The sequence below is a fragment of the Tachypleus tridentatus genome, chromosome 6, assembly GCF_004210375.1.
Source record: "Tachypleus tridentatus isolate NWPU-2018 chromosome 6, ASM421037v1, whole genome shotgun sequence".
Lineage (NCBI taxonomy): Eukaryota > Metazoa > Arthropoda > Merostomata > Xiphosura > Limulidae > Tachypleus > Tachypleus tridentatus.
Window position 1 is genome coordinate 143,096,333 of NC_134830.1, and position 288,358 is coordinate 143,384,690.

The following is a 288,358-nucleotide window of genomic DNA, read 5'->3' on the forward strand; positions in this document are numbered from 1 at the left end:
ACTCGAGGGCTATCTGTGCTAGCTATCCCTAATTTAGCAGTGTAAGACTAGAGGGAAAGCAGCTAGTCATTACCACCCACCGCCAACTCTTGAGCTACTTTTTTACCAAAGAATAGTGGGATTGACAATCACATTATAATGTCCCCACGGCTGAAGGGGTGAGCATGTTTGGTGTAACAGGGATTCGAAGCTGCGATCCTCATATTACGAGTCGAGCGCCCTAACAACCTGGCCATGCCGAGCCATGTATAGTTTACATGAGGTATATTGGCATCCAGATATATCCTGAACATTGTAATATCAGCGTTAAACAGGAAGGGGTGGGGAGTCAATTCCGTAGCTTGGTTACTGTGTATAATTATATCAGGCTCTTGGCTCGTACTCCGAGGCCCCCCAGTGGCAGAGTGGTATGTTTTCGGACTCACACCGCTAGAAACCGGATTTCGATACACATTTTGTAGCTTTGTGTTTAATTCTAAACAAACACACACGTCGTAATCACAGGGTCTTGAGTTTCGAATCCCCATTACACCAAACATGCTCGCCCTTTCAGCCATAGGGGCGTTATAATGTGACAGTCAATCCCACAATGCGTTCGTAAAAGAGTAGCCAAACAGTTGGCAGTGGGTGGTGATGACTAGTTGACCTCCCTCTAGTCTTACACTGCTAAATTGGAAACGGATAAAGCAGATAGCCATCGTGTAGCTTTGCGTGAAATTCCAGAAACAAGAACAAACTATAATATAACTCTACCTGTGAAATGAGAATATTGTCGTTTCGGTATCAGGATATTGTCGTTTCGGTATCAGGACTTTGTAAACCTGGTTCGATTAAACCTCTTCCCTCCTCCCTTCTGTACTGTTTATGACACTGTAAAATGCTGTTTAGGTCGTCAAGAAAATATATTTAGAATATTATTTTTAACACTGTTTTACACTTCCCTTATCAGGGCAAATATACATGAATGTAATACACAACATTTTGTGTTTCCTTTCCCACCAATTGAGAATGGCTAGAGTGGTTTGGTTTGTTTTGAATTTTGCGCACAGCACACGAGAGCCATCTCTATCAGTCGTTCCTAATTTAATCAACACCACCTATTGTCGACTCTTGAGCTTATTCTTTTAACAACGAATAGTAGGATTGACCGTAACATTATACCGCCTCCACAGCTGAAAGAGCGAGAATGTTCGGTAACGGGATCTGAATCGTGACTCTTAAATTGCGAGTCGAGCGCCCCCTATCCGTCAGGTTATACCAGTTTTAATAATCTCGGTGCGAAACTGTTGAGCTGTTTATTAAATCTGAAAGCTTATAACATTAAATACCGGATTTTGATATCTGTGGTGGCCAGAGTACAGATAGCCCTCGCGTAGCTTTGCATTTAACAGCAAATAAACAAAAACTTCTTTGTTGAATTTCCATAGAGTCGGTGATATAATATGAACAAAAGATGACCAACTTGAAATGTAACAGTACTAACCGTTGAAACGGAACCAAATAATGCAGTAACTGCAAACAAGTGGTTGTTAATTGTTGTATACGTTTATCGTGCGAGTATATTGCGTGGGAATAGCTCTTTGTATGTCACTGCTATTACATATATGATCGTTTATACAAGTCTGGTAATTATTGATTTTTGGATGACGTTTTTCCAAGTATAAGCCTATGTATGACAGGTAACTTAAATTTTAATGATGTAAAAATAATAATAACTTGCTACTGGGAAGAACTAAAAATATTTATCCTCTGAAAATTCCATGTTTATCATTTTAAAGAAGGTATAGAGGTCTTGGCTTTTCAAGCTAAACTTTGTGCTTAACAATAAACAAAGAATCATCCATAATTCCCAATTCGAGTAAAATATTTGATTATATTTAAATTTAAATAATGCACCAGTAGCTCAGGGGGAAAGTCTTAAAGTTTATAACGATAAAAAAGATCTGGTTTTGAAATCTAATATAACTTGTTTAACAACAAACAACAACTACACTTAAACCACTAGTTTTATTAGTGAATTAACGTTATGTTTGTAAAAAAAAAAATATATATAGGACTTGTAAGCGTGGTTTGTTTTGCATTTCGCGCAACACTACACGCAGTGGCGTAGCTAGGGAGGGCAAGGGGGTACATCTGTCCCCGGGCGCAGCATCGGAGGGGCGCCAAATTGATGTTACATAATTAGAATTATGGCTTACATTTTGTCACGAGGGGGCGCGAAAATTGACTTTGTCCCCGGGCGCTGAAAACACTGGCTACGCCACTGACTACACGAAGGCTATCTGCGATAATCGTCTCTAATTCAGCAGTGTTTGATTTGTTTTGAATTTCGCGCAAAGTCAGACGAAGGCTATCTGCGATAATCGTCCTTAATTAGCAGTGTAAGACTAGAGAGAAGGCAGCTAATCATAACCACCCACCGCCAACTCTTGGGCTACTCTTTTACCAACGAATAGTGGGATTGACCGAAACATTATAACACCCCCACGGCTGAAAGGGCGAGCATGTTTGGTGTGACGGGGATTCGAACCCGCGACCTTCAGATTACGAGTCGAGTGCCTTAACCAACTGGCCATGCCGGGCCGTAAGTGTGATCCGTGAGGGATGAAGTCAAATTATGTTAATTTGTGTTTTAAACTTTTTCACTGTATGTAAATTAATTTTACCTGTCTTAAACAGTAAAGAAAATCAAAACCCGTATTAACACAATATGCTTTAACTTACCATGGGTTAGGACTCTTTTCTAATGGAAAGTTCAACAAGCTTCGACATTTATATTTGATGAAGACCCGCGCAATCGAATCAAAATACAGTTTCCAATTAAGCCCAAAACTGGTAAATCTTTTGAATAATCGTATTCCACCATGAAGTTATTTGAATTCCTTATTTTATGTCATTTGTGATGAAGTTTGAACGAAACAGGTCTAAAGATATGTTACACAAAAACTAAATTGTATTAAGTAATGTTTTTTTTTTATAAATTCATGAACCCTTTACAGCGGCTCAGTAGCGAGTCTTTGGACTAAGAAAGCTAAAAGTTGGGTTTTACAGCACAAATAGCCTATTGTGTAGTTTTGTACTTAATTACAAACAAATAAATATAAACTGATGAACAAAGTTAAGCGATTACTTTTTTTTTTACTTTTTCTTGTTCCTGGGCAGAAAGAGTTATTTCCCAATTGCTTATGCATAAAGTAAATGGAAAAGGCTATTTTTCTCTTCAAACTTTGCTTTTTTGACCTGGGTTATGAAATTTTCAAATTTACCCATTTTCCAGAACATTCCAGGTAGATTCAGTGCTGAGTACCTGATGGAAACTTTTCTCGAACTTACAAAAACTTTCTAGAATGTTGTAGAACTTACAAGAATTTTTAGAATGTTGTAGAACTTACGAGAATTTTCTAGAACTTTCCATAGTAATGTATATACAGGGAATCACCACTCACCACTTCAGATTAGTTTTAGCTCCCTTTAGATAGCATAGACCTATCTGATTTTGTCAGAAATGGCATCAAGAAGTTGCCAGCATTCTCCTGACGCATCCTTCTATGTATGTGGTCAGTTTATCAATACAAGAGTGAAAACGTACTCTGCGACACCATCTGCTAAAATGTGTGAAGCCTACAAGGTATATTTCAGTACATGTCAGGGATCAAGACAAACCGTGGGCACCTCGTTTTACCTACGAGTACTGGCAAAAACTCTAGAAGATAAGACGGACAATTTGTGCTTGTTTGAATAGTACAATTTTATATTATACAAATTTTAGACCTTTTAAAATTTAAATATCTTTTATTTTTTAAATTTCCAATAGTATATAAAAAAATATCACATATAAAATATTTTGCATGAAACATTAGTAGTGGATGAAATAAACTTATTTTTCATAATAACAATTTTATTTTGCTCTTTTGCAGGATGGTACAGAGGGGAAAAGAGAACCATGAAGTTCGCTATTCCAAGAATGTGGCGTGAACTCACTAACCACTCAAGCAATTGCTACTTCAGCATGGTGAACCCCTCCAAACGTCGGACTGGCAAGAATGCATCTGATATCATGTATCCGGACCTCTTGATAAGGAGTCTGCAGCCTTCAAATACCTTCGAGACTTCTTCCCTAAGCTGTCTGAGGCAAGGGTTAAAGCTGATGTCTTCGTTGAACCACAAATAAAGAATATCCTAGAATGCACAGAATTCCCCAAGAAGCTCAGTAGGAATGGAAAAAAAGCTTGGGACGGCTTTGTCGCAGTGGGTCGGGGCTTCTTGGGCAATCACAAGGTCGAAAATTATGCGGCACTGGTTGAAGCTCTGGTGAAGAACTACGGCAAAATGGGCTGCAGGATGTCCCTGAAAGTCCATGTCTTTGACGTTCATCTTGATAAATTCAAGGAGAACATGGAAGAATACTCAGAGGAACAAGGCAAGCGCTTCCACCAAGATGTACTGGACATTGAACGCCGCTACCAAGGAAAGTATAATGAAAACATGATAAGAGACTATATTTGGGGACTGATACGTGAAAGTGATTTACATTACAGTCGCAAATCTCGAAAAACTACTCACTTCTAAACATTTTTGGTCATTTTTGTATAACTTTAGTACAAATACATGTAAATCTTGATTCATATGTTGTTTTATTCAGGTCCTTATGTGAATGAAAATGTGCAAATATGCCCGTTTTTACATAGAAGGTAGGTTAATTTCTAAATTTCATTATCCAGGTCACAAAAGTAAAGTTTGAAAGGAATAATAACCATTTTCTGTACTTTTACAACACAAGCAGTTCAGAAATAACACATACCATCCAGGAACAAAATTTGTGTTGCATAGAGTTATTTGTTCGGAAGAGAACAAAGTGCGTTATGAGGTGACATATGGTGGTGACATTAAGCTACACTGGTGTTTGTTTGAAAAGCAATGAATGTTGTCCCGATATGATAAGAATAAAATCTGTTTCCTAACTTTAATAAACATGTCAGGGGGTGATTCATGATACACCTCTTATCTTTATCGTCTACCTGTTAAACAAAATAACTTCGATAAAGTAGAGCAAACTTCAGAAGTAACCTTGAGATAACAATTTACGATTTGTGATCAGTTGTTATATATTTTGCAGAAATACTCAATCATAAATCACGTAGCCTAACTGAGTCGATTTTAAGAATGAATTCACTATTCTATACTGCATGAACACAAAATCATAGAATAAGAGGCTGCGTTAAGACGAAACATTGTTATAAAATAACATTCACCCCTACAGTTCATTGTTATGACAATTAGACACCTAGTGGTGATATGTTGTAAGATCTGAAAGGCAAATTATTGGTCATTCAATTTCTGCTACACATAGTGGTCTCGCACGAACTTGTATCGGCTTTCGTTTTGAAACGAACCGCAGAGTTTAAAATACTTTCAAACTGGATTTGGTTTGCTTTGAATTTCGCGCAAAGCAACTCGAGGGCTATCTGCTCTAGCCGTTCCTAATTTAGCAGTGTAAAACTAGAGGGAAGGCAGCTAGACATCACCACCCACCGCCAACTCTTGAGCTACTCTTTTACCAACGAATAGTAGGATTGACCGAAAAATTATAATGCACCCACGGCTGAAAGGGCGAGTATGTTTGGTGTGACGGGGATTCAAACTATTCGTCCTCTAGTAAATTTACAACGCTAAAATCCGAGGTTTGATTTCCTGTGGTGGAAAAAGCAGATAATCCAACATGGTTTTATTCTAAAACAAACAAACTGTAGATTGTTCTTAACTACAAAGAAGACATTTTAGAACTCACGATCGCCGTTTCGAATCTCCGTCACATCAAAACATACTCGCCTTTCAATCATGGGGGGGGGGGCGTTATAATATTCGTTTTATCACACTATTTACTGGTAGAAGAGTAGCCCAAGAGTTGACTGGCGGTGAGTGATGATGACTAGCTGCCTTTCCTCTAGTCTTACACTGCTAAATTAGAGACGGCTAGCGCACATAGCCCTCGTGTGTCTTTGCACGAAATTAAATATATACGTGAGTGTGTGTGTATGTATATCATATTGTTGTACAATTTCCGTCGCTAAAAGTAATTCCACGCACCGATAGGCTTGTTTCAAAATGCAGTGTGGATAAATCTTTTCATTTGTTTTATAAACAATGTATGGTCATAGTCTATGTAAATAAAGTAATAATATATGAATTGTCTTCCCTTAAAAATAAGGTGATAATGAGGCAAGAGGACTTTGGATATCAAGAAAGTAAAAATAATTTTGTCACACAAGCAAACCCATTTTTACAATGATTATTTATTTATTTTTTAATGCGTTGAAGGCTCCAGTGGTGTTTAAGATGGACTTGTCATCGGTTGCACGTGCCTCCAACTGGCATTATTAAAATGTTGGACCATTTCCAAACCAATGATGCGGTTTTCAGGCACCTGGTTAATGCAAATCATCAACCATAACAAAAACAAACGATCGGTATCTATCGATTCTAGCTTGATAGATACTCTCTCCGAGAGTGAAACAAACGTAAGTAGATGCACGTTAGAAACAGACTTTACAATACTTGCTTATATGCCAAACTTCCACTGATGGCCATTCCGTTTACACGCAGGCATACGAACAGTGATATTGGTGTAATTTATTTGTGTGTTAGACCAAAGACATGTGGAGTGGTACTTTTATTTATTATTCAAGTGATCTGCGTTTCACTTGTAAATAATCTGGAAAGAAATTCGACTCCACATTCACACAGGAACGTCACACATACATGGCAGTGGTGAAGTTTGTTACGTTCAGGAAAAAAACATCAGTGGACGCACTAACCTCTACATCGTCTGATCTTTTGCGATGCCACATACAGGTGCAATTGGCCAATTATTCAGCATAACAGAAGACAATACCTGCCTCCACAGTTCTGAACGACTTATTCCATTACTTAGACGTCTTAGAGAAAAGAGAATTCATCTGAATGGTTGGCTCGATCGCTCTCTGGACTTTATCAACATCGGTGCCAGACCGTCCTTTTCTACCATATGTTCGTTTCCGAGCGTGGGCGAAACTCTTAGACTTGAATCACCACGTGCAGGCCAGTATGCAAAACAGTTGAAAAGGGGAAGTTTTTTTGTTTTTAGATCAAAAGCAAAACACAACCAGCATGCAAAATATAACTATACAAGCATAATTTTTTCTTACCTCAGAAAAATAGGGGGTTAGGACTAACTCCTTTCCTGTCTACGTGTGTGACATGCCCCTGTTATGTTATAAAATAAATTGAAGGTGTATAATTAACATTATATTACGACAGAGATTTTGCCTTGTTAGAGGGTCCAACTGCTGTCCCCCATGACACAGCGGTATGTCTGCGAACTTACAACGCTAGAAACCGGGTTTCGATACCCGTGATGGGCAGAGTACTGGTAACTTGTCTAGGTTTGTGTTTAACTTCAAAAACAGTTTCATATATTATAAACTGTTTTGTATAGTGAAACTCTATGCAGCTATGTGCTTATTTTATTAATAAGGCATTTGTTTGTTTATTAAGTACAAAGCTAACCAACTGGGTATCTGTGCTGTTCCTACCACGAGTATAAAACCAAGATTTTTTGTATTGTAGATCGGAAGACTTATGCTGATCCACTGGTGTCTATAAATCTTTACCGCTCAGCCATTGGAAGGCATTTAATAAGACAAAATAAAATAGTAATTTATTCTTTTTTTGAGGGGGCACGAATTGCCATATTATCTTGGCTTATGTCATATTTAAATTAAGACAGCCTTATCTCAGCAGCGTTTATTACAATGTTTCACACAATTAGCCTTGGCCTTTGTTTGTCTAAACATGCCGAACTAGCAATCTGTGGATTAAATGCAGGGAATATGGACATTCCGGGTATTTCCATTTACAGACCAACTGGTCTTAACTATGCTCAAAATAAGGCGATACAAATATATTAAAAAACTAAAACATATTCACCGTATATCTGGACGACAGCCAACAAAGCAAAGCGTAAAACTGGCGCCAATAAAATCACACACTTGAGGCAAGGGTTAATTCTTTCACTGACGCCATCTGCTTTTTTTTTTTAAATTTTAATAATTATGCTCTTTGTATATTTTCTCGAAAGTCTGAGATGAAATGTGTTTATATTATGCACGTATCCTTGTATTTAATGTCAGAAAAGGTCAGGTTACAATAGTGTATATCCTCGCTTTACACGAAGTTGACATGTAGAGGTTACAAATATGATTTGTATGTTCGTAAATCATCTCACACTTCTGACTTAGATATGTGTATGTAGTCTTACTTTCGCTTTGCTCTCAAGATTTACGCTTTTATTTTTTCTTACGTAATATAATTGAATGGTAGGCTTAATATTCTGAGTTTTGACTCTAATTATTATTATTTTCTAAACGTTGAATGGCGTATTTTTAGGTTGGGTGGACTTTTTTTTTTTTTTTTACCTTTCTACTACTCTCGAGTTCGTACTCTAATCAAATTCCGCGTGAAAACTATTAAACCTATGGTATGTTAATGGTAACAAGCGTAGTTACAAAATGTAATTTTTGTCTTCATAATTTCACACTAAGAAATATTATTTGTCTATCCAGCTTTTCCGGAGAATCAATAAAAACAAAATAAGAGAGAGAGAGCAGTCAGTTGCTATACCAGTGGTATCAAGAACAGATTCAAAGTAGTGACACCGTATATTACATTAGCTGCATTTCCAGTGTTTATTTAAAGTTTTTTTTTCTGTTTTTTTTCATCTTCTCTACATTTATCGTTTTCTCTGTAGCGTTGATTTGTTCGCGTAACCAAGAAACAGGAGGCGACCGCCACTTATGGTGGTTTCATATTCAGCATCTGAAAAGGAAATAATGTTGCTATGGAAACACCTGACCAAGTGGAGGTGAGCTAATTTATTTGCTGGAACTGACAAGTAGCGACTACGCACCAGTTAACAATTTGCACCGATGATAATTTTATTTCCTAAAATAAACGAAAGCACTTATTGGTTTATAATTTTACCAGTCTATCGATCGCTCCATTTTCTGCCAGTAGAACGATTGTTTTTTTTTTTTTTTCTGTTTTTCTTTTCTCTTGACTGCCTTTCTGAACTGTCTGCCTATCTATCATTTAGATAGATTTAAATACATTTCACGTGTATGTTTATGTAACTTTTGCAGACATAAAACACGTGCACTGTGTCATTTGAAGGACAGTGATCACAACTAATCATATGATTAAATATCATATACACACAGTGATTTAAATAATATATATTGTACTTTTTCTTCAGACCTTTCTTGGTTCGTGTAATTTCTTTACGAGATTGTGCACAGTGCAAGTGTCAGATCTAGTTACGGATATTGTATGGTGTAAGCTGACTCATAATTTCAATCATTCAAACACACGTACTTTTTTATCAACGATCAACTGCGACAAACGTATGATAACAGGCGATCAGCAAATACAGTTATGGTTTCTGGGTAGGAAAACCTAGAATTAAAGACAACATTACCAACGTAGTTGACAGAGAATGATCACTGAGTCTGTTTCTTGCTTGAAAATTGGTTACTCCCTTCTACCCTTTATAACTGTTCAACATCGCCGTGGCATAGATTGCAGTAGGGTCTGGTTTCACGACTTCACATACACCATTTCCTGCACTTCCAAGGCATTCTTGGTTTCCTCACTTGCACTTTTTTTACCCATTATCTTCCAGCAGTTTTCGATAAGGTTAAGATCTGGACTGTTCCCTAGCCAGCGTATTCCTTTATTTTCTTCATTTAAAGTTAGTTCTTCATCTAAAGTAGTGGCATAAAACACGAGATGTACTTTCAACACACGTAGGGTGAGTTTTCTTCTTTAGTTCACGTCCACTGCCCAGAATGAATGAGTGTCACCAACTTTTGTAGTCCCGTGACACAGAGCAGAGTCATCCTGGAATGTGACTTGGGTATTTCGATATACTTATTGACACTGAAAGTACCTCTTCACGAAATGCTGGCGTCCTACACCCTGGGGCCCGGCATGGCCAAGTGGTTAAGGCGCTCGATCGTAATCCGAGGGTCGCGAGTTTAAATCCTCGTCACACCAAACATGCTTGCCCTTTCAGCCGTAGAGGCGTTATAATGTGCTCGATCAATCCCACTATTTGTTAGTAAAAGAGTAACCCGAGAGTTGGTGGTGTGTGGTGATGACTAACTGCCTTCCCTCTAGTCTTACACTGCTAAGTTAGGGATGGCTATCGCAGATAGCCCTCGAGTAGCTTTGCTCGAAATAAAAAGCAACAAAGAAACGTACACCCTGGTCAAAAATGCATTCTCATGTCACCTGACCTTGCAGATACTCCAAGGTTACAATCAACCACATTGGATGAGGCTCTTTGACACCAAACAACGCACTTCCCGTCAGACCCGTGCAGGTTGAGCTTTGATTCGTTTGAGGAGATCAGTTTATAAACATTGCTTCAGTCAAATCCTCTTTGGCCATGTTTAGCCTCGTATTATTGGTGACAAGAGGTTTTTTCTGACTTACCACAGTCGAGATCGACAGTTAGTGTGGTGACAGTGACCCCTGAAATTTCTCGTTATTCTCTCTCAAGATTTGTGGATGACAGTCGACGATTCTGTAAGCTCGTGCTTTACAGAACATTATCATCAGTTTGTCTTCTGCCACTTCACTCAGCCAATGTTTAATATCTCTTCCCTCAGTGGCTCGCAGCGATCGAGTTCAATTTAATTATTCTAACAATCTGCCTTGTTGATATTCCATCTTTGCTCAAAGAAATAATAACTGCCTTTTTTATGTATTCAACTCAAAATCCTTGGCCATGGTAGCATCACACGAACGTTATAGCAGATGTATATCTAAACTGACTCGGTAAGAACTTCTATTTATAGCCAAAAAAAAAAAAAAAAAAGCATTAAGAAAAGCTAATACAAAGCCCAGACAGACTATAAAACTACTGATATAATAACTGGACAGTATTGCATCATCAACGTAATACATTTGCTCCAACGTACATCAAGGCTTCAAAACAGACAATGGATGATTCGAAAAAAAAAAAAGAGGGAACAGAACTGGGTTATGCAATAAACTTTTTCACCTCTGTATGTACGATTCCAAGTCTACCTTGAATGACATTTACCTTTCCTAGAACAAGGAGTTTTTTAGGCATAATCATTTTAAATATAGATTTGTTTGTTTTTTGCAGCTGCAGTGTGTTTTCTGTAGATTACCAAAGTGTGAATGTGTTATTGTACGATAATATATAATTTAAATATTTGTTTGTTATAAAATGGAACTTAAATGAGACCACAATAGGTCAACTGTATATATTAATCCAGAAATACTGTGTTTTGTGAGATTTCAGCTAATTTAGGTGGGAGCGCCTCCTGATGGTTATTTTGTCGGTTTGTGGATCGAAAGATCCAGGTTTCAAGATATAATGGTGCCGAACATTGCCCAAACTTTCAGCTGTTAACGAGTTATAAAAGTAGCAGTGTTTTTTATTATTATGCTCCATGAACTTGAAAAAACCCTCATGGCTGTGGATGCTACTGACTGGATGCTTTTCCTTCAGTTAAAAGTTCAAAATTAGGTATGGCTATACCTGAACCCTAGATATATCTGATCGAAACCCTAAAGGTCTCTGATCCACCCGTTTAATCCCATGTTCATTGAAATGCTATTTAGGATGAAAATTCCAATTCTTAAATTAATTTTTTGATAGGTGTTGTTTCATTCTTCTATTATATTAACGTTATGGGGAGGTGATTTTCCTTAGCTGACGTAACTTGAAGGGTCAGATTACTTGATTTGTCCTCAGCGGAAGTAAAACGAGAGTTCGAAAAAACAAAATATATTAACAGAAGATTTGTATTCATTGTAATTTATCAAAGACAAAGATAGTTTGACCCGTCCATGATTACAGTTTAACCTATTAATTGTCAAAATAAATAGTTCTATCACTGCGAATTATGGAAAACTTGTACCTCTGATCAAACATCAACATTATAGTTTCAGGACAGGAAGGCCTGTAGATAACATCAATAAGTGTACCAACCGTGGTCGAAAATAGTACTAAGAGTTTGTTTTGCTCTCTTTAAATACATCGATCAGAACGGATCGTTATCCTTTTCAAAAAAACATGGAACTTGCTGCAAAGTTTAAGTCTTGCTAATCCTGGTACTCAAGTTTCTTGTGAACACTTAGATCTTCGTGACTGGGAGAAAACATTTTTGTCAATATTAGAATGCTTGAAGGGCTATCTTTCTCGACGTTTCCAACAAATTTCCCAAAAGTTGAATAACATTGAACTCTGGAGAGAACCTCGATTTTGGAAAGTGTGATAATTAGTAAATAGTGTAACGATCTTCATCTAAACATTGTCTCCAAACGACTATCTTCTTCTGGATTGGTTTGTTTTGAATTTCGCGCAAAGCTGCACAAGCGCTATCTGCGCTAGCAGACCCTAGTTTAGCAGTGTAAGACTAGAGGGAAGGCAGCTAGTCATCACTACCCACCGCCAACTCTTGGGATACTCTTTTACAAACGAATAGTGGGACTTACCACCACATTATAACGCCCCCACGGCTGAAAGGGCGAGCATGTTTGGTGTGACGGGGATTCGAACCCGCTACCCTCAGATTACCAGTCGAGTTCCTTAACCACCTGGCCATGCCGAACCCCTCAACCGAGGGAGTAAACAAATATTTATATTTCTCAACGTTGCCGACAAATTTTTCAAAGGTTTAAGAACATTGGACTCCCGAGAGAACCTCGATTTTGGAAAGTGTGATAATTAGTAAATAGCGTAACAATCTTCACCTAAACATTGTTTCCAAACGACCTTATTTTTATGCAAGGCTCCCCGATAAGTCTACGGATTAATCAAGTGTTCTATTTCCCTCGGTGGGCTCAGCAGATAGCCTGATGTGGCTTTGAAAAACACACACACTCTTCTGCAAGATGTAAAAATTGATATATATTGTGACGATCTTCCTATAAACATTGTCTACAATCGACCATCTTCCGTGACAAACGTTGAAATTAATTCTAGAAGTCTTTAATACTTCTTCCAGTAGAGGTGTATGAAGAACTAAAACTGTGGTAGGTCAACACCCCTTCTTCCGGCCCCCTAGTGGCACATCGGCATGTCTGTGGATTCAAACCACTATGTAGCCCATTGTGTAGCTTTGTGCTTAATTCCAGTCAATCAATAAAACCATTCCTCCACCACTGTATAATTTATAAAAAAGAATCATTATCTTGCACTTGAAATCTTCTTAACGAATATAGGATTAAATTAACATAAAAACAGTCCGTGACTGTATCATGTAATTTGTTACTTTTCATATGTAATGAGGTAATTGTTTGTTTATTTGTTTTTTTAATTTCACACAAAACTTCAAGGGCTGTCTGCGCTAATGAAGTAACAAACACTTGATAGGTCAAGATTTGTCTTTATTTACCTGTACAAAACACGTGATATATTTTTTTCCTCCCTGTGTATGTGTGTGTTGTTCACTATAATTAGTATGCCGTTACTTTTATTATACAATATAACAGAACATTTGTATTTATTATTGTATCTGAATTAAAAATAAATTAACTAATTTACTCTCGCGGACGTTTTCAAAAAGTCAATGCGCTAGCGATAGCGGTAATCACGTGACTTAATAGTGCATTAACCTTACCAGATAATACAAGAGAAAATTGTGCGGTGTATAGTAAAAGCAGGTCACAACAGGGCCTCGACCTTGCGTAGTCCAAGTCTCCCGTGATTACTAGCACCTCATCGCTGATGGTAACACTTTTATAATTGGTTCTCGGAAACAGTGGTGCTTTCCTGTCTAAAGGTATACGTTATAAACTTGCTTTTATTTAGTCGTTTATTATTATTGTTTTAAGATAACGCCACAACAGTATGTAAGCCTTCCTCGCCAGACTGGGCGTGTCTTAGCGGTTATTTGTTAAGCTAAGGATGGAAGAGTCCGAGGTTCGAGACATGATGTAGCTCTCGACGAGATAAACAATTGACAGTCAATCTTGTTGTTCAATATAAAGAACCGAACATAACCCCTGTAACAACAAATGTCACTGTCAGCCCAATATTTCAAAGATAAGATAGATATACTGCATCTGAAACCCAAAGTTCTCTGACCTAGTAAATAAGTTCATGCATATGTTGCTGCGCAGATTTCTGGTCACATGGTAAGGCTTAACGGTAAATCTATTGTATAGTACCTACGAGTGTACGTTTGTAAAAAATATAAATATGTGAAGAAAATAATATTTATAGACACTTTCAGACACAAATGTTTTATGCTCAAAATGACAAGGAATGAAAAGAAAATGTTAAGATATTCCAAAATATGGCACAAGATGCTCTTAATAACTATTAGCGAGACCTTATAATGGGGAAAATGCTAATGTTATTTGACTTTTTTTTCAGCTTGTTTATAAGACCAATTTGACATAGATGTTTTTTGTTGGATTTCATGTAAAACTAGATGAAGGATATCCATCTTTATTTTTAAGTGACATGTTAGAGGAAAGGCAATTTTTCAATATCACCCATCGCTAACTCTTGAGCTTGCCTTGTCAGACCTAACCCTCGGATTTGATGTAATTCTTATAATGCACCAACGGACCCAAAGTGTGGAGCATAATTATTATTATTTTTCAGCGGTAATGGGACGCGAACCAAGGAATTTCAGCTCCATCGAGCTGTGCTTGGCCTACTTGACATGAGCCATATTAGTGAATTTCAGTTCATTGGATAAAGTAAGTTGTTTCTTCTGTCTTGCTGTGAAAGAAAACAGATGTTTGTATATGACTTACTACAACGATATATTTTTCTAAATATAACTGTAAAGAATTAATCTGAACGTATAACAAACTACCTAAGCTTGTGTAAATTCTGTAATGTGTGCAAAAAATAATTACAGTAAACTGCCTCAGAATCATAAAGTAGCAAAAAGGTATATACGTCTATATAAATCAGAAGAGCGAGTGTAAGATGTGTAAGTATAGAAATAGTGACAATAGTTTGTATTTATACCAGCAAAAAATTTTGACATATATATGTAAGTTAATAACGATAATAATAATAATATATATATTTTATACCTGATACCAGATGGCAGCACGTGCAAAGAGTATAGCAACATACACTTTGGTTTAAGCCTAAATACTCAATATTGTTGTTATATGCTTAACGGTTTACAAAACAATAACTTAAAATTGTGTAGTTATTGAAAATATTCTCATATAGTTCAAGATTTTTATGTTTTTATAAGATAACGTAATTGTAATTCGGTGTGTTTATTGCCGTGTTTGGAAAGTATGAAGACAAGAGAAGAGAGACTGAAGTTGTATCGACTGCCTTGATCATTTGTCATTAGTCTGGTTAGTAATGGCGACGTATTTTAGATAGTTTTGTAGATGTAATGTTGTCATGGTTATAGGTGTGACTGTGTAAATCACTATACATAAGTACCACACATGTGTATTCTCTTTCTTCTATCTTTATGGTCGAGTGAGTATATTACATTAACTGCGCATGTACTGATTGCGTAAAGTCTGATATATTATGTTTAAAAAATGCTTGTAGTTTACCTAAGAAGTTAGTGTTAAGTAATATTATCTGGTCGAAATGTATCATAGAATCTATTCAAATTTATGCTAAACTTTTCATATTATATTCGTAATTGACAAACTACGATTTTTGGGAAGGGCATATTAATTATACTTCTCTTCCTTTCCTTTGTGGTCCCAGAGGTAGAAAGAGTACATATAACCCATTGTATAGCTTCGTGTTTAAACAATGTAGAAAAACATCACTTTTAATTGTAGGTTTATGTAGCTAAGCCTCATTACTAGGCTGGGTCTATAGATGGAGTGAAACATTTATAAAAATTGGATTACATTACCTGATTAGACACTGTGTTAAGAAAGCAAGGAGTTCGGAAACGAGTTGTAGAATACCAAATTTGCGATACTTCTGCTACTGGTCTTTCTCGCTTTAAAGCGTAAGTATGTACTTTTGTGTTAAACACCACAAACAATAACTCAAATAAAATTAATTTGGTTATGTTTTTTTTCCTCCGTAGTTTTCTGTGTGTAAATCTTTTCAAGTATCATTTAGGCCTGAATTAATAACAATTTGACCAGGAAGTTGTAGTATTTTAAAAGCATTTTACTTGGTATAAAGTTATTTTGATAGGTAAAATTTTTATTAAAAGAGGGTAAAATAAGTGAAGGCTTGTAAAAAAAAAAAAAAAAAGAGAGGGACGCCACAGAACTGAAAGTTGACTATAGGCCTAACTACAGGTGTCACAAGGTGCTCTGGCCCCTAGACGCGTGAATTTTTGGCGTTTTAGGGTGATATCGATTATGTTTTTTTCTGTTTGATTTTTCAACATCATCTAGATATTCGGGGCACTATCAAATAGAATTGGGACACGGGCTTCGTGTGTCGCCTCTAGGTCTAATGTGGCCTTAATCTATCCCTGGAATTACTCGGTAAAGACAACGACGTATGTTGTCCTAACCAACTTAATTATTATGACGCATGTTTGACAGTTGTTTTTTATGTGCTTATTTCCAGCTTCATGTATAAAACGTACTTTTGTAACCGTGTACTTTTTTAGCAAACAAATCTCATACGTAAAACTAAGAACAGCGGCAGTAAGCGAAAGGAGAACCTTGTAAAACGTTAGAAACAAAATAAATCTCATGCATTAAAACTGGAGAGCATTCGTGGCGAGTTGCTTACGTATTCCATGAGCCAGTACTCAACGTTCATATATTATTGATTCCCATTGGCACAGCAGGATGTCTGTGGACTTAAACGCTAGAAACAGTTTCGATACCCTTGGTGAAGCGAGTATTTAATTATAAACATAATTTTTATTATTATTATTATTTTTAAATTAACGTACATCGTTATTTAATATATTTATTTAACAACTTGCTTTTATGGTTTGCAAATTATATGCGTGAAGGATAAGCATCTTAAAAACGGTTCGAAACCACTGACGTAAGAACGAACAAAATTCACCAGGGATCCTCTGGTATTGCGTAGAGATGGGATAGAATTTTATATATATTTCAAACAATCACATCCGAATTAAGGTTAACATTGTTTCTTCACCTTACATGGTGTGTACTTTTGCAACAAAATTAAAGTGGTTTGACAATTCACAAACCTGCTACAGGAACGTGTACTTCAGAAATAAAGATTTACCGGTTTGTGAAGACTGAGTGTCACGGAAGTATTGGTATGTTTTCTTGGAACCCGGTAAATGATGCCAAAACTAGTGCACAGTGCTAAGGAAATTAACTTTAAAACCATGCTATTTGAAAAAAAGTTTAAATGTCAAACAAAGCAGTTAACTAGAATAAAAATATGTCAAGTAAACTACCTCCGTTTCGTAATAATCTTTTTAAAGTATTACAGCACTGAAAAACTATATATATAATTAAATAAGTGATTATGAGATGGGAAATATAAGCGTTTTTTTGTAGATATTACAGGTAATACAGTAAATGGTATGATAAAAATACTTCATATAGTTTGGGGTTTTGTAGAATTACAAGTGTTTAGACTACATTCCAAGTTTTTATTACATGTTTTACGAACGCGGTATTACATTATGATGCATATACGTCTTTTTAAGCTTCTTGATGATTGTCGGCAAGTTTTATATACGCACGTGACTATAAACTAGTATGATTGTTGCAATAACAAAAACTAGAGAAGTAAAAAACTTATTTTACGTGGTGTATTGGCCTTCAATTTGAAGTACCGGTACTTACACCTTGTATATATATACACACATACATTCCAGACTTTAAAAAAAATTGGCAAATATATCGTATTCTGTGCAGATTCATTCAGACAGTTACGAGACATGCGTATAATAAAATTTACTGATGTCGTAATTCTTAAAATATGTTTCCGTCCGTGTGTTTAATGATCACTACAATATAAAGCACATATAACTTTGGAAACTAAATCCAACTTCACTTGTAAACTCAGGGTCATGCATAAAATAAAACAGAACAGCAAGAAAAAAATAATAGGTCATGCACGAGCGATTTAGGCCTATCACCCCAACTACATCAACAAGTCCAACGAGTTTGGCAAGTTCTTCTCTTCGCCCTCTGTCGAGGTTTTATGTTCTAAACCGATTGTTCATTTCAGGTAGGTTCAAGTTCAGTAATATAACAGGTTTAATTTATTTAATGTTAGCCTTCAAGCTTGTCTGTCAAGTCCGCGCATGCACATAATCATGTTTTATTTTTATTTGAAGAAAATATTTTTTTTTTCTTAGACACAAATTAATATATCCATTAACTGAAGAATATCACGTAAGAAAATAAGATTTTGTGTTTACCAGACAAAATGTAACTTTTTGCGACTACTTGGCGAATAGTTTATTTTTAATGCGATTGATAATGAATATTAAAACATATTTCAGTGTGATAAATTAATATGTATGCATTGGAATGAAATATAAACGAGTAAAACAATTATTTTGTTGTGTGAAATGCAGTTGCACTAGATATTGGCAATTCTAAAACAATTTATATGCTTGTAACATAATTATCAGCTAGTATAACTTGTTTGTTCGTTTGCTTTGTTTTTGAATTTCGCGCAAAGCTACTCGAGGGCTATTTGCGCTCGCCATCCCTAATTCAGCAGTTTAAGACTAGAGGGAAGGCAGCTAGTCATCACCACCCACCGCTAACTCTTGGGCTACTCTTTTACCAACGAATAGTGGAATTGACCGTAACATTATAACGCCCCCACGGCTGAAAGGGCTAGCATCTTTGGTGCGACGGGGATGCGAACCCGCGACCCTCAGATTACGAGTCGTACACCGTAACCCACCTGGCCATGCTGGGCCTAGTATAATTGTAGTCAAATACGTTTGGGCCTTTAAGTTCTCCCAAATAGTGTTCCAGAAAATATAATGCGACATTTTATGGTCTTTTAATATTCCAAAGTAGTATGGTTAAAGATCATATTGTGAATTATTCTGTTTCAATTAAACTTTTTGTTCAACAAGGAATGTATACAAAATAAAAAGGGACCAGCATGGACAGGTACGTTAAGGCGTTCGACTCGTACCCTGAGGAGTGCGGTTTCGAATTCCCGTTGCACCAAACATGCTCGTCCATTCAGCCGTGGGGGCGTTATAATTGCACAATCAATCCCACTATTCGTTGGTAAAAAAGTAGTCCAAGTGTTGGTTGTGGGTGGTGATGACTAGCTGCTTTTCCTCTTGTCTTACGCTGATAAATTAGGGACGGCTAGCGCAAATAGCCCTCGTGTAGCTTTGCGCAAAATTCAAAACAAGACAAACCAAAATAAAAAAGTGTTCTGTAAATAAAAGCGATTAAAAGGCATTGCTTCTAGATGCATAATATTTGAGAGGAAAATATATTACAGGGACCTTTACCTAATTTCGTGAAAAATCTAATTTGTTAGATTGACTAATAAATCATTTCAAACTTTGTTATTAGATGAATATATATTTATGTAAGCCTTGTTCACACAGGCAACATTCATTGGAGCCGTTTTAAAACAATCTAAAAATATTATTTCGGCCATTAAAGACAATTTTTTTGTTTTATTTTACAAAATTATATTATAAATAGTAGTTTCTAACTGGTACCACATACCATTTTCTAATTTTTTTTTTTCATAAACAAACATTCTGATTTAACGTCCATATTTATTCCGGTTATTTTTTCCTCCTTCAAACTTTTGTGCCCTTTTTGTATAAGTAATTTTGTACTTTATATATTAACTCTTTTTTTTTCTAATAGCTTTTGTGTATATTTGCCAGTAATTGTTTTTTTTTTTACTTTTCTACTCTTTCGTTTTCTTTATCTTTTCATTGTGCCCTTTATAACTTGCTGTGTCATGATATTTTAATTCATACCAGTCTATCGTTAAAAATAAGTAAACTTATTTTTGTTTGCTGTCCTTTGTTTATCAGCCCTAACAACCTTTCTCAGACGAACCTTCATAATGTTACTAATAAACAAGAGGTCATTGATATTCTCGTTCGGATTTATTTTATTTTATTTGTACGATAGTCAAATAATTTTAAAAACATATCTGGAAGTAACAGTAATTTTGTTAGCAGTAGTAATAATTATGTTATAATATTGAGGTCACGAAACTAGTGTTAGTTCTAAGGCCCTCTCACGGGAACGTTGAAGATAATGAGAGCTTGATACTTGTATCATAACAAAAACAACGATATATAATCAACTTAAGCCTTCTATAGCTAATGCCTGCAGTATGCATGCTCTAGTATCATGAATGGTGACGTCACGTTTTCACAGCTGTATATACAACTCAGGGTCAAGGCCTCTGTTACTTGTTTAGTGTGTCCCATCATTTGTGCAGTCTTTACCACCCTATGGAAGGAAACATAGACTGCTCTGTAACATGCGGAGATTGGATCAAGTCCAAATTTTGTTGAAGGGTAAGATAGCTTAGTAAGTAACTGAGGAAGGTAGTGAGAAAATTCCTGATGGTTTTCAAAAGTGTAAAATTTTTTTATCGTTACTCAAATCTAAAACTCTAGTTTTTATATTATACAAAAAACTAAACCCTAATGCGTATTTCCTGTTTGAGAAATCGAGGAATATAACTTCTTCACATACGTTTGTGCGAAATCCAAGAATCGTTCCCGAAAGTTAAGGCTTTAATTCGAAGGAAGTTTCTAACTTGTGTATTGTTTTGTGATGGGTAGTTAAGTAAGACGTAATGACGTCTACATTCAAAGTTTTCAGAATATTTCTAAGAAAGGAGTTCTAACATTTGGATATCTGTGAAAATAATAGTTTTGGGGCCAGTTTCAGACATTATTATCACGAACGTTTGTATTTGTTCTCAGGTCACAACCAGGGACTTCCTTATATGTTTAAGTGCTGAGTGAACTCATGGCAAGATGTACATTGTTTACAGGTAAGCCTTGTATGGTCTGAGGTTTTATGGATTTCCCAAATTGTTCATAATACATTGAATTCGCATGTAGCATTATAATTTTACCATAAAAATATATTGTATAATGTTCGTTATTTGGTGTAACTAAATTTAAAAGGACGTAATAAATTGTTTTAACAATTTTTGGCGCCTGTGTTCGTATTTTAAATTTAAGAGTATTGAAACTATGAAAGTGTTGGTATTGTAATATTTGGTGTTGAATGTACGTACGTACGTACGTGAAAAAGAGTGTAACGGATGTTTCAAAAATATGTTCGTGTTATGTTTGCTGGAGTAATATTTGTTTACTTCCAACACAGCTCTTACTTTAAAAAAAATATGATTACAGCTGTTAACACTGATGTAGAAAGTTACATCTGGTATGATTTTGGTGCACTAAACATAAGAAAATGACAAAGTAGGACACTTCAACACCACTTGTTTATTATAAAATAAAAGTCATTTTGTCTTTTTATATGACCTGTATATATCTAGGCCTACTACGTTACCAGTTTAATTTTCTTCATTATATATAAACTGTATAGTTGTAGGCCTATTTTACTTACATTTTAAATCTAATCTTTATATGAAATGTGTAGTAACCGGATAAGTAGTTATTAGGGACGTAAATGGTCTAATCTTTATTTCGGTAGGTGTTTAATCGTCTGGTGAGACTAGTGCGTTTGATACCCACCAACAGATCGTTTTGAAAATAACGCTAGTATTGATGTAATATATTTATTGTTAATTATTTTATTTCACAGCATTGTGTTATTTTCAAAACGATTTGTTGAAGAGCACTAAACGCAAAAATATCCTGTGCTGTTTTCGCTCTAAACATTGAGGAGGATAGAACAAAGAGTTAGAAACTACCGTGGATAGAACAAAGAGTTAGAAACTACTGGTTTTATTAGTTAATTCTGTTTATTTCTCGTTCTTACTTTAACTGGTTTACGAATGTGTATTTTTAGTGTAATGATATTGTCACAAAAGTTTCGGTTTACAGTGTTTCATCAGATGTTCGATCATACGTCAGGTTTTTTTGTGCAAGTTATTTTTGCATTTAAAACTAGAATGTTGAATTATTTGTTGACAGAAATATGAACGTAAAACTATTTATTAAAGTTGTAATACAGATTTTGATTACATTATTGAATTTATGACATCCTGGGAAAATATCCTTGAAACACCAAAAGAATACAGTGGGGCATTTGAATTTCAAATTATATCGTCTGTGATGGTTGTGGTTTTGGAGGTCAACTACATATTAAGTGAATGTGACTCAACACTAGAAAAGTTTTAAATAAGGTATTGAACTTATTTAAATTCTCTGTTCTTCCAGTAAAAATAATAATTTGTGTTGATTTAAAACTGCAGTTTGCCAGTTGGCTTTAAACATTAAAGATTTCATACGAAAACAGACGCTTCATAGCGTTATATTTTCAAGACGTCGTAAGAAATATTACGAGTTCGAATCTTGAACTTGAAACCGAACAACATAGATTTAATTACATTTTAACATTAGCCAGTATTGACACGAAATCTGTACTTGACATTTTTGTAACTGATTGTAAACAGAAAAACTGAATAATGCGCGTCTGTAAATTTACTGGTTGTGTTTCAAAACCACTCATCTTTGTAACTTAGCAACGAATATCTTTCTTTAATAGTTAGGGGGTATTAGCATATGGGCCTATTTAGTCGATCTACTACAGCTTTAACAATGAACAAGTATGTATAAAAATTAGATAACAGACATGTACAATGGTTTTACTGCTTGGCTCCCAACGTTAACTTTGTAGCAGTGAAATACCTAGAAATACTTCTCGGTTAGTAGCCAAACTTGTCAGGGTACAAGCTATAAGAAAAAAAACCATCACGTTGAGGTGACTTAGTGACCATGTTAGTATTACTACATTAAGTAGGTTGCGGTAATGTACACGTTTATAGCGTTGTGAAGTGTCCTTAGATAAAGTCGTGACTTCCACTCAACTCGACTTGAATAATTACCCTTTTCAACTTCAAAATATCCGCTATAAACATGTTGATAACATCAGTTCGACCCAGCCTGCACTGCACATTCACTCACGAGATAAATGGTCGCGCCATGTTTACCGGCCCCTTACTGCAGGTGTTTCTCAGGAAGTGTGACAAGAGATCCCCCCCCCCTTTCAGGACATACAATGTACACGTAATCAAAAGGAACGGAGCTGTTAGAGTACAAGTCTCAAAATAGACAGGTTTCTAAATCTGCTCGTCCACTTTGTTGTTAAAACTGTCAGCTATGGAACTACGCAACGGCCACGATAGATGCTAGAACAATGTGAAATTTTCCGCTGTTAATTGTTCACGTTTCTTCTTGGAGCTAACTTGACCAGTTACATACCTTCCGAGTAGAAGCGCTAGTGCATTGTGATGACGAGAAACCTACTTGAATAAAAATGTATCTCAAGACGGCTTTTAATACCCATACCAGTCGTCTTGAGACACAAACCATAGTTAAGTCAACGAGGAAAAATATTCTTTTAGTTTCTTCATAATTTCAGGAAGGGTAGAGGGCGTCTTAAGCTAATCCATAAGATTAGCTGTGCACGAACTTTCGAAACTGGGTAGAAAATTTGTAAACTGTGAAGATTTAGTTGGTCATTATTTTAAAAAAAAACGCCACCACACAAAAGCTGGCGTTATTCAAGTATATTTAAATAGAAATTGTGAATTTTATAAAGTTAGATAATTATGTTTACCGGTCTTGTAGTGTATGTAATTCTCTGAAATTTTGATGAATAGACGTCATTTTGTAAAGTGATACACGAATTTTCTGTGTTTCTTGCTAATGTTTATATGTCGTTACAATAGTTTCATGGACATTCATATTGATATTATGATAATTTAAGTCGTAAGGTAAGCGAATCCCGTTTTATATGTCAAGATAAAAACAGTTTCGTCAGTAGACACGACCAAACGTTGTACTCCCCAAAATACAGTTGGTAGCGCAGTTGGAAATTGCTGTTACAAATCATGTAGGTGGTGTATATTTGTGAATGCTATATATACACAGAATGTTGATCGTAGGCAAATCATTTTCACCAAATCGTTATCAACGATCTAGAAAACACAAAAACAAATCGCATTTTAGTTTTTGATTGGGGAGGTCAAAATAAGCAAACAGACGGAGGCGCAAATGTGATGTGGTGGTTAGTTACCATTTTCTCATATTTTACTTTCACTTACGGATTCTCTGTAGTCTATTACGTCAAAATTAGGGACGGCTAGAGGAGACAGTTCCTTTGTAGATTTACGCGGCGTCTGCCAAACGAACCACAACTTAGCGCACTGCGGAGAGCTTGTGAGTGACTTGTGATTATGGCTCAATTTTGTTGATTTCTCTCGAATCGCATACACGCAAAATAAATTATTGATAATTAAATCGGTCTGGAAATCTTCCTTGAAACTAGAAAATCTAAAGTGAATATTCAATGTATGTGAAGGTTTTAAGACACGGTGGGAAGCAAAGGATTATTTCAGAGTTACACCGATAGTATTATTTTATTGCGACTCTGCTGTCGAGATTCGTCAAAATAGTTTAGCGGAATTTCCCTCGTTTTGTATATTTAACACAAGATTAATTTGGGAGACCGTGGAAACCTCTCAACATCCCGGCGCTGTGTCATTGTGACGTCACAGTGCGCGTTCCTTCCATAACTTTGAAAGAGACCCCGCCTATCGGTCTATAATCGTGACTTAGCCCAGAGCCAAACATCCAGTATTACACGATTGACAGTTCACTGGGTCAAGGAAAAATCACTTAATTGGTTGTGTATAGGCATAACACCTCTTTATCACACTGTAACTTGAGATTTTACAAATCTAAATAATGAATGTGATAAGTCTTCTAACCGCAGTTTATATTTAACTTAAATGAGTTTCAAGATAATGGGTCGGCCCTTGAAGACATCAAACTGCTTATGCACAATAGATTGCTGTTGGTGTGTTATATAACACAGTAAATAAATTGTAACTCTCGTGCCCCCAGTGTGGTACAGAAATATTTGTAAATTGCTTTGAAAACAAACAAATAATCCATTTATTATAATTTGTGTTCTGTTATTTTCAGCTCACTTTTTGTTTAGTGTCGTGTTATAACGGTAAAGAGATGATAGTTTTGAAAAGTAACGTTTCTTTTTTCTCTTTTGTATGGGAGTAGATTAAATGTTTTATATACAACTAGAGGGGAATCATTTTAACAATATTCTCTCAGTCTTGCGCAGTAAGCAGTGCAAGTACTTATGTAAAACATTGTTCCTAATAAGAATAAATATTTGAAGGTCGTTCAAACATAATATTGTTAGAACTTGCCTGAACTTTCGATAAATTTATTAAAATTCGTCACTTGGAGTAGACGTTCGATCTTGGAGAAATTGTGCAAACAAAATGTTGAGTGAAGCGAATGTCAACCTGTTCTAGAATGTTGTCCATTTAATCGTACAAAACGTCTAACATACACTCTTAGTATTATTGGTCTATTCGAGTTGACGCGATTATTATATTATCTATTTTATGTATTGCAGTTTCTTTGCCCACGCAATTTTTTTAATTACTGGCATTTTTCGAGTCATCCCAAGTTTTCTACTTTTGCAATGTCCTAGATGTTGTTTTACTGGTTTTACTTTTGTGACAGACGATGTATTACGGATACTGCGTGGGTTCTCCTTAAAAAATACGCGATCTGTCTCGGTTATTGTACGGGTATTCTTTCTCTATCTTTTTTGTTACACCAATTTGAAATAAGGCCTAAAAGTGATTTTTAGTGTATACGTTTCATGTTACTCTAGGACAATATGCACTATGTTGTGGTTATGTTATTCAGATGTCATGGTTAATTATTTCAAATCAGTGCTGTTAGGTTTGTTGGTAGGCTTGTCTGTTTTATCGGTGTATGTGTATTTATGCCTAATCACTCAGTAGTTCCCATAAGAGAAACGTTTAAGCCCGAAACGTCAGCTGGAGTAAACAAACAACTTTTACCATCTGACGTTTCTGTTGTTCATTCATTTTAAATTAAATTTTCAATACAAAATAGTGTATATACTTGACAGAATAGAGTACAACTGTTATTGTCTTCGATTAAAAGCTGATACATTAATTGCCTCTTGTTAATCTTTGAGCCTAACTGCGTTTATTTAATGTGTTATGCAAAGTGCACATTTTTACGTTTGTTAAAAATTATTACATTTAGCGTAGTATATCTTTTAAAAATACTTTTGGAGAAAAAAACAAACAAACTTGAACGAACAACTCAGACTTGTGTGTGTGAAATCATACATCTGACTGAATTTTATTCAAGTAGCAGGTGATGTTTATATTAATATACATTAATTAGCAATTCCAGCCTTTAGTTGGATAGCCGCACACGCGAGATGGGTGTGTCAATAGGGATTCTTTATTTAGTAGTGTACCGGAAAATGGGTTGAAATATCCTGGAAATAGCTAGAAACAATTTAATAATGTGAAAAGGACGAGGGGTCATTGGCAAAATAGGGCACCTTTCAAACATGTAATTATGACAACCTTTGTGTGTTAATTTTTTCTGGGGGGGGGCTGTGGACGGCTATAGGGAAGAAATGCATAATAAGTAACGAACCTTTTATTTCTATTTTTTTGTTTCATAAACACTTTTAAGGCTCAAAACTAAACTGAATTTTCCCACATTAATACCTAATCGACTATCACAGTTGTGTTTTTAGTATAAAGACCCAAACGTTCGTGCGTCTCATTCTGTTCAAAGTTACTCCTCATTCCTTTCTGTAGGAAGTTGTTGAAAATTATGACTGAGAAGGAGGACAGTTTAGAAGCATACGAGAAGGAAGGAAGCCCTCTTCCCACTGGAAATAACCTTAACCAGTGATGAATTAATGATTTAGATCGTGATATTAAGAGGACATGTTGGTTAAAAGCATTTTTAATGTCAAAAATAAAAAACCCTGTAACCCGAAAGGATTTCGTAAGGTAGGGCTTTCTTTATCGGGACAAATTTTGCACCACCATAAAGGAAGGGTGTTCCCCTTGAAACTTGTCAAAGTTTTGAACTTCAGTTAAGAAACATTAAAACCTGTCTATGTTTTTTTTTTTTTAAACTAGGTATTTGGAAATAAACCAGGGCGTGGGATGAGCTGTTTAAGATGTGACAACGAAATAATTTAAAATATATTTTGTTTAGAGTTGTTAAAAAGAATGAAAGGAAGTCCAGGAAAGGGAGTTGTGGACTGCAGCCTTAGGTTTCTAAGGAGGTTCGTAGCTTGCCCATAACACTAGTCCCAACATCGGAGCTGTTCGTATTCTTAACCTTTGACTTGTACTCATTATTATATATGTAAAAACGGCTGGTATGGGTAGAGGAGCGAACAACGTTTCGACCTTCTTCGGTCATCGTCAGGTTCACAAAGAAAGAAAGAGGTAGCTGACCACACGTTTGAAGGGGGTTGTGTAATTGAGCGTAGGAATGTAGAGGGCGTGCTTAGATGTTGGATTATATTCATTAATATAGATATAAAGGTGTTCTTTGTATTAGTTTATTTTGGGCTTGAGTTGTTGTATAAGTAAGGCTTCTTTAATTTTGCATTTGTTTATGTTTGTTTCTTTATTTAGTATTTGAGTGTTTTCTATGGTTATGTTGTATTTATTTGACTTGCAGTGTTCAAAAACGTGTGAAGGTGACTTTTATGTTCTTTGAATCTGGTTTCCATTTTTCTACTTGTTTCTCCAATATAGAAGTCGTGGCAGTTATCACATTGTATTTTATAAATAATGTTGGTGTGGTGTTTGTTAGTGTAATTTTTACATAGTGTAGACCTCAGTTTTGTGCCTGGTTTTTGAATAAATTTGGTATTAACTGGAATGTCATATTTTGTTACTAGTTTTTGCCAAATGTTGGTTATTTGTCTGCTGATGTCGGGAATATATAGTATGCAGCAGTATATGGTTTCGTGATATTTTGATTCGTGAGATATATTTACTTTTGTTGGTTCATTTTGCTTTCTGTCTAGATGTGTGCGTATAATGTTTTCTACGGTTTGTGGAGGAAACTTATAGATGTTAATGAAGTATTGTTTTATTTTGTCTAATTCATCGTTAATTTTATCTGGTGAGCATAGTTTTATGGCTGTGTTTATTTGGTTTCTTAGTATGTTGAGTTTTTGTTTTGTTTCATGTGCTGAGTCCCAAGGAATGTATAGTCCAGTATGGGTGATTTTTCGGTGGATTTTTGTCTTAAACTGTATCGGTTCTTGTAATTTTGAAGTTAAGAACATTACGGATTATTATTGTACTCATTATTATTATAATTATTGTTATTATTACTGATTTCGTTCTAACAAGTATCTTCAAAAATGTGTTCACGTGAACAACAGAGTCAGGTGTATGTGTCACTGTATAAAACCAGAGTTGACATCCGATACAAATATTGTTTCATTAATGCTACTTGTCAGTGTTAGGTGATGAGGTACTTAGCTTGTTAATCTAGTAAATATGAAATTGGCCGTTGCCCTTTGTAGGTCACGTGAGAGGTAGTTAAGTCATCCCATAGCCCTCATCCGAGTTCTCATATTTAACCATGTATATGATTGTTATTCATAAATTTCTGATGAAGTTGTCAGACGGACGAATTATGTGAATTTTATTTTAAAGAGTTATTGCAGGTGAAGTTAAACAAGGCGATGTGATATTTTCTTTTAGCACACTGAGATGCCATTGGTGAGGAGAAATGATATTTAGGTTTAGTACGGTTAAAACGACGAAACGGAATTTGGCGTACCCTATTGGATGGGGAATCTCCCCTGACGGCCTCTGAACTTCATCCAGTTTATGTTAAATTGTTCTATAGATCGAAGAGGTTGTTAATTGCAGGTCCATAACAAACTTAAAAATGACAGTTAATTTCATTAGTTACTGGTCGAGTTAGATATTTTATGGAGAAAATGTGTAATGTATTCCATCTCCCTTTTAAATCGCAAGCATATAAAATAATAGGTTGGTCTCGTGTAGTTAATTAAATATAAGTAATTAAGCAATTTTATGGTTCAGTACTTTCTTTATTTTTTGCCTTGAATGACATACAGATGTTTGTACACGTGGCCTGTTTAGTTTAGTAAACTTATAACGTAGTTTGAGGTCAAAACTGCGATATTGTAAGCGTGCTTCTGTGTGATCTGATTGCAAATACGTCTCGCAAACCGACAGTCAGAAAGTGTTAAATAACATTTGATGAAATACAATTTGCCATAAAAGGAATTGATTATATGTGATACATACGCGAAGCGTGGAAAATTGAACTTAATGCGCATGCGTTCACAGACATTACGAAGCAAGGACAAGTAGCGATGCAAGTCAGTTTCTAATATTATCTGTTCAGGAAAGCATATACGACTGTTCTCTTGATTTAAAAAACAACAAAAAAAAAAACAGCGTCAATAATAACGTCACCAAGTTGACATTATTCTAGCTTCTGGCATGAATTAAAAACAACGACAAGAGATTTACGACAGTCTTTTGTTGTTGTTGTAGTTACCGTACAACCTAAAATATTCGTGACTCGTATGTGTACTAACAAATAAGTAATGTATATAGGTTTCTCTGCCTGGACAAGCAAACGCAGACTCGATACAGGATGGTTCACTTCCGCCTTATGTTGTCACGTGACGACCCAGATTCCCGATCAATACTGTAGCTCGTGCACCGTCATAAAACAAGCTAAGAACCGATCTTTCCAAGACGCCATTTGTTTAAAGAATGATATTAACGTTCGTATCGTCTGTACCTCTACCTTAAGACCTTCAATCGATTAATTTAAAGTACACAAATTGAATTTCTAACACGCTTGTGGCTATTTTATTAGCCGTTCATTGTATTTTTTAATACAATATGAAAAACGTTCAAGTACGCACATAGTTATAGATAGTTTAATAATTTCTAATATGTATACATATTATCACTGTCTCATTCACATGAAACAACACATGCGCAGACAAGGACAAACGTCGCATAATATTCAAGGTCGTCAACACGAACATTAAATATAACGTCACATTTGTGGTTAAGAAATACAACATTTAAATTAAGTATTTGGTATTTGAAATTAGGCTGAATACAAAGCGTTTTCAGACAATAATGTTCACACCTTTGTTTCACAGTTTCTAGCAACAACTACACGAGAGTTATTTGAGCATAGCCGTTCGTAATTTTGAATATGACAGAGACTACAGTTCAAGTGTGTGATGCATGGGTGTGACTTGAACGCTACTCCTGTAACGCACCCACGGTCCGAGAGTGCGAAGTATAATATATATATCTTTTCAGCATCGGAACGCGAACTACAAATTCACCTACCGGATACTCTAATCGCTTGGTCACACCCAGATCGAAGAAAAGAAGTAAATGCACAAGTAACTGTGTAAAGTAATTTAAAGGCATCCTACTTTCGGAGAAATCCGTTGATCAAAGAGTTCGACTCGTGAGGATCCTTATTATTACCTGCAACACGTGATCTAATTTATTTCTCGTGAGATGTGGTTTAAATGTTCCTGTCCTTTAAATGAACGATTGACAATAGGATGTTCTTTGTCACGTGATATTTATCCAGATGCTGTTTTTTTGTTCTCAGTAACCATGAGCCTTTAATTCATTTATGCATTTAACCCATCTTATGGATGGATGGATAGATAGGTTAGAGATATTCAGAGATTTTTACAATCGAGACTATTGTGGGACAGTTAAAAAAAAAAATAAAAGAAAGAGGGACGTCATTGCCTAGGGCAACGGAATGCAGTATCATTATGTCTTCACGCATGAATGACAGCCCACCAGCGCAAACTGGGCTTTCAGCCACCTAGTATAAACCCTGCCCCAGCTGTCGTCCATGCTTTTTAACCTATTCTCTATATGCGTCTCTTTCTTTCTTGTTTTCTTCTCCGTAAACATATTTACAGACCCGCGTGCAGTGTGTGTTTTCTAGTTTCTTTCGTTCTTCAGTTTTTAAGGAAGTTCGTACGTGTGTTCATTCTTTGTGGCTTAGAGGTGTTTTTTATTATTTAATATAACGACAAAAGAAAAACTGCTGTCGGATAAGAGTAATAATCTAGAGCTAGTCGATGTACTCGTTCAACGAACAAATAAGATATAAAGGCTTAGGTTTGGTGACAATCGGTGCCGTGATTCAACAGTTATAAGCACGCATGTACTCAAAACATTTGTGAAATAATTCTTGATGATGAGAAATTCACTTGAAATAAAAATGTCTTAGAATAACTGGTATGGGTATTAACACTTTTAATGATGAGGGACCTTCCTAGGTTAAATCTACAGGTTTAATACCCATACCGGCTGTTCTGAGATGCATTTTATGTGAAATGTTTTGGAACTTCACTATGCTAAGTACTTGAAGGGTTTCGCAATTAGTATTGTAATAACCACGACAGAGAAAAAAATGACCGTTATAATTTAATGTTTCTCAGTGTATCACAGAACGGCTGGTAGGAGTATTAAAACTTTTATTGATAAGGAGAGAACAACGTTTCGACCTTCATTTTCAGGTTAAGAAAGGGTTTAATGCTTCTCAGTTCATCATTATGAACTTTGCCGTTCAGATGTTTTCCTCGCGCAAAGTGAGACTTTGATTGTAGAAGCCGACCATTGAGAGCAGTCAGTTGCGAAACGTTGTCTGTTAACGGATGTGTGAAAGCGAATTTTATAATGGTTGTAATCACAGTAAAAATTGTAGGGGAGAACTACTTTCATATGCGTACTTTGATGGCTCGGCAGTAGCGAACACAAAAATATTACATTTTGTGCAGTTTTGTGCTTCAGCTTATATGAAAGCACAGTTTTTTGCACATACAAACTTCAGCTAGTAACTTGAGTGAATGGAAGTGCGTTTGGGTTGTATGACATTGATTTACAGCCAATTAAATATATATATTTTGTTATGTTTTGTGCAAATTAGATTCCATTGGTTGACCATATAATACCTTAGCACTAGATTGTGAGTTGTATCTGACCGGTTATGAATATCCAGCTTCTTCGTTATATCAAACACTTAACGTATAGCACGTGCTTATTAAGTAAGTTGAAAAGCAAAATCTTTCGCAATAAAGTTGTTATATCTATGGCTGATATTTTTTTCAATACTTTTAGAAACGTTATTTCTTATTAAAAAATTAATATATTCAGAGACTAAATTATTTTTCCTGTTTATATGAAACAGTTAGCACTAATGAAGGTATAGGATTATATGTAGCTCCCGTAGTGACCTTTCTTTATCAACACCCTTTTCTTCACTACGTTTCTAACGCTTTGTTTTTTTATCGTTTGTATTTCACTCTAACTACAGATCATATCAAGTGTGCTTCAAGCCTCTTCCCCCCCCCCCCCCCTCTCCTTTGGCTACACGTAATGAACTGTCTCTACAGTAAAAGAAAATTACTTGCACAAACTGCTATTAACATCACGTCCTTTCTCTCGTGCATCATAAGTAACTCACTCGGTATGGTGTTCACGTTGTCAGCTGCCTGAGTGGGTGACGCACGGTGAGGCTTCCTTTATCCGTGACCTTCAGGATTTGAATTTGCTCTTCCCCGCGTATTCCAGCATTCTGTCCCTCCTTTAGTCAACCTGGACTCGTCCAAACCTGCCTGTTTGTCATGTGTCTGCTTCGCCGCGTTCTGCCCTTCTGTAATGAGGGCTAGTTCATTGACTCACGCGCTACGTGCATGAATGTGTATGTGTAGTAGCCGCCTGAAGCTGAGTCCTCAGCCGTTCTTTCTTTCCGCCACTCTGTCGCCTTAGTTAGCTCTCCTTGCGTAATCGAAAGGCTTAAGCCTAACTCGAGTGGAACATCAGAAAGCTCTACATTTCTCTTGCTTTATTTTTAAGGTTAAACGAAAAAAAAAAAACGATTTATTTTTCACCTGCTACCATTTTGAGAAAACGAATTCGTAAAATCATGAATCTCGCAACTCATGTGGAATATTTTTAATTCTTGGTGTAACAGTGACAAAGAAGCTTCCTTTCTCCGTGGAGTTTTTGGCGTTACTTCAGCGATTTTTCTGTTTACACACAAATAATGAAGATGTATAGAACGCCTTAGGCCAATATGTGTGTCAGGAAAAAAAATGTTGTATTATTGTTACTAATACACTGAGATCAAAGAAAATCAGATAAAGCAAAGGGAACTGTTCCACATTTCTTGTGTATATCGATTTAATTGTGGGTAAGCCATTGAAAAAGAAAAAAAACAGACGGTTCCCTGACTGTATTTGTGATATATCTGTGGTTTGTTTTAGCTAACGAAAGAAACGATGAGTAACGTAAAAGCCCTATCTGCCGGCCATATTGGCAGTGGTAGTGCGTTTTATGTTGAACTTAGGTGAGTGTTATTTTACACTTTTGTTTCGCTTACGTTTGCCTTTTATGAAATAAGTTTTATATAATTACCATTTATTACAGTAGTAAAGACTGAGAAACATACGGGTATGCACCAATGTTGATTGATGGTTAGGCTTAGAATATTATAAACGAAAATCGCTGCTGCTTTTCATACTTATGGCGGTGAAAATAAAAACAACGTTAGCTTATTGTGATTGATGTTAAACCCACCATCTTCATGTTCAGAATAGCGGTACTAAGGTGATACCTGAGATGGAAATATTGTTATACGAAATTGTTTTATTGGAAAAAGAAATGGGAGTTTTGATTGAAGTGTTAAAGATTAAGGAAAGTTAGTGTTTATACACCATCTGTTTTACATATATATCATGGTAGGACTAGTCAGGGGACGAATATAAATTTTGACAGTTAAGAACTTGCTTTCAGCTCAGCCATCTTTATTTTACGAGCAGGATCGCCTCCGAAAGTGATGGGAACAATGAATTAAAGGGAAGGCTTAACAAATGTTGGATTGATAAGAGCTGACTGTTTTAAGTATTTTGGTTTAAATTTTTTATTTAGTAGATGGGATTGCTTTTCTTTTCGTTAAAAATTCTCTTATTGTTATCAAACCCTAAAATCACGGGAAACAATGAAAACAAATCAAATATGGCGGACGTTTTTACATATAAGCCGTTTTTTGTTGCGTGTAGCTTTACAGGTAACCAGCCACTCATCTTGTCTGATTTTTATAATGTTTTACATTTTTTGAGCTGATTCTGTTCCACATGCACTTCTGTTTACCACTAACTTGAAAATGTTTATTGTGACCTTCCACGGAAGATGAGACCGATGAAAATTCTCGGAGAAAATGTGGCTACTTTGTTTGAAATTGCAAAAACGATTCTTCGCTTAACGTGTACAATTTTAATCGTTTGAGATACATTTATATCGTTTACACCATTAGTTATGTTTCTCATAAAAAGTGTAATTTCTTTTTTTTTCTTATGGTAGTTTTTCTTTTTGAAAAACTCCTCATTATTCGGTTTCTTGTTTGTTTGTTTTATGTTTGTACATGCGTAAAACGCTTGTTCCATTTATTTAAAGTAATTTATTTATATTGAAAAACAGTTATTGTAATTTATTTCACGATCTGTGTTGATAGATATTCAATTAGCCTTAATTAAAAGCACAAGTCTAGTAATTACTGCCATATGGAAAGGGGAAAAGGGCCATGTATCTTTTTAATATGCACAAATTTAATTATAATTTGAGCAAATCAATATTTATATGTAGATTAGTACGACACATACATCTTGCGTGGTAAAAATAGTCTATCATACGTAAAAAATATTTTAAAAATAAAAAGCCCCCCCCTTAATACGTAAAAAAGAATTTTGGTTCAAATGCTGATGTATTTTATATACTAATTATCCACGTTATTTCATGTTTTATATTGTATTTTGATTGGTAACTGAGTTTCACAAGTGTTTGAATTAGATTTTCTAACACATTCGATTAAAAGTTTGTATTCGATTTTGTAACGTTCTCAATCTAGAAACTTGAAAAAATCACGTTGAAATACATTTGTGATTTTACTTAGTAGAAACATGCAAGAAAGTAAAGTCATTAAATAGTAAATCATAAAAGATGCGTATATTTTTTAAAGGTGTTTTTGTCGAGGGATCTTTTTGTTAATCTATGGCGGACTCAAAAGCGCATGTCCTTACATTTCTGTATCTTAGTGTGAAACCGAGCAAATGGCGCATGCGCTTTTTTGTGATATATCTGACATGTGTATCAGTTTTCAGATGTTTTTGTTTATATACACGCATTTTAAACAGAAGTTCAAAGTAAAGTAACAATCAACATCAAAATAATAAACCTATTTTTCTCTTCTCTTTTTACAGACAAGAAAGCTGCCTTCCTACTTTTTATTTGTAGAAAATGTAATAGTTTGCGTGATTAATAACGCATGTTGGAGCTCAAAAACTGCGCACGCACAATTACTAGGAGGAGACTATGTACACTTTGATTGTTGTGTTTTGACTGGTTGATTGTTGTGTGAACGTGTACAACAGCAACAATGACAACACGCTATGAGTCATACCCTTATTACAGTATCTTTTCCTTCATTTCCTGTTGATTATTGGGTGTACAGTTCTGTTGATTCTGGACAAAACAAACAAACAATATTGGTATTGTTTTATTTCGCAAATTTAATAATTCACACATTATATTATTGTGAAGACCTGTTCCATAGGTATAGAATAAATTATTGCGAGTTAATACGTATTTTTGAACGCTTTCTCGCTACAAGATATAAAATTAATAACTGCCGTTAACCTTTTATTAACCACAAGTTCGTTTGAGTTTCGTATTTTAGCTGTTCACTCAAAGTATCATTGTGGTAATATTTAAAGACGTGAATATACTTTTTACATCAGTATTTGTGTTGGCCTAAAATAAACTGGCATTAAACCTGTTACAATTGACATATTTAACCGATTTAGACTTAGTTGAAGGTACTTTATTTTCAGTGGAATAAATAAATAAAAACAGATGTATTTTATAACCCTAAATCTCGTGTGTTATCTCGATTTTATTCTAATTGAAAATAGGCCATATCTTTATGCGCCGAATTTTATAAGACCATATCTTTTTAAAGGTCTCCCCGCTAGGATAGTAGTAAGTCTTGATTTACAACGCTAAAATCAGGAGCTCGATTCCCATCGGTGGACACAGCAGATTGCCCGATGTGGCTATGTTATTAATAAAATATTTTAATGTAATTCAGCTTGCGTTTTGAGGCTTGTTTACTTTGTTTTTTTGTGGAGTCTGACGAAAACAGAGAAAGATTTGTGGTCGCTTTTTTTTTTATTAATTTAAAGATTAAGCTGTTTATGATTAGGAGATTTGTATAAAAAAATTTTCCCGAGTAAATTGGTTTTGGTTATTTTATTGTAAGGTTTTAATAAATTAGTTTCATTGTGATACAGACGTAGTTAATTGTACTTGGTCTTGATTTAATATGCAAATATACGCACTCATAAAAACCTTTGGCTGAATGTTTGAAGAAATTTTTATAAGGTCTTTATTTATTGTTTAATATATTCCTTATGTGTTTTTAATTGAAGTTAATTGTTTAAATGATATTATTCATTTACAGTGCAATTTGTTTTTGTTAATTTGAAAATGATCTAATAAGATTGAAACATTCTCTGTTTTATTAGTAAGTGTTAATACCCATACCAGTAGTCCTGATGTACAATGCAAGATATTATGCCGTGCTGCGTGAAGATAAAAACTGTAGAGGATTAATATATATGTAAAAACGGCTCGACCTTCTTCGGTCATCGTTGTTCGCTCCTCTACGTAAAATATTTTCTCAACCCAAACGAGCCGTTTTATATACATATATTTCACTACAAATGGGTTTTCTCGACATAACTCGAGTTTCATTACGAACATAATCTATTTGGCAGGATAATACTCAGTTTGACCTTCTTCAAAATGCGCGCGTACACTTTTTTTCAAAAGACGGATATAAATATACTTCAATGACTTTTGTATAATAACATTAAATTTTACCAAAGTTTTTAAAAAGATCTAACATGAGGTCGTAGAATAAGTTCATTTACTGATTTGTATTAAGTATATCAAAGTTTCTAACTAAAGCGAAAACGCGAGTTACAGTGTTAATTTATCACTATCGAATATAGGCAAGATCTGATAAAGGTTAAACTAATGTTAGGCCTAAGACAAGTAGTCAATTTTAGATTTGGGTGTCTGCAAGTAGAATTATTTTATATTATTCTAGAAATCCTGTATTTAAAGTAAGTGTTATTACAATCAAGATACATATTTGACCGCGAATGTTTTGCGAGTCTCTGATAGTTCCGTACATATATACTCTTCAAAAAAAGAAACGCAAAAGGGATATTTTTGTTATTTTAAAGAGAAATATATGTAATAACGTTACAAGCTCAGAGTATGTGATGTTACACTTGTTAAGACACTGATTGTCAGACCAAAATGACAATAAAAGTTGTGCACTTTGAAAACGGAGGAAAACATCGAATTTTTCGCCAAAACGCATGCGTGTCCAATAAACTTGTTTGAGACATCTGCATGTTCTGCAAGTGCAACATGTGCAAAATCCCTATAAAAGTGACGGGTTCTCGGTTTCTATAGCTCAGTGTTAAGCCACCGACACGCAATACAGTTACGCCAAGACTGACTGAAGCACAACGCAACAACGCCATTGGTCGAATGGAAGCAGGCGAATCTCGATCAGATGTTGCCAGAGCTGTGAATGTCCACCCAAGCACCATCACAAGGCTATGGAATCGTCACCAACAACATGGATCAACTCGTGACCGTCCACGATCTGGCAGACCTCGTGTGACCACGTCCGCACAAGATCGCAACATCCAGTTACGTCACCTTCGGGATAGGCCACCACTGCGACGTCTACTGCCTCAACCATACCAGGGCTGCGTAGGATTTCCGATCAGACTGTACGCAACCGTCTACGAGATTCATAGGCCCCATGTGCAACCCATCATGGTGAACGTCAACGACGTTTTTCAACATGACAACGCCCGTTCTCACACAGCCCGACTCACCACTGTCTTCTTGAGACACCACAACATCAACGTTTTTCCATAGCCCTCCAGATCACCAGATTTAAACCCCATCGAACATCTTTGGGACGAGTTGGACCGACGTCTGCGACGGCGACAACCTCAACCGCAGACTCTACCTCAGCTTGCAGCAGCTTTGCAGGCTGAGTGGACAGCCATTCCGCAGGATGTGATTCGTCATCTCATCGCTTCCATGGGCAGGAGATGCCAAGCAGTTATTAATGGTCACGGGGGGGGGGCATACTCGTTATTGACGTTGAGTGATGTTAAACTTCAACTAGTGAGCGTGGACTTCGCCTTTGCAGACTTTGGATGCTCAGCAGTGAATGTGCAAAGTTTCACACATGTCATACAGAACTACCCGGAATAAACTTGTTAACAATTTGTCTCATATTTTGCCTTTTGCGTTTCTTTTTTTAAAGAGTATATATTTTCAATATCAGATTTTTAGAAAAATGTTTCTCGAACTATATACCTGTTTCACCCAGACAAAACAGGTGGTAATTTAGCGTATATCGTTATCAGAGGATATAATTTCAATCAAAATAACTTGTCTACATTAAAACTACTTAATTAATCTCGAATTTGAATTAATATATCTTATATTAACTAAATTATTTTTAAATCTTACGATTATATTTTAAGACGAGCTGTTTAATGAATTCCTTTTGTTAGACGTTTTTCTTTCCTCTGCAAATGGCCCCTATTAATTATACAGTATTATAACGTTTCCTCTTTTTACAAAGCTGAAAATCCGCTAGTTCGGTGCGATGCTCGAACATTATCGTAACAGAAGACACTAACATAAGTAGGCTTGACATTTTATAAGTTTAGCTGTTTCAACGTAAGATAATATAGTTTTAACAGTTTCTCGGGGTGTTAAACCATAAGTTTTTAGTTGCTTGTTTTAAATTTCGGATAAAGCTACACGAGGGCTATCTGCGCTAGCCGTTCCTAATTTCTAGTGTAAGGCTAGAGAGAAGGCAGCTTGTCCTCACCACCCACCGCTAACTCTTTGGCTGCTTTTTTACCAATTAGTGGGATTGACCGTCACATTACAACGCCTCGCGGTTGAAAGGGCGAGCATGTTTATGATGGGGATTCGGATTACGACTTGAGCACTCTGACCACCTCACTGTGCTGGGCCTTTAGCCAGTCTCGTGCCATCATATAAAAAAAAGGACAAAAATCAGAAAATAACTTTTTTTTTCAAAAGCAACAAATTTTAGCGTAGAATTGGTACGAAATATTCACTTGTTATATTTTTAGTTTTTTCTCGGTCCCTCAATAGTTACTTGGTAGTTTTGTTTGGACGTACTAAGTTTTTCCTGTAATAACTCTGACTTTATTATTCACTAATCACAGTATTCTTCAGGTGTCAATTACATAAGAGGATTTGGGTGAATAAAATGCTTTCTTATATATTGTAATTACTAAAAATTCCATCTATCAAAGCCAAAATCTTTTTATACGTCCTGGCGATATAAATGTTAAAACAGTATGAAAGTGTTTTTTTTTTAACTTTCTCGATTTTTAAATTTTATTACATACCTAATTATTACCATTAGAATAGAGTTTGTGGAAAGAAAAAATAGTGTTAAACATTAAATAAATAAATATATATGTTCATATTTCGATTCTACGTGTTTTAATGAATATTATGCTTTCTTCCAGTGACATTTTCTGTGCAACCTGTTTTATTGTAAAAAATACGTGACGTAATAACTGTATACGCTTCAGAGCTACCTTAGATGAAAAGCAAACATATGTCAGTCTTAGCAGCTAATTCTCATAACTTATACACGAAAGACACACGACGACAAAGATTACAAACAAATGTGAAAGTTTACATTTCAATGATGTTGTCGATAGTTTTGTATTTAAGTTATTTATCTTAAAACATTTTCTAGGTGTTTTTCTATTTAAAAAAAACTGTTTTTTGTTTTCCCGTGAGATTTATAGTAAAATTTGAAATACGGCTCAGTGAAACAGTTTTTGTTTATTTATTATCTTTAAGGTATTTTATAGTTTTCGTTTTATTTAAATTGCGAGATTCTGAGAAATAAATGTTCTTGTAAACATGCTGTTTTTTTTAATTTGTGAATTATCTTCGGTAAATTGTGTGAAGTTTTCTTACGCACTTCACAACCGCTGTTTCTATATATTTGTTGATTTTATTTGGGTTGGACACTCTTTTCAGGTTACACATTACGTGCTTTATTTACGTCGACTGTTTTGTTTTGTTTTTTTGGAGCTCGCACAAGCTTGACAAAATTGCGTCAGTAGTGTAAAAACTCAAAATGGATCGGGAGAGGGGATAATATGAGAACTACTATCAAACGCGAAATGTCCGCATTTCCATTTTTTCCTGCAACAATAGTGTTCCGATACTGTTAGAAATAGGAAACTACTACAAACGCAGTTAAAAAATCTGGAATTGTTAACCCTCGCGCTAGTGAAATATGAAGTGATTATTGTTCCGGAAGACGTGAGTAGAAAAAAAATCTACAAAATGTAATCAAAGATAAAACAACACTCGTGTATCGTGTGTGTGTAACGTTTCGGGCAAGTGCCCTTCTTCTGCTGGTGAATACTTGGTTACAAAGAAATTTCTTTGACGGGTACATTTTAAAATTGTAGTAAACACCCCTTTCCTTTGAGATAAACCTTCAGAGTGTCGAATTGTTATAATATTGAATAGAACAATACAATAACGTATAACTTTGTGTATAAACGACAGCCCTTTATTTGGGGCAGATGCTGTTAAATTTGACTTCTGGTATGGAAGATATTTTGAACCATTCAAACGCACTGCTTTTTTATTTCTTAAACGAATATCGACACGGTTACTCTAACCAAAAAAACTTTGATCCATTGAAAATAAAGTTTAAATAGAGCTCGTTAAATGTGGATTTGATCTAAAAAATTAAACTGAAAGTTTCACGTATAAAATGATTTTAGATTTCTCTGTAATTGTACCACATATTCCAGCTATATAACTTGATTTGTTGTGTTTTTTTCACTAGTAATATTAATTTATTAAGATATGATTCAATTGTGATAAACTTTTAATTTGAAGTCTCGCTTTGTTTCAAGGTCGTAATATATCACGTCGTTGTTGTAAGCTCTTTGTTTTATATGGGACAACATTGAATGTTGAATTTCGTATCTTTTCTGGTTAAGTCTTTGGGTCATTGATCTCGACCTTGGAGGCTCAGATTTTCTTATGCCTTTTTTTAGGGTTTTGGATGTTTACTGCCAAATTTGATATTAATAATATGATATTAGGGCACATATATCCACCGGTCCTTCTTCCAAATATTCGACGAATAGTTTACTATAGTAATTAGTGCTAATTTGTCACTTCTGTTTATTTGGTCGTTATGCTCTTTGCAGATAATTCCTTTGAGAAACTCGCTTTTTCGCGTGGTCAGTGTAATTGAAGGTGAATCGAAAAAATACGTTTTCTATAAGTATCAAGAATTATATTTAACTTAAGTTTTACACAGAAACAGGGACGTAAGCAGTGGGGAGGTTTGGAGAAAAACACCTTTTCCGACGAGTCTTCCATTCAGACGAATAAATAGAATAGAGAGCATATCTTGTTTTTTTTCTTGAGCGTGATGTGTTTATCTTGTACACGCGTTTATTTTAAAAATACCTGTTTAACTTGCACAGTTTCCAAGTAATATATTTAAAGAATGTTATAATACGGCTTCCCCATCGAAATTATCAAAAGATCAAACTCATAATATTTAAGCAAGGGGAAACAACTTTGTAGGCATATTCTGCCCGTGGGCGCCTCTGCAGCCCCGAAACTCTTTAAAATGTAAGTACACTCAACGTTTCATTCGTTTAGTGTTAGTTCGTTTAACAATGTTTATAAATTAATGCTGTCCCATTGCTATTAAAAACATGTACAAAATCAAATACAACTCTTGTAAACGCTTATCGAGAAACGAGCATCATGGTTGAAGAACGTTTTAAAGGACCGTTGAATACTATATACATATTGTCAATTTAAAATAGTGTTGAAATCAGCAAAGAGAACCACAATAAAAATAGTTGAATCGTTTCTCAAAAGTTATCAAAGTCAACCCTAAATAAAGATCCAGGACTCCCTCCCCATCTATATTGGAATTTTATCCATCTTATTTTACTAGGAAGAAGCTAATTAAACGCCACCTAGAAACGTGTCCTCGCCGTCACGAGCCTGTAACATTCTTTGGAAGTCAGTAACCTTTCTGAAAGCAACTCTTACCTGATGAAGACTCCATACTGTGGGTCGAAACGTTGTAATTATTAAGACGAGAACTTTCTTGCCTGCTCTAAAAGTTACTGTCGTTGTTCACGAATGTTCCATACCCCCATGTTTGCAACTTTTTGGAGTGGTCGGATTGAAGCCAGTACTGTGTGACGTATGAGATTTATACTGAAAAACTGGAGTCCAACACGTGCATGTTATATTTTTCATGCCTTAGATACGGTTAAGATTTAGAGATAGTTTCAGTTGTACTATTTTAGTAAAGAAGTAAAACATATTTGTTGGTAATTAGGAGCAGGGTTGTGTACATAATGATGTCTTGATATATGTAAGTTTCAGAAAGTTTTTGTTGTTCACAAAAAGTTAAAAACAAAGTAAAAAAGAATTAGAATAAAGAATTTTGTTTTAGAATACAACTGCTTATGTAAAGCATGCTACCTACACAGAACTGAAAACCAACCGCCTAATGAGTGTAGTTGATGTACAAGTGAAGCTCAGCCATCATGATTGCGGTATTTTATCATTCGTTGTAGATGTCCATCAGTTACCTGAACAACGGTAACCTGATTTTATGTTAACAACAGTTAGTGATATAATACACCATTATCTTTTGGTATACATGGTCTGGTAGTATTTATTAGTTGTGAAATTGGAATGTACTATTAGAGACCATTGAAAATTGCGAATTAAATGTTACAGTGAATGCGCTGTCTGGTATGCTTTTACACGTACATATTCTTTACTGAAGTAAGAATTGTGTTCATTATGCTCTGGAGCCACGGCTGTAACGGGTGCAGTTTTCAGGTCTATTTGTAACAATGATATATGTTGTTGATATGTCCTAATAAACACAGAGTTAGAAGTATAAATAACTAAAATTTTTTGAAATTTTGTGATTATTGAATTATTTTAATTGTTATGAACAATTCGTTTTTGTTTGATTTTTAATTACGTAATTAGGCCTAATGAGTTCGATATCGTTTGAGAAGTGGAAAATAAATCGGTTACGTGGACTGTTCGTCATTGTTTTCACTGGGCTAACTATATAGACAACTTTTGAAGAGTGAATTTACCAGTGTTTTGATTTTAACATCAACTGCTTTCTATTATTCTATGTCTTTTTTTATTGTTTTCTATATGTTTTTTTGTTATATTATTTCGGTATTTGCCTTAAATATATGGATATATCTACTGGTATGGTTATAAAATACTCCTCACACAACAGACACGAGCTAAGTGGACATAAATAAAAAGTTTGTATGATTTGTTCCCATAGTAACAAGCCGAGGGCTTGCTTACGTAAGTAGTATAATTATTTCATAGCGGTGTGTTTGTGGCTGTACAGACGAAAGCTTGTCTTGGATAACGTAGTTGAGTTGCTACTGTCTTTATAAATTAGCAATATGGTAATAACTTGATACCAAAATAAAAAGGGATTTAAAATTGCTGTAGCCGATCGAAACTGTTCATGGAAACAAACAATATATAAACTGAACAGATAAACTCATGTACTCTATGTTCAGTATTTCATTTGTCGACGAAACTTTGTTGCTAATGCACTTTCTTTGCACCGTTGGTGTTGCAATGAACTACGAAATATCGCCGACCCTAAAATGAATGATTTTTTCAAAGCATTTAAAAGCAATTACTAAAGCGACAAGGATCACCTACCAGATATATCATTTTGTGTGGTTTACCATTGGAAGAACGAAGGTGAGACGAAGGCTGTTTAGACCTTGATCATATTAGTTGAGCCTAGTTCAGCGGATTTCCGGTTCTTTTCACATTAACTAACGTGGAACGAGTACTGGTATTGTAATCTAAAATGTGATACTGGTGGTTTCGTTCCTGCCAAATCGTCATATGCCAACCATCTAACGTATTGAACGTCACTATTGTAAACGTATGAAATGATGAACACACACATGCGCTTGGAATTTATACAATAAAACGTTTCCTGGTTTTCGTATTCTGTATTTTCGGTTGACGTTGTTATAAATGATTATTCCGGTATTTAAACTTAGGCGTGTATTCTTGATGACGAGAAACCCACTTGAAATAATGTATCCAAGATACATTAGGCTCTTATTATTTTGAATACCAGAATTATTATGGATTAATGATTTTTATGCATAATTTTGTTTATTACAAGGTAACTTCTGATTACGTATCTTTTTTTTTTTTTTTTTTACATGTAAAGAATCGCACAATTATCTGAAGGTCGTAGGAACAACTTGTATAGGCCCTTGTTTTTTAACACTTGCATATCTTTAAACTTTTCTTGTTGGTTTTCTAAACTTTATTTTATAATACTTTTAATTCAACATTCATCGTTAATTAAGACAGATGTTTATATCAGCTTTCCACTTATATTAGGCATGACCATGTAGTTAAGTCACTCGAGTCGTAATCCGAGGGTCGCGAGTTCGAATCCCCGTCGCATTAAACATGCTCGCCCTTTCAGTCGTAAGTGCGTTATAATGTAACGGTCAATCCCACAATTCATCGGTGAAAGAGTAGCTCAAGTGTTGGCAGTGGGTGGTAATGACTAGCTGCTTTCCCTCTAGTCTTGCACTGCTAAACTATGGACAGCTAGGGCAGATAACTCTCGTGTAGCTTTGCGCGAAATTCAGTACAAAAACAAACCCCTCACTCGGATTATTGGTAAGTTCCGCGATATATGGTGTAGGAAAACAGTTCATTATGTTTGTTTCTAGGTTACTAAACAATGTTATCTCGTGAAGACTTCGCTTTAGGTCGTCATGTTAGCCGTTTTTAAGAGATCATTTGACGCCAGATGTAGAAATTTTTGAGGAACGTTTAAGCTGACACTTGTAACTTTTAAAATTCAGATTTTGAGGTGAATTTTGTACTTCAAAACCATTTTTATTGGTTCATTCAAATGAGTTGTAATGTTTAAAATAACACGCCTGCCTTTAACATTTGAACAATTTTGAAGAGGTAAAATTACCTTAGAACATTTAAATTAAAAAAAAAGAAAGAAAAATCATTTTCCAAGGTCTCGGATTGGATATTTCTTTTACCGGTTCTCTTTCACTAAAATGTTGTTAATCCTCTGTTAAGAATATACAAGTTTTTGTATTGGATCACCATTTGGTATTTATTGGTTGTGCGGTTTAATTTTCATTTCAGTTTTTGGGTTTAAGATTTCTTTTTTTTTCCCCGACTGGAAGATAGCTTTTGTTATTTAAGATGATATAAAATGCATCTACTAGTTTCTGCTCTTCTGTTTCTAAGGTATTTTAATACTTTAGCAAAATGAAATATTTATGTTTTCAAGAGGGTTCAATGGTTCCTATTACATCAATTAGTGACGTGAAAGTTTTCTTGTATTAGTAACTTCTGTTGTTGCGCAAATCTTTCATTCATTACGTACCCTCGTTGAGAAACGGCCATTATTTATGTTGGTCATGTAATTAAGGGCTAACGAGATTCAGAAAAGGCCGTTCAAACACATACAGTTTCGTTAGCTTGTTTTGCGAGACTTGAAAATAAGGTCCGTTCCGAGTGTGAATTTTTACGATCTTGTCCGACATCTTTACGACGCAGACTCTGCTTTTTTCTTGTTTCTATCCAACACACGTGCAGTACACACTGTGCTGCCCGCGTCCGTTCTTTGCATTCCTTGGTTGAAGTTGCCCTTGGTAAGGGCATGCATCCGATCCAAAATTTGGAGTTTTAGTGATGAAATACTGTATATTTTATTATCTGTCGATGGACACTTAAAGTTAACATCTAATATTGATTTGTGCAATAGTTTCATAAATAAATTCCAAACTGTCTGTCCAGAAGCTGTATTGACTATATAATATATTAATTTATCCTGTGTGAGCTTTAGTATTGAATGTTGTTTAGTACTGTTGTACTATGTTGTATGAAGGAACTAATTTGTATTGGGATAAAAGAGTTGATGGATGACCAAATGAACAGGCTGTCCGAGTGACTTCCCAGGTGGAGTAACTTCCCAGGTTCATTAGGTTAATACTTTGATTCTTTTTACAAGAATTACATTGCACGAGAACTATGTAATAAATGTCGGTAAAAAAAAAAAGGTACACCATGTATTTTGAAAATACAGTTCACCATTCTTTATACAGAGTTCAGTGATCATAAAAACTATTGCCATTTACCTTGAATCTGCAGATGGCAAGCTATGATGCAGCAGGCTTCCAACAGTCATTGGGTGCATTGCAGTCCTTACAGTCACCAGAACTAATTTCCATGTGCCTGAGAATGACTTGGCATTTTCGTGAAAGCAACCACTCTTGTTTCTAGGTGATGGGTAGTGATGCCACATGCTTTTAACAGTCACCAGATGTTGTTTCTGGATAATGGGTAGTGATGACCAATGTTTAATGCAGTCATAATTAGAGTATTTAGTTATAAATCTGTCATTATTGTGACTCAGTAGCTCATTGGTAAGTCTGCAGGCTTACAACAATAAAAATGAGATTTTGACATACCTGTGATGGGCAAAGTACAGATAGCCCATTGTTCAGATTAGATGTTTGTGATGCAAAAATACAAAGTCTGTAGTTTTGTTCAAATTAGGAACTTGTATTGCTAATATTATCAAGCTACAATGTAAGATAAACTCCTTTAATTTCTGTTTGCTGAGATATAGCTTATGTACTGAATCAAAACTAGTGGCCCTACTCACCTCTCACTTTTTGGAAACTGCCCTTTATGTTTTCATACTTGTATATGACATGTGAATAACCAATTGAAAGCTCATAATGTCCCCTTGTGGATTTCGTAGCCATTTTAAAGCAACTTTGAAACTAAGATTTCGAGCAGGTATGTTGTGTATTTAGTCTGCTTGAAATTGCATATTTTTTAGAAAAAATAGTTTAGTTACTAAGCTTGATAAATTATAATTTAATTCTGTGGTATTGATACAAGTATCTAATACTTTTGCCTATTTCAAGTGTATATATGAAACCTTATTTAAAAAAAACAAAATTGTTTTGCATCCTCCATGTGTGAAATTTTAAGTCTTAGCAAATTACAGCAAGCAGCAGATGAGTACAGAGGTCGTCTTAACTAGACGATATAATTTTTTGCTATACCTATTTATTTAGTGTTCTATATTTTAAAAAATACAAGTGTAAGAATGTATTAGTAAATAGTAATAATCTGTATACGTATATAATGTATAATAACCGAGATCTGACTGTTTTACAAAATACTGGTCCACTAAAACACAGCCAAAACTGGTCACTTTGTAAAGGTCAGTTTTATATTATTCTATGTGGTACCATGAGTGCATTTATTCTCCTCACATTGAAACTTCTGTAATGTTGGCCAGTGAATGTAATGAATGTATATCAGTGAAATTAAATAAATACATTTAAATGCAGTCAAATAAGTAAAGAAAATTGTTAGGAAGTACTGCATTAGAACCAGTAAATCTCGACCTCTGATTAACTGTATCATAACCATAATTTTTTTAAAAAGCCAAAACAAAATGCATTAAATAAAACATGCATTTAAAAAAACAAAATTAATGTTTATTGTTTTGTTTTGGCTTTTAAAAAATTGTTATAAATATACATTGTTAAGGTATACTGTTATGAGATTGACTAAACATTTGTGTTTTTGTGACATAATTTGTAGTAATTCTAGAATGAACAAAGTATAAGTTGTATTTATTTGTTTTTGTTCATGGAAGTTACAAGGTCAGTTAAATTGACAGATGCTGTATAGTTATGGTAAAGAACATATAAAGTTGCACTGAAAATAAACATTTGAAATATATTTAACAGGTTTCAAAGATTACACAAATGTTTGAGATTTTCGGGATAGAAAATAGTTTTTTATAATGACATGAAAATCACTTTGTACTCAAGCTAATAACAAAACAAACTTAATATTTTCACAGAACATATTTTTTAATAAAATACGTCATTAAAAACTATAATTTTTTGTGTACAAAATACATAATCATTATTAAGTCTATGAATGTCTATGAAGATGCACATAGAGCAGTAAAAGTTATAGTACAAATACTTGTGTGCAAATGTGCATATAAGCTTGTCTACTGAGCCTGTCATGAAAGAATTAAAAGCTGTTAGCTTCTACCACACACTACAGTGCTGTTGTGATACTGTTAAATTGCAGAATTTCTGTTTTACTATTTCTAATGTTGTATCATTTGTCATTTCAAGATCCCAGTATGTGGTTTGAATCTTTGAGTACCCTCGTCAGACATAAAATTGATTGCGAAATATATTAGTTTCAATTTTAGGAACACTTTTCACTCTTGTTTTCTCTTGATCATTCCAGTAACATAAAGGATTGATTTGTCAGGTTTCAGGTTATTTCCACTGAAATTGTTTGCTCACTGTTTTATGTTTAACTCTGTGAAACTGTGTAGGTGTTTAATAGCCTGTTGCAACAAGTGTTACTACTAAATATATTAATGTACTTGAGTTAAATGTTTTTAGATGTTTGTAGTAGTTTTGCAATTTAAAAAATTGTTTGATGTTGGGTTATGTTGGAATTATCTTCAAAATGAGATACTTTGAGCCTTGAAATTGAAGGTGTCTAAAGTATACAAACTAATAGGAGGTTTGTTATTGATATTATAATACTAGGCTAATCCAACTTTGGATCAGTAGCCATTAAGACTTTTTCTAAAACACGAGACACTCTGGACTATCTGCTGCTGCCACCAAGGGGAATGGAACCCCTGATTTTAGCATTGTAAACCTGTATACTTATTACTCTTCCAGCATGGGGGATGCCATTAAAACTCTGATGTTTAGGCTATTCAAACTTTGGTTGGCTGACTGTTTATACTCTGAGACCTGAAAGTGTAATTACTTAGTTTGTAACATCATTGATCATGTAAATATGCTGTGCAGATTGCTAATCCTGTAGACACATTTAGTAAGATTGTTATTCTCAGAAAGGTTTATAGCCATGCCATCTGTACAGAGCAGCATTGTACCAGTTGGTATGTGTGTGTCTGTGCATAAAACACTTCACAAAATGATTTAACAATTTTGTGGAAAAAATAATACTGGTTGTTAACATTGTTTGACTCGTGTTTACTAATGTATTGTAATGAATAATGCATTACTATGTATTTACTCTTACAAATTTGCACATGTTAAACTGCTGTTATAAAAAGGGCTGTGGGTAAATAAATTTGTTGATTACTTTTACTGGTATATCCATGTACTTGCTCCTGTTTTACACGAGTTAGTTTTTGTATCTAATAGTAAAGACTATTAACTTAATAAAATTTGATAACCAACAAAGTCTGTAAACATAATTTAATATGGTGGTTTCTCTGTCTGGGAGTAGTCTGTTCTCTTGGAACGTAGGATTTGTGATCACATTATGTTACTGATGGAAAATCTTTGTATCTGTAGACCTACCCATTTTTATCTTTGTTCTTGGAACTCAAAGCTACTGTATCTTTTGATTTGGGTAATTGATTGTTTTATTGATTTTAAGTTGCTGCTAGTGGATAAAACAAAGCACACAATATTCTTCATGGTGACCAGAAACCCACTTGTTAACCTGAAGGTGACCTAAGAAGGTCAAACATTGTTCTATATTTTAATAAAAGTTTTAATACCCATACCAGCTGTCTCGAGATACATTTATACAAACAATATTTTCTAAAGTTCAAAACCATTTTGTTTTTTTATTTGTGAGGTTGTCAATATTTATTCTTGTTTATTACTTTAATAACATCGTGATGTGAAACAATAACTTGGTATTTGTTTCATCACTAGCCTTTAAATAGATTGACTGTTGTCTTCTGTTATGATAATTAAGTCTGTCATTGAGCTGGTTGACAAAGTGATGTAATCCAATTTTTGTACATCTTTGTGAATTTAATCTTAACTGATGTTTCAGTCTCTTCTAACAGTCGATCTTGAAGTTAGAAAACGTGTGTTGGTGCCTATAGCACTTCATTAAGTATTGTTCAGTATTTTCAAGACTTTACTCATGTTGTTCCCAAAAGTTCACAAAGTGAAAGTATGTATTGTGACATGATAAGAGTGCTGTAACCTTTACAAATTAATAAGGAGTAAAGAATATCTGAAGGAATAAGTGTCAAGAACTTTGATACATGGTTTATGTGTAACAAGTTTTCCTTTGATAGTTGAGGAACATTCTATCCAGCAACATATACTGACACATTTTCCAGAAAAGAAGACCATTTCTGTGTATCAGTATGATCAGAAACAATCCATGTGGTGACTTATTGTTTTCTAAATGTCTAACTATCTTGGAATGAAATGTCCAACAACTTAAGCCTCATCTGCAGACGTGACATAGTTTCCATTGGTTAAACCAGAATTCTTCTAAGAAGAATTCTTCTAAGACTATTTCTTGTTAACTGAGTTTAAGTGTATATTAATTGATAGTTGATCCAGCATTCACAGTTTTGATTACAGGAAATACAACTACAATCCTAGATAATCATAAATTAATTTATTAACAAATAAATGCTAAAACAACTGAAGTTTATTTGTAACATTGTGCTAACTAATGTAGAAATGATAAACTTTTAATTTTAGAAATTAAAAGGAATGTATACACTTCAATTAATAAATCAACTTCAAGTTGCTAGGTACTTAGGAAATAATACAGTCACAGCTGTTTATCCATGTCAATGTAGTAGTATTGTTCTATCTTCGAGCACCTAAATGCTTCTAATTGAAATAGTCGATTGAATCACAACTGTTTACCGATGTCAGTGTACAATTATTCCAGTTTTGAGCCTCAAGATACTTCTATTTGAGATAATTAATCTAGTCAAAACTGTTTACCGATGTGAATGTAGTACTGTTATTCCATGTTTAAGAGCCAGCTTTGTAAGAATTTTGTTGGAGTTTTCCAGGAAATGACTTGTATATGGCAGGTGTGAGTTGGGTTGTAGGTGACTTGTTTAATTTTTCTTGTTTAATTGAGAATTGATCAATTGAAAATAGATTTAGGGATATTTTTATAATTTAAACAAATGACAGTGAATTTTAAAACACATGACCTTCTGGTCATTACTCTAAAACTGAGAAAGTCTAATGACCCTTCAACTTTCTTTAACCCATTGTTTAGTCCATTTACTATCTTGAACCAAAGTTTCTTTTTTTTTCTTCTAAATTTCAAGACAAAAATGAATCTGAAGCACTAAGTATTTGTAGCAAGAATTGAACCTTCATATTTACTGTGATGTTTCTAATTTGTATTATTCATTGCTCTCTTTTTTACTATTTCATAAAGTTCTGTTATATGTTTCTAATGAATCCTTTGTTAAAATAAGTAACTGAATTAGTTGTTTTTAAATTAACGTTGCACTGTGTGAAAGAAAAATTGTGTTTAATAAATATGAAATAATTGGTAAATTATAGTTACACAGTATGGACTGCTTTCAATCGGTCAGTTATTTTAATCTTTTACTCTCTGAAATGGAATAGAAAGTGAATATTGTTGCACTGTTATTGTTTTGGGTTTTGAGTATCATATCTGCAACTACATTTTTTCTACAAATTCATAAACACACACACACACACACACACACACACACACACACACACACACACACACACACACACACACCAACTGTTTCAGTGAACATTGTCAGTTTATTTGTGTGGATGTGGATATTTATATAAACCCAGTAATTTTTTGTTCTTTTCATTGTCTGATTGACAGTTTGTCACATTTTAGCTGCTTGTATCAATGTTAACAATTATTTGAGATAGTTACCATCAAGACCTCTCTGAAAATTCTGGCTTAATTTCTTTGTTGATACACTGTTTTGTTAGTATTGATTTATTTAGCTTGTGATAAAATACACTTGGATATCTTTTTGCCTTTGCAGGAGTATAACTGAAGGGAGAATGAACATTTTAGCTTCATGGGATTTTGTGTTTTCTTTGGATTCATAGAACCACAATTTTTATAAAGTTGTTTCATTAGCATTGGTAGAGAACAAGAGAAACGTTATTTTAAAAATGGACAATGTTGTTCAGAAGTAATATTTAGGGTGTATGTTCTCTTGCAACACCTGGATTGAATTTCTTAGTTTCATTTCCCAACATTGATTCATTTAGTTTTCTTTTTAGTCCATCAGTAAACCATCAGACTGTTTTAGTGAGTGTTGTTGAAAGTGGATCTATTTCACATTAGCTTGAATACTGTCAAAATTTTTTTCTCTGAATTCCAATTTAGAATTAATTTTTACATTTTTGTCTGTTTCATCATCTTCTAATAATTAAAATAAGGAATTTTTGCTATGTAGGCTCGATGTATTTGTTGCATAAAGCAACAAGGCTCAACAGTTTTCTTTTATAATTTTCAAAACTGTGGAAAATGTGCTAACATTTGTGCCACATGACAAAAAAGTGTATTTTTCTACCCTTACTTTCTATAAAAAAAACACAATAACATTATTTATTAATAGAATTAATTATGTATTTAAAAAAAGTAGGTTGTAGAAGTAAAGCACCACTTTGCCACAGGTCAGTAGCTGTTTTGTCACATGTTATTGGTGACTATGTTGGACACCATGGGTTTTTAAATGGTGAAGTTTTTATTACATATTATTCAAAAATTTTTAGTGCAATATAACATTAGTAATTTTCAAAATTTCTATCCAGTGTTATCATTAACAACATATTTAATTATCATAAATCAAATTTGAGTTCAGCAAAATGTTAACTCTTTCCCAACAATTCATGGGTCGAATGTTATTTCATCACATCTGCTGACTGGATTTAAAATTGTATTGAATTGTTATTTTATAAATCCATGTTAATTTTGATTCAGGTTTGGAGAGACAGCTCACTTGTATGTCATGTTACTGTGTCTCAATTTTTACTTTATGGGAACCATTTATTCAAGTTTGGAGAGACACCCAACTGGCTTGTATTTTATGTTCTGGTCAAATCTACACATTTTTACTTTATGGGAACATTTTTTTTTCCATGTAAGAATACACACAGCTTTAATTTTGTTCAAAATTATATTTTTCACAATTTTTCCATGTTTTAAGAAAACTTTTATTAATAAAATTATTTTTGACAGCTATTAATGAAGTAATTGGGAGGGGAGATTTAAATATATTTTGAGAAGAAATAGGCTGAAAAATTAGGCAGTTCAGTGTTTCTCATCATAATTATAGGTATCTATTTGTTTTGCTTTACAGATGGTTTTTTGGTTTTTTGGCTAGGTAGAGCCAAGTGTATGTTTTTTAAAGTAATGTAATAGTTATGTTTTAATGTATTTCCTTTGGCTTATAAGTTTCTTATTGATATTTCAGACCCCCCCACGAAGGGAGTTCATCTTATAAACGACAGTCAAGACCCGTAAGTCCTTCAGTGGCTTTTATGCCTACTTACACTCTTTCACAAGATCCCACGTGCAGCTCCTATCCCCAGACAGCAGCTCCTCACACCCCAGTCTCTCTGTATGCTCCAGCCCAGCTCTACAGGGAAACTTCTTATAATGTGAGTAAAATTCCAAGAGGATGATATGAAGTTTTAGGCATAGTTTGCTTCATAAAACAAGAAGTCAACTAAAATAAACTTCTAAACTTACAATATATCACTGAAGTTATCTGATAGACACCTGTTTTTTGTCAGAAAGTTTTTATATTTACACACATTACATGAAAATAATTGATTTTGGGAATGCTTTGTTTGGAGTATTCCCTAATAACATAGAATAAATGTTTAAAAATAATATGAAATTAATGGATGTCAGAAACATGAAGTAATCTTTTTTGAAATAACAATTCTAAACCTCTGTCTGTTTCACAAAAGCTCCATATGTTTCTGAAAGAATCCAGTGGGTGATTCATTTGAAACTCATGATGTGAAATGGAAGACTGTGCAATTATTTAATGTGTAGTGGGTCGTGGACACTAAACATGAGCACAGTGTTAACTTCCTTGTGAAGCAGTTTTTCTTTCTGAATTAATTTAGTTATTGAATTTGCTAAAGAAAGTGATGCCTGTTTGTTGTTGTATAAACTGGACACTTGGTGACTCTTAACAGATTCTGGGCTGTGATTTAAAAGGTACCTACCTTCATGTATTCTTTGTTTTATTATAATGTTTTACACTTTCCTTGAAACTTGCTAGAATTTCATTGTCTTTTAGTTCTAGAATTACTAGTGGGACCCATATGAACCCTTATTGGTTTTTAAACACATTTTTGTAAACTACATTTACTAAGTTCTTTGTGGATCCATGACTAGTGTACTCAACTCATGATCTGTTGGTTGCTGGGCTTGAATCCCAGTAATCATATATGCTTGTCCATTCAGGTGGGTGAGCATTATAAAGTGTTGAATAATCCAAGAGTTAGTGGGGAGTGGTGTTGTCCTTTGCTGTGGTCTGTCACTGCTAAATTACAAATGGCTAGTGCAGATAGCCCTCATGCAGATTTGCTTAAAATTTTTCTTCCCTTTAAAAGTTGACAAAGGTCCACAATGAAGAACTTTGTCCCTTCACTGTGGTAGTCTGCAGTCACTTAACATAAAGCATTTGATACCACTTTTGCCGACTTACACATTTAAAGAGAAGAAAAATTTTAGGAGACTTTAGTTGCAAAATATAGCAAAAAGGTTAAAGTATAAGTTGCAGAAAAAAACTAGTGTTGCAGTTATCTTCACTAATTTACCTTTGCCATTATTTATTTGGCATATAAAATGAGACATTTCATTACAGTGAGGGTTGTAAAAACACAGTCACTTGAAGAAATGTGTGGATCTCGTGTCAGTTTCCTAGAACAAGTATGTAACTTCTTTAAAATATTATATAATGAAGCTGTTATTTTTTTTAAACTTCTGGATTCAAAATCTTAAGTAGGACTGAAAATTCTGCAATGTTCTTTTAAAGCCAGCAGTAAATCCTTTTCCAGTGTTTTATATTGAACATTTTTCATGTATGTGTCATCTGATATGTTTAGTTAAGCCTGAAAGAGCATGTTTAAGTATATGTCACCAATTATAATGTGTCAAATAAATGTTCATGATTTTTCAATAATTCCCCACCCCACTGGCATCTTAAATGTGGTGCAGCAAATGAATTGTGAACATGCATGTATACCATGGTTGAACTTCTATACTTATATGTAGCTATCACAAAGTAATGTAGACATTACTTGTAACCATTGAATTATAATAGTGTGTAATTACTAGATGTAACTTTAGGTTGGGATGATAGTGTGATCACTAGATGTTTGGTTTGTTTTGAATTTCGCACAAAACTACATAAGGGCTATCTGTGCTAGCTGTCCCTAATTTAGCAGTGTAAGACTAGAGGGAAGGCAGTTTGTCATCTCCATCTACTGCCAACTCTTGGGTTACTCTTTTATTAACAAATAGTGAGATTGACTGTCACATTATAACCCCTCCATGGCTGAAAGAGCAAGCACATGTGATGTGATGGGGAGTCACTAGATGTAACATGATTAGGAGTAACAGTACTGTATGACAATGTTGTGTGGCCATTAGGTGTGCAACCTTTAATCCATGATATCCTGTTTTTATCATTAGGAATTGCAAGATTGATTGCTGATATTACTGTTTACTGTCTTTCAGAGTGACTTTAATACTTAAAACTGATTAATAGATATGTCTCTAGACTTTAGCACGTAGTTTTAACCTTGGATTTGTATGTGAACTTCACTTTTTGATCCTGTAAGGCTCTTATCATATAGCTCTATTTTTAAGTTTTGTGTGTTTAAGGTTACAAAGAAATACTTGTGGTTCTGTTTAGACTGAATTGTTTTGATACTCTTGTTTTGCAGTTTTAACTGTTAGCACAAATCATTATGATTTAAAAAATTAAGTCATTTTTGTATTCCATTTTTATTGGTTTTCATGATTATTACACACAGTTATCTAAGTTTACAAAACAGCAATAATGCTATGTAACAAATTTTTTTTCCTGGATAGTATTTCTTAATTGCTTATGTTGTAAAGTACAGAAAATGGCCATTATTCCTTTCAAACTTTGCTTTTGTGACCAGTTTAATGAAATTTAGAAATTAACCTATTTTCTATGTAAAAATGGGAAAATTTGTTGCACATTTTCATTTACATAAGGTCTGAATAAAACATGTGAATCAAGATTTACATGTATTTATACTAAAGTTATACAAAAATGTTTAGAATTGAGTAGTTTTTCGAGATTTGTGACTGTAATGTAAATCACTTTCACATATCAGCCCCCAAATACAGTCTCTGCATTCGACTTTGTTAGACCAAGATCTCTGATCAAGTCATTGAGATCTCTTTGGTTGGGGTAGTGTGGATTTGTCTCACCAGCTGCACCTCTGTAATCTGGATCTTCAACATCTACCTCCTCTTCTGATTTGCTGCTCTCTTTTGAGGATGGCTGCTTTCTCTCTGGCAGAGTGGGTACAGGGAGCTCAAGGCAGTGTGGCACTGGGTGTGATGGATGATGGAAGGTCAGGATACATGATAGCAGATGCATTCTTGCCAGCCTGATGTTTTGAAGGGTCCACCATGCTGAAGTAGCAATTGCTTGAGTGGTCAGTGGGTTTACGCCAAATTCTTGGAATAGCGAACTTCATGGCTCTCCTTTCCTTTCTGTACCATTCTGCAAAAGAGTAACATAAAATTGTTATTATGAAGAATAAATTTATTCCATCCACAACTAATGTGTAAGAGGTTCATGCAAAATGTTTCATGTGATATTTTTTCTGTACTATTGGAAATTTAAAAAAATAAGATATTTAAATTTTAAAATGTCTAAAATTTGTATAATATAGAATCATACTATTCAAACAAGCACAAATTGTCCATTTTACCTTCTAGAGTTTTTTGCAGTACTCGTAGGTAAAACGAGGTGCCCACGGTTTGTCTTGATCCCTGACATGTACTGAAATATACCTTGTAGACTTCACACATTTTAGTAGATGGTGTCACAGAGTAAGTTTTCACTCTTGTATTGATAAACTGACCACATACATAGCAGAATGCATCAGGAGAATGCTTGCAACTTTTTGATGCCATTTATGATAAAATGAGATGGGTCTATGTGTTCACTTAGGCAGCTAAAACTAAACTGAAGTGGTGAGTGGTGAGCCACTGTGTGTGTATATCAGCTACTCAACACTGAATGTACCTGGAATGTTCTGGAAAATGGGTGAAATTTGAAAATTTCATTACCCCAGGTTACAAAAGCAAAATTTAAAGAGAAAAATAGTTCTTTTCTATTTACTTTAGGCATAAGCAATTGGGAAATAACACTTTCTGCCAAAGAACAAGATAAAGTAAAAATGTTATTACATAGTGTAACAAAATATTAAACCATATTTCTATTTATTTTACTTGTATTTCTTAAGATATTTAATGAATAAAAGTAGTGCACCTTTTCAGCAAGTAGATATAATATTGCTACATGTTTCAGTGTCATTTAATCAGGCCTGATGATGTTTGTGTATTGTTTTTATTAATTAACCTGTTTTACTTTTCTCTTTTTTGCAATTACCTTAATGTGCTTTTATTTTTAAACAAACAGTTAAGTCTCCTGTAGTTATCATTTGATTTGTATATAAAACATTATCTAACCAAGAGTTTCAGTGTTTATTTGTTATTGTAACAAACATAATTTATTACCTTCCAAACTTTTGGTAGAGGGGTGAGAAGGTAAATGGTTTAATCTATTGTAAAATAAACATGTGTTTTGTATACAAGTGTGGTTGTATTGATGCAGTGGTATCAGTTGGATTATTTGATAGTAAACAAACAAACAATTATTTGGTTATTTCACTCAGCTATCTTCACTTTCAAAGTTATTCACTGTGTGCAGTTTGGTTGTCATTATGTATTCTCCAGCAGAAGTGAACATAGCTGAATGAATATACATAATGACATAAATATTGTTGAAGGTTATGCTATATGTGAGGTTGAATTATTAAGAAAATACTTAGACTTTGGTTGGATTGAGATTACTTTATTACCTAATAGATGGCTATTAGTGTGGATTTTTTTTTTTACTTGTCTGTCCATTCATATATGAAAGTGTTTGGAATAATTTGATTGGATTTGATGTTTTTTTTTAACCGTTATGATGTCTGAATAACCTTGCAGCTGGTCAGTAAAGTTTTTGTGGAGGGATTATTATGGAATTACTGGAATATTTGTCCATTTTTAAAAAAAATATGTGCCGTCGTTTGTTAGCTTATAGGCGTTAATAGTGCATAATTTGTACATGCGATAATACTCGTGCTATGCAAATATAAGATACTTTAAGAGAAACAATCTTTGGTTGGTCTAGCTTTATCCAAATTGATACATTCCTAAAAATGAAAATTTATATATGTATTAAAAAATGTGGGAAATGATTGGTTGGTTATGCAATCTGTACGAAATAACTTTCTAAGATGAAGAAACTGTTTGAAATACAAATTAAACTTAGGTACATACCTCTAGTGTGTTTGGTGTCTCTCAAGTTTGCCTTTTTGTTGTGTGTGTGTGTGCATTAATATTTATGTATAGGGTTGAGGTCATCAGTAGGCTATGCTTAGTTCTTTTTATTTTTTGTGTGTTTTATTTATTGCTAGACCCTGAAGTGATGGAAACTGTTTAGATTTCTTGTTTTGGAAAAAAAGAACAAAACTGTTGCTTATGTAATTGTTTTGTCTAGGGTTAATATGACATTTTCTTAAGAAATATGTGTTGAACTTGAACATAATAGTTCTTTATATAACAGTAAAATTCTAATAAGCTTGAATGTGCTTGGTTATTTTTAGGCATGTGAAGATTTATTTCTTATTGTTCTTGAAAACTGTCTAAATTAGTGTTAAAATAAGGACATTATTTGATATTTATTGTCTTCTAAAAATTTCTATTCTACCCATTAAGTGCCAGTAATTTTTGCATTGATCTGATTTATCTTAGAATAAATTTTGAAATTCTTCATTTAGACTTATTGAATATAAAAGAAAGATGGACTAACCAATGGCTGGACAAAGAGTTAATAAGTATTTGTGTTGTAAATGTACAAACTTATTGTCAGTTATGTAAAACCTTAACAGATTTGGGAAATGATAAGTTGCAAAAACAAAGTGATTTTGTATATGTGCTGTCTTTGAACGGAACTGGTGATCCGTAGGAAGGTTTCTACCACTCCAAAACAAGGTTAAAAAAAACATTTAAAATATGGTTAGTAAAACGAGTTATTTCACAGTGAAATATAAAAGCAGAGTTAGCTAAAGGTTTGGAACCAGCCAAAACAGTTTTATTCATAAAGTTATCTTTATTCTAAAAAAAACATTGCTTTATCAACACTAACTACAATCCAGCAATGAAGTTTTTACCTAGATGTGTGTGTGTGTGTGTGTGTAAGTTTTATGTATTCACAAGGACATTTATTTGGCACTTTGCCATGATAAAGAAGGCTGTGTTTCATCTTTGTTTCAGATCAGTAGCTAAAACTCGTTTATACGGGGCAGGAATTCTGTTAGACTTGTTCTATCAGATTGAGTACTGAACATTCCTATAAAATGAAGATAATTTCAGTATTGTGGGCTGGTTTTGAAAATTGTGAATGCACTCCATTTTGTTAAAAAAAAAAAGTTCATTTGGAAGTGTTTATAACCTAACAGTGATTATAACAAAATAAATATTTTGCCAGGCTTTGCATGAATAGAATGGTGCAGTTATGCAGCTAATTAAATAACTCTTGTTTCAGCAAGGAAGCTCATGTAGTGAAAGTAAACATGAATATCAGTGCCATTCTTACAACTCCCACTGAAGTGGAAGTGATGTGATTAATAAGCAGCTTGTACTAGATGGTATTCTGTGAAGTGACACACTCAGTTTAATTGTTTACTGTGATTCTACATATGTATATTACCTAGTAAGATATAAAATTAAAAGTGTAACACTGTATGTTGTATTGCTTCTGCATATTACACACAGTTCAAGTTAAGAATTAGAACTGTTATATTCTTTATTTTATTGTAACTCACGATGTGGACTGGAATTTTCTTTGACCAATTATTTAAGGAAAATGTTCTTTTTTAGAAAATGACGGAAGATGTTGGTAAGAAAATTAAAACTGTTGTGTGTATCAGCAGAACCCATATGATGATAAAATATCTGTTTTAGAACAAAGCGTGTTTCATATTGTTAACCTTTGTTGCATATAGCAATAGAAAGCATGGGTCCATAAGAAGGTCAGTAATGTTTTAGAATAATGCCTATTTTGTATTGTTAATCTTTGTTGGATTTAATTGATAAAATACTTAGTTAAAATAGTATTAACAGATAAACCCGTATTGGTCAACATATGAAAATTGTTAGCAGTATACAAATTATGTTAACTACTGCTATCCCAAAGGCCAATCTACCTTTTGAAGAAGTGTCCCTTCTCATGAGCTTTAAGTCTTGAGATTTTTGTACATGACTTTGATCCGTGAATTATGTTGGTTAAATATCTTCACGTTAGATAATTAATGATAATGTAGTGTTTGATAACGTTAATAACGTTTCTGTTTGTCGTATAGGAATTGTCATCACAGACCTTCTTTGGAGACATTGTTTTGCATGAAGTATCTTTTAGTAGTTAGTTGTTTAAAAAATAATTTAGTGAAAGTATTTTTTTTACAGACCTAGAGAAATAGTTTAATTGCTTTGTGTACATACTTTTATAAACTTTTCATTTTTGTGATGCTCATTTCATTGTAATTTTGACTATTATTTTATTAACTTTTTTTTGTGACTAGTTGATGCTCAGAAGTAATCTACTAATCAAGGTAATCTCCCATCTCTAATGAGCCCTTTAATTAAAAGTAAATCAAAACTTGCTTCAGAAATAGAACTCTAAATTTGTATAACTCTAAAAGGAATGAAAGGCAACATTTAAAAACATTTCTTTTAACATTTTTTAAATTATTTTTTCTTTAAATGTGTAGAGTTTTGAAAATTTTTCAGGAATTATTTATACAATGTTTTTCAGTGTTTTCACTGGTTGTTTTCATTGTTTATTCATACAGGCAGAATTTGAACGGTTTAGGAAAGCAGAGCACAACATTCAGCATCATCAAGGGCAGAACCAAGCGAGACGTAGACTAACGCTTCTTCCAGCTACTGATATTAATATTATTCATGAAAGATTTGACAGGGAAAGGTGAGCTTGGTAGAAGGACACTCTTTATATTTTAATAGTTCAGAGACTTTCTTTTTTTAAAAAACTCTGATTGCTACAGTTATTTGATTGCTAAGTTGCATCCTAAAGTTATTACATATTTATGTTTCACTTTATTATAAAGAGCAAAATAATTTTGAACACAGAACTGATACTAGTAGGGAAGTCATGTCACTTCCCCCATCAATACCCCTCCCAAGTTAATGCTATCCTTTAATTTTAAGATTTGGCCTATTTGTTGGCAAGTCTCATTTCATGTTAACTGATACGGGACATGCACGCACACACACAGGAATTTTTAATTTTTACTTGAAGATCAGTAAACCATGTGAAAAAGAAAACCAATTCTTATTCACCACTTTTCAAATTTATTTCTTATATATGGAAAGAAGAACAAACATTAGAAAATAAAACTTCAAACTGAGTTTTAGTTGCAAAAGAAAATGGATGTAATTGCTAAAAGTACAGAATTATTTTAAAACAGCCCACTTTCCCAAACTTCAGATTTATCTTAGTTGAATTTGTAAACTTGAACACCTATTGTGTCCAGAATGTTTCAACAGACTTATTAGGATTTAATTCTAAATGTTTTTGAATTGCAAGTACACTGTGTGTGTGTGTGTGTGTGTGTGTGTGTGTAGATTACTGTCTAAGGGGTTTTCACTAGACTCTCTCTCAATCTGTAATGTACATCAACTACCTCATTATATATCTTATGTGAATTATTAGGTGTTGAAATCTCACCTTTATAAAACACATCTTCTACTTCATTGTTAACTTCAAATCCATCTTGAAGTTATACACGTAAATCTAGTAGTTGTTGTGTAACACAATCTACTAATCAAGAATTGTTTCAGACTTATTTTCGATGTTACGATATGACCTTAGGATTTGTCAAAGCTTCCTTTTATAGTTATTGTGTAATGTGTATTTAACCTACTAAATGGAGAATCATACTTCTTTAAAAAGATATAATACAGGCTTGGAATTTCTTACAACTTTACTCTAGAACAACACTAAGTAGATTTCATCTACTGGCTTAAATTCTGCTCATTTAAGTCGATGTGAATATGAAAAATAGACTAAAGAAATCTTAGCCATTGGATGTTTTTCTTATTTAAGGTCTAAATAATCTTTTTTTCTTACAAATATTCTAATTGACTGTTGTATTCTCAAATAGTAATCAGTTTGGATCAGTTTTATATTAAATTATTAGTATTACACTAGGCTTGTATTTGTTTACCCTACTGTCATAATATTGAGCAGATCAGTAATCAGGCTGTTCTGTTTTATTCAATCGTCTCAGACATTGTCTTATCAATTAATGAATAGTCCTAAATACTGATAAGCAATTTACTTATTCCCTGCCTTCAAAAATAATTATATTGTATTAAATTCAGTACTGTTATATTCAGTAGAAGCATCTGGCATACATGATTATCGTAAAGGAAGACTCCTTCTTGTTGATTATGAGACAGCTGGGATATTCTAATTGTTCTTCAACTTTTACTGAAAGGTTTAAGCAGTAATCTTTGTCCTGATGATTGCTAGGTAGAAATGAGATGATCTGAGGTTAAGGAAAAAATTTTGAAGTTTAGAGAATGTTAAGGGTTCTGAGCTGGACATTTCCCAGAGAGTTTTGAAGGAGATGAAGGTGTGGATATGTGAGCCAATTGGTACTTTTTTTGTAAAGTAAATGAATAGTGAATGGGTGTTTTTAAGGATTGAAAGTTTGCTACTATTACTTCTGTTTTCAAGGGAGGTTAATAAACTTATCCTGTTAATTATAGGTCTATTAACCTTGTGTTAATGGTAGGAAGAGTTTTTGAAAATCTAATAAAAGGTGATTTACAGAGTTGTGTAACAAAGTTTTTTTAAAATTGTTTTGCAAACTCAAAACCTTAAGCTTTGTCTGAACTTCAAATGTAGAGCTACAATATATTTGTGATGAGAAACCTACTTGAAGTAAAAATGTATTCTCAAGATGGCTGGTATGGGTATTAAAACTTTAAAATACAGAACAACATTTTGATCTCCTTAGGTCATCTTCAGATTAATGAAGAGCACGTATACATGTTTAATACGCTGGCTGAGAATTTGTTTAGTGTTATGCAAAGGATGTACTAGTACATTGGTTCAAGCTTTGTTCTGGAGTTGCAATATATTTTATTGTAATGTTTAAAACTTGGATCTTCAAAGCTACGGTAGATTAGCCTAATTTTATAGTCCTATATTGTAAAAGAATATCTCTGAAACATTATTTTACAATATGGTGTGAACTAACCCGTAAAACTGTATTTGTTAGTTTTCATGCAGTTGATGAAATATGGTGCTTACGTACATCCTCACGGGATGATTGTGTGTTGCCAATCATAATCAGTCAATACCGAGTAATAATTTTATAACTAGATAGTGTATTTTATAGCTGATTAATAAATAAAACATTTGAAATCTCCACATAAAGGTTTCAGATATAACTAATAAAAAAAACTTAAACATAATTGGGTAAGTTTCAAATATAAAATGGTTGAAAAACACTTTAAAAATTATTTGTTTTTTTTAATGAAAATCTCTGTTGCAAGAGAAAAGCAAGACACTTTCATTGATAACTGTCTACAAAAAAAATACTTTAAAAATAAATGCTGCAATGATAGCTTGGTGTTAAACTAAAATTTTGGTAAAATCCTTTTTCTCATGGATGGTGAAAATTATTAAATGTCAAGTAAGAGTGCATTGTTGTTTAACTATCAGACAATTTCAGAAAAGATTTCAGGCTCAATACCCTTCTGCATAAACTAGCTGTTAAATCTGTCAGGAAGATGGATATTTATACCAGTGTACTTAATATACTGGCTGAGAAGTGTTTTAGTGTTGTGTATGGGATGTTGTGTCAGGAGACTTGTCCACATTTTATGCTGGAACCACAGTTTGATATAATCCACTGATGTAAGAACCGTTTCAGCATGTTACAAGAGCTATAGTATATGTAAGCTATTGGTTGAAGAATGATTTCTTGTTTACAGAAGACCAGTGCCAACTCAAGATTTGTTCAAGTTATGCTGTAGGCTGAAAATGTATAGTTACGCTTTTTTATAGGAATTATCTAAATATAAACTGTAGGGAGTTATTCTTAGTAATCTGGATGTTTTAAGTGGTAAATCAACACACACACACACACACACACACCTATATTTGTAGGTTTGTTTGTTCACATTCTACTCCCATTTATTGAATGGGTGTCTACCTAACTCGGGCAACTTAATTATTCTGATTGGAATTGCAAGATTGGGAAGCTGTTAGGGTATTTGCAAACCACACAGAGTGGTTGATAAAAATGTGATAAAAGTCCAAGATAATTCAGCTGTGTTATGTGTGTGAACTGGTACAAAAACAAGATACAAATAATACACACACATGTTTGTGTGTGTTACCTGTTGGATATGCTTACTTTCTTTAGCTTATTTAGTATTATTCATTTTGCAAAGAAACCTAGAAAACTGGTAATTTTTATTGGCTTAATAGTTGTTTGTTTTAAAAATGAGCAGTTTTTTAAATAGTGGATACAAATAACAGGTCAAGTAACCCTAGTTTTATGCACTTTGTCATTCATTACCCAAGAAGCTTATGCAACTTAATGACTTTTTAGGGTTAGTAATGGTTTGATTAAAAGAGAAAGAAAACGGTCACTTTTTCAAAGCCCTGTATGAATACGAGATAAAATAATTTAACATGTTATTTAATGTTATTCATTACATAAAAATCCTAGAGGTACTTTATTTTATATCATTAATGACAGCTTGGTGTGTGTGTTTACTTTTAACATCATTTACTAAAAATAGATAAAATAACTCTAATATAAAACATTTATTTATTGTTACTTGTTCTGCTAAGAAACCTGAATAGTTATAGCTTTATTAACTCTTTTGGTGTGGTTGGCGACCGCAGTCGACTTGACAGCTCAGCGTGGCAGGCGACCTTCCTTTATTCTTGTTATTCTTATGTATTGAATTTAACATATATAGTATTGGGTACAATCACTGAATATTTCATGGACTTTTGTTGAGTTATTGCCAAGATATCATGCTTTTAGTACTGATACTGTAATTAGTTGAAGTATCAAAAATATATATTCAGTGCCATGCCAAACATCAAAAGTTGTTATTCAGCACCGAAAGGGTTAATAGTTTGATTCTAATACCTATGTGATTTCTAATTTCTTAAAAAATGTGCTTTTAGTTTTTTCTATTTCTTTCAAAAACAAAGTATAAATAATTTAAAGTATATTACCTAAAGCACTGCAATGCACATTTGTATTAGTATTTCTGGTGTACCTTGTTTTTATTAATACCTTAATTGTGAAATAACTCTGTAGGAAATGAAATTGTCCAATGACTAAAGCTTTGTTAGGCTTAAGAATATGGAGGAGGGGATTCAATGACACATGTGGCTCCACCTGCTGGAATAGTATGCAAATTAGTAACAGTCTTTACAGGTAGAATGTGAATCTGGTATTCAAGGTTAACAGGTTATTCTCAGATATAATCAGTTGTTGCCAGATTAGTATATAATTGTCATACACACTAACTTCTTCAGGGAATTTCCATAAAATTTGCATCCCTTCATTTTACTTTTTCATATTTATAAAAATTATTCAATTTTTCAAACTCTTAATGTAAGATGCTTTATGGCACTTTGTGGTTATATAAAACTGTACAAATCCTGGTTTTTTTATTGTATTTTAAATTCTAGTAACGGAGTTTCTGGGTTATTATTAAATCATTTCTCTGAAGTTATTGATGCAACATGAATTTTTTGAACTGTAATGAATAATGTTGACAACTTAGTTGTAACAGGAGGAATTATAGTCAGTTTGAGCTCTCTTCTTTTGATAAAATATGAAAACATTAAGATATAAACCAAGACACACTAAACTTTGCTTACTGTTATTCCACCAATATTTAGTAGATATTGAAAACTCAGCTTTTATGAGATGTATTGCTATCAGTAGTTGAGTAGCAATGTAAAGTTAAATGTGGGTTGCAGTAGTAGAGAGTGTTGTGTAAACTTTGCTGTTCTAATATTAATCATTTTTGAGATTCTATTGTTTAATGAACTTAACTGTTAACCTTCACAATATATATAAATTGTCATCAGTTATTTCTCAGTTTAATGTATTAACACTGTTAGTTTAGGCTTAAGGAGAATATGATTAATATTTAAGAGAGGGCACTGATTACGATTACAAAATGTTTACTTCAAAGAAATAGGTGAATATCGTGAAGTTCAAGCTCTTCTAGTAAAATTAAGTGGAGCATGCTGAGCACAAGTGGGATTCAAATCCCTCTGATAAAGTCAAATTAAACCTGCCTAAGGATTTTAGTTCTGTTTATCAAAATATAAAGTTAAGACTAAGTAAAATTCAAATGTCTGTAATGTAGAATTGACTTCATATAAGATACAAAACTTCTTTAAAACAGTGTAATCTTAGAATTCATTTTCCTGTTGTAACACTAAACCTGAATGCAAGTTCCTTTTAATAGTGTTAAACTGAGCCTAGGGTTACCAACTCTCTTGCTTAAAGATAAAATCTGTTTGTTATACTACCAGCTGTTGTCAGTGTTCATTTACTTCAGGTAGGGGGTCTTTAGTGCGACAATTGTGTGACAAAAAGTGGGCTAAATTGTGCGACATCCTTTAAGAAGAGCCTCTTATAAAAAGGTCCTATTTCAAAGTTTTCAAGAGTTGGCAACCCTAGCTGATCTTAAAGAGTTCAGTACTTTGTCAAAAAAAGAACAATAAATGTTAAGTATAACTATTAGTAGGATACGAGTCCTTATGATAAAGATTTTGGGGCCTGACTAGTATTTCTTTTTCCATTTAAAAGCCTAACTTGAGTATGATTCAAACTTCTATGTCAAAGCAAAAAACCATAATTTAATAAAATGTTGATCCTGCTAAGAATTGTCACTAGACTTGAGTGATAAAGTTACAAGCATAGTTTAAAAATTTTGAATTAAAACTCAGATTGAATAGGACAACTTCTTAGTTTAAAATTCCAGTTTATTATGACCTAGGCATATTTTGTTAGTTGGTTGGTTAGTTTTCTTTATTTATCAAACTTTAGAGCAGCAATGGTTTCTTATGGGCTTATGATTGATATAACCCTTTCAGAATTTGGTTGACCTGCCCTTTAAAACTATGCAAAACAATAATTGTCTTTTAAGTTAATTTTAGTTTAGATGTAGAAAAATGAGTTGAATGGTATTGAACATGACTTAATTGTAGATCACATTGATAAAACTTGTATTGCCTCAGCTTTTAATGGAATTGCACAGCCTTCTCAAAACATCTCCATAGAGTTTTTCCTATGGTTCATTTATAGTAGGTCATAGTTTTATGTGTTAGGGTTTTCAATAAGAACATTATAAATCATTAAGAAATGAAGTTTGCAAAATAAGAGAAATGGAAGGTTGTCCCATGCAGGGTATGACGAGATATTTTTTAACAGAAACTGAAACCCACATAAATTTATTACTGAAGACTGTATGAACTGAGCATTAATAAGGTGCCTGTTTTCTGTTCTTTCTTTGTATCACAAATATGTGTAAGCTTCTTTTATTGATGGTGTATCTAAAATGGGATTGGGCAGAATGGATTTGAAGAATCCTGCATTTGTGGTCTACTGTTGTTTGACTGAAGGATTCCATGTTGATATTGGTGCAAGGCAAATGAAAGAGTTGTCTAAGTTAAAAATGTGTTGGTGTTTATATATAAGACAAGTTACTGTCCATTGTTTTATATGATTGAAGGATAACTGTGTTGATATTTTGTCCACTCTGTTGTGTGATTGAAGGATAACTCGGCGTTGATGGTATTTTGTCCACTGTGTTGTATGGTTGACGGATAACTCGGCGTTGATGGTATTTTGTCCACTGTGTTGTATGGTTGACGGATAACTCGGTGTTGATGGTATTTTGTCCACTGTGTTGTATGGTTGACGGATAACTCGGCGTTGATGGTATTTTGTACACTGTGTTGTATGGTTGACGGATAACTCGGCGTTGATGGTATTTTGTCCACTGTGTTGTATGGTTGACGGATAACTCTGTTTTAGGTTAGTGGTATGGATGACGATGTTTTATGAATTTAAAAATCATCTATATCTGTGTTAGTGTATACCATAGTTTTTAGTCAGTATGTGAGATGCATGTAAGAAAAAGGTATCGCTGTTGTCTTTGACCATTGAATAGATGTAATAAAAAGTAGAAAATATAAAATCCATTAAACCTGGAAAATGTTAATTTGTAATTCTGCGCAAGGAAAAAACATCATCCGTTAATACTGGGCAAGGAAGGTGCAGCATATCGAAGTCCTTGAGGTCTGGCGACCTTGACAGAATGCCAAGGTGTATAGTTTCACGCAGACGCTGTTGCCGGTGTGTCTGGAGGTCCTAGAAATTACTGTATCACGGGTAAGTGTTCACGTGCCTTTGCAGTCCACAGAATCCTTTCAGTTTCAGTCAGCGATGAAGAAAACAATGAGCAACACGTTTGTATGTTTGCTTGTGTTGTTTAGCCTTGAAGGAGTTTGTATTCATTTTTTTCCCTCTGTGTCCTTGGTTACGACTGACGTTTCAGAAATAGCAAACGATTTGATAGTTCACTGCAGTGTGAAAGTTAATTTGAGTGCAGTGAACAGTGTTAATAACGTGAAATTATAATTTAAATAATATAAGTATCGTATAATTCTCACATGCAGATTTAACACCCATCTCGAACATATTTGACGAAAAATACGTTGAGTCGAATCTTCAAAAAGTTTTGTTTCCCATAGTTTATCAAAGTGTCAGATTTTTTAATATTTATGACCTTAAGAAAAAGTTTGGAAAAATAGTTTTAAATAACAGTTGGAATTTTAAAATGTTCGACAAGTTTAAAATATGTCATGCAATAAAAATTAGTTATACAGAGTTGCAAAAATACGTTATGCACCAGTGATAGTTGTAGAAACGGTTAATTAGTTGTAAGTTACAGCACTAAGAGATAACAGTTTGGTTTGAGTAAGGAAATGTATATTAACAACAACAGGTTTTTAAGTTGTCAAATGTCCCATTAAAAGTAATCACGTTCACTAGACACTGGTGGACAAACAAATTGAACGCATGTCCCATGTCTGTCTACCTTAGCCTAGCAACCCTAGTGCTGGCACGTGTAACTGCGGGTTCTCGTTCCTATCTCGTCATAAAAAATGTCGCGTTCTGCGCTTTGGGGGTACGAATATGTTATTAGGGTGACCGTCAAATCCCATTGTTAGGTCACACAAGAGTTGACGGTGGGCGATGTTAATCAGTTGCCTTCCCTATAGTCTAGTCTATCAGTTCAGTATTAGTGTGCTAGCGCAGTTAGGCCTTCAGTATTTTTCCCCAAGCATTCAGAAACAAATTATATTAATACATCTCTCATTCACCATTTACCTCCGTCAGTACCTAGTAATATTTGTGGTGTAAAATAAAATCTCTAAAGTATAAGAATTGTTAAGTTAATACTAACAAAGAGTTGAACTTGACAAGAAGCGTTTATAAATAAACTTTGATGTACCCGATGATTTAACAGATCGTATAAAACTAATACATTCGTAGGTTCCAGTGAGTGACAGCACGCGGTAACGTCTATTAAGCGCAGCTGTTTATCCCATTTCTCTGCGCATGTGATAAAGTCGGGGTCATCGAACTCTGTTCTCAGGTGACGTATTTTTTGCTTTTATCCTCCCCGATTGTGTCACGGGTTTGCTGCAGGGCTGGGAAACAATAATGTTGTTTTCCGTACGATGAAATACCTAGAAAATATATCGTAGTATTGATAAAAGGCTCCCCCCCCCCATCAAAAATCAGTGTGGGTTTTTCCACTAAGGACTTGGTCGACAAGTTCTTTAAAACTGTTATGTTGAAGAGTTAAGCAAGGAATTTGGGAAGCTTACTGAAGGTATGTGAACGTTTTGAGGTAGCTTTAGAGCCTACAGACCTACCAACCTGATTAAATAATTCGCTTCCTCTCACGGTGGCTCAGCGATGGGACTGAAGTGCTTATAACATTACAAATCGTTTTTCGATACCCCTGGTGGGCAAAGCTAAGATAGCTGATTGTGCAGTTAACAATAAAGAAATGCATAATAACAAACAACACTGCTGTGTGTAGTTGCAAGTGAAACTGGGATTGAATGATGGAAACATCGCGATTCGTTTATAGTACAAGTTGTAGTCTACAGTTTTTCCTGTTGGGGGTTTCCCATTACGAATTATAAGTGTGTTCCGGTGGTGAAAAGGTTAATTTATATGCTCGTATTAAAAAAAAAAAAAAAATCAAACCACTTTATAACTTTTTGCTGTTTAATATAAATATAAATTAATATATATTTACAGTAGTAATGTATTTCTGTAAGATGTTAGTGCCTGGCGTAAGTAGGGCAAACATCACATCCTTACGTTCCAAACGTAATTCGTACTTAATCAAAATGTTTTTTTTTTGGCTCGGTATGACCAGGTGTGTTAAGCGTTCGACTCGTAATCTGAGGGTTGCGGGTTCGAATCCCCGTCACATGAAACATGCTCGCCCTTTCAGTTGTGGGAGCTTTATAATGTGACAGTCAATCCCACTATTCGTTGGTAAAAGAGTAGCCGAAGAGTTGGCGATGGGTGGTGATAACTAGCTGCCTCCCCTTTAGTTTTGCAATGCAAAATTAGAGACGGCTAGCGCAGATAGCCCACGTGTAGCTTTGCGCGAAATTCAAAAAACAATTTTTTTCTTACAGGGCTGCGTTTTAATCATGAAGACATTAATCAGTTTTGCCGATAGGTGGCCCCTGTTGCTAATACATTGTCGTTTAACAGTGTATTCATTTTTCGTGAATTGATAAGCTGTGTGGAGTAATAAAAATTTTTTGTTTGTTTTGAAACGAATTGTACTAATTTTTCTTTGCGAATTTCGTAATTCACATTAACCTCTGATGAAAGCAAGCTACCTACATAGAACTACAAATTAACCCGATAACATACTTTCTTTTTCTTAAAAGGAAATTAGTGAGCCGACGTTCATCTGACTGGTATTCGCGGATAATACTATTGGTCATAATCCCAATAACATCGCTTCGTTATCGGTATTTTTCGGCCCTAATACCAATAAATCTCATGAGTTTCGGCCAGGCTAGCGACGGCATTGATGAAATATACCTCGGCCGATGCAGCTGCTGCATTTATTTGATTTCTTTATATCTGTTCAGTTTTAAGCGTTGTTTCAAAATATCTGTAGTTTATTTTGCTGTGCTGTACCAAGCAGGGAACTCGGCTTCAACATTTACCCTAGTTTAGATGATGCGATGACTCTACTCTTGTAGGCTGCGAAGACATGTTTCAGTTTCTATGGCTTCAATGAAGAGATTGTATCATCTTCTAAGACGGAGATGAAACCGTTAGCCCCCTTATGTCGTTTCAGATTTAGTAGGTTGGAGGGTTTTAGCAGTGTGCAACTGTCTGTTAAAAGCTCCTGTATTGGAAGTCCAAATGTCGTCCATTTTCTCTTTCATTGGACAGTTAGTTACAATCTACTAAAAAGTTCTCAGGCCATCTGAGTGACCTGGACTTGTTTATTGGACTTAAGCTAAACACCAATCTTGAAAACCAAAAATAAAGTTCACTACCAGTGTGTGTGCGTGTGTTTTTAATTACTAATGTATGTGGAGTAATTATACTCCACTCCTCTAGGCTTCAAAGACGGACATCTTGGTTTCCTTTCAGTTAAAGGGTGTTCACTGTGTAGAAACCGAAAACGTTTTTTTCCTTCTCTTATAACGAGCAATTGGAGTTCTCAAACCAGTGTTGTGGTTCGAGTATCACTATCCCCACGTGAGATATAAATAAACGACATTACTGCAGGAATCTGTATGCGCACTATTCTGATAATATTCACTCACGTCGGCGAATAAACGGCGTTCTCGTCAAACGTAGATTTGAATCGCCGCGTATCCAATAGAATTTGAGATGCTACAAAAAGTTCATACGCAACCCGATATTGATTTTTTTCTCCCCTACGCGTTTCTGAAATCGTTTATTTAACTTTTTCACTACGTCTACTTCTATACTCTTGATTGTAAAGAGCCAATGAAAGTATTTTTCTGTAAACGTCACTGTTTAGGTCAGTCCTAAATACATATACTAAGTTAACAACACAAAATGCTGCAAGTAATTTTTAATATTATTGTAAGTTTTGTGTTTTATTTACTTTTACGTGTGATAATAGTAACGTTAGGACTAACATGTGTTTCCTAAGCTGGCTAAAATTGTAAGACACTGTTGGATTCTTGGCTGAAAATACTGTTAACAATAGTATCAAAATGATGGAAAATTCTATCAAGCTGGCCTGTTTTTCTGCAATCATTAATATTATAAAATGTCATTTCGTACAGCCAGGAATCGCTGATCACACCTTAACCACATGGTCACAAAACTGTATTACAACCAATCTAAAGTAACCCTCATCATTTTCCTTTTTTAATTTTTTTTAACTAAGGAATAGGTGGATTGGTCGTCACTTTGTAACGTACCTACGGCTGGAAGGGCGAACATGTTCGGTGACGGGATTCGAATCCACGACCCCAAGACTGCGAGTTGAGCGTTCCCTGACCACCAGCCCCCCCTATATTGTTTGTCGAAACGTTCTGTATAATCACGTGTATCGGTAATCTAAATGTTAATATTTCAGTTCTAATAACTTGAGCTGAAAGAACGAATATGTTATGTCAACCACGCTAAACGTGCCGTATCGAGTGCCGACGAATTATTTCGTCCAAAACCGCTCAAAAATACGATACTATCTAACTCGTCACTTAAATTTCATCTCGCACTTTGCACAGTCATCTCTAGTTTGCCCCTAAAGAAGAAAGTCCACCATTCGAAAGTGCTCGTGTTATATATATACATATGTATATAGGCTTTCGTGTTTTTGACTTAATTTCTCCAAACTACGTGTTTTCCTAACGTCATTATTATATGCTTAGTCCTTTGTAGCTCAACAGTAAGTCCAAGGTTCTAAAGAAACAAATTCGCGTTTCAAAACGTGGCGGTGGGCACAGCACAGATAGCCCCCAAACGTTTTTTTTGTATAAACTTATTAAGGTCAAGTATACGAGCTTGCCTTGTTTGCCTTTAATTGAAATAAACAGGTGAATAGATTTAAGAGTTTACAATATATAAATGTATGTTAGCAATTAATTGCTCTTGGTGGCTCAGCGGTAAGGTTTAGGGCCTGAACGCTAAAGCATGGGGTTCAATCCCTGCAGTGGGCACAGTGCAGGTATCCCATTGTGTAGTTTTGAGTTCAAATAATATAATTTTCTGATGCTGCTTTATTTATGTAAAAGTTATACAATGGGCTGTCAGCACTGTGCCCACCGCAAAGAATTGAACCTCGGATTGTTTCTTTTCAAGCCTATAAATTACCGCTGACCCACCGGGGAGGGGGGGACAACATTTTTTTCGCTATCTTTTCTAAAACTAATCCTTCATTTATTTAGTGTGTGTGTTTATATCAGTCATAAGGACTCGAAGTTTTCTATCCGAGAATAGTACCATGATATGAATAGAAAAGCAATAGTTAAGCTTAAGGTTTGAGTTAAAAACATCCTTGCTTTGTTAAACACGTTTATGGCCACACGACTTTGATACTGGACAAAGAAGGGCTTTGTTCAGGACTTTCAGTATTGTCACAAAACTGTCTTCTTATTTCCTGCACGAAAAGTGTTAAATGTACGTACTGTTTTCGTTCAAACGTAACCGAAAAATCAGATCAGTCAGGTTAATTTGAGTAACACGTTTTGTTTTTGTAGGTATCTCGAAGCTTACAGGTATTCCACGGAACGAGACGTCGCGATGCCGGTAACGTCGGTAGTTCCTACTGGATCTCTCTTGCAAACTGTACACAGTCATGCAGTGGCCCCTGTGACAGTTCCGGCGAACAGCGTACCGTCAGGAATGGATATGTATCAGGTGTCGAAACGGCCGCGGCTTGCTGTGGAACATAAGACATCATTGTATCAACCTCTTGTTATAGACACCAGAGACGTCTCTGAAATAAGAAAGGTAGATTAACTGATTGAATTAGGTTTTCCTTTATCTTGCCAGATATCCATTGTACCAAGCTGTACATATAGCGACACTATTTAATGATTAAAAAAAGGAAAAAAAACTTAGTCTGTAATGGAATACTTCATTTTGACAACACTTTCCCATTTTCCTAGACAAACAGTTGAAAATTCGCCAAGGTTTCAGTTTTGTTTTCCTTTTTTTTTTCTCTTAATATTAACAGATATTCATAAAATCCTCGATATGTGTATCTCGGAATGTATCCGCACGTTCAAAAAAACATTTAATAGCTAAAAACATGGCAACATATCGAATCAAGAATCCAAGTTTCAAACTATTCCAAAGGAAAAAACCCCACAAAAAACACCATATATTTAATAAGTATTTAATAATTAAGAAAAGTGTCTAATTAAAATTAACAGGCGATTGATTATCAAAAATGTAATATGTTGCCGAATACCGAAGCGTCAAGCTTCCCATGGCTTTATTTAATTTGTATATATAATACGTTGTTGTAGGATTTTCATAACAACCGATTTAAGCTTTATTGTAGTAAATCTGCCGATGAAAAATATAGTTTTGTTAAATTTTATTATCTGTCGCATTAAGGTAGTAGTAACAGTGTTTTAGTTGTGAGTATATACCATTGTTATTTTTGCGCGCGCGTTTGTCTGTGTCTCCGAGTGTTTTTATTATTGAAGGTTTATCAAGCTAAAAACATTTCCGTAAAGTCAAGATACCACTTTTAACTTCACTGTGTCCAATGCAGGCTCTATAACTTAGTCTTTTAATTTATAAACACTTTGTGTATGTGCTCACATATTCTGTGTTCCGGATTCTTGTATGTTTTATGGTTTGTACTTCGTGGTTCACTTAGAGCTGCGAAATGTATAAAAAATTAAATGTATAAACTTTCGTTTTATTATTGTATTTGTCTCACTGGAAGCTTTCCTCGAAACTGTATACGTGAACCTTATCTCTAAGAGGAGGGTGCAGTTGGAAACAAAGTGTAAATATCTTGTAACATGCAACTCCAGCATATCAGATTAATTGTAAATGTTTTTGTATTTTTACTGTACTGTATTGTACAAAGATAAACACGTGACGTGTGAAACTCGCCCTCTGTCGTGTTAAGTATTCCTGTTACATAATGTTTTTTCTACTTTTATCTTAACTGTATGTACGCTTAGAACGTAATTCGTTTGATTCCTTGCCGTCAAGGACTTAATTCTGGACTATGAGACCAAGGGTTAATGTTTCGGGTTTCTTTTGTTGCAAAAATAACCATTAGAGAGAGAGTGACGGTCAAATCTTAATTTTCCGTTAGCACGAGCAGCCTAAGAGTTGGCCGCTATTGACCAGCTACTTTGTCTTTAGCTTATTAGTGTAGCTTTGCGTACCTCCCTCCCCCATCACAAATGTATAAATAATGCTGTTCAAAAGATGATTTTTCATTTGCTTTTGAAAAATGTAAGAGTTAATTGGACCTGGTAATTGTTTGCGAAGTCTTGAGTCTGCAGTTCGTTTGATTAATAGAAAGCCCTAACTGGACAAATCGATCATTAAGAACAGGACCTTTGGTGGTGTGTAATTGAGATAGGATTATCTATATTAAACTGTGTACTTTTATCATTATATTAATCCATTAAGTTGATGGGATTGTGTAAGTTAATTCGTGTACTTTGGTGGGACGACTTATGAATATTTATTTGGAATAAACGTGGTTCCTTTATTTATATATGTGTGTTTTACCTATTTATAATCATGCGCTCATTCGTGAAGTGTTCTGTAATAGACAAAATCCCTTTGTTTCATGCATAACTAATTATACAATAAAGTGTTTGTTGTTTCTGGTACATCTATATATTGCCTTTTATGTTCTTTTTGACCTATCTTTGTCCTGGTAAATACAGCATAACACTTTCTCTCGTCAATGACGTCATTGCTTTGTTGGGCATGTGATTATCTCGTGGCAGGAAACAGGGCGTTGCTCCGCCTATCGCGCATTTATCATATAATCATAAATAACAGCTTGCTTCTATATTTTATCGTATCAGGAAAATAACAATACATCAAAGAGAGTGTAAAAACAAAACAAAAACGGATTACTTTATTCAATCACCTTCAATAAGTTTATTGTCTTGTAGGTATGAACGATAACATTAAATTAGTCTGTTCGAATGGACGTTTAGTATATTTTGGCTTAATCTATTATGGAAGTAAAATTTATATAGGGTTAAATAAACTTCCAATCAAACCACGTGCTTTTGATAATTGACGTATTAAATGTTTTGTTTGCAAATTAGGACAATAGCAAATCGAGCTTGTATCCCAGTCAGTGGTAATAGTTACCGTTATGACGTGATGCGTGTCGCCACTGTCTAGTAAGTACTTTGCGCAATAGAGTAGGTAGTTTTGAAACAAATGGGTTAATAAACGTGGTAGAATTGATCCAATGGCCTAGTAAGCTAACACGTGTATGGCAAATAGCTTAACATTTCAAAATATATTCTCAAAAAGTGAATACTCAGTTTCTGAACTTAAAGTTGGTCTGTATGTTACCATTACGTATGTAATTTCTAATGTACCAATTGATTTAGAATAAATCCTGTTTATCTGTGTACACAGTGCACATTGCTTCTACCATCATATAGCTGATGTTGATTGTGCAATAGACTGTCTCTGTGGCAGGATATCTGTGTTTGGCCAGACGTGGCTCGATAATTAGAATGCCCAGATTGTAAGTCCGTGGGTCCACAGTTCGAGACCTGTTGTAGAAAAATCTCTCTTCGCACTTGGGTGCACTGTGTAAATAAGAGCGACTGTCAAATCCAATCAGTGGCGATGATTGCGGTTAACTAGTCGATCTGTTCAAAGTTAGGTCAGACCATGTGTATAAGTAGCTTTGTGCAAAAATGTTCGAACACGCTCCCATAGTTGTACATGCAAGTTTACTGTTGACTAGCTCCCCCTCACCAGTAGCTCAGCGATAGTTCTGAAGGTTTATAAAGCTAACAACTGGGTTTTAATACACGTGGTTGGCACAAAATAAACAGCCCAATGTCTAGGTTTGAGCTTAAAAAGCAAACAACAAAACCAACTACGTTCCGTTTAGTTTTTCAATTTAAAATTAGGGATGTGTGGCGCGGATTTCCGAAACAGATTACAGTATATTACAAGTCGATATGTGAAGTACAAAGAATGTTGTTCGTTGTATGTGGGGGCTGTTTAAACGGATTGTAATGGATGTTTCTGAAGAGAAGGTACGAAACACGAAGCGGTTGAGATTCGCCGATACGGACTAAACCAAACAAGCATTGTTGGTTAATATTGGGTTGAGGAATAATTCGTGAGCGTTTTTTCAAGTTAAAAAAATATATTCATAAATAAAACGCTTTCGCAAAATATTTCATGTTATTTGGTAGATAATTTTTTGGTCTAATAGATGGTGTGTTTGATTTTCATATGTCTTTAATTTTTGCTTTCATTTTCAGCTCATTAAATGGAATGTCAAGTGGACAAAATCGAGCATTTTCGACACCATCTGCTTTTCGCATTTAATTTCTTGCAATTTCGTTTAAAACAATGCATACTATATACCTAGGTATTACATGAAATAAAGTATCATAATAAATGTTTTGGGTGTTTTGCATGTTTTCATGCATTGAAGTATTGTATAGTCTTGCATGTAATGCTTGAATGAAATTATTTAAAAACGCTCACGAATTATTCCTCAACCTAATACAAAACTTGTTAGAAAGAGGCTTAGTCAGTAAATAAATTTATTCTCGTGAATATTTCGCACTGTGTGATTTTTGTTTCAGGCCAGAACGTTGATGGATATATGAAAGTTAGAAAACAAAAATGTTAACACTTAAGTGATCGTCAAACAACATGTCTCTGAAGAACCACACACACATTATCCTTCTGTAAATTTATTTCAAGGTGAACCTCTAGTGTCAAAATTACGAACTCCTTTTTCTGCATTCTCTGTAGACTAAACAGTAGACTTGCAGTTCGAGCATTGCAAATCTGTTCACCATCGTTTTGTTTAGAAATTTCTTTCCTTTTACTTAGTAATATCCCACTCTTAAAATAGAGACAGACAAGACCTCCAGATGGCATGGCGAGACAACATATCGTATTGATGTTTTTCAGCTTGGTATAAAGAAGTAAACACCTTGAAAACCGCCAGAATCGATTAAGTTTGAAAATACTTTGAATTTCCAGTATAACAATAAAACCCACGTTAACTGTTTTTTTTTTTTTTTTGGGGGGGGGGCGTTACAGCAAGGGTTCATTGAAGCAAGAAAGTCGGTATGAACATGGTTACGTTTAAATAAGTTTATCCGTGTTAGTCTTAAATTATGCACAATCATTCACTATTCATAGGAAGACAGCTATTGCGCAAGCGCGTCTCGGAGCGCTTTGTATAGCTTTCAAGGGCACGCGATCACAGATATATCCTCCTTTTTATTCTGCTTCGTGAAGTAGTTACACGTTTATTTTCCCCTGTGTGTCTGCTGTCCCGATCTGGTGGACGGTATATGAAGATTGGATGGATGGATGGATGGATGGATTTTACCACGTTTAAGTAATGAGCACTACATATAAAAATTATATACCTGATTAACTTCTCAAGGTCGTAGGTCAAAGGATAAGGTCAACCAAATTAGAACATCCAACATCACATTAATGGAGACGCATACTTTTTTTTTCTTTTTAAATGAAACTTGTACACTTTATCGATATAATAATAGAATAAAAAATATTGTGTCAGTGTTTACTAAAACACAGGACGGAAAACGTACCAGTGTATAGGGAAATAATTGCTACTATTTTATACGCGAGATAACTAGGTTGGGAGAGAGCGCAATGTGCAGGTTTGGAAACTTTGTTCGATATGTATGGGTCCGGCATGGCCAAGTGTGTTAAGGCGTTCCACTCGTAATCCGAGGGTCGCGGGTTCGAATCCCGGTTGCACCAAACATGCTCGCCCTTTCAGCCGTGGGGGCGTTATAATGTGACGGTCAATCCCATTATTCGTTAGTAAGAGTAGCTCAAGAGTTGGCGGTGGATGGTGATGACTAGCTGCCTTCTCTCTAGTCTTATGCTGCTAAATTAGGGACAGCTAGCGCAGATAGCCTTCGAGTAGTTTTGCGTGAAATTCAAAACAAACCTCAATATGTACACGCATTATGTTATCGTGTATCCAGTGTTCAGTTAAAAACAAATGTAATTTTGACATTCTGCTCAGTAGATATATATGCATTTAGGAAAATTATAAGCAATGTAATAATACAAAACGTGCTTGACATACGTCATGTTTTAAATACTTCGGGTGATCATATTAGTCTGAATAAAACTTTAAACAACTTGGTTTTGGTTTCGGTAATATTTGTTTATGTTACTATAGCTACCTGTGTTACGTCATGTTGATCCTCACCTGTCTATAAAATTTAACTGTTTTTGTTTTGTATACTTGTTAACACCCCTACGAAAAAAATATTTACATCCACTAAAGTGATTTTGGGGCCTATCAGGCCCCATATATTTTTCCAATAGAAACACAGTGATTTAGCAACATTCATTACAAACAACTTTAGAATGGCTCTGACAAACTTTTTTTTACAATTTGAGCAAACAATTTTCGACTGTCTATCTTTTGATCTGCCGCACAAATGGCATCGTCCTCTTTTTGCCCTCTTTGCAGGCGGTTCACATGAGGTTGTTTTGTCATTATCTTTGCAGTAAATTTCTTTGATTTCAAGCACCAATTGCCGTATAAATTCTCTTCTGGCTCTTGATTTATGTTGACGAAGAAATTCTGGATGTTTTGTCGAGTATAGAACGAAAGCATTGTACGCAGCAAGATCTAGAATGTTATAGAATATGCAGACTGACCAGCGCTTTGATCGCCTCTTTGTTGTATAATATCTCACCAGTTGATCGAGAGTGTCGACACCTGCCTTTGTTGCATTGTAAAGATTGACGATTTCGGGCTTTCCATTCTCTTCTACTTCACCAGACTGATGCTGAGAACTCAGTAGTAGCACATATTTTCCTGGTTTGTCTGAGTGCCTGAGAAGAGTGATGTCGTCATGGTGGAAAAACTTTGGTGATAACTCTCTAGATTTTGCATTTATTTCAAGAGGCAGGAAGGTTCTTAATTTCCGTATGGTTCCAACAAGTCCTGTTCTTTTTGATTCGTAGGTACTTGGCAAGTGTCATTGTTGTGAAGAAATTATCTGTCGTTATTGTCCTTCCTTTTCCAAGAAATGGCTGACTCAATTCTCTGACTATTCTTTCTCCTTGATTTGTTTCTGTCGTATTTCCAACCTTTCCAGTATAAATTTGAGAGTTGAGGAGGTAACTTGTCTTTGCATCTGTTAGGCACCAAATCCTTTTTCCGTATTTGCCTGGCTTTGTCGGAATGTATGTTCTGAAGCCAACTCTTCCTTTGAAGTTACATAGTTGTTCATCCACTGTCAGGTATTCGCTTGGGTTGTAACTGTTTTTCAATTTTTAATGAAAAAATTCCAGACTCCAGAGATGGCGGCATCTTTGATTTCTCTATTTCTTTGAGAGTGGATGTCAAATCTGATTTTGAGCACATTTTTTGAATTTGTCTTGTGTAATCAGTTTTCGCAAAATGGCAAACCGAATTCGGTTGAAAATATTTCGTCTATCGATGCATTTTTGGATTTGCTTATTCCAAGGAAAAGATTAGCTGCGATCCATTTCCAGAGGTCTTCTTCAAAAATTGGTTCTTTCATAACGGTGTTTGTTGAGTGAATGATCTGTTCCATCATATTATCAGAAATGAAAATTTTGAATGTTTCGAATGGTGTAGAGACTCTTGGAGCAGCTTGCCTTTTTTGTGATACGGCCGTACTGAAGTACGTTGTGTTGGTTTGGTACAGTAGTATCTGTGTTTGGTGATACGGCCGTACTGAAGTACGTTGTGTTGGTTTGGTACAGTAGTATCTGTGTTTGGTGATACGGCCGTACTGAAGCACGTTGTGTTGGTTTGGTACGGTAGTATCTGTGTTTGGTGATACAGCCGTACCGAAGCACGTTGTGTTGGTTTGGTACAGTAGTATCTGTGTTTGGTGATACAGCCGTACCGAAGCACGTTGTGTTGGTTTGGTACAGTAGTATCTGTGTTTGGTGATACAGCCGTACTGAAGCACGTTGTGTTGGTTTGGTACAGTAGTATCTGTGTTTGGTGATACAGCCGTACTGAAGCACGTTGTGTTGGTTTGGTACAGTAGTATCTGTGTTTGGTGATACGGCCGTACTGAAGCACGTTGTGCTGGTTTGGTACAGTAGTATCTGTGTTTGGTGATACGGCCGTACTGAAGCACGTTGTGCTGGTTTGGTACAGTAGTATCTGTGTTTGGTGATACGGCCGTACTGAAGCACGTTGTGCTGGTTTGGTACAGTAGTATCTGTGTTTGGTGATACGGCCGTACTGAAGCACGTTGTGCTGGTTTGGTACAGTAGTATGTGTGTTTGGTGATACGGCCGTACTGAAGCACGTTGTGCTGGTTTGGTACAGTAGTATGTGTGTTTGGTGATACGGCCGTACTGAAGCACGTTGTGCTGGTTTGGTACAGTAGTATGTGTGTTTGGTGATACGGCCGTACTGAAGCACGTTGTGCTGGTTTGGCACAGTAGTATGTGTCTTTGGTGATACGGCCGTACTGAAGCACGTTGTGCTGGTTTGGTACAGTAGTATGTGTGTTTGGTGATACAGCCGTACTGAAGCACGTTGTGCTGGTTTGGTACAGTAGTATGTGTGTTTGGTGATACGGCCGTACTGAAGCACGTTGTGCTGGTTTGGTACAGTAGTATGTGTCTTTGGTGATACGGCCGTACTGAAGCACGTTGTGCTGGTTTGGTACAGTAGTATGTGTCTTTGGTGATACGGCCGTACTGAAGCACGTTGTGCTGGTTTGGTACAGTAGTATGTGTGTTTGGTGATACGGCCGTACTGAAGCACGTTGTGTTGGTTTGGTACAGTAGTATCTGCAGAGGTGGTTTAAAGCAGGATCTGCCAAACGAAATGGGTAAAATTGACTACAAGAACCGGTTGTTTTACCTGGAGCCAGTTTTATTAGTGAGACGATAAATCACTCAACTTTTTCATTAAGAACTAGTTTCCTTGAACGTTTTCGTTGGTTCTCTCGGTTAATGGCTTGCGAAGTAGTAGTAACGTCTCAATACTGAAGGAAAGACGCTAACATTTGACGATTTGGTAACTAACCCTTATTGGGCTGGGGTTCTTTACTAAGACGCTAGTTTAATTTAAAGTTAACCATATTTTTATCAGTAGCTCCATTACACTGATCACTATAAATAAGAGAACAACAAGATTATCGTTAGCAGTTACTTTGAAATTTTAGTTTTTGATTTTATTTATTATTTAGTTTGCTCAAGAGATGGCGCCACTTGAATTAAAACCGATAATGCCAAATTACAAGTTTCCTGATGACGAGAAACACTTGAAATAAAAATGTATCTCGGAACAGCTGGTATGGGTATTAGCTTATTGATAAGAAGAGAGAACAACGTTTCGGTCTTCTTATCAATAAGATACCCATACCAGCCGTTCTGAGGTACAAATTACAAGTTTATTTGAATTTCTTCACTTGAGTCCGTTAACGTGCCCAGACTGTATCCAAGGGCTCTTGTGGGTAAGTTCTAAGAGTGGCGTTCTAAGTCTTACTATTTGATCAGTCAATAGTATCTAGATCCATGTTGGTATGTGAAAGGTCAGGGGTAATTCAAAACAACACAATTTTATATGCTTGTTTCCATATTTTATACGAAAATTTCAATTGTTATGTTAAAGGCCTGGCAACTCGCAATCTCTGGATTGTAAGTTTGAATCCCTGTTTCACCAAACATGCTCATCTGTTCATCCATGGATGCTTTATAATGTGATGGTAAATTCCACCATTCTTTGGTAGAAGAGTGGCCCATGAGCTTGCGATGTGGTGGTGATAAATAGCTGACTTCCCTCTAGTCTCTCACTACAAAACTGGGGATGGATGGTTAGTGCAGATAGCTCTCGTGTAGCTTTACCTGCACTTCCAAACAAATCAAAATAAGTGAAATCGTTGGTTTCGATGTTAATATGTGAATTCATCTTTTGCGTTTAGAATTATGTGTATACGAACTTGTAGTGGAACTCAACACACCTATAACAACAACATCTTGCAGGCTATTATAAGAATGTAATGTAGCAATTGATTGGCTGGGTGAATAACAGTGTTGGTGTAAGGTGTTAGTGCAGCCCTACATTTCCACTTGTAGGGTGTGAGAGGTGACTCAAGTAATTAATTTAAAACAATTCTGCAAGAAAATCCATGGGCAGACGTGGGTGTCTGCTGAAAGTTTTCCAGGGGGAAAAGTAATGTGAAATTGTGAATTAAATAATAAAAAAAAATCATATATATTCTGAATGAATGAAGAATTAGGCTTCTCATATGGGAGGAGGGGAGGGGCAGGAGCCACCCTCCAGATACCTATGCAGGCAGGAAAGCACCAAGAAAAAAATTGGATACTAAAACTGCTTGAATGAATACTCCAATCATCACAAGAGGTGTAAAGAGACCTCATCCTTGCATGCAATGGCCTTGAAAGAGGTAAGAGTCAATGCAGTAACATAACCTCTGACCCTCGTGTCAATAATTAAAAGAATATTCAGCTATAAACTACAAGATGGAGGAGATCCAGGAGATCCTGGATCTACAGAGATCTATATTGCAATGCTGAAATTTGTGGCTGGAAACTATCGAACTATGTTCCTTATTGTTGACACAGCAGGTTGCTCAGTGATGAGCTTGTACAAGGTGTTTTCGTACCTGTAGTAGACACAAGGCAGATAGCCCATTGTAGGTGGTGCACAACAGTAACTTAAATCACAACTCATTTATTTTTGTCACATTTAGGACAAAAGTACTTATCGAAGTGCTTGTGTATGCTATTTTTTTAAGATTGTCAGTGTCACCAATCATTAATGTTAGAAACATGAAATAAATCAATCCATTTATCAGTGTCACCAAGTGAACCTTTTCTTTCGTGTTAGCTTTAAAAAACTTTTATTTGCGTATTCAGCAGTCATGAGGGTTATGTGGTTAGAAATCCATTTTGCTTCACCGTGTTGTTACTCAGATTAATATAGGTACTTGAATATTGTTATGGCATTTTGTTTAGTTCATTATATGTTTGTTTACTTTAACATTTTGAATGTCAAACTTGCAGCACAAATAGTACCATCATGTGATTCTAATAATTTCTTCTGAGTTTATCTCATTGAAAATTTGTTTTGAGATCATTCCATAATAGTTTTCAAATTGTAACAAATATCATTTTTAACAAACAAGATTTATCTTATTAAGGGGCTCTGCATGGCCAGGTGGTTAGGCTGCTCAACTTGCAATCTGACGGTCACAGTTTAAATTCCTGTTACGCCTGAAATGCTCGTCTTTCAGCTTTGTGGGAGTTGTAAAGTGATGGTCATTCCACTGTTTGTTAGTAAGAGTAGCTCAAGAGTTAGCAGTGGGTGGTGATGACTAGTTGCCTTCTCTCTAGTCTTACACTGCTAAATTAGGGACAGCTTGCACAGATAACCCTCATGTAGCTTTGCATGAAATTTAAAACAAACAAACACTTTATGTAAGGAAAAAAAGGTTAGTAAGTTCTTCCTTAGAAAGTTAATTCAGGAAGAACCCCTGCCATGTTTGAATTTGAAATTTGTGGAATAATTAAATTTTCTGTTTGTTTGTTTTCTAATAACTCTTGGATTAGGCAATGTTTCTGTGACTTAACATACACATGAATTGTGAATCTTAGGGCTCTTGACTGGGGTCTTTTTGTTGTAAAAATGTGCTCAACATTGTGGAGCTGTGGGTGTTTTGTCAGTGTGATGGTCAAACCTCATTATTTGTGTGGAGAACAACTTTTTTTATATTTATGGTAAAGCTGTTGTCCCGAATGTTGAATTACTGATTATAGTGAAGGTGGAAAATCCACATTACTTCATCATCTAAAATCCATGTCAAGGGATTAACTTTCACTCTTATAACACACTTACAGCTTTGAAGTGTGGGGAGTGTACTGTGGTATCCCACTAACTTGAATCTGGCTTACCATCTCCAAACTTTAGAACTCTGCTGCCATAAGGCTGATCCACAAACTGCCAGAATAGAATAGTTCAGGTATTAACAAGAGAGTACTGTTTGTAGTGAATTTTCTTACCAAGAGGTAAAGAAATCATGTAATAGGTTAGCATTCATTATGAAAGGTACCAGTGCATATTATTCCAATTTTATTATTTTAATTCTAGTAAGATGTTTTTAATCATTATGTACACCTGTCATGTAGTAATATCTTTGTTGTCAATTTTCCTGGTCTTGCATGGCTTGGTGGTTAGGGCTATCACCCTGTGGACTTCAATCCCTTCACTGAATATGCTCACTCTCTCAGCAGTGGGGGAATTGTAGTGTGATGGTCAATCTCATTGATTATTAGTAAAATAATAGCTCAAGAGTTGGCATGAATGGTGTTGATTATCTATGTTCTCTCTCTAGTGTATCATTTCTGAATGGGAGGCAGTCAGTACAAAAACTATTGAGTAGCTTTGAACAAACTTAAAACAGATAAATAATCCTGGACTTCTGGAAGACTTGAGCACTGTGATAAAATTTAGTGTGTTTTGGTCAGTGAGGAAAGTTGACAAAGATGATCAGATTACATAAAAAAAATTGTAGAGTAAACATTTTATTAGGTGTAGGTTTCTTGAAGTTCCAGAGGAACATACAAATGCATTAAAACCTGTCTAAGACGGAAACTGCATGGGGTGGAAACCTGTACAAGTTGGAAATGTCAACATATTGTAGCATTATCTTAAGATTTCTCTTATAAGAGGCCCTCTATATGGCAGAACTTGCATAATACAGACGGAAAACTTTCACCTACCTCATCTGTCAACAAGTAGGATTAGAACCTGAGTAAAGCAGAAAAAATATTTTTGATTAAATATTAATTTCTTATTTAATTAATTTGTTTAAATATTAATAAATTCTTGGTCATTTTGTTTCAGTAAGTATTGGTTAAATATATTCTGTTCTTTTTTCTGCTGTCATTATTTTTACAGTTAAATTAGATTCATGATTTGTAGAAATATATTTGTTTTTTAAGTGCAAAATTCTACTGTTTAAATAATTCTCACAAAAAATAAATTCCTATTGTCCCTAATTTTAAAATTTAAGGACAATTTACTTAATACCCTCATTTAAAAAAAAGCTACTGAATACTCATTTTTTAAAAAAAGTTGTTTATTATGATGATTCTAGTGAAACTCAAACTCTGATTGAGAAGATTGATGCAGATGATTCTGTGAATGTGGAAAGTTCTGTGAACATAGACAAGAATGTTTTAACAGAACTGATGAAATTGATTTAAAATCTATAATAGAATGACAAGACGGTAACAGTGAGAGATTCAGAAGATGTACAAAATGGAAAAGATAGTGAGGAAATATAAATTCCTACTTCATCACAAGTGTTAAGTTATATTAACACTATCAAATTGTATGTATAAATGAACTTTATAAAAAGGCTGTAGAATTGGCGTTCTCTTTTAACTGTACAAAAAAGCCCATTAAAAAAACGAAATAGTTTAAATTGGACACTTTCTTCAACTAAATCTGATTAAGATTTTGTGTATTTACATATATTCTGAATGTCTATTTTTGTTATTGTTCTAATAAATATAGCATAAACTTTATTCACAAACATCTTACTTCCCTTGAGTCAAGCAAGTATAACGTTCCACTCAAAAATTACATATAATTAAGGAAATGCATGTCTAAGTCAGAAATTTTATTTGGTCTTGTGCTATTCTGCCTTAGACAAGTTTTACTGTGTTAATATTTTTGTGATAGAGGGATGGACAACGTAAAACAATTACTGGACTAACCTAAAAATAAAACCTGAAATATTGGGGTATTTGAGACTGTAATAATGATACCTTAGTTGCTAAGGTATTTGAACAATATTTATGAAAATCATCAAAACACCACAAGTTCCTTTGGGAAATTATAATATTAAATGTTTAATACCTCCAATGTATGGTTGGTAATTAGGAGCTGAGGGAAGAATATTGGGTTGATGCTGAAGAATTAGACAGTTATCCAAAGTCTCAATCTACAGACTGTTGGAAGTATCACATCTTTGTCATCACAGCAGTTTAAAATTTATTAAACTGGAAGTGATGCTGTGAGGCAGGCCTTTCAAACATCTTTATTAAATTGTTTAGTATTAAATCTTGGACTTTACTAAAATATTTACAAAAAAATTCAAACTAACACTGGTAGGAGCTGTATACTAACATTCCACTTGTTCTAAGAAAAAGCTTGTTGATGATGGAGCACGTTAATGTTTAGTTACAGTTTCTGCACATAGGTGGCCAAAATGTTGATTTTTGTTAAGATAATTTAAGCTTGGTTCCCTTTTGTTTTTTTGCTAACTTTATTAAAACAAATATGTAATTTCCTCTTTTTAACTCTTAGCAACTTGTAGAAAGAACTTTAGAACCATTATGAGATATAAAATTTAACCTACTGGTACACCAAAAATTGTGTGTATAAACTCCCACTTCATACTTAATAGTAAACAGAAGCACACTTCATAAGTGAAATTTTGAGCTTGATATTTTTGTAAATTGCCTAGGAAACTGCTTACACTCCCCAAGTGGAAGCCATATCCCCCACGCCACCCTATGAAGACCCTCGGCTCAGTCAGCCTCCGCAGAGGTCATCCAAGGATGAGTTACTGCAAGTGATTAACAGGTTAGATAGGGAAATAGCACAGGTGGAATCACAGATGACCAACCTCAGAAAAAAACAGGTTAGGACTTTGTTTGTGTGTTCACCTTATGTACATGTACATTCTTTAGTATCAAAACATGATTGTGCATTAAGTATCTTCTTCAGGTGGGGAACAAGTTTTACTTTGAAGTAATGCATAAGTTAAGCAGGTAGGTTTATTGAATTTTTAAAGGGATAATAAATCCAAATAAGGGGTAACAGCAGAAATAATACACTATATCTAGAGCCACTGTAATATGTTTGTTTTGTTTCCAATTTTGATCTTAAAAACAACCTAGGAAATTGTAATGCTGTTTAGACCATTCAAGGAGGTATTGAAAAGTCTGGATCAGTGGTTCTCAGAGTGTGATATGTGAGGATCCTCCAAGTAGTCCACAGACTGATCCAACATGCAAGTCACATCAAAAGCAGTGCCATCCTTTACATTAACTCTGAGTTGTTGTTTTTTTCTGATGGCAAAAAAAGAAGCAGTGGAGGGGTGTGATTCTGCAGGATTGTTTGCCCTGCAGAAGTGGTCTGTAACAAAAAAGTTGTAAACTACTGGCTTAGACAAGAAAAATCCTTCTCCCTTCTTTATATTTCTTAACTGTGTTATTTTGGTGAAGTTAATTGAACTAAATATTGTTTATCAGTGTTCCCACCTGGATGAACAACATACTTAGTGACTTAAATTACAAAATGCTTTCTAAGCTTTTGTTTATAAAATATTACATGATGTAATCGTGTGTTATTCTTTCATAGTACCCTTAATCTTAAGTAATACTACAAAAAAAAAGTGTAGTAGATTTGTGTCTACAAATACAGTTAATAGTTAATGTTATTAACAAGTTGTATTAGCTTAATCTATTAAACTGTTATTTCATGTTATTCTTTTATTACTGACACTTTAACCCCAGTTTTATAAATCAAAATGGTTTTACTTGAGCAGCAAGAACTGATTTTAGAAGCTAGCAAACCTACAGATACGGAGCAAGATGTTCAAGAGACGTCAACTTTTGAACCAAAACAACTCAGCATGGCCCAACTTATATATTCAGCAAATAGGGTAAGTTTTGAACCAAAACAACTCATCATGGTCCAGATTATATATTTAGCAAATAAGATAAGTGAAGATTTCTTTGTTCAAAGATTATGATTGTGACAGTTCTTTCTTGATCCTCTCAATGTCATGGACACGTGTGGTGCTCAAGAAAACTGTTAGTAATACTTAGGACTTTGTATCACCCTTTAAAATTTCTATAGCTTGCAAATTTTGTATATTTAAGAAAATATTAACATTTTCTTTTTCTTTTTGCTGTGTACCAAAAATAAACCTGACACTGTGAGGGTTGTTTATCTATAAATGTGGCAGTGAGGATAAAAATCTAGATAAATATGTAATCTAAGGGCTATATGTGTTGTAGAGACGACATTGCCTATATCATAGGAGGAAATAGTATTATTGATGGGTTTTTTGTCATTTGATTCCTTTCAGAAAAAAGCCCAACAAGCCCATTCTGTCCTGGAGAAATTAGGTCCAAAATTAGAACTGGTGAGTGTGCTTTCTTTGGATGCAGGCTAAGTTTTAAGGACCATTTGATGTTTAAAGGCGCACATCCACATTTGAGAAAAGTATAGGCTTGTTTTGTATGAAATGTCAGATTTTTTAAAGGAAAATGTGAAGCAAGTACATCTCTTTGTTGTTCAATTTATTCTCTAATAAAAATAAGCTCTTTAGACTCAATTAACTTCTACCAACAAATTGTAAGTTTTTATAAATGCCATATTAAAAAAAAATTGGACTTTCTTTGATACAATGAAGTCTTTGGAAGCACTTGCAATTGACATTTGGTTTGCAAACGTTTTTTCCTTTAAAAAAAAAAAGTCCAAATATTTAAAAAGTGATAATCTATAGGGAAAAGATTTGGTGACTGTGGTGGATGAGTTAAAGTTTCATACTGAAGCTTGTTTAGATTTTGGACAGTAATGTGTGAAACGTGAGGTTGAGTATTGTCGTGAAGCAGTATGGGTCCACTGCAGCTGACTATTGCTGGATGTTTTTGCAGCAACTTTTAATGCATAATTTCAAGCTCACAACAATATTTCTATGCTGTGATTTGTTTCTCCTGGGTTTAAGAATAAATTATGACCACCAGACACTAACTCTAAGCTTATCTGGGTGAAGGGCTGATTTTGGTACTTTTTCACATTCAAGCCACTTTCCGGATCATCGTTGATTGTTGTAAAAAGAAATCAATTTTTCATTACAGATGACAAATCTATGGAGAAAATGGTCAATTTTGTTCGAACTAGGGAATGAGTAACAAGTTTCATCTCGTCTTGTTTGATGGTTTTCAGTCAGTTTGTGAGGTATATTTTATGGAGATTTTTTTTCACCTTATCAGTTGCTTCAAGATGTCGGGGAACTGTTGAACAATGACCATTAAATTTGTCGACAAGTTCTTTCACAGTTTGGCAAATATCTGATTCAACTGAGATCTTCAGTTATTCCTTGTTATTGGCAATCTGAAGGTGGCTTCAAGAATCATTTGCAATGCTTGAGTCACCAGAGTGAAATATTCTGAGCCAGCGTTATGTGTGTTAGCTGTGCAATCACCAAATTCATAAATAATGTTTCGAACTACTATTGCTGCATTGTGACAAAAATCAGCATAAATCTGAATTAGTTTCTGAAATAAGAAAAAGTGAGCTTAAAATGAATCAGATAGTATTATCAGACTGTTATTATGATAATGCCTCTCTTTCAGTCACTAAAACTTCAGTATTCGCACATGAAAAATTGACATTTTGTATGCAACAAACAGGCTGAAAGAAACTTAAACCTGCCTTTTAATTTTCAGGATGTTATTGATTTCCTTCTCCAGTTTGTGCATGCTTCTAAACTGAAAGCTGTAGCTACTGCTGCAGTTTTCAAATACAACCCATTTTTCTTACAAGAACTACCTCTAACCTCTTAAAATTTATTAGTTTTTATTCCCTCTTTCCAGTCTAACTTCCAATAATTGTACTTTAATTAAACCATTTCACATTTTATAGGTTAATTACTTATTAACTAATACTGTTAAGTAGTAATGCATCCACTGTGCACATCATGTCTACAATTACAGTTAAGTAATTGCTAATTTATATAATGTATAAATTTATAAAATTTTAAAGGGACACAAAGGAGCTTAACTGACCCATCTAGGACATCCCTTCCAGCTCTGTGCTATAACCATCCCTCACTACTTATGTATTTACCCAATCTTTTCTTGAATGCAAATTTTCTGCTGCCACCATCCTTGAACAGCTTATTCCAAAAGCTGACCACCCTGTCTGAAAAGTAATACTGTCCAAACTGTAGGTGACTCCAACATTTACTAACAAAGTATCAGCAGCTACCAAAGAAGATAAATAATAATTTTAGGTCTTAAATAAGATTTTTTTCATTACTTATCTTAAACTGTATTATATTAACAGTCATTTCCATAAGGTGCGAAGTGGAAACATTTCCAGTTACTTTGATGGAAACATTGTTATAGGTACTTGGTTGCTTGCATTGTCTCTTTAGCTATAAATTAAAAGGAAGTATCCAGGTGCAGCTAAGAATTAGCAAATTGTAATTGTGTTCCAAATTTGCAAAAATGGTTACAAAGTAATGTCAGAAAGATCGATATAATAGTAAATATAGTCCTCTGTTTTAGTTGCTAAACTTGACTAATTCAATTAAACTTGGCCTGGCTCAACCCTAAAATATTCATAAGGTTTTTAATAAATAATTTTGTTACATCTTCAATTGTACTGTTGACATAATATTTTTCATGGTTTGGTGTTTAAACATTAATAAAACTTGCTCTTTGTGTAATGTGTACAAGAACCAATAGATAAAGATAATGAAGTTAGTTATTTTCTGTTACCCTTCCTTTATGCTTTTCAAATAAATTAAATATGAAATTTTAAATACAAAACTAAAGTTCTTACATGGTAAATTTTTAAGTTGTCTTTATTCTTATTTATTTTCAGCCATTATATAACCAACCTTCCGACACTGTCGTTTTCCATGAGAACAAAGTACGGTATGTACAGTTTAGAGTACTTCTGGTAATTGGTGTAATAATTTAACATGTTGGTGTTGGGACTCTAGTTACTCCTGGAACAGTGTTAAATAATCATCTAATTCTGTTGTTAAATATTGAGTTAAAATTATCTAAGTCTTACCCTTAATATTATTATAAAGTGTCACAGCAGGAACACTTCCACATTGTGAGGGTAATATTTCAATTAGTCATTGTGACAAAAGGAAAATGATTTAATTAGCAAAATATAAACATTATTTGGAAAATGTCAAAGTAAAGAAAAACATTAATGTGTATATTTTTTTGCTTACCCCCTGTAGTAAGACAATTTATGTATGATAATTAACATAAAACAATTTTTTACCAAGGGTTTAAAATTTCATCTCATTAAGTTTGATTCACTTGTTGATATATTTGGTGTAGTTTTGTTATTTTATAAAAATGATTCGTTTTGTAGCTACTTGCAGGCAGAATTTAAAAATGTTTTATTTCTTTTCAGAATGATCAGAATCTTTAAATATTAAACAATAACTTTTCTATTTTAGTTTTTCATCTTTCAAGAAAGACTTGATTGTCCTCTTAAAAAAGAAACAGGAAGACAGACAACAACGGGTATGTAATAAATGTATTAAAACAGTGTCTTGTATCAACCGACATAATTGAATTTTCTTTCTCTGAAGTGTTTAGTAAGGTTCTCTGGCAAATATTACTTTTTCAGAGTAACTTTCTGTAAGATTAGGATTTCAATATACAGGAATATACAGTTTGTGTTGCAGTGGTCTAATGTTAAATTAAGTTTTTTTTGTATTTGAATTAACAATTAAAAATTTGTTTAGATATTTTTTGAAATTTGAAGATGTTTATGAAACTTGCTTTTAAACTATTGCATATTGCTACAGTTCTCTTGAACTGTTTGTTGCTACAGTGCTTTCATTGTTTTATTGTAGTATTTTTCAGTATATCAACACTTTTACGTGGAAGAACCAAGCACTTTTCAGAAAGATATTTTAAGTTTCAATTTTGTTTTTATTTTGCACATAAGCCTGAATCCTATTCCATGTGTGCAAAGACATGAAGCTGATTGTAAAGTTGAACTCTCCTTATGATAGTGCTGCATAATTTGTAGTCTGTAAAATTGTTCAATTATAAGATATGTTACTTTATTTGAAATGGATTAAATATAATTGAAAGTTAATTCATGACTACTCTTTTCTTGTGTATAATTATAAATTAATCTAATATAATGAACTTTATATATGTATCAAAGATTCTATCACCAGGGGGTGTTGTCAGATGCAAACTGAAAGTGCATTTTGATTGATGTTTCCGAAAACTGCTGAATGTGCTATTGTAATTTTATTTTCTTAATTTCTCTCAATTTCTAATGCTTTTCTTCTGGTTGAATTATGTACTGGACTGCCACTGACTCTTCCATAGGCCTTTATTGATTTCTGGAACACTGAAGAAATTCTGCCAATTCTTGTTTAAGAGGTGACGTACTTTGTCACCTAATATTAATGATTCAAAAATACCCAGCAGTACTTTAACCATGTTTTGGAAACACAATTTATTAACAATTGTTAAAGATATGCTTATGACCATTATCAAATTTTAAACTTAAGTATGCTGCTTACTGGCAAGTTTTGAAATTAAAAGCTTTCTTGTCATTTTGTTTGAGGGAGATTATCATAAAAAGAACATTAGGTTTACACACGTATATGAAATGAGTTCAATATTTTTTAAAGAGTTTACATTTGAAATTTTCTGATTTTTAAATTTATAGTGCAAGGGATTGTTGTTGTTGAGCAGTTAATCTTATTTCTCCTTTTTTGGGCAACAATTCTTTTAATTCAGAGTTTGTTTTAATTACCAAAATTACTGGTTTTGTTGCTGCAGTAGTTGCTAGTAAAATAAACTTTAATACATGCTGAATAAGGCTTCCTATTTCTTTTGTGAAAGCAGTGCACATCATTGTTTAATGTTTAAGATCCCTCTTTGTGCATGCATGTGTGTGTGAGAGTTCTGTTAGTTCACTTAATCAAAACTTTGTATGGCCAGTTGCTGTAGGATATGAATAGAATAAGTTGCTTGAAACAATATTGCATCTGGAAATAGAAATGTTTTAGGCTTTAGCCATGCAGCGAGGACATGTTCCCTTGGGAAATCAAGTTCCCTTTGTCATAACTGAGTAAATAACAATCAAGGTAGGCAGGTTAGTGCTTTCTAATTAAAAGTTTCTTTTGTATGTAGTTTCCTGAAGCACGATCAGACTTATTTACTGAGTAAATCAATAACATTGTTTATTTCTTTTTTCTAGGAGACTTATTTAACGGAAAGTTACAACCGATTAATGCAGGCGTGGCAACAGAGAATGGAAAAAAAGGATAGTAATATTAATAAAAAGTGAGTATTCTTTTAAGCTAAGAACTGTTGTATCTGGTTGGAGTACAGTTTGTTGTTATTAGTGTATTTTATTATGTAGAATAATAGTAGCCAGCACACACGCTCACGCATGCACAGTGTTAAAAATGTAGTAATTTAATTTTACATTGATACAAGAGATGTAAATTTTCTTAACATAGAGCTCATTATGGACATTTTTACTTGTTTTACTTTACTATTCCAGTGTTAAATGCATGTTAAAATATTGTGAACGTAAAATAATTATGTCAAACAAAAAGTTAATCTAGTGAAAAACCTGTTGTCTTACAATAGGCTAATATATTTGTATATAGAACTCTGGCAAGTATATATGTACATGTGTATATATAAACAGTGAGGTGTTAAAAATCATCTTAAAGTATTTGTGTAGAAAGAGAACATTTTTATTTCATCTTATGTGAATGTCACTAGTTATTTTGTAATTGTACCGACTATAGTAAGTAAATGTTTGCACAGAGCCAAAGACATGAAGCAGAGAGAATTTTTTGAGAAGCAATATCCCGAACTCCGGAAACAAAGAGAAGAAAGGGAGAGATTGTCTAGGGTGGGGCAGAGAGTTCGGAGTGATGCAGAAATGGAAGAAATCATGGATGGCTTACAAGAACAGGAAGTATGAAACATTTAATATGATTTTATTTAAAAAGGGTTTTAATACTGAGAAATGAGATTTTTAAAAGTGAATTTTGATTTTGCAGTAAGATTATGTAAACATTCTTCTTTCATTTATTGTTCTCAAATAAATATTTTCTGTCCTTGTATCATTGTACCCCCTATAAAATATTTTATACAGAATTGGAAAGTGTTGGAAGTACTTGTGAAGAGGAAAAGACAAAAAGGTAATGACTAGACTTGTTTATTGTGTGAATATGAATTGCACTAAGGAGCAGGCACGTGTTAATATCTTAACACCATGGTTTATTATCATCCAAATAATTGGAAAATGTCACCCAGTATAAAGTTTAAAACTACTGACAGTCTGTCCATGCTGAGTGGTAAAAATAGTCCTGGCTCCCACATTTGTTACTATGGAGTAGCAAGTAATTTGATTAACATGTGATTATAATGTAGTGTTTCAGTCTTGGCAACTGTATGTGAAAATAGCTCGTTTCAATAATATGAATGTGGTCAAGGTAGGAAACCAAACCTCTCCAAAAGTTAAGTACGTATGCACTTAATAGTATACATGTATACAGCCTACAAAATAGGCTGTACTTGAGTGCAGATCTTGTTAGTAAATACAGGTATAAATGTCACCTTGGAAATAGTAAGACAGAGATTAGAATGAAGTGGTTTCAATGATAAGTTGCTGCAGTGTATAGAAGAAATAACCAAACTACAAGTTGAAGCAGTCACGAGACCATAAGCAAATGAGAAAACTGAAGAAGTGTGCTCATTATGGATAAATACAAGCGTAAAGTGTGAGTAAAAATCTTTAGTGATGGAGAGAATGTTACACACATTGTCTACCGTGAAGCAAGATAGAAGGTAAAACAGAAGTTTGACACGGCTTTTGTAGTGTTGGTGATTTTCAAAAACGAATCTGTAATACTCTGATAATTGATCCATCAGGTAGCAGTTGATATACCAGTAAGTCAGTGATCCTAAAAATACACTGAACAGAAACTTTTGTAGTAGTCAACAGAACAGTCTTAATCATAGCTTAGCCTGCCCAAAGTCCCAATATAAATATTATTGAGGTTGTATGAGTTGCACAAACACTTAATGTGTCAAAATGTGTGTAAACAACTTTCATGAATGGTGGAGAGTAAAATGCAACATTTGTAACAATATTTTCCTTGGTGAACTGTACAGCATCATGAAACCAAGCTCATTTAATGTCCTGTGTAAAGCAAAAACAGTTCATACGAAATACTAGTGTGCTATACAATTTATTTGATTTCTGGTGATAATGCTTTGTACTATTAATAAATTCACTGTCTTCGAGGATTGAGTAACGTTATGTTAAAATTATCTTGGAGGTTCATTGTGTTATTAGTCAAATTGTGCATTACTTTATGTATGCACCTTGATAGTAGGCTTACAGTATAAATATAATTTATAAAGGCTCTGTCATAATGTCATGTCGAAAGCACACTACACCTTCCTGAGAGATTTTCATATAATTTATCTAGCATTCAAGGACAGTGAGATCCTAGCATCTGTTTCAAAAGTAAAACTGCATAGAGATGCTGTATATGTTCACTTGACCATGTTATCTACATGTATATCATCATAAGTACATATTTCATTGTCTAGCTGTTTGAGATATGCAAAAGATGAAGAGATATATTATGGAAACAATTTGTGCCACTTTTCCAGATGGAGATCCTTCTTGAGTATGTTGCATTCATACTGTTGCCTGGGGCACTTGGACAGCTCTTGCCACTGATTTTTGTGTTCATGGATTCTTGCCTTTTTGAAGATAGCACTTTTTCTTTACCATGCCTGTGGTACAACTTGTTGCAGCTCTCTTTCTAAAAGGTCTTGGTACCCCAAGTAGATATGTTTTTCTTTTCTAATGCCATTAAGTTCAAGGGGTATCCTTGTTTTGGAAGCTATAAGTTCCCAGTTTGAATGCATCTTTATGGTCTTGAATGTATGAACAACTTGTGTTAGGAAAGGTTGTTATATACCCTCTACAAAAGCAAAAATTTTTAGTGATCTCACACTGTTTTTGTAATGCCAAATGATATCAAAATGTAGTCCTTATACATTCAGTTCCATAGTGTTTTTATCTTGGCTGTTGTTGTTACATCAGTTGCTGATTTGTTTTATTCTTGTTTTAATGTAATGTATTTAATCATCTGTAGTTGTTTTCAGTACTTGCAACCCCTGTACCTATAGTACTTGCGTGTTTTGATAATTATACTGTGTATTTTTTAATTTTGCCTGTAAAATAAGATATGTATATATCAACTCTAGAGTTAATTGTTTATTGTTCAGCATGTCTCTACAACATTTCTTTAATACTGACGTATTAGCTGTGAATAAGAAGTACCAATATTTAAGCCTTGATTACACTGGAAGCTGGGAAAAAGGTTATAAAATTTGTATAATTCTTCAGTAGACAAAATGGTTTGAGCTTGTATGTTTCAACTGCTCTAGAAAGGGCATGTTTGTTTTCCCATATCCACCCATTCTTATCTTGTGGACAGGATGTCTCAAGGTTAGATGGATGGAGTTTGATCAAAATTGTACTACAGGTACTGTAGACAAATTTCTAGAATATATTAGATTTTGAAAGGCCATAGTTTGAAGATCTAGGTCATTTACATTGGTGTAATGTGCAGCATAACATTAGTGGTGTTTTGTAAATGAAGTTGCACTTGTTATATTATCTTTTTTATTTTTACTCTTCATAGTTGGAAGATAAAAAGATGAAAAGTTACGCAGTGATCCCACCAATTTTGATTGATCAGCGACGCAAGAGGATTCAGTATACTAACAGGAATGGACTTGTGGAAGACCCCATGGCTGAGTATAAAGAGAGACAGATGTTGAATGTTTGGATAGACCAAGAAAAAGAAACGTTTCGAGAGAAGTACCTCCAACATCCAAAGAATTTTTGTTTCATAGCGTCCCACCTGGAAAGAAAGGTTAGGGTTTAAGACTTTAAAACTGGGCAGTGGCCGTAACTGGATATATTTAAATGAATTATTAAATTATCTATAAGATATCTGATTAAATGATTTTGTAAAGATGGTATGTTATCCAAGCAGCAGCTTGCCATTGAGGTCTGTGATTAAGACAGTCAGAAATAAAAGCAAGAAATGTATAGAAATCATTTTGAAACCCTGTATTGTACCTACAAAGGCAGGTCACAGAAATTTTATAAGTCTCGATATGTTATGTAAGTTTTGCTGTTAATTGTGTGTCTACAGATCAGCTGTTGTGTTTCACGAGTGTAGGAAGTTGAAATTTCATTTATTATACCTGTACCTAGAGTTGTTTGCAATTAATTATGCATTATAATTTTGTTTTATATAAGGTAAATATATTGATACAGCAAGCTGTATGTATGATATGTGGTAGAATTCCCTGTATAAAATTTGCTAAAATAACACTGTAGTGAAGATGGGTAACCCAAAATTTCTATGCTAGAAATATATTGAAAAGACGTACGATGTTTAAAAAGGTGTGAATGTTTAGGTATTGGATATATGCTTTATTGGTTGTATTATGGTGAGATGTGCTGCAGTTGGTTGTGTTACAATGAGGAACATTGCAGTTGTTGGTTTTATTAAAATTTTGTTTTTTCATTTATTAATTATTTCTGGTTATTTCTCTGTATTGTGAATGTGATAAGCTATTTACCTCGTGTACATAAGAAATACAGATGTAAATATTTAACTTTAAAAGAGCCACAAGCATATTTAATTAAAATTTGAAATTCAAGTTTTGCTATATATGAAAGACTTGGCACAGCCGTGTAGTTAGGGTGCTTGACTTGCATTCTGCTCATTACAGGTTTGAATCCCTGTCCCACCAAACAAGTTGATCTTTCCAGCCAAGGGGCATTATAATGTTATGATCAGTCCCACTATTCAGTGGTAAAGGAGTAACTAGTCTCAGGGTTGGCAGTGGACGGTGCTGACTAGCTGTCTTCTCTCTAGTCTTTCTAAAATTAGAGACAGCTGTTGCTGATATCTCTCGTTTAACTTTGTACAAACTTCCAAACACACCAAACTGTACATAGATATTGCAGGATACTTCATTGTAATACAGACAGTGGAGCACGTTCTAATTGCATATTATGCTGAATAATATTATTCTATGTTAAACTCCAACATCTACTGGCTGCGAAGAGTCGTCTGTAGTGTTGTGAAATAAATTAATACATCTGTCAGTAAAGAAAGTTGTAACTCTGTTTCATTTATCCAACTGTCATTTCACATGCAGTGTGTTCTGTATGATTACTAGCCAGTGAAAGGAATGCAAATTATTTAGATATATGACATCTGAATATTTCATTAGGCCTGATCACCTATGAATAACTAACATAAAAAGCACTTCAGGTGATGTTGCATGTGATGATTTTATACACAGTTTTATATTTTTAATCTGTGTTGGGCTAATAAAAGAATTAAAATAATGGTTAATAATTCTAGTAATGAACCATCATACCAGTTATTAAATAATATTTTAATAGGGTATTATTCTTTGATACCCATAATTATTTAAATGTTTTTCTGTAAGGAGAAAGGGTAGAGGGACTTAGTGAACAAAGGTTTTATGTGTTATCTTCCAGAGTGTTGCAGACTGTGTTCAGTATTATTACTTAACTAAGAAGAGTGAGAATTATAAACAACTCTTGAGGAAGACCAGCGTAAGGAAACGTACCCGAGCACTTGTAAGACATCCAGCTCAGTCACAATCTCAAACCCAGGTAAGATACGTTGGGCTGGACAGTTTTATGGCTTAACGATTAAGCTAACATCCTAGTGTTAACTGATTCGTACCAAATGTTGCTAGCACAAACTGTGACTTTTTGAACTAATTTTGGTTAAAAGAGCGTTCTCTGCTGGTACAGTGGTAAGTCTATGGATTTACAACACTATAAAATTAGGGCGGACTCAGCAGATAACCTGATGTGGCTTTGCTATAAGAAAATCACACACACACACAGTTAAGAGGTTATTCCACTACTATCTATATATAGTAGTCCATGTTTATTTAATAAAAGGCTAATGTTTTAGTTTTATTCATAAGTTTTAAGAAAAGTATATTTTCTTTTAATTTCAAAATTTGATTATAAAAGTAAAGTAATAACTTACTTTCTTACTCAGCACATATATTAGTTTATAAAATATAAAGAACTTATAAGAAAGAGCATCATTTACGAGAAGATCTAAGATGCTGTATTACATTGTTGTGTGACCAATCCAGTTGTAAATATATTATACAATATGATAATCTCTAAAGAATCAAGTCGATGAAGTAGGTCCTTCTAACATGAATTAGTTAGTTTTCTAAAGTGTAAAGTTTCTTAAGATGTTACTTTTTCTCTTTAAACGTAGTTCTCTGTTTATAATTTATTGCCATTAATGAAGGATGAGCTGTACGAGGAGTAACACAAGCTATCTTTCTCAGGCTGCTTTATCAGCTTCTCCAGCTATCACGGCTGTTACAGTCATGACATCTATAAGCCATTGTCAAACCACCAGCACTATAGTAACCAGTCCTGTAACTGCAACTACAGTGTCATTCATGGGCACATCTACTTACGCATCTCTCACAACTCAATCTGATTTGGAGAATAATCTCATAATATCAAAAACTAGCCAGTCAGATTCTGTGACAACAAACATTGTTACAGATAACAAGTCCAATAAAACCAGGTGGGTTGTTTTATTGTAATTTCTGTGGTTCAATAGTCACTGCTTTCACATTGAAATACATTTAGAAAAACAGTCTTGATCAAATAGTTTAGGTTATGACTTTGTTGATTTAATATACATTTTTTTGTCTCCCTGGGATACTAGTTTCATGGATAACCACTTTGTGGGTAAAATGTAGAATGGAAAATGACTTGATGTGTAACTGACTATAACGTAGAATAGAAAATGACTTGATGTGTAACTGACTATGTAAGACTGAAAGGTGGAATTATCAAGGAAATGAATATTGTGCGGAAACAAAATTGGATTAAAATTATGACGCAAAATAATTGAGAAGATTCTTTTTGTCTTTCTATATTTAACAGTTTATAGTAGAACTGTTCTCTTCTTTATATATTTCAAAATGGAATAGTGGATTTTAATACTAGATTTAATACATTAATAAAACTTTTAAAGTTTCTTATAGATATACTTGTAGCTTGGGAGCATGTTTCTCTATAAATCTCACTCTGTTTCAATGTTACAGTGAAAATAAATGTCTTGAAGCAGACAAAAACAAAAGCAAACAAAGTGAAACCAGCAGTGATGGTAAGATCTTGTTTTTTGTTTTTTTAATGATATTAAAGGGTTGTAGTTACAAACGTGTACCTCTTAAATGGCTGCACGATAAATCAGCTTTTACAAAAATATTTCAAAATGTACAAGTCTATATAAATGGAAAATTTAAGGTTCTTATTAAAATAATTTTCCAAACAAAATTGTTTAACACTCTCTATCCCTCCCTTTCCCAGAAATGTTGATCTGTGTTTCTGTTAAGTTTCTTGGTATTTTTATGTCAGAATTCAGTGAAAGAATAATTAATTAAAGGTAAGAGCACACAAAAAGAAATGTTTCAAGTGAGTGAATGAAAGAGTGTAGGAAACAGCAAGGACCTGATTTATAATTAATCTGTCTTTTAAAAAATTACTTTTTATTATAAAAAATAATACTATGATGGCAATTCAGTTATCCTGATTTATAATTAGTCTGTCTTTTAAAAAATATTCACTTTTTATAACAAAGAATAATGCTATGGTGGTAATTCAGTTATTCTGATTTATAATTAATCTGTCTTTTAAAAAATATTCATTTTTTATAATAAAGAATAATGTTATGGTGGTAATTCAGTTATTCAATTACACTTTGCTTTTTCAATGAGCTGTTTTTTTTTCATTGCATTAATTTGTACATGTTATTTTTCCAAGGAATATCAGTTGTTTTGTAAGAGATGTATTCTCATGTGTGACCAATACTTTTATCAGTGAATATGGAACTTTCATTAGTGGCATTTGACCTCCAGCTAATAATAAACATAATATAAAGTTCTGTATTTTAAGATTTATACTGATCTGTTTTGTTTAGCAAATACTGAAATAAAGAAAATAAATACAGCCGTAGTAAACAGATGTATAAAAACGGGTGTTCTTATGGTTTTATGAAGCCATGGTTTATGATCAAATCTCGACAGTGTTAACTCTTAACTTGTTTCAGTTTTCATAATTATTATTGTAACAAGCGTACTTCTACCATAACTGTAAATATACTGATACTTTGGTCACCGTTTATATCAGTTTTTACCTAACATGCACTACAACATTGTTGAATCTTGGAACATTGTTAATTAATGTACAGTTTGTCTTGTTGATTATCTCAGTTAATTTGTTGCTACTGGACATCATGGTGATTGGGAAAAAAGAGTTATGGTACTTTTAACTTTTTTCATATTTTTAAGTCCACTTGAGTATTTCAAGTTGAGTACTTACCAATATAACTTTTAATAAGGAATGAAAAATTGATTAAATTTAAACTTATAGTTTTGTCAACCTGGTGGACTCTTTGTCCAATGGTTTCTACAACTTGAATGCTTAAAACTCCAGTTATTTCACTGGTTATTAAGAATGCAATTAAACTAGACTGTAGAGACAGCAGTAGGCTTGTACTGCTCAGAGTTCATGTATTTCCTTTTGTTACCATAGGAAGAACCAGTTTTAAGTGGTCAAATGAGAGAAATGTGAAGAACATAACCTTTTATGCTTTTTAAGGTTGTAGCTACAAGTTTAAGAAATGTCTCTTTTAAGAATGAGATAAAAGATGCAAAACAAATATTTTTGTTCAGGAAGTCACAGTAATAAAGCATTTGTTTATTTACTTTAATAACACTTTCCTCAGAGATTGTTTCTTACAAGTTTACTATCAGCACATGAGTCAAGCTACTATTAAGATATTGATTTTTTACAAGAAATATTTAGTTAAAAAATGAATTGCTGGAAAAAGAAAATTCAAGAAAATTGAGGATTTGAAAGCAATTTTAATTCACAATTGTACTCATGTGGTATTTATTTTGAAAACAAACAGTAATTTTTAGTCATTTTATTTTAAATATTATATTAAGGGTAATATACTGCTTGAGCTTCAAAACAACTTTGCTTTTAGAAGTAATTGGGTCATTTTGAAGATGGGCAAGGCAATCTCTTGTTGCCAAACCAGCCATACTAGAAACAGTCATTGTAAACAAGTTTTTGACTGCTTAAGCAATTCTTTATTTTTAATGTTATTTTTGTATTACACCATAGAAATGAATAAATTTTCTATTTAACTGTGGCCAAAACTCATCTAATAATGTGTACATGCTAATTAAATGTGAATTTTTATTGCTAATAAGAGAATGAAATGTTGTATTGAACACTAACCATTCTTCTATTCAGGTGAAAGACATTTTCCAAGTGTGACGATTCTCTGTTTTGTTTTTTTCTTTGTGGATTGTTGTTTAGCAGTGTGGTAGTTCAGAAAAACCTCTCCCTGGACAATGTTTCCTATGTTTGTGAACAAAGTAATAACTTGGAAACTTTGAACCACAGTTTTTACAGGGATAAAAGGCTACGTTCATATCAGGAGGTCTTGGAATAGAGGAGTCAGATTCTGTTGACGCTTTTACTTCTCCACGACTGGATTTATGTGGCGCTTTTTATGTTTTTCATAGCAATACTGGCTGCGGAAAGAGCGTTTACAATATACGCAGTGGTAAATGACAGAGAAATTCTCTTGTTCTGGCTGTCCTCTTGGATGAGAAAATGTACTAAAATTTGTCTTTGTTTCATCATCCATTTCTGGAAGTAAAATACTGCTGCTAGAAGAAGAATAATCTTGTAAGTCTGCTTTAGATATAGTGGTCATGATGTGATACCTTGACGAGACATCCTTAGCGGACGTGTCCTTTTCTAATTCATCAGATTTACTATGGCATGACTCTGAGTTTCTTGTTGAAATTAAGGAACTATCTGTAGTTACATTGGTATTTCCTTTTGAAGGTAAAGAAATACTGGAAACTAAGTTGTTATTTCCTATTGAGAGTGAGGAACTGCCAGAAACTAAATTACTGTTTCCGTCTGACAGAGAGGAACTGGCAGTAGCAAAGTTGGTATTTCCTTTCAACAGTGAAGAACTGCCATTGACTGTGTTGTCATTTTCTGTTGACAGCGAGGAACTGCCACTGACTGTGTTGGCATTTTCTGTTGACAGCGAGGAACTGCCACTGACTGTGTTGGCATTTTCTGTTGACAGCGAGGAACTGCCACTGACTGTGTTGGCATGTTCTGTTGACAGCGAGGAACTGCCACTGACTGTGTTGGCATGTTCTGTTGACAGCGAGGAACTGCCATTGACTGTGTTGACATGTTCTGTTGACAGCGAGGAACTGCCACTGACTGCAGTGGCATGTTCTGTTGACAGCGAGGAACTGCCACTGACTGCAGTGGCATGTTCTGTTGACAGCGAGGAACTGCCACTGACTGCAGTGGCATGTTCTGTTGACAGCGAGGAACTGCCACTGACTGCAGTGGCATGTTCTGTTGACAGCGAGGAACTGCCACTGACTGCAGTGGCATGTTCTGTTGACAGCGAGGAACTGCCACTGACTGCAGTGGCATTTTCTGTTGACAGCAAGGAATGACTTGAAATTATGTTGTATTTTTTTGATTGTATAGAATTGCAAAATGATATGTTAGTATTTCCTGTTGATAGTATGGATTTATTGGAATTGGACTTTTCTGTTGAAAATAATAGAGTGCTGGGATCTGTATTTAGTGTTGATGTTAAAGAAGTGCATGAAACCACAGTGAAGTGGTCTGTTGGCCAATTGGAATTGGCATCCAAGGGGTCTACCAGAGGGTCTGCTGTTCTTTCTGAATTAAGAGTTGAAGTTGGTTGAGGTGTGTGGAAGCAATAATTCTGGTTAATGACTCTCTCAAATTTGATTGGTCCATCACACTCTGCATAGTCAATAATGACATTTTCATCCAAACATGGCATTTCTTGTGATTTTCTTGGGTGTCCCTTAGTGATAAACTTTGTGGATGCTATCGTTGATGTGGATAAAGGTCTCTTCCCCGTAGTGTGCTGAGAGGAGTAAGTTGGTTGTTGGATGAGTCCTTTGTTTCTGCTAGTCGTCCTTGGATTAATCTTAATGTTGCTTTGTTGCTTTCCTCTTGTTTTTGTAATTGGGTTACCAATTTGGGAATGTTCCTCTCTGTTGAAGCTTGGCAAACCTTTGTGGGGAAACACTGGAATTGGTTTGAGAATATGAGGTGTATTGTTAGAGGGTATTAAGTTATCAGCTAAATAAAAAGGAAAAGTGGGAAGAGCGTATTGAGGTAACCTATAACCAAGATGTGATAAACTCCTGTCAATATGTGTTAAATAACAAAATTATTGGGCATTATGCTGGATGATGGAGAAGGTATAGAGCAACTAGCGAGTTCCCTTTGGGCTAGCAAGGATTTACATGTAAAAATAATGGCAGGTAAGTGCAGTAACTGTGCTGCTACCAGTACATCATAAATGTTCTGACCAGTGACATTAAGTCTTCCAGTGTAGAGAAACTCTAGGAGAACAGAAAATACTGAAGCAGATATTGAGGGTAAAACCAGTGGTTCACTTGTCTCTCCTTTATAATCCATGTGACAGTAAGAATAGTTTAACAGAGCATTAAAGAATTCACTGTTTTGTGCCAGTAAGTTTCTGTGTACTTTAAATGTCTCACCTCCTGCAAGAACGTTTACTTCTTCTGACAAACAGTCAAGATGCTGCCTTCTCCACATTGTTTTATTTCTGTACAAATGAAAAAAAAATGCTGCATTGGAAACTTACTGTTTTCTTATTTATGGCATAAATGTATCCATTTCTTTACATTATCCAGAACTAGGTTGGCAATATTAATGTTTTTAATTTCTTACTGTGACAAATGTAATTTCCTTAGTTTCTAGAGCATGATGTTTATGTAAACAGTTTTCTTACGATCACCTTTTGATTTACTAAAAACTAATTGGGAATTTTTATTTGAAACCTGTCTTTTAAAATAAATGTTATCCTGAGAATGAAAAATATGGATACAAATTATTTTTACTGTAATGTTTGGTCTTTTATCAAAACTTAAGGATAACCAGTTGTCTGTCCATTTTGTTGTTAGTGTAAAAAACAATATTTTATCTCTGATCTGAATATAAGGATACACATGGTGACTACACACTATATTTACTAGAGTAATCTGAAGTTGATTAACAGACAAACAAGGTTCTGGAAATTTCATTGTAGCTAAAAATTACCTGGTTAATAACGTGCACAATTTTTAAGGGTTTTCTGAAAAATGATTTTTACAATTTAGTCTTGTTGGTCATATTTCAAAGATGCATGGCTATCAGTATATAACGATAAACGAACATAAATTATGTGTTAATTTACTATCCTGTGGTTGGAAACTTGTTTTTGATAGTTTGTGTTGTCAAGCTAGATACTATTACACTTTGGTTATATCTTCCAGCTTTCATTCCTATATTTTCAGTAACAAATGTGATAAGTTTTTTTTTAAAGGTTACAATATCGTTAAGAATGTTGCAGTCTATGATTTCAATTATTTTTAGATCCCTTTGTACGAGCTGTTTAAGTGTTTTTTTTTCACTAAATCAAAAAAAATCTATATTTATTTATTTTATTTTTTTACCCAACAGAAGGTTTAATGAATCCAGTTAAATTCGATATTTTGAGATTCGTATAACGTTATCGCATAATAAAGCCAAAAAGAAAGTAAAGTCATTGCTGATTTCAATATTAAGTGTTAACAGACAACTTTGAAGACATTCTTACCATTTGAACTTGTTTGTTCCAGTTAGTGTCTTAACTGTAGTTTTCCAAGGAACGTTAATATCTTGTAGTTTCCTCTTGAGAACGTTGGTAAGATATTTCTTCTAGATTATCATAACTGTTAAGAAAAGCGATGAACACTTCTGAGTTGTTGTTGTTTTTCGTGTAAGTCACGTATTATTTCTGTTATGGACTGTTGTACCCATGACGTAGATCCGTGAGATTTTTCTTTTAGGGTGTTGCCCCTTTGAGAAGAAAACTTCTAGGCTTTGGACGTTACTATTCTGTTGCTGTATTTCCGAGACCTGTTACCGTCGGTTTGGTTAGCTGTTGTAGTCCACTGGATTTTGTTCACTGTCGCAACTCCTTTTATTGGTAGTTAGTGTTTGAAAATTGGAGCCTCTTAAGAACACTTCGCAATAGTTCAAGTAGAAGACACGAGTTTTTGTTCTAGGACTTTGTGCCCATGTAAACTTGAACGATATTGAAGATCATTGGTACATTATTATTCAACTGTAGTAACTTGTTGTCTGTGTGCCATTAGTCTTAGCTCTCAGGTTTTGTGAAGGTGGAAAGTTTTCGTTTCTGGTTTAAGTCTCAGAATTCAGTACTATATGAATACAAATATATTAGTAGTTATGAGAGGAATGTATTTGAATGGTGCTGGCCAATGAACGAGCTAGTTGTTCACGTGCGACGATCAAAGAGTACAGCATAAAGTGTACAGTATCTTCGAGTTTCTTTGTCACGAAACACGCACGTCATTCATAATTAACTATACGAAAATTGTGATTTTTAATGTTCCCTGAATTGGAACACTTTGTTTGGACTTACTGTTTGTCTTTCAAAACGAATGTTGTACCATTGAGGCCTGTGGGGATTAAGTAAGAGGTACTTGATGAAAACGTAGTTCCTTCCGGCCATATCCTGTTAAAAAACACGCACGCACGCACAAAAAAAACGCATGTTAGAGGAAATTGATACAGCTGAGTGAATTGATTAGCTAAACAGAAAGCTATAATAACAACTTTGCCTTCTGGCCAGGTGGGGTTTGAGGAAGGGGGATAGCCTTTGTAGTTTACGCAAGTATGATCTAGAATCTACTGTCTTTATTTACACGTAATGTATGTTCTGTGATATGCCATATCGGTCTGGAATATTGCAAATGAACTTGCATCCTAATTAGACAGGTAATTATTACATTTCCACTCATGGTAACGTAGTGTTGTCACTTATCTGTATTGTGTGACTCTATAACTTTTGTACCTGTTACATATATATTTATAAGAGATTACACTTTGGTTTATCTCCTTTATATGATTATATGATAAAATTAGTCGCACATTGATTTCTAACGATCGTGTTATATTTAGTAGATGGCGCTAGTAAATGTTTTTGTTTTTGAATTTCGCTCAAAGCTACTCGAGGGCTATCTGCGCTAGCCGTCCCTTATTTAGCAGTGTAAGGCTAGAGGGAAGGCAGCTAGTCATCAACACCCACCGCCAACTCTTGGGCTACTCTTTTACCAACGAATAGTGGGATTGACCATCACATTATAACGTTCCCACGGCTGAAAGGGCGAGCATGTTTGGCGCGAAGGGGATGCGAACCCACGACCCTCAGATTACGAGTCGCACGTCTTAACACGCTTGGCCATTACCAGTTTTTCCTTTTGGCCCAGCATAGCCAGGTGGTTACGACACTCGTAATCTGAGGATTGCGGTTTCGAATCCTCGTCACACCAAAAATGCTCGCCCATTCAGCCGTGGTTAACAAAACGTTCTGGATATTATTTTAATTAAAATGTTAATACACATACCAACCGTCTTTAAAATACATTTTGTATTTCAAGTGGGTTTTTCGTCACCATGAAGAAATACAATAGGCGATCGTGTTTTAACGTCCTCTGGAATATCAGGCTTAAGTAAGAATTTCACAGTGAGTACTTTAAAAGGATTCGTGAAAAATAAGTTTCCTGAATCCAATACTGGTTGCAGTTATTAGTAATTGACTGTATACTGGCGGTACTTTACGCTGTTTAGCTTTTGTTTTTTTAATCTGTTTACATTACACAGTAATGCTCGCCCTCCTAGCCGTGGGGGCGTTATAATGTGACGGTCAATCCCACTATTCGTTGGTAACAGAGTAGCCCAAGATTTGGCGGTGGGTGGTGATGACTAGCTGCCTTCCCTCTAGTCTTACGCTGCTAAATTAGGGACGGCTAGCACAGATAGACCCTCGAGTAGCTTTGTGCGAAATTCCAAAACAAAAACAAGCATTACACAGTAACGGCACGGACATGACGCGACTCATATCAACGTTTTTCTGTTGATATAGAGATTGTTATACAAGGCCAAATATTTTATTGTTATTTTGTCGTGTAATACATTTGCATAATTAATTACAAATGTATTTAATTGGAGATGCAGATGTTACAACGTGTTAGTATTACAGTTCCTTAACTATAATGTTCTCGTATAGATGTCGCTGTGAAATTAGTGATAGGATTTTAGTTGTATTAACTAGCACGCTCGTGTGTGTATATATTCTTATTAATTAGTATTTTAATACAAAATTCGCCATGTACATTTATTAATTATTAGTCATTACTTTCATAAGTGCTGGCTGGATTGGTCATGGTGATTAGTTGGTGTGCCGAGATGTAAATCCTAAGGGCCCAGGATTCGCGTGGCGCTACTGATCTTGGATTACTGGGTTCGTTATAAGGGTGATATTATTGAAATGTAATAGTCTAAGGGTCGTGGTTGGTTCTTTTAGCTTAGCTGCCTTGTCCTTTAATCTACCAGTTCATGAGTAGGAAGAGTTATTAGATCTAGTCCATTTTCAGCTTTGCTCAAGGCTTGACGTAGCTTGGTTATTAGGGCGCTCGACTCAAAAATATGTAGGTCGACAATTCGTCATCGATCACACTTGTCTTTTGAGCAGTGTAGGCGTTGTAATATGACTGTTAATCCCCTTTTTTTCTTTCTTTGATAAATAATAACACCAGAGTTTTCGTTAGGTGCTGTTCACTAGGTACCTATTATCTTGTCCGTTTGTTCAAGGTTAGGGACCCGCTAGTATAGATAGCCCTAGTGTAGCTTTGCGCAAATGTGAGAAACAAGCAAACTGTTGCTGTTTTTGAGTACCTGACGATCAATTTACGAAAAGGCCACGTTTGGTAAAAATAATTTGTTTTGGATAGTAAATATGGCCATGTAAGTAACCACAGGGCATAGAAAATATATTTTTAAGGGTATATAATTATGCGTGTGTTGCTACCGTTTTCAGGAGTGTAGGCTGAGCGTGGCCCAGTATAGCGAGTCGGACTGTGTAGTCGAGATTACGTAATTTACGTCCAGGGTGAAATTTCGAGTAAGATGTTTTAAAGTGCACACATAAGAAGGTCTTAACAGAGTATCAGAGCTTTGGCTAAAAATACTTTATTCGAGCGTCACGACATCTTTTGTTAAACATGTAATCGAAGTAATGTTGGCTGGAGTTTAATTGTATTCGTGTCATAATTTATTAATTGAAAGGAAGTTGAAAGTGAATGCTCAGAAGTAATGTAGTTAATTATAGGTTTATTTATTTCAGACCAAAAGGACGTTTGGTAATTTTCGAGGAACGTTGTTTAGGTTTCTCTTTGATGGTGTTTACCTTTTGGGTCAGATAAAATTAATAATAAAGCATTTACAAGAATCGTTCTGTTATATACCCTAAGGATTTGGAGCGCCGTCTGGCGTGAGTAAACTTTGGGAAATTGTTCGATAACTTGAGAGTAAAAAAATGCAATATCGCATTTTCTATTACGTTCAGCGTAACATCTGTTCAGTGTAGTGGCCAACTGACAATTTTGGTAACAGTTAAAATATTCGTGCAACATGGTTGTTTTTTTAATTTGATTGATTTTTGACGAAAGGACTAGGTCCGTATCTCGAGCGAGGCAATTACGGATCATTGTTGGCAAGTCTTGGCCTCTCGGGTAATCAGAATAGCGTTCTTCTTACCCGCGGCTGTTGATGCGCAATCACTTTGCTTTAGTGTTAGATCTCGTGACCGAAGCACGCACTGCTTCGCGAGCAACAACGGAAACGCGTTCACTTAAATCATTGTTTATTATTCTATAAATTATGGACAATAATGTGAGTCAGGCCATCCAATTTACTGTTAATTTACGGAAATCCCATGTTCTAAGCACGAAACTGAAATAAATTTAGAGGTTAGCAACAAGAACCGTATTTCATTTTAATATAACAACTGCCCATATTCTTCAAAATGGGACAGTATGCGTATAGCTCAGTTGTTAATGACGCATTAAGAAATTATAACGTTCTGTTACATTTGATCTTTGGTTTGGACCATTGCCTATTTCAGAAGATTTGGTCATTTCTTTATTAAACACCCCCCCCGACCCCATGGCTCAGCGTTAAGTCGGAGGGCTTGTAATGCTGAATATTAAGTTTCGATACGTAACGTGGACAGAGCACAGGTAGCCAGCCCATTGTGTAACTTTGCCCTTAATAATAGCGATGCTATTAACGGTTTGATAAAGATTTGAATCGGAGATGACTAGTATTTTGAGATGACTGGTATTTTTCCATGCATTTAATATCAGATCTTTCACAATAGTATTAAGACATCAAATTTGACTATTATTTTCTATGTCTGTAATTACTAGATCTGTCTTGGCTTCATATTTTTTAAATTTAGGGGACAGTGATATATATATAATGGGCTCAGTGTAATTTAACACCTACCCCTCTACATTGGCCATAAATAAGATTGAAGGATTTATATTTAAAGCGACGTTATATCAAAAATTGGACCTATGATCTTCCATGTGTGTTTATGTATATAGGATCCATGACGTCTCTAAACAGTACTTCTCGGGTGACATTTTGTAGTAATGTGTGTATTTAGTTCCTTGTCATCGCAACAAGAGGTTATAATTTGTTTGTACATCAACAGAAATTTATTGTTTCTGACATTACTATAACAACGAAAATATTTCTTAACCGTTTTTACGCAAATAAAAATTTATTCTTAGTGATGTTGCTATGACAATGAAAATGTTTTTAACAGTTTTTACCCGAACAAAAATATTTCTTTGTGATGTTAGTATAATACTGGAAATGTTTTTAACAAATTTTAAGCCAATAGAAATTTATTCTTTTAAACATTACTATAACAATGAAAATGTTTTTTTAAAGAAATATTTCGTTATTTTCACTATACTTATTACTGGTAAGAACATCATAGCTTCTTGACTGCTACCCAGGTCGTTTGCACACTACGAATTGTAATCAAATTTGCTGGTAATTCAACACGCAAAGCCTCTTTTGAAACGCCATTATTGTCATGCATTTACTTTGTATCAATTATAATGTTATATTATGCTGGGAAGCTGGATCTGTTAAACAGAAATTTGTGTGATATCTTATTATTAGATTGGTTATATTATTATTATCTATCTTTCTTTACTGCTCTTTGTGGGTCTACAGTGAAAATTATACAAGTAACAAAAACCACGTTTTTTTTTTGTTCAATTTGGGGCTTGATGGTGGGTAAAATAAAAAATGGGTCCTAACTAACTTATGAAAGAAAATTCGCTATAAAATTATATTATCAATGCTATACGTGGTCACCAGGTTTGTCACAGCTGAGGTGTTTTTGATTAGATAGCATGACTTGTTTTGTCAGTACTTGCCAACAAACTACAAGTAAGAAATGGACACTTGATAGTAATCAACATTAGCTTTAGTATCACAACCGTATTATTCGGAATATATCTTTACTTTAAAGAATATGTGGTGGTATTTTTTCTTCCCTAAAACAATGTTAATAATTTTATTTATAGTAACACCATGGAATCTAGATTAATAGCTTCTTGTCATCACACACATGCGGTCGGTATAGCCATATCAATCATCATCATTATTTATTCTAATTGCTAAAACTAATATCACTTTTTGCTAAACACTCCTTAATTAAGAGCATTTCATAAAATTTAGCAAATTTGTGCTTAAAAGTTGGTAATGAATGAACATGTAGTAATACTGTCTGTTGTATGCCTATGTAACTACTACTTAAGGTGTGGATGGATCTTCACCAAAATTGGTATGGAGGCTCGTTAGGCTCATACAGGGATACATCTACAAGAAGGCAAAGTAGTGATAAAAAAGGCCATAAAAACTTCAAAACTGAAAATTTATGTGTACGTAGCTTTACCATATTTGGAATGGAGGTTCATTGGATCCATGGGGAGATGCTTACAAATGTTCAGTTTGTTTGTTTTGAATTTCGCGCAAAACTACTCGAGGGCTCTCTGCACTAGCTGTCCCTAATTTAGCAGTGTAAGACTACAGGGAAAGCAGCTAGTCATCACCCACCGCCAACTCTTGGGCCACTGTTTTTTTTACCAAAAAGCAGTGGGATTGACCGTTATATTATAACGCCCCCGCGGCTGAAAGGGCGAGCTTGTTTGGTGTGACGGGGATTCGAACCCACGACCTTAAGATTACAAGTAGAGTGCCTTAACCACTTGGCCATTCCAGGCTACATGTAAGGGAAGCAACTATTCGTGTCCTAATGTAATTTATCATTAATGAAGAATTAATAAAACGTTTGTCCAGGAGACTGGTACCTAAGGCTGGTAATAATCATATGGGTAGACAGTCCTTTTGAAAACTTTAAGTAGAAACTGATGTAGTTTGTTTGGCCTAATTAATACTTAGTGTCTGTACGTGCATTCACTCTATAGTTTTGCTGCTCTAAAACAATATTCTTTAAGTGGAATGACAAAAAATGGTCTGTTGTTACTTTTGGGTGAAGCTGTGAAAAAACTTTAGATAGATAGCTCACGTGAGCTTTTGAGAAGGCGCTCGCAAAAATTGTTGAAAATTTAGCGATTTTATTGAATAACTTTGTACAGTACATGTGGTTTATATATTTAGACCAAATTTGACATTTAATTATAGGTTGTAAAGATTTTTTGGTATACCAAATTTGAAAAACAAAAATACAAAGTCGGGTATGTTTTTCTATCAAAGTTTCTGTACTTACGGCGCGAAGAAACAAAATAGAGGGAGAACTTCAATAAAAAAATTATAATTTATATCGAACATTTCTTTAATGGATTCCTTTTGAAACTTTGTGTTTGTGTAAAGGTTTATTAGAGCTCATCCACTGAAAATATGTCGTCGTTTAGGTTGTTATTAACAGAAGTGATAATTTAGCGATATTCCACCTTTTGTAGATTGGGTTATGCCAAAGTATATCTTGCAGGTTGTTTTAGCCGCACGACGCACCTACCACGTTATTGACTATTGATGTTTTTATGGCATATTTTCATACTGCTCGTATATGTTAAACGTAAACGTATCTGACATCATTTTAGGCTGTTTTGAGGAAGAAAAAGGTACAAAATTTATCAAAAGACTGGTGAGTAATTAAATATGAAGTATTAACATATTAATCAAAACAAGTTTGGTGTTATTTTGTACAGCCATTAGTGGCAGTGGCTATCTTCACTGTTAGTGACGTTTTCGGCCTTAATCCCAATAACGTCTCGCGATGCTTGCAGTTTAGGGATCAAAGGTTAGTCCTAATTCCTTATTTTAAGTTAATGATGCAGAATAATCATCAAATTAGAAAATAAGAAAAATAGTAGATACACTAAACATTTCCAACAAAACTGTTACTAAAACTGAAGTTAATACACTAATAGGTATAACAATTTTTCACGAAATAAACGATGGAACCTGTTTGCGTTTTTCGTCTGTCGTCTTTTAATTAAGAGTTAGATCAGATAATGATTCAAGTTAATGTAGGGAAAGATTAAAAAAACAACTAAGTGTATTAAAATCGCGACAGTGATGTATTGTGTACGTAAATATTTTTTTATTTTAAACAATGAACATCCCATGTCCGTCTACGATATACCTATATTCAAGTAAGAAAGCGGGCGACTGAGTCCATAAATGAAAAAATTAGAAAAGGAATCAGAGGGAAAATCACTTACTAAGCTTGGTTGTAAAATAAGTCTTGCCAAAAGATTTTGAAATGTATTACAGAACATCGGGATACATACCTCATTATTTTGAAATCATAGTTATTTCTACATTAGCTACGGAGTTCAATTATTTTAGGAAGACAGGGTTACATTAATAGTAATATTATGTGAAAAATAAATACTTGTAATAAACGGTGTGGTATTAAATAAATAATATAGAAATTAATTAATCCAATTGTAACGTGGTGGCTTACATAAAGTTAGAAATCACACTTCAACATGTTCATATAATGTCTCGGTTGGTATATGTCTCATTCCAGCCGGTTTGGTGGTATCTGGTATTGTGCGGAAGGCCTTATCGACAATGGATATAGCAAATGTGGTGATATAAATTTATTAATAATATTAAGTGACCTTGTAAGCATTACATACTGTCTACAAAGCCTTGGTTAACAAGCTAGGTGGCGAACGGTTTTTGCTTTGACGCAGAAATGCGCTCCACAATATGCGGCCTTTGGTACTTTATAATACTGACAGACAAGTCTGCCCGGCATGGCCAGGTGGAAAAAGGCGCTCGACTCGTAATCTGAGGGTCGCGGCTTCGAATCCCCGTTATAACAAACATGCTCGCCCTTTCAACCGTGTGGGCGTTATAATGTACGATCAATTCCACTATTCGTTGGTAAAAGAGTAGCTCAGGAGTTGTTGATGGGGTGGTGACCACCTAGAAAGGTCGAAACGTTCTTCTCTCTCCTCATCAGTAAATATTAATACCCATACCAGCCGTTTTGAGATACAAATTACAAGTTTATTTGAATTTCTTGACTTGAGTACGTAAACGTGGGGGCCCGTGAATTATTAGGTAAATGTGCCCAGACTGCATCCAAGGGCTCTTGTGGGTAAGTTCTGAGAGTGGCATCTAAGTTTAACTATTTGATCAGTCAATAGTATCTAGATCCATATTGGTATGTAGAAGGTCAGGGGTAATTCATAACAAAGCAATTTTTTTATACTTGTTTCCGTATCTTATACGAAAATTTCACTTAAGTTAAAAGCCTGGCAACTCGAAATTTGTGGGTCGTAGACTGGAATCCCTGCCTCACCAAACATGCTCACCTGTTCAGCCGTGGATGCCTTATGATGTAATGGTAAATTCCACTGTTATTTGGTAAAAGAGTAGCTCATGAGCTCGCGATGGTGGTGATGACTAGCTGCCTTCCCTCTTAGTCTTAAGCTACTAAATTAGGGACGGCTAGCGCAGATAGCCCTCGTGTAGCTTTGCGCGGAATTCAAAAACAGACAAGTCTTACTGTTCAATTAGAGTAGCCCAAGAGTTGATGGTGGGTGCCATTAATTAGTTGCCTACCCTCTAGTTTATCAATCCAACATTAGGGACGGCTAGTACAGGTACACCTTGTGTGGATTCGAGCAAAAGTATGAAACAGAAAAATATAATCTACGCTGTAAAGTAGCCTGAAACAGACGGTAATTTATTTAAGATGTAATTTATTTCCAGGCGGCATTTTATTTTTCCCATTGTCTGGCCTTTGTTTTTAATCTACAAGTCGATGTATGACGTAGGGATTATAAAATGATTTGTCATTGTTAAATTATTTCTTAAAGGAAAACAAATTTAAATAATGCTTATTTTGAGGATAGCTTATTCCATTAAGATATATTTACGATAAAAAATTTAGCGCATCCGAACGAGAATTAGTGATACAATTTTTGATATTTGTTAGTACATCAAGTTCACCAGTTATAAAACACAATATATGCTTAAATTGCCTGTATTCATGTACAACTAATCAACCATTTTTTGTTTTTAAGTAAAATGTATTCAGCTACTTTTATTTGTTATTTTGATGGTAAATATTCTTGCACTGTACATGCCTCGTGTATTTCCTAAATACGCGTCTAGTCACTTATTATAAATAAAGATATTTCCCCTGGGCAATATTGGTGTCACTATGCGTGACAAATGTTCTTCCAACTGTCAGTAGTTTGGTCTAATCATGTTCCGGTTTGTTGCACGTTGCATGTTGTCTTGGCCGTGTCCCTTTATACCGTTTATATATACAGGTCATTCGGAGAAATGGCTTCTATCTAAAGTCGAAGGTTTAACCTAAGCATGAAAATTGGTTTATTGTATTTGTTAGCCGCGTGTTTCAAGAGTTAATAGCCATACTAATAAATAGATTGTTTGTATTGTAGTGTTTTTCTAAATATTATATCGACGAAAGTAAATAGTGTGTCATGAAATATATCTATACATATATCAGTTTAAGTGACGTTATAGGAAATGTATTTGTACAGTATTTTTAGTTTGGCTTATTTGACTGAAACAAACAATATCTGCCATTAACTTTAATCTACATCTTAATACAAGTATTGCTTATTTTGAGGATATTTTATTCCATTAAAATATTAATCATTAATATAAAGTATGCAAAACTAGAGTGGCGCTTCCTTGTGGCAATTAGTGTAAATAAATGTACAATTTGTTGTTTTTATAGGTACGTTAAGTTGATCCTGTAGCTTAATTTAAGTAATAATTATGGCTTATTCCATTAAGATATTTATCATTAATTTGAGTATTTGTATGAAAAATGAAACTCTCTTTGGTTGTAATTAGTAAAAATAACTTTAGTTTTTGTTGCTACACTAACTTCAACTATCACTTTTATGGCCCAGTTTTTAAACACAACTTTGTGGTTAAGCCAGTAGTTTTGCATATATTAACCTGACATAACATAGGCCTCGACAAAAACGTGAATGGTTGCTGGTCTCAGAAAATTGGCCAGAATTATTGATTTTAAAAAGTGGTTAAAAGTTGACTGATATGTTTTATATTTGAGTTTTTCACTAGTAGAATGTCGTGAAACAATCAACTGTGAATTATTAGTTGCCCTCTGGAGGCTAGTTTTTAATTTATACCACTAGCATGTGTAAACATACCATATATACATAATGTATGTGTTTTGAAAGCAAGAAGGAGAAATGTTTATTATATTATTATAGACTTGCATGTTATTGAGTGAAAATAGAGATTTGTGTAATAAGATACCGCCCGCACCAGATTTTCTAAACCCTATTTCTAATGTGAAGTCTTTCATGAAATATGAGGGCTATTCATTTGCCCAAAATTAGTTGAGACTGTTTTAGGAAAGCACTTGAATAGCAAGTGTTAAAATCAGTCCAATTAAGTGGAAATATAATTTTTATTCAATTTTATTTGTCATTACACAAGGATTAAATTCAGGGTATGTTAACATACTAAAACCATGAGCTATTAAATATAATTTTATTAACCTCCTTGTTGCTGTACTGTTGAAGTGATTTTTGTATAGAAATGTTCAACTACAAAGTAATCAATATATTAAATGTAACATACTGTATCACTTTATCTTTTCAGATGCTCTTTTCTTTTTTGGCATTTTGTTACTATTATTATCTGTGTATAATTCTCTTAAGTGGAAATGTGTTTTTTGGTGATGTGGTTTTGATTACTTTGAATCCCAAGGAATATTAAAAGATGTAACAGTGATCTCTGGACTGGTGATATTTATTTGGAGAATTGATCTACTCTGGAATTTCAGAGAAAAACAAAACATGGAAACAAATGCTGTTTCTTGGAAGGGTAATAATACAATAAGCTGAACTCCCAGTGGTCATTAATATTAAGTTATTTGCAGAAACCATAAACCATTTGTAGACAAATTAGTAATTTTATTGCAGCAGTACTTCTTTAAGTACAGGATTTCTAGAATAATATAAAATGTTTATAACCACAGACACTGAAAACTACAAGTCCTTGTCTTAATCCTAACATTAGCCTTTTTAAAAGTATGGTCTATATTTAATAAAAAAAAATTCAACTAGTGTGAGTTTTTTGCTTTAGTTTAGTTGGGGCTGAACATTACTTTATACAATCAGTAAATAAACTTATTTTATTCAATGAACTGTCAGAAGTATCTTTAGGCTTCAACTTTATATAATATATTGTTGTACGAGGTGTCTACTGAAGTATACCTAAATATGCCTTTTGGTTATATCCATCAATTTGAAATGAGTGCACATGTGCATTTTCTGGATAGAAAGAAACTGAGTATTATTATATTAGATGGATATGCTTAATCTTTGAAGGCCCTTGACTTCTCTGATAATTCAGCATGCTACACGAAGTACTGTTTAAGCTGAAAATATCAAATGTTGTCTTTAATTTAAAAATGTTAATTTTCATTTGGGATTGGAATGTTGTATTCCCAGAAATTGTTAATAAATTAAGATTGTTACAGTAAGAATATTTTTCTACACATTTATTACTAATAAGCTGAATGAATGAATGTACATTAATTACTATTTCTAATACATCTTTGTTATGTATTGTAACTCAACTTCTAAAAAAAGTTTTGGATTTGTTTAATTTTGTAAATTGTTTTTCAAAGTTTGATAAATGTGCAATTATGAACACTATCACTACTAGTACCTTTGACCATAGATTTAGAAAATCACGTGTCATACAGTCAATCGTTGTGAACAGGTTTTTCTGTTTTATTGAAAAGAAAGAGATAATTTGTAAATTGATTTTACTTTTTATGAACTTCAATGAGCTTCAAAGTTGTTACGTTTTTAAAGCTTTATTTATATATAAGGTTATGTTTGTTATTTCATAGTGCTAGATAGTAAGTTTCCTCTAAGGAAAAACAAAACACATTCTCATGTTTTTCTAAAGTGATACTGCTTTCTAATATTTTTTATTGTACTCTAAATGTAACATAACTAGAATTAAATGACCATTCTTAAAACATTTTGTGGATCAAAAAGTAATTGCCACAAGTTAAAACATTTCCTTATTCTCTGCTAGGAGGCAGTGGTTATTTCTGTGTAGTGTGCAAGAAACAGGTGGAAAACTCTTCCCAGTCCCGTCCTCTCACCAAGTCCAACTGTGATACGTTTGGAGTGAAGGAGTCTGATCTTACTCCCGAAATGCGAATATGTGCAGCGTGCCGCTTCAGAACAATACAGAGAAGGTAAATGTACAGAACCTGATAATTAAAATTATTTAGTGTGAGAGAAATACAAGTTCATGCTATCTTGTGTATTTCTATTATTCATTCCTCTCAGAATGAACTTTGTTCTCTAAGTTGCAAATATCACATACTACACTAAATTCAAACTTTTTGTTTTTTTTTTTTTTTTAGTTTACTTAAAAACATACTCAGTTTTTTTTTTCCCCTTCTGATAAATCTTTATGGTTAATCTTTTTCCAGACATTTATTTGATGTCTGAGTACTTGGCACGTGCATGTGTTTAGATAACGGTAGGTGTGTTTAGACAACGGTATGTTCTTTACTCTTCCTGCTTTTTGGAAGAATAAACCCTTGTGGCTTTCCTTCTTAAATTTGCTGTGGGATGTACAGTATGGTGTCGCTTTCTTGTGTTAATTCAACTGCCATCTCTTTGTCTTCCCTTTAGTTGGTTGTTCAGACTTAGTGGCAGATAACTAAAAGTTTTGTCATAACAAGGACAGGAATTAAACCTGAGACTCAAGCCAAAAGTAGAGACAAAAACAACAATGTATTAGGCAAAATAGGGAAGGATACAGATATTCTATTCTTGCAACATAGAACCATTAGAGTAATATTCTAATTACTTTATTTTCGTAATTAAAATGTTAGTTGATGTTCCTATAACTAAAAACAGTTATAAGTGGCACAATTTAATTTTGATTAGTTGTATAATTTCATGATACTTGATTTAATCACAATTTTGAATAGCTGATTACTGAAATAACCTGGAATAGATGCAATCAGAAATACTAATTTTAATCAGTCAATTAATTTTAGTTATTTAATATTGTTACTGCTTTTAATTAATCATATGGATTAACTCGTCCATCTCTAACGCTAGTTGTATCAATTTGACTGTGATGCGTTGTTTGTTTTATTTCATTTTTGTGGATGGAATGCACCTCTTAGCCTTATCTAATCAGTGGAAGTAAATATTTTTTGCAGTTTATTATATTTACTTTTTATGAAGTATTATGCATATTTTATAAGTTGGTAGTGAACTCAGATTAATTCTCAAGTGCGCACACACACGCACACAGTTGTTCCCAGCAGAACCCAAATTTTCCATTTAGTGGTTAGTATAATTTATTTTTATTTCTGCAAAATTAACATTAATTGTTTATAGGGAGTTTTCTGAAATTGTAATACAGTAAATATAACTCCTGATTTTTCTCCTGTACTCCTCCTTGACCTGATGTCCTATCACTGTCCTTTGATTTTCAGCTCTAAAGAACTGAAGTATTCCTGAATTGAGACATAGAATGTTGTGACGATATCTCATTAACGTTGAAATGAAGAATGTTTTTGTTTTTTATATTTGGTACATCTGTTTATTTTAGGAAAACACATTCTTTAGTTTCTACTTAAGGATTTCTGTGTAAGGTGTGAAGCATTGTATTTTGTTATTGTTATTCTGTATAAAATACATATCCTTTTAAAACTGTGGAATAAAATGCTAAAGAAACAGTTATGCTACACATAGAAAATTATTGCATAAAAAAGGAAACAATTGAAAATATTCTGAAGTTTTTTTGTAAGACATAATTTTGCTTACATTTTTCTCTCTTCTTCAGATGTCCTATTCCTTCGTGTAAAACTCCAAAACGGAAAGTAAAACGTTTACGTCTTCTGCCTGGAATTTGGTCAGAGTTACCTTGGGAAGTAAAGGGTTCCATTATATCAGAACTTTGTAAGTTGCATTTTGTAATTGCTAAATAATGTAGGTTAAAGACAAAAATAATTACTTTGAATACAGATAATTTATAAGTTAAGTTGTATCCCTGCTCCCATGCTACAAGATTTAGGTAATATAGTTTGATTTTGTGACTGTGTGTGTGTATACAACACACACATCTATTTATAGACACACTTACATATTCAGAACTATTATAAATACCTACATTTTTAAAACAAAACCACACTAAACTCAATCTAGATATAGGTTTGTGTGTGTATAAGGTTCTCAAATTTCAAAGAAGCCAGAAATATTTTGAATGTTTATCTGTCTTCTTTGAAACTTCACAGGACTACTTTGATACTTTTTCAAAGTTTATTTCTAAACGTTATTAAATGTTACATTTCTGTTTAACCTTTAGTGCTAAAGGTTATTACTTCTGCTCTAATCAGTTTCATCAGTCTTTTCACAGTAACATAAATACTACAAAATTATGTTGCATTGGGAACATTCAGTTTGACTGTGCAATACAGCTTATACTTTAATAAAATTTCTGCAGTAACAGAACATTGTACCTTGTGCAGTTGAGTATTTCTCTTCTAATTAAACTTCAATAGTATGTTCCATTAACTAAAATGTGTTTAACTTTAGCCATCCCTCCAGACATCACCAGATGCTGTACTGCTTGCCATAACCGTATAGTTCGTAAGGTGGGAAGTACATCTAATTGTGAGGGTAGGTTTACAGTTTACATTTTATGTCTGAAAATATCTGTAAGACACTGAAAGCTCATTACTCACTGCATACCTTAGTTTATTAAAATGTTTCCTTTTTTACAACTTCCAAGAATTATTTTGAAAAGGTAACCAATCAAGTGGTAACAGTGACTAATTTTTTTGCTTTAAGTAATAAACTAGTGTTTTTGAGACACAAGAACTAAACGTTTGAGAGTTTAAAACATGCATGTGTTATGTGGTATGTGTTTTTATAATTGTCACCCAGACATTTAGAAATTTTTATATTTGAATAGGTGTTGATATTTTAAAGTAAATCTCTCCAACTAATAAAATTCTAAAAAAGCAAAAACGTAAGAGCAACAAATATATGTTGATCAAAATGAGTATAACATTGTTGTGATTGTTTAGAACTGTACTTCTTAGAAATTAGGTATTTATTTGAAGCTGTTGAACTAGCTACATTAATGTTTTATTTGTTTAGAACTACAGTGACTGTTACTTTCTTCGTTATACTAACTATCATACTGTTTTATCTGTTTGCAAAATTTGTATTTGGTTAATTTTTGTACCAACTGTTGACAGTCTTTGGTTTGTCTCTTGTAGCAACTGAATCGTCAAGGTGGACAGAAGAAGAAATGGAGATTGCAAAACGAGGCTTGAAGGAACATGGAACTAACTGGGCAGTTATAGCTGAGATGGTGACCACTAAATCTAAAGAACAGTGCAAGAACTTCTATTTCAACTACAAACGAAAATATGGTCTGGAAGAAATAGTTCAAGAATACAAGCAGGTAAGCACATCACAGACCAAAATGTTCACTCCTTCATTTCTTAGAAAAAAAACAAAACTTCTGCTTTTCCAGTGTTCTAGTCAGATTAATGCAAGATGGTTGAGACTCTTCCATGCACAAATTAGTTTTTATAGACTTGTAAGCTTAACCAAAGTCATGACAAGTTTTTGGTTTCTAATTTACCCTAATTAATTTATGTTGGGTTTTAATAAAAATTGTAAAAAATAATAAGAGGCTAAAAGTCATCTTCTGTGGTATCTTTCTGGTTATATTAGGCAGATGCAATAGTTCTAAATTCAAAAATCAACAGTTTGCGTGCTAGTCAAAACTACAGACTGCTAGTGTGGAGTCACTGTGACCCCATACAATTTCAACTTGTATGCAGAACTAACCACACGGACTTTTGATGTTAAGTATATCAGAGATGTCACATAAAACCATCCATCATGACTCTGCACCATGTGTAAGCCTTCTGGCATCATCAGACATGTATCATCTCATTAACTAATGAAACTAAACATGGTTTAGTCACTAAAATCACCTTATCACCTTATGCAAACAAAGTGTGATGTAGTCGCCTGTGTTGTCTTGGAAACTGATGTAACTAAGCATAGTCACCTGTGTCACATCAGTACACTAATGTAACCAAATGTGACTGTCGCTCAAGTCACCTCAGTACACTGATGTAGCCAAGCATGATTTAATAACTCGTCATGTGCATTCAAGTTTCCTCATTTTCTAATTTAAACAATAACTTTAGAAATATCAAATATTTTTTCAGTTCACAAACAGTTTAAAAATGTTACAAATTAAATTTAGGCTTACCTTATTGTTAGCAAAACTGCACTGGAACCAAGTGAAAACACTTAGATGAAGTTAAACATTATACTGTCAACTGTGAATTAAGACATTTATAGTTGTTGTATAATTCTTTTACTTTAAGTTGCGAGACATCCATGTCAAAATGATTTCAGTGTTTTAGGTTTTGAAAGAAAATCATTATTTGTTTATTATATGTGCTGTCTCTCAATGATTGCCTAATAATTTGATACAGCTCACCTCATCTAGTGGCAGCGGTTGCATTACAGGAAAAACTAATTTGTTGGATTGCATCTTACCAAAGTCTACATTAAAAAATATAATCAATTTACTTGTCTCATGATTTTAATATACTTTTATGGAGAAGTGTCATTTGCAATAAAAGAAAATTCATGGACAGTTTGTTACACTATACTTCAGTGTGTGACAGCTGGAATTTCTGCTTTCATAATGTAACAGATGTTAGTTTCAAATACTTGTCTATGATCAGTGTTCAAACAGTCGGAGTAGTTGTTACTACCTAACATCTAAGATGTCTATACTTTTTATGACAAGAATGAGTTGTTACCATTTTTACATCAACAATAGGGTATTTTTAAAATGTGTGTTGACTTCATTTTGTGTAGAATCATAAATCAAAAGAAGGATCCAGAGAGGATGGGAAAGGTGCCAGTGATGAGGATGAGAGTGGAGACACTACATCCAGCTGTGAAGAGGACAATGGCTGTAGTAGTGATACTGTTAGTGCTCCCAGCCCAACCAGTAAGACTGCAGAAGAAGGTAGTGTTTGTTTCAAGAATCAGTTCCTTAATTCCTTTTGTGTAATTTTCTAAAGGTCAAATATTTAAAATTGTAATCTACAAGTTTTACTGTGATATTTATAATTATAACAGGTAAAGTTTTATGGAGGATGAAACTGCATTATAAATTTTGATTTACTGATTGAAATATACATGTAATACAAATTCTAGAAGTAAACTCTCGGATAATTTTCTTAATTATTATTTGATTGGTAAAGTTAAACTAGAAGTCTGTTAATGGTAGTGTTTTACATGGAATGTTCTGAAATTTATAAATGAAATTATGAAAGTCCCATTGTTTATATTTTTAACGACATTATTAATGAAGTTGTCCTGTAACACAGTTTAAATACGTGTGTTTATTGACAATAATTTTTATGTATGGAGTGATTTGTTAGAATGAAATGATTCTTAAATAGTTTAGTTGTTAGCAGATTATTTATTAACAGTAATATGATTGTTAGGATAGAAAGTTGATAAGAATATGAAAGAGTTACTTGAATTTCAGAGAATGTGACTGGATCAAAACAAGAGGAGGTTATAATAGAAGAATCACGAAGGAAATCTGTTCCACGGGGCAGCTGCCCCGATTATGATAGCAGTTCTACTGTGAGTGCAGATGAAGGACAAACCCAAATAGAGAATGAAATTCTTAGGACCAGTGAAAGAATAACTAATCCTTCTTTGTCTCAGACTGTATCCACCCCAGAGAATATTTCCACTGTTAAGAATGTCCAACATTTAATGGTCACTACAGCACAAATGCAGCAACCCAGCTGGGGATCTCCGGTGACCCAGAGCAGCGTGATACAAGGTAAGAACAGTTCCAAAGAAGAGCCTACTTGTGTCAGGGACTTAATTGATAAGGCCATCAAAATTAGTCTTCAGGGCTCAAGCAAAAACCAGTATAGGATTTCACCAACATTTGGACCTCAAAATAAGGAGAAAAGACATCAGCTAGAAAGTGGACAAGATGACAGTGAAGTGTGCGTTATTGAGCAAGTACCACCTGCTGCCCACGAATCATCCCGCCTGAGCCACAGTGTTAGGCCGGTTCCCTTACCTCGAGCTGAGGGACTGGCAATGAAGGCTCAACACCTTGTGTGTGAACCCACTCAGGACCTTAAGTGTGAAGTACAAGATTTGAGCACAAAAGAGAAATCGAGCACAGTTTTAGTTGCTGCTAAAGAGAAAGTACCTGTTTCTGGTCGGCCACCATCATGCTTTTCTTACCTGCCACACCAGATACCACCCATGCAGTTTGGAGCTCCTCCCCCAGCTCATTCCAAACATTATAATTATGTTCCAGATGTTCCATCTCAAAGAGACCTTTATCAGGGCCGGGTTGGAGAACACAGCTCCAAACTGAATTATCCTTTGTCAGACTCATTGCATTCTCAACCCCCTCACCTTGTTCCCCAGCAACCAGTTCATGGGAGTAGAACTAGCACACCACCTGTTCGAACTTTTCCTAGACCTTCAGTACCACCTCCTCCACCTCTGATTACTAACACAAAATCTTCAGTTTCTAAAGAGAGACTTGGTCATAGTGGATCTATTACCCTTGGTACACCTGTGAATCAACATGCCCCAGTCTATCCAGCTAGTAGCTCTCCTCATTATGAAGGCCTGCTGAAACAGTTTAACCCTCCTCATGTCAAAGATGGTGGTTCAATTACAATGGGAACTCCAGTACCACCTGGAAAAAAATCTGCTACCACTCATTTACGACCAGAACCACCTTCCAACTCGTCGTACGAAGGCAGAAACCTTAGATCTGTGCCATCATCAAACTCGGGAGTACCAGTGATGTATGACCCAGCTATTGAACAGTATTATCGGAGGATTTCTCCCTCAGGACCTTATCCAGGTTATCCTCCACCTGCCACCACAACTTCCAGGCAGACTTTTCCAACTGAACTCTCTAGTTCTAAGCAACTTATGATTGATTTTAACACTTCAAAACAGATGCAAATGCGAAAAGGTAATGTATTGGGTGACCATGAATCCCAAGAATCTCCACAAACAAGAGATACTAGTCCTCAACAGAGTCATGCGTTTACAAATGGTCCTGATTCTCGTGTACATCACTTGTACTCTGGTATGCCATATCAGCAAGCAGGTTTCCAAGGGCAGCCACCACATGTGTACTCCCCTATAGGAGATGCTCGTTACTCCCCTCATTCTAACACTTCTAGCAGTCCTGCAACAAGTCATTGGCCACCTAGTACATCACCTGGACAGCCAGTTTCTAGACAAAATGTAATCCGTAGTATAGCATGGGGAACAGCAGGAAAACCTTCAGTTATCCAAACTTCTTCTCATACTTCTGAGTTGCCTCACAATGGCCCTTATTCAATGCTTCCTCCCAGTCATGAAGCTTTTAATACACTTGTAGATGCTGCTGCAGCTCAGCCCAGTCTTACAGTCTCCAGAAATGAAAGGAGGACTCCTCTTGCTAGCCCAAAAGTTAACCGATCAGAGTCAATGATGTCTCCTCATGAGAACTTCAACAGTTCCTCCATGGAAATGCAACAGCGCCCAAGATCTCATCCAGATACTCTCATTTCTGGTCAGGCATCAGCTGAACCACATAGGATGGAGTACATATGTGGAGGAACTAATGTGGATCTTAGGCAGGAAGCATATGGTTACTTCAGGGACCCAAAACAGAAGGTGAAGCAGTCTTCTGAGAGTGTGAGATATCAACAGAAGCAGCCTCCTCCTTCTTCGCTCCATCTTGTTCGAGAACCTTTCACTCAAGAAAAGTTTGAACAAGAGATGAGACAGCAAACCTTAATTAATCATAACCCTGAAGGTGCCAAAGGCAGACAGCATCCAGCCCTAATAAAGAAGGAGGCAGGTTTTAGGTTTCATCCTCAACAGTTTGATGATTCAAACATGACACAAAAACAGCCTGACCTTAATATGGAAGCAGCTATGATGTTATCTCAATCCTTCCAGAAAGAGAAGCCAAAAACCACAGCAACCAATAGGGGAGTAACTGCTGGTAACCTTATTGATGCCATCATCACACATCAAATCAACCAGCCTGCAGATGGAACATCTAAAAACTGTGTTCCAGATAGCCATTCTTACTATGGAAGAGATGATGGTAGTGGAAACATATCCAGAGCTCCTGTAAAAGAAGAAATTGTGACCATAGATGATGGACCTGTAAGAACTGTGCATGGTAAGCAAGAGATTCCAAATCATTGCCAGACAGAACCAAACAAGGGACTGTCTTTTTCCACCAACATGACCGAAAGGAATTTTGCCTTTGGTCTATCTCGTAGTGAAGTCAATAACTCAGATTCAAGCTCATCCGAACCAAACAAATGTTTTACTTCTTCCAGCAGTAGCCCATCTGAAAGAAATATTACCCTAGGTCAACGTATTGAAGCAATCATATCTAAGAATTACAGTCCACCCAATAATGTGGAAGTTTTACAAAGCTTGTATCACACTGAAGGAAACTTTGTAGGTGATACTCCAACGTCTCATCATAAAGGTTGTCAGTTAGGTCTTCCAGATCCACAAAATGCTGGAATTACTGCAGAAAGACCGTTAGAGGGTATTGCAGCAGCTGCTGAAGGCATACATAGAAGCTATGAATTATGTCCTCCTCCTTCAAGAGATCAAAGTTCTTTGACTCCAAACTCAGGCTATCGCAGCTGGAAGTTAAGAAAAGCCCTGCAACAAGATAAAGAAAAAATGCAACAGTCACCTAGTGGACCCCCAACACCCAAGAGTCAGAATCAAGCACCCCCAAGGACACCAAGTAGGCCACATTCCTCTCCTTTAACTCCATATGGTGTGGAACCCATCTCCCCTCCATCTTTACATAACCCTGATGAATTGACAACATCCAGTCCTCACCAACAATCTCCTCCTGCTTGGTTTGCTGGCCAGGTAACCCGACAAGAAGGATCTATTGCCAGCCCTATGAAATGTCAGTATTCACCAGGGCTACCAACCATGCTTAGTGGTAATCAACATGAGCAGATGAACTTATCTCCTCTTGACTATGTGAAAAATAAAATTGTGGAAGTGATGAGGACAGCAGCTGATGAAACATGGGAGGCACCCAATCGAGTTAACTCTTCTCAACAGGATTCAGGTCAAACTTTCCAAACTCCAAAGAGTATACAAGAAAGGACAGAGCGACCTCAAAGCACAGGGAGTGCTGTCCACTTTCGTGGGAGGCTGACACCTCAGCCAGATCTTAGATACAGTCCCACTCTAGTAGGGGGCTTTTCTCACCTTCCACCTCGACCATCTTCAGCTTCTAATAAAGCCATTTTTCCAACGGTAGACTTTTCTCGGGGATTGAAACGAACATTGGAGGGTATTCCAAACTGGAATGGAGCCACCATGAACGTCCCTGGAATGAGATCAAAGTCAGCTTCTCCTGTTTGTTTAGACCCAAAAAGAGAAGCTGAAAGGAAGAGGTGCAGAACAGACAACCAAACTCATGAAAAACGTCCAGATCTCCAACACCTTCCAAATAGTCCCAGGTGGGAAAGTTGTGAAAACAACGATGATAAGTCCACGATTCTAAATAGCACTAGAACAGAACCAGTATCACCACCTTCTGTTACTACAAACACAACTCACCCTACCAAGACTGAAGAAACACTTTCTAATCACAATGTCGAGAATGCAGCTAACCTAAAGACCTTTTCAGTTTCGTGCTCCTCTGTAGAGAATCGTTCTTCCCCTTTAAACCTCTTATCCTCAATGCCAAACAGCAACGTTCACTACTCTTCGTCTTCAGCCAACTCGATAGTTGGTACCCCTGTTACTGTACCGTACCCCAGCTACTCAGGTGTCTCGGCACCATACACTTACCCGTTTTCTGCTCTAACAATGCGTTCTATTAGCAAATCAACATCTTCGAGTGGAAGTCCACCATCCACACAGATCCCATTACCTCGTCCTTCTTCTGCTCGATCACCACTGTCAGAGAACCAACCTGCACCTCTTTTGTCGTCTCAATACGAACCTCTTTCCGATGAAGACTAGCTGTATATAAATGGAAAAAAACACAAAAACTTGATGTTATACCTGTCCAAAAGTTGGGCAGTTTACACTACAGGGTTGTGCTTATTGTTTGGACAAAAGCATTTATTTGTGTATGTTCATAGTTGTGTGTATGTGTGTGTGTGTGTATGTATGTATGAATGCTTAGCAGTTTCTCCCAACCTCAAGATGTACATTAGTAAAGTGACAGTAGATGTGGAAGATACTGTTGTGAAAGACAGTGTTTATTTGAATGTATCCGTTGTACCACTGCCACTGCAGTTTAAATACTGTCGCTCAAACAGAATGTATCTCAAACCTGTTGTGTACTGTGCCTTGGTACTGGATCTCCTCAAAATCTGGATCTGCAAGTCTAAATATATTCATAGAGAATTTTAGTGTGAGGTATTGTCGTTAGAGGGAAAAAGAACCTGCTGGCTTAAAGACTGGTATTGAAGACGATTTAGAAGTTTCACCTGCTGCTTGATAAAGACGACACATTGGTGGAAACTAGTTGTATATACTGGTGATCTTTACTCATTTCATGGAGTCTTATTAACGTTACATAGCTGTTTCGTATTCATACTTCAGTGACGTTTAGTAGTTGATATTTTGTTGAAAAATAAAGATGTTAAAAATGCTGATATTGAAAAACAAAAGAGGCCTGTCTTTATTTCATCAATTAAACTGATTGAGAAAAATGTGGAATTTTACTGTTGTCCAAGTCTTTTAAAAACTGTTTCTTGATATTTAAAACCAAAATGTAACGTTCTAACAGCGCTATCTGTAGTAAGATAAATTTAGTTTTGTTGCATAATATATATGGTAACATGCAAATTGGTAATTTTTCGTAACATCGAATTATTTTAAAGACACTTAAAAATATGTATGGTGACGAGAAATGCATAACCGATGTTTGAGAATTACGTTCATCATAAAACTTACAAAATGAGTTTACATCTGACATAAATAAATACGTAAACTCAGTGTGATTATCACTGAAACAGATTTTTTTAAAGTTCTATAGTCGTAAAATTATCACAACTCTCCGCTTCTAGGTACATAGCCTCTAGTAACTTGACTCAACCAAAAAACAGAAATGTTGTAGATACTCAGTCAATACTTTAGTACCAGCTGTTTTTTATGTGGAATGAGAGTAATTTGCCATTTTGATCTTTTTTCTTTTTTTTTTTACACCGAATGTTGTCTTTGTCAAAAGCATTTGGTTTGTCTGTATGATGCAATATGTGGATCTCACTAGCAGAAAGCAGTATTGAAAGAAGTTATTCCACATTACTTTATTTTGTTCAGTGCAGATGAGTGGGTTGGTTAACCATTCGCGGATGATATGTATTGGACAAGACCTAGCTCTCAGCACATCTAATCAATATACGATTTCAGTTCATGTTCTGTACACCGTGTCTACAGTTACAGTTACGGTGGCGTCCATTATCTTGGCCTGATTCCGGGATGTTTGCTATACATGTGCGATGCACGATGTCCTTAACATAACCCTAGTATTTCTCTCCTGTACTGGCGTCCGCAATTACGCTACACCACAAGAAAAACGACGCATTCAACGTTTTCTTACACGAATTCCTTTTCACGGGTTGAGACCTACTCACTGAAATAAAAAACAAAAGAAATACACAAATGGTTTGGGTTTGACTATTTCTTGGTTGTTTAATTCATTATATTTTGTAATAGGAATGGTAATTTTGGACCACTGTATACTTCTGATCGTGTTATTGAGGCTTAAAATTGTTCTTGAACAAACAAAAATTAGTTTAAGTGCAATGGATTTAAAATAGGTCTATATTTTACCAATATTCGATAAATTTTTCAATCGGACAGAAAAATTCCAAATTGTGAAACGTAAACTGATCAGTTATTATGACATTTGCTACATGGATTTATCGATTTCGGTTAATGTTGATATTTAACAGTCTACGTATACATTCTTTGAAATTATTTTTATGATTATTAAATGACGATATAAAACCTGTTATACCACAAGCAATGAATACATACAAAAAATAGACTACAGGATAAACCTAGATAGATGTGCTATAATCACGATATTAGAATAGTGTCAATTACCTCGATTTGTTGGAGAGTATTTTATGTTAGTTTTCTGCAGTATAATAAGTCATTCTAGAATTGAGATGTAAGTTAAATGGTTATAGTCCATCTATCATTTACATGGGAAAATAAATAACGTTTACTAACAATAAATTGCATAGAGCTCACGTAAAAGTGCATGAATAGTTTGTACGTAGAGAGGTAGATGGTTTTCAGGTATAATAAACTAAGGAAGGTGTAGCTTTCAATCTCTAATGTCGAACGTTTTTTACTAAGTCTTAATTATATCGGTACATTACCCCATAGGGGCTCAGCGGCAGTTCTGTTGGTTAACGACATTAAAGTCAAATTTCGATACCCATAGTGGTCGACTAAACATTGTGTACTCTAATAACAAAAACATTTTGTTTGTTTGTTTTGGAATTTCGCACAAAAGCTACTCGAGGGCTATCTGTGCTAGCCGTCCCTAATTTAGCAGTGTAAGACCAGAGGGAAGGCAGCTAGTCATCACCACCCACCGCCAACTCTTGGGCTACTCTTTTACCAACGAATAGTGGGATTGACCGTAACATTATACACCCCCACGGCTGGGAGGGCGAGCATGTTTGGCGCGAACCCGCGACCCTCGGATTACGAGTCGCACGCCTTACGCGCTTGGCCATGCCAGGCCCAATAATAAAAACAAAACTCATGTTTGGGTGTATTTAGATTATCTGTTCATAGAGGGCAGCTCTGTACAAATATGTGCCATTATTTTGCTGTATTTATAATAATCTTTATTGCATTATTATATGGATGAGGCCTTATTTAGTGGTTATAATGGAGGATTTCTTATCGAAAAATCCAAGGTTTGACTCACGATATACTGCTAAATATGCTTTTCCACTTTCAGCTATGGGGTGTTAAGTTCGCTGTTAAATACAAAGTTTGCTTGTTGCCTTATGCCTTTGACCATGGCGATATTTCAACCATAATTGTTTCTGAACTAACATTTAATCTACGTGTAATGTTGTATGAAATATATATCCTGCTGTTCCTCAAATGGAAATAAAAACAGTCAATACATAAACGTTTCAGCTACAGACTTGGTTATATGATGAATTTTTAAATGCTTAAAACAATTTATCTGCGAGAGAAACTTCATGGGCATTGGTAGTCACGGTCAGAGTGTTGACGTTGGTACAGTAATAAGTTCATGATGCGTGATAAGTTCTCTTAAGTAGAGAAATTTCGATTTTGGGATTCGTAAGAACGAAGATAAGAAAAACAATAACATTTATATATATATATATATATATATAGAGAGAGAGAGAGAGTGAGCATGATGTCACTAGTTACCTGGTAATAATACCTTTCATATTATTTTTCGAATAATGTTTCGGGCATTCATCATTCTGGGGAATTAAAAACCCAAATGTAGAAAATACTGTGCGAATATTTTTAGTGTACTGTTAATTCTTAATCATTTACGTGTTATTGTGCTCTAATATTGTTATTTTTATTACATTTTGTACCATATTAATTAATAGGTGAGTAAATTAATGAAACAATAGATAAAACTTTGAATATAGAATACGAAACTTGCAAACATATATTAAATCACAAAGTTTCTTGTAAATTTTAAATTTGTGTTTTGGTTATTTATACTAATTAGAGTGGCATCTGTGTAATTGTATTGTTTATTGTGTGTTTATGTAAGTACTTCGCAGGGTTTGAATGAATCTTCACTAAAATTGGTGAGGGGGTACATATAAGTTTTCAATTTCGCGTTTGGTGTTTTTATGGGCGATTTTTTGTTATCACTTTCTGTAGATGGATTTTTATTGGTATGGAGTTTCACACTTTCTATTTTGCTATTTTTATAGGAGTTTTTTACAATTAAATATAAAGGAAGCAATTTTTCTGTATCCTAAACAATCTTTCATCAATTATGAATTTACGTTACCTCCATCCGGGGAACGGGTACTCCAGATATTCACTAATAAAATTTATAGCTAGTGTAATATATAAATATAGATAAAACAGAAACTATATTCTCCCAATTTTTTATTATAATTCAGTTATGATGGTCTTTGTTTTGTAATTAAAAGTGCGGTAAATTTCAATAGATGAGACCAACTTGTTTAAAAAATGAAATCATATCGAGAGAATGAAATTTAAAGATGCAAACGTTTAGAATACCAACGGAACGGGTAATTAACTTTTTTAGTTATTTGATAAACTACATACTTTTAAAGTTTGTTTTTTAAACATGGCAGATGTCGCCACCTTCGCTAAAATCGGCATTTGTGTCTTCGTGTACAGTGAAGAACGTAAAATCTAAATAAAATAGGCTGAGTTCATTATCACATCGCGATTGAGGATGTCACGTAGTTGTCCGTAAATTAACGAAAATTTCCGATTCTTGACAGTTGTTACTAACTTAAGGTAAGTTTTTCCATCGCTATTTTATAAAAAGAAAGCAATTTTTTGGTCTTGCTTAGATCATTTCGTTTCGTCGTTTTTCTAAACTTGTACCAGTAGTAGTTCTACTACTATTAGTAGCAAGTAAGGTTGTCGTTTGCTTGTTGAATTTTGTAATGTGGAAGTTGACGGTTAACTGTTAATTGTACTATCGTTAGTGATCAAAATAAACGAATCATGTTTCGTTCTTCGTCATCCAGCAACTAAAAAGAAACGAGTGTCAAAATAACTTAGTTTAGGGGTTCATGTGTCATTTGAAACAAGGCCTAACAATGAAGGTAACTAGCTTTGAATCGCTTTATCAGCTTCATGTAAAAATAAATAGTTATTTTAAAAACCGTTACAGCTTGGTTTAAACTGTAAAAGTGAAATTCGCAGTGTTTTAACACTGAAAGAGTAATAATTTGTTATTATGATTAACAGATATAATATTATAAATCAAATATAATAATTATGATTGATTACTTTTAGGCTTTTCACTTTAAACTATTATTTAAAGTTATGACGTAGTGTACTCGCGACTCGTGAAAGGTTAACTTATTTCTGTATAAGAGATGTTTTGACGTTTGGGCAAGTGATGCGAGATACAATTGTAGTATTTATGTATTCTCAAGATGGCTGGTATGGGTATTACAACTTTAATTAATATAAGGACAGAACAACGTTTTGACCTTCTTAGGTCATCTTAAACTGAAGATGACCTAAAAAGGTCATAAACGTTGTTCTGTACTTTAATTAAAGGATGTCAATGATTTACTTCGTATTATTTATGCCTAAAATTTCTAAAGAAAAAAATTGTATACATGCGCACACGCACACATATAAAAACATTTATGGAAGAATAATTATTATTAACATATTGTCCTGAGATAAATTGTTTTAATTTTATAAATAAACTTATATCCAGCTTTTCAATAACTATAACTTGTATTTCATTGTCTATTTATAAATCATTACTTGAGAAAAGACTAAATTCATGACATCTTTTAACCTGATGTGTTTCTGGAGCCCCTCATCTCTCTGTGTCCACTCTTTGCGTTGAACCGGGGTAGGTCAACTAGTTAGTTACTTGTAAACCGTAATTTTGAAAATTAAGTACAGTACCAGTTATAAATTTATACACAATGAAACTAAACGTTCTAGTTCAGTTTGTTTTACGAAGAATCGTAATAACATCGCGTTTTGTTTTGGACAAATGCATGATATATACTTTACAAATAACTCCTAGATTTAACATAAACTTTCTGTGAAAATTATATTTATTGGCGGTAATACATTTTATAACTTTATTTTAGTTTAAGAAATAATGATGTTCATATGGTCTACAAATATATACACAGAAATATCATGTAGCACTTTACAGAAAGACAAATGGCCTTAGAAAACTTTCGAGGAATTAAAATTATTTGAATATTGTTTCCTTGGAAGAGCTTTTTCTTTGTATTTATGGCAAAGTTGTCAAGGTTTTCTGCTACCGTCCTTAATTTTGAACTGTTGACCATTCAGAAGACAGCCAGTCAACGGTGCCCTACTGCTCAGCATCTACTCTAGGGGATTGACTGCCTCTCATAACGCACTCGTGTGCGTGTTTCTTTTTTTGTTTTTCCCCTATTGGTTCAGATAGGGCTAAACTTTACCGAACTTAATACTAAGGGTAAATAAACTTAGTATGGTATTCTACGACCTAACGTTTATCTCTTAAAAATTGATGAGGTTTTATTATTTTATTCTAGAAAATATCTATTGAAGTATATTTACATTCCACTTTGAATACATCCATTGAAATTAAACGTGCTCGCATGCGCACTTAGTAATGTGCGCGCGCTTTTTCAGAATAGAGAAACATTGAATATTATTATTACTATAGTAGATAAATAACGTTTCAGTTTTGTTTTTTTTATATCGTCTGCACCAATACCAGAGTTTTGGTACTGAATGAAAGAAAGGATTTTTGGACAGCGAGTTGTGGGAAACAGTAGATAACCTGAAATGTTATTCTAACTCACCACTAATTTTGAATCTGATATGGACATATTGAGAGGAATGTGGAAAAAAAAGTGTTTGATTTCTGTTGCAAGTTTTAGGCCTATTGAAAAATAGAACAATTGCTTTCCGTAGTCGTATTTTTCAACACGTGTTTCAAAACAGAAAAAAAAGATTCATATAGAAATACATTTATTAATCAGCTATAATAATGGATGTTATATGATACTCTCTTATAAAATCGTTAGTCCGTTCGGAACCCTCCTTTTGTTAAAATCCGAAATTCGATTCCTCGCAGTGGACACAGCAGAATGCTCAATGTGGCTTTGTTTTCAATACAAATTGTTTGGAAATTACAAACTTGGGCTAATATATATTTTTACCACGGCACTTCATATTGGTGAAATAATTTGTTCCCACAAGAATACGCTGTGGTCAGAATGAATATGTTTTCCTCCTTTCGTGGATTTTAAACTTTACACTTCACGCATTTATAAGCAGTTCACTGATATCATTAACAAAGGGTCATCTATATGTCTATGTATGTACATAAAGTACACAAAACAGTCTGTGTTTGTCCGCTAACTACCACTAGGTCGCTTAGCTATCCTCAACTAAACTGTGTGGGATGATAGTTTAGAACGAGGGGCATATTTATAATGTTTAACAACCCCTATACCTCTATTATTGCTTTCGTTGAATACTAATTTTTGAATACGTAATTTAACTACATTCATAGATGGCGCCACTTCCTCATACAAAAAATATAAAAGTTATAACAATTTACACAAAGTGGAGAGACACAATGCGCTAGCATTTGCTTTGAAGAAATACAATGAAGCAAAATGACCGTCACTATGGTAACTGCATACAAACTCAGCTGGAGTGTCTACTCCGGGTTTCAGTTTAACCCACTTTCGACTTTTGACCCATGACTTTTGAACTTCGGCCTGTAAGAAACTTGTGGAACCAATGACCGCCAATTAATTAATCACGCGAAACACTATGGAAGGACATTAAGAGCTAGGTGTTGAAAGCGGGTAACAGAAAACATCTTTACTGCCACTACGTTTTCATCTGGCCCGGCATGGTCAGGTGGTTAAGGCACTCGAATCGTAATCTGAGGGTCGCGAGTTCGAATACCCGTCACACCAAACATTCTCGCCCTTTCAGCCGTAGGGACGTTGTAATGTGACTGTCAGTCTTACTATTCGTTGGTGAAAGAGTAGCCCTGCTGTATATTACGGACGACTGGCGCAGATAGCCCTCGTGCACTTGCGCGAATGTAATTTTGATTGATAGCACGAAAGCGAAGGTAAAATTACTAATAAAATAAAGTTCAGTTTCGGATGACAGGAAACAGAGCTTTCACTATTTTTGCCATTATTAAATTGGTTTTTACAACGCTTCTAAATCTGACTATCGAGGCCAAAAACGTTAAATGAGGTGTTTGTCACTGCATGTCGGCCAGGTTTGTTATTGTACTTGATAAAATTATAATTATCTTGCAATCGGCCATAAATCTGGTATTTATGTGTTGTGGTAAAACAGTAAAAATGTTTTGTAATGGGCAAATATAATCAGTAAATGATACAAAAGACTTAAGGCAGAGATTCCTAAATTACAGGACTCGGTAGGCCAGGTGGTTAAGGCACTCGACTCGTAATCTGAGAGTCGCGGGTTCGAATCCCCATTGCACCAAACATGCTCGCCCTTTCAGCCGTGAGGACGTTATAATGTTTCGGTAAATTCCACTGTTTGTTGTAAAAGAGTAGCCCAACAGTTGGCTGTGGGTGGTGATGACTGAGCTGCATTCCCTCTAGTCTTACACTGCTAAATTAGGAACGGCTAGCGCAGATAACCCTTATGTAGCTTTGCGCGAAATTCCAAACAAACCTAAACTATTGTTTGCAGCCCCTTTGGGGTTTGCGATAGTACTTGAAAGGGTTCGCAGTAATACATGAAATTTATGAAATTACAATTTATTGAAGGAGTAAGGAGTAGAGTGAAATGCTAAGACATTATGAAACTAACATAATACTAACAATTATTGTAATTAACATGAATTGTGTAAATTAATTCGTTGTGCTCCTGCCACTGTTGTCTACCGACCACAAAGACAAAACCAAAACAAACCAACAAGACAGTTGATTTACAGTTGGAGTAACAAACATAAAATGGAAGTGTAGAAATAAGTTAAATGAGTTAACTAAGTTAAGTTAGAGCTGGATCTTCGTTTGTTTTAATAAAGCAGTATCATTCTTCACATTAAAATAGGTCGTGAGATTTGTTTTTAATATTCTATATTTAAATATATTTCTTTTTTTTTTGTTCCCCTCCACCCCAGTGGCACAGCGGGATGTTTGCGGACTTACAACGCTATAATCCGGGTTTCGATACCCGTGTTGGGCAGAGCACAGATAGCCCATTGTGTAGCTTTATGCTTGAAAACGAAAAAACAAAAATGCTTTCCCTTGTTATTTTCTTAAAGCTAGAATCAAGCTGTAAAGATAGTAAGATACGCGGATGATACACCACCTGCACATGATAAAAACTATTTCTGGTGAGAGTTGGTCCGCCAATGCAGTAAAGATGCTGAAGGGGATTCGCCAGTTGGCAAACTTTGGAAATCCCCGTTCTAAGGTATGGGATCTTTTAATCCGAACAATGTATTGATCGATTTGTTTTTGTGACAGAATTTGGAGGTAAGTACGAGATTGTTTTGAGTGTGTTTCAGTAACGTAATTTTCTGACATACCGTACGTCAAAGTTAGGGGTCATGCAAAGTCATTCTCCTTCTATGATCTAGGACATACACCTCCCAAGATAAAACGACTTCGCAAATGGAGTAGCAAGATAGTTAACACAAAACCCTAAAGAGCCAACACACACACACATAACTTTGGTTAACCTCTGTGCCATAAAGCCCTAATCTATTCCTAATCAACTTGTACCATCTCCTCAGTGGTTCAGTAGTAAGTGTGTGGGTTTGTAATGTACATCTGGTTTTATCAACTGGCACTATCTCCTCAGTTGCCCAGTAGTAAGTGTGTGGGTTTGTAATGTCATCTGGTTTTATCAACTGGCACCATCTCCTCAGTGGTTCAGTAATAAGTGTGTGGGTTTGTAATGTACATCTGGTTTTATCAACTGGCACCATCTCCTCAGTGGTTCAGTAATAAGTGTGTGGGTTTGTAATGTACATCTGGTTTTATCAACTGGCACCATCTCCTCAGTGGTTCAGTAATAAGTGTGTGGGTTTGTAATGTACATCTGGTTTTATCAACTGGCACCATCTCCTCAGTGGTTCAGTAATAAGTGTGTGGGTTTGTAATGTACATCTGGTTTTATCAACTGGCACCATCTCCTCAGTGGTTCAGTAATAAGTGTGTGGGTTTGTAATGTACATCTGGTTTTATCAACTGGCACCATCTCCTCAGTGGTTCAGTAATAAGTGTGTGGGTTTGTAATGTACATCTGGTTTTATCAACTGGCACCATCTCCTCAGTGGTTCAGTAATAAGTGTGTGGGTTTGTAATGTACATCTGGTTTTATCAACTGGCACCATCTCCTCAGTGGTTCAGTAATAAGTGTGTGGGTTTGTAATGTACATCTGGTTTTATCAACTGGCACCATCTCCTCAGTGGTTCAGTAATAAGTGTGTGGGTTTGTAATGTACATCTGGTTTTATCAACTGGCACCATCTCCTCAGTGGTACAGTAATAAGTGTGTGGGTTTGTAATGTACATCTGGTTTTATCAACTGGCACCATCTCCTCAGTGGTACAGTAATAAGTGTGTGGGTTTGTAATGTACATCTGGTTTTATCAACTGGCACCATCTCCTCAGTGGTTCAGTAATAAGTGTGTGGGTTTGTAATGTACATCTGGTTTTATCAACTGGCACCATCTCCTCAGTGGTTCAGTAATAAGTGTGTGGGTTTGTAATGTACATCTGGTTTTATCAACTGGCACCATCTCCTCAGTGGTTCAGTAATAAGTGTGTGGGTTTGTAATGTACATCTGGTTTTATCAACTGGCACCATCTCCTCAGTGGTTCAGTAATAAGTGTGTGGGTTTGTAATGTACATCTGGTTTTATCAACTGGCACCATCTCCTCAGTGGTTCAGTAATAAGTGTGTGGGTTTGTAATGTACATCTGGTTTTATCAACTGGCACCATCTCCTCAGTGGTTCAGTAATAAGTGTGTGGGTTTGTAATGTACATCTGGTTTTATCAACTGGCACCATCTCCTCAGTGGTTCAGTAATAAGTGTGTGGGTTTGTAATGTACATCTGGTTTTATCAACTGGCACCATCTCCTCAGTGGTTCAGTAATAAGTGTGTGGGTTTGTAATGTACATCTGGTTTTATCAACTGGCACCATCTCCTCAGTGGTTCAGTAATAAGTGTGTGGGTTTGTAATGTACATCTGGTTTTATCAACTGGCACCATCTCCTCAGTGGTTCAGTAATAAGTGTGTGGGTTTGTAATGTACATCTGGTTTTATCAACTGGCACCATCTCCTCAGTGGTTCAGTAATAAGTGTGTGGGTTTGTAATGTACATCTGGTTTTATCAACTGGCACCATCTCCTCAGTGGTTCAGTAATAAGTGTGTGGGTTTGTAATGTACATCTGGTTTTATCAACTGGCACCATCTCCTCAGTGGTTCAGTAATAAGTGTGTGGGTTTGTAATGTACATCTGGTTTTATCAACTGGCACCATCTCCTCAGTGGTTCAGTAATAAGTGTGTGGGTTTGTAATGTACATCTGGTTTTATCAACTGGCACCATCTCCTCAGTGGTTCAGTAATAAGTGTGTGGGTTTGTAATGTACATCTGGTTTTATCAACTGGCACCATCTCCTCAGTGGTTCAGTAATAAGTGTGTGGGTTTGTAATGTACATCTGGTTTTATCAACTGGCACCATCTCCTCAGTGGTTCAGTAATAAGTGTGTGGGTTTGTAATGTACATCTGGTTTTATCAACTGGCACCATCTCCTCAGTGGTTCAGTAATAAGTGTGTGGGTTTGTAATGTACATCTGGTTTTATCAACTGGCACCATCTAAAACGCTAAAAGTAAGTTTCAATACCCCGGTGAGTGAATGCAGATAACCTATGGAGTAGTTTGTTTTTTATTCTGTAACACAAAAATATCTGTGACTTAGTGGTAAATCTGTGGGTTTATAAGATTAAATATATGTTTTCGATCCCTGTGGTTGACGCAGTACAGAACTGTCATGCACATCTATATGTCTATGTATGTACATAAAGTACACAAAACAGTCTGTGTTTGTCCGCTAACTACCACTAGGTCGCTTAGCTATCCTCAACTAAACTGTGTGGGATGATAGTTTAGAACGAGGGGCATATTTATAATGTTTAACAACCCCTATACCTCTATTATTGCTTTCGTTGAATACTAATTTTTGAATACGTAATTTAACTACATTCATAGATGGCGCCACTTCCTCATACAAAAAATATAAAAGTTATAACAATTTACACAAAGTGGAGAGACACAATGCGCTAGCATTTGCTTTGAAGAAATACAATGAAGCAAAATGACCGTCACTATTGTAACTGCATACAAACTCAGCTGGAGTGTCTACTCCGGGTTTCAGTTTTACCCACTTTCGACTTTTGACCCATGACTTTTGAACTTCGGCCTGTAAGAAACTTGTGGAACCAATGACCGCCAATTAATTAATCACGCGAAACACTATGGAAGGACATTAAGAGCTAGGTGTTGAAAGCGGGTAACAGAAAACATCTTTACTGCCACTACGTTTTCATCTGGCCCGGCTTGGTCAGGTGGTTAAGGCACTCGACTAGTAATCTGAGGGTCGCGAGTTCGAATATCCGTCACACCAAACATTCTCGCCCTTTCAGCCGTAGGGACGTTGTAATGTGACTGTCAGTCTTACTATTCGTTGGTGAAAGAGTAGCCCTGCTGTATATTACGGACGACTGGCGCAGATAGCCCTCGTGCACTTGCGCGAATGTAATTTTGATTGATAGCACGAAAGCGAAGGTAAAATTACTAATAACATAAAGTTCAGTTTCGGATGACAGGAAACAGAGCTTTCACTATCTTTGCCATTATTAAATTGGTTTTTACAACGCTTCTAAATCTGACTATCGAGGCCAAAAATGTTAAATGAGGTGTTTGTCACTGCATGTCGGCCAGGTTTGTTATTGTACTTGATAAAATTATAATTATCTTGCAATCGGCCATAAATCTGGTATTTATGTGTTGTGATAAAACAGTAAAAATGTTTTGTAATGGGCAAATATAATCAGTAAATGATACAAAAGACTTAAGGCAGAGATTCCTAAATTACAGGACTCGGTAGGCCAGGTGGTTAAGGCACTCGACTCGTAATCTGAGAGTCGCGGGTTCGAATCCCCATTGCACCAAACATGCTCGCCCTTTCATCCGTGAGGACATTATAATGTTTCGGTAAATTCCACTGTTTGTTGTAAAAGAGTAACCCAACAGTTGGCTGTGGGTGGTGATGACTGAGCTGCATTCCCTCTAGTCTTACACTGCTAAATTAGGAACGGCTAGCGCAGATAACCCTTATGTAGCTTTGCGCGAAATTCCAAACAAACCTAAACTATTGTTTGCAGCCCCTTGGGGGTTTGCGATAGTACTTGAAAGGGTTCGCAGTAATACATGAAATTTATGAAATTACAATTTATTGAAGGAGTAAGGAGTAGAGTGAAATGCTAAGACATTATGAAACTAACATAATACTAACAATTATTGTAATTAACATGAATTGTGTAAATTAATTCGTTGTGCTCCTGCCACTGTTGTCTACCGACCACAAAGACAAAACCAAAACAAACCAACAAGACAGTTGATTTACAGTTGGAGTAACAAACATAAAATGGAAGTGTAGAAATAAGTTAAATGAGTTAACTAAGTTAAGTTAGAGCTGGATCTTCGTTTGTTTTAATAAAGCAGTATCATTCTTCACATTAAAATAGGTCGTGAGATTTGTTTTTAATATTCTATATTTAAATATATTTCTCTTTTTTTTTTTTGTTCCCCTCCACCCCAGTGGCACAGCGGGATGTTTGCGGACTTACAACGCTATAATCCGGGTTTCCATACCCGTGTTGGGCAGAACACAGATAGCCCATTGTGTAGCTTTATGCTTGAAAACGAAAAAACAAAAATGCTTTCCCTTGTTATTTTCTTAAAGCTAGAATCAAGCTGTAAAGATAATAAGATACGCGGATGATACACCACCTACACATGATAAAAACTATTTCTGGTGAGAGTTGGTTCGCCAATGCAGTAAAGATGCTGAAGGGGATTCGCCAGTTGGCAAACTTTGGGAATCCCCGTTCTAAGGTATGGGATCTTTTAATCCGAACAATGTATTGATCGATTTGTTTTTGTGACAGAATTTGGAGGTAAGTACGAGATTGTTTTGAGTGTGTTTCAGTAACGTAATTTTCTGACATACCGTACGTCAAAGTTAGGGGTCATGCAAAGTCATTCTCCTTCTATGATCTAGGACATACACCTCCCAAGATAAAACGACTTCGCAAATGGAGTAGCAAGATAGTTAACACAAAACCCTAAAGAGCCAACACACACACATAACTTTGGTTAACCTCTGTGCCATAAAGCCCTAATCTATTCCTATTCAACTTGTACCATCTCCTCAGTTGCCCAGTAGTAAGTGTGTGGGTTTGTAATCTGGTTTTATCAACTGGCACCATCTCCTCAGTTGCCCAGTAGTAAGTGTGTGGGTTTGTAATCTGGTTTTATCAACTGGCACCATCTCCTCAGTTGCCCAGTAGTAAGTGTGTGGGTTTGTAATCTGGTTTTATCAACTGGCACCATCTCCTCAGTTGCCCAGTAGTAAGTGTGTGGGTTTGTAATCTGGTTTTATCAACTGGCACCATCTCCTCAGTTGCCCAGTAGTAAGTGTGTGGGTTTGTAATCTGGTTTTATCAACTGGCACCATCTCCTCAGTGGTTCAGTAATAAGTGTGTGGGTTTGTAATGTACATCTGGTTTTATCAACTGGCACCATCTCCTCAGTGGTTCAGTAGTAAGTGTGTGGGTTTGTAATGTACATCTGGTTTTATCAACTGGCACCAGCTCCTCAGTGGTTCAGAAGTAAGTGTGTGGGTTTGTAATGTACATCTGGTTTTATCAACTGGCACCATCTCCTCAGTGGTTCAGAAGTAAGTGTGTGGGTTTGTAATGTACATCTGGTTTTATCAACTGGCACCATCTCCTCAGTGGTTCAGAAGTAAGTGTGTGGGTTTGTAATGTACATCTGGTTTTATCAACTGGCACCATCTCCTCAGTGGTTCAGTTATCAACTGGCACCATCTCCTCAGTGGTTCAGTAATAAGTGTGTGGGTTTGTAATGTACATCTGGTTTTATCAACTGGCACCATCTCCTCAGTGGTTCAGTAATAAGTGTGTGGGTTTGTAATGTACATCTGGTTTTATCAACTGGCACCATCTCCTCAGTGGTTCAGTAATAAGTGTGTGGGTTTGTAATGTACATCTGGTTTTATCAACTGGCACCATCTCCTCAGTGGTTCAGTAGTAAGTATGTGGGTTAAAACGCTAAAAAGTAAGTTTCAATACCCCCGGTGAGTGAATGCAGATAACCTATGGAGTAGTTTGTTTTTTTATTCTGTAACACAAAAATATCTGTTACTTAGTGGTAAATCTGTGGGTTTATAAGATTAAATATATGTTTTCGATCCCTGTGGTTGACGCAGTACAGAACTGTCATGCAGTGTTTTTGCTAAACAACAAACAGATAGACATTATGTCAACTGTTTTCACACAGCCGTTCCAGGGCAACAAAGAAGTAAAAAGAAACCTGTTTGTGTCTATTGTTTGTAAACAAGATAAATTTTGTTATAACTATTGTTATAACTAGTGTTAGAGGAAATTATAAACAGATGGCTTAAGGTTTCAGATAACATTCACAATAAATGTTTTCCAGGAATAGCTCTGATACATTTTTTGGAGTTTATTTTTTCATTCCAGTAATATCAGCAGTTTCAATTCTATTTATATAACTTTCTTCCCAAGCAGACCCACTCAACTCTTTAGAACTGTATTTTCCAAAGTGGGAGTCACCCAAAATGACCCGAAAACAAACATGCTGAATTAATTGTAATTATAAATAAGTAATAAGCCGATAAAAATTACGTTGAATTAATTAAATAATACAATATGCTGAAAGAAGATGTTACCGTTTTACAACGTCACTGTTTTTAAATCACCATGTTAAAGTTATAGGATATGGGGCTTTGGACTGGAAGAGTTTGGGAGCCACCGTTATTAAAACTTTAGACGGTAGGTTGCAAGCCTCCTGGGTCGGAGACTAAGAGCGTGGGTAGCGAAGAGTGGAGTGCAGGAAACTATTTCTTCCGGTTAATGTATATTGTATTAAATGGAATTCTGATTCTTATTAAACCCTGAACATAGACTGTTTGAACACATTTTTCATTGTGTGAATGTTTGTGGACCTACAAAGTTACCGGGTAAATTATAGCTTTATGTCGTCAGAAGTGACTGTGTAGGTAAACAGTCTTAAGTAATATTGCCTCAGTTTTCTACATTAAAGAACAAATTCTTACGGTTCATATCTGTTTTAAAACTTTCGGCAGAAAGTTGTTTTAACGATGTAGTGTCTTTGATGACATAATTTTGGAGGAACGTCACTTAATTTGTATACGCCCTTAAGTACAGTTTAGAAGTAACCAGTAGTAACAACCGTCTGTAGTACGAACGTAATTAATATTTATTGAAAGGATATTTTTACTGGTTTATCGGTTCGCCTCCCTATGACTCCGCAATAATTCTGCAGGTTTTTAGTGCTAAAAACTGATTTTCATGTCCATTGTTAATACAACACAGGTAGTCCGTTGTGTAACTTTGCGCTCAAGAACAAACAGTTTTGTTTCTAATATTCGCTACATCTTAATTTTCCTACGAATTTTATTTTCTCAGCAGTTCATTACGTTTATTATAATTGTTCACCAAGAAACAGCATTATGATTCTGTTTCAAAAAAAACCTGTAAAGTTTGCGTTTGTACTGTTGCACATACTACACGTTTTATTCTGTAAATATGGTTGAAATCACCTGGTAAAATACAGCCTGAGGTAACACAGCTTAGACCGCTGTTTTGTCAGTTGTTTCCCTGTCGGCCTGATGATCTCTGCTGTTTGACAAAAGGCTTCGTTGTCACTTGGTAGTTCATGTGTAGCGTGGCTAGCATCCTGTTTGACAAAAGGCTTCGTTGTCACTTGGTAGTTCATGTGTAGCGTGGCTAGCATCCTGTTTGACAAAAGGCTTCGTTGTCACTTGGTAGTTCATGTGTATCGTGGCTAGCATCCTGTTTGACAAAAGGCTTCGTTGTCACTTGGTAGTTCATGTGTATCGTGGCTAGCATCCTACAAATTAATTTCCTGACAATCGTGAGATTTTGATAACTTAATTTGGTGTTTGTTGGAGTAAATACATGCCCTGATTGACCTTGCGTTTAGGGGTTACATTCTGTCTATTATATGGAGAAGGAGTAACTCCACATTTTTTAGAGAGACAGAGGTCGCTATGGAAGGACCAGTCTTTGTATTATCTTACTTTCACGGTTGGTACTTAGTTTCAAGTTAATTCAATTTCATTCCACTATAATTTCGTCTTTACAAACCTGGGAAACAAACAGTAGAATTACAAGTAGGATGAACTGTGCGTACCGAGTTCTTCAAACGTTTTTGTCTTTTCTCTTTCGCACTTCTTTTCCCATTAACATTCGATCCAGCTAAACCTAACTTGTCATATTGCTCATTATTCCTGCACACAATGTCTGTCAAGCCAGTCTTCTTTGTTCCTGTAAGTCCAAGCACCGCAGGAATGTTGTGAACATTTTATCAACAAAGAAACATTAGAGTAAAAAAACAAAAACTACACGACGACCAGGTTGCACGATGTCCGGAAATCATCCAGTTCTGATTGTTGTCGTGGCAACAGAAGTCAATATTAATGTTTTGTATCATATGCGTTAGTTATCACTGTATCTAATACTTTATCAAGTGTATACCGTATTTAATACTTTAATTTTTATATTAATCTCTGTATTAGTGTACTAAATACGGTAATTATCAACTGTATACCATATTTAATACTTTATTTTGTATATTAATCTCTGTATTGAAGTGTACTAAATACGGTAATTACACAGAACAGCTAATTTAACCTTCATTAAAGTTGTTTTGGTTTTAATATCGGATTTTCCCATAATTTATCTACGCAGATTTCGAAAATAATATTCATTTTTTTATCGTGTAAAGATTTTTTCACAAATCTAAGGGGGAAAAAATCTTAGATCAAATTTACCAAAATGAATATTCTTTTAATTATTACGTTTGTTAACAAATATACAAATTGAAGAAAATGGAAAAAACAAACATGCGTCTTCATTCGTCGTTTGTTTTTTTATCTGTCAGTTCTATTTCTTTTAGTCTCAACATTACGCGTTGTGGTCTTTTATGTATTACGTCATGATGATTTGTGAAAAACCTGTACGTGGTTGAGAAAAACGGGTATTTTCGGATTCAACGTACAGGAATTATTGTAGATTATGTAAAAACGTCAATAAAACTGTCACAGATGTGTGTTATCAGTTTTGTCCCGTATTCAATAATTTAATGTTAATCCTTGTAATAGAAGGTACTGCATATGGTAAATATGAACTTTGTTACCATATTTTAAAATTTGTGTTAAAATCTTTATCAGTAATTTTTCAATAAATCCCTTTTTTTATTCCCGAGTTTTAACTTACTGATTTATGTGCCTATTTTTTATAAAAACTTAAAAAAAAAAGTTTAAAGGAAAGTAATGCGCGAGCCGGAAAGTCTCAAGAACAGTTGTGCTTGGAGATCAACTAATAGGACCTGTTTGTTCTTGTTCATATTTACTCGTGAAATGATTGCTTTATTGTTAAGCGCAAGCTACACTATTGGCTATTCGTGCTGAGTGCATCACAAGTAACACAAGCCGTCTAAAAATGAAAGTTCTCTTTATATGTCACAGTTAGTCACGATTAAGAAGGATTTGATTGGTGTAAAAGGAAATAAACTGGTAAGTCGTCACCAGGTGCCGCATTTCATTTAAAGTAAACATAAAAAGTTATTATAACTGAAGATTCTATAAGTCATTCTCTTCTGTTTATATAATTTAAAAAAAAAATCAATACTAGAATCTTGAGTGTTGTATTGTATAGTGGTTTGATTTGAAAACTGCTAAAGGGCAAGCCGTCCCTAATTTAGCAGTGATAAAGCAGTCAACACAACTCTCTCTCAACTCTTTGTCAACGAATGGGGGGATTGGCCGTACGTAGTAATGACCCCACAACTGAAGATCCTTCCTAATCGGCAACCTAACTGTGACATATAATTAGAACTTTCATTTTGAGACTCAGTTTCCCTAAGTTAAGCTAAAGAACGGTTTAGTTAATTGTGATGTGCCCAGCACGAGTAGCCAATAGTGTAGCTTTGCGCTTAACAATAAAACGAAGTAAAAATTCCACGTGTGAATAAGAAAGAGAATAAACAGGTCCTATTGGTTGATCTCCAAGCACAACGGTTCTTTCTTTTTTTTTAACGTACAAGTCCAGGCGTAATTACACACCCTAAAACATACACTGATTGGAAAACCTACTAGCAAAATTAATATTTTTAATACTAAGACGTTGGGTTGAGGGATGCAATTGTTCCTTCTGATACAGGCTCGGCATGGCCAGGTGGGTTAAGGCGTGCGACTCGTAATCCGAGGGTCGCGGATTACACATCACATCAAACATGCTCGCCTTTTCAGCCGTGGGGGCGCTATTATGTTACGGTCAGTCCAATCCCACTGTTCGTTGGTAAAAGAGTAGCCCAAGAGTTGGCGGTGGGTGGTGATGACTAGCTGCCTTCCCTCTAGTCTTACACTGCTAAATTAGGGATGGCTAGCGTAGATAACCCTCGAGTAGCTTTGCGCAAAATTCAAAACAAACGTTCTTCTGATACACTTTTAAAGCAGTTTTAACAAAACCTTTTCTGATATTCACTGCTTCAGAAAGATTATAAAAATAACTGTTTTGGGAAACGCTACTTATTGCTGAAGTTCTAATATCCTAAGTAAATATCTAGGTTTAATAGTGTTTTTAAATAAGCTTTTTTACTTTAACTGGGATAGGTTGCTTTTTAATGTTATCCTTGCGTAGGTAGTTAGGGTCTAGACTTTTATTATTATGTAGGGTTTTAGATGTTTAGTTTTGTGTGGATTTTTAGGCTTAAGAATACATTTAACAAATTTCCAGACTAGAGAATCCATTCTAATCTTTGTTGTGTAGGCAAGAGTCTATATAAGTATAATAGTACTTTGTATTGTATGTCCATGTAACTACTTTGCAGGATGTCGATGGATTTTCACCAAAACTGGTATGGAGGTTCATTACATCTTTAGGGGAGTACATACAAATTTTCAGTTTTCTGTTTGTATGGGTGTTTTTACATTTTTGTGCCACTACTTCGCTCACTATAGATGGATTTTCACCTTTATATAAAGATTTATTGGATCTATGCAGAAAGATACATACAAATTTGCGGTTTCACATTTTGTGTTGTACAGTTTTTATGGGTGTGCTTTTTTACAACAACATATAAGGGAAGGAACTTTTGGTGTTCTAAGATAACCTTTCATTAATAATTAATTTACATAATATCTGTCCAGGGGTCGGGTACTCCAGTTAGTTATAAATAAATAGGTCTTGAGAGATCTAGTGGCTGACGTACCCAAAATGTGAATCCGAGAGTTCGTAGCATTTCTGTAAATACGACTTCCATGCTTTTGGAAGAGTGACTGTCAAATCCCAGTTATTTTGTTAGACAAGAGTACCTGAAGAGTTGACAGTGAGTGTTCTCGGTCAGTTGTCTTCCTTCTGGTGTATGTTAAAATTAGGAACGACTGTTGTTAGATAGCCATTATGTAGCTTTGTGGTTAATTACAAACAAACTGTTGGCAGCTTTGAGCAAAAATTAATAAACAAACCAGGAAAAATAAACTAGATGAAAAAAAAAAAAGTGAGTCAGTTAACATATGCGAACGTGTTAGATAATACACATTTTGATGCGAAATATAGAATCAATACGTGTTTAGTTTTGTTAGTTTTACCAAATATTATTGATAAAGCGCGCCGGTTAAAAGGCCGCTTTTGTTTAAAAAGAAAAATAAAGTTTATAAATGCGTTAAGACTAATAAGGACACAGTTGTTGTTTTTTTATTACTATTATTTTTGTGTGTGTGTGTGTGGTTATCGGTAAAAACAATGTTGTGAACAAATGATTTTGTATTTAAAATCACTTAAATAACTATGTATATACGAGTTCATAATTGCTTTCAAAGAGGGCGTTACTAAATTTTGTCTAATCTAATTGAAAAACGGCTTGAATCTATAATATTTTTAAACGTGCCTTTAGGCTTATTTTAAGAACCTCCGACAAGTGGTATCTCTTGGTAAACAACTTTGGTTTATAAAATTAACCTCTGCACAACAACATTTATGAGAAAAATAAGATATTGGGAATTAAAAAAAACTATTCGCGACTTAAAACGAGGAAACTTGATAATTGGATTGTTCAGTAGAATATCTTCGCTAATGGCAGTGAATAACGGATCAAGCGTAGCCCAGTATTTCTGTGCCGAACTGTGGATCCACAAGAACAAAATAATTGCCTCATACACTTTAGAGTCGCGAGCATGTTACTAGAGTGGTGTTCAAATCTCACTAATTGATCATACAGCAATAGTAGAGGTGTTTACGATGGATGCTATTGATTACCTATCTTTTTTTTCAAAATTAGGGTCAGCCTTACGTGAAGATAAACAGTAAATGAATCTGTAAATACGGAGATATTAAAACAATGATGTAAACACATCTTTTAGCTGTTTGTTTTATTTTTATTTCGTAACACACTTGCCCTACCATTAGATTCGTCCACGAATTAGCGGTTGGTGTTATTGAATAGGCAGCTACCTTCTTTCTGTTCTATTGCTTTAAACTTAGGGACGGGGTAGTGTTGGCTAAGCCTGTAGCAGATTTACGAGAAATTCAGCAAAACGGAAAGTCTGAAATATACAGTTTATGATCCAGTGTTAGGTATCAACGTGTTAAACAAGTAGTAGAATGTATCGCGTGGTGACTCTGAGGTTCCAAACTCGATTGGATGTTTAACAATTTTACTCGCAGGGGCGCTGTTTTCGTTGTATTGTAAATAAAAATTGTTTTAGAATTTTATTACAGTTTGATCTTTCTTCACCATAAGATACTCACTCCTGCGTAAAATGGAATTACTGACCATTAAAAATTATTTTAAAATTCACGCGCAAAGCTACACAAAGGCTATTTACACTAGAGGGGGGAAAGGAGTTAACTATTCAACAGTTACCATTGTCATTTATGGTCGAATTGTGGGTTTAGTTTGGTTTGAATTTCGCGCAAAGCTACTCCAGGGCTATCTGCGCTAGCCGTCCCTAATTTAGCAGTTTAAGACTAGAGGGAAGACAGCTAGTCATCACCACCCACCGCCAACTCTTGGGGTAATCTTTTACCAACGAATAGTGAGATTGACCGCCACATTATAACGCCCTCACGGCTGAAAGGGCGAGCATGTTTGGTGCGACGGGGATTCGAACCCTCGACCCTCGGATTGTGAATCGAGTACCGGCCCTCGAATAGTGGGATTTGATCGTCACACTTATATCTCGCCTATGATACCAGAGTATGCAGGTGTGTGTTTTTTTTCTGCAACGAGACGCGTACCGCCAATCCTTGAGTTTATAGACCTGGCATGCTAACCGTAAGATTGGTCTTTAAGGTCTTGATATAAATATTTAAACATTCAGGAAAATCATAAAAAGACCAAGAACAAACAAGGAACATGGTGCACGAGACAGTCCTCGCTGACCTACAACTAGGTTGATAGTGTTCATCCGCCTTCGATAGATTAGCAGAAAATCTGAAAGTTGTAACTTTAAAAATTGGGTTTTGATTTCACTGCACAACAAAGTTTTTGCTTCTTGAACACTGTTGGGTGTTCCTTATAGGTTTTTGGCTGGTGATCACGAAAATCACATTCAAATTTGCTCATCACGTACCCTCTAGTCTTATACTGCTAAATTAAGGATGGCTAGTGCAGATAGCCCTCGTGTAGCTTTGCGCGAAATTCAAAACAAACCAAACTCAAGAACTCTATAATAGAAATGTGAACCTGTTAATAAAGTGTGCTACGCATGTATGTATGAGTAAATATATACATACACAATACTTAACTATAAGAAGGGTTCGTTATTTAACGTTATGACGTTTTATTTAGTGAACTTTCACCGAGCGTGGTCTCTTGGTTTGGTGCCGGACTGGAGAAGGTTTTTGGTTCGCGTCCCGTTATTACCTTACCACCACATAAAAAAAATCGTTATCTGTTCTCTGGGGCCATGAGTGCGATATAAAAGTGACTGTCGAATCCTATTATTTGATATGATGAGAGTAGCCCAAGATTTGAAGATGGTTTGTGTTTATTAGCTACTTTCGTTTTAGCCTATCATTTGGAAATTAGAGGCGGATAGCTCTTGTGTAGCTGTGGGCGAAATTCGAAGATAATTATTCTTAAATTCCGAACAAAGAAAGCTGTCTGCATAGATTAGAGTTAATAATTGTGTCAGTAATTAGTATACAACTAATTAAATACCTTGCTCAAACTGTCTTGCTCGTATCAGCTATAATGTGCTGTTTCATCTGATGCTAACCAAAACCAATGTCGAATATGTTGACTGCGCCGTTTAAAAGCATATAATAACACACCATAAGCAACGTGTTTTACATTTATGTAGTTCATGTAAATATTAACGATGGTAAACGTGAATGTTGGAATGGAACCTGATATATCATAGAAGTAAAACTATACCTTGTTACTTTTATTTTCCTCAAAGAAATTGTTTGTTTTGAATTTTCGCGCAAAGCTACTCGAGGGCTATCTGCGCTAGCCGTCCCTAAGTTAGCAGTATAGGACTAGAGGAAAGGCAGTTATCATCACCATCCATAGCCAACTCTTGGACTACTCTTTTACAAACGAATAGTGGGAATGACCGTCACATTATCACGCCCCCACGGCTCAGAAGGCGAGCATGTTTGATATGACGGGGATTCAAACCCGCCATCCTCGGATTACGAGTCGATTACCCTAACCACATGGTCATGCCGGGTTCCAAAGAAATGACAAAAAAACACTCAGTTTGAAGCGTGATATATGTAGCCAGTCTACTGTTGTTATGTAGATTTCGACTTATCTACAAGTACGAGTATCCTCCTGGTGTTGAGAACACTGTCCACAAGTACTAGAAGCTTCCTGGTGTTAATAAGTGTAGTAACGTTATTAATTTTTCAAACTGTGAAGGACATTTTTTATTAACGTTACTTTACTTCGTTTGATTTTCGTGTAGTGTTTTAAACGTGATTATTTGTTTGTAGATCTTTGTTAATTTTTGACCAAAACTATTCTGAAATCTCCATGATGACCCTTGCCATTTGTTGCAGGACACGTGCAGTGCGTGAGAGACTGATCTTAAGGGGGCGGAACTGAAGTTCTCAAACTAGTGGAATGATAATATGTCAAGGAATTTTATATTAATCATGATTACGACACTAAACAACATGGCGACTTGTGATAAATTAAACTCTTTAGACGCCAGTGATTAATTATCTTACTCAGGTTTCATGTTTTATTAGCTTCATCTGAAACTGGGAGAGAAAAGACTCTAACATTAAATATCGCTGAGACGTCAAAGCGCGAGCTACAGAAGCGCTTGGAAACGGAAATTGAAAATTTTCACTCCACAGATTAGAATTAAAGTAACTACTGAAATTGCTGAAGGTAATTAGAGGATGGCCCACGGTTCTTGTGTAGACAATGCTAGCCATGAATCATTCGTCACACAATAACAAGTCTTACCATTTCCTCACTGGTCAGCTTTCAGGGAGGCAACAATAATATACTAATTACTAGCATTGCTTTTATTTGATTTTTTATCACCAAGAGAGTAACGTCGTTATATGGCTGGGCGTGGCCGAATTGTTAGCTTGCTTGGAGTATGTATTCGAGAGTTTACAGTTGGCGGTTCGTTGCCGCAAAAACACGCTCCGCACTGTGGATACGCTGTACGAGCGACGCTGAGACAAGAATTAGCGGAGGGTTTCTGCGAAGGTTTCCGCTCAAAAATATATGATGGCTCATGCCCACATTGGACGTGGTGTTATGGGAAGGAAGAGAGACAATATTTTAAATAAATACAATTTCTGTTAATTTTATTTTCCATATTGTTTTTCGTAAGCTGCGAGTCTTGTAACTCGCTAAATGATGTGTGTCGTTGTTTTATATTTGATGACGTAATCATAGAGGGCTTTTTGTCTTCAATTATTAACACTCCTACGAAAAGAAGTTTCTAGTCCTGATTTCTCCAAGCCCGTTCCACTGGCTGTGGTTTCGCTAGATAGTAGATAGGGACAGTGGGAATCTCCTTAATCCATTCATTAATGGATTTAAATGGCAATTTCATTTAAATACAAAATTATTAGCCTAATATTAATAACCTTTCAAATTGCTCTGGGGCCTATTAGGCCCCACTTTTCGTAGGAGTGTTAAGGAAGCGGCGTTTAATAAATTTCTGCAGCAGTAGAAGATGACGTAATTAACACGAGCAGTATGAAACCTGAAGAAACTGTCTTGTTTATGGGTTGTTTTTAGATGATACTGTATTGCTGTACGGGTTTCTGTTGCTGAGCGAGTTTTTTCGTAACTGTAATTAGCATAAGAAAGTCGTATTGTTGTAGTGTAGTTCTTTCGTTAGCTGGTTCATTTAAATTATCTGTTGAGAAAAAAAAAATTCCAATGTCCAGTCCACGTAACGGTTCTCATATAGTTCTCTATGACGAAAAGCCCACTTAAGTAAAAATGTTTCTCAGAACGGCTGGTATGGGTATTAACACTTTTACTAATAAAGCAGAGAATAACGTTTGATTTTCCTAGGTCATCTCCAGTTTGGCAAAGTTCCGGAGTTAACAAGTCCCTTTTTGTCACACCAAATATGCTCGCCCTTTCAGCCGAGAGGGATTTATGATGTTACAGTAAATCCTACTATTCAACAAAAAAAAACCCATGTTTCATGTGGGCCTCTCTGAATAACACTACACTATTTAAATGTTACTGTTCTGTTGTGTAAGAAAGTTAACACTCCCCCAGGATAAAACGATGAATTTTTCTTTAATTCTGCTGAAATAGTATTATTACTGTTATTAGCACTAAGAAAGGTTTCTAAAATTTATGTTGATCTTGCAGTGTATTTAACAGTAAAAATATTCAGCAATAATAGAGCCAGCGCTGTGTTTCAAGACAGCGATGTTTTAAAACCATATGTGTATCAGTTTTTAATTTCACAATTATTTGGAAAAAAAAACACAAGAGTAAACAAAACTGGTTATTTTGTCGCCAACATTCAATTTATAATTCGTAACCTCAATCTGTACATTTTGCTTGTACCTGGGCCGAGCGTGGCGTGATGATTAGCGTGTCGAGCTGTTTATTGACGGGTCCGGGGTTCGAGACTTTATGCCACTGAACACATTCTGTAGGGCATGTAATAAAAGTAACACTCAATCTCCTTGTTCGATTTAAAGAGTAGGACAAAGTCGTTGATTGGCGGGTGCTAATGATAGACGTTTTTCCTCTGGTCGGTTGTTCAAAATTAGAGAACGCTTATACCAGAACCCAAGAGAGGTCTGTGACCTACTAACTTAATTCATTTTTACTACCTCTGAACATGCCCAGTGTTTTCAGTCGTACCCTGTACTCGTCACCAACCCTATGAGACTTTTTTCCCAACCTATGAATTAATACAGCATGAAATTAAAGTTTTAAACTTTGCACCTCGCATGGCATTTAACATTCATTGTATGGGTTTATTGTCTTTCAAATATCACACGTGCTGCTTGTGTGGCGTATTAATATTTATGAATGGTGAGTGTAACCATATAACCTGACGTTTACAAATTGTCAGTTGATGGCTGGTCGCGTGCTTGGTGCGACACATGATGACATCATAACGTTCAGATTGCAATAAAATCACACCATCTTTGTGTTCTAATTTTATAACGTCTTATATCTCCAATCTTGCTTTAGATGTAGCTTCCAGAAGGCGATGCGTGCTGAGTTTTATATTGTTATAACGACAGACAGCAGTCTAAACATCGAAGAGATTACTGAAGAAATGAGCGCTGTTATTGTTATTGCTGTAAATGAAATATTTGTGAATATTTTTTTCATATCTATCTCGTTTTTTTTTCTTCGCAAAATTTCCATTTTGATTGAATATTGTAAATATAAGATACATTAGATAAGATCTAGACTGTAACCCGTATGAATCGACTCGTAATCCGAGGGTCGCGGGTTCGAGCCCCGTCACACCGAACATGCTTGCCCTTTTATCCGTGCGAGCGTTATAATGTTACAGTCAATCCCACTATTCGTTGATAAAAGAGTAGCCCAAGAGTTGGCGGTGGGTGATGATGACTAGCTGCCTTCCCTCTTGTCTTACTCTGCTGAATTAGGGAAGGCTAGCGTAGAAAGTCCTCGTGTAGCTTTGCGCGCAATTCAAAAACAAAGCAAACCCGTATGAATCAGGGTAAAACAAACACACACGCATGTATTGGCGTGACTCGAACCCCGGTCATTTGAAGAATTTGTGAACTAACCCGAAGTTACACTTTTTTACTTTTTTTTGAAACATTTTAATAAAACGTGTGTTTTTTCGTATAGCAAAGCCACATCGGGCTATCTGCTGAATCCACCGAGGGGAATTGAACCCTTGATTGTAGCATTTTAATGAAAAATCAAGAGTTAGCACAATATAATTATTTAGTCACATAAGTGTTTTTAAATTGCGTTTGTAAATTGAAATAAAAACGAAAAATCCATTATTTGAAATGTGACGTTTTCAGTTTCTTGGTCAGTGTGGAAAACTCGCGATCTTCACGATTGTAAAAAAGTTATTTTTTACATTACGTTAATATAAATACTGTAAAATTATCCACTGCTATTGCAGATAGTCCTCGTGCAGCATTGCATGAAATTCAAAATAAACCAAATCTCGTAAAGATTGTGTAGTAATTGTGTAGATTTTGTTTAACACGTCGCCGGAATTCAGTTGTCTCCCTTAGCCCTCTCCACCAGGGTATTTTTTATTGTGTATGACGCAAATTTTTAGTGACTTACATTCACACTTTTATTAAACTGCTTTTTGTTTATGTTATACCAATTAGAATAGCATAAAATCATAGTATTTTAGTTCTTAATTCTGTATATAGTGTGTATATATCCTGTATTTTATATACAGCTGTAGATATCCCTAGGAATTCAGACAAACAGCCAAGATGTGAACTTTAGATGTCTCTCAGACTTGAAAATATTGAAACATTAATTTTATATGTGATTTTAAAACTTAAAAAAGTTTGTCCATCAGAAATACCGCACGCACACACACACAATATAAAGCACTATTCTCCCTCTTTCTGCTGTCAAAGGTTGTAAGTGACTGTCCGAACTAATTTCGATGAAAATTGTGAAGGAACTCTGGTGGACATACCAAAGATCGTGTGGCGGTGGATAAGCAATCGGGTGAACGATTCGAGTTTGTTGGCCATTTCAATTTTTTCGCCGTGGTGACTCGACCGAACACGTAGTTCCGAAGAAGTGCAGGTCACGGGGAGGATAGCCAGTTAGCAGACAAACAAACTGTCGAGGTTATAACGGCGTCGCAGCTTTTAAAAGTGCAGTGTGTCTTCAATGACACATCGCGGCTTGAACACTGGAATATTTGACCCGAAATCCGGGACACGCTAACCACTAGATCATGCCAGACATAGCCTAAAGGACAGTCAATATTATATACGTGTGTGTAACTTGCATCATTGACTATATTGTCTCGTGTTTAATAATCGTTCGTGTACTATGGCGCACTTTAATCACACATCTCGTGTTTTGTGATGTAATGGACAGCTTGACTAACCATAAGTCAGGCTTCAGACAAACTACCAAGCTAGGGACGGATAGCGTTGTCACTGGATATCCAAAATCTCGGGATCGAGACCGCTGTTTCAGCTGTGGTGCGTTATAAAAGTGACAACCAACCCTATTCGGATAAGAGTTGTAGTTCCGGGCGGCAGATACAGCCGACTGATTGCTTTACCTTGTGAGTCTCGAACCTGCCGTTTATCCCATATCCCATTTAAGGTGTCGTTCAGGTGAACACAGAAGGACTTCGGGAACCAACCCTTTGTCACAAACTGGTGTTTGGATTCATAAACTGTTTAAGATTTTCTAAACGTGGTTAAACACAGCGTGGTTTTTGCGAAGAGCGTGTTTTTTTATCTGCCCTTATCTGAAGGGCGTCCACATGTATTAGCACTGTTCAAAGCAAAGGGCAAGTTTACGTCTATCAACGCCCTCGTATATGAAATACGAGTCTACTCTGAACATGAATATCTCCAGTGTTCAAAGGATTAACAAGATTCAACCCGCAGACGGATAACGTGTATCTAATTGTAATATTCCAGTATAACAAAATTAGGTTTAGGTGAACTAGAAAGGCGATGAGATAACTGTTAATCTGATCTCTACATGTGGAAGACTGTTTTAACTATTTGACACCATTACAGTAATGCGTTGTCCGTCAGTTAGTCAGTCAATAGATATTAAAATGACGTCACATAAGGGATGCTTAACATTGCAGTTTGTACTGTCGTAACGTGAGTATAACGTACGCATGCCCTGAATCACGAGAAGAATTATGCACTCTGTAGGCTACAACACAATATATGAACTTCGAAAGCAAGAAACAAAAGTATTTTTTATCTTAATTCTGGGTATATTTACTTTTAAAACAGAACACTTCAAAGACCCTGCAGGAGTACATCTTGTATGGTATGTTGTTTTTAAGATGTATAAAAACAAGTCCTAACCACACTGGAGGGCTTGGCATGGCCAGGTGGGTTAAGGCGTTCGACTCGTAATCTGAGGGTTGTAGGTTCGAATCTCCGTCGCACCTAACATGCTCGCCCTTTCAGCCGTGGGGGCGTTACAAGTGACGATGAATTCCACTATTCGTTGGTAAAATATTAGCTCAAGAGTTGGCTGTGGGTAGTAATGACTAACTGCCTTCCCTCTAGTCTTATACTACTAAATTAGGGACAGCTAGCGCAGATAGTCCTCATGTAGCTTTGTGCGAAATTCGAAGATAATTATTCTTAAATTCCGAACAAAGAAAGCTGTCTCCATAGATTAGAGTTAATAATTGTGTCAGTAATTAGTATACAACTAATTAAATACCTTGCTCAAACTGTCTTGCTCGTATCAGCTATAATGTGCTGTTTCATCTGATGCTAACCAAAACCAATGTCGAATATGTTGACTGCGCCGTTTAAAAGCATATAATAACACACCATAAGCAACGTGTTTTACATTTATGTAGTTCATGTAAATATTAACGATGGTAAACGTGAATGTTGGAATGGAACCTGATATATCATAGAAGTAAAACTATACCTTGTTACTTTTATTTTCCTCAAAGAAATTGTTTGTTTTGAATTTTCGCGTAAAGCTACTCGAGAGCTATCTGCGCAAGCCGTCCCCAATTTAGCAGTGTAAGACTAGAGCGAAGGTAGATAGTCATCACCTCCCACCGCCAACTCTTGTGTCACTTTTTAATAACAAATAGTGAGATTAACAGTGACTTAACAACGTCACCAAAGCTGGATGGACGAGCATGTTTCATGATGGGTTTCGATACTTGCTTCATAAGTTTCCAAAAGCTTTGTACTCATAAAACAGAGAAAACTTCTTGTTTCAGAAGTTTTTTGTTTTTCATTATTAATTTGGCGCAAAGCTACACAAGAGCTATCTGCGCTAGCCGTCCGTAAGTTAGCAGTATAGGACTAGAGGAAAGGCAGCTATCATCACCATCCATAGCCAACTCTTGGGCTACTCTTTTACAAACGAATAGTGGGAATGACCGTCACATTATCACGCCCCCACGGCTCAGAAGGCGAGCATGTTTGATATGACGGGGATTCAAACCCGCCATCCTCGGATTACGAGTCGATTACCCTAACCTCTTGGTCATGCCGGGTTCCAAAGAAATGACAAAAAACACTCAGTTTGAAGCGTGATATATGTAGCCAGTCTACTGTTGTTATGTAGATTTCGACTTATCTACAAGTACGAGTATCCTCCTGGTGTTGAGAACACTGTCCACAAGTACTAGAAGCTTCCTGGTGTTAATAAGTGTAGTAACGTTATTAATTTTTCAAACTGTGCAGGACACTTTTTATTAACGTTACTTTACTTCGTTTGATTTTCGTGTAGTGTTTTAAACGTGATTATTTGTTTGTAGATCTTTGTTAATTTTTGACCAAAACTATTCTGAAATCTCCATGATGACCCTTGCCATTTGTTGCAGGACACGTGCAGTGCGTGAGAGACTGATCTTAAGGGGGCGGAACTGAAGTTCTCAAACTAGTGGAATGATAATATGTCAAGGAATGCCCAAACTGTACTGCATAAGTTATATACTTAGCAGAATAAGCACATATATAAAAGTTACTTTTCAAAACGACACCTAGATTGCTCTGTTTTCTCTTTTATTTAATTAGGTTTATCACTTCACACCAATCCCATCAATCAAATAAAAATTTAAATTTGTCTTATCGTCCTGTTTATCTGGATCAGAAAGAAGGAAAACATGGCGTCCCGCGGCTCAACAATTTTTAAGAACGTTATTTCATAGTTTTCCTGACGTTCCGAATCTCCAAGGTAACACAGTAATTAGACTTATCTTCGTTTAGTGTTTGTTTTATGCATGCACTTAATTGTGAGTGTCTTTAAGATTGGCCACGTTATCGGCTAGTTGTAGAAGTAACTTTGTTTTTTTCAGCTGTCTGCCTGTATTACACAATTGTAAAACACGTTATCAATTACACTTGTGCTATTTCTGGACAATTGAGTATTATAGTTTCGACATCCTCTCTCAAGAGGACAACTAGATTGATAACAATGGTAAGTAGTGTTATGTAATGCCTTTAATTAGGCTTACGGTATCTGTATTTCTTTTTGTTTACACACGCGTATACGGTAATTACTATCCAACTGAAATCATGCTCTTCATAATCATTAACCTTTAATAATTAATCAAATTAAGCTTAACAAATCGAGTCGTTCTCGATAAACGACATTAAATTGTGTTTTTTCCCCCTCACTCTCTTACGGTTAGGGCCCGGCATGGCCAGGTGCTTAGAGCGCTCGACTGGTCATCTGAGGGTCCCGGGTTCGAATCCCCGTCACACCAAACATGCTCGTCCTTTTAGCCATGGGAGCGTCGTAATATAACAATCCTACTATTCGTTGGTAAAAGAGTAGCCTAAGATTTGGCGGTAGGTGTTGATGACTAGCTGTCTTCAGTGTAACCGTACACTGCTAAATTAGGGACGGAAGCGCAGTTAGTCCACGTGTAGCTTTGCGCAAAATTGAAAACTCTCTCTCTCGGCTAGGCATCGGTTTGTAATCATCACTGAAGCACTAGTTCCTGATCGGTGAATAAATTTAATGGTCAGTTAAGTTACCAGAGGAATTGAGAGGGGAAAAATACAGTTTATATAGCACAACTCTGTGATTAATATATTTCACATCTCCAATGTCGCATGCGTTATGTGGTAATACCGTTATTATCTAGTGAAGCTATTTGAAGTATGTATTATTTGACATTTGCAAATGTTAAACGCCAACATTCCACTAATGTTCCTAGATACTTAGAACTTTCTTTCGCTGGCTCGGTGGTAAGCGCCTGCGGGCTCGTAACGTTAAAATTCGTGATTCAGTACCCGCGCTAGACTCAGCGTAGTTAGTTTTGCTGCATAGCTTTGCGCTTTAAAAATCAAACATATAATCAAAAGAATGTTACTTTCCGCAAATCCTTTCACACAATTATTTAAAGAATTTTAATTTTTTCTATAAAAATGTGAATTTCAAATGGAATATCTAACAGTTTCACACCCAAAATATTGGTAATAAAAGAATGTCGATGGATAGACACCCGTTTAGTCCTGAAAGACTTCTTTATGGAGGAACTTTGAAGAGACGTACAAAGCACAAAATCATTTATCGTAGTAGTAGTTAGTTTTCATCTAGTGCTCTTTAACATTTCTGGACAATTGTCAGAAACATCCACATTGGTCCTCTGTCCTCACTAATTACTTCATGATTTTACGTTTACGATTTCACTGTTTACCCTCTCGTTTTGTAGATGTTTCTCTGTTGTCATTGTTAAGAGCATGGCCAAGCGCGTAAGGCGTGCGACTCGTAATCCGAGGGTCGCGGGTTCGCGCCCGCGTCGCGCTAAACATGCTCGCCCTCCCAGCCGTGGGGGCGTATAATGTGACGGTCAATCCCACTATTCGTTGGTAAAAGAGTAGCCCAAGAGTTGGCGGTGGGTGGTGATGACTAGCTGCCTTCCCTCTAGTCTTACACTGCTAAATTAGGGACGGCTAGCACAGATAGCCCTCGAGTAGCTTTGTGCGAAATTCCAAAACAAACAAAACATTGTTAAGGTTCTCATCTTGTAGGGAGTTTTATGTTCTTATTGTTAAGGTCCTGGCATGGCCTACTTATTTAAACTATACTTTTAAATATTAATTGGCATGAATTAGTGGTCAGAGTTTAACGTTTAAACAGCATTAATTGGTATGTTGGTATCTTTACCCATGCTGTGAATCCTGATAGATAAGGCGCTGGACTCGCAGTTTGTGGGTCGAAGGATCGCAGCCTGTCGTCCAACATGCCCCTTCAGCTGCGGAGACGTCATAATCAACGATCATTTCAACCATTCGTTAGTATATAGTAGCCCAAGAGTTTACTTGATGCCTTCCCTCCAGTTTATTACTTAGAAATTAAGTACAACTAGCTCTAGTAACTTTGTGTGGATTTCAACAAACAAACCTTTCCTCATATGGAAAGTTGATTTAGATTATCTTCCTTCAACATTTGCATACATATAACCAAGAAATATGTCTAAGGATATTCACACGCAGCATGGACATTTAAATAAATAAACTAAACCATCGCTGAGTTAGACTGTATTTCATTTAACATTGCATGTATACAGTCGCTATGATTTAGCGCTTTACATGTTCACATAACAAGCAAGCAGGTTTGCTTTAGTCACTTTCTTGCATCTTGATGTCCAGTGGTTTCTTCTTTGAATTACACTGTTGCATGGTATAAGCTTGGTGATAAATACTTTCAGCTTTGCTTGTTTCCTCTTCCTAGGATTCCCTTGACATCTTTTGCATTATTTGTAAGCCTCTTCAGTAACACGTATTATAACAGACCGTTATTGTTAAGCCTTTTCAGTAACACGTATTATAACAGACCGTTATTTTTAAGCATATTCAGTAACACGTTATGTTAAGCTTTAGGGCATGAAGGGCAGGTATAATTGAAGACAAAGGATTTCCGAGCTTGCAGCTTTATCTAATTACAACAACTCGTGTATTGAGGCTTGCTAAAGACAAATCTGATGTTATGATGCAAACGCAGCAGTTTGATATAGTTTTCTGTACTCTTGATGAACTGACTAATAAGAGTTCAAGAATCTCTTGTTATTATAGCCGGTAAGTCAGAACTGAGTCTGATCCACAATTCTGTCAATCATTTTATGAAATATTCTACCAAACCCCAATCATAAAAGAGGAACACGCCTTTTTTTTATGTCTTAAACGCTTTCTCTTCCAGTGTAACCACTCAGTTTACATTTAAAAAGTACTAAAAAGCGGAAAAACGCTAAGAATGATGGAGTATGGAAAACACAAGGAATGATGCTGAATTTTTGAAGTTAAAAATTGTTGTTAAAGTAACACAGGAATTAGGGTAACTTACCTCCAGACGACAACAGTTAGGGTAACTTATCTCCAGACGACAACAGTTAGGGTAACTTATCTCCAGACGACAACAGTTAGGGTAACTTACCTCCAGACGACAACAGTTAGGGTAACTCACCTCCAGACGACAACAGTTAGGGTAACTCACCTCCAGACGACAACAGTTAGGGTAACTTACCTCCAGACGACAACAGTTAGGGTAACTCACCTCCAGACGACAACAGTTAGGGTAACTCACCTCCAGACGACAACAGTTAGGGTAACTCACCTCCAGACGACAACAGTTAGGGCAACTTACCTCCAGACGATAAACAGTTAGGGTAACTTACCTCCAGACGATAAACAGTTGAGGTAACTTACATCCACAACTTGAACTGTTGCGAAAAAAACGACAATTTGTCTGAATCACTACTATTGTAATTTCTAGACTCAATTGATAATATATATAATATGAGAATGGTAGCATCATTCGTATACTCAATTATTCGTATCCATTTGTCGCTAAAACATGCTTCACACATGGGACCTCTGGTGATCTGTGTTTGTAAAATCCTATTACTTAGTGACGCAATAAAAGGTTCACTAGATTAATGGTTTCTTTTCAGTCTGTCAGTTAAATTAGGTTCGCCATGCCAATTGTATCTTGTAGTTTTACGCGATGTTTCTTAACAAAAGCTTTATATCGTTTTTAGTGTTTAAAGAAAACTTGAACTATTATTGACATTGTAGTCATTTAGTAGAACGTGTCAAGACACGTTCTCAAGTGAAACGTGTGGTGTCTGTTTAAAACTGAATTTATTGGTTTTTGCATTGGGGAAGTCTTACCTCACTTCATGAACAGTAGGTAGCTGGTTTGAAGTCTGTAATCTTTATGATAAAGCCAATTAGCCACCTTAAGGGGTTGATTGTCTCTATTATAACATCACCTTCGCTCTTAAAGTACAGGAAATATGGTATTGCTCGGGTTCGAACCCGGCTTGCCAACACTGACATTTAGAGCTGTCTATACCACAGAACATGGTTCTTATTTTCACATCTATAACATTTTTCTTTTCTGGTATTTTTTTGGGAGGAAATATAATTTCTTCCAGAATTTTGTTTGGAATTTCTTACACTTTGCTACAATTGAAATTCCTGTTTTTGTGCTTTATTTTTTCTTTTCTATATAATTAGTTCTATAACTAATATTTTATCACTATTTTGTGGTATTGCACAGGTTCGAACCTGGCTTGGCAGCTCTAACCTCATAGAGCTCCATGCCAGAGGATCAACTCGCGCCCACAGAGTGAATTTAGTCACGGTTTATTTAACTCTAGCTCAAATAATTTGTTTTCGTACCGTTGCGAATATAAACTTTCATAACGTTTATATGAAATATTTTGTTCGTTGTTGTTTTTTTAATTATACGGTTCATTGTTTTCCGAATTTTATTATAACTGTTGACAGGTAGAACATACTGAAAACTTTAGGTGTTAGATCTTGAAAACTTCCTTTGTCCTGACTAATATTTTGTTGTTTACTGGCTTTATACAGCATGGATGATTTCTCTTAAATGTACGATGTTACAAATGACTCCTTGGGTCGTTAGTGTATGTAACGTTAGGCGAATACGGCAGTATTAATGATGTCTACTGTGCCTAATATAAAAGCATGCGACAAAACGCTAATAAGTACAGAAACTCGGAAGTGATATTAACCGCCTATATGCACGTAAGGCACAATGAAAGTAAATAAGGTTTCGGTTCCCATTGTCTGCGAATTTCGTATCCCGTTTTAATTGAAAAGCCTTCATTTAGTTTCTCTAACTTAACTCGTCCTTATCAAACTTGGCCAATCAAGTTATAATAATGTAAATACAGTTTGTTTTGTTTTGAATGGTTGTGGAAACACATGCAAGTTTTAATAATACAATCAAACAACTTTAATTACATACCCCTCAAGTCGTGGAGTGGCTCAGGATGTCTTTCACTGTAGAAGAACCAAGGATGTGATCAAGTGTAGTAGTTCACCTGCATGTATATTTATTACGCTCTGCAGGGCACTCAGTGAGGCGTAAGGATATTTATCCAGCGTGCAGTACGTCCGATGTTAATTTAAAATATCGTCAGTTTTTTATCATAATGTTTCATCAGAAAAAAAAGGTAATTCCGTTTAGTCGCACGTATAGTGATCTGTTTGTGGGGTTCGCCATCGTCTCATAATTCTGGGAGATTTTCAGTTATTTATCACCATTTTGATGAGACAAAAACACGTCATTGACTAGTAATTGCGTCACTCACGTTGACCGTAGGTTTTTTTGAAAATTGTAATTTTTTATTTGATTTCTTGGGGTTTCTTAAGCAATAAATAAATAAATATAATACACTCACAGATACAACTATAAATAAATATAATACACTCACAGATACAACTATAAACAAATATAATACACTCGCAGATACAACTATAAATAAATATAATACACTCGCAGATACAACTATAAATAAATATAATACACTCGCAGATACAACTATAAATAAATATAATACACTCGCAGATACGACTATAAATGAATATAATTCACTCGCAGATACGACTATAAATGAATATAATACACTCGCAGATACGACTATAAATGAATATAATACACTCGCAGATACGACTATAAATGAATATAATACACTCGCAGATACAAGATATATTTCTATACCGTGTAATGCTCCCCTGTCTCTTGGCACAGTGGTATGTCGGTGAACTCATTCTGCTAGGAACCGGGTTTCGACACCCATGATTGGCAGAGTAGAGACAGCCCTTTGTGCTTAATAACAAACAATAATAAAAAGTACTGTGATAACGAATCGTAAGCTGCCTTTGAATTTATCGACCTCTGGTGCTAGACAAAGTTTCACAGCTACATAGTTCTCTAGACTGAGAATGTTTGCCCTCCCGCGACTTACCAAAACTACCTTCTAAGAGCCGAACTAAAAAGTAACCTAGTAATGATTATGATTAATTATACTTTCCATACGTTCTTACGATATGTTCGCCCTTAAATATCTCACTTGAGGGCTTATGAAGCTAAAAAAATAATAATCGGTTTTTAATATCCATGTTGGGCACAATACAGATAGCCAAATTGTGCAGCTTGCGTTTAACAACAGGACAAGTAATTTTAGCCCCCTGTGTGGGTCAGCGGGAGGTTTCTGATTTTACAATTGTGACATTTGGGGTTCGATTTCCCGCTGTGTATGTCTTGTCGTGAATAGTTAGTTTTTAGTGCAGACCACCAAAGCGACAACAACAAAACACGCACCACAATTCATTTTATCAGGTAGGGGACAGCACCACTCACTTGGGTTATTTATCAAAATATTTTAAATCTCTTCAATAGTTCATCAGAAATTTCCAAGTCTGTACATCTTTGTCATCTTATAAAAATATCTCTGTAATGACTGAGTTAAAAGTTCTGGGAAAATCTATAAATATCATGGCAAAAAGTTTGATTTTTGTATTATTATTTCTTCTTTTATATTACGTAATAACCCAGAAACCAAAACAATGGTGTCAGTCAGATTAACTGATGTGACATAGTTTCAAACGAAGTACCTGTTTTTATAAGTATTATTAATTAGTAGCAATTTTAAAAAATCATACTTATATTGTAAATGATGTTATCATTACCCCTCAAAGTTTGCTTTCTTACAGACACATGGTGTTTCTTTAAAAGCTTAACTACAGGGTGAAACAAGAATTACCAGCCAATAATTATAATAGATAAATAATAATCTGGAACCTCATTGTATTTAGAATTTGGTTATAAATATACCCTTCTTATGTCTACTAAAACACTGCATTAAAAAACAGAAAAACAAGTAAAGAATAGAAAAATAAATGTAAGGATGGCTGATATCAATGCAGACAATATAACAGTGATGTAATTTGTGCCATCACTACATGATAGTACAGGTATGATTTGGTTTGTATCGAATTTCGCGCAACGCTACACGAGGGCCATCTGCGCTAGTCGTCCCTAATTTATCAGTGTCATCATCCCACGCACCGCCAACTCTTGGGCTATTCTTTTAACAACGAATAATGAGATTGGCCGTCATATTATAAGCCCCCACGGCTGAAAGGGCGAGCATGTTTGGTGTGACGGGGATTCGAACCCGCGACCCTCGGATTACGAGGTGAGTGCCTTAACCACCTGGCCAGTACATGTAAGAATTAACACATAGCAATATATATATAATTATTCAACGACAGTTCAGTTTAACGTGTCCTATTTTTGTGTTAACATTCTACAGCACTGAGTGTCTGTGATATTATATACAAATTATATAAGTGCCATCCCTACTGTTTACATTGTTTTTAAGTGATTGATATTGGACATCCATACATTTATTTTCTTTGTTTTAAAGTTTTTCTTTACTCGTTGAAAAGAAGTAAAATATTGATAGTAATTTTGTAAATTAACCACATTTGAGCAACTAAGTTAAATGAATTGTGAAGAATGTTTAGTTTATAAGTACAAACGAGATGTGTATTACAATATTTCTATTTCTTTATGACTCGTCTCACTTTCTAGATTATGGTTAGCAATAGTCCATTCTCGCGAGATAGATTACTCCTCCCTCACTACGTGATGTTGTAGACACAGAGTAAAAAAACAACAAAAAAAAAAACCTTGCGTTTCAAACTCTATTCATCCTACAAGCTTGAATTAAAAGTGTCGTAGAATCAGAGGTTTGACATAAGCATTAAAACTGCTCTGTTCAATTGAGTGGGGCTCGCCCGGCATAGCCAGATGGTTTGGGCGCTCGACTCGTAATCCTAGGATCGCGGGTTCGAATCCCCGTCACACCAAACATGCTCGCCCCCTTTTATCCATGGGGACGTTTTAATGTTAAGGGACGACTAGCGCAGATAGCTTTCGTGTAGCTTTGCGCGAAATTAAAAAACAGTCAATGAAGAGATTCAATCGCTGTGTATATCAGATATGGTTATGCTAAATGACACATACCAACTAACTATTTGGCGCCATATTTCATCCAGGAATCAACATGGTAAGATTGGTGATTATCGAACCAGTAAGGTAATTAGGTTTTGAGTGTTGTTGTTTTTTTTATTAATGCAAAAGTACTGTCTGAATTGAGATACAACCGAAGGGCGAGGCGCCGCCCTTTATTGATTAAATAGTGATAGTCATGACGCTGTTTATTAGGAATATATAAGGGTTTTGTTATTTTGCAGATTATGGGCGCGTTTGATATGTATGTATCTAAATTTCGTGTTGATGAAACAGTAGAGTACGTTACGTTTCGTGCACATTCTAAACATAAATAAATGTGTGATGGTGTAACATAGCTTAAAACTGCTGGGAACGAGAGTAGTTGACTAACAAAATGAGACAATTAAGCGTTAGTGTTTAAAGTATTGTCTTTAGCCATAAAAAAGTCACTGGGTTAATTTGTCATCAGAATATAAAAGGAAATTACAATATTTTATAAATCTAATATATTACAGTTATGGAGAAAGTCCATCTTTTACACTATAAATTAATGGGTTTTTACAGTATATCTACTATTTTGGATTGTATAAAACAAACCCAACAATATAGATATTTTTACAGTAAGTCCACCTTTCATTCAGTAAAAGCAGCATGTAGTTTAGATACAAAAGTTAGAAACTGGATATTTTGGCTTAAAATATCCTGGCAGAAAAGATTTAATTTTACGGACTCATAACGCTAAAATCCGGGGTTCAATTTCCCGTGAATGACACAGCAGGTGTAGACCTAAACAAACAAATTTTGACTTAAAAGATTCAGTTTGAACTTGTTAACACACGGGTTCCCACATCTGTTTTCACATCTGTACATATTAACTTCTCCAGTGTATGTTATCGCTTATACTGTTTGTTGATGTATTAATAATACCTGCTGTCGGTTGCACGTTTCCGAAGTTATTCCGAACGTATACGAACCCTACCGATTCATACACTAAGCTACAGGTTTCACGACTTTTTTACTGAGTATAGAAAGGTGTTTTTTTGTTGGTGCTGCTTTCTTTTTAAGGTTCTTTGTGGTCTAGATTGCAGGAAAGTGAATTATGTTACACTAGTTTGTTTTGTTAGAAAATTTTATGAGAGTGAATACCCCCGGAACTTCCCTCTCCCCAGTGTGGGTTACTTAGTTTTCTAGTTGAACAGCTATAAATAGTTCTTACATGGTACAAGTTGTTATATATTACGTTTGTGTTAGTGTTATATTGACAATTTTAGTTTTTGTTTTCATATTTCGGTGATACATGTACCATATGGAGTTTTTATCCAACGTATAATTACTTCTAGGCCTGTCAGCTTTTAGCTAGTGTTTGTTGTACACTGTTTACTGTATTCTGTACAGTTTGATTATTATCAAAACAATGAGGGAAAATTAAACCTGTATAGAATAACATGCCATGGTTTTGTTCAGGTATTTCTACTTAATATTTGTTCAATACTGATTATTAGGTGTTGTGGATGGTAGAATGTACTGGTGTTACCATACCAACTCACCCTTTGTTTGTTTTTTGTCCGTGACACTATACCAGCCTCTTTGATGCATGTCTTGTCTATCGCCACATTCTGGCGAAGCCTTACAATAGCAACTGCTGTGATTCGATAACACGTTTCTAGGCTTAAATCGTAAAATTAAAAGTATTTTGTGAAATTTCATTTTGTATTGTGTTTCAAGCTAGTCTGTTTCTCACTCTTAAGACTTCTCATTAGACTGGTTCTGCGAAGCCGTATACTTGTTTAGAAGTGTTTTGAAAGAACAACTTGACTTAAGGGTTTGTTTGGCAGTGCCGTCAACAAAGCGTAAAATCGTAATAGCGATGAGAAGAAATAGCGTAAATCAATTTCTGTTAACACAGCGGTTAAATACAAAAAGGTGAGTAAATCATGGCCAAAGAAAACATTAACCTTGCTCTTTCGAAAAATAGTCCTTCTTTCCAAGCTTTTAAAAGAAAAAAAATCACAAGTTCTAATACTTTTGTTTAAAAGCTCTCAGTGAACAAGTTTTCTATCGTGTTGAACATTCTATTGTTTGATACAGTTGTCAAACGCAGAAGTAACAATAATAACTTGTTAAGAAGTGAATTAACAATACATAGTACTGAATCAATGATACGGCAAAATCCCAACACTGAAATAATGCTTTATTATAATCATCTGTGTTAATACCAACCTTCCAATGATGATAGTTTTTGTATTACCGTAACAATTAATTTAAATATACTGTAATAATAACACTGTAGAGACGAAACACTGAAGATATGAGAACACTACACTGTATTGTAATGATGTAAGTGTCGTTGTATGGGTACAGAATCTAATTTTTAAAAAACAACCACAGGAGTTTTATTTTTAGATATTAAATATAGTCAGAAATGTTTAAAGAGTTTCATGTTTTTAGTCGCGGTACAATGGCTCTGTGTTGTGTTTTCAAACATAAACCTTTATCCCACAGCTCCGTCATCTCTTGCCGATTTGATATCTAATTACAGGTTTGGACTCGGAAAGTCAAACTCTTTCGATTGATGTATCTGATCACGCCCAAGGTCTCATAGATTAATGTATTTTAATTATGGTTAAAAGAATCTCAATCTGAGGATAGGCCGGTAGAAATCCTGATAAGTTATAAATTCGAACCGGGTACACGTGCGTCCCTCGCCTGGCATTGCTGGCGCACAAAAGTGTAGCCAATATTATCAGATGAAAAGGTCTTATAGATTAATTTACTATACTCCTGTCTGAAAGAATTTGAAGTGCCAAAGCTATTGAAGATATTGTTTTTTTTTTAAAGAATGTTTATAAATAACTAGTATTTTTGATGGCCCGTTTCTTTGTAAGCCTTGTGATGATAGCAAGTATAACTCATTCTTGCGCATGGTTTTCCAGATTTATTTATTTCTGAGAAACTAGAAGCGACCCTTCTATTGTACCTTTACTTCAGTATTTAATTACAATCTTGTCAGTACCGCCCCCAGTAATGGTTCAGCGGAAAACCTGAAAGCTTACGAAGCTAAAATGGGGTCTCGATACCAGTGGCGGTAGAGCATATATATATAGCTGGCCCATTGTGTAGCCTCGTTTAACGACAACTAAAACAAAACTTATCGATGTCTGGTGTCATAAAGACGTTTTAAACGTAATTTTTGGAACGTATATGAAGAGATAATATTAAAATAGTAACTAAATGTAGCCATAGGAGATTACAGATCTGTAGAAACAAACATAGACATTGTTTCGATACACTTTATACTAAATTTATAGATTCTTGTAAGTGTCCAAATGTATTGTTGGCTGTACAGATTTGACAACTCACAAAATGGGAGGCAAAAAAACACTGAAATATTCCAGTGGTTACGGAGACTGGTTTTTTAGCCTACCCAGGATCAAATTGAGACTTGTATTTCTGCACGGTTTTACAGTTAGTTAAATTTTGCAAGACGCGTATCACTGCGCAGTTCAAGTAAAAAGTGCACGAGTCCTGTATCACTCCGCGGCTTCTACCGTAATGAAATTGGATAAGCTTCATATCAGTAATGAAAGAATATTTCCATATGTAATGGTCGAGCAGTGATATTACATTCTTTAATAAGGAAAGATGAAAAGTTTCAAATAAAAAAATGTAGCAATGAGAATGTCTTTCGTAAACAAAACGTTTCATCACAAAGTAATAGGGTCGTCTCAGTACTCTGCGAACATGTTATGTCTAGTTGTTTTTTTGTCTTTGTTTTTGAGGCATAAGATGTGATGTTTGTTTTTTTAATCAAGGCATGGCCAGGTGGTTAAGGCGCTCGACTCGTAATCTGGGGGTCGCGGGTTCGAATCCCCGTCACACCAAATATGCTCGCCCTTTCAGCCGTGGGAGCGTTTTAATGTGACGGTCAATCCCACTATTCGTTGGTAAAAGAGTAGTCCAAGAATTGGCAGTGGGTGGTGATGACTAGCTGCCTTCCCTCTAGTCTTACACTGCTAAATGAGGGACGGCTAGCGCAGATAGCCCTCGTGTAGCTTTGCGCGAAATTCAAAAACAAAGAAACAATGATCGTTTAGGAATTGAAGTATGTGACGTAAGCGCATTGGAGAGCCCTCTGGTGTGTTTATTTGATATTATCGAATAATTCAGTTACCTCTTCTGTGCGGAATACTTTGAAGAGACGTATTTATTAAGTGAGTGTGGAACGTGAAGTCATTGCGAGCTGATTTTAATAGAGAGACAGGCTATCATTAAAATAGGTGGCATTGTATTGAAATAATTGGGAGTTTAATTTATATTAATATCGCCTTCGGAACTTTTGCGACATCACGTTTCTTTGTAGTTAATCGTAAAGCTACACAACTGGATATTCGTGCTGTAATCCTGCACTGTGTTGTGAAATTAATGTTTGAATAGATATACTTAAATAAGCTAATAAGAAGTAACGGTGAAATTATGAGATTCACGGTTAAGGTCCCCGATACAGCGAGAAAAAAAAAGGCTCTGTGGATTCGTTAAAAGAGTCACAGTCAAGTCCCACTATTGGATAAAGAGTGCTGAGTATTGGTGATCTTCTGTTTTTCCTCTTGTCTTCCTGTCTCTCGATATATATACCTATTAAGAGACAGACGGACAGGTATATATATCCATAGCTGTGCATGTTACAATATAGTGTTCAGATAGAAAAATGCAACAGTGCAACTTTCTACATTGTTGTCTAGATTAGAGATGAAACAAAGTGAGAGGATTCAGATCCAAACACCAACTCCCTCTGTTACTCCCAGGTTACTTAACAATCAGTACAGCGATTCGTCAGACGGATACTTTTACAATGCTTTTGTCGAATAGAGGTTTAAATTAGAAGTCAGCTACTTAACTGTGATTATGACAAGTTTTAATTGTTTCCACAATATTAAAACGGAATCAGTACAACCTTTCACCCCTCCTTTTAAAAATGTAGCAAATTATATATGGCATACTCAAAAAAATAACCTACAGTTTTCTTTCTTACCATATTTGACATATATTATTATAATTTGTTAAAAGCAAAGTTACGCCATGTGTTTTCTATACTGTGCACACCAAAGAGGTCTAACCTCGAATTGTAGCCTTATAAATCTGTTAGATCAAAGCCTCATTGGACCATCTGCTGTGTAACCTCGTGGAGTCGAACTCCATATTTTAGTGTTCTAAGTCCGTACACTTATTGCTGTTCCAGTGGGGAAGCCCTATTAGTTATTAAGCCTCGAGGGGTACGAATTACTAGTAAATTAGAAGACCAAGTGTCCAATGTAGTTGTTTGTTGAAATATGTTGAAGTAAAAGCTACGCAGGGGACTGTTTGTATATAGCCTTTTAACTTTAAACTGAAAACTTAAAAGCAAAGGCGACTATCCAACAACACCCACCGCCAGCCGTTAGGCTACTTTAATAAAATAGAGATATCTGACATCACCGTTACAGCGCGCCCACAGACGCAAAGTGTGGATAGCGTTTTTGCAACAACGGTATTGATAAAAAAAATAAAAATTGATTCACAGTCCGGACATTTCAAAGACGAAGCCACTCCCAGGTCACTTCTACAAAAAAAAAATTGAACAATGTCACTTAAATTTCACATAATAAGTAAGGCAAGTGCTTATAAGAATAACGAGGCTGACACTACTACACGTAATATAAACTAATATACATCTTTAACAGTTAAATCATAAATAAGTAAGGCAAGTGCTTATAAGAAGAACGAGGCTGACACCACTACACGTAATATAAACTAATATACATCTTTAACAGTTAAATCATAAATCTTCAGGGTATTTAAGGTGCTCTGTTAGGTGATAAACTACGTACAAAATTAATAAAACCACGTGACAAAGTCGGCAGAGCGGATATAAAAAAAAAATCACAATTTCTCAATCTCACTGACTGTCATTGTTGAACGCTTCTCGTGGGGTAACAAACAGACTTGTCATAGTTGTAAGTGAACCAACAGAACAACACGTGCTAGGGTTAGCATTTACCCATACTAAACATTTCCAAAAATAACAGCTATTCGATGTACTTCCGAAAATACCTTCAACAGGGACGCCATTTTAAACTACGTACATCCGTTTGCTTAGTATAACGAATAGATGTGGTCTAATAAAAAAACAATGAATGTGTTTTAACTACGGCACAACGTCACAAGGTATGGAAATGTTTTAAAAAATTGAAAGTGTTAGAATGGATGCACCAAAAAGTGGGAAAACAAGGTAGGAATGGGCGTTGTGTAAAAAAAAAAGAACTTCCTTTGTTTGTACAACCTCATTGGGGGGGGGGAGGCTCTGGCGTTATAATCTTTCAAACTTACCTCTTTGCCATTGGAGGTAGTGGGCACTCTTTCAGAAAGCTTCGTGACCTTATTTATAACAGCCAGTGTTAAAGAAAAAGAAAGAGCACCATAACACTGGTTGCGTTGATTTATAAATTTCTTGTTCAGCTCAGTGCCGGTATGTTTAACGTAATTCTGATCACAAATTATTAGAGACCTGTAATAACTTCAGAATAACTTGCGCACGTGGTGGAAACAACGTGGGTGTGTAATTACTCTCTGTTGAATTATATGATTATATGAAATACTTTCCAAATAAACTCTTCGTAATGGATGTTTTCATTTGGTAGAAGCACCAAAGAGAAGCGGTTTTGAGAATATTCTGAGTATAAACCGTCAAAAGAAACCATATTACGGGAGTACCTGTTAAAGCCAGATAAGAGATTCTTTGTTTGTACAAGAAACTTGCGCAGGTGCTGGGTACACAAGAAGTTCTGATATAGTTAGTTTTCGTTGTTTCGCATCTCCATACAATATTGTATCTCCAGTTTTTTTTTACAATATTGTTACGTCAAATATTTGATAGGAACAACACCAATATTGTCGTGTCAATATTCTGCTATTGTTGCTTGTGGCTTAATTATTTATCTTCCCTAACAGTTTGGAATCTATGAATTATAAAGGTGGACGTTTTAAGGTTAAACACAAAAAAGCCTTTCTTTTCCCACATATGTCGAGTGTTTTTTTTGTCTTTGTTTGTTTGTTTTTTAAATCGAGGTAATACTTAAAGTAGGGCCCGGCGTGGCCAGGTGGGTTCGACTCGTAATTTGAAATGTTTACTTAGGCTCTGGCATATGTTGTTCCGTCTGTCATGGAGTATGGTGTTTTTAAAATCAGCTTTTATGTTTATACAGGTGGTAACTGTATATCCATCTCATTTTTGTACCTGTTTTGTCGTATGATCGTCTGAAAATATCCATATTAAGTGTTCTAGAAATAATAGTTTAATATTTCATTTAGGCCGTTCTTATCCTGTCTGTATTCTTTTAACACGTGTCGCTGTCATTGGGTATGTTCCTTACTTTAATTTGCGGGATTCGCATCTACAGAACACATACTTAATTTTTTCAATCACATTAACTCTATACATCTCAACATTAACTTCATATGTGAACAGGAAGAAAGCAATCAAATATCATTTCTTAACCTCAAAATTACAAGAACCGATAAACAATTTGAAACGGAAATCCACCGAAAAATCACCCATACTGGACTTTACATTCCTTGGGACTCAGTACATGAAACAAAACAAAAACTCAACATACTAAGAAACCAAATAAACACAGGCATAAAACTATGCTCATCAGATAAAATTAACGATGAATTATACAAAATAAAGCAATACTTCATCAACATCAAAAAGTTTTCTCCACAAACTGTAGAAAACATTATACGCACACACCTAGACAGAAAGCAAAATGAACCAACAAAAGTAAATATATCTCACGAATCAAAAAATCACGAAACCATATACTGCTGCATACCATATATTCCTGACATCAGCAGAAAAATAACCAACATTTAGCAAAAACTAGTAACAAAATATGACATTCCAGTTAATAAATACCAAATGTATTCAAAAACCAGGCACAAAACTGAGGTCTATACTATGTAAAAACTACACTGACAAACACCACACCAACATTATTTGTAAAATACAATGTGATAACTGCCACAACTTCTATATTGGAGAAACAAGTAGAAAAATGGAAACCAGATTCAAAGAACATAAAAAGTCACCTTCACACGTTTTCGAACACTGCAAGTCAAATAAACACAACATAACCATAGAAAACACTCAAATACTAAATAAAGAAAAAAAAACGCAAAATTAAAGAAGCCTTAGTTATACAACAACTCAAGCCCAAGATAAACCAATACAAAGGAATACCTTTGTACCTATATTAAAAATGATATAATAAATAATATAAAATTATATATTCAAACATCTAAGCACGCCCTCTACATTCCGACACTAAGTTACACAACCCCTTTCAAACGTGTGGTCAGCTTCCGGTCAGTTACCTCTTTCTTTCTGTGTGAACCTGACGATGACCGAAGAAGGTCAAAACGTTATTCGCTCCTCTACGTAAAATATTTTCTTAACCCAAACGAGCCGTTTTTACACATGTATATTTTTACACACATATTTTACACATATATATTTTTTCTCTATAAGTGTGATTTCTCGACATCACTGATTAATATATTTGAAAACTTCTACTGTTTAGTTACTTTTGTCAGGTCCTCAGGAGAGGGTCAGGCCTCCACATTATGTGACCTGTTTCAAATATGACAGCGGAGGGTCTTTGGATTTTAACGCTAAAATCATGTGTCCGATTTCCCTCGATGGACACAGCAGGCTTTGCTGTAAAACACACACACTGTTTCATGAAGACCCACATCGTACTGAAATTTGGTTAAAGAAAATCAGATTAAATACCATATTACTATTTTTCACTGTTGACTGAAGGATATAAATCATCATGTAAAAACAAGAAACAACTTCAGATAAAATATTTTATTATTTGCACCCGAAGTTTAGGCTTAAGCCTTTATCAAGGGTCTGTGAATGTAACTTGTAACCAAACTGATTTTTAATGACAGGAACCGAAATAAAATATTGCTACAACGATAGCCTGTGGCGTTCACAGACCCCAGATTGAATAACGCTACTTTATAATTAATGTAGAAAAAACAACAACACTAAATAACGTTTTTTAGAATTTTTATCCTCAGAATGTGTTTAATCCCAGAAATCAAATTCAGTTCCATTCCATGAATTAGCACTTTGAGTTGTAAGGTTCTGTTATACCAAGTATCGAACAGTTAAGTTTTCTTGTTTATATCAAAGCACTTTATTTGCTTCTCTTCAAAGAACATTTCCATAACTTTTTAAAACACCTTGTCATCTGTATTTTACCCCCCCCCCTTCTCAGTAGCCCAGTAGATATTATGAAGGTTATAACGATAAAAATCCGGTTTCGATACCCGTTGTGCTGTTGCATAGGATAGCTCTTTGTGCTTGACTACAAACAAAACGTATTTAATCCACCCATTCCCCTCAGTGACACTTTGGCAGGTCTGACGGCTTATGATGATAAAGACCGGGTTTCGACACTTGTTGTGGGCACGGCACACGTAGCCCAGTTTGTAGCTATGCAGTTAACAACAAACAAACCATAATTTTTTAATTGGCAGTTGAAATTAGAGCTTTGATGATGTCGGAGCTTTAGACCAGTTTATTTTTTGTTTTTCTCAGACTCCAAGGCAGTCCTTAGAAAATGTTTGACCAATCATTCTTAACATCGAAGTTGCACCTGGTTTTGACTGGTATCTCAGTTGTCATAGCAACAGAGATACAGTTAGTTGGGCGATGTCGTTAAAAGTAGCTGGCACTCTGTTTGAGATTATTTCTCGGGTTGGTTGATAGGTGGGCGGTGTTGCAAAGCCTGTGCATTTATTCTCGTAAGTTTAATACAAGTCTTTTCTGTAATTATTGTCATTGGGATCTGTCTGTATCTATTGTAACCCACTTCATCGTAATTTCTCTGTTTATTGAAGTCATGTCTAATCCGTCCAATTATTACTAAATAATATCCTTCAAGTTTCTTTCTCAGTAACTTACATTATTTGTCACTCAAGTAAGTTGTATTCATTATTGACAGACGGTTACTGTTTTCATAAACCCTGAGTAATTTATGAGCTTTGTGTTGCCAGCTGATATCTTTTGTTTGGTGTCGCCGAGTTACGTCTTAGTCGTTTCAAATTCTATTTCTGTGATTTAAGTTCTTTGAGAAAATTATCTTTTTTTTTTTTTTTTTGACACTTGTTAAGTTTTGTAGTTTGTGTAGTACCATGGACGTATTTTAATTTGTAACATAAACTAAGATGGTTATGTAACCCTAGCAGTATTACACGCGTAAGTATGAATTTGAAGTTGTTGATATAATTTCCTTTCATATAGGTTTTATATAAATGTGGCATCATAGTAAGAATACAGCGTTTTATCATATAGACTGGTGGGCACTAGCGCTGGCAGATTCTTATAGAACTGGGGATCCATATAGTTTACTATATATATATATAACTGTCGCAACGTGAAGTACACTATATGCTGTTGTGTGTGTGTATCAGTATAATATTAGCTCCTAGTGTAAAGTACGATACTGGTTGATATTTGTATTTTAGTAGATACATCAATATATCACTAGGTCGTAGTATAGAGTACAATATTAGTTGATATCAATATATCGCTAGGTCGTAGTTTAAAGTACAGTATTAGTTGATTTGTCTTTTAGTACATATATCAATGTATCGCGAGGTCGTAGTATACGATATTAGCTGATATTTGTATTTTAGTACATGTATCAATATATCCCGAGGTCGTAGTATAAAGTACAATATTAGTTGATACTCGTATTTTACTACATATATCAATATATCCCGAGGTCGTAGTATAAAGTATAATATTAGTTGATATCAAGGTATCGCTAGGTCGTAGTTTAAAGTACAGTATTAGCTGCTATTTGTATTTTAGTACATACATCAATATATCCCGAGGTCGTAGTATAAAGTACAATATTAGTTGATATCAATATATCGCTAGGTCGTAGTTTAAAGTACAGTATTAGTTTATTTCTATTTTAGTACATATATCAATGTATTCCGAGGTCGTAGTATGAAGTACAGTATTAGTTTACCAGTAGGTATACCACTAGGTCGTACTATAAAGTACAATGTTAGTTTATAAGTATATCACTAGGTCGTGGTTTTAAAGTACCATATTAGTTGATGTCAATATATCACTAGGTCGTAGTTTAAAGTACAGTATCAGTTTATTTGTATTTTAGTACATCTATCAATATATCACGAGGTCGTAGTATAAAGTACAATATTAGTTTATCAATATATCATTAGGTCATAGTATTAAGTACAGTATTCGTTGATATTTGTATTTTAGTACATATATCAATATATCACTAGGTCGTAGTATAAAGTACGATATAGTTTTGCTTTAAGACATGAAATTTAATCTAGAAGAATCGTCTCTGACACCTACAGTTTCCATATGTTAAACTTCGTGAATTAGGTATCAGTAATACACTGACTTTTGAAAGTTAGTCCGAGGTCGAAAGTTAGAGTTTTGTCTTTATCCGTGTTATGTATATATCACTTATACCAATTTGTCACTTATATTAGCAAAAACAGCTGTTAGTGTTTAATAAATCCGTCCTATAATGAAAGGAGTTTATCTTTCACCAACTTTCCACAACTCCAAATTCTTTAAGGGACAATGGTCTGTTATGGGCTGGTTTGTACAGTTGTGTGTCTCTTTCTTTCCGTTCATATGAAACTATCATGAAAGGAAAGTGACAAACATCTCAAGTTAGTTTCCTTGGAGTCCGTAAACTTTCTATTTTTGAACGTTAATAGAATATTTACGTAATTGACTTCTCTTGACAAGGAATAAACCACTAGACTCGTTTGTTGTGGTCTTTCTAGAGTTTTTCCGTCTGTTGAGAACTTTTCAAATTACTCGTAAAACTGTGGCGTTTTCTAAGCCTTTTTTATTGGTTTTCTTTTTTCTAATTGTGACAAACTGTTGTGAGGGCAGGTTTATTACATAGGTTATTACTCCCGTTTTTTGTACCGTGATAGAGAGGATCCCCTCTGTACAGTAACGTTATTGATGAGGGTGTTGTTTTGTTTTTGTTCAGTCAATAATAACTATAGATACGTGGGCAGCAAAACAAACAATCAAAAACTAATGACATTCAAAACTTTTTTGCCGACAGTACGGTTGTGGTTTTATAGCATGACGTACGTGTAGTCGGGAAACAAGCCCGAATCTTGAACAGGTGAAGATAGGTATTTTCCGAGTTGTTTGCTGGCCTCGTGACAAACAGAAGGGATCACCAGTTCCGTGATATGTTTGTGTGTTACGTTTAGGAAAGAAAGGTTGATATAAACTTCATTAAGTCAATTACACGTCCTGCTTGTCATCAGCTCTGTGCGACAGCCGACGGTAGGCAGTGTTCGTGAAATTTTTTATCGTCTTTGAAAACACCCGAAACTCGAATCTCGTCAAATTGGAAAAAAGAAAAGGTGCTATTTCGGTGCTTAAACCTTGCCTGGTTCTTATCTACGAGTTTTACTTGTTTCTAAATAAAGCTCACGTAATATACCCAGTTACCTTGTTTTTACTAAATGCTACGTCTGTAATTTATCATTTGTATGGTGTTGTGTGTTTCAGGAACTAGGGTTTTCAAGGGTGAGTAACATTTCGGACGTTCGTGTCTTGAGTCAGTCATTTTTTACACTTATTTCAAAGACTATACATCAGGAAAAGCTCTTAGGAACTTTGGGGATAGATGTTTTTGTGTGTGCGCGCGCGCGTTATTCATATGGTGCCATTTTCTTTGCTTTTTGAAGCTTTCCTACCACAAGATGGCAGTGTAATCTAGCCCACTATCTTATATAGTTGCTCACAAACTTATTAAGAGTGTAGCCTTACTAATGTGATAAATCATTCTTTAGGATTTATCTCATAGTTGCCCAGTACCTCTCGATATTTCTAATATGTGGTGATACAATAAATGGTACAAGACAGTTTGACCTTACAGACCAAACGAGTTATAGGTTAAAAAGGTCAAAAGGTCTGTTGTAAAACGGGAAATTAAAAAAAGGTCAAAAAGTCAGTTGTAAATACTGAAAATAAAAAACTCTACTTGCTTCAGGGTAGTTTTAATTTCATTGCAAACTAAAGACAAATTCATAATTCCAACCCTCGTACACAACTACAGCATGTAGACTGACAGAGATGGAATTACTTTTGGTATTATGCTTGTTTCTTGAGTATATAAGGCGTTAAAAACTTAAGCTTCGAGAGACAAACCGATTCGCATAAAATCTGTAATTTGTAACAGATAATTGTAAGAATAAACTTCTGTTATCTAAACTGAACACGATGAAGGCAGCCATTTTGCAGTACTTTACCACCCACCATCTGCACCGAAACTCTTATCACACGCTCACATCAAACCCGACATCTCAGATCTGAAATGTATAGGGCTAATACTCGAGACACGCTGTTCAGTGTACAACAGATCGGAGAAGAATAACACAACTGTGTGATTAGAAACAACATTAAAACATAAATTTTTTTTTATATTAACACCAACACCAAGAACTTGGAATAGAACGTACCCAACCAAGGATCTCGACGTCATTGAAGACATTTTCTACCGAGCTACTAATGTGATAGTTTTAAACAAACAGACGTGCCTAGAATTTCCACAATTTTTTATTGTAAGTTTTTGTTGTTTTTTAAGTATATCTCACTATTTCTTTTTATTAATTTGAGTTATTAGCATATGGTTGTGTGTTTTTAAGTATATATCTATTTCTTTTTATTGATTTGAGTTATTGGCATATGGTTGTGTGTTTTTAAGGATATCTCACTATTTCTTTTTATTGATTTGAGTTATTGGCATATGGTTGTGTGTTTTTAAGGATATCTCACTATTTCTTTTTATCAATTTGTGTTATTAGCATATGGTTGTGTGGTTTTAAGTATATCTCACTATTTCTTTTCATTGATTTGAGTTATTGGCATATGGTTGTGTGTTTTTAAGGATATCTCACTATTTCTTTTTATCAATTTGAGTTATTGGCATATGGTTGTGTGTTTTTAAGGATATCTCACTATTTCTTTTCATTGATTTGAGTTATTGGCATATGGTTGTGTGTTTTTAAGGATATCTCTATTTCTTTTTATTAATTTGAGTTATTAGCATATGGTTGTGTGCTTTAACTATCTCTATTTCTTTTTATTGATTTGAGTTATTGACATATTGTGTGTTTTTAAGTATATATCTATTTTTTTTTTATTGATTTGAGTTATTAGCATATGGTTGTGTGTTTTTAAGTATGTCTAACTATTTCTTTTTATCAATTTGAGTTATTGGCATATGGTTGTGTGTTTTTAAGGATATCTCACTATTTCTTTTTATCAATTTGAGTTATTGGCATATGGTTGTGTGTTTTTAAGTATATCTCACTATTTCTTTTTATCAATTTGAGTTATTGGCATATGGTTGTGTGTTTTTAAGGATATCTCACTATTTCTTTTTATCAATTTGTGTCATTAGCATATGGTTGTGTGTTTTTAATATTTTTATTTTAAATATTTCGCTATATTTTTGTATGAAATATTCTGATACTGTTCTCTTGTTTGTTTCGAATATTCTCAAAGTACTAGCACCCACTACTCCCAATATTTGGGCTACACTAAAGTACACACTGCCCCAAAGTGCGAAGTGAAAATACTCCTCTTATTATATTTATTTTTGCCGCTACAACGGGGCGGGAACATTAAACCATCGAATGTTAGTCCTACACGCTAACCATTAGGCCCCTGTAAGATCGCGTGTACAAAGCCGTTATGGTTGTCATGACTATAAGGATATTGATTTTATGTTCTAGTCTTGTGGCGTAAATACGTGCAGTTTAATAGTGACTCGTCTTTGTATCGAATTCTTTGTTTCGAAAACGTTGTGAATGATGAATTATGTAAGTGTTCAATATGTCTGTTTTAATTTTTTTAAGTTTTTGAAACGTAGGTAATTGTATATATTTATATCACGTGTAATTAGAATTGATTATTAAATATAAATACACAGAACTACAGTATACTGGAATGTACACGTAATAAGACATTTATAGGCTAACTATAACCGAATATTATTGTATTGTGCACTTCTTGTACGAGCCACGTGTTCGGATATTTTCCAGTATCATCGGCATAAGCCAAGCGGTCTTTTTCCTTTCAATACATGTTTCTTGTTACACGCTATTCTCACGGTATCTTCTCATATTATTTGTTGATGCTATATTACTTAAAAATGGTGATATTTTTATGACATTTTATAAAAAAAATTATTTTTAAATTTGTGCGTCGAGATGTAATTTATGTTTTTATGTAGTTATAACTGTTTCATTTCTACTGATTCGGTATGGCCAGGTGGTTAAGGCACTCGACTCGTAATTCGAGGGTCGCGGGTTTGAATCCCCGTCACACCAAACATCTTCGCCTTTTCAGCGGTGTGTGTGGGGTTATAATGTTACGGTCAATCATTGGTAAAAGTGTGGCCAAAGAGTTGGAATTGGGTAATGATGAATAGCTTCCTTCCCTCTAGTCTTACACTGCTAAATTAGGGACGGCTAGCGCAGATAATTCTCGTGTAGCTTTGCGTGAAATTCAAAACAAACTAATATACTGATTTTCTGTGCCCTTTGGGAATCGGGAGAGTGCATCCCTCAGTTTGTACATCAAGGCAGAAACCACAATTTCATTTCAATATGTTAACTTAGTTTTCACGATATCAACATGTTAAAATAATAAACGAGAACTGCCGTCGAGTCATTTTCGTCTTTTCATTTTAAACATTTAGTTCTATATATCTTGTATTCTTTAGAATTTTCGAATGATATTGAGTGTGTGTTTCGTCTGGCACCGTGCTAATATTTTTATTTTAAGACAGAATAATGTGTGCACGTACGCATACCAGCCCGTTAACCACCAGCTGGGTCACGTGTGGCTCAGTGAGTAAACTGTATTTGTACAGAAACTTGTTTGTTTTTGAATTTCGCACAAAGCTACTCGAGGGCTATCTGTGCTAGCCGTCTCTAATTTAGCAGTGTAAGACTAGAGGGAAGGAAGCTAGTCATCACCACCCACCGCCAACTGTTGGGCTACTCTTTTACCAACGAATAGTGGGATTGACCGTAACGTTATAACGCCCCCACGGCTGAAAGGGCGAGCATGTTTGGCGCAACAGGTATGCGAACCTGCGACCCTCAGATTACGAGTCGCACGCCTTAACACGCTTGGCCATGCCGGGCCTGTACAGAAACTAATGTCATACAAGGTGGTCCTAAACTATCATCCGTATTTTAAAGTTTTATAATTAAGTAACATGAAATACCATGTGATTTTGAATACATTGTAGCCCAACTCGAACAATTTTTTGTTACGTTTCTTGTTTTGTTTTCATTTTTGTAAGTAGTGTTACCTTGTAAAATGACAACCGTACAAGGAAAGACTCAATGCGTCGTTTGGCTTTGTAGAGACCAAATCAATGACTGTGGTACAGAAAATTACGGACGCTAATACAGGAAAGAAGTATGGGGTATATTAAGGATATCGTGTATCGCACACCTGTAGCAAACATCACGGAAAGACCAGAATTACAGACGCCATCGCTACTTCAACTGTAGACTTGTTGCAGCAAACATAGACTGAAATCGAACATCGGTCAGACGTAACTAGTAATGGTGCACACACAGAAGTTTACTGACGTGTCAGTAAACACTGTTTGAGTTCACTAAAATGTGTTGAGAACCACGTGGTTGAATTTCCTTAGGTAGTTAATTATTAAATCTTAAAACAGAAAAGATAATTTTGGACCACCCTGTATATTAATTATTTTGTACCATTGCCCAGGACACTTTGAAAGGTCAACCGTCACATGACAGGTTGTTGCTCGTTCAAGATGTGTTATTACTTGGGATAGATTAAAAGCTGCAAAATAAGATTAGTCGCAGTTGTGTTGTTGACGGGTACATTCTGAGAGTTCACTGAGCTACTTAGCAAACTGTAATTTTCCTGAGACATCTTCTACGGTGGCTGTTTGAAATATTGTCTTTAAAGCTCATTCTTTGCCTCGTGCGTGGATATACTAGAAATACAAAAAATATGTGAAACTTAACAGTGATTACACCTTAAAATTAATATTAAAACTATCAAGCTTTTCTAGTTCCACTTGTTATTCGATAACATATGCTATTTTGGAAAATAGGTATCTGTCGTATCATAATTAGAAAACTTCTTTATATGTACAGTGTACAAGTTGGTTTTAGATGCGCTTTAAAATACCAGTTTATTTGCTAAAACTAAATAACCAGGTGACCCCGATTCTTGAGGAACACTTCCGATTTTAGGAGTGGAAGTTTCACAGATTAAACTAAAGAGTTATGAACTATATTCCCTTACTAGCATATATACGATTTTTCTTCTCGTAAACATTTTAACAACACGTGAAGTGATTGTGAAAACTTTCGGTTAGTTGTTGCTATTCGCTCAGGTACGTTTGTCGATAGATGTCGCTACAGGATAGGTTTTTAATTTAATCCGTAACTTATCCTCTTAAGAAAGAATAAAAAAGTAGAAAATGAAGTCTGAAAATATGATACGGTAACATCTGACAAGGACATTAGGAGACTTCAGGCTTGTACTTAAAACGATCGATTTTGGTCTTTTCTTATTGAATTTTGAACGTTAACTTGCGGGGAAAAGAGCGTCTCTTTAAATCGTTTTTCCTATTTTATTCTGAAATCTTTAACCTAAACAAAAGTGGTTACGACTTCACTAGTGAAATATCGGAAAAAGAAAGTCTCTAACATCAACAACGTGACTCTTAAACAAACATTGTACATCTTCGAGGCACAGGTAGGACTTGCTGTGGCTTTATGGTTACGTTTGAAGCTCTAAGACTTGTCTGAATCAACCACAATATGTTTATTGATATGTGGCCTCCATGCGGTTATTTCGACCTTAATACTTTTGTAATAATGCTGTTGACTTAGGTTCACTGCATCAGAATTTCATGTAAGATTTCACAGTATTTATTTCTAGTTTTTCATTTTTCTTTTTTTAAAAAAACAACTTTTTATTTATTTTTCTTTTGATGGAAATACGTGAAAAGTTTTGATGTGCGTATAGGAAAAAAACAAATATCGATCTTTGGTTACCCAAAACTTTCGATCCAGTACCTTGTTTGGTGTTTTTGTAATCAAAACAACTGATGTCAAGACAAAACTCGATAGTATTTGTTGAGAAGAAACAGTGGTTAGAAATATCATGAACTACTGGTTCTTTCTAACAAATACTTCCGATTTTTGTCCCGAAAAACGGAGAAGCTAACTACTCCTTTTCCGAAAAGTATAGTAGTCCATGGCTCTTGTTTCTTCTTAACAAATAAAATACCTTCGATATTTGTCTTTAAAAGCTGACAAACTGTTCTACGGACTCCTGCTTTTCGAGACAAAAGACCAAGGTATTTGTCAAGAAGAAACAGCAGCCAGAAAGAGCCATGGACCGCATTACTGACGAAGTAACGTTTATGTAACACTAATCAAAGGCGCACATATGCAGTATTAAAAATATATATATAACGAAAAGTAATTTTATGATTATTTGAAACGGCTGTCGATAATGTTTTGAGCTTTGAATATTGTCATGAAATATAGCATTGTTATTTAATAATTAAACTCCGTGTGATTTAATTCCTTTCAATAGATATATTGTCCTTAGTACCAAAATCAATTCCTATAACAATATATATATATCTCAAAATACGTCAAGCATAGAGGTCGCGTGTGTGACGTCAAAACTTTAATGGGACGTGGCCAAACAATTTTGCACGCAACACTGACAAAATGGCGTTATTGAAAAATATAAATAATAACCTGGAAATAAAATGGATCATTTACGTGAATCACGGAACCTTCGTTTCATTTTGTGTGTGTGTGTGTGTGTGTGTGCCATTCAAGGTACGCCACATAAATGAAAGTGCTTTAAACGTGTTAAAACATCTTTCCGCAGATTAGTACTATACATCTTGTACTTGCTACTGTAGCAGTGATATAATGATGCATGATAAAGTATTTGAAATACGATGAAGCACTTCCTGATATAAAGCCTCTTTTCAGCTATTAAATGGGTCTGTGGTTATCAAGTATTCCAAAAGTAAGAATCTGTCCCATAGTACGTGTGTATGCTTCACCAGTTTAAGGACACGAACTAGATTTCACATACTTTTTTTTTGTCATGGTGTTGTTAGAGCTGTAATTAGATAGATCTCTAATGGATATTATAAATGAGCACCCAGTTATTTAAAAACTAAACAAAGAAGTTGTTTTGGAAAATGCCATAGTTACTGTTCTAATAACAATAGCGTTAGCCAGTTGGTTAGGCCTTGTTAATGTTATGCTCCGTGATGTGAAAATAGGAGTTTAAAAGGTTTTAGGGTTAGACATATAGAGTATTGAAAAATTATAATACATTAACTGTAGTTGGTTGGGTATTTGACCTGTTACGTAGTATGTGAAAGAGGACCTGCGGTAAATACAATAATTGGATATATGGACTATAATCATTTTGATATATGGACTATAATCATTTTGATATATGGACTATAATCACTTTCATCTGCAGAAACAACAAGAAGATCCCATTCCCTTGTGGCTTAGTTTTAAGTCTGGGATTTTTATAATAACGGTAAAAATCAGGTTTCAGTATTCATGCTCGACGTAGCACAGGTGGCCTATTGTGCGTAACAACAAATCGTTCTTTATTTTTGAAAAATATGTATTTTAATAAAGCAAACATGCGTGTTAGAGCTCTGTTTTTGTTACTGCGAAAGTTTTTTTAATTTTTGGATATGCACAGAATCAAGACAGATTACCTGTATAAATTTATAATGTCTACAGCAAATAATACATTCGTGTGTATGGCACCTTTTAACAAATATTTTCATTATGCCTACTAGGTGGCAGCAGCTGTAAGGTGAAGCCATTGATACGAAGTAAATATGAACGGCTCTTTTTGTACAAAAAGTAAATACGTGCTTTACGTATAATTTAACTCGGTCTTTACAGTAAAATATTAATTTTTGTGTGATTAAGGTGTCGTGTGTAAAAGCTAAAAAAATCGGTTTTCAAGCGAACATTTAAGTAGGATTAAGGGTGAGACTCAGGGGTTGCTTTACTCTGTGTCTCCGTGCTTCATGTGCGACACGTTACAGTCAACTCAACTGAGTGATGAGTACCAGTATTAGCAAAGGGTTATGTATAAGAGATCAATATTCTATCTGGAAGAGATGGTTAAGATTTTCATCCTCTTATGCGCTCGAGAGGATCGACCTTACATATCAGGAATTCCTCGCTGGTACAGCGATAAGTCTTCGGATTTACGACGCTAAAATCAGGGGTTCGATTCCACTCGGTGAACTCAGCAGATAGCCAGATGTGGTTTTGCTATAAGAAAACACACAAAACCAGAGTGTGAAGTAATGGAGTGGATATTGTAGTTCACTTTACTGTATGTAGAAAACACACAAAACCAGAGTGTGAAGTAATGGAGTGGATATTGTAGTTCACTTTACTGTATGTAGAAAACACACAAAACCAGAGTGTGGAGTAATGGAGTGGATATTGTAGTTCAGTAACACTTTACTGTATGTAGAAAACACACAAAACCAGAGTGTGAAGTAATGGAGTGGATATTGTAGTTCACTTTATTGTATGTAGAAAACACACAAAACCAGAGTGTGGAGTAATGGAGTGGATATTGTAGTTCACTTTACTGTATGTAGAAAACACACAAAACCAGAGTGTGGAGTAATGGAGTGGATATTGTACTTTACTGTATGTAGAAAAGACTGTAGTAAAAAATTAATATGTGCGCGAGTGTAGTTATCAGATATTTTGATTAAACTAGTAAGGTTAATCGTTTCATTTTATATTTTTAGGGATGTTCTCTCGGCGTAGTTCCAACTTTTTTAAATAAATAAATACAAGATGGCTGTTGAAACAAGCACTATTGCACATTGAGGTTGTGGCTATATCTTTACAGTAAAACTTCTCACACTTGAAGTGTTTTTAAACAGCGGTAATGTGTGCAAGACCTCATGCCGGAAACATGAATTGTCAATTTCGGTTTCGCGACAGGTGTCTAGTCAGAACGTATAGGTTAGTACTTATCATGCACAGGGAGGGTAAGAGTTTGTGGTGGTAGTGCTTGTTTGTTTTTACTAATACATTATAACCTGCTAAATGCTACACGTTGTTTACAGCTGTTCCATACCGTGGATTATCTAGCTGCAATGCTAGTTAATGTAGCGAGGAAAAATAATCCACGTGCATCGCGTGCTTCTGATTAGAGTAGCTGCTTTTATGTGGTTGTTTTTCTAGTCGGGAACCTTTTTTGGATCCTCGAAATTACACGTGGCGCGTGGCAGCTTGGACAAACTTTCCATTCTGTGATGTTTGTAAAGAATTATTGTAGTGTGTGTTCGTGTAACTTATCAACAACTGACTAATCAACACAAATGATTCATCCACATTTGTTCTTAAGAAACTGAGGACGAGCTTCTTTTTAATTTGGTACTCGTGAACCAGTAGTGACTTTAAGTTTGTATATCATAACAGATTTACGGTTAAGAATTTTTTTGTCACAGTTTTTCTCTGACAGAAAGAATAATAAAGTCTTGTTTTAATATTAATTTGGTGATTAGTAGTATGGACTTTGTACTGAATAACATATAACGATGACCGAAGAAGGTCGAAACGTTGTTAACTTCTCTACGTAAAAAATGTTCTCAACCCAAACGAGCCGTTTTTACATATATATATAGTGAGTTTGTATCAAGAGAGATAGGTTAGTATAAGATAACATAGCAAGTCTCTATAAATAATTAGATACCAGGTACTTTCAGTTAACGTCAGTGAAATTTTGTTTTCCATAAAATAACAACAATACCATAAACAATGAATATTATCAGTTTCTATCTTCTCAATGAAAAAAATGCATTGAAAATCCTCATTTGCCAGCTGCAGGCTGAGTGTTGGTGTAAATGTCCAGAAATTAAACCGTTTTTGAAGGGACAAGTTATTACAACCCCAATTATGAATTAACAATTTTTAAACAAGGTTACAAAGTTGCTCTGTTTAGTAGGGTTTGTTTGTTTTGGAATTTTGCACAAAGCTACTCGAGGGCTATCTGTGCTAGCCATCCCTAATTTAGCAGTGTAAGACTAGAGGGAAGGCAGCTAGTCATCACCACCCACCGCCAACTCTTGGGCTACTCTTTTACCAACGAATAGTGGGATTGACCGTCACATTATAATGCCCCCACGGCTGGGAGGGCGAGCATGTTTGGCGTGACCGGGATGCGGACCCGCGACCCTCAGATTACGAGTTGCACGCCTTAACACGCTTGGCCATGCCAGGCCATGTTTAGTAGGGTTTAATTTAGTTTAGATAATTTACACACTTCTTTTGTGAATGCTCATCCATCGCACAACAGTATGTCTGTGACCATGTATTGCCATAAACTGGGTTTCACTACCCCTAGTGGGTGGAGCACAGGAACATAAAAAGTGTGAGAACAAGCCACATGTCATAAACTTCATTTTTAATAGAATAAAGTAAAATTAAGCAAAGGGCAGGAAAACTCTGGGAAATGTTTTGGAGGTTGCAACTAGTAGTAAAATAATATATATGTTATACACCTATGTAGTCAAAATGTTTTGAATTAACTTCAGTGTAACAGAAGTTTTGTTTTTCATATTAACATGACAACATGGGAACTACTGGTCTCTTTCGACTGTTCAGTACTAACTTTATGTTTTAAAAAAAAACACACCTCAGGGCCATTCCTTACAATGCTTTCTCTTAAACTCATTTAAATTTACTGCCTCTACTATATCTGAAGGTACCAGTTTCAAAGACCAACCACCCTGTTAGAAAAGTTAAACTGTCTTAGCTGAAGGTGATTCCTACTCTGTCAAAATTTATATTTGTGTCCATTAGTTTTAATGCTCTCCTTAAATATGAAAAAAAATCTGATGCATCAACACTCTCAGTTCCCTTTCCAATCTTATACATCTCACTCAGATCCCTTCCAACATTTCAGTATCTTTTCTAATGGTAAGGAGCCCAAGACTGAATACAATACTCCAAATGTGGCCTAACCACTGACCTGTACAATGAAATTATAACCTCTTTATAGTTGCATTCAATATTTCTGTAGATACAACATATACTCCTATTTGTCCTACCATTAGCAACCACCACAGTGCTTGCAGAACTTTAGAAACTGATCAACTATTACACCAGTATTCATTTCTTTCATGACACTGTTAGTCATTCCCATCCTAATTTGGGTTATAATTAGAATAACCCACATACATTATCATGCATTTATTATAATTAAAACCCATCTGTTCAACTCACTAGGTGAACTAAATCCTTTTGTAAATCAGCAATACTCAAGATCTTAATATCATCTGCAAATTTAAGTAATATATTGACAATTCTTTCATCTATGTCACTGACCAAAGGACCTAAGATTGAACTCCAAGGTATCCCTCTTGTGGCATTAATCTGGTTTGACTGGACTCCATTCATAACAAATCTGTTTTCTTTCATCCACCCATTCTTTTATTCAATTTGCTAACTTGTCATCCAGACCTATGAAGAAAATGTTTTTACACGTCTTTTATCTGACCCCTTATCAAATGCTTTCTGAAAATCCAGATACACCAAATTTACATTTTTACATTTATCCACACAACCAGTAATCTTTGCAAAGAATGTCAAAAGGTTTGTAAGACAAGATTTTTCCTTAGTGAAACCATGTTGACTCTCTAAGAAAATTCCAATCTTTGTTAAATGACTTTGCAAAGCATCCTTTATCAAATTTGCCAAAACGTTTCCCACAACTGATGTAAGAATAATGGGTCTATAATTACTAGGACATTAGCTAACTTCCAGTCCTGTAGTACCTACCAACTATTCAAGGACTAACAAAAGGAAATATTGTCAGGACCAAAAGCCTTATCATTCTTTAAACTTCCCAGTATTTGTTCTTAACCAGCTCAGAGTTAGTTATCTAGTTTGATCTTGTTTCCATTTACCAACTGTCCTAGATGTGGGATACTGTTTAAACCTTCATTAGTGAAAACTGAGGAAAAAAAATTCAATTATCTAGTGTCATCTTATAATCATCAGATACTAGCCTTCCTTTGTCATCCCTCAAGTTTCCTACCCCATCTTAACATTATGTTTACTCTTAATGTATTTTAAAGAAATCCTTACTATTAATTTTCATTTTCAGCCAATCTTTTCTCATGTATCCTCTTTGATGTCCAAATTTCCAGTTTCACTAATGTTCTTGATATTCTATGATTGTCCAAGTCTTCTGTCCTACCAATCAATCAATTTAAATTTCTTAAATATATAATGCTTTTCTTTAATTTCACATTTTACATCCTTTGTGAGCCAACCTGGTTTTCTTTGCTTGCAGCTACCCATTTCTTTTGACAAGGAATATGTTTACCGTGAATATTTAAACATTTTCCAAATAATTCAGCTCCAAATAACAAGAGGTAATTCTTGCTGCACCCTTTTGAAATTTGTAACAAAAATATCATTATTTCTTATCTCCACGTGCAGCAAAACATCAAATCTAACAGAACAATAATTACTTGCACCCAGTTTCTACCCTATCAGTCATTTTTTGTATTTGAAGTTAACAATAAATATAATTTAGTATTTTTTAGTAGATTCCTTGACTAATTGGTGAAGAAAGCTAACCTGAACAGTTTTCAACAACTTTTTTCCCTGGTGGTTTGAGTCTAGCATTTCCCATTATATATTCCTGAAATTAAAATCATCCATAATAGTTTATTGATAACTTAAATTGTAATCTCATAAAATTTCTCACTAGTTTCATCTGGTGATTTGTAACAAATTCCTACCAAGTGTTTTTCCCTTTATATCCACTAACATTGATTCTCCTTGCTATCATGTTCGATATCCTCAACTTCAACAGGATGTAATTCACATTTTATATATTAAGCCATTCCTTCCTTTCTTTAATACTGTCCCTATTAAATAGCTGTTATCAAATCAATCTTTGTTTATGGTGTTTGTTATCCCCATTATATCTAAATCCTCCATTCCTACCACTGCTCTAAAATTAATTTATTTTTTTTATTTCTAACGTTACAACAGTAATAGTTAAGCCTGTCCTTATAACTACTTCTGTACTCATTTCTTATGCTAAACTTTTCTCCATCTCTTATTCTTTTAGCACTTAGTTTTTTCTGGCCTTTCTTTTAATGCCTTTATTAACTTTTTGTGCTTTTAATTAGCTCCTCTGACCTACCTTTCCCTACATCATTAGTTCCTACATCTCTGCTAGCCTCCTTTATTACATCTCTTACTCTGTCAGTATATCCTCCACTGTACCTCTGGATAACATAATGTGATTCTTTACTCCATGTTTACCCCCCCATATCTTATCATCCACATTTTTCTCTGGCCCTTTTGTTTTCTTTCCCTCCAATAGTTGCTAATCTGCAGAAGTAAGGGCTGAAATTTGTTGCTCATCAGTAACCAACAAACTTTACATAAATATTCCACATCAGTCACAACTTCTAAAATAAAATCCATTCATTACATCTAATATTTTACCATTGTACTTATACTTAAAGCCTGAAAATAAATACTTAATACCTGTAGTCTATTGTTAAGCCTAACTGGTTAAATGCAGTATTACTCGTCTTGGAACGGCTAGCAGCTGAAAGATATTTTAAGACCCAGGTTTTGTTGAAACACAACACTGTATACTTGTCATTAACTGTATGATACACATTTTTACACTAATGTACAGAATTTCATTTGGTGTGATTTCAAGAAATCACAGGGGTAAGTTAATAGTTCCAACAAAAAAAATGTACTGTTTTTGTTCGATCTTAGAAACTAGATGTTTTGTGTATATATGTATATCTCTATTGCAGCTGAAGTAATTGGTGCAAGGCTTTGCTTATTTTATTCATTGTGTTTATTCGATTATTTCTTCCACAGCAGTAAGATTGTTACCAGCCATGTTACTGCGATAGAACAAAAGAATTATGGGGTCTCGTTCTGCCAAGAGATACTTCATTGTTGCTGGATCATCCTTACTCTTTATTTTATTTTTATATCACATCAATTCATCTTGTGATGAATATGGACCTTCTGCTGTCATGGTGTCTCCTGAGGTAGGTAACACTGTGTGTGTGTGTGTGTGTGAGGGCAGCTTCTTTAGTTGTATAACTGATAGATGCTGGTTTCTACAAGTGTTTAAGAACTCAAAGTGTCAACAGTATAATCCTATAATCAAACGTTGAGCTTTGTTACATTTGAATAATTTATTTAATCTAAAACAAGTTCAGCTCTATTCTTGTAGCCACAAGTCTGTAAAGATCTTGTTTTTACTCTAATACCAGTGAACTTGTGTGAACATTTTATTGTAACGTAACAGAATATTATATCATGGAAATAAGGAATTAAATGTTCTAGGGTGAGTTTACTAATAAGTATTAAGGAAATTAGATTTTAGGGCAAGGTGTACAGTGTGGTTACTGTTGTGTTTTTTCTGCACACTGTGTTAAGGGATGTCAATAGGTACATTTCTTTTAACATCTAACATAAATACACTTATTGTAAGTATTCTCTCTCCATAACTTAGAAATACATGATTGGATCAAATGCAGCCAAGTATACCTATGATAATAACATGCCACTCATTTTTATTGGTGGCATGCCGAGAAGTGGGACAACACTCTTGAGAGTGCTTCTTGACGCTCACCCAGACATACGGTGCGGAGAGGAGACTCGTGTGATTCCTCGTCTTCTGGGTATGAAACAGCAATGGGTGAAGGCACCCATTGAAGCCCGTCGCTTACAGGAGGCTGGAATTACAGGGAAGGTAAGGGGCAATAGCTTATGGGAAAGATTTTCTCATTAAGAAAATACAATAATAAAAATTAATATACTCCTATTGAAGTAGAGATGGGGATGTAGAAGGCAGAATATTTGTTTAAAACATATGTAATTCACCATCTTCAAAGAAGGAAATATTTGTGTCCTTCTTTAGGTGTTGGACGCAGCTGTTGGGTCTTTCATTCTCGAAGTCATTGCGCGTCATGGGGAACCAGCTCCTCGCTTGTGTAACAAGGATCCATTCACTCTTCGCTCGGCTGTTTACCTTCACTCGCTTTTCCCAAATGCAAAATTCATTCTGATGATTAGAGACGGACGAGCAGTAGTGCACTCCATCATCAATAGAAAAGTAAGAAGTTACAGTGTGCAAACTGTTGAATAAACACATTGTAAACATTCAAGTCATATCAGAGAATGTTAAATACAGTTGTTTTTCACATCTGCCACAAAGGGTGACAGTGATTATGTGTTTGTTAATAGTATTTATATAAAACATCTGAATGGATTTTGTTGTGTGACCTAACTTAGATGAGAATAATTTTTAGAGGGTTAGCATCACAAAAATAAATCCTTGTTTGTTAAGGGGGGAGTGTAGATTTTGATGAAACTTGATGAACAAATCTAGAATATTACTTACTCCTACTATAAAAAATGTGTCTGTTAATGATGCTAGATATACATTTTTTTGCCTTGAATATTTCTTCCTACCTTTCTAATATGGATTGTATCAATGAAAAATATGTTTGAATACAAAAGAAGTAAGAAAATGGAATTCATTATGAGGTGAAGAATGCAATAAAGAACTTATAATTAACACAAGCCCATAATGACAGAAGTGTCAGGATCCACGATACCACTAAAGATAATGTGTATACATGATAGATCAAGACTGCTCTTACATACTTATTCTGAAGGAGTATGAAAATTACATATAATTTTAAACTTAATGCTGTTGATGTCCACTTTTGTAAAAAACATTGAAATTGTCTTAAATGAAGCTTAGCCTGTTTTTCCAGATCTTATGTTCTTTTTGTTATAAGGATATAGCAGAAACTTCTAAAAAACATTTTTCTCAAGTTCCCCAACTGATACTTGTGCGATTTTAATCTTTTAATCTCGTATTTCAGGTGACAATATCTGGGTTTGACTTATCTGACTTCCGACAGTGTATGAAAAAGTGGAATACTGCCATGCAGGCTATGTTTAACCAGTGCCAGCAGCTAGGACCAACACTCTGTCTGCCAGTCTACTACGAACAGCTGGTTCTCCATCCTAAACTGTGGTTAGAACAGATTCTCAGTTTTCTGAAAGTTCCATGGAATGAGTCTGTTCTTCACCATGATCAGTTAGTGAACAAACCTGGAGGAATCTCATTGTCAAAGTGAGTATTAATAATGTTTTTGGATAGTGTTGTTTACTCAAGTGGTCAAGCACCATCATCCCGAACTTAATGAAAGTTGTGCGCTTACAATTTAACTAAGAGCTATGGTTATTTGATTAACTTAGTATATTTCATCTGATTATCTAGGCTTGAAAATTTCACTGTGCAATGATCTAGTTTTGTTTACTAGTTCATAAGGATCAGTATTTTTTATTAAATAGTTAAAGTTAAGAGTTAGTTCAAAAGTACAAAATCATTTTGAACTTATGGTTGTAAATTAATTATTGATTATGGTTACATCTACTTCTGTACCAAGGTTATTTCAAATCATTTGCAGCATATTTGTTATCTTTGTTTGGCGACAGTTGTAGGACAAAACTTTGGTGCTATAAACATCACCCTACACTTCTCTCTCTCTCTCTCTCTCTCTTGGTGTGGAGGTGAGAGATGAATTAGAGGTTTTGTTTAGACTGTGTGATATGTGTTATGTTTTGTTCTAATTTTATATAATGTAATGGTATTTCAGGTTAGAACGTTCAACAGATCAAGTGATTAAACCTATTAACTTGCAAGCCTTAACTAAGTGGGTAGGGCATATCCCAGAGGATGTTGTTCGAGACATGGCAAACATTGCACCCATGCTGTCTTTCTTGGGATATGACCCTAATCTCAACCCTCCTGATTACGGGAAGCCTGACAGCTTTGTAATACGAAACAATAAGATTATAGAAGACAACAAGATGATGTGGGAGGAACGGGAACGAGAGCTCACAGCGCACAGAGAGGCTGTGCGAAAAGCTCTCAAAACTAAAACTGGAGAAGAAAGTAAAACAAAAAGGACAGGTCAAAACGTGCAGTTAGAAAAGCCATACAAAGAAGATAAAGTATGACAGCTACTCCCACGGCACGTGGTTACAACCATTTGGCAAAAGTAGCCTTTCTCCAGTTGAAAGTTAATGTAAGAAAGGATGAATTTTGCACATGCTATCCATACTTTAACAATAAATTTGAGAGGCAAACCTAATTGTATTATATCCTGAAACTTGCTGAACCACTAAGGTTCTTTAGGTGTAACAGAAATGTTCGTAGTATACAAGTTAATATATTTAAATAACTATAACTTTTATAGTTTCTTTTAGAGGGAAAGGGTTTGGTTTGGCTTTAAAGGAATGCTTTTTACTGCTTCCCTCATACTTGTATGATTAAGATATTTATGTATATGGCTAAATCCTATGTCACTCGTTAACAGATTAAAAATATATATAGGAAAACAGAAAATTACTACTTGTGTTTATTACATTGTAATTAGCTTCTCATTAAACACAAGTTTTAGTATCATTTATTTTGTACATTAGCATTTTCAGTTTATTTTTTAACTGACAGTCTAAATCTTACAATAAAGAGCTTAATTTCTAAAAATAAATGTACACAATTTGTGAACCTTTGAAAATAGAAAATGCTGTATATTGTTTTATGCTTGGGCAAAATGTTAAATTTTTGAATAAAAGAAATGTTAGATGTTTTTTAATATACATTGTTTTCTTCTATGACCATCTTGATTATTCTTATGCAAATTGGATTCATACACAACGAGAAAGTTCACAGGACAGAAACTAATCTGCACAGTTTCTATTAATGCTGCATACAGCTGGAGAAATAATGAAATTATATTCAACTTTAAGTTTCTCAATACCTGCGCTTGTGTTAAATAGTTTAGTGTTTCAAGTACCTGCCATTTGAAATTTCTTTTCATGTGCAATCCTTTTCAGAGATGTTTGAAGAATTACCAGCAGTAGGACTTGTACATTGCATGGTTTATCATACATCAGCACATTGCCTCAAGCTGGATGAGATTAACCATGTATTGTTTAGAACTGGTAGTTCTCCAGACCTCTAGAGTAAACAGATGCTGGACTACATCTGCAAATAATTTAAATTATCTGCTTACCAATGAACAAGATGTAAGAATGGAATGCACCTTCACTGCTGGAGAGAGGACTTTTCCTCATCCTACAACTTAAATAATACTCTAAACAACTAAGCATCAACTAGTTAACACCATATTGTTGACAGTTCAATTGCAGCATTTCATTTTTTTGTATTAAAAAAAGTTACCCCTTTTTACCAAGATAGTCTATAAATATAATACATTAACACTGGATATATTTTACATCAGAGGTAGAAAAATAAAGGGATGTATGCTTGCTCACTTAAAACCCTGTCATCCCTTGGCAAGCAAAGGCCCTCCCCCAAATGTGTTTCAGAACACTATTTGCAGACATATCCTAATTCCCTCAATTCTGCCTCCTCCTAAGCCTATTACAGGTTTGGGGGGAGTGTCATGCAGAGAAAGATCTGGTGACAAGGGAGCCTGTAGCAGGACTTGGGATAAAAGTATAAAAAGTTAGTGATGTTCAATAACATTTAATACAGTGAACAAAAGTGGAGGCAGACATTCCAAAATAAGGATCATATTCTGTGAAAAACAATATTGCTAGGAACTGAGTGAATTATCTTTGTTATTATGCTGGTATAGAGTTTTTGTATTTGAAAAAAACAACCAGAACGGTAAAACAGAATTGGTGATAAGCTTAAGTAACGACTATGAAATGTTATTCATGTCTCTCAAAATCCTTAAGTAACGACTATGAAATGTTATTCATGTCTCTCAAAATCCCTTCTCATAAACTGGGTGTAAAGATAAAATTAACAGTGGAAAGGTGTGGATTTTAGAAGTGTAGGAGAATGGGAATTTATATCCTTTGAAATAGTTTATGAGAAGCACCACCCTACAGTTTTAACTTGAGCATTGAATATTTTGTAAGTTTATCTGTATTATTTTTGAAAGCTCAACTAAAGAAACAAGTTTTCAGAAGTAGATATTACCAAGAATACTGTAGTTGTCTGTTATTACAGAATTGTTTATATATTGTGTTCTGAGATTACTAAATTCTACATGGTGTCAGGTTGGGATTGTGTTATCTGTTGTATTTTTATATCAATCTGTATTAGTGTAACATTTCCAGTTTTGTTTAGGGAGTAATTTAGCATATTGTGAATCCCTCCTATCAGAAAAATCTCCAGTCTCTAAATGAAAACTAAACATTTATCAGTTAAGGTTACGTTGGTCTCATTGTAGCAATTTGGTTACTGCCAGTGACCATTAGTACATTTTTTTTTTTTATTATGTCTTTCATTATTTTCCCTACTCACCTACGTAACTTCAAATGCAGTTTGTGTTCAGTGTACAGAAACTATTTTAACAAGAGATGCTGTAAAATGAGCTCATACCATACTTTAGTTTACTAGCTTTTAATCTACTTTGTAGGTGCCAGTACCCATGTTATATTTGAGCTAATTCAGCTGGTGCAAGACATGCCTTTCCATTTTAAAAGGGCAGCTAAGAATTATTTGTGTATAATATAAATTACTCATTGAGCAGCTTCAGACTATTATGAACTTTTCAGGGTAACAGGAATACTGTGTTTGCTATAGCATTTGTTTTTATATTGGTTTTAGACAGTACTGATTTGTAAGCAAAAGGTGGTAATGAAAGTATTTGGTGATACTTGTAACAGACTGTGTTAAATAAACTTGCAAACAACAGATGAAGTTTTTTTTCTTTGATCACAAGAAAGCAGGATTTTTAATAACTGCTTTATTTCTGGGGTTGTCAGTTCTAAAAGTAACTTATGTTAACAGAAGCAGATTATAGTCTCTTTACATCAGACCACAGTTCACTAACTCTCACATAAAAAATCAAGATGGCAAATGGTAGCATCATTTGTGGTATCAGAAAACAAGTGTTGAGAAGGCTTGCTAAGTTAGTTGGGTTGCTAGTCTGCCTAAGTGGTAGGGGTGGGTAGAGACTGTCCCCTAATAATCAGCATTACCCCATAAATATATAACAGGAAGAAAGAGTTAAATCACAAAATATATTACACATTAAAATCACAGCTAAATATGTTACTTCAAGAGAAAGATCTCAGTTAATAAACTGACTGATAGTGACAGTTTATTTAATACTATAATAAACTCTGAATTACATTTCAATATAACAACATAATGCAAACTTCATTGTACAGAAACTTAAGAAAAGTTTGTTAGGAAACAAAAAACAGTTCGAAATGTGTATTGTAACTTAAAGCTTCCCACAAGTCATTACTGTATTAGTTAGTAGCCATGATGTTGACCTGTACAAGTTCAGAAAGTTTTTATTGTAATTTTGAACTATTTATTGTGAGAAATATCAGGCCTATTTGGTCCATTGCTGTGGCATTTAAAACTATATGGAAATAACCTGATGGTAACAAAGAAACGTTAACTAGTGCTGTAACAATGATTCCAACCACACTCTTAATTTTGACAACTGAGCTTCAACGCTAACTTTACTGGTTCCTCCCTGCGTTTGATACTGTTCAACACTATGGTAGTAGTACTCCCATAAACAGGTCACATCCTGGGTGAACAATTCACTGTGGGACAACCAAATATATTGATATTAATATGAACTTCTATCTGCTGTAAAGATTACACTAGACACTTAATGACCACTATTCTTCCTCATTGGTTTCTCTTTACTGATTTGAATGGATGGTAAAAATGAGGATTAGAATTAACTTTTAAATATTATAACTATCCATTTAAAAATAAAAACAACTGTGCAAGACAAAATCCAGTTTTGTTATACAAATGTTATGCAATAAAGTTCATGTTCAATACTTTGTTCCTTTCAAACTTTTCAAAATAATTAGATTTGTGGTACAGTGAGTGAAGAATAGAGGAAAAAGTAAATTTCATTTTAATTGGAAGACTTAATATTCATAAATCAACCCTGAAGTACAAAAACAAGTTACTTCTGTTATTACTGAATAAACAGGATATCCTTCTACTCACGAAATTTCTTGGAGGTCGTCAAGACTTAAATCTGTAAGAGTACAGTGTTTTTCTTCAGAGAGTGCAACAACCTTCCCTGCCACACTGTGAGCTTCTCGAAATGACATCTAAAACAGAAAGCAAGAGCTCCAACATTTGTCATGCTGATTTTCATAAGGACATCTACTGTTGTTATAATCAAAGAAAATGGATCTAATTAAATGTTCATTATTAAAATCACTTTTTGATGACTAAATTATTTAAGGCATCAGAAAATGTTCTGGAAAAATGAAGACACGAAAGGATATGCCATTATCTAGGTCATAAATAGGGAATGAACTAGTGTTTACCTCCTTTACTTAAGCTGTATAATTTAGTACTTTAACCTAGCTTAGAGAAAACTGAAATAGAAACCCTTATATAACCCATGCTCAGGTGATAAGATTTAAAGATTTCTTGGAGCTAAGTGTTTTTAGCACATCATAATTAAACAGAGCTTTGTCATTTTCATTGTCCATTTGTTATTACTCAGAATTACTAGTACATTAAATGCTTTGTTGTAAACATTTACATAAACACTACCTGTTCTGATTACACTTTCCACAGTTAACCATGTTCCATCATTATTTGATGGAACTGAGTGGACTTGGAACAATCATAATTAAAGAACACTTTGAATTTTGTCCTGACACTTAAATAGATAACAATTAACACCAGTCACACACTGTCAGAGACTAGTGAACTACGTAAAGCATCACTTACTCCTTTTTTAACTAGATAATAAGCAACATCAGTAGCCAGCATATCTGGAGTGAGAGCTTCCATACACGTCTTAGAATGGAGCTAGAAATGATAATATAACCATTAGTTCTGGAGTGAGAGCTTCCATACACGTCTTAGAATGGAGCTAGAAATGATAATATAACCATTAGTTCTGGGTGAGAGCTTCCATACACGTCTTAGAATGGAGCTAGAAATGATAATATAACCATTAGTTCTGGAGTGAGAGCTTCCATACACGTCTTAGAATGGAGCTAGAAATGATAATATAACCATTAGTTCTGGGTGAGAGCTTCCATACACGTCTTAGAATGGAGCTAGAAATGATAATATAACCATTAGTTCTGGAGTGAGAGCTTCCATACACGTCTTAGAATGGAGCTAGAAATGATAATATAACCATTAGTTCTGGAGTGAGAGCTTCCATACACGTCTTAGAATGGAGCTAGAAATGATAATATAACCATTAGTTCTGGAGTGAGAGCTTCCATACACGTCTTAGAATGGAGCTAGAAATGATAATATAACCATTAGTTCTGGGTGAGAGCTTCCATACACGTCTTAGAATGGAGCTAGAAATGATAATATAACCATTAGTTCTGGGTGAGAGCTTCCATACACGTCTTAGAATGGAGCTAGAAATGATAATATAACCATTAGTTCTGGGTGAGAGCTTCCATACACGTCTTAGAATGGAGCTAGAAATGATAATATAACCATTAGTTCTGGGTGAGAGCTTCCATACACGTCTTAGAATGGAGCTAGAAAATAATATAATATAACCATTAGTTCTGGAGTGAGAGCTTCCATACACGTCTTAGAATGGAGCTAGAAATGATAATATAACCATTAGTTCTGGAGTGAGAGCTTCCATACACGTCTTAGAATGGAGCTAGAAATGATAATATAACCATTAGTTCTGGAGTGAGAGCTTCCATACACGTCTTAGAATGGAGCTAGAAAAGATAATATAACCATTAGTTCTGGGTGAGAGCTTCCATACACGTCTTAGAATGGAGCTAGAAAAGATAATATAACCATTAGTTCTGGGTGAGAGCTTCCATACACGTCTTAGAATGGAGCTAGAAATGATAATATAACCATTAGTTCTGGGTGAGAGCTTCCATACACGTCTTAGAATGGAGCTAGAAATGATAATATAACCATTAGTTCTGGGTGAGAGCTTCCATACACGTCTTAGAATGGAGCTAGAAATGATAATATAACCATTAGTTCTGGGTGAGAGCTTCCATACACGTCTTAGAATGGAGCTAGAAAAGATAATATAACCATTAGTTCTGGGTGAGAGCTTCCATACACGTCTTAGAATGGAGCTAGAAATGATAATATAACCATTAGTTCTGGGTGAGAGCTTCCATACACGTCTTAGAATGGAGCTAGAAATGATAATATAACCATTAGTTCTGGAGTGAGAGCTTCCATACACGTCTTAGAATGGAGCTAGAAAAGATAATATAACCATTAGTTCTGGAGTGAGAGCTTCCATACACGTCTTAGAATGGAGCTAGAAAAGATAATATAACCATTAGTTCTGGAGTGAGAGCTTCCATACACGTCTTAGAATGGAGCTAGAAATGATAATATAACCATTAGTTCTGGAGTGAGAGCTTCCATACACGTCTTAGAATGGAGCTAGAAATGATAATATAACCATTAGTTCTGGAGTGAGAGCTTCCATACACGTCTTAGAATGGAGCTAGAAAAGATAATATAACCATTAGTTCTGGAGTGAGAGCTTCCATACACGTCTTAGAATGGAGCTAGAAATGATAATATAACCATTAGTTCTGGAGTGAGAGCTTCCATACACGTCTTAGAATGGAGCTAGAAAAGATAATATAACCATTAGTTCACAACACTTATATGGAATATCAGAACTTCTCTCTTGTAAGATATTGCTCAAAAGTCATTAATTTAAAACCAACTGAAATATGAATGTACCTACAACAATATAGTACAGATTTAGTTACCACAATCTTACAGAAAACTACTACTGTTGTTCAGGAGTATTTACTTTATAACTACCATAAGTATAAGTTATGGACAATAAAATACATTAGAATACTCAAATGATCAACTCTGTTAGTTCCAAAATTAAAAATCTTTTTGACATTAAAATGATGTAGTGCACTTTTTGACACCAATCAGTCATAGAATAAAGATTTGTTATATATTATTCAACAATATTTATTTGAGTCTTAATACTTTTAATATTTATACAAGTCTCAAACTTTAACTGTTTAATAAATGTAATATTTTAAAATAGTTTAAATTATTCAAAAACAGATTATTTTCCTATTTCAGAATGATCTAACACTAAAAATAGTATTATATAAGACTTGAGCCAAATATAAGTTTACCATAGGTTTGGAAACTTTTTAAATCATAACATTGATTTCAAACTTAGTTGTAATACATTTACCAAATAATGTGCCATACATAAATCAAATAACCTACTTTATAACATGATAACTAAACAGCATATGGAAATCTGTTACTTACTGTAAGGGTAGACAGAGCACCAGTAGCTATTTGTAGTACAGCTTTTAAGGTATCACAGGTATCAAACATAACTTCTTTATCTTCCTATGATTCATAAAATATTCTGTTTAGTTTTTGTTGTTTTTGTAATTGGAGTGAAAATATTTCAAACACAAGTATATACAATATTTACAAAATGATCATAGCATCTAGTATGGAGCCTAGAAATGGAATTTGAAATTAATATTTTCTCTACCATGTTAATATCTACACAGCATTCTTGGTGCCAGATTTAGGAGATAAAACAGTCATCCCAGTACCAGGTTTCTAGTTAAACTCTTCCTGGGTCTAGGTTTACAGTTAAAGAAATTTCACATTGCAAAGTTAATTTCTCAACAACAACAAAGTTATTACATCTAACATCCTAAAAAAAGTTATTCAAACCTTTCCAATGTAGACTGTAGCTTGAGGACATGCTGAGAAAACATCTCAGAAATCTGACTAAATACTGAACATTACAATATTTAAACCATAACAATCACTAAAAATTTCATGCAAAAATGTAAAAAATTTCTGTGACAAACTTATATAAAAGAATATTAATAAAAAAACGTTTTTAACATAATGATGTAGGGTAGACAAGATACATGTACAGGACAGTCAGTCATTAAGTTTATCAATTACATTTAAACATGCTGTGGCTAAATACAACACATATCTATCATTTCAATAAATAGATAAACAAGTAATTTACAATAAAAACAAAGTGAGAAACCACATTGAGCAAGATCGAACTGTTTTATTACCTGCATGTCTTTATTGTAGGTGCTTGGTATACCCTTCAACACAGCCAGAAATCCTGTACACTGGTGGGTGAAAACAAAACCAAGTTACCAAGAATGTTGTAGTGGTTTGTATAATATTCCTAATATATTCTAGATGTCAAAATACACAAAATGAAATTAAACCAAAAACTGAAATGTAGCATCACTAACTGTAGCTGATGACACTTGTTAACTATGAGAAAATACAGATGTATAGAAATTTTCAGGTAAACCATACTGTACTTGAAGTTTTTATAAAGATGCATTTCCCATGAAGTAGAAGGTTATTGATTTAGTGTTTTATGGCACAAAGCAGCTAGGCTATCTGCGCCAAACGTCCAGTAAAAAGGTAAAATAAATTAAATGTAGTAAAATTCGTAAAAGGAAACAAAGGTAGAAACAAAACAGCAATTAAAACAGAAAATGGCATAAAACCAGTGTTGACATCCAGTCTACAAAGTTGTACAGGACTTCCTGTAGCAGAATGGAAATGATCATAATCCACCAGGAAGACTAACAGGTAAGTACAAGAACCACCACCAGTCACCTGAAGTTGGTCTTTCTAGTCCTGGTTCCAGGTTGTATGTTATTATGGCCAGTACTTAAAGGTAAAGTAATAAAAGTGTTAAATGACATGCAGCAAAAGTGTAATAACAACTTGCCAGGACAACTAACAGGTAGTTCAAATGGATAGTTCAAACAGCAGCGTCAGTCACCTGAAGTTGGCCTTTCCAGTCCTGGTGTCAAGTTATTTAATATTCTGGCCATTTTACAATGTCAAATTGAACTACAGAGATTGAGACTGAAAAGGGAACCACAATTAAAAAGGTGTAATGAATAAATATCAAACACTTAAATGAGGTTAAAAAGATTAATGGCCATTATAAAATTAAAAACTATATCAAGGTGGACAGTGTCACCATCACCAATAACACTGTCCAATGTTACAGACAAACCCTGGGACAGAACATGTTTAAAATAGTGCCCTCATTGAGAGTCGTAACGATGGCAATAAAGTGAAATGTGGCTGATAGTGATTTGAGTGTTACACAAACTACACATTGGTGCATCAGTTCCAGATAAAAGAAAACTATATGTTAAAAAACTGATCAATGCACTAGTTAGAACAACTTCCTCCTTCCGAACCTTATGGAAGCTAGATGGCCAAAGCCCAATATAGGGTTTTATTTTAAAAAGCTTGTTGTCACATTGCTCACTCCAAGTGGACTGCCAGCTGGCACGAAGTTGAGCCTTGAATACAGGACCATAGTCCATGTACGGAATAGGCACAGTAGTGATAGTGCCAGAGCAGATAGATTTAGTTGCCATGTCTGCAAGCACATTCCTGCAAATACCAACATGGCCTGGTATGCAGAAAAACTGGATAGAAGTAGATGTTAATGAGAAATGGGCCAGTTGGTTTTGAATATCAGTGAGAACAGGGTGTGAGCCAACATGAAGTGATTCCAAGGCCAGCAGAGAACTAAGGGAGTCAGTATAAATAGTGCAGTTGGAGTACTGCTCAGCTTCAATATGATCCAGGGCAAGAGATATGGCATACAGTTCAGCAGTGAACACAGAAGCTGTAGAGGATTTTGCATGCAACCACCGAACCGCAACAAACCATGGGAGAGCCCACAGAGTCACCTGATTTTGAACCATCCATATAAATTGGAGAATAGAAAGGTTGTTCGAAAGATGTTCAGTATATAAAAGACAGTACTTCCAATCGGGAGAATCTGCCTTTTTTAGATGACTCAAAAAAAGGTCACATTTGGGGGCTGTAATAAGCCATGGGGGGGGGGGCTGACCAGTGGATTCTGCAATGTTTTCCAAGGACAGACCCAATTCATCCAATTGCACCTGGATGAGAAGGCCAAAAGGAGCAATGGCAGATAGTCTGTTTTGAAAAAGTAAGTCCCACTGAGGAAGGAAAACATCCCCATGTGGGATGCTTTGGTAAGGAGCGAAGTTTTGAAGAATACAGTAAAGACAGCTACAAAGAGCAAAGGTGCAGAGAAGGTTCGTGATATTCCACATATAAACTCTGAACTGGGGAGGTGCAGAAAGCCCCAGTGCAGAGTTGAAGTCCTTGATGATGAATGGGGTCCAGCATCTTTAAGGCCGAGGGTCTGGCAGAGTCATAGACCATTGATCCATAGTTGAGTTTTGAATGACTAAGAGCACGATGTATCTTTAACATAGAAGATCGATCCCTTCCCAACTGGCAGTAGAGAGGATACTGAGAATGTTCAGTGCTCTTGTGCATTTGACCCATAGCTGCTTTAAGTGTGGTATAAAGGTCAGCTTACAGTCAAAGATAAGCCCAAAGAACTTGGTCTCAGGGACCACTGGCAGCAAAACTTCACCAATATGGAGTTCAGGATCAGAATGGATACCCCTTTGGCAGCAAAAGTGCATGCAAACTGTTTTAGAGAGAAAAATTAAAGCCGTTCGCCGTAGTCCACTTCAGTACATGATTGAGGGCAGTTTGTAGTCCGCTCAATACATATCATGTTCGACGACTAACAGAGATGTGAAAGTCGTCAACATGGAGCCCGTCTGCAACAGTGAGAGGAAGTTGTTTAGTGATGGCATTTATCTTTATACTGAAAAGTGTGACACTCAAACACAGCCCTGAGGGACCCCAAGTTCCTGTACAAAAGAACAGGAAAGTGTCAAACCCACATGAACTCACAATCTCCTGTCCATTAAAAATATTTTAATAAACATAGGTAAATGGCCACGTAACCCATATATATGGAGGTCTCACAAAATACCATACCTCCATGTTGTGTCATAAGCATTCTCAATGTCAAAGAATATTGAAACAAGATGTTGGCCTTTGAGAAAGGCTTCTCTGATTGATGTTTCAAGTTGAATTAGGTGGTCCGTGGTGGAATGCTGTTGTCCGAACCCACACTGGGTGGGCGAGAGGAGGTTGTTTGAATCGAGGAACCAAACAAGATGAGCATTAACCATCCTCTCCAAGTTCTTACAGAGACAGCTCGTCAAAGCAATTGGACGGTTGTGTGAAGGAATCTTGGGATCTTTCCCAGGTTTAGAAAAAGGTAAGATAATAGCTTGGCACCAGGCATCAGAAAAAACATTCTCCTGCCAGATCCGGTTAAAAACAATAAGAAGAATATCAAGAGAAGCAGGAGAAAGATGGTGCAGCATGTCACAGTGTACATCATCAGGTCCAACACATCTACTGCCAGACCGATGAAGGGCCATTTTTAGTTCCACCAGTGTAAAGGGACAATTATAGTCAAAAAGACAGTCAGTTTGAAAGGAAAGAGGTGAACACTCTGCCAAAGTCTTGATGGCCAAGAAGGTGGAGGAACAAGCAGAAGTGCTAGATACCCGGCAAAAGCTTTCACCTAGAGTATCAGCAATGCTCTGGACATCAACTACCTCTTGGCCATCAGAGAGTAAGATGGAGAGGGGGACAGAGTTGTAGTGCCCACTGACCTTTCAAATCCTATCCCATATGACCTTGGAACTGGTGGTAGAAGATGTGCTAGTTGTGAACTTAATCCAAGATTCCTACTGGCTTTGACGTCTTACCCACCTAGCATGTGCATGGGCTCATTGGAAAGGAATGAGGTTTGAAAGTATCCCAGGCCCATTTTTGAGCCTTCCGTGCCAAGTGGCAAGCAGGATTCCACCATGGACGAGGATATCGTGGAAAACGTGTCAAGGTTTTAGGAATACACTGAGCAGCTGCTTGTATAATACAGTCAGTTACCGCTGCCACACAGTCATCTATTGAAGGCTGATTCACGATGGCAGGATCAGGTTCTGCAGGAGCAGTGAAAGTGAACCAGTCTGCCTGATCTAGCTTCCACCGGGGCATGCTGGTAGGGTGGTATTGACCATGGCCTGTCTCTCTCAAAAGTATAGGAAAATGATCACTGCCTAGTGGATTAGTGTCAACCCTCCAAGAAAAATGGGAAAATAATGAAGGAGAGCAAACCAAGAGATCAATAGTGGTAAAGGACTGACTAGGTGCATGAAAATAAGTGGAAGAACCAGTATTGAAAAGAGAAAAATTGTGATCAAAGAGCATACGCTCTACAGAGCAACCCCTCCTATCAATAACAGCACTTCCCCAGTGGGGATGATGTCCATTAAAGTCCCCTAGGATTAGAAATGGAGACGGCAACTGTTCAACAAGAGCATCAAGGTCTGATTGATCATGTGTCTCTCCAGGGGACAGGTAGAGAAAACAAACAGTGATGGTATGACCCAAGGAAATACCGATGACTTTGGCCTCAAAGGGTGTGTTGAGTGACAAAGACAGGGTGGGCACATGCTGATCAACCAATAGTGCCACCCCTCCATGTACTCGTCCATCACACAGCCCGTCATTTCTGTACAGAAAAAACTGCTGAATGGTGACTGTATCAGCAGGTTTTAGAAATGTTTCTTGTAAGGAAAGACTACAGGATGGTAGGAAGCAATCAGTGTTCTGATATCATCCAGATTAGAATGTAAACCTGAAACCTCGACAGTTCCATTGTATCAAAGTGGCCATTTTTAATGACGGGTAGGCGAAGTGGCTGCAGAACCCTTCTGTTTATGAACACGTCTTTTTTCCTTACCGTCCTTATTCGGGAGGTCTATCGACCTCCATGGATCTTGTCCTGGGTCGATGGGGCAGGTATTTGTTGTTGGAAGGGAATTCCAGTGATTGAGGACATAAACAAATGATTGTTTTGCATTGTGGTGTGGGAGAAAAAGATGCATCAGAAGAAATGCCTGTATTTGAAACCAAAGATGTGGATTTTGAGATTTGTTGGACTGTATGGGAGGTACAAAGATGGGTGTAGAAGTCGATTCAACCTTTTTAACCATGGAGGTCAAAAGGCTTTTCATTTGTTTTGAAAACGATTCTCCTGGAGGTACAGAGAGATCTGTCTGCACTCCCACTGTAGTTGTGGAACGAAGTGCAGCAGCATATGTCCGAGATGGAGTGGCAGACAACAATTTCCGAGCCTCAGGATAACTAATGTTATGGGTCATTTTCAAATGCTGCACCTCTTTTTTCCTCCAACCATTTTGGGCAAGAACAAAAGTAGGAAGGGTGGGAACCATTGCAGTTGACACAATGTGGGTCCATGTGACACTCATAGGCATTGTGGTCCTTGCCACCACAACCAGCACATGTCAGGGAACCAAGACATGATGTCTTTGAGTGGCCGAACCTCTGACATTGGAAACATCGAAGAGGGTTTGAAATGTATAGCCGTACCCTGAAAATTAGATAACCTACCTTGATGGTGGCAGGTGCATGTGGTGATGCAAATGTCAAAACGAGGGTATCTGTTGGCAGTGTAACTCCATCTTTGCAAGTGGAGATGTGCCTTGCTGCAGGAACTCCTTGAGTAGAGAAACCAGCGAGAATCTCCGACTCGGGGACGTTCTTCAAATCCCTCTCAACAATAACCCCTCGTGATGAATTCAAAGTAGCATGAGGGGTAACCTCAATAGGTACATCCCCAATTGCCTTTGAATTCAGAGTTCACTGTTTTGGGATGTGGATGTTTCAACCAATATGTCTCCAGATCAAAATTTCTTTACTGACTTGAGAGCCAGCAAGTTCCTCTAGTCAATTCTGAATAAAAAAAGGGGACATTTGCTCTAAAGGTTTTTCTGAAAGAGAATGTAATAAGAAAATGGGGTACAAGTGTTACAGATGTTGAAGATTGCTGCTCAGTCTTCAAGACCTGGTCGTTTACTTATTGACTGTTTTTTCACTATTTTATTTAAATTTTTTATTGGAGGATCCATAGGAAAAAAAGGAAAATTTCGGTACCCACTGACCCCACCCACCATAGAGCCCTACAAGGGGACGCACTACAATGTCCTGCAAGGACATTGCAACAACGCCAAGGTTTCGCGAGCACCAAACCCAAACACCAGCATCAGACACAATGTCCACAATGCCCATTGAGAACTTCCAACACTGGTACTTGATTAACTCTAGCCCAAGTGGACCAGCTGATTAACCCAAGGGGGGCCACCACCCAAAGGCAGCCCATCTACAGGAATTCAAGGCCAAAGTGGTGTGTTAGGGTTGGACCCCTCAACCACCAGGATCCTCTCCTCCCCTTCACAGGTCGCCACGCATGGCAAACACATGGGTGGATGTTTAGATCCCAGAGGAGATAAAGTGAAAGAACAGAACCTTCCCTGGGAGGTCCCTTCACCACATACAGGAATCCACACCGAGGGGAAGTAGAAGGTACTTAAGATTTGTTCTAAGACTAGATTACTACAAGGCAGAACATCTTACAAGTAAAATTTTAACAGTTCCAAGACAAGATGAGAATATGAAGACATGGTTAGCAACTGTTAATTTATACATTTAACAGTAACAAAATTAAAAGTATTTTCACTATAAAACACTATATACAACAACAACAAAAAACCAAAGCATCAAAATACTTCCTCTATTTAACTGCACAATTACAATTTTTGTTTGTTACAATAAATATCTTTTTGTCAGTTTGTGTTCTAACAAAAGAAATATGGGAGAATGTACATAAAGATAAACAAAAACCAGTTGTAATTTGGAGTAGCCCTAATACTAACAAACCAACTGTTACATATCTTCACTTACATGGCCCAGTAACCTTCCAGCTTTTCCTCGAATCAGTTCTAAGCTATCTGGATTCTTCTTCTGTGGCATTAGACTGCTTCCAGTACTGGAAACAACAATGGTTACTGTAGGCCATTCATTAGATTGCACACACTTTTATACATGAGGATAATGTGTGTGATGTTAAAAGTAACAATATATATTCATGATCTAGAAACATGAAAGTAAATATTGATTACCTCCACCAGTAGATTTAGTAACAAAAGATGGAAAGTACATTTTCAAACATTACTTAATTGTTGATTTCTAGGTTCCTTTTTTAAAACCAAACCTAAAAAAAAAACAAAAACATTAAGCATGACTATTACCCATATGTGTAGTTATCAGAAACAGCATGCAGTTCAACTATTATGCAGTAAAATGTTTCAGAATTCACAAGTAGTTAATAAGTACAGTTTGCTTGAATGGCAACAGCTGTTCTATATCACAATGTTATACTAATAAGGAGACCATAAGAACTGATACAATGTTCTTCACACATAACGAACAACTACTACTGTTACTACTGTAAGTTTATGCACATTTTAAAATCTAACTCTTATAACTTCATTATTTTTATCAAATAGTATTCAATATCTTTTGTGATACAAGTGGCAAGATAAGACAACCTACCTGTAGGCATCAGCTAGAGAAACAAATCCAAACTCTTTAGTGCTGTAAATAATAAGGTCTTCTGCTAATCGGCTTAAGTGTACAGAAGTTAGAGTTCCCCAAAAGAGAAACTCAGCTGCAGTGAATATATTAAAAATATAAACTCATAAACATTGTGTAGTTAAATATCTGAAGTTCAATCAAATTTATCCTTTTAATTCACTAATAACAACCTTCAAGATATTTGATCACTTGGACTTCACAATCTCTTTGTTCAATTTAAGAACTTGTTGTAATAATACAAAACATATAGTAGTATGTTTACTTGTTAATAAAAATAAATTATTGCCATGAAAATAAAATTTCCATTTTACCTACAAAGTCTCGATCACTGACTCCTTGCAAACTGTTGGGGCTACATTCAAAAAACCCTAACTCTGTGAATTAAGAAAACAGCTGAATAAAATACATGCAGCACATAATGTTAGATATAAAATGGAAGGAAATGAAACACAGCACATACATATACTTCTGTTTAGTTATTATCACAAAAACTAAAGTTCTGCAGGTTTCATTTACAACTTGAATAATATTTTCATGGACTGCCCCTGCATGCCTTCTGTAGACTATAGACTGAGAACTTAAGAGTCTGAAATGTCACCCTCAAAACCTGAGAAAAGGCATACAGGAGTAGCCCACAAGAAAACATTCAACTGATAAGATGTTATTACAGGAAACCAAGTTTTAGAAAGTTAAAGAATTAATATGTTTACTAAAAACACAAGAAAGTTAGCTTCATAAAAGGCATCTGAACTATGTACTAGTGACAGAAAAATATGACTAAAAAGTTGCTATAACAGTTACTGTCACAGGCAAAAGGGCACAAATTATAAATGATCTCAAAACTGACTAAAAACACATTTGAAGTTTTAAATCTGGATATGATTTAAAAAGTACATTTATAAAAGCTAAAAACTTATGACATATCCACTAATCAAGTTTAATAATAAATTATTCAAGTTCTATTGAATAAGTATGAAACAAAGTACTGAAAGTCGTACCTTTGGCTAAAAAATCTCTGTCAATGTTAAAAGGATTTCCTGCTAGAGCACCACTGAAACACAGAGTAAACAAAAGTTACGGTACACCTAAGACACTTGAAGAATGGCTTAACACTCATGTACATTTTATCACAAAACACATTCAATCTAGGATTTAGGTAGAAATGCTCCCATCAACTACCTTCAAAATTAAAGTTTAAAATTTTCATCTATTAATAAAATGTGAAAATATTTACCCTGTAAGTACGTTCTGTTAATGGAGTGTGAAATAAATCAATGTATTTTAGAACAAATTATGCAAACTGTAAAATATCAGGCTTAAAAATTGTAAAGTCCTGAACCAAGTTCATTACATTCATTCCCAATGATGAAAACAGTAAAAATAATAACAATTACAGCAGTTCAGCAAGTATATTTTCACATCTTGTTCTGCTAGGCCTGATAAAGCCACTGGTTAATTGAAGAAAGTTTTTAATTATATAAATATTGTGTCATCTAACTTATTTTTGCCAATATATCTAAAATTCATTAAGCATTAACTGTAAATCCTGAAAGAAAAAAAGCTGTGTATATTTAATTTTTACTCAAATGAATTCATTAACTAGTCAATTTCTAATGCTCAAAAGGTCATTAATAACCAGTTTAACTTTTTTTTTTTTTTTTACTGTTAACAATTAGCAATAATGTGTAGGAAAATTATAGTTACTTAACTTTAATCAATATTTTAAGTTAAAAAGGTTACCTTCCAAGAGGAAGAATGTTATTTCTAGATGCTAAATTATCCAGTCGATCAAAGTCTTGCTTCAGGTACCATGCATAGCTATAGAAATATCAAAAAGAAACCTATTTTAATGTGCAAAACTTAAAGTAACTGAAATATAGTAATAATAATAATAATAATAATAACAACAACAACAACTCATTCATGGTAAATCCAACTGTCTAGAAAGCCACTTTTTATTTTAAGTAAGAATGCACAAGTAACTTCTTGTCATATAACAATTGGAACCCTGATTTATGACAGTATTAAATTTACTAAACTGGTTAAAACAAAAAGAGAAAAATCAATAAAGTTCCATATTTCTTAAACACTGTTAGAAATCAAAACATGTTCTGACAAACCATTTATCAAAAACCCTAATCTTTGTTACAATCAACACAGACCACCAATGTGCAATGAAGTTTCTTCACAACTGACATTTTGGAATAAATGAAACATGGACCTGACAAATACAGATTTGAAATATTCAACCCATATTTCTGGTTGTATACGTGTTAGACATGGAGTAATGATGTGCCCCCAACCATCAACCACTAGCCCAGACCAATGGTTGAACCAGGTTTGATTCAAGGTGTGCAATGACTGACCAACCACAACAATCAACCACTAGCCCAGACCAATGGTTGAACCAGGTTTGATTCAAGGTGTGAAATGACTGACCAACCACAACAATCAACCACTAACCCAGACCAATGGTTGAACCAGGTTTGATTCAAGGTGTGCAATGACTGACAATTTACTTTTCAATACAAAAATCCTATGAAAGTGTGGAATACATTTGGAAAACTTTCCCAGAAATAAAAATTTGGTCAGCAGAACAAATGTTCTTTTAATCTTCTTACATTAATTTAAAATTAAACAGATGTTACAAACATAACTACTTTTTAATTCAATTATGACAGAAATTTCCAATTTTCTGGTCATTACCTCAGTAACCAATGACTCCATCTGATAGGCTGAGCTCTTTGGAGGTGAGTATAGCCTGGCATTAAGACATCAATTTCCCTGTTGATAAAAATTACATAACAGAAACAGTTGTGTTAAGTGTTTATTGAATATTATTATACAGTATTAAACAAAACACCTTAGAGTAAAACACAAATACTTCATAACATGTATTATCATCTAAAGTACACTACAGATTTTTTAAACTTACAAATAACATTTAAATTATTTGTTTAGAGGACCAGTACAGTTACAGGTTTGAAATCAATTTGAAAGTCCTAAACTTGGTGAAAAAAAACTTAAGTAATCTCAAAAATTACAGCTGAATCAGTAGCAGTAAAACAGATTCCTCACATTTCAGATCGCTCCACAAAGACTCTGATCAGGTTTAGCATTAAATCTTTCAAAGTACGAATTTCTTCTTGCTGCCACAACCTCATGTCTGTAGCAACCTGAAAAAACAATGTTTGTTAAAAGCAATACATTTAAAACAAAATATTACTTTTATTAAAAATGTGTATAGTTCTAGTAAACTGTAAGTATATAGAAATCTATGAATAAAGTCACACTGACAGGAGTTCCAGTAGCATGTCTACCTTTGGGAAGTGTTCGTAATTTTCCTACAAAACTGGTGAATTTGTATGGTAAGATAAGGCTGTTTTTACACTATTTGAACATCTTTTAATATACGAGTGCAGATTAGGAGGTATGTTTACATCTACATCCACTTTTATTTTGTGAAGCATTATGCATTTAAAAACACACGGTGTTTTATAAAAGAAAATGACATACACGTGTTAAATATGTTTGAGTTTTAATGAAATTAAATACTACATTTTGTATTCTTATGCAAAATTCAACTGGTTTTGTTTAACAGTGAAAAATTAACCAGATAGTTTACACATTGTTAAGAGGCAAAACTATAGTTTTCAAAATTATATCACCACTTGTACAATTAACATTGCTCCACAACAACTGTAAAGTAGTTCATTTTTAAATGTAAATAAAACTAGATGAAAATGTTACATCACTGTCCAAGTTTCTTATTGAAGACCCACCTGGTCATTTCTACTCCGTCCAGTGTGCAGCTTACCACCAGGAACAGCACCAATCAGTTCCTGAAATGAAGTAAATTGGTATCAGTGACATCTAAACAAAACAATTGTTACATGATACCAAACCCACAAATTAATAAATAAAACTTAATTTTTAATATTACACTTACCCAAATGACAAGTTGCAACAGAGATGTGTGTTTATATTTTGTGATTATGCAGTGAATACTATGTATTCAAATGTGTAATTATGTTAATAATTACTAAAGATTTCTCTACAATAATAATTTATGAGACAAATATTGAAGAGCATCCAACAACATTTACCTTAAGCCTTCTCTCATTGGCTGTGTGAATATCCTCATCTCCTGGTTTGATTTCAAATTCATTATTACACCATTCTTTTCTTACCTGTTATTATATAAAAAGACTGGTGGTAGTAACTAGAACTAGGACACTTGTATGCTTTAAAACTGCAAAATTTTAAATGAAATTATCAAAGCTATCCAATATATAAATTTTATTTCACACACAAAAACGGATTTTATGTATCCATCATACTGAATATAAAAATATACACATACAAAACTCCTGAAATTAGAATACAATCCAAAATTTTAAAAACTAGATATGAATATAAACATTCAATTTACACTCAAAATTAAGAGCCATTCATGACTAAACTCTCAAACCACCCAGCACACACATTCACTGTCATTCTACCTCAGGAGCTGGCATCAGGCACCATGTGATTACTTGGTTAAAGAGCAGGTGTCTGAGCTTTAAAATGCTTCAATGTTTTTTTGTAATATGTTACAAAATTACTAAAAAAACAAATATGGTATTAATACATTTTACAGTTACACTGATTGTTTAAAACATACATTTTTAATAGGCTTACTATTTACATTATATACAACAAAAGGTATTTGTTTCAGTTATTTGTGCTAACAGACAGGACAGAAAGTGTGAAAAATTACAAAAGTCATTTATTAATATTCTTTGCAGATTTTTTCTGAAACTGAATTTGAAGGAGAAATTATTTCATATATGGTACCCAGTTTTGTTATTTCTTACTGTTTAATTTAAAGGAAGCTGCTCATCTTAATTTGGGCAATATATGAAAATTATATTACTAATGTAAGTATACCCAATTATTATCACATGTATTTGCTTTATTAAAATATTTACAAATAAGTTAGGTTTTGTAACACTAAATGTTTACCCTGTCTGAAGTCACACACCTGATAAATTTTGACAGGCTAATGAATAATAGCTCTACACCACTTTCTGTTTGTGGCAATCCAATATGACCAGCCTAGTACAATATTTATACATTTCAAAATGCTCTTTCTAGTTCACACAAACTTATTTTGTTCTTTTCATACATTACAAAGTTTTTTAATTTGGTAGTTCACACAGATAAATTTTTAATTCTAACATAGTCAACATATACGCAGCATTCAATTTTCTTCACATGCATCCACAAAATAAACAAACAAAAGCAGTTTTACAATTTTATACATCACTGAAGAGACTTATTTTCAAAATAAAAGATAAAGCCAGATTGGTCATGCAATAGTAATTTTAAGTCTGTTGTTTTTTAGAATAATTAAAGAATATTTTCAAAATAGGAAATCAAATAAACAGTTAACTAATTTTTCTTGATGTTGTAATATAAACATACTAGTATTAGGCTAATACAAAGTCAAAAATAAATATGGCAGAATTCTTGATTTTTTTTTTTTATGTTTTAAAAACCAACAAATAATTTACTTGATCTAATCCATCACAGATAATCTGTCTTTCTTCTTTACTTATCAGTCCTGCCATTTTTAGAGCTTTAGCATAGGCAATACTTCCCTGTCAAAAAGAAACATAACAAGAATCAGAGAAGCACAATACATACTCACAACCAGATTTACTTTTAATTAAAAGATCCGAGAATTTTGATTTGTGTGTGTGCGTGCCCATGCCCATGTACCTGAGGGATACAAAAGCTGTCATGTTTCTAAATAATGTCTGTTTCACTCTCACTGTTCTTTCAGAAGATACTTGGAACTGACACTGGGTGCAATTTCATGAAAAGTGCACATTTCAAACATTTGTAAAACATCAGGGGAGTAATTTTTGCACTACCCTGAACTTCATAAAGAGAAAAAAAATTTTGGTCACTGATGTTCAATAATGTCACAAATATTACATTACACAAGAGTAAGAGGTCACCTTACTTTATTTAATAACCAACAACAAAATATGTGGCAGTGTTTCCACTTAAAAACTATCTTTGAGCCACATCTTTCTGATTATTACTATTATAACTTTTGTCAGTTTTATAAATTCATAAAGTTCTACTCTACTTACCTTTATATCTACATTCCAGAGCCTTTTATCAAATTCAATAGAAGAATTGAATTTTTCCATGATGGGATCTATTTTCCCAGAAAACCTGCCTCCCCACAACTTTGATTCCTTGATTTTAAAAGTATTAATTCCTATTAATGCAAATCTTTTGATACATAAAAAATATATCATGCCTTTAAAAATAAACTAATATAAAAATCACTATTAAAATTTGGTCAACAGAACAAAAGTTACATTAATTTAAATAAACAAATATATGTCTTCAAAACAGGTAAATGAAAACTAATTAAATATAAAAGACAAATTATAATTCTATGAAATTATTAAACTGTTTCACACCATGTGTTACTCACACATACTCTTAATGAATATTTAATACGAAGCCACCACAAGCTGACAACACACATAAGCAAGGGCTTGTTTTAATATACAAGTTGAAAACTCATTCAAAGCAAGTCACAAATATAATGAAAATATTTTTTTAGAATTAATAAATGCTGTTATCCAAGGACATTATTAGCTTGATACTATTCAAACCAGAACTAAATGTTGAGGGAGATCACCTGCCATGCAAAACAAAAGTTAGTTCTTTTGAAATGGGTACTACCATCATATAAAGAATGTCTGAATGACCATACGTCATAAAGAATGTGTCATCATAGCATGGACTTTAAAATGAAAACATTACAAAATATTAGAAACTGTCCTTTTCAAAAGTACTGTTATACAAGCACATATATACATACAGCTACATACACTGTTCAAGAAAGTTTTGTTATAAACTAAACAGTGCTATTAAATTGTATGCAGATAACATTGGTACTATACACAATAATATGTAACACTGGTAGTAAATATACAAAGTATATTAACACGTTTTGATTGTATTTATTCTTGTGTGTGTTTGTGCTTTATAACAGTATATGGTTCTCAAGTTTCCCCTCAGGAAGTTTATATAGCATGTTTACATGGAAAGCTGTTAGAACAACGAGTACTGGAACCATCATATATAACTTGTAGGAACTGTACATGGGAAAATTAAATTTACAAAAGTGCAGAAAGCATTTCTTATGTTACCCTAGACATCATACATGAATTTATTGATATTTTAGTAACAATAAAGTTCTACTATAAGGGTTAGAGGAAAAAAAGATCTCTCTGAATTCAGTGTACCTCATAAGGGATACTTTACAAGAAAGAATAATACAGTTGAACATACTTGGTTCTTATCACAAGAAGCCATGATGGAAGAGTTGCGATATTTAAAATCAGCTTTTCTGTAACCAATTTCTTTGTATGATCTTAGCAAACTTTTTCTTCTACGGTACTCACAGGATGCGAGTAACTGTGTGAAAAAAAAAGGTACATCAGTTTATCTAACTAGACAAAACACGTTTATAAAGTAAACAATAAATGCATTAGTTTAACTGAGTCAACAAAAATAGTTTGGAAGTAAATTGTACAAACAATTTCTAAACTTATTTTTTCTTAACTTTTCTTATCCAATATCTGCTTTACAAGAAAGAAAAGAATATGAAAACCTCACCCCTAGAGATAGCTTAATGAAAATAATTTGTATAGATCAAATATATATACTTGTGTCATATTAAACATATTAAGTGCCTGTTCCCAACTAAAGTTAACCAATCAATTTAACGGAGTTGCACTCTCTTCCGCCAAGCCAAATCTCAGCTGTTTGTACCGCCCACAGATCAAGAGCCCCACAATGACATACGGTAAATACACGTTATTATTTCAAGTTACTTCACATTTTCGAATGTAAATAACAATACAATTAATTCCTAACAATATCCTATTTACTATATAACATTTCTCATCAACAGTATTCATGTCTGTTATCCCGTCATTTCAAAAGCAAATATTGAGCATTGCGTGCGCGCAGCTTTTTCACGTGTCGAAATAGACACCACGATTTGCAGTATCAGATACTTGAGTAATAACTTATCTTCAACTCAAATACGTGAACCTTATAATAAAATTAATAAGATCACTATAGTTATTGTTCCAAGCAGACCTAATTTCAAGAACCTTTCAAAAACTTCGATATAAAGTTAACTAAATATTAATCGTAAATCGTATTTCACTTTTCTTTTTTAATGTAGCTTCCAAATTTAACCAGTTTTAAGTCGAATTTTCAAATTGCGGAAAATTTATAAGCGAATAAAAATCATACACGCACGTTTGACAATTCGAATTTCAACCTGCAATATATAATGAAGTTTCCGATCCGCCGCGGTCGTTTTTCCTATTTATTATTTCACAATAACCGGTTATTTCACGGATGTTACGAGTATAAAAACACCAGTAACATCCTGGGTGGAAAAATGACTAACAAATATGAAAATCCTTTTCTTACATCACATCTTATCGTGTTGGGTTTTTGTAAACGAAACAGTCTCTTGAAATTGATTGTTATTGTCGAATGCTTTACTGCGAGGTAAAATATTAATTACTGTTCACAGTTTTCACCGGAGTCTCTACACAAGCAAAACAAACTAGTTGCTGTACTAGAAGATTCTGCATACACATTACAAAGACGGTGTACAGTGAAACTTTAGTATCTTTTCCACTTTGAAAATGTCTAACTTAGAAGAAACTTACAAATAAACAAAAAGTGTTGCTTTGAACTTTAAAAAAATTCCAGCAATTCAAAGGTGACGTATCACAGAAGTTTCAGGTCAAAGCACATCTGTCCTCAGTTTTTCATTGCTACAGGAGCACTTGGTGGGGTTCAAATGTTAAAGGTGAAGACAATTAAACAATGGACTATCAGTAACTCATGATAGAAGCAAACTATACAAATCAAAAATGAAAATTGCAAACTAATTTCAATAATGCAAAATAAACGGCCGATCATCTCTCGTTTTTTTTTTACATTGTTGTAACGTCGTTCATGCGTTGGTGGATTCTTTTAATTTGTTTAGTACAAATAATTCAACGACCAATCCATGTAATAATAAATTAATTTTGTTTATTTATTAACGAGTCTTTCCAGGTTTGCACTTTTTGAGTTTGTTTGTAGGCGCACGTTAGTAACCACGCCATACGTACTAGAATAACGAAATAATCAACGTGTACGAAACAGATGCGAGCATGAACTAACACAGACCCAAAATGTAAACAAAACACACACTGATTTAATCTACTGGCTAGTAAACAACTCTTCTTAATGCAAGAGTTTACTTACTTTTACTGACTAACTCATCTATATTTAATCTTTATTCTAAACAGAGGTATTACTAGTCACTAGCACACGAGGCCTGTGTCCGATTTTATTTAAATGTGCCTAGTTGGTGACTCGGCGTGTTAAAAAAAATACACAGAAGAGACAACGATAATTAATATACTGAAACATCGAAAATTCATGCGCCCACGAGCCCGAATCTTTTCTAATATCACACACGAAGAGGCAGTGTTATCTTGGTACGATTTGACAAATTAAAACTTTAATGTTATGAAAAGTAGTCATTACCGCCTTAAAGTTTCTGTCAATGAAATTAATCATAATCGAAAGTAATATATGGAAAATTGACGAGTTATTTATGTAACTACTCATGATGAAGAATAAATGAAAATCAATACTGGTTTATTATTCAGTGCTGTCCGAGAACACGCGCCACTGTGGCGCTTTTAGTAAATCATTTAAATGCTGTGAAAATTAATTTTTTGGAACCTGTATTTAGAGTACGGACAAATATCAGACTTTTTTGGAAGAAATTTCTCTTGCTTGAGTAGTTTAAGGGTATAAATATTCGGATACAAAATATGTGAAAAACTACAAGATACATTTTGACCAAACGTCTTACACTGACAGGACCTGGATTTAAAAAAAACAAAACACTAAAACAGGGTCACAGGAAGTAATGTAGCATACCGAGAAAGACAGACATTAATTTCCTGATTTGTGCAGGCCCAAGAGGAAATTGAGAAAATAATAATTTACTAAAATATTGAGGGAGACAAGACATTTTTAGTTGACTATAACCCAACTAAGAATCGGGAGAATTTAAGTAAAAATGTGGCCAACACCAAAAAGACTAAAATTTAATAAGTACCGAATTTTCGCTAAGAAAAGTTGAATAAGGTGTGGTTGTCTTTTTAATTTTGCGCAAAACTACTCGAGGGCTATCTGTGCTAGCTAAGACTAGAGGGAAGGAAGCCAGTCATCACTACCCACCGCCAACCTTTGGGCTACTCTTACCAACAAATAGTGGAATTGACCGTAACATTATAACGTCCCCACGCCTGAAAGGGCGAGCTTTTATGGTGCGACGGGGATTCAAACCCGCGAGTTGAGTAAGGTTACGGATCCTTTTGAAAACGCAATCGGAAGAGAGTATGGCAAGTGAATTAGTTCTATACGTGCTGTTGGAAATAGCCTGTACCAGTATTGCACATACCGAACATACGAAAAATTACTTTTGCGAATGAAGTTAGTCTTAAAATGGAAACAGTTGCAATTTTTGTTGAATTTAAAGCCAGGCTATCTATTTTAGGAGTCCTTAATTTTGAAGCGATAGGGTAAACATCAGGCAGTTAAAACCACATATTGCTACCTCACCAACGAAAAGCTAAAATGGTCGTCTATTATAAAAAGCGAAAATATTTTCTGTTTGACAGAAATTCGAATCCGTGACCCGTAGACTGCGAGTACACTGCCACGCCAAGCCTACATTTGTGATAGTGACATTTGTATGTATAGTAGAGAAAATAGATATTTTGTTGATTTTTTTTATACCTCCTACCTACTATATAGAAATATCACTTTCACGTAACTCCCCATTACCCTCCCCCTTTTTTTTTTCTTTTGTAATATAGCTTCTCTAAATTTCGCTGTGTTGCTTGTTCTAAAAGAGATGTTTATTCTACGTTTCCAGTTTTTGACAACTTCACACTTTCAGACAAGTCGTTTCGGGTCGATTTCGTGACATTGCGTATGTCTGGTGTTGAAATACTGGTTCAAGTTGTTTTCAAATGTCATTTCAAAGTTAGTTGAGCGAGAAACGTGCGTCAGATAATGCAATATGTAATAATTACGTTCTTGTTTCGTCGCGAAAATGTAACTACACGGATTGCGCAAGCTTATATTGGTCAATATTTAGTCTTAAAATAGTTTCTTCAATTATCTTTGCAACGGGAAGTTGCACAAATCTGAATATGGCATGTGTAAGGCAAGAGCTACGATACTTGTAATTGTTATAATTATATTAAAATAAAAACCCTGACGTGTTTTATACGCTATTGAATAAAAATGTAGAATATACTTTTTGTGTTTCGTTATTTAATTAAGTTCGTCACATATTTAAGACACTTGATTTTAATAAATCTTCTTAATAATAAATTATTAAATCTTTTAGCGTCGTAACAGTGTGCAACCAAAAGCCACTACTACTGTATTATTGTATTTAAAACTAATTAGGATTTCGTGATAGGTGTAAACTGTACAGTGGGTTAGAAATATTATAGTTATGCCAATGTTTAACAATTAAACCTGTATCAGAAACAAAATATTCTTAACTTTAACACAAACTGAATTTTATTACGAGGTATTTTAGTAGTAACTTTAATAATTATGGCAAATAAAATAGCTACCCAATCTCCAGAATGTATCTCTACTAACTCAATATTTTGCTTATACCATTAGTAATAGTAATGCACTTAAGCCTCGTCAGGAGTTATTGACACCATACAACATGAGATATAGGCCATATTTTGTTCACTTTAAGTTGTAACTAAATTACAACCTGCACGTTCTAGAATTATATTAAGATTTTTAATACTCATTATAATTTTACAGATGTGTTTTACAGAATTAAAAAAGCTTATAAGTGAATAGTAACAACTGAACTAAAACAAAATAGTTGTTTTTAAGGTTTTTCATACACTAAAATAAGTATTTGATTCTTGTAAGAAAATGTGCACACAGCTAAGCTATACTACTATTTTATAAACGAAATTAGCTACTTTACAATGATTTCTACAATATTAAACAATTAAGTACAATTATCAGATAACCAAATAGACACTTACCAATATAGTTACGCTTCTGACAGTCTGTACTCTAGGCCAAAAATTGTTTAATTAACTTTCAAACGTCCTGCAGCGATTACGTAAATTTCTTAAGTGACAATATAGACGTAGTTCAAGGCCGGCTGCTTAAATCCAAATTATTATGCATTGATTGAATGACGATTTACGCCAATATGAATTTACTTATTTGCAGAAGGGAAAAAAACAACTACAAAAGTTGAATGAAGTTAAAAATATTAGTTACTGTGAAATGCTAATATTTTAAATTATATGTAATTAGTAATTTTTAAAAGTACAAAATTAATTATGAGTCACATTATCTAAGTACGTTAATATTTTATTTAGTTTAGATCAGTAGCATATCCCATATAGCATATGTGGGTAGTGGGTCAGAGCACGCTCTGACAAAGGAACAGTAAGGCGCTCCTTCCCTCCGCTAGCCCATGGGAGGTCCTTGGGCAAGACCGAGTACCCATTTAGCCGCCTGTGTCAGGGTTACGATGAAGTCATGGAAGGCAGGTGGTGGATGAGTGCGAGGCAACTAACATAGTGTACTTAATGGCGCAACACTCAATCTGGCCAGGCAGATGACTCCAATCTAAGGAACAATGGCTGGGCAGAACGGTCCTGTATGGACACTGCTCCTATAGCAAGTAATTGCAACCTACTATAGGTACCATTTTGCAAAGTAAAAAACCTATGGCAAGCCAAACTAAAAAATATGTCAGATAACAGCGTGAATGGGGTTTCCAGAACTTCGGGAAACTCCTCTTTCGGTAGGGGAAGTCATGTGCGACAGGTGACACCAGACCGTCATCAAGCGACTGTCAGCAACAGAAAAAAACTAAGAATTGGAATTTGGAATGTTCGAACAATGCTGCAAAAAGGTAAATTAGAAAACATTAAAGAAGAAATGAGAAGAATGAAGACGAACATACTCGGACTTTCGGAGGTGAGATGGAAAGGAGCAGGCAGTATAACATCAGATGAGTTCACGATTCTATACTCAGGAGGTGAAGACCATCAAAGAGGGGTTGGCATAATATTGGATGTAGAATATGCAAAGGCCCTGAAAGGTTTCTGGTGTGTCAACGATAGAGTCATGGTTCTAAAACTTAGTGGAAAACCATTTGACATTGGCATTTTTCAAACTTACGCTCCAACTGCAGACAAGGTCATGACAGAAATTGAAAGATTTTATGAAGACATTGAAAAGGCAATGAAACAGCTAAAATCACAAGATATTAAGATCATTATGGGGGACTTCAATGCAAAGGTTGGAAAGAACAAAATAAACAAAACAGTGGGACCATTTGGAATCGGAGAGCTAAATAAAAGAGGAGAGAGACTTGTTGATTGGTGCAAAGAGCATGACATCGCTGTAATGAATATTTGGTTCAAGAATCATCCAAGAAGATGTTGGACATGGAAAAGCCCTGGAGACAGAGTGAGAAACCAAATTGACTTTATCTTGATGAAAAAAACGATACCGTAACTCCATAACATTATGCAAATCTATCCCAGGTGCAAACTGCAACAGTGATCACATCTCAGTCGTAGCAACCATGGTAGTCAAACTGAAAAAGTTAAAGAAATCCAAAAAAGAACCAAGACTACAACTGAACCTTCTAAAAGAAGACGAAGAGCTGAAGAAGAAATACATCGTATGTGTGAAGAATAAATTTGATATCCTTGACAGTTTGAATACTGCTGAAGAAAAATGGCAAAAAATGAAGGAAAGCATCCACGAAGCTGCTAAAGAACATATTCCTACTACCAGAAAAAGAGTAAACAAAAAATGGCTTACTCCAGAAATCCTTAATCTAATGGAGGAGAGAAGAAAAGCTAAACCTAATAAGGAAAAATACCAAAAAATAAATAGACTTGTGAAGAAAAAATGCAATGTTGCCAAGGAAGAATGGATTAACACCCAGTGTACAGAGATTGAAAATAACAAAGTAAAAGACAGCAAATATATGCATAAGAAAATTAGTGAAGTGACAGGAAAGACTCCATCAGCAAAAACAGGATGCTTAAAATCTAAGAATGGAGAAATCTTGATGGATAAAAAAGATATACTTAACAGATGGTCAGAATATATTGGGGAACTATATAACGACAACAGAAGCCCAACCTCACACATAGAAACAGACACAGAAGGCCTTCCATTTATGCCTGATGAAGTGGAACATGCAATGAAGAAGATACATAAAGGCAAAGCAGCTGGTCCAGACGACATATCCATTGAACTTTTATTAGCCCTAAAAGAAGTGGGAATCCAGGAAGTGACAAAACTACTGAACACTATTTATGACACGGGTGAAATACCGGAAGACTTTAAAAAATCAGTCTTTATTGCATTGCCGAAAAAGCCAGGAGCAATTGACTGTGAACAGCACATGATGATTAGTCTAATGAATCATCTTACCAAGGTTCTTTTAAGAGTGCTCATGTCTAGAATGAGGAATAAGATAAGACCAGAGATTTCTGATACTCAGTTTGGATTTATAGCCGATAAAGGCACTAGAAATGCAATTTTCGCTCTAAACATGCTCATGGAAAGATCACTGGAAGTACAAAAGGATTTATATCTATGTTTTATCGATTATTCTAAAGCCTTTGACAAAGTGAGACATGGTGACCTATTCGACATGTTGTCAGACCTGAACATTGATGCTAAAGATCTAAGAATCCTTAGAAACCTTTACTGGCAGCAAATGTCAGCTATCAAAATTGAAAATGAATTGAGTGAATATAGACCAACTGAAAGAGGGGTGAGGCAGGGATGTGTATTTTCACCAGATCTTTTTAACTTATACAGCGAAATAATCCTACGAAACATCAATGAACATCAGGGAGTCAAAGTAGGCGGATGCAATATTAACAACTTGCGCTACGCTGATGACACAGTCCTTATTGCGGACTCCGAACGAAATCTACAGACTCTCCTCACAACAACAGTAGACGAGAGTGAAGAAAAAGACTTGCAGTTAAACGCAAAGAAAACAGAGTGCATGGTTATCTCAAAACAATCAATTACACCCACATGTAGCATAACCGGCAAGGACGTGAGAATAAACCAAGTTGAAAGCTTCAAATATCTTGGATATACTATAACATCAAATGCAAAGAGTGACACAGAAATAAAGAAAAGAATTGCAATGTTCAAGGATACTTTCTATAAAATGAAGCCCATATTCACAAACAGGAACATAACAAATGCCACTAAAATTAACACCTTGAAATCATATGTATGGTCTGTTCTCTTATATGGCTGTGAGAGCTGGACACTGAACAAAGATACAGAGAAGAGATTAGAAGCTACTGAAATGTGGTTCCTTAGAAGGATGCTAAAGATATCATGGACTGAAAGAAAAACAAATGTGGAAGTCATGAAACTGGCAGGATACAAAAGGTCCCTCATGAAAACTATAAGAAAGAGACAAATGGAATTTCTAGGACACATCTGTAGGAAGAATGGGATAGAGAAACGGATGTTATGTGGAAAAATAGAAGGGAGGAAAAGCAGAGGGTGTCAAAGAACTAAATATATCGACAGCCTCAATAACTATGTCACCAAGAACTCAATGAGCAACATCGAGTTGATAAGGAGGATTGACAACAGAGAAGTCTGGCATGCCATGGTCGTCGATGTCTGCCGCAGATTTGACACATGAAGAAGAAGCATATCCCAAAATATTTTCAAACAACCAATCGCTTCGTGGTGGTTTAAAAAATATTTCACAGTTTATCTAATGTAGTTAATTACATTTGATTTTAATCCGAGTTTCTGCGGCATCTGTTTATCTATTATGACAGTTATTTTGTTATTGAATAATATTTCAATTAACTATCTGACCAATAATTCACGCTTTCTTGTTTGCTGCCCCCTGGTGAATCTACAGTAAGGATAAGGGATTATAACGCTAAAATTCGGGATTTGGTCTATGCAATGGGAACAATGCAGCATTGCGCTATAAAACCAAAAAGTAATAATGTGACGGTCAATCCCACTATTCGTTGGTAAACGAGTAGCCCAGGAATTACCGATGAGTGTTGGAGACTAAGTATTCTCTCTAGTCTTACATTGCTGAATTAGGGATGGCTAGCGCAGACAGCCCTTGTGTAGTTTTGCGCGAAATTCAAAACAAACAAACAAACAATATCAAATAAAAAGGCTCTTGTTTGTTGTTTTTTAGAATTGATGGGCTTACCAATTATCACACCTGGATTTAAAGCTATTTCGTATATGCCCATATTAGATTTTGGCACAGACAGAAAATCTATAATCGGGTGACCACTAAGAAAAACACCCGGGTCTTGTCCAGATAATAATATTAAAGAAAAAGTTCATTTTTGAACCATAGGCTATTTTTAATTAGGTGCAATAATATGTTTATTCATGTGTCAATTTTTCAGTTTAATATAAACCTTAACTTCTATACGTAGTTATTATTTTTTGTTTTGTTTTTACTTAAATAAGTTTTATTCTATAGTGTATTAATATACATGATTACAAAATTGTTTACGGTTTTTATTTCTTTTTTTTTATCAATTGTTTCAAGTACACTTCTCACAGTATCCAATTTTCAAACGTTTTATTACCGCTTGTTTTTATTTGAGCAATCGGTGTTGGAAACCACAAGATGGCGTATATTTATTGCTGGTGGATATCAAAGTCAGTTCTAACTTGAATAAAATGGTGTTGTATTCCGCCAATCGCTATCTTGTAACTTGATCATAGAGAGCGTCAAATTGTACGAGTTTTAAGTTAGCACTGACATAAACGATGCAGAGACGTAGATAATTTATGATAGATTAGATCTAATTAAATACACATTAGGTATGAAAAATAGGTGCGGCCATAAAAGGATTGAGTGTACGACTTAAAGGAATGAAAACAAATTTGGCCGTCAAACTGGTAACTACACTTATAGCATAAATGATAATTTTGAAGCAAATATTTATTCATTAGTTAGATAAGATGCATATTTTCTTTTACCCACCATAATGAATCAAGTTAAACAAAATATGCGGCCTAACTAACAAATGAGTGAATATTTAATGTAATATTCGTATCAGTGCTATAAATGTAGTTACCACTTTGGCCGCACTTTTTTCACATCCAAGGTGATTTTGATTAGATATCATGATTTTTTACCAATACACCAATAAATCACAGCAAGTAAGAAAGTGACACTCGATAGTAACGAACATTAGCTTTAGGATCACAAACCTACTGTGCTAAATAGACCTTCACTTTACAGAATCAACCAGATTCTTTAAAATATATGACAATAGTTTTTCCTCCCGAAAACGGCGTCAATAACTTTTATAGTAACACATTGTATTTGATAAATACACCTAGGAACATTGGAAGTCGCCTTGGAAAGACGTCACCTAGATTAGTTTATTAGAATAATAATAATAATAAAACGACCAGATTTTTATTCTTCTCTGCAACACGTTAGATACAACAAGCTATTCATTTGTTACAAAATATGTGACGATCAAGCTTAGTTTAGGTTGGTAAATTATTAGTCCAAGTATCGATGGTGACTGGCTGACCAGCTAGCTGTCTTCCCTCTGATCTATAACCTTGAATTTAGGGACGACTGGTAAAGATGGGCCCGGCATGGTCAGGTGGTTAAGGCACTCGACTCGTAATCTGAGGGTCGCAGGTTCGAATTGCGGTCGCACCAAACATGCTCGCCCTTTCAGCCGTGGGGGCGTTATACTGTGACGGTCAGTCCCACTATTCGTTGGTAAAGGAGTAGCCCAAGAGTTGGCGGTGGGTGGTGATTACTAGCTGCCTTCCCTCTAGTCTTACACTGCTAAATTAGGGACAGCTAGCGCAGATAGCCCTCGTGTAGCTTTGCGCGAAATTAAAAACAAACCCAACCTTGTAAAGATGGCTCTTGAGAAACTTTGTGCGAAATTCTAAACATAGAAAAAAAAAGCTATCTTTTTAGTAATATTCCAACATTGTTGTATTTCATAAGAGGATGCAATATTAGTTGAATTCTGGATAGGATCGTGAGACTACATAGTTTGTAGGATGTACTAAGTTTTACGAGGCCTGTAATATTTACTGAATGAATCTCTTACCAATTTTTAGTGCCATTATACAGGACCCTTTTATACCTCATAAAGGATCCCGCCCAGTATTTTAGTCAGGAAAGAAGTGAGGTTAGTGATCCGTATACCACGATAAAGATGTGTAATCATGATGCTACATTGCCTTATACCATACCGTGCTATACTATACTACATTTAGTTATTTTACTGGTCTAAACATGACGTTTGTTTAACTTTAAATATAAAACAGGAAACAGCGGGGAACAAATTCATCAACACAATTACAAGCCATTGAATATTCTTATACCAAAGTATAAAACTGCTGACTTAGCCTAGAGTTAAATACATTATTTTCGGCTTTACTTCCTCGCGAATTGCATGGACTCGTAAACATATCAAATTTTCATCATATTTTTAAAACCATGATGACGGAATTCGTTAAGAGCATCAAATACATCGACATAATCAAGACTATTCACTATAGGAAAGAAAAAAAACAATTGTTTGTTTGAATTTCGCGCAAAGCTACTCGAGGACTATCTGCGCTAGCTGTCCCTAATTTAATACTGTAAGACTAGAGGGTAGGCAGCTAGTCATCACCACACACCGCCAACTCTTGGGCTACTCTTCTACCCACAAATAGTGGGATTGACCGTCACATTATAACACCTCCACGGCTGAAAGGGCGAGCATGTTTGGTGCGATGGGGATTCGTACCCGCGACCCTCAGATTACAAGTCGAACGCCTTAACACGCTTGGCCGTGCCCACGTCACAATAGGGATGGAATTTTATAGACGTTTCTTTATTATTTTAAAATAATTATACAGCTAGAAAACAAACGTACCATGTCCATTGCAATGTGTTATGTCCATAGTGCAGGTCTAATCTAAGCTGTGGAAATTTATTTCTGTTTGAATATTATATTTTTGCATATTTATGTACTCTGTTATAATTGCATATGGCAACAGTGATGTAACCGTAAACAACAACTACTTCCAGATGGCGCCCGACTAGCATATCGACCCACAGGAAAAGAAAAAAAAAACGCGTATTGTCCATAATGGGATACCTACAGGCAGGAAGTTTGTGTTGATTTCTCTCTGATTAACTTCCTGAGAACAAGAGAAGACGCGGTGTAGTTGCCACCGTGTGTCGTTGTTTAATGTTAATATTCTGTTTGTTAAAAAAACACAAGTATTAATACAAAGCCCATTTAATATGGATTTCGACATAAATTTTTCATTTATAACAGGAAGAAAACTAGGCCAAGTTTTATCGTATAAATTTCTCGACAAGTGTACATCAGGATACTTGTATTAAATTACATGTAAAGGTTGTGGTAGTTCTTACATTGGGGAAACCGGTCGACAAGTGTCTGTAAGACTAATTAAACAAACATTTCAAAGCCTATTCCCTTATATTTGAGCTCATGGTCCAAAATAAAGTTTGTTTGTTTTTCGGAACTTAAAATTTTACACAGACAAAATAACATAAATATAATGGAAATAAAAGAAACTTGTATTTAAAAAATAAAACAACAACATTAACCGGTATTCAGGAGTAAACTTATATTTATTTTAACTTCCTTCTGTTTAAAACTTTTTCTTCTGCTTAGAGATGAAGCGTCGCTCGTGATACTAAAACACGTTACAGTTTCGTTTCGTCATTCACTCTTATCCACCTGAAACGATATAGAAGTAAACCTAACGAAACAAAGTAGAAAGGTTTTAAAAAACATATATTTTGTTTTATCCGTCAATAAACCTTTAATTCTGTTTCTCATCTTCATTACGCTGGCCTGAGATCCATGCCTGTTTTCATGCTGTCTTTAGATTTTCTAATTAACAGTTTATACCTGTACAGTAGTAAAAATAAAATAAAAACCTGACCATGCCGGGCCTTGATTATTTTAAATGAACTTTAGAAACACTTAATATTAATTAACTATTTCTTAAAGTATTTGATATTTTATAGCACCAAATTTATAAGTACTATATTGTAAAACAAATATGTGTAACGTAGAGATCTGAGAGAAAATAAAAATTTTGAAATGCCAGTCAACTTGAGAACTCCTCAACTATAGAGCTTAGAGTTGCCCTCTATTAGCAAAGATTCGAACTTTTATCCTGAGTAGACAGAGCTCAATATTCACTTTTGAGTGTGTGTGTGTGTGTGTGTGTTTTTCGTATAGCAAAGCCACAAAGGGCTATCTGCTCAGCCCACCGAGGGGAATCGAACCCCTGATTTTAGCGTTATAAATCCGGAGACATACCGCTGTACTAGCGGGGGGCTTCACTTTTGAAATAATAGTAGAATTGACATAAATAATGTTGATGCCAAATTTTATTTCTTAGGTAGGATATTCTACACTATATTGGTAGATATTAGTCACGCTATTATTAATATTCAAAATGGGAGGTAACCTAAATAATAAAAATGTATACTTATCGTATGCCTATATCGGTAAATTCTTAACATGTCCGAAAGATGAAGTAGTTACGGATGCCTAATGGCCAAGGGTGTTAAGGTTCGCATCCCTGTGGGGTGGGTGGTAACTCTCTCACATTCTCTAACACCTTTTTTATTTGTTGACTATACTCAAAATAATACACCAATGTGTTTTATTTCACATTTTTTATTACTTATAAAAATTTTATTGGATATTTTACTTTTGACTCTGAGATTTTATGAAACAAAACAAAATGGACTTATTATTACTAGCTTGGGTACCCGTAACCTGGACGAAAGCTATGTAAATTCATGATTAAAGAAAGGTTATCTTGAGACATTAAAAGTTGTTTAATTTATATATAATTAAAAAAAAACTAACCAAAACGCCTATACAAACAGAAAAACACAAAATGTGAAACCGTAAATTTGCATGTATCTCCTCATGGACCCAACAAGCCTTCATGTCAAATTTGGTGAAGATACATCAACAGGTGAAAAGTAGTGGTAAAAAAACAACAACAAAAAACCGCAAAAACACTCGTAAAAACCGCAAAATGCAAAATTGAAAATTTGTGTGTATTTCCCCATGGACCTGATGAACCTCCTAACCAATTTTGGTGAATCCATTCAAACATTGCGAAGTATTTACATGAACATACAACAGACAGTACTATTATATTAATATAGATGGCGCCAATGCAAAAGATTCGCGTGAGACATATTAATGACGTATTTTGTTTTTGTTTATTTTTTAATTTCCCGTAAAGCTACTCGAGGACTATCTGCGCTAGCCGTCCCTAATTTAGCAGTGTAAGACTAGAGGGAAGGCAGCTAGTCATCACCACCCACTGCCAACTCTTTTAATAACGAATAGTGGGATTGACCGTAACAGTATAAAGCCCCCACGGCTGAAAGAGCGAGCGTGTTTGGTGCGACGGGGATTTGAGCCCACGACCCTCAGACTACAAGTCGAACGCCTTAACCCACCTGGCCATGACGGGTATACGTAATATTTGCACCCTATGAATGAAGAGAAATAAAGATTTCTGTGACGGGAAATGGGAGCAAACGGGAAAATTGTGATCCCTATTTCAACTCTACATGCTCACAGGATACACATTTTCATGAAGTTCTGGGTTACACACGGCATAACAAAAAAGTTTTTCCAGTATCATATAAGCAAGAGTTCCATTATAGTATGATTTTTGATCTCAAATAAAAGATTTTCCATGCATTTCTTGGAATAATATGCTGGTACAAAACAACGAAACAATGATTAAGAATTTTATTTAATATTTATGTGCACGTAAATAATTACAACAGAAGGATATTTGAAATTAACGAGCGTACACTATACTTCACTGAACTGCGTGTTCTGACGATAATTATTTTCATACTAAGAAAATCTTTTTATTTAGAAAAATCTAACTAGCAAGGAACCATAACTAAAACAAATCAATTCGTTGTCTAAATTAATACACAGATCATAAGTAACTTCACATATTTTTAATTTCATCTTCAACAAATTATTTAATAGCCTAGTTATGTCGACAAACATACTTTCACAAACAATAAAATATTAACATTTTTAATAAAAGTACACTCTCGTATTGTCATAACTCGCAGCAATCCATAAAGAAATTCGAGATTATTGTTGCGTTATGAGACACATAAAAGACCAGTAATTTTTAGGCTAATCAGTTGTTGGTATAGAAATATTATTGGGTAATAAGCTACATGAAAAACGTTTCGTAGAAAGATAGGAAGTAACTTTCAGATCACTCTATTGTTGGTTATAGAAATATCATTGCGTAATAAGCCACATGAAAAACGTTTCGTAAAAGATAGAAAGTAACTTTCAGATCACTCTATTGTTTCTCATATAAATATTATTGCGTAATAAGCCACATGGAAAAAAAAACAGTAATTTTTCTCATATAAATATTATTGGCTAATTAGTTGTTGTTATAGAAATATTATTGGGTAATAAGCTACATGAAAAACGTTTCGTAGAAAGATAGGAAGTAACTTTCAGATCACTCTATTGTTGGTTATAGAAATATCATTGCGTAATAAGCCACATGAAAAACGTTTCGTAAAAGATAGAAAGTAACTTTCAGATCACTCTATTGTTTCTCATATAAATATTATTGCGTAATAAGCCACATGGAAAAAAAAACCAGTAATTTTTAGGCTAATTAGTTGTTGTTATAGAAATATTATTGGGTAATAAGCTACATGAAAAACGTTTCGTAGAAAGATAGGAAGTAACTTTCAGATCACTCTATTGTTGGTTATAGAAATATCATTGCGTAATAAGCCACATGAAAAACGTTTCGTAAAAGATAGAAAGTAACTTTCAGATCACTCTATTGTTTCTCATATAAATATTATTGCGTAATAAGCCACATGGAAAAAAAAACAGTAATTTTTAGGCTAATTAGTTGTTGTTATAGAAATATTATTGGGTAATAAGCTACATGAAAAACGTTTCGTAGAAAGATAGGAAGTAACTTTCAGATCACTCTATTGTTGGTTATAGAAATATCATTGCGTAATAAGCCACATGAAAAACGTTTCGTAAAAGATAGAAAGTAACTTTCAGATCACTCTATTGTTTCTCATATAAATATTATTGCGTAATAAGCCACATGGAAAAAAAAACAGTAATTTTTAGGCTAATTAGTTGTTGTTATAGAAATATTATTGGGTAATAAGCTACATGAAAAACGTTTCGTAGAAAGATAAAAAGTAACTTTCAGACCACTTTATTGTTGGGTGATAAGCTACATGAAAAACGTTTCGTAGAAAGATAAAAGGTAACTTTTAGACCATTCTGTCGTTGGATAATAAGTTACATGAAGGAACGTTTCGTAGAAACTAACTATTAGGCCACTCTATGCGACAGCGCGGACGGCATATGAGTATATATTTTAATCACGTACGCACATACAAACATATTTATGCTGATATATATATATATTCCAACAACCTACATAGATATATGTATTATATTTGTATTCCAATATGGTTAAACTCGATTTCGTTAGAAACCTTTCTTTTTATGTGTGTAGATAATAGAGACAAGTGGTGGAAAGCTAGCTAGTCCCTTTTAATTTTTTAGCTTGTGTTGAAAGTAATATGAAATTGTATCAGATGTATTATTCAACTGAGTAAAAAAAATATTCGTACCAGTTTGGTCTTTGATGAAGACAAATATTAATTCAAAAATGCATGACAAACTTTAAAAACACTGTTTTCGAAATATTAGTATTGTATTAGTTTTAAAATACTTTTTAAGAGTGCGTCACAGTAACATAACACGCCTTATATATATTTGTTAATTTTTGAATTTTGCGCAAAGGTATACGAGGGCTATCTGCGCTAGCCAGTGTAAGACTTGGGTGAAGGCAGCTAGTCATCACCACCCATTGCCAACTCTTGAATAACTCTTTTACCAACGATTAGTGGAATTGACGGTCACATTATAACGCCGCAACGGCTGAAAGGGCGAGCATGTTCGGTTTGACGGGGACTCGAAACCGCGACCCTTAAATTACAAGTCGAGTGCCTTAACTCACCTGGCCATGTTGTGCCTCTAGGTATATATAAGCAAGGAGTGTATTTTGTTTGTTTTTAAGCGCAAAGCTACACAATTCTTAGTGTTATAAGCCTTCAGGATTACTACTGACCCACCGAGAACGACGGAGATGTAATATTACACCTTACACCTGTGATGATGGTTCGTTCCCCTGTGGATTTTTTTACATGAAGACTTATAATCCAAATAAACTTTCAAGGCGAAACTTCAACTCATGATTTAAAGAGAGTACATAAAAAGCATCACTGACACTAATATATATATATAAAAATCAGTTAATTCTTGAATATTTCAAACCGACGAAAGGCAAAATGCGTCTTCGGCGTATTCAGCGTATATATATAAACACGTGACAAGAAACGGTCAAACCAGTTTGTATGGCATAGGTTATTGTAAAGTCAATAAACAGGGGCTGCTTCTAGCATATAATTGGCTACTAATACTGTTGCCTAGAAACGAGATATCTGAAACACTGAGTTCTCTTCGTCTATAAATCACACACCATTTGAGGTCGCTCGTCAAACGTTCACAAACACTTACTTGAATTTGATCGTAATATGAGTAAATGCCATACTCTTTCTGTTAGCTAACATGTTTTAGGGCATTATGAAGTATTCTGATGTTTAATGTTTATCCAGATGTCAAAAGAGAGTTTGAAATTTATCTAGGTGTCAAAAGAAAGTTTGATGTTTATCCAGGTGTCAACAGAAAGTTTAATGTTTATCCAGGTGTCAAAAAAAAGGTTTAATATTTATCCACGTGTCACAGACAGGTTGATGTTTCTCTAGCTGCCAAAAAAAAGTTTAATGTTTATTCAGATGTCACAGGACAGTTTGATTTTTCTCAGATATCAAAGGATAATATGAGTTTTATCGAAGTGTCAGAGGACATTTTGAAGTTTTTTTTTTGTGTCAAAGAACATTTGATATATCTCCAGGTGCTAGATGTTTTCCAAGGTATCACTAAACATATGCTGTTTCTCTACGTGATAGGTACTCCTAAAATAATAAAGGAACATTTTGATGTTTCCTAAGGTACTAAGATATATTTTGAAATTAATGAAAAACATTTGAGTGAATTATATATTTGTGGCTAAAAACATTTTCCAACGTTGTCCTGTAATATGGTTACTTTACTGAATGAGCTTTTAAAAAGATTTTAGAGAAAAAGTCAGACTTCACTACGGTTTTTTTAATATCCAAGATACGTTCTAAAAATAAAAGACATTACTTTTTAAGAATTGTTTAAAAGATAAAGTCAGGTTGGTAAGAAGTAATAGACGAGATACAGTTGATAAAAAAAAAACTACCACTGAATCTGTTACTGGTGGTGTAGTTTCTATGGAAACAGTCGATTTCAGTCTCCAAAGTGTTTAGAATAACTGAAATGTTATTTATAAAAAACTGGCATATTATCTCTGTTGAACTAGTAATAATAATAATAAACCTTTGGAAATGAAGACCTGTTTATCAGAACTTCAAGTATCCCGCTGAGACAGCGGTAAGTCTATGGATTTACAACGCTAAAATCAGAGATTCGATTCCTCTCGGTGGACACAGTAGATAGCCCGATGTGGCTTTGCTATAAGAAAACACACAAACACACATAGACTTTCGAAATATATCTTTTGCTCTTTTGTTTGTTTTTCAACTCAAATCCACTCAATAGTTTACCTGAACTATGTCAACAGCGGAGAATCGAACCCGAGATTTTAGCGTTGGAATTCCATAAATTAATTACTGACCCACCGTGGGCAGTAAGTATTTACTTTTTTTTTTTTATTGGGGGGATAGGGTGGATATCACAGTTGGTTTCTTTAGAATTTCGAATGAAAGTATACCTCAAAATAAACACGTACTTTATAACACTAAAGCGAAACAAAATATGTTAAACCTTTAAATAATGGAATACAGTAAGAGATCTCTTCATGTTGGTAAACAAAGATACGGAAAAGTCATGTGGTAGCTTGACATATTAACATAGAAACATTGTCTAGAATATCAGATACTGGATATAATTACCAAGTGTTGATCTTTGAAAACGTATCTAATACTGATTTTCAACCAGAAGAAATTCTAGAGAGAGAACTTATTCTCCTGTCAGACTGGTCCGAAACAAATATTGTAATCGATAATTTTTAGAGTCCTTTACCTTCAATTTTGTGACTCCCAAGTTGATGAGCTATATATTTAACTCAGTATTTCTATACATTGTTTTTACCCTATCGATAAAGAACGAGTCTTAACTGGTGTAGAATACCTGAATTAGGAAAAAAAACAACAAATCGTGAACTTTTTGTTAATACGATTGGAATAAAAGTGGCTTATTTTCAGATCACTCAAATAAACTATTGGAAAAATAATTGAGCTATATTTTAATTGTTTTTTTCCAAATACCTTGTATTTATGATCAATATCTGCAAACCAGTTTTCTAGCTGAAGCAAAGTACACGTTGCTTGAAAACAAAACATTGTTGGTATTTTGGAAGGTATTAGCCACTTTCATGGTATTTTGGAAGATATTAGACACTTTCATGGTATTTTGGAAGGTATTAGACACTTCCATGGTATTTTTGAAGGTATTAGACACTTTCATGGTATTTTTGAAGGTATTAGACAGTTTCATGGTATTTTGGAAGGTATTAGATACTTTCATGGAATTTTTGAAGGTATTAGACACTTTCATGGTATTTTGGAAGGTATTAAACACTTGCATGGTATTTTGGAAGGTAGTAGATACTTTCATGGTATTTTGGAAGGTATTAGACACTTTCAAATGAGCCTATACACAGCAAACGACGAATTTCCCCTGTTGCTACGTGATGGAAATTAGGATCTGTTTTACAATGAATTTAATACTGGTTTTCCCGTTATTCTAGTAGATGTTTCACTTTGAATTTTAGTGGATTCGGAACACAGTTGTAATTCATGTTAACTTCTAGTGATGCATTTCTTTATTGTTTTCCCCATGTTTCCTATAATGAAACTTGTAAAGGCTGTTCAACTCTTAGTTGACGTCAGTGTCTTCTGATAAAATGTTGAGATTTCTTGCAATTCTTTTGCACTTAATAACCACCTCCTCTTGAACCAGATTGAAAGACATGGCGATAATAGCGAGGCCAAGAATTAAGTAGAAGCAACAAATAATAAGTTTCGCCTGCCCTTCTTTCTCTCGAGTATCAAAAATGGCGGTCCCAGGCACCAAGTCTCCGAAACCGATGGTGCTGAGTGTGATGAAACAGAAGTAGGCGCCATTTAAGAAGCTCCAATCCTCCCAGAGAGAAAATATTATAGCCCCTCCACATATGTAGCCTGTAACCAATAGCAATACCAAACAGATGGGAACTCGATCTTCTACAGGGTGTCTGTCCCCTCGAATGGTTTGTTCCAGGTTTACCACGTCAGCGGGTGACTGGCGATTGTGGGCATGTATAACTAGGTTATTAGTGAAAGATGTATACTGTGGTCTCAGAATTGGGTGCTGTCGACTTTCAGCTCCATCTGGCGTTACTAGGTCACTTGTCTGCTCGTGCATGGGACAGTCGTCTGATGAGGTGTCCTCTTGTTCTATTGCTACCCGAGTGGCGTCTACAACGACATCTATGGTAGACACTGGGGGTCTGTCTTCTTTTCTTCCATTGCTTGTTCTCTCTTTCATCGAATAGTTATCTTCCGCTGTTTTTATGCCTCCCGTTGAGGTTTTGCCTGTAAGATGAACACGAGGAGGCTGTTTTTGTTTACAGAGGGCACAGCACACACGAGAATACCCGAACTTAAACGAACGAGCTAGAAGATCACCGATGTTAGTTAGACACAGGAGCATTAAAGGAATGCCAAAAAGAGCGTAGAGAATTGTTACCACTTTTCCAATATCAGTCTTTGGGGCGATGTTCCCATACCCTGGAAAAAAATGTTAAATTTCAGTGAGGTTTGAAAATTATTCTTATGAAAAAGTTAATTTAATAGTAATGCACAAAGTGAAGGATTTTTTTTCTAGTTAACTTTGTTTTTAAGTAAAAACAACAACAATCATCTGTGTTCTGTTCAATGTGGGAACAGAACCCCAGATAATAGCGTTGTAATTCCGTAAATATACTGCTACACAAACGGAGGGGGCACACAAAAGGTCTTGGTGTTGGACAACTTTAGATAAAATGATAATCGAGAAGATTATGTAACAGATGCGTCAGAACCGGTGGGTGCTATAGCATCCTAAATTTCATATATTTGACTTGTATAGCAACTGTAAATTCTCTTATTATATTAATTTTATGGAGGAACTGCCCTCACATCTCCTCGAATTGAACTGTATTTTGGTATTCCGAAATCTGCTTTAGCAACTCCTTATACTTTCGATCTCTCATTGTAAAATCTAGATGTCTGGACAACCAACCCCGCTTTGAAACTCCTCCCTAAACCAGGGGTATCCAAACTACGACCCACGACTTCAGTTTATCTGGCCCGCCAAAAGTTTATTAAAGTAATAATATTTTTTTTACTACTATAAAAATAAAACGTAATTGAGCAAAATCCAATCTAATTACGATACAACCCGCCAACAGTTCATTAAGTAAGTAATAAAATGATATAATGATTTTATTTTCATTTTCAATGAGGCCTGGCATGGCCAGGTGGTTAAGGCACTCGACTCATAATTTGAGGGTCGCGGGTACGAATCCTCATCGCACCAAACATGCTCGCCCTTTCAGCTGTGGGGGCGTTATATGTGACGATCAATTCCAATATTCGTTGGTAAAAGAGTAGCCCAAGAGTTTGCGGTAGGTGGTGGTGATGACTAGCTGCTTCCCTCTAGTCTTACACTAATAAATTAGGGACGGCTAGCGCAGATAGCCCTCGTGTAGCTTTGCGCAAAATTAAAAAAACAAACAAACATTTTCAATGATATAAAATGTAACTGAGCAAAAGTCAATCTAGGTGCGATACACTTTTCTACTTGCTAGAAAGCATCATATTACTTAGTATTGCGTCATCTAACTTATCGATCCCAGCAATGTGTTTCTTACCACTATATCCCGTATACCTCAGTGTGTGTCAGTGAATGCTGCTGTTTACTTTGTGTTCTAGTTCATAACTTTTTCTAGTTATTATGTCAGGATAAGAGAAGAAGAGAGAAGTTGACTCTGAATGTCGTGTTTTTAAAGAACAGTGGAGTGTGTACTACTTCGTTACCGAATCAAGTAACATAGCACTGTGCTTAATATGCAACGAGACTATCGCAGTGCTAAAAGAATACAATATTCGTAGACATTACCAAACAAAGCACTCATCAAACTATTCTCAGTTCACGGGAAAGCTACGTTTAGACAAATTCGAAACCTTGAAACGTAAGTTATCGTCACAACAGCTTGTGTTTAAGAGGAATAAAGCCGAGAATGAGCGCAGGTAGCCCTCGTGTAGCTTTACGCGAATTTCAAAACAAACAAGCCGAGAATGAAGCTGCAACAAGAGCAAGTTTCCCAGTCGCACATCTGTTTTTCAAGTGAGGGAAACTATTTACCGATAGTGAGCTAATTAAATTATGTATTTTTGAAGCAACCTAAGAAATGTGTCCAGAAAAAGTAGAATTATTTAAGACTACTAGTCTTTTGGCGAACATAGTTGCTCGTAGAGTCAAGGACTTTAGAAGCAATATTGTGTCTCAGCTGAAAGATAAGGCCAAAGAGTTCGAGTGCTGAGCAATATTGTGTCTCAGTGAAAGACAAGACCAGAGTTCGAGTGCTTTACCATCGCACTTGACGAGTCAACAGATGTGTCCGACACTTCACAGTTGCTGTTGTTTATTAGCGGAATCAATATTAATTTTGAAGTGACTGAAGAATTAACTTTTGTGCACAGTATGCATGGAACAACCACAGGTGAGGACATTTTCAAAGAAATTGAAAAACCACTAACTCAGTACACCCTGGAATGGAAATGGCTGAAGTGTGTTACAACAGATGGTGGTAAAAATGTATGTGGTGCAGGAAAAGGTTTAGTTGGACAAATGTACAAAGCTGTTGAAAATGTGGGTTGTCTCAAGCCTATAGTTCTTCACTGCATTATTTATCAGCAGGTACTGTGTGGAAGATACCTTGATTTGTCTCATGGAACCTGCAGTTTCAACAGTGAACTTCATTCGCTATCATGAACTTAACCATTGTCAATTCCATGAATTTTTGGCTGAAATAGAAGCAACATATCCTGACTTGCCCTACCACACTTCAGTTCGATGGCTTAGCTGTGGGAAGGTTATGTCGCGATTTCTTTAGTTTAGAACTGAGATTGAAATTTTCTTAAATGAAAAGAACTGCCTTCAATAGTTACTCACAAATAGCGAATGGCTTTGGAAATTAGCTTTTTCTGTAGACTCGACCATTTGTCTGTATGAATTCAATCTTAGATTATAAAGCAAAACTGTGCTTATCTGCGATATGTACACCGAGGCGAAAGCATTTCAACAAAAACTAATTCTTTTTGAGTCCCAATTGATGAGGAGTTGATTCATACACTTTCCATCTTGTGAAGAGTTCAAGTAAGAAGCGGGATCCCCATTCCCACGCAGGTTTGCACAAGAAATCCTTTCTGACCTGAAACTACAGTTCAAGGAGCATTTTTCTGATCTTAATGTGAGTCCAACAGAAATCAGGATCTTCCAGAACCCATTTGATTATGTTATTAATGAACTGCCACCTGAAGTTCAAATGGAAGTGACTGATCTACAATCCAACAACATGTTGAAGGACAAATACAAAGCAGGGAAACTGATAAAGTTCTATAAATGCCTTCCAAGTGATATATATGTTCATTTAAAAAACTTTGTTGGTGAATTCATTTCAGTTTCTGGCAATACCTATTTCTGTGAAAAGACATTTCAAAGATGAAATCTAGTTACAGATCATCCTTATCTGATGACCATTTGCCATCACTTTCGATAATAGAGAGCACTAACTTTGAACCTCAGTAAAGTGTAATTTTGTTAGAAAAGCACCAGTTTCATGCTTCTCACTAGTGTTAAAAAAAGACGATTGTGCATCTTAAATATTTTCAATATGTGTTATTATGAGAACTAAGTTAGTGATGTTGTACGCTAACTATGTATACATCCATACTTAATTTTATCACGACCCCTCCAGCCCACGAAGCCTAAAAAGATCTACCTCTTGACCCTTGTCCAGAAAGGTTTGGAGACCATTGCGTAACGTAAAGTGAGTTATCAACTTGTGATAATTATGTTGCAATATTATAAAATACTAACACAATCAGAACGTGTAGATAACGGTTTTCCAACGTCATGCACGAGACGTAATACGTACCGAATAACTTTCAACCCACTATTCCTCCTGTTTACTTAGTCCCCACCCGTCCTGGTAGTCATACCTTAGCCTAGTAATAATATAACTTCTAAATTTGTTCGTTAGGACTTAACACGGCTGTTACTTGGAGGCCTGAAAAAATCTTTTGATGATCCAGTGAATATGTTTTAGCATGTGTATGTGTCTCAACAGTTTTCGAATGGGTCAGCGGTAACCTTAAAGACAAACAACACCATACTCCGGGGTTCGATTCTTCGCGGTAAACAAGGCGCTGAGAGTATATTTCGTGACTCTACACCAGACACAAAGAAAGTGAAAATAAAAAGAATATTTATAATTAAATAAATTCGGAATTTTACGAAAACTGTCCCTATGTTTGGTTATATTTTGTCAAATAAGTGTTTCTTATAGGAAAACCATATCGGGCTACCTCCTGAGTCTACCAAGGAGAATCGAACCCCTGATTTTAACGTTGTAAATCCCTAGACTTATAAAATAAATATATATATACTAGTCTAACTTAGATGAATGTACCGGGTTTAGATTGCCGTATGTTCTCTCTCCCCGTGACACAATGGAATGTTTACGGACTTATGACGCTAGAAACAGGGTTTGAAAACCAGAGGTGGGCATAGCACAGATAGCCCATTGTGTAGCTATGTGATTAAGTTCAAACAAACAAACAAAACAACCGACTGCAATAATTCTATACTCTAAATTACAGGTAGCATCGAAAACGAATCCCCTAAACAAAATTTTTTTATTTATAATAAGCCCTTCTGTGGGCAAAGCGCATATACCCGATTTGTAATATTCGATACTTTGCATCTAGCATTTTACGGTTTAATCCAATAAAAAAATAAAGTAAAAAAATCTATAGTCGTTGTGGGCAGAGCACAGATAGCCTATTGTGCAACTCTACGAATAACCACAAACCAAAAAAAGAGACATTATAGCTAAGCCAACTACGTAAGATAAAATGTGTATTTCGTTTCGTTTGTTTTGAACATCGCGCAAAGGTACACGAGGCCTATCCGCTCCTAATTTAGCAGTGTAAGACTAGAGGAAAAGCAGCTAGTCATCACCACTCACCGCCAACTCTTGGGCTACTCCTTTACTAACGAATAATGAAATGACCGTAACATTATAACGCCTCCACAACTGAAAGGACGACCATATTTATTGTAACGGGAACTCGAACCCACGACCCTCAGACTGTGAGTCGAGCGCCCTAACCACCTGGCTATGCCGGGCCTTTCGCCTAATACCATGGTTGACCATGCTGGCTTGAGTATATATATTTATTATTTTTGATTTCATGATAATAATATTCTTCTTCTGTCCTGAAAGTCACTGGTTCGAATCCCGTCCCCGAAGATGCTTCATCTTTCAACCGTGGGAGTGGTGTAATGTAAATATCAAAGCTTGTCCAGAAGCCGCGATAAACGGTATCGAAGCAAAAATAAAATAAACATATTCTTAAAATGTTCATTCGATCTACGAGTCTAAAATTTCTACTTAGCATTTTTATTTAAAATATATAAATATATATAAATATATACCTTACATTTTAACCATATACTAGTCTCCTAGTGGCACAGCGGTATGTCTGCGGACTCCCACCGCTAAAAACCGGGTTTCGATACCCGTAATGGGCAGAGCACACATAACCTATTGTGTAACTTCGTTCTTAATTTCAAACAAACAAACTATGCACTAACTCCAACAGTATTCGGTGTATGTAAAACAACAAAAAAAGTCCCAAAGGTTTTAATATTTAAAGCCCCTTTGGTAAACAGTATAAGATTTATGTGTTCTCTCGGATAATTTTTCATAAACTTCAATAGTTTACAGGAAACATGTTTTGTTCTTATAACAATACACATTTATACGTTTGTTTGTTTGTTTTGGTTTGATTTGAATGTCGCATAAAGCTACACTAGGGCTATCTGCGCTAGCCGTCCTTAACTTAGCAGTGTAAGACTAGAGGGAAGGCAGCTAGTCATCACCACCCACCACCAACCTATGGGCTACTCTTTTACCAACGAATAGTGGGATTGACCGAAACATTATAACGCCCCCCACGGCTGAAAGGGCGAGCATGTTTGGTGTGACGGGGATTCAAACCCGCGACCCTCAGATTGCGAGTTGAGTTCCTTAACCCCCTGGCCATGCCGACCCTTCTTTCTTTGTCCTCAAATTTTGCGTAACTCTAAACTGACAGACTAAAGAAAGGGGAAACAGTCACTGATATTAGCCGATCGCCAATTCTCATTTCCTTGAATAGCAGAATTTGACCGTGTACCACCCACAGTCTCAAAGTGCGGAGCGCGTTGTTGAGGCAACAGGTCGTGTACCATAGACCCCCGATTCACAGTCCGGGCACAGTAACTACCAGGGCACGTTTATCCCCAAACTTACTTTATTTTAAGTTCGCGTGCAGCACTTATTGCTTGCTGTTGAACTTTGCCTTACACAAATTTTGTTGTTGTTGCTGTCACACACACAACACATATGTACTTTCATTCTATAAAGATTTTCTTTTCGCACGCCATAGTAGATAGGCGATACATTATCTCGTCCGTTATTAATGACAACAATCAAACTGTTGCCTGACGTTTACATTTTTCTCGTTTAATCTTTTCCTTTTTATTCTTTTCTTTCTTACTCGCCCCTCCCCTCTCACGGAGGTTTCTGGCTTCCACCCTCAATTTCAAACTATGCCGCGGGTTTTCATCTACAGTGCGATTTTTCTTTCATTTTTTCTGGTGCATCGAAATAACTCGTCAGAAGATAGAAGATTAACAACTGGTCATGAATAACCTTCTGTGTTTTTCTTCTTCTTACACCAGGGAAATAAAAAGGAAGTTCCCTATACATGATCCAGAAGATGAAAGATCTCTAAAGAAGGCGCATCAGGAGAGTTCATCTATCAGGACTGGACATTTCTCTTGAACTAGAAGTGCCTGAGATTACTTTTTCAAAGCAAATATTCCATTAACCAAAGCTTAACGTTTTCTTGTATCAGAAAGTTGAGAACATATAAAGTTTCTCCATCAACATGTTGTTTCTTAAAGATTGTGTATTCGAGATTTGTGAGAAACGTTTACTGCACGATTGATGATAATAGGTATATACACTTACTCGGAATATTCTTTGTTATCCAGTAAGCGTACAGTGGAAAAAAGCAACAAAAAAAAAGCGAAAACATTAACGCAGATGAAAACGGGAAAGATAGTAGAATCCATTCTGCATCTCTGAAAAACGAAGATCTCATCAGGAGTGAAAGGAGACCAATCACAGACAAAAAGCGGGATAGTAATCCAGACACAAGTAAGATGAGCAGTGAGAACGAAAGGAAAAACAAGATTAAAAAACAAGACACGCGAAACTCACGCGCTATTCGGTTCAAGAAGTGTAAAGGTGTAGTTCTTCTATCAGAAATCTTCAAATGAAGGTGCATACCTTCTACTAGAAACCTTAAAAAGAAATACACCTTCTACCAAAAATATTCAAGGAAATACACCTTCTACCAGAAATATTCAAAGGAAATACACCTTCTACCAGAAATATTCAAAGGAAATACACCTTCCACCAGAGATCTTCAACTCAGGAAATAAAACAAAAAAGTTCTTACTTCAACCAGAAAATTAAATGCAGGTATTTGTGACCTACAGGTCTCGAGCTCTAATTACAACTACATGCCCATTTGAAACTGATGCTCTGTTAAACGTAGTATACAAGGACAAGCATGTTTGGCGCGACGGGGTTTCGAACCCGCGACCCTCAAATTGCGAGTCGAGTGATCTTACCACCTGGCCATGCCAGGCCTAGCAAGTTCCAAAATCAAAAGTTTCACCACACGGCCAACCTGCCCCCACGTATGATTGTTTCAAGTGAAAGTTACACTGTAGTGTGGAACAATAAAAAATAAAAACAGTTCTCTAATAGAATATAAACCGAAGAGTTTCAGGAAGTTTAAACAAAAACAGTAGCTGAATTATAACTGGATTTTAAATTGTTAGAATAATTAAAACAGCTAAACTAAAGCTGGATTTTTAGATGTTAGAATAATTGAAATAGCTAACTTATAACTGGATTTCAAGTTGTTAGAATAAGTAAATTAGCTAACTTATAACTGCGTTTCAAGTTGTTACAATAATTAAAATGGTTATAACTGGATTTAAATTGTTAGAATAATTAGAACAGCTAAATTACAACCTGATTTTAAGGAGTTAGAGTAAGTAAAATAGGTAAATTATAACTTATTATTTAGCACAAAACTACACAATGGGTTATCTGTGCTCTGCCAACCATGAGTATCGAAACCCGATTTTCAGCGATGTAAGTCAGCAGATATACCAATATGCAAATATTATAACTCCCCTGGGTTTCAAGTTAGTATAATAATTAAAATAACTAAATTATAACTGGACTTTACGTTTTATTTATCAAAACGTTTCTAGATAGCGTTCTCTTGTAATTGTATAACAGTTAATATAATTAACAAATATTTGTAATTTTAAAAAGTTTACCAGTCATCAATGTTTAATGACATCGTTCTGGTGAAATTTGCAACCCTTCAACTAATCTAGAGTGGCGCTTCAATCACGTAAAATGACGTCATTTTGTTTGTTATTAAGTATAAAACTGCATGATAAGCTATCTGAGCCCAGTGCGAGTATCAAAACCTGATTCTTAGCATTAAAATTGGCGCAAAATGAACCAGTATTTATATATTATATAACAATAGTTATATAAATATATATTATAAATATTTTCCTACTGATATCTGGTATCTTTTCGTGAAACAATTTACAAACACGTTTATAGAATTGTTACAACTATTTTAAAAGGTGAGTGGAACGGTTACGTTGAAACAACCGCATAACAAAAATCGATTAAACAGACGTGGCTCAAAACACAAAACAATAAACGTGTAATTAGTTTAAACAGCTAAAGAAACCTGGTTAGAAAAACAACACAAAACTAAACGAATTTCTTTCTGCGTATTCTATTCAGAAGGATACAACAAAAAATAGCACTGAAAAACTGTAAAGTACACCACATGACAGTTGGGTAAATACGCCGTGAAACCGAACACAGAAATGAATACATGCTTGAAGACGAATGCCATTCGCAATAAATGAAATAATAAAATGGTATCATCTTCTAGACTGAATTTTATAGCCAAGCCACTAAGGCTACTTGTCGCCGTCCCTATACGTGAACTACTGACCAGAGAGAAGAAAGCCTACTTAGCAGCGCCTGACTGTCACTCTTATAACGCACCCACAGACAAATGGTACTTTTGTGAAGATCAAACAAAGTGTTTCTGCTCCTGTTTACGAGTCGGTTAGTGCCGATAAAATGCTTGTTTACAGTATTTACTGATTGGCCCTCCTTGAAGTCATGTGATTAAACGACTGCATTTTAGGAAGAGCAGACATGATAACAACAATAGTACAACTAGTTAACTCATGTTTGTTGTTTTTCTTATGTTTTTTTTACACAGTCTCATTTAGTGATGTCACCTTTTTTTTCTGTTTTTTAAAGGGGAGAGCATAGGAAGAAAACAAGGTATTTCTGTTACCTGGGCCCGGCATGGCCAGGTGGATAAGGCACTCTACTCGCAATCTGAGGGTCGCGGGTTCGAATCCCCCATCATACCAAACATGCTCGCCCTTTCAGCCGTGGGGGCGTTATACTGTGACGGTCAGTTCCACTATTCGTTGGTAAAGGAGTAGCCCAAGAGTTGGCGATGGGTAGTGATGGCTAGCTGCCTTCCCTCTAGTCTTACACTGCAAATAGTGTATGACTAGCGCAGATAGCCCTCGTGTAGCTTTGCGCGAAATTCAAAACAAACCAAACAAACTTTTAATACCAGTGGTGGATTATTAATAACTACTGGCCCGGCATGGCCAAGCGTATTAAGGTGTGCGACTCGTAATCTGAGGGTCGCGGGTTCGCATCCCCGTTGCGCCAAACATGCTCGCCCTTTCAGCCGTGGGGGCGTTATAATGTGACGGTCAATTCCACTATTCGTTGGTAAAAGAGTAGCCCAAGAGTTGGCGGTGGGTGGTGATGACTAGCTGCCTTCCCTCTAGCCTTACACTGCTAAATTAGGGACGGCTAGCACAGATAGCCCTCGAGTAGCTTTGTGCGAAATTCACAAACAAACAATTAATAACCAGTCGGAGGTACCTGTCCCCTGAACGAACGTTATGTAAGTTCATGATTAATTAAAAGTTATCTTAGGACATGAAAAGTTGCTTCCCTGACGTGTAGATGTAAAAAAACGTCTATAAAAACCTAAAAATGTATAACTAAAAATGCGTATGTACCCGGCATGGATTTAAAGATTGTTTAGAATTAAGCACAAAGCTGTCTGTGCTCTGTCCATCAAGTGAATATCGAAACGCGGTTTTTAGCGGTGTGAGTTCGCAGACATGCCGCTGTGCCCCTAGTGGGGGGACGGACCTAATGAGCCTCCATACAAATTTTGGAGTGCCCTGCAAAGTAGTTACACGGACATAGAAATAATAATAGACAGTGATATTCTATTTGTATAGACAAATATGCAAACAATAACAAGTGGAAAAGCTTTTACTTTCTATATTATTAAATGCACGTTATTACTTTACGTTATTGGTTTACAACACAGACAAATAAGTAGCCTGAACATATTTCACTAACTTTTTATACACAATACGTGGATTTGGGATTATGAAAACAGTGCGTGGATCCACCCGTGGCCTATGGTTACGACACCAGTGGTTTTATTGTTTTTCATTATTTAGTAGTGTTAGAGCAGACGTTAAACGATACGTTATGTTCCATTAATGTGTGGATGCTGTTTTCTGGTGTAGTTGGTTGGTTTGTTGTTGTAGCACAAAACTATACAATAGTCTACTAATGACGTGTCTACAACAGGAATCGAAACCCAGTTTTTCGCGTTATATGCTTTCAGACTTATTGCTAGGCTGGGTAAATTGTTACATAAGCACTCCTACAGATTGTAAATAGAAATTCTTTTTAAAATATAAAGAAATCACATTGTTGAGATGGATTTAAACACTAAAGTTGAAATACTTCGACTTTTATTTACAAAGAAAAAAAAAGGTTTTCCGTTTTAGAATGCTAACGCTAAACTATTAAACTGCACATTGGGTAGGTTCGGGTTTGGTTAATGGACTTGCAAGAAAAAAGTCCAGGGTTCCTCTCCCCGCGATGAACAAACAGCCAGTTATGGTGCTTTGTGTAGAAACAAACAAACTACCATAGGGAAAGCAATCTATCGCAGTTCTAGGACTATTTTTAGTTGAAGTTGAATAGTGAGGGTTTGACTGTCGGTCTTATAGCACACTCACGGCCATAAAGCACGGAACACGTTTTGTTTTTCAATTTCGTGCAAGGCTACACAAGGGTTATCTACGCTAGCCATCCATAATTTAGCAGTGTAAGACTATAGGGAAGGCAGCTAGTCATCACCACCCACCGCCAACTCTTGGGTTTCGCTTTTACCAACGAATAGCGGGATTGACCGTCACGTTATAACGCCCACACGGCTGAAAGAGCCAACATGTTTGTTGTGACGGGGATTTGAACCCTCGAACCTCAGACTGCGAGCGGACACGTGTTTTCAGCAACAAGACACAAATATACCTTCAAATTGATAGTACGAGCATGTTCATCTCCGGCTTCGGCAAAAAACAACAATCAAAATAAGTATGGCATCACAAACAATACTGACAACATAATGAGATGATAATATTTTATGGTTTGTCTCATAAAAGCTTTAATATAGTGTATTTCGAAAGCCTTATGGCTCTGATCGCCGTATCATCATAGAGACTATAATACCAGTTACGTCATATCTGGGTGAGAGAGCTTCTTATGGAAGGTTGTAACAGCAGGTTAAAGTCGACCAAAAGAACAATCACGTATATCTTTATTGACATCGTGACGGTATAGCCATCTTCCAGGGGTTCCTAATCTCACTGCACCTCAGCGAGTCGTTACCAGGTTTAGTTTTGAATTTACAAAACTGACGCTGTGCGAAAACTTCTGTTTATAGCCTCTCCTCGTACGAATGTAACAGTTAGAGGAACAAGTGTAACAATGCAGGTCCTTCAAGTGGACTAAACTATCAGAAATACTTTTAACGTTCTAATTATATGTTCTTGGAGGTTATCTTTCACTATTAGTACCAGCAATTTCTCATCTGTGTTACTTTGAATATTTTATGTTAATTTTCTGAATCATTCCGTATTCTTCCTTTCGTTCTGTGTATTTATAGAAATACTTCAGTGATACTTCACTGATACATTTACTCCACACCTCCTTTTTCTTATTTTTCGATATCGCGTAGACAGACGTAACTCAGAATGACCACATATGTCACTTGAACCTGATAAATGTCAAACAACGTTAAATCTTTACCAAAACTAATACAAGCTTAGGGATACAGAGATCAATTCGGCCTTACACCCACTACTATACTGGTACAGGTATGTGATGATACAATTGCTCGATTCACATCTACAGAACACACATTTATTTTTTTTTTCAATCGCGTCAACTCGATACGCCCCAACATTAAGTTTACCTGTGAACAGGAAAAAAACTAACCAATCAGGAGTTCTCAACCTCAAGATCGCAAGAACTGATACACAATTCAAAACAGAAACCCACAGAAAAATCACCCATACTGGACTATACATTCCCTGGGACTCAGCACATGAAACAAAACAAAAACTCAACATATTAATAAACCAAATAAACGCAACCTCAAAACTATGCTCACCTGATAAAAATAATAATGAAATCAACAAACTAAAACAACACTTCATAAACATCAACAAATTTCCTCCAAAAACCGTGGAAAAAATTACACACATACACCTAGATCAACAACACAGTCAACAACAAACAATCAATAATAAATCACAAGATATAACAAACTACAAAACCTTAAACTGCTGCATACCATAGATTCACGATCTCAGCAAAAAAATAACCAACATTTCGAAAAAAAACTTATAACAAAAGACAATATTCCAGTAAACGCCAAATTTATTTAAAAACCAGGCACAAAACTTAATTCCATACCATGTAAAAACTACACTGACAATCATAACACCAACATACTTTATAAAATACAATGCAACAACTGCTACGACTTCTATATCGAAGAAACAAGCAGAAAAATGTAAACCAGATTCAAAGAACAAAAACAGAAAAAAAACCTTCGCATGTTTTTGAACACTGCAAATCAAATAAGCACAACATAATCATAAAAAAACACCCAGAAACTAAGAAGGGAAACAAATATAATGAACCGCAAAATCAAAGAACCCCTACTTATACAACAACTCAAACCAAAATTAAACCAATATAAAGGAACACCTTTATACACTGCTTGCCAAAATCTTAAGGCCAATGAATATAAAGAAAAAATATGCATTTTACATTGTTAGACTCAACCACTTATTTGAGTAGAGCTTCGAAAGATCAAAGTAAGAAAAGGGAAAATAAAAATACAAAACTTTTTTATCACTTAATAGGGAAAATGTGAACACTATGAAATTAGCCTAAATACTAGCTGGTCAAAAGTTTAAGACCATACTGAAATGAAGCGTTAATCGGTAAATACGTGACGAAATTTAGTCATTTGTGTTCAAGCATTAGCGTTGTCAACATCTCCTGTGTTACATTGGGTAAAAACATGGCAAAGACTAAAACGTTGACAGAGTTTGAACGTAATAAAAATGTCGAGCTGCAAAAGCAAGGTCTCTCTCAACGTGCCATCGCTGGTGAGATTGGGCGTAGTAAAACTGTTGTTGCAAATTTCTTAAAAGACCCTGAGGGATACGGAACGAGAATTTCAAGTGGTCGACCCAAGAAAATTTTGCCGGCGTTGAGCAGGAGGATTCGACAGGTTGTCCGGCAAGACACCAGCCGATCGTCGAACCAGATTAAGGCCCTTACGGATGCAGAATGCAGCTCAAGAACAATAAGACGGCATCTACGAGAGAAAGGCTTTAAAAAACGGTAAACGTCTTCAAAGGCCACGCCTCCTTCCACACCACGAAACAGCTCGATTAAACTTTGCTGAAAAGTACCAAACATGGGACGGAGAAAAGTGGACAAAGGTTTTGTTCTTTGGTGAGAAAAAATTTAACCTGGATGGTCCAGATGGCTTCCAACGTTACTAGCACGATAAGGATATCCCACCGGAGACATTTTCTGCACGACACAGTGGGGAAGGTTCCATCATGATCTGGGGTGCTTTCTCCTTCCATGGAACAATGGAGTTTCAGGTTATACAGGGGCGTGAAACAGCAGCTGGCTACACTGGCATATTGGAGAGAGCATCCTTATTGACTGAAGGCCCTCGCTTGTGTGGAAATGACTGAATCTTTTAGCAGGGCAACGCTGCAATCCACAATGCCCGCAGGACAGAGGACTTTTCATGACAAATAACGTGATTATTTTGTACCATCCAGCGTGTTCGCCCGAAATGAACCCCATTGAAAATGTTTGGGGGTGGATGGCAAGGGAAGTCTATATAAATGGACGTCAATTCCAAACAGTGCATGATCTTCGTGAAGTCATCTTCACCACTTGGAATAACATTCCATCCGGCCTTCTGCAAACGCTTATATTGACCATGCCAAAGCGAATGTTTGAAGTTATTCGCAACGACAGCCGTGCAACTCATTACTGAGACCTCTTGTTGGGCATTTCCTATCCTGTTTAGAACTTCTTTTTGGTATGGTCTTAAACTTTTGACCGGCTAGTATTTAGGCTAATTTCATAGTGTTCACGTTTTCCCTATTAAATGTTAAATTTTTTCCCCTTTTTTAATTTTCATCTTTCAAGCTCTACTCAAATAAGTGGTTGAGTCTAACAACGCAAAATGCATATTTTTTCTTTATGTTCATTGGCCTTAAGGTTTTGGTCAGCAGTGTACTTGTGCTAATTAATAACTTAACATCTAACTGCAACGCCCCCTACAATCCCATAAGAAAATCGAAAAGTTGTTCAGTTATTTATTTTAATTAAAGTTTTAATACACATACCAGCCGTCTCGAGAGCACATCAATATCGAACCTAACCCCGCAGGTGAGGGTCCGCTTTAAACACACACTTTTGTTTACACTATTTATACATTGAATTGTTTACGGGTCCACGACTTTGTTGGTTACAGCGACCTCAATAACAAAACAAAACCGTAAATATTGAAATTAATCTCACTAATTACTCCTGGTGTTTCCTATGTAATTTTCAACTGAAAATTAGTGGCCTAATTACTGAATATGGTACAATATATAGACCCTACAGATAATGAACAGCATATAAAGTCGTGAATTTCAGGATTAAATAATCATATTGGTATTGCTTATTTCAAACCGAACATGGACTAAAAGAAAGAGGTTTGAGATACCTAGAATGATTCAAATATAGCTGTCTCTAATCTATAACCACCGACCGGAGGAAAGCCAACCGGTCAGTAGCATTCATAGTTGAATATCTTGATGAACTGTTGCTCTTATAACACGCTCACAACTGAAATTTTAAAGCGTATTCATCGAGCACCGTGGTATGTACCTCGGACCTCCTAATCCGCAAACCGACACACTGATCACTAAGTTACACCCAGTAGTTAAAGAATAACAACAAATTTAAAGTGAGTCAACACAGAGCAGTAGAACTCAGCGATTCTTTTGGCAGATAATAATGTTTTTTCAAGTTATTATGTTAACATGGTCTGGTGGTTAGGGCGCTCAACTCGCAATCGATGGATTGTAGAATTGAAACTCGTCGCTGAATATTCTCATCCTTAAAGGTTCGGTGGGAGCTATAACGTGATGGACGATCCTACTGTTCGTTAGTAAAGAGTAACTCAAAAGTTGGCTGTGGGTGATATTAACCAACTGCCTTCATTCCAGTTTATCACATCAGCAGCTCTGCACAAAATTCAGCAGCTTTTTTAATATCCGCAAAAGGTCGCTAGCTACTTAAGTTTAAAGCTGATAGTTATGATGCTTTGAAACACACAAAAACAACGAGTGTATTGTTAGTGTAGTTTGAGTAAACGTATTATATTTTCTTGTATTTATGATCAAATTAGTGGGTCTACCTGTTGTTGTTCCTAACTTTGATCAGAATAAAAGCAGCCAACCAACAGCACTCCACTACCTAATACCTCCGATAAGTAATTGATTGTCACTCCTATAACACACTAAAGGGCGGGAACGTTTTACGGTATCGCACGATTCTGAGCTCTTTCACAGGGCTTAGTCTGTACCTTACGAGTATGTGTGATTTGGTTTTACAATACATGTACCCAGTAAAACGTGTCTGTTTCATCTGTGTACATTATAGTACATTTTGATATACGGATTACTTGTCATGTTTCGCACCCTGCCAGAAAGCATAGACATTAGAATTAAGAGCCACTTTACTGTTTTTATTACCAAGAACACTCCTTCCTCTCGCCTTCGGCTAAGTGACTGGAAGCGAGATGCCAATCGGGTTCGGAGGAGTAATTTACATAGTTGACAGAACGTTTTAGTCCATTATATTAAAAGAAAAACGAAAAGCTAACACTCTCAGTTCAGTGGTTACTTTGGATGCGTAAAGGATTATTGCTAGTCTCTTGTATATTGATTCTGTTTCTTCCCTCTTAATAGAAGAGATCAATACTGGTAGGAGAGAATGACGAAGAAGGGTTAATCACCGTTAAGTGTCAAATCTCTCGCAACAACTGATTACCATTTCGAAACAAAGGCAATTTACACAGCTATGAAGTGCTCGCTCTGCACTCTGTTCGAAGTCTGTGAACGACTTTCAACGTTTCAATTATTTAAAAAATTACTCGTTCTGGTTCGTTTTTTAAACTGTACACCACAGGTATCGAAACCCGGTTTTCAGCTTTGTAAGTCTGATGACTTAACGTTGTGTCACTAGAGGAGAGGGTTCCAAGGGGGGCTTTAAAATAACTGCAGATATGAAAATAAAGATTTAAAGAAAACAATGTCCATAACAAAATGTTTTACTTGTCCATACTAACCAAGGCCCTGCATGGCCAGGTGGTTAGGGCGCTCGACTCGTAATCTAAGGGTCACAGATTCGAATCCCCGTCGCACAAATATGTTCGCCCTTTCAGCTGTGGAGGCGTTATAATGTTACGGTCAATCCCACTATTAGTTAGTAAAAGAATAGCCCAAGAGTTGGCGGCGGGTGGTGATGACTAGCTGCCTTCCCTCTAGTCTTACACTGCTAAATTAGGGACAGCTAACGCAAATAGCCCTTGTGTAATTTTGAGCAAAATTCAAACCATAATAATCAATTTTTAATGAACAATTATTAATCTTCATTCAAGAATACTTGTTGCAGAAAGGTAAACGGGAAACAAAACAAATTATGTATGAGATGTCAAACGAGTTTATTATAAACAAATACAAAGGTAGTGTATTGTTTTACTTAAATATATATATATCACATTATTTAAACATAATGCACTACAATATTAAATATAGCATACTCTCGTTTTACTTTTAAACACGTAAAAACCGTCATAAAAAATTACCTACACTGGTTGTTTATATTAAAATTTTGCCTTCTCTCCCCTGACTAATCAGTAATATTGAGTTCTTATAACGTTAAAACTCGGAGTTCAATTCTTGTAATGGACAAGACTTAAACAAACACAAAATGAATAGTTAAAGCCTCCTTGTGGCAAACACGCTAACTACTTGTTGAGGTTTAAATGAACTACCGGTTATAATTCATGTGGCTCGTTGTGATCTAGTGGATAGCATACTGATTTTTTTTGTTCTACGGTCTAATTAAGCCTTTCTCAGCCTTTTCCGGGTTCGAATGCCCATTGCACCAAAGATTCTTGCCCTTTTAGTCATGAGGGTTTATAATGTTTCGGTCAATCCCACTATTCGTTGGTAAAAGAGTAGCCCAAGAGTTGGCGGTGGGTGGTGATGACTAGCTGGCTTCCTTCTATTCTTATATTGCTAAAATAGGAACGGCTAGCGCAGATAGCCCTCGTGCAGCTTTGCGTAAAATTCAAGACAAACCAGACCTCTACAATAATTCGCATTACCAAAACGCAAGTACGACGAAAAAATATCACGATGAAAGAATGAATATTTTGTCAGATTTTAACTGTTTTCCTGAAGTTTCATGGATCGACAGTTGAGAAATACCAGTCTATGGCAGCTGTGTCATTGTCAAAAAAACAACAACAAACAAAACCACACGTTTTACTTGGCTCCATTATAACAGTAACAATCGATTTCCATTATTAAATAAGTGTAGCTAACGAGTTGGTGGTGGGTGTTGTCGAATAATGTAAATAACCCTTGTGGTATTTGCGTGAATATCCAAAAACCACTCCCAATTCCATGCGTTTCTTCGAAATCGCCGGTGACAAAACTATTTAAGCCTAAACTACCTAACAAGGCGCCATTTTACACCTTTACTATTGTGCATAGTTCACAATCAGTAAGACCCAAATCACTTACGATATTTTAGTTTTTATATGTGACTCATATGTCAGCAAGAATTCTGTAATAAACAATATCGTGCGTAAAGAGTCCAGAAAATTGTGTTTAAAAAGGTCGAAATTTCGAACGTGAACCTAAAGTTTAGACTTCAGGGGGAATCGTTCTCCATGGCAAAAACGAAAAGAGACACTTCCTATACCAGATAAATGTCGTTATGTTCTTCCTGAATGAAACCTTTAAAGCTGTTTTTCTGGATTAATTATTGTTGAAAGTGTTAAAACAAATTTATGTAGTTAAATTTGACGCTACACCGCGCCTTGTTACGTATACCAGATACTATTTTTCTTCTTCTAGATTTAAATCTTCAAAGCTGTTTTTACTGAATGTATCATTATTGATGATAATCAATGATGTCGAGAAACCCACTTGTTGAGAAATTTATATGCAAAAACGGCTCGTTTGGGTTGAGAAAATATTTTACATAGAAGAGCGAACAACGTTTCGACCTTCTATGTAAAATATTTTCTCAACTCAAACGAGCCGTTTTTGCATATAAATTATTGATAATGCTATAATAACTGTATCGAAGTTAAAATTGATAACGCTCCTCCTACTGGTCATAAACACAACTTTACACATTCCTATACAATACTTAGTAAACTCCATCTTTGATGCATTTTTCGACATTTGTTTTGGCGTGCTTACAGTACATTTGTATTTTCATGCTTGCGTTTCAATTTCACGAAATGCTACATGAAGGTTATCTGTGCTAACCGTCCTTAATTTAGCGGTAAAAGACTTGAGGGAACGAAGTTAGTCATCACCACCCACCGCCGTCCACCGCTGATACAGCGGTAAGTCTACGGATTTACACCCCTAAAATTAGGGGTTCGATTCTTCTAGGTGGACTCATCAGATAGCTCGATGTGGCCTTGCTATAAAAAACACACACACACACCGCCAACTCTTAGGCTGCCCTTTTACCAACAAATAGTGGGATAGACCGTAGCGTTATAACGCTCACAAATTAAAAAGTAAAATTAAATTACAAACTGATATATCTTTATTCAGGTTTAGATGAAGAATCCTAACCCTTAAGTTTATGTTTGTAATTAAAATTTACAAAATTAACTTGTAACTTTAAGATTTTTAGATCCAGTTATTTTCTTTGCCTCCTGATTTCGTTTACCTTATAATCCATTTGTCTCTCTTCACATTTAAATATTAATAAAAATAAATAAATCTATTATAATCTATTCGTACAACGTGCATTTTCAAGGCTAAGTTTTGTTGTGTTTTTTCAAAAGAAAAATACACTTTTTATACGTTCCCTTCTAAGTCGGTAGTTCTGGGTTGAAGACTCGATTACTTCCCATAAGTTTTGTTGTGTTTTTTCAAAAGAAAAATACACTTTTTATACGTTCCCTTCTAAGTCGGTAGTTCTGGGTTGAAGACTCGATTACTTCCCATATGAATACAAACATCTTACTTTTTGTTCATCTTAATATATTCTGAAAGAAAATGTAAGTTGTGCATACTTGGCTTTTTAAGACTACAAATTAGGGTACAAAAATTAACACTGCATGTCTGTACAAAGTTGACTTGAATAAAACTTTGTCACGATAATTATGTAAATTGAATTACGTTTTTTTAATTCCGTAATAGCCTCTTCATTTTAAATACACCCATTTTTTGGAGGAGGGGACCTTACTCTGTCCTTTGTAACTGGCAAATACCGAATCCTTTAGAAAGGATTTCTACTGGTGACAATAAAACATTGGTGATGGTAGTATTAAAACACAAAGAACAATATCACAATAATGTTTCGCTCTGTGTAATATTCATCCTCATTATTAAACGTTTGCATCTTCGCTAAACCTAATTTGAGGTTTCATTTGTCACATTGAAACGCAAACAACAAAAAACTGCAGATGTATTTGTCTGTTCGTTTGTTTTTTTTAATCTCGCGCAAAGCTATACGAGGGCTATCTGCGCTCGTCGTCCCTCAATTTAGCAGTTTAAGACTAGAGAGAAGGCAGCTAATCATCACCACCACCTCCAACTTTTGGGCTACTCTTTTACCAACGAACAGTGGGAGTGACTGTCACATTATAACGCCCCCACGGCTGAAAGAGCAAGCATTTTGATGTGACGGTACTCATCCATAACTTTTGGTCGTTTCTTTACCTCAATAACAGTTCTAATGAAATGGCCCGGCATGGCCAAGCGTGTTAAGGCGTTCGACTCGTAATCCGAGGGTCGCAGATTCGCATCTCCTTCGCGCCAAACATGCTCGCCCTTTCAGCTGTGGGGGCATTATGTGACGGTCAATCCTACTATTCGTTGGTAAAAGAGTAGCCCTCTAGTCTTACACTGCAAAATTAGGGACGGCTAGCGGAGATAGTCCTCGAGTAGCTTTGCGCGAAATTCAAAAACAATACAATGAGATATACGTTCACAGTATTCACTTACATTGATACAAAGGTGTTATTTTTTGTAATAATGGAAATATTATGCTGAATTAAGGTTGGCTACTTCATCAAACTGAAAATCGCAATTTTATTTACATATCTCTTTCTATTTTTACCTATCTGTCTATCTATCTGACAATTTATTTAACTAAGTATATGTCCTATTTGTTCATACTAATATTGTTTTCTCTTTCTGATATCCACTCCAAAAGGGCTGTATGCATTAGTTAACCCTCTTCAATGATCACAATTTAGCAACAAACCCATTAAAAACCCTCAGATTCACAGTTCGGTACGTTAACCATTAGGCCACACCCGTCTCTGTCTAAGACAATGACATTCAATACATACACTAATATCTTCATAACATAATTAGAAGCTGTTGAAAGTGTCAAAAAAAAAAGTCAAACTGTCCTTTTTCCTAGCAAAATATTTTCATCTCCTTCAAACGTTTTTGATGTAAATAGTTTTCATAAAAATTAGCTCATATTTCACTGCAATATGTATATACACATCATATGCATATTTTTCAAGTTACTCCATATTGTGTATTATTTCTTCCTCTCTCTTTCTGTCTACCATATTCCATTTCTGTGTTTTCTTATAGCAAAGCCATAGCGGGCTATCTGCTGAGCCCACCGAGGGGAACCGAACCCCTGATTTTAGCGTTGTAAATCCGTAGACTTACCGCGTACTAGTGGGGGGCTATTCCGCTTCTAGTCATCAACTCCAATTCTACTAACTTCACTGCTTTATGCGTCCTATGAAATTATGTCTTTAATTGTCTCCTGTATAGCTCGTGTAATGTACATTTCATCCTGATTTCTCTTCCCATGTCTGCGAGATAAGGGTGAAATAGAAACAGTATATATATAACTTTTGTGATTCTAAGAGCTTAACTACATTACGGAAAAATGTTTATAGCATTGAATTTGTCTTAGAAACTCGACTCTTGCTTTAACTGGTCCTTTGAGAATCGTCTACTCAAAATTAACACAAAATAATATATATATATATATCCTACCAGAAAGTGGTCACCACCTAGAGATGATATAGCGAAACCAACAAATATAAGCTCAAATGTTTATTTAACATAGGTTTGGCAAATACCGCCAAGCGCATCAATAACATCGAGATAAATCGAAACAAAATAATAATAATAAAGTAACCAGACTTCTACAGTGGTTGTTGTAGATATGACTTTTTTATTTAAGAAAAATGTAATCTTTTATCAACAATCTTAGGCCTAGCAAGACAAAATACATTTATAGCGCCCCCTGTGATGCTTCTTAACTTTACATGAATCTCCATGTGAAAATGTATACATGTGATGTACTTCAGATATTCAGATGACATTTTTATGTGAATTTGAAGTATATAATTTGAGTACTAGTGGTTTGTAATGGCAGCCATATTTGAATCCAAGATGGTGGTTGGTTGAGGCAAGATGTTTATTTGGTCTTGTTTTATATGAATATGCATATAAAAATCTACATATATATATATATCAATTGTCAGGCTTTTCTCACTGTTTGGAATTTCTGTCCACTGAACTCTAAATACACTCCTGTAAAAAGAGAAATTATTTGATCAGTCATAACGTAGACATCTATATTAGTTCTGTAGCTCTGCAAGCTTAGAATGGATATTTAGATTTTCGCATTATTAATACTTGTTTACGCAGATTATTGCCGTTAACTAGCGTGGGGGGATATTACGCGCACGTTCGGTCAGCTACTTATTACGCGTGAACTAATTAATCGTATTAGAAGAAACTCTGTGTAGGGATCGTCTTTACGATAGTTTAAGCCACAGGCTACTGTATATGCTATACAGGATATTATTAAAAATATTTCTTTGCTCGAAGTCATTTAGGGAAATAAACTAATCGTGATAAATTTAAGAAAATGACGCCTACAAGAAATTATACATAGGGGGCGCTTTTATTAGAGTTTACCCAACAGTTACTAGGATGTTATTAATAAGTTTCGTTGCTTGAAGACATTTAGAAAAGGAAACGAATCGTGATAAATCTCACAAAATTAGGTTCGTGCACAACTGCGTTTTGTTATGATTATATAGTGTAATGAACCAGCGCGTAATTAAAAAACCCCTAGAAAATCCACTCATATATATATATTTACGTTTCAATTTTTTTTCTAAAATTATATATGTAAAAACGGCTGGTATGAGTTGAGAAAGCACTATGTAGTATAAGCGAACAACGCTTATACAAGCTATGTTTTGGAAAATAATTACGATTTACTGCCTTGGCGATCAAAAGGTAGTACTATTCCATCAATTCTTTGTGGTTGTTACTAAATATTCCTCTGGGACTATTTCTCCCTTAACTATTTATATCACTGTAAGTATCAGCTACATTGGCAACTTAGAAACATTTCACATAAACTAATTTCCTGTTTAGAGCACTGAACCCCTATTTATGTTCTCAAAGAGATGTTGCGAAAAGTTAGAATATAGGTAACAGTAACTGACCATGTGAGCTGGTAAGCCTTGGTCATTTCCCTAAAATTCACTCGTGAGCTTTAGCAACAAAGGCTAGACTAGTAGAGAACGTCACCTATACAAACTTCGTAATGGTACACAAGCAGTTCGAGGCTTGTTATGGACATCGGCAGTCGAATCTTGTTATGGCAGAGTACGTCAACACTATAAGCCTCCTTATAAGTTCGAGTTATGAAACTGTCCAAGTTTTTATTAGTGTAGATTAAAAACTTCATTTTTTATTGACAATTTTATGGTAAAATTTTAGATTTCGGAATTGGCGAAACATATATGAGTAGGTGCGTTAAAAGAAAGAGTTAGCTCCTTAGCGTGGATGGTGGTGATAGGCTACTGATAACTAACTGCTTTTCCTCTATTCAGTTGTTCAAAGTTAGAATCAACAACAGATAAGCTCAGTACCTTTGCATAAATAAAAAAATACAAACACAGATAACCTTCGAAGCTTTGCATGAATTACAGATACTTACATTAACGATTTTAGTTCTGATTCCAATTCATCTTGTCTTCAAAATAATCAATGGTCGCAGAAAAGTTGAAAGAAAGAAAAGGCACATAACCGTGCCATATTTAACCTAAATATTAACAGGATTAACTATACAAACTAACTAGATACAGGCTTAGGATTAACTATACCAACTAACTGGATACAGGCTTAGGATTATTTATACAAATGAACTAAATATAGGCTTAGGATTTATTGGACGAACTAACTAAATATAGGCCTAGAATTAACTATCTAAACGAAGTTGAATTAACTATACCATCTATTTGGATATCGGCTTAGGATTAATTATACAATTTAACTAAATATAGGCTTAGGACTAAGTATACACTAACTAAATATAGGCCAATGATTAATTATACAAACTAAGTTGAAGAAACTATAAAAATTAATTTATAGGCCTAGGTTTGTTCGCTTTGTAATAAAGCATAAAGATACACAATCAGCTATCTGTGCTCTGCCTCTCCTAATATAGACCTATAATTAACAGTATTAACTATACAAACTAACTTATAAGTTTTGGATTAATTATGCAAACTGACTAGATGCAGGTAACGGCTTAGGTGACTAACGCATACGACAAGTTAGTAAAACGCAATCTGGGATACTACGCACGCCCTGGATGTTTCTCCGTAACTGTATATTTTTATAGTTTTGAGACATCGCCAATATATAATTATCACTATTAAAAACAAATCATTTTGTACACCGAGAAGGCTAGGGTGTATAGCTCCTTCTACTTATTTTTATTTGAACGAAAACTAAATGAAACAGCGATTGTAGCTGAAAGAAGATCCAAATGGTGGCGAAGAATTTCGAACTTTAATTCATTTGCCATGTTTCGTATAGATTAATAATTACTTTCCACTTTAGTCTAAAGTAAGTAGCACTACATAACAGACTACAAAATTTTAAATATTGCAGTAGACAGAACAACGATTTTCTTATAATTTCATATTTTCAACCTGACTGATGCCTTATGCTGGTCTAAACGACTGTGTTAGTTATTCAAAAATGCGGGTATCATTTAAAAATGCTGACGAATCTACTATTCTATCGAAATAGCGGGACTGATCGTCACTTTTGTAACATACCCACAACTCTAGGTAAGGAATGCTGTAAGCGACACATTGCAGGATCGAACCTCACACTCTGTTCTACGTTTCGATACGTTAATCACTCAACCATACACAGCATGTTTTTCCGAGGTGTTACCAGAGGACCTTGTTCCCAATAGTCTTTTGAAGGATCCAACATTTTGTGATTCAGAAAGCGCTTGTGTGTGAAAGACCTATATTCCAAAATATTTAACATTTTTGTTTCACAGAGAGATAGAGGGTGACAGAGCGATATCTTAACATTTTTGTGTTTCAGAGGGAGAGAAAGACCGATCTTGTGGCGCCTCTGGAATGATATAAAAATTTTGTGGGAAATGGAGGCCATTAGTCAGTCAATAAAGTATCTATATAATTATATGCTTGTTGGTGTGTCTGTTACGGAAATGACGCATGCGCGCGAATTATCATGACAGACAAATTATTAAATACACAGCCAAAGACTCAGAAGGAATTTGCGATCAAACTAATGTCTTTATTGTAACATTATTTCTTAAAATACAAGATAATGGTTAAATAATAATATTTACATCTACTTTTTTTGTTATTTCTTCATTTATATACCTCTTGAAGTGATATGTTTATTGAGCTTTCCAGCTCTCTGGCGCAGGCAGACGCTTGCACTGTTTTTCTGAGTGAAATCCTTAAAAGCATGACAAGATTTCAGTGTCTGCAATTAAAATTCTTTTGTATTATTCTGGAAATCCTGTATTTAATGAGCACTGGTACAAAAAAGGCACTAATATGAACCGAAATATTTTGCAGGTCTCTTGCTACAATCGGACCACCTACTATTGCTGAACGTTTAAATTATACTAACTTTTTACACTGTTCACCTCCCTAGTGTTAAACACATTCACACACTATTGTTACGTGACTTTTTTTAAACGAGAATAAATATTTCTATCAGGTAAACTTTATATTATTATATAAGTCATATTATATATTTAAAGTTTATTGGGTTTGGTTTGTTTTGAATATTACGCTAACCTACACGAGAGCTATCTGCGCTAGCCGTCCATAATTTAGCAATGTAAGACTAGAAGGAAGGCACCTAGTCATCATCACCCACCGCCAGCTCTTGGGCTACTCTTTTACCAACGAATAGTGGAATTGACTGCACATTATAACGCCCCCACGGTTGAAAGAGCGAGTATATTTGGTGCGACAGGGATTCGAACCTGCGACCCTCAGATTACCATTCGAGCGCCTTAACCACCTGGCCATGCTGGGACTTTAAAGTTTATATTTTTAAACTTTACGCATATCAGATCCGATAAATACAAAATCATGAATGACTGAATGAAATTATGAAAATGAAACAAAAACATATTTTCAAGCATACTTTCCAAAAAATCTGTTCAACCTAATATGCATTTTGTTGTTTCATCAGAATCTGTAGTACATACTGAGATGTGAAAAGTGGCATGGAGGTATTTTTACATTTTGACTATAAAATTATATTATCCAGTTAACAATAACAAACTTTTTATTTCAACAACACTACGGCTTCATCAGAGCTAATACTACAAGAACTGATTTATTGAAATAACTTTTTTGTCGTTATCTGGAATGCAAATATAGTTTTTCAATTTTTTTTATCAAAACGTCTGATAAATTGTAATTTTAACAAGCACAGCGTCAGGAAAGTATACTGTTGTCAACCTAGTGCTTAGATTTTAGTAAAATTGATAAAGCTTAACTCTCACAACCATTGGTAACCCACTTAATGTATAAGCCCACTTTTGCTTGAATTATTTAAACTGATTTTTTTCCAAATTAGTGTAGCTCTCTCTGTTATTTTGTGAACATTTTATATACATGTTCTCCAACACTTTGTTTTTGAAACACTTCGGCTTTACAGAACTCAAATACTTGTTTGAAGTTTTATGTTCGGCTTATTAGAAAACTTAACTATTGTAACCTTCAGTCAAAAAGTTAAAAAACTTGAAACATTTTATCTCCTGTAGTTGTGTTTTTGCTTTTTTTTGTTCTGCAAAATTGAAACAACACGAAGTGCGGGAGTACAAGAAATTGGATGCAGCACTTCGACTTGTTATTGTAATAAATAATTATTATTGTAGTTGAAATGTAAGTCACTAGATGACGCTTCTAAAATAGAACGTGAAGATACTGAAATTACCGGAATGAGCAGTCTTGCTGGAGAATTCACATTCATGACATCAACCTTAAATACAACATAACAACAAAACTAAACTGAAACAAACCTATCAGTAATTGGTAGTTTCCTTTTTTCCACGTTCGTATTTGGGAGGCGTTCAAATTTATATACAGACAATTCCATCAACAGTTTTTTTACTTTTATACGGTATGCAGAACACAAACTATAATGTTGGGAAACTGTATATAAAATTTTCACTAAGTTTAAATTGTATGTAAGAGATAACACTAAATGATAAAAGATGTCTTAACTTCAGAGTCAAATTTCAGTTTTCAGATGTTTCCCGTTTAAAATTAGGTTATTATCATGCATATATATATTTTTTAAATCCATAACAGTTGTAACTCTTTAAAATATTATCTCGGTGGATGAATATATCTTAGTATAGGCTTTGGCCCTCCAAGATCCTGTCATAATTTGGGGTCCAGAGGGCAAAGCCACCAGGTTTCCAACATTTACGAAGTTGAGGCACTTTTGTTTTAATTCGATTTTTAAGTCATGTTCTTAGTAATAACTTAATGTTTAGTGTTACTGTTAGTTTAAGAACAGCAGACCTTAACAGTAAGGATCGACAAGAATTCAAAATAATTCACGTGACAAAAAAACCCATCTTATCGAAATGATAAGCGAAAAACCGACAATTTAAAGTTTTGGCCACGATATATTATGCGCATATATACTAATATTACTTTAAAAAGTACTCTACAGTTTCCAGTATAACGATTAAAAATCTGCTAAAACAGCAACGTCTTCGTCTACTACCTACCTGATCACGTCAGCGAGGCTAGCGCCTAGACAGCTCGGACTATCACAACAAAATTTTTCCAACTTACTTGACTGGTGTGTGGGTATTCGCTTTGGATATTCCGATAAAAATTCATTTATATACACAAGAATCATAAAGATAGTAAACATATCTATTATATAAGTATATATAAGTATCTTTTCAACCCAACTCAACCTAATGGAAGGCACTACATATCAATGGATAGATACGCAACAGTTTCTAAAGTGAAAGTTTATACTTACAGCGTTAAAAAATCACGAATTTTAAATTGAATTAATTATCTTACTATAAAAAGTAATGAAACAAGAATTAAAACCACAATTACAAATTTATAAAGTTTAATTCCTAATTTGACAGCTTTATACACTTATCTGTAGACCAAAATATGAATTATTTTTATAAACTTATTATACTAGTTTTAATTTTTGTTTCGTTACTTTTTGGCGCAGATAGCCTAGTTGCTTTGCGTCATAAAACACCAAACCAACCAACCATTACTTCTATAGCAAGACACCTACCTCATTTTAAAATTCATAATTTTTAATATTCTTGTATGTTTTTCAGCAATAACTCATTTTTGGTATTTTTGTCAACAGTCAGTTCTAAGAACAATACCAACAAACGTTTCTCTGCAAATATCTTCAACAGCAGCAATACCAGTCAATCGGTTTTAAATAAATATTTCCCTATTGATTCGGACCACATTGACAATTATTTTCCCAGTAATTTATAATGCTCCTCATTATTATCTATATGTAAAGTACGAATTGCAACGTGATCACCCTAAAATCGTCCTATTAAACAAAGCCCGGTATGGCCAAGTAGTTAAAGCACTCGACTCTTAATTTGATGGTCGCAGGTTTGAATCCCCATCGAACCAAACATGCTCGACCTTTCAGACGTGCGGGCGTTATAATGGGATGGTTAATACCACTATTCATTGGTAAAAGAATAACTCAAGTGTTGGCGGTGATGACTACTCTTACACTGTAAAGATTAGGTATGGTCAGTACAGATATCCCTCGCGTAGCTTTGCGCGAAATTCAAAACAAATACACGTATTCATTACTTTTCACATTCATGTCGCCTGCCAATAACTCAGATTAAAAGTTACGTATGTGAAAAGGAAACGAAAAGCAGGATAAGAGTAAACACACGGATTTGGTAACTTCGATGAAAACCCACGAACTGAAAAAGTTACATGTAATCTTATGGTCGGGGTGAGAGGTGAGATGTACTCCTCGAAACGAACCCATGTAATACTTCTGAACATTGACTACAGAGTTACACTAATTTTTTTCACAATTATTAAGTAAATATAGTAAGTAATTGTCTATCAAATTCTGTTTCTTAATTAACAGCGGCTCGATTCGTAATCAGAGAGTCGCGAGTTCAAAAACCCGTGGTGGGTAGAGCATAGAGAGCTCATTTTGTATCTTTGAGTTTAATTCCATATAATTATTCACCTGAAAATATTTACAGCACATATAAGAAAGATGACGAAACTTTTTAAGCCATAACTCAGTCTCAAAAAACCAAAACAAAAAATTAGTATTACAATTAACATCACTAGTTACTATTGGTGCCAGACTTAATGTGGTCTAATAGTTAAAGGGTGCTCGACTCACAATATGCTGGTCTTGGGTTAAAATTCCCGTCACCGAACATGCTTACTCTTTTAGGCGTGGGGACTTATAATACATTAAATCCCGCCATTGGTTGGTGAAAGAGTAACCAAAGAGTTGGCGGTCGGTAGTGTTCACGAGCTGCTTTCCTTCTAGTCTATTACAGCAAATTTAGGGCCAGCTAACGCAGATATCTTTCGAGTTATTTTGCGCGAAATTCAAAACAAAGTAAGATAACTGATGCCCTCTTGTGTTTAGCATAGGAAATTAGTGGTTTCAATATAGCTGACTCCGAATGGCTCAATAGTAAGTCTTATGCTTGTAACGTTAAACAACGGGTTTCGATACCCGTGGTGGATAGACACAGCACAGATAGTTCAATGCGTACAAACAAACAATTTAATCAGCTATTTATAATGAGTGTCATAACTGCGACCACGGACAATACCGGTACTGAACGGTATAAAAACAAGTTGTTATGTTGAGGGTTAAGTTGTAATTATAAACTATTGAGTTTCCATAATGTGTAATTCGCCTTAACGTTTCACTTTCTTAACTCACATTTTCTGACTTTCGGTAACGAGCAGGACTGGAAGTTTTAATGAGTTACTCACATTACTTAGTAAACTTTGATAACTTAATGTCGTGTTTTTTTGTTCTTTCTTTTTCAATTAGTCCCTTGGAAAACTGGTAAAACATGATCAGAAGGTTGGTTTTAACGGTGAATCTCGTACTATCTTAATTAGATAGAAATTGTCACTTCCTAGCTATCCAGATATGTCACGAAACAGGGGTACTTACAACATAATGCAGCACTGGTGTATGGAGTTGAATATTAGCTTACCAATAGATAGTATGGATAAACAGTACATAACTAAAATTTAACTTACAAATAGTTAACATGGATATGCAGTACCTAACTAAACGTTAACTTACCAATAGTTAACATGGATATGCAGTGCATAACTAAAATTTAACTTTCCAGTAGTTAATATAGATATACAGTATATAACTAAAGGTTAACTTATCAATAGCTAATATGGATATACAGTGCATAACTAAAGGTTAACTTACCAACAGCTAATATGGATATACAGTGCATAACTAAAGGTTAACTTACCAATAGCTAATATGGATATATCGGCAAATATAAAAGTTCTGTTAAGAACAAAATGCAAAAATCATCAACAACTAATTTGGACAAAAATTGTATTTTGTTCTTACAAATCCAGACTATATTCCCAAGCGTTTGTGATGTAGGTGGCGTGCTTTGTTCATATCAGCAAAAGCTTCTTCTACGATCGTCATACGGTCACGCAGTTGTTCTTTTCACCGCTTTTTCACGACTCTGACTGTATTACTGACCCGAGAGAAACAGCACAGAAGGAATTACTTTGGATGTGAAAGCTAATGTTTTGAGTAGGTTTGATGCCAGAGACAATATTAGCTCTATTGCTTAAACATTAGAGCTTGCTGCTTGACAATGGGAACAATACGTGATACAAGGAAAAATCAAGGCAAGGAATAAAGTAGCTAGACCTATAAGTGCTCGTACGTTTTACTTTCATAGAAGTGAAGCGATACTTAATAATGGGAAGACCTGAGGTCCAGATCCAACGTATTGTGCCATCAAACACAACGGTTATACACGCTAAGGGAAATCGTTTGTATTGTGATTTGATGACTGAAAAAAGTGGTAGTTCTGAAGTTAAAAAAAATATATTCCTGACAAGTAAAGGTGGTTTGATACGTTCGGAGAAACGTTTCAAGTTGCACAACATAAACATAAGTGGAGAGACTCACAGTGCTGATGTAGCATTGTTTGTTTTTGAATTTCACGCAACGCCACACGAGAGTTAGCGCAGACTAGAAGGAAGGCAGTTGGTCATTACCATCCACCGCCACCTCCTTCACCAACGAATAGTAGGATTGAATGTAACATTATAATGTCCACACGGCTGAAAGGGCGAGCATGTTTGTTGTGACAGAGATTCGAACTCACGACCCTCAGATTACGAGTCAAGCGCCACCTGGGCATGCCGGGCCTGCTGATGTAGGAGCTTCATAAAGATACCCCAGTAAATTCATTAAGATTATTGATGAAGGGGTTACAGTCCAGTGGATGAAGGGGCTATTCTGAAGACGCACGCCAAATATAATATTTATCTTCAGAGAAGGCAAATATGCATCAGGATTAAAAGCTTCGGTGAATCGTCTGGCTCTACTTGTGGGTGGAAATGCTTCTGAACATTTTAAATTAAAGCCCTTATTAGTGTATAGTTTCGAACCTTCAAGGGCTCTAAAGGGAGAAGCTAAGCCTAATTACCAATGATTTAGTACTCAAATAGGAAGGCTTGGATTGCTATAGGAAACCCTGAAGATTGGTTCATCAATTTATTCTGTCCTGCTGTTTGAAAGTACTGTGAAAACGTAATATTCCCAAGAAAGCATTGCTCCAGCCAATAGATCTAAGGTTATCTCTAATTTCAAGATATGTTACGTACGCAGAACTAGGAAAGAAATTAATTAAACTACTGATGGAGAAAATAAGCCTACAATTCGTGACTTCTGGAAGTAAACCTAACATTATGGACATAACAGACATCATTATCAATTTATGCAATTGTAGTAATTTAACGTTCATGCGTTGTTAACAGAGGAGATAAAGAAGGATTCATCATTAATATATGGTTAACAGAGGAGGTAAAGAAGGATTCATCATTAACAAAGAAGATAAAGAAGGATTCATCATTAACAGAAAAGATAAAGAAGGATTCATCATTAATGTATGGTTAACAGAGGAGGAAAAGAAGGATTCATCATTAATGTATGGTTAACAGAGGAGGTGAAGAAGGATTCATCATTAATGTATGGTTAACAGAGGAGATAAATAAGGATTCATCATTAATGTATGGTTAACAGAGGAGGTGAAGAAGGATTCATCATTAATGTATGGTTAACAGAGGAGATAAAGAAGGTGTCATTATTAATGTATGGTTAACAGAGAAGGTAAAGAAGGATTCATTATTAACAGAGGAGATAAAGAAGGATTCATCATTAATGTATGGTTAACAGAGGAGGTGAAGAAGGATTCATCATTAATGTATGGTTAACAGAGGAGATAAAGAAGGTGTCATTATTAATGTATGGTTAACAGAGAAGGTAAAGAAGGATTCATTATCAACAGAGGAGATAAAGAAGGATTCATCATTAATGTATGGTTAACAGAGGAGGTAAAGAAGGATTCATCATTAATGTATGGTTAACAGAGGAGGTGAAGAAGGATTCATCATTAATGTATGGTTAACAGAGGAGATAAATAAGGATTCATCATTAATGTATGGTTAACAGAGGAGGTGAAGAAGGATTCATCATTAATGTATGGTTAACAGAGGAGATAAAAAAGGTGTCATTATTAATGTATGGTTAACAGAGAAGGTAAAGAAGGATTCATTATTAACAGAGAATATAAAGAAGGATTCATCATTAATGTATGGTTAACAGAGAAGATAAAGAAGGATTCATCATTTATGTATGGTTAACAGAGGAAATGAAGAAGGATTCATCATTAATATATGGTTAACAGAGGAGATAAAGAAGGATTCATCATTAGTGTATGGTTAACAGAGGAAGTGAAGAAGGATTCATCATTAATGTATGGTTAACAGAGGAGATAAAGAAGGTGTCATTATTAATTATGGTTAACAGAGAAGATAAAGAAGGATTCATCATTAATGTATGGTTAACAGAGAAGAAAAAGAAGTATTCTTCATTTATGTATGGTTAACAGAGGAAATGAAGAAGGATTCATCATTAATGTATGGTTAACAGAGAAGAAAAAGAAGTATTCTTCATTTATGTATGGTTAACAGAGGAAATGAAGAAGGATTCATCATTAATGTATGGTTAACAGAGGAGATAAAGAAGGATTCATCATTAGTGTATGGTTAACAGAGGAGGTAAAGGATTCATCATTAACAGAGGAAATAAAAAAGGATTCATTATTAACAGAGAAGATAAAGAAGGATTCTACATTAATGTATGGTTAACAGAGGAGGTAAAGAAGGATTCATTATTGACAGAGAAGATAAAGAAGGATTCTACATTAATGTATGGTTAACAGAGGAGGTGAAGAAGGATTCATCATTAATGTATGGTTAACAGAGGAAATGAAGAAGGATTCATCATTAATGTATGGTTAACAGAGGAGGTAAAGAAGGATTCATCATTAACAGAGAAGATAAAAAGGATTCATCATTAACAGAGAAGATAAAGAAGGATTCATCATTAATGTATGGTTAACAAAGGAGGTGAAGAAGGATTCATCATTAACAGAGAAGATAAAGAAGGATTCATCATTTATGTATGGTTAACAGAGGAAATGAAGAAGGATTCATCATTGATGTATGGTTAACAGAGGAGATAAAGAAGGATTCATCATTGATGTGTGGTTAACAGAGGAGATAAAGAAGGATTCATCATTAGTGTATGGTTAATAGAGGAGGTAAATGATTCATCATTAACAGAGAAAATAAAAAATGATTCATCATTAACAGAAAAGATAAAGAAGGATTCATCATTAATGTATGGTTAACAGAGGAGGTAAAGAAGGATTCATCATTGATGTATGGTTAACAGAGGAGATAAAGAAGGATTCATCATTAATGTATGGTTAACAGAGGAGGTAAAGAAGGATTCATTATTGACAGAGAAGATAAAGAAGGATTCTACATTAATGTATGGTTAACAGAGGAGGTGAAAAATGATTCTTCAGTAATGTATGGTTAACAGAGGAGGTAAAGAATGATTCATCATTAACAGAGGAGGTAAAGAAAGATTCATCATTAATGTATGGTTAACAGAGGAGGTAAAGAAGTGTTTATCGTCTATTTATGGTTAATAGAGGAAATGAAGAACGATTTTTCGTCCATGTATGGTTAATAGAGAAGGTTAACATGGTCGATACATGGTTAACAGAGGAGATAAAGGAGTCATTTATGAATGGTGTGTAAAAATATATGGCTAGAGTGTAACAACAAACTTACAAAATTCATTCGAGCAGAAAATGATGAAAAGCTCACCCAGATACTGTGGTACTTGCAAGACAGACTGATTTGGAAGATGTCGTTGAGTTATTAAAGTCTCACGAGAAGGTATGTAGAAGGAGGAGCTGAAAATGTTGGAACAAAAGGGAGCCGCAGAAGAGGAAGACGTTACTGAAACACAACCCACACAACTTCAGTTGACTACCAACCACTTTGCCCTGGTAGAAATGGTTCAAATCCTCAGTGCTAGTGATCCCAGTCTAAACGTTACAACATGGTGTCCTGCACTGTCTCAAGGAGACGCAGCAGAAACAACAAACAACTCTCCACACATTGTACGTCAAAAGAGCTGATCCAACATTACATAAAGGTGATGAAGATAATGGTTTACAAGGTGAAGCAGATGATAGTATCAGCACTGAGCTTTTTCTCTGTGTAAAATTTATTTATTTATTTGAAGCTACTATTAAAACTATGTCAGTTACATTTGATGTGCGTTTGAAAATTTGTTCTTACATATATGTGTTTTTATTACCCATAATTATAACATGCGAGTCAATGGAAAAATAAGGTTCGCGCTATGGAAGCTTTTTCAAGAACACATCTCTCAGTGGTTCGAGTATAATTAACACAGATATAGAGTATAACGTAAGGTTAACTTACTATTATTAGTAAATATGGATAAACAGTACATTATGGAAAGTTTGTTTGTTTTGTAAATTTCGCGCAAAGCTACACAAGGGTATTTGAGCTAGACGTCCCTAATTTAGTAGTGTAAGACTAGAAAAAGGCATCAACACCCACTGCCAATTCTTGAGCTACTCTTATACTAACAAATAGTGGGATTGACCGGCCATTATAACGTCCTTATGGCTGAAGTGGCGAGCGTATTTGGTGTGATGGAAATTCGAACCCATGACCCTAAGATTACGAGTCGAACGCCCTAATTACCTGGCCATTATGGAAAGGTTAACTTACCAATAGCTAATACGGATATACAGTACATTATGAAAGGTTTACTTATTACTTACCAATAGTTAATATGGATATACAGTACATTATGGAAAGTTAACTTACCAATAGTTAATATGGATATACAGTACATTATGAAACGTTCGTTAACTCACCAATATGGACATACAGTATATTATGAAAGGTTAACTCACCAATAGTTGTAATAACAGTTATTGAATACAACAGTGCACCAGGAAATGACCACTGGATTTCAACATCATCGATGTCCTTGCCATCATATCCATTGTTCTTGACAGCATTGACAACTGTCTGCTCAAATTCTTTGAGTCTCCAACCAACAGCTATGGTCCAGTTGTCTTGGTACAAGACGTTCAACTCGTTAGTTATTTCCCAGAGATCTCGCAGACAGCTCTCTCGAAATCTACTGATCCGCGATCGCTGGCTGATTTCGTGTCTTGCCTCCAGGGACTCAAACGTTAACGCTCCAATTATGGAATAGCCAACTACTAATCCACACAAGCCTATGTGTGAAAACAAATGTGTCGTGAAGGATCGCACTAAACGTTTACACCGATCACATCGGTCCCTCTGGTCAGACAGTCCGGACATGATAGAGCTACGTTCGTAAACGCAGAGCCTAACGTGACATAAACGTTAAATGCCAGATCACTGGTAATCACTTACGTTTGCTCAGTTAAGATCAGGTTCATTTATCATTGGATTACAGCCGAGAAAGAAAACAGGAGTGGAAATTATAACAGTTTAGATTAAGCCTTACGTAAATAGAGACAGTGCTGTGTCAGAGAGGTCTATGGTTATGCCTTTAGGCCATACAAACTCGAGGATGGGTTATGAAAAAGCACGTTTGAACGAAAGTGATGCAGTGAAGCGTACATACGGCTTTCCGTTTCAACGGCAGTAGAGGTCGTCACAGCCAGCTAGGACTGAGCTGACACAGAATACATGATCCATGCAATTCAATAACGGCAAAATACATGGGAAGACCCTTCCCTTTTAAGTTTATGTTGATTTAACTGTGGATAAATAGTTATGTTGGAAAGGTCATGTACAATACGAACTCGCTGGTAAACTCTATCAACATTATCTACTTTAATACTAGTCTCTTTGTTTCCTGCTACGAATCCCTTTTATAAGGAAAGAAAATATTTAAACGAGAGAGAGACGCGCATGAATACCGGGCGTGTTCTCATTGGTTCGTGCGTACATTCTTGCACGTTAGTAATATCCAGTCTCTAGCATAGTTTAAATGAAAAGAATAAATAAGACAAAAAACTGTGTAAAACGTGGTGAGTGATAAGTTGATGTTGAGTGTCATAATAGGGGACAATAAAACTGTCCCAGTCAAGCATTTTGTTAAAGACAGTAACAACAAATGGTCAGTGATAAGTTGGTGTTGGATGTCATAATACGGGACATTGAAATTGTCTAAGTCAAGCATTTTGTTAAAGACAGTAACAACAAATGGTCAGTGATAAGTTGGTGTTGGATGTCATAATACGGGACATTGAGGTTGTCTCAGTCAACCACTTTGTTAAAGACAGTAACAACGACGAAACGCGACAGTCTCTCTCTGTGTTTCGAACTGAATTTGTACAACACTAATGCACAGTGAATCTCTCAGCCCGTTTGTGAAAAAAAAACACACACCAAAAGAACCACTAATAAACTCGGGATTAAACGGAACAGTTAACGTTTGATTAACAATGGAGATAAAGAAGAATTTACTGTCCATACATGGTTAACAGAATAGAATGGGCAGTGATTATCGTCCATACATGGTTAACAGAGAAGAATGGGTAGCGATCATCATCCACACATAGTTAACAGAGAAGAATGGGTAGCGATCATCATCCACACATAGTTAACAGAGAAGAATGGGTAGCGATCATCATCCACACATAGTTAACAGAGAAGAATGGGCAGTGATTATCGTCCACACATGGTTAACAGAATAGAATGGGTAGTGATCATCATCCACACATAGTTAACAGAGAAGAATGGGTAGTGATCATCGTCCACACATGGTTAACAGAGAAGAATGGGAAGTGATCATCATCCACACATGGTTAACAGAGAAGAATGGGTAGTGATCATCATCCACACATGGTTAACAGAGAATAATGGGCAGTGATTATCGTCCATACATGGTTAACAGAGAAGAATGGGTAGTGATTATCGTCCACACATGGTTAACAGAGAAGAATGGGTAGTGATCATCATCCACACATGGTTAACAGAGAATAATGGGCAGTGATTATCGTCCATACATGGTTAACAGAGAAGAATGGGTAGCGATCATCATCCACACATAGTTAACAGAGAAGAATGGGTAGCGATCATCATCCACACATAGTTAACAGAGAAGAATGGGTAGCGATCATCATCCACACATAGTTAACAGAGAAGAATGGGCAGTGATTATCGTCCACACATGGTTAACAGAATAGAATGGGTAGTGATCATCATCCACACATAGTTAACAGAGAAGAATGGGTAGTGATCATCGTCCACACATGGTTAACAGAGAAGAATGGGAAGTGATCATCATCCACACATGGTTAACAGAGAAGAATGGGTAGTGATCATCATCCACACATGGTTAACAGAGAATAATGGGCAGTGATTATCGTCCATACATGGTTAACAGAGAAGAATGGGTAGTGATTATCGTCCACACATGGTTAACAGAGAAGAATGGGTAGTGATCATCATCCACACATGGTTAACAGAGAATAATGGGCAGTGATTATCGTCCATACATGGTTAACAGAGAAGAATGGGTAGTGATTATCGTCCACACATAGTTAACAGAGAAGAATGGGTAGTGATCATCGTCCACACATGGTTAACAGAATAGAATGGGTAGTGATCATCATCCACACATGGTTAACAGAGAAGAATGGGTAGTGATTATCGTCCACACATAGTTAACAGAGAAGAATGGGTAGTGATCATCGTCCACACATGGTTAACAGAGAAGAATGGGAAGTGATCATCATCCACACATGGTTAACAGAGAAGAATGGGTAGTGATCATCATCCACACATGGTTAACAGAGAATAATGGGCAGTGATTATCGTCCATACATGGTTAACAGAGAAGAATGGGTAGTGATTATCGTCCACACATGGTTAACAGAGAAGAATGGGTAGTGATCATCATCCACACATGGTTAACAGAGAATAATGGGCAGTGATTATCGTCCACACATAGTTAACAGAGAAGAATGGGCAGTGATTATCGTCCACACATAGTTAACAGAGAATAATGGGCAGTGATTATCATCCACACATGGTTAACAGAGAATAATGGGCAGTGATTATCGTCCACACATAGTTAACAGAGAATAATGGGCAGTGATTATCATCCACACATAGTTAACAGAGAATAATGGGCAGTGATTATCATCCACACATAGTTAACAGAGAATAATGGGCAGTGATTATCGTCCACACATGGTTAACAGAGAATAATGGGCAGTGATTATCATCCACACATAGTTAACAGAGAATAATGGGCAGTGATTATCGTTATGCATATTTAACTTGTTTTTCCTAAACTCCCTTGCAGCCATCTTGTTTTTCGAATTGCTCGAAAGCTGGAACTTAATTCAATCCAAGTAAACGTAAACCGGGAATTTTTCATATAAATATTTTCTTTTACTATTTCTTTTTGTAAGCGATTTCTTAAATATAAAAGGTTTCATGTGATTTTACTATACGCTCGTTAACCTATAAATCAATAGCTGCGAAATTAAAGTAGCTTCAACTTCTTTGTTTGAAATCAAGCATAAAGCTACACTATGGGCTATTTGTGGTCTACCCAACATGGCTGTCGAAACCAGGTTTCTAGCGTGGTAGATCCGCAGACATACCGCTGTGTCACTGAAAAAAAGTAAGAAAAAAACAGAAGCAGTAAATTCCTTTCTTGGATAAAGCATTTAGTAATGGAATCTGGACACAATGACAGGTAAGAACTCACCTTATGAAGTTTATAAGTAGTTTTCTTACATTAAAGGAGTTTTAGCTTCTAAACCTAAACTCAATGCTCTTTTTAATGACTTTACATTACACTACGATGTTGTGTGCATTTAAAATACAACCAATATATATTTTTTACTGCGCCGTTTAAAGTAGTACGTGTACATATATCTAAATATTTATTCTTTACTTAACCTGCAAATTGGGGGACGGAAGGGGGATCAATGTTGACTAAATCCAACCTATTAACACTATGATATTTCCATAAAAGATTAGACAACCCTGAGATTGATAGTTCTTCACACTTACATGGCCCGGCATGGCAAAGTGGTTAAGGCACTCGACTCGTAATTCGAGGGTCACTGGTTCTAATTCCCGTCGCACCAAAGAGTAGCCCAAGAGTTGGCGGTGGGTGGTGATGACTAGCTGCCTTCCCTCTAGTCTTACACTGCTAAATTAGAGACAGCAGCGCAGATAAACCTCGTGTAGCTTTGCGCGAAATTCAAAACAAATCAAAGTATTAATTTACTATATATATTTCTTCTTTCTAAGGTAATCTTGATGTTGAAAATATAGTTCTTTTACTGTAAACAAAGAACAAAAACACAAACAATTTAGCCCCAGTTGGCTTTCGGTGATGCTGACTATAGCTGTCTTTGTCTGTAAAAAATCAGCAACAAACAAACACACGAAATAAAGTCCAGCGAAATATTAAAAAAACAACAAAAAAAACAGTAGGCTTAAAAGTCAAATTAATAACAAAAAAAAACTCTTAATTATCCAACCCACGTCTTTACATGAAAGTTATATTTACAGTTTAAATAATAGTTAAAGTGGCCAGTAGGGAACGCTACATATGCAGCGTATCACAACGAGGACTCCTGTAAAATTAAGTTACATAAGCAGAGCACACGGAACTGAAAGTTTTGCTTTTGAATTTCACGCAAAGCTGCCCGAGAACTATCTGCGCTAGCCGTCCCTAATTTAACAATGTAAGGCTAAACGTAAGACAGCTAGTCATCACCACTCACTGCCAACTCTTGGGCTACTCTTTTACCAACGAATAGTGGATTTGACATTATAACATTATAACGCCCCCACAGCTGAAAGGGTGATCACGTTTGGAGCGACGGGGATTCGAACCTGAGCCCCTCAGATTACGAGTTAATCTCCCTAACCACCTGGCCATGCCGGGCATGAAAAAACACTGAAACGAGAAAAATAAACCTCACAATACGGCTTCACCCGTACTAACGTTCAGGTATTCGTGGACATGACACGAAGCCAGTTAAACACAGAACTACCAATCGACTTTTAAAAACATGTTGTTCTGGTACATTTCCACCCTAAATTGCTTGCGAATCAATTACTTTGTTGGTCCCCGATGACATACGAGTCACACAGTATCAACAATATAGTTAATCGAACTAATAACTGCAGGGCGTCCTCTGTGTATTGGACGTTTCAATCAATTTTTTGTTCTCTTCTGTAGACTGAATTTTGTATCATAATAAAAAAAAAAGAAAGAGCCCCCTATGGTCCAAATAAAATAATCATAAGAGGATAAGTGTAAAGGTCAAAAGTTACGACAATTGATAAAATTATGTTAATGTTAGGAATATTTTTGTCGTTCATAGAAAGTATTCTCAAGACGGCTGGTATGAGTATTAGCATTGTAATTAAAATAAAGTACAGAACAACGTTTCGACCTTCTTAGGTCATCTTGAGGTTAATAAAGAGAGAGTTTTCAACTGACTGCTGCCGGGCACATGTTTTATGGAGGAGAGTGTAAACGGGTACGGGATTGTTGAGGTGTTACATGTAGAAGTTTTGGTTGTTGTATAAGTAGGGCTTTGTTGAGGTGTTACATGTAGAAGTTTTGGTTGTTGTATAAGTAGGGCTTTGTTGAGGTGTTACATGTAGAAGTTTTGGTTGTTGTAAAAGTAGGGCTTCTTTGATTTTGCGTTTGTTTGTATTTGTTTTCCCACTAAGTATTTGGGAGTTTTCTATGTTTGTGTTGTGTTTACCTGATTTGCAGGGTTCACGAATTACCTTAATACAGTGGTTATTACAACAACCAGAGAGAGAGAAGACATCTCTTCATTATACACTGAGACAGTGTTATCGGGTAGTAACACTGTTTGAAACAAGTTTTCTGTGAATTTCTCCTACCGTTTCCTAGTCGTTTCGGGTTTATTGTGAATTCTTCAAACACGAGTAGCCCAGTTGAGCTGTTGTTTAAAATTAGTGTCACCAGGATTCCGAAAACAAACTGGATTGAAAATATACGAAACAGAATAATACGTCCTGCATTACAATAACATTATGTCTGATGTGTTGTAGTAACAAGCATTGGTGGATGACATGGAAGGTTTTAACGTATAGAAATATATATATATATTTAAAATGTTTATATGATAGATATAAACACAAATGGCACATTTATATACAATATATACACACATATACAATGTAGATATTGTTACATACATAAATACAACAGAGATATTACAACAAACATACATAAATACGACACAGATATTACGACAAATATACATAAATACAACACATGTATTACAACAAGCGTATATAAAAACAACACAGATATTACGACAAGCATACATAAAAACAACACAGATATTATGACAAGCATACATGAAAACAACAGATATTACGACAAGCATACATAAATCCAACACAGACATTATGACAAACATACATAAAAACAATACAGAAATTATGACAAACATTACCAACGACTGAAGAATACAGTTAACACGCTAATAACAGTAACCTTGAAACGCGTTTTTTACGTCTAGGCACTAAACTAAACCCACTGCTCAGTAAACTCAAATATATATATATTTCTGGAAATAAATAATAAAAAAATAACCGGAAACAGAAATATACAAACAAGATATTTTTAGACAGGGCCTACACTCCATTTAAGGTGTGCAAATGCCCTGATTATTAACATGCTAGGGCTGTGAATTTAAGTTTCACGGTTCGCAACCCACTGCTGTGAAAACGCATTCTGCATTTTGGCCTTCGTGCACTATAAGTGCGACAGTCAAACTTTAGTATTCGCTTCAACATGGGTAACCCAAGAGTTGGGGCGGTGAGCGTTGTTTATTAGCTGCTCTTCGTTTAGTCCATCAATTCAAAATTAGAGACGGCTAGGTGCAGATAGTCTTATGTGGTAGGACAAGAATAGCCAATGGTTAACGTTCCGGACTATGTGCAGTGGTTGCATGATTCGAGTCTCGCAACAACAAAAAATGACTAGCTGCCGTCTCTATAGCCTACTAGCTCAAAATTAGGAACAGATAGCGCAGATACCCCCTTACGTAGCTTTACGAGAAATTCAGAACATAAACTAAAACTTAGGCCTAATTAATCATTTTACTTACGGATTTTTTTATTTCGTCTGATATAAAAAAGATACACCATCAGACATTTTCATTCTTTGTTTCGGTAAAACTCTACTGCAGTCTCTCAGTAAAATATTTAAAAAAAAAACAATAATGTATTAGACAGAGCACATTTGTTAATTTGACTGTTACACTAAACCATTAGCTCCCACCTTCTTCAGGCCCGGCATGATCAGGAGGTTAAGGCGCTCGACTCCTAATCTGAGGGTCGCGAGTTCGAATCCCCGTCGCACCAAACATGCTCGCCCCTTTTCAGTAGTGAGGGCGTTACAATGTGACGGTCAATCCTACTATTCGTTGGTAAAAGAGTAGCCCAAGAGTTTGCAGTTGGCGGTGATGACTAGCTGCCTTCCCTTTAGTCTTATACTGTTAAATTAAGGACGGCTTGCAAAATTCAAAACAAACCCAAGCTTTTTACCTGACAATACCCTAACTCACCCGACTTGCGCGACACCCCTGGTGCAACGTGCAAATATTTTATTTTGTAGTTTTTTATGTTATTAATTATTCCTCTTTCGACAAAACTCTCGCGACACCCCTAGGGACTTGCTGTGACACAGTTTGACAGCATTCCACTGAACCCTACAAGAGAGGACATTTTAGTTAAATTTTAAATAATGGACCATCTCTATATTTATGAACCATAAAGTACGTGTTGTTTTTGTTTAAGTCCCCAGGCCGCTTACGATTCTCGGGGAAGTTTTCCTCGTGGCAATCATCTCTTCTCCTGTTAACTATCCTAAATTTAGTAACTAATGCCTAAAGGGAAGCCGGATAGTAACACCACCCACCGCTCTCTTGGGTGATATTAAACCATCCAACTACATTGTTTTACGTCCCGTTAACAAAAATGTATGATTGTGTTTCATGGGGGCGAGTCTAGTTTTACAAAAGGGGTGTATTAGAAAGTTAGGATGATTTAAACAAGCTATGTCATGCATAGACACAGTTTTGTTTTAAACATGTGATAATAAGAATTATACATTGAAAGTTCAAAATGGCCCAGCATGACCAGGTGGGTTAAGATGGTTTGGTTTTTGGAATTTCGCACAAAGCTACTCGAGGGCTATCTGTGCTAACCGTCCCTAATTTTGCAGTGTAAGACTAGAGGGAAGGCAGCTAGTCATCACCACCCACCGCCAACTCTTGGGCTACTCTTTTACCAACGAATAGTGGGATTGGCCGTCACATTATAACGCCCCCACGGCTGGGAGGGCGAGCATGTTTGGCGCGACGCGGGCGCGAACCCGCGACCCTCGGATTACGAGTCGCACGCCTTACGCGCTTGGCCATGCCAGGCCATGTGGGTTAAGATGTTCGACTCGTAATCTAAGGATCGCGGGTTCGAATCCCCGTCGCACCAAACATGCTCGCCCCTTTTCAGTCGTGAGGGCGTTACAATGTTACGGTCAATCCCACTATTCGTTGGAAAAGAGTAGCCCAAGAGTTGGCGGTGGGTGGTGATGACTAGCTGCCTTCCCTCTAGTCTTACTCTGCTAAATTAGGGACGGCTAGTATTGATAGCCCTTGTGTAGCTTTGTGCGAAATTCAAAAACAAAGTTCAAAATTTCAAATTAATTTTATTAAACATTTTATATATTAAAACTTAAGAATATTCGAATAGCAAGTTGCAGGGAATCGTAATTACACTGTTAGTATCCTAATAAAACTGTCAATTATTGTTAACTTCAAGGCTGAACGTGACCCAGTGTTTAGTGTGTCCTGACTGTGAATTCGAAGGTGCGTGTTGCATGGTCCACCTTTCGTGAACGTGGTAACGCTATATGTACTATTAGGCGATACAAGACTAGCCCAAGAGTTGGCGGTGGGTGCTGTTAATTATATGTCTCTTCTCTAGTCCGTCAGTTCAAAATTAAGGACAAGAATACAAATAGTCACTTGGTACTAAACTTGCGCATACTATAGAGACTTTACAGCGCTCCCTTTTCCAAATATGCTTTTTTGTTGTGTTTCTCTTCACTCCCCCGTATAAAAATAAAACAAGTCTAAAGATGATACATATTACAGAACATATGGAAAACAGTTTCATTTTACTCACTGATTTGCGCACTAGTGGCACAGAGGCATGTCTGCGGATTCACACCTTTAGAAACTGGATTTCGATACCCGTAACGGACAGAACAAAAAAGCCCACTACGCTTAATTCTAAACAAATGAAGTCATCGATTTAGCGTGAATAACTGGCTTGATCTTGAGATAAGATCAAACTTTGGTTGAGTTGTTGACATGGAAACTCGCTATTCCACTTCTACCTGGAGACGAAACCATGTTTTGATTATGTCGTTCTGAGAAGTAAAAAACGCTGACTCGCTCTGGTACGTTGACGTTAAAGACAAGAAAAAGTCTGTCGTTTTTCTTGACGGGTCAAGATAATCTTTCCTAAGTGGTACCTAGAAGCCCCAAGAGGATAATTCTGTGAGGTTTCCTTGAGCGACCATTGTGAGACGAGAAGTCATACCACGTCTATACCCAGTCATGTTCTTCTGGTTTTTTTTAACTTTTCGACATGAATAAAAAGGACTTCACGAATAAGATTATAATGTAACTCACTTCCTTCCTAGAGTTCTTTTAGGCAAAGAAACATTTCACAGTTTTCATTCTCAAAGTGGGTTTTTCGATGGCACAAGTTTGTTTTTAATGTTTTTGCATGTGAAACGGAGACACTATCGCCTAGCTTTAAAATATTACTTTTCCAATCTTCCACTGACTAGTTAAAGTTGTGTGGTTTATAGCACAGTTCGAGAAACAAACTTTCATCCATAT

The 288,358-nt window shown here is 35.2% G+C and overlaps 6 protein-coding genes across 25 annotated transcripts; 3 read left to right on the forward strand and 3 right to left on the reverse strand.

The window, feature by feature from the left end:
• Positions 1-15,191: 15,191 nt before the first annotated feature.
• LOC143253915 (uncharacterized) lies at positions 15,192-131,135 on the forward strand. 10 transcript variants are annotated; one of them, XM_076508492.1, is made up of 22 exons: positions 15,192-15,408; positions 20,922-20,992; positions 53,640-53,826; positions 61,354-61,487; positions 74,382-74,634; positions 88,380-88,556; positions 89,466-89,582; positions 90,012-90,068; positions 92,540-92,592; positions 93,138-93,204; positions 94,910-94,995; positions 95,491-95,644; positions 98,397-98,630; positions 100,283-100,420; positions 101,125-101,372; positions 101,899-101,960; positions 120,428-120,593; positions 122,207-122,322; positions 122,959-123,042; positions 123,648-123,835; positions 125,281-125,434; positions 125,963-131,135. In XM_076508492.1, exons 2-22 carry the CDS (start codon positions 20,976-20,978, stop codon positions 130,477-130,479), a joined length of 7,209 nt encoding a protein of 2,402 aa, XP_076364607.1. In that variant the 5' UTR covers positions 15,192-15,408; positions 20,922-20,975; the 3' UTR covers positions 130,480-131,135. The 10 variants fall into 10 exon arrangements, with proteins under 10 accessions (XP_076364607.1, XP_076364614.1, XP_076364612.1 ...); XM_076508495.1 differs by lacking the exon at positions 15,192-15,408 and adding an exon at positions 18,190-18,208; XM_076508493.1 differs by lacking the exon at positions 15,192-15,408 and adding an exon at positions 20,420-20,507.
• LOC143253916 (uncharacterized) lies at positions 103,517-108,411 on the reverse strand. The gene is made up of 2 exons (XM_076508501.1): positions 107,550-108,411; positions 103,517-106,517 (listed from the first exon to the last, which is right to left on the reverse strand). Exon 2 carries the CDS (start codon positions 105,717-105,719, stop codon positions 104,343-104,345), a length of 1,377 nt encoding a protein of 458 aa, XP_076364616.1. The 5' UTR covers positions 105,720-106,517; positions 107,550-108,411; the 3' UTR covers positions 103,517-104,342.
• A 3,686-nt stretch (positions 131,136-134,821) lies between the features above and the next one.
• Tpst (tyrosylprotein sulfotransferase) lies at positions 134,822-202,054 on the forward strand. 3 transcript variants are annotated; one of them, XM_076508512.1, is made up of 6 exons: positions 134,822-134,985; positions 196,168-196,343; positions 196,814-197,053; positions 197,222-197,416; positions 198,195-198,448; positions 198,975-202,054. In XM_076508512.1, exons 2-6 carry the CDS (start codon positions 196,215-196,217, stop codon positions 199,336-199,338), a joined length of 1,182 nt encoding a protein of 393 aa, XP_076364627.1. In that variant the 5' UTR covers positions 134,822-134,985; positions 196,168-196,214; the 3' UTR covers positions 199,339-202,054. The 3 variants fall into 3 exon arrangements, with proteins under 3 accessions (XP_076364627.1, XP_076364629.1, XP_076364628.1); XM_076508514.1 differs by lacking the exon at positions 134,822-134,985 and adding an exon at positions 135,180-135,299; XM_076508513.1 differs by lacking the exon at positions 134,822-134,985 and adding an exon at positions 179,830-179,919.
• Positions 202,055-202,415: 361 nt separating this feature from the next.
• Positions 202,416-227,086, reverse strand: Argl (Argininosuccinate lyase). 9 transcript variants are annotated; one of them, XM_076508505.1, is made up of 18 exons: positions 226,945-227,086; positions 222,113-222,238; positions 220,894-221,001; positions 220,306-220,392; positions 218,857-218,940; positions 218,533-218,592; positions 217,829-217,926; positions 217,457-217,534; positions 216,491-216,568; positions 215,749-215,801; positions 215,062-215,124; positions 214,709-214,823; positions 214,058-214,142; positions 207,412-207,471; positions 206,627-206,710; positions 204,086-204,166; positions 203,345-203,451; positions 202,416-202,923 (listed from the first exon to the last, which is right to left on the reverse strand). In XM_076508505.1, exons 2-18 carry the CDS (start codon positions 222,134-222,136, stop codon positions 202,773-202,775), a joined length of 1,416 nt encoding a protein of 471 aa, XP_076364620.1. In that variant the 5' UTR covers positions 222,137-222,238; positions 226,945-227,086; the 3' UTR covers positions 202,416-202,772. The 9 variants fall into 9 exon arrangements, with proteins under 9 accessions (XP_076364620.1, XP_076364624.1, XP_076364623.1 ...); XM_076508509.1 differs by lacking the exon at positions 226,945-227,086 and adding an exon at positions 223,094-223,157; XM_076508508.1 differs by lacking the exon at positions 226,945-227,086 and adding an exon at positions 222,999-223,087.
• A 1,423-nt stretch (positions 227,087-228,509) lies between these two features.
• LOC143251751 (uncharacterized) lies at positions 228,510-231,241 on the forward strand. Its single transcript, XM_076502996.1, has 2 exons — positions 228,510-229,464; positions 231,144-231,241. The coding sequence occupies exons 1-2, from the start codon at positions 228,510-228,512 to the stop codon at positions 231,239-231,241; spliced, it is 1,053 nt and encodes a 350-aa protein (XP_076359111.1).
• A 10,234-nt stretch (positions 231,242-241,475) lies between these two features.
• LOC143251482 (potassium channel subfamily K member 18-like) lies at positions 241,476-279,430 on the reverse strand. The gene is made up of 2 exons (XM_076502772.1): positions 278,333-279,430; positions 241,476-242,975 (listed from the first exon to the last, which is right to left on the reverse strand). The coding sequence occupies exons 1-2, from the start codon at positions 278,748-278,750 to the stop codon at positions 242,083-242,085; spliced, it is 1,311 nt and encodes a 436-aa protein (XP_076358887.1). The 5' UTR covers positions 278,751-279,430; the 3' UTR covers positions 241,476-242,082.
• Between the last annotated feature and the right edge of the window lie 8,928 nt (positions 279,431-288,358).

Coding starts and splice junctions, on each gene's coding strand:
- LOC143253915 (XM_076508490.1), top strand. CDS start 33,358: ATGAGTAACGTAAAAGCCCTATCTGCCGGCCATATTGGCAGTGGTAGT. Junction 101,961..120,427: donor AAGTGAAACCAGCAGTGATG/GTAAGATCTTGT, acceptor ATTCTCTGCTAG/GAGGCAGTGGTTATTTCTGT. Junction 123,043..123,647: donor AAGTACATCTAATTGTGAGG/GTAGGTTTACAG, acceptor TGTCTCTTGTAG/CAACTGAATCGTCAAGGTGG.
- LOC143253916 (XM_076508501.1), bottom strand. CDS start 105,719: ATGCCATGTTTGGATGAAAATGTCATTATTGACTATGCAGAGTGTGAT.
- Tpst (XM_076508512.1), top strand. CDS start 196,215: ATGGGGTCTCGTTCTGCCAAGAGATACTTCATTGTTGCTGGATCATCC. Junction 197,054..197,221: donor AGGCTGGAATTACAGGGAAG/GTAAGGGGCAAT, acceptor GTCCTTCTTTAG/GTGTTGGACGCAGCTGTTGG. Junction 198,449..198,974: donor GGAGGAATCTCATTGTCAAA/GTGAGTATTAAT, acceptor ATGGTATTTCAG/GTTAGAACGTTCAACAGATC.
- Argl (XM_076508502.1), bottom strand. CDS start 222,744: ATGAATACTGTTGATGAGAAATGTTATATA. Junction 215,802..216,490: donor AACATTCTTCCTCTTGGAAG/GTAACCTTTTTA, acceptor TCTGTGTTTCAG/TGGTGCTCTAGCAGGAAATC. Junction 207,472..214,057: donor CTGGAAGGTTACTGGGCCAT/GTAAGTGAAGAT, acceptor TTCACCCACCAG/TGTACAGGATTTCTGGCTGT.
- LOC143251751 (XM_076502996.1), top strand. CDS start 228,510: ATGGTAGTCAAACTGAAAAAGTTAAAGAAATCCAAAAAAGAACCAAGA. Junction 229,465..231,143: donor TGGATTTATAGCCGATAAAG/GCACTAGAAATG, acceptor GTTGTTTTTTAG/AATTGATGGGCTTACCAATT.
- LOC143251482 (XM_076502772.1), bottom strand. CDS start 278,750: ATGTCCGGACTGTCTGACCAGAGGGACCGATGTGATCGGTGTAAACGT. Junction 242,976..278,332: donor AACTGTTATTACAACTATTG/GTGAGTTAACCT, acceptor ATTTTTTTCCAG/GGTATGGGAACATCGCCCCA.